Source organism: Pleurodeles waltl, chromosome 9 (assembly GCF_031143425.1).
Source record: "Pleurodeles waltl isolate 20211129_DDA chromosome 9, aPleWal1.hap1.20221129, whole genome shotgun sequence".
Taxonomy (NCBI): domain Eukaryota; kingdom Metazoa; phylum Chordata; class Amphibia; order Caudata; family Salamandridae; genus Pleurodeles; species Pleurodeles waltl.
This window is the reverse complement of record NC_090448.1, coordinates 991,126,459-991,414,816: the sequence shown is the minus strand read 5'-3', so window position 1 is coordinate 991,414,816 and position 288,358 is coordinate 991,126,459. Positions and strand designations below refer to the sequence as shown.

Below are 288,358 nucleotides of genomic sequence, written 5' to 3'. Positions count from 1 at the left end.
CTTGTCCTTCTTCGACTTCTTTTTGTGACCCGAATGTCCCGATGACTTGGAGGACGAGGAGTGATGGTGACTCCGCGACCGGTCTCGAGACCTTCCTCTCAAACGAGACCGTTATCGCTGCGGAGTCAAGTGCAGGGCCGCCATGAGCTTTAGGGACTGCTCCCTCAAAGCTTTTGGATTCATGGCCCGACAATCGGAGCACGACTTCGGGTCGTTATCGCGCTCCAGACACCAAAGACACACGAGGTGCGGATCCGTCACAGACATAGTTCGGTGACCTGAGTAGTAGGGCTTGAATCCGGTCGTGCAGAACATCCCTCGACACATCCACAAACTCGTCAAAAACTTCAACAAAAGTGTCAACGTAGTAAAAAAATGACTAAGGTAACGCTCTCCGGATCTGCGTGTAGGGTGGTGTGGAAAGAAAAGAACTGACATCAGCACGCCGTGGTGGTGCCTATATATGATCGCAACGTCATCACGGTGAACATAACGCCAACAACGCCTGCGGAGTCGACCGACAGCACCTGACGACGCGCAGAGGTCCTGCTTGAAGAAAGATCTCTGGATCCAGTCTGACGCCTGGGGAAATTCAAAGGTAAGGAATCTGCAACTAGAAGTCTCTATCAGATATAAATGCTACTCTTCGGTTTACTGTAATTGGAAGCTGGTTTCATCTCTCCAACAAATCTTGCACTTTTTTTTTTTTAAAGTGGAACATAGTTCAGATCATAAAGATCTGAATAGTTCTGATTTCCAAATTCGCAGATAATTCCTAGGATTTTCTTGTATTGTTAGATTGTATTTTTGGTGGGAGTATATCCATTTGTGTGTTAAACACTCATACATGTGTCTTAGCTGCATTTATTTTATACCTCCCAAATCAGTGAAATCAAATATCAAATCTAGGGCCAGCTGAATATTTAATTATTAAGCCTGAAGTAATAAAACCATTTTGTTGGCATATGGTTTTAATTTTGGTGCACCTTGGAGAATAGATGTGCAACTGCTACAGGTTCTATGCATAAAGAAAATGGTATTGGTAGTGGTCACCCCTGGTAAACTATTTATCACAGATTTATCATATAAAACTAAACGGTTGAAGATTTAGCATACAGAGCAGCTGTTAACCTTGTCAGCTGAGTGAGAAAACCTATTGTTTGTAATATTCAAATAAGATTTCCCGACTGACAAGGTCAAATGCCTTTTCTCTATCTAATACAATGGTGTCTGGATTACCTGAGGTAGAATGAAAATCAATCGTTTCAGCAAAAAAGTGGGTATTTTTACATAGAGAAGAGAAGAAACAAAACTATTGTGGTCTGGGTATAGTAATGGAGAGGACTGAACTGTTACAACTAATATTTTAGTCTAAATGTCATACTCACTAGTAAGTAATGTAATAGGATGGTAAGAATTGGATCTAAAGACTGTTTTCCATTTTAGGGAAACATATTAATATAGCCCTACAAAGGTATATTGGGATCCGTCTGCCCATTGAAATGTGGCTAAATAAGTTAGTAAGCAGATGTTTTAATTAATAAATAAAGTTCTTTGACACTACAGCTGCTTTCCAGTTGGATAGATTAATTATTACAGCTGCCATTTCCTCTTGATTGAACGGAACTATTAAAGTTTGTGCATCCTCTCCTGCAAGGATTTCTAATTTCTCTAAATAGCTGTTCATATTTTCTTTTGAAATAGTGATTGGAGTCGGATTTTTTATGTGGTCTGCCAAACACCGTCTATTTTATTAGGCTCTGAGGTAATCTGGCCATTTTTAGACTCTATAATTGAATAGAGAGTATTTTGAGCATTCATTGTTATAGTTCGCTAATCAAGTATTTTACCTACTGTCTCTCCTTCCTCATTGTTGTTTTATTATTTACCATCTCCTTCTCCATTAGAAATAGTCTTAAACTGCTTTTAGCCTCATCCCATTGAAGAATTCAATATCTAGAATTTTCCTTATCCAAGGTAATCTTTGCACTTTCTTGTGCTCCTGACTTTGATTTGTGACAATTGCTCCTCTTACAGTTGCTTTAAAAGCATCTCGTACCACTTTTTGGGAGATGTGCCACAATTTCACAGAAAGAATAATCCAATCCTTCTTTTGAAATTTTGAACAAATTGTGTGCCAGTAAGTATTTGACCAGCTAAAGACATGCTCATCTACTGTAAAATCAATATACAGACTTAGCACCAAATGATCTGAAAAATAGTTTGGTACAAACCATACTTCAACTGGAATATGTCAAGATGCAAAAAAAGGTCTAGTCTAGATGCAGACTGATGATGTTTTGAGAAATAATTCTACAGCTTAGTGTATGGGTTTTTCTGTTCCATGGTTGGTAGAACCCTAATTCTTGCTTTAAAATCCTCACTATGCAGGGATTTGAGGTGTCTAATGTCATTGATTGGAGAAAATTAAAAACACCACCAATGGAGATGGTTCTGGGGAGTGTCATAAATATATCAGTCAGGTGTGTGAGATGGCTTGTCTTTCGCAGGTCCACAGTAGAAAACAACTGTGAAAGATTGCATATGTAATTGAATTGAGAAGACTACTCAGTGACCAGCCAGGTCTTTTGCTATCTTAGTTACTGAACCTAGAACATTCTGAGAAGGTAAGGTGACAACTCCCCTGTGTGGGACCAAGGTGGAAGAATAATAGACTTATTTAAACCCTGGCCAAATCCACTTAAATTGTAAGCGCCTTACTACGTGTGATGTTTGTATCTGTGCTATCTCTGCCTTTAGTGTACCATGCCAAGAGAGAATAGTTTTGTTCTTATTGCAATTGATAAGGCCATTAATGTTGACAGCGATACCCAGATCCTGTATGTAATCCTGTATTGTTCTTTTGGCTCATGTGAATAATGTTTCTGAGAAAACCATTCTCCCTCCTTTTACCCCAGCCGTGCTCACCTTCACCATTCTCATCCCGCTTCCACCCAACACCCTTCCCTTGCTTTGTTCCTACCTGTTCCGCTCCTCACTTTCCCCTCTTGCATCCTTCTGGGCATATGTGCTCCTGTCCACGAATGAACCACAATCTTGATGCTGGTGCCTTGTCTTGCACCAACCTGGATTCCCTTCTGATCAACCCCCACTTAGTGACCTCCCCGATCACTGCCAAGATTGCCACTATCTAGTGTTGTTTTAGAATCTATTCTCTTTTTTTATCTCTTTCCCTTAGCTTTAAGCTCATTAATAAACTCTTGTGTAAAAATCTGAAAGGTGCCTAGTGCCAGACTTTCAGTTTCGCCATTTTTACAAATTTTGCGTGGGTCGCACATGATTCAAACTTAAGAATTACCTGTTTCAACTCCCAACAATATTTGGAAGTCTCAAATTACATGTTGCAAATTGCACCTTCTCATGTGGTGTTCTTAATCTTCTTGTTTGAATATGAGTTTATCCAGTTCCTTTGACATTTTAAGAGTTCACTTTGTACTGTTATGTGAGAATTTTCTAGCTCTCTGACCCTCTGTTCTAGATTTTGTATTTGGTCAGCAAACAGTCCATTTTCTCATCTAAATCTTTGTCGGTTGTCTTAAGTTGTTGGTGATGTCATGTTACTTAATTTTTATTGTCTGTATCTCTTATAATGTTTTTAATATAAAGAATTACAGTGGCATCCAAACTGTTTATACTGGGGCTTGTTTGATTTGGCTGTGACAAGACCGAGGAGCATGCTAAAGAACGCTTTACTTTTCCACTGCTGCCCTCCAGTGTATTAAGGTCGCAATTGATTGTGTTGTACTGGAGGCAGTAGGCTTGCTGGCTTCAGGTTATCTTTTTTGAGCTTCTCTGACTGATCACAACCTCACTTTTGCTCCGTTTATTAGATCCCCCTGTACGATCTCATACCCACCAGTTCTCCTAGGTTCTAGCATAGTTGTTGTTCCGCCATGAGGGGACCTATAAAACACAGAGACATGTAGGTCTAGCCCCAAAAAAAGAGGCAATCTCGTCACTTTCAGAAGGTGGAGGGTATTTTTGCCTGTGCATTGCCTTTTTGCTGCATATATTTCCACATTTTATTCTGTTTTAACTTTGAGTGCACAGTCATTTGCTGTTTATCAAATACCTGTTGCTTTTCCCATTTACTAGGTTGGTAGAAATACATTAAGACAATTGTCTCCTCAGCTGCTGCTTCATCTGTATCAAAGAAGTATTTGCCTCCTTAGTTACTGTGCTGCTAGAACATGGATGACTAGCTGCCTTCTCTCCTTCTTTCTTGAGCCAGGAGCCCTTCCTTCCAGCTGTATTCCTCCCTCTGCCTGTTTACTTATCAAGCCTGGTTCGGTCTCCGGTAAAATGGAATCCGGTTGCGTCTTGGCAATTCAAATTTGTGTTGACAGTATTCTGTCTTTTGTGTGCCTTTTCAAATGTGAACACAGACCTCTTCTGAGAACAGGTGTGTGCCTTACTTCTTCTCATTGGATATCACGCAGGTACCAACTTGTTAACATTTATGTAGGCTTATGTGACGCTGGGGGAGCAGTTAATAGCTATAATTAGGATGTCCAGTTTTCTGTGTTTATTTTTTGTAGATTTCAGTAGTGTTTTCTCAGTGTTTTTCAAACCTTTTGAAATCCATTCATATCGGTGTTTATTCTGCTGCCTATCCCCACAAAATAGACAAAACTGTTTTTCCAGTGTAAACAAAATATGTTGTTTCTTGCACGAATTATGAATCACACATTTAATTTAAAGAAAAAGTAATGCAGGGTATGAAGTGTCTTTCCATTGACAGTGTGTCCAGTTGAACTGTGTTAGACTGTGTTGAGCTCAGAAAGACTGTGTATGGCACTCACATTTTATTACCACTCACACTCGGTCTGTCAGGATTCTGTCTGGTTTATAATACTGTTAATGGATTAAAAAACTAAGGCCCAGATTTAAAAGGGCCTAGCACCTCCTTGTGCCACATTAGCGTCATTTGGTTTTTTTTGTACGCTAATGTGGCCTAACAAGGCCAGAATCGCAGCGCCAGATTTACAAAGTGGAGCAATGCATGCATTGCGCCACTTTCTAATCCCTTGCGTCACATTATGCCTGTTCCAGGCATAATGTATGCAAGGGAGGCATTCCCATTAGGGGGCTGAAAAAATGACATAAAGAAATCCAAAAGATTTCTTTGTGCCATTTTTTCAGCATTTTTAACACCCACTCAGAATAGGTGTTAAAAGAGGCCACACCATTTCTTACAGTGGACCCCTATGTACTGTTCAAGGTTAGCGCCAAAATTCATTAATAGTGGAAACATTTCTGATGCTATTGCCCCCTACTCTGCACCATGCTGCACCGTATTTTAAATACGGCACACACACATGGTGGCGGTAGGGGAGTGCTAAGGGGTTCAGTGTAGGAGGCTGGCCTGGCTTATATTGGGTACCTTGTGGTACTTACACCCTGTGCCAGGTCCAGTTATCCCTTATTAGTAGAACAGAGGTGTTTCTAGCAGCTTAGACCGATAGAAGGTAGCTATGGCAAAGCAGCTTAGGCTGAACTAGGAGACATGCAAAGCTCCTACTATACCACTTATATCATATAGCACAATATAATAAGAAAACACAATACTCAGAGTTACTAAAAACAATGGTACTTTATTTTTATGACAATATGCCAAAAGTATCTCAGTGAGTACCCTCAGTTAGAAGGTAAGTAATATACACAAGTCATATGTACACAAACCCAAAACAGGTAAGTAATAGTAAGAAAAGTAATGCAAACAGTGTAGAATTACAATAGGATGCAATAGGTGAACATAGGTCTAGGGGCAACACAAACCATATACTCCAAAAGTGCAATGCGAATCACGAATGGACCCCAGACCTATGGGAGCTTGTAGAGGGTCGCTGGGACTTGTAAGAAAACAGTCAGGGTGTCCAAGATACCCCACCCCAAGACCCTGAAAAGTAGGAGTAAAGTTCCCCTACTACCCCAAAAGGACACAATAGTTGTGATAGGGGGATTCTGCAAGAACCACAAACACCAGCAAAGCACTGAAGACGGTTTCCTGGACCTGCAAGGCAAGGGGACCAAGTCCAAGAGTCGCAATAGTGTTGGGGGGGGGGAGCCCAGGAAACCCCGGATGAAGGTGCAAGGCTGCCTCCGGGTGGAAGAAGCCTAGGATTCTGCAACAACGAAAAAGGCTGGGAAGATGTCCCATAGCGTGCTGGATGTTACAGGTTTGCAGTCTAGGGTGGGGAGGCAAGGACTTACCTCCACCAAACTTGGACTGAAGGATCACTGGACTGTGGAGGTCACTTGGATCTAGCTCCTGTATTCCAGGGACCATGCTCGTCAGGATGAGAGGGGACCCATAGGACCGGTGATGCAGTCTTTTGGTGCCTGCGTTAGCAGGGGGACGATTCCGTCGACCCACAGGAGATTTCTTCTTGGCTTCCAGTGCAGGGTGAAGGCAGATAGCCCCCAGAGCATGCACCACCAGGAAACAGTCAAGAAAGCCGGCAGGATGAGGCGCTACAATATTGCTGGTATTCGTCTTGCTACTTTGTTGCGGTTTTGCAGGCGTCCTGGAGCAGTCGATCCTTGGCAGAAGTCGAAGAGGGAAGTGAAGAGGAACTCTGGTGAGCTCTTGCATTCGTTATCTGAAGAATACCCCAGAGGAGAGACCCTAAATAGCCAGAAAAGGAGGTTTGGCTACCAAGAAAGGAGGATTGGCTACCAAGAGAGGTAAGAGCCTATCAGAGGGGGTCTATGATGTCACCTGCTGGCACTGGCCATTCAGAGCAGTCCAGTGTGCCCCCAACACCTCTGAATCCAAGATGGCAGAGGTCTGGGACACACTGGAGGAACTCTGGGCACCTCCACTGGGAGGTACTGGTCAGGGGAGTAGTCACTCCCCTTTCCTTTGTCCAGTTTTGCGCCAGAGCAGGGCTGGGGGATCCCTGAACCGGTGTAGACTGGCTTATGCAGAGATGGGCACCATCTGTGCCATCAAAGCATTTCCAGAGGCTGGGGGAAGCTACTTCTCCCCAGCCCTTCACACCTATTTCCAAGGGGAGAGGGTGTAACACCCTCTCTCAGAGGAAATCCTTTGATCTGCCTTCCTGGGCCGGGAGGGCAGAATCCTGTCTGAGGGGTTGGTAGCAGCAGCAGCAGCTGCAGTGGAAACCCCAGAAAGGCAGTTTGGCAGCACCCGGGTTCTGTGCTAGAGACCCGGGGGATCATGGAATTGTCCCCCCAGTACCAGAATACCATCTTAGACATGTTACATGGCCATGTTCAGAGTTACCATTGTGACGCTATACATAGGTAGTGACCTATGTATAGTGCACGCGTGTAATGGTGTCCCCACCCTCACAAAGTTCGGGGAGTTTGCCCTGAACGATGTGGGGGCACCTTGACTAGTGCCCGCACACTAAGTAACTTGGCACCCAACCTTCACCAAGTGAGGGTTAGACATATAGGTGACTTATAAGTTACTTATGTGCAGTGAAAAATGGCTGTGAAATAACGTGGACGTTATCTCACTCAGGCTGCAGTGGCAGGCCTGTGTAAGAATTGTCTGAGCTCCCTATGGGTGGCCAAAGAAATGCTGCAGCCCATAGGGTTCTCCTGGAACCCCAATACCCTGGGTACCTAAGTACCATATACAAGGGGATTATATGGGTGTACAAGTGTGCCAATGAGAATTGGTAAAATTAGTCACTAGCCTGCAGTGACAATTTTAAAAGCAGAGAGAGCATAAACACTGAGGTGCTGGTTAGCAGAGCCTCAGTGATACAGTTAGGCACCACACAGGGAACACATACAGGCCACAAACTTATGAGCACTGAGCCCTGTCTAGCAGGATCCCAGTGAGACAGTAAAAACACCCTGACATACACTCACAAACAGGCCAAAAGTGGGGGTAACAAAACTAGAAAGAGGCAACCTTCCTACATGCAGGTAAAGTGGAGCTGCACTGGGTGCAGAGTAACTTTTCTTAAATCTGCCCCTGAGAGTGCTATATTCAAATGTTTAAAAAAAAGAAATTCCTGGATTTGGTTAGTGATCATTTATTGACTCCTTATTGAATATTATGCCATTATAGGGGTGGTCAACCCTGTCAACAGCATAGTACCTTACAAAACCTTTATAATTTTGAGTTATACCTAATTAATTTGTAGCCCGGCATTCTAGGGCACCTGAAATGTGATGTCTTAAGCATGATCACCACTGGTTTTCTGCACTCTTTGCCTGTCTCATGAAGGTGGTGGTGCTGCTGCTGCTCTGTGGACATCCACAGTTGCCATGTGTCCCCCCACGCAAATGTCTCTCTTTAAGTCAGTCATGATATATTAACAGACATCGCATAATTTTTTTTAGACTTGACATTTTGCTATTAACCTTATAAGTATGGTCTCAAAGTCCCCAGTAGTAAAGTGGAGATGAGGAAAAAAAAAAGCCAGGATTAGAAGATATCACACATAACAACCAGACACCTTGCAGCTATGAATTAGATTGGTATCCATGTTCATGGTGACAGCACTCTTTTCACAAGTACCTGTCACTACACTTTGCATTGAATATTTTAGGCCAGGGGTGTTTGGAAGTTGGCCTGCTATCAATACTGACCTGTTAGAAAAGGGAACTAATGTATCAAAGGGTTTAACTCATTCTGTGTCTGTGGTTAAAGGTCATAGTACATACTGGACACAATCAGAGAAATAATTAAACACTTCCAAAAGATCAAAGATGATTTTAAATTTCCCAGATGTTCAACAGTGTATACAATAATTAAATTACACCTAAACATGCTTATAAACCATGCATCTTTAAAGGAAGCACACAAAACTGGAAGAAACAAAACTAAGAAGAAACAATATTTCAGTGTCATCTCTTAACAAAACTCAAGCAGAATAATCCTAGACCAGTCGTTCTTGCTACTACCTTGTATAGCAAAGTTACATTGTGTTGGTCCCTTCAGGAAGAAATAGAAAAATTACTCATTATCTCTCACTTTCCTTTCTTTGAATTGCATTTTTGTTTTGGTTGTGCAGGTATTCACCAGTGTTTATATATTTACACTCTTGAAAGCTGTTTCCATTTTGTTGGGTTTAATCAGTTATTATAGGTTTAAACCTAAAACAGGATAGCCTAGATATAATCAATCAGAACCGCTTTGTGTCCCAGAGCCTGTCTGCCGACCCCCGGCCCTAGTATTAACCCCTGGAGTACTGTCTACGCAGAGCATCAACATAGTTCTCCATGCAGGCCGGGTTGAAGTAAAAGAGAAGACCATACTCCATGATGTGAAGTGAGGTAGCACACACTCCTCATAGCCCACGTTCCTGTATAAATAGCAGCTACAATAAATCAATTCTTTTAAGCTGGTACGTCTCCGGGTGTTTTTTGCGCAAAATCCCCCATTTACCTGGAAGAGATGTTCGAGTGTGGCCATACTACCCCTCCCACCCAACCCCAACTGTAAATGCCCAACACCTCACTTCTTCCTAAAGGTATTGTTTGTTGAGTTTGTTTGCCAAATTTCTTTCTTCAGAATTCCAAAGGGACAACTATCAGCAAGACTGCTGCCACAGCCATGTTGGAGGTGGTGAGCCCAGAAGTGTTGCTAGGCATCTGTGATCAATATCCCTCCAGCCTACAAGAAGTTAAGTTAAAATGTGACGTATCTAGATTATTTAATCCACGAACAAAAACCTTAAGACTAGAAGTTATTATGAGTAGAGCTCTCCCGTTTTCCAGTGGTACGTGTGAAGAGCTAATGCAGTCCAGGAATTTCTTTTGAATTCTTGGACTTGTCGTGGGTTATAAGGGTTAACAGGACTACATATCCTTGCATGCAACAAACAAATATCTAGACTAGATGAGCTACTCTCGTTTGGAACTGGGTGACTTAGGATTTCTGCAGGAGGCAATTATTTCCTTTTTGTCAGAAGGGAATCAAGTCTTGACCACATTTGATAGGGAGGTGAACAGTATGAACATTAACCATAATTTGGATTAAATACTCTCGAGGGATCAATGAAATTAAAATCTTGAAGGAGAGATTTCGATCCAACAAATCATAGGCCCTCATTAGAAGCTTGGCGGCAAATGCCCCCTACCGCAACGGCGAAGGCCACCAACATACCATTGCCACCGACCGTCCACCAAAGTATGACCGTAGCTGGAACTCCACCAGAAGGCTGGCGGAATTCCGGCTACAGTCACGGCGGCGGGCAGCAGTAAGGTGGCGATGCTGCCAGCAGCAGCGCCACGCCAGCAGAATGCCGTCAACCCTATCATGAGCCATGATACGGCCTGGCGGTGTTTTGCTGGTGGACGCTGCTGCTGGCAGCAGCGCCGCATCCCGTCTCCTGCCGGAGGTCCCCTTGCAAGCAGCTAAGTCGGGTTCTCCGACAGGAGAAGGGGGTGGGGGGTGTTGTGTGTGGGGGTGACTGTGTTTGAATGCGTGCGTGCATTAATGGGTGTGTGTACGTGCATGTGGTGTCGTGTGATTGCGTGTGTGCCTGGATGTATGTTAGTGTGTGTTGCTGTGAGTGTATATGAATGTATGCATACGTGTGTGAATGTGGGAATGCAGGTGTGCATGTATGTGTGTATATGTCGGGGGGCCAGGAGGGGGAGGGTGAGGGTGGGAGAGGGCTCTGGGGAGGGGAAGGGGCAGGGGAGACCCCTATCAGTGCCAGGGAAGGAATTCTCTGGCACTGATAGTGCCTACCGCCATGGTTTTCTTGGCGGTACAGAAACCACAGAAACCATGGCGGTGGGTGGGGAAAAATGCTATGGGCACCCTAGTGACGGACGCCGGGCTGGAGACTGTAGTCTCCAGCCCCGGCGGTCGTTACCGCCATGGCAGTCGGTGTGTTAACTTGGTGGTTTGGCTTTGGCCAAACTGTCACTGTCATAATAGTGGCAGTATGTACTGCCAGCCTGTTGGCGGTACTACCGCCACTATTACACCGACCGCCGGGGTCGTAATGACCCACATAGTTTTGTACTATACAATTCACTAACATCCCCATCTTTGGTGAAATAAACAGGGATATTAGAAAGAGCATCCTAAGATTGCATATACCTTAATAATATGCATTTTAACAAGGCGTCCTGAAAATAGATACTTGCTCCAGAATTGGGTGCATATAGATTAACCAACTGGATTTGAACATCACATTTTGGCCAGCAATTATATGCTTATCCTCTCGGTAAATATACATTTGATCAATATTAAAGGAACAATGGTAGTCAAACACCAGTACACCTCCACTAAAAGAGGATAGGATGACACATAACGACTGGCAAAGGGTTTATTTTTCAACAATACATGCATTAGTTACTCCAATTGAGTCACCAATTTTTAAATAACAATTACTCAGCATGGGATGTATGCAATTCTCTTTTCCTCTTTAAATCTTGATTTTACAAAATACACAATTAACTAGCATCTAACCTTGAGTAAGCAATATTGCACTGGTATACACCCCAATTCTAAGCAAACACACGCAGATCCAGATTTACCAAAAAACGCAACACAGCGCAGTAACTAAAGTTGCTGTGCTGCTTTGCATGAAAGGGAGAGAGCATATCTACTAAGATATTTAGCTGTTTTCCTCTCTTCGTTGCACTGGCACACTTTAGGCTGCCATACACCAATGCACACACATCTATATGCCATAGTGCAAGGGTGTGTGTATTCTGTAAAGAATAGTTTATTTAAAGAATAGTTTTTGCACCGGTCGTGACTCTTCTAGTACAGGACCACGATTCCTGCTTTGTTTGTACAATACAGCACACATGCAAAGTGGAAAAAACAAGGAGAAATGAAAATATTTCCCCTCCTTACAGCTACCTTGAGAAGGTGTAACATTTTGGCGCACATCCCTGTATACAATTTTTCATTCATCGAGGTTTTCGCCCAAACCCTTGGGTAGTTGAATTGGAATACCCATGTACCACCCATTGAACACCCCCTTGGTGCAAAGTAACACAAAGCAGTAAATAGCGCAACTGGATTATTTTAGATAGTAAATCCCAGCATAAAATTTTGTGTGAGGTTTGTGTAACAAAAGTAATACAAACCTGACGCAAAGGGCAAGAAAATACGGTCTTAAATGTATGTTGCAGGGAATCAACCTACAGTGCTTTGAGTGAGAGCACCACAATGTTTATGGTAGCTGTGACTTCGCTCACACACTAACAAAACAGGAAGATGCTTGGAAGCATAAACGTTTAACTGAGAACAGCCTTGGCTCACTTTTGGTGCCTTGCCCTGAGCCATAAGCAAGCCTCATAGAATTTGTGTAAAGGTATTACATATGACATTCAACTGAACAACAATTCCATTACGAATCTGAATAGCCACACAAAGTTTAAATAAGAAAAAGTTTGCAAAAATGAAGGAAAATTGATGAGGGGGTTAACAATGTATGGAATAAATAAAAATGCTTTCAATGGAAATTGTCTGGTTTCATTAAAATCATTTAACTTTAGAACTGAAAATAGAACTGAAAACATTTGAGTGTACCCCACAGAGCTGAATGGGACCTAGTCACCACTTGTGAGTAACCCTCAAGTGCATGAGGTTAGATACAAGCTGGGCGTGGGAGGGTTGCCATGATAAACAATTCTATATTTGCGCTTAGTATAAAATGAGCAGGAAATAAGGCGAACCAATTTGAAGAGTCTACCCAAACAATTACCACAGTACAAGGCCACGGGCCCTGGGTCAGATGCAGACAGCTGCTTTTCAATGCTGCAAGTGGGTTAAGCTGCCAAACAAGGCTGATCTTTAAGTGTATCCTGTTGACCGCAAAACGGCAGGCCCTCTCTGTTGGAGATCACAATATGGGGCTCTAACATTTGTAATTGTTGGGGGTCATGGCTTGGGTGAGGAAGATGGTGGCCGCTCCACTATTTCAACCCTGATTTACCTGAGTTGCTTTGAGGTTTCTTTACTTCTTGCCTCTAGTTTGTTTTCTAGACATGCTGAGCAGGTGCCAGCTTGTGTTGCTTTCTTTCCTACACTTTCTAATTTCTCTTCTTTTCTGCCCTCCCCTATATGTTCCACTTTAAGTGGGGTATGGTTTTAGACTGGGTCATGGGAGGGAAGCTATCTTTGGGGTTGTTATTGTTTGTTGTTTATGCACAGCTAATGGATGGCACTATGCTGACACGCTTGCTGAGAGGACTGGCATGGCTGGGGCTCACCCACATTGGACAGGGGACCAAACTCACAACGGGTCATAGACAGCAGAGGCCGTGGTAGGGCGGGTAGAGGGGCTGCGGGGGGGTGGGGGAGGAGCACAAGTGGGGAGTGTAAGGGTAGAGCACAGGGGGAGTTAATAAAAAATAAATAAAATAAAAACACCTGGTGCTGCTGGCCTCCTTGCACTCCTCTGCTTCCTGGTCCCAGCAGTCGCTGGGACAGCAAGAAAGACTCCCTGAGCAATCCCTGCGCTGCTGTCATGCTATTACCCAGCATGAGAGCAGCATGGGGATTGGCCTGAGCGGGCTAGTTTGCCGCTCGCTCAGGTACAGCAGGGAGTCTGAGCTGTTTCTCTAACCCGGCTGTCAAATACAGCTGGGTTGGAAAAACCTAACTGCGCATGTCTGTTTGGCTGGCCTAGAACGGCCGGTCAAATGGATATGCGCAGTTAAAGGCACACTCCACTCCCCCCTCACTCCCATGGCTCAGCCTCACCTCTTCCTGCACTCGCTGGCTCAGCCAGACGCAGAAAAATAAAAAGATATGAAATATAATTTTATTTTTCTGCTCCTGGCTCCGAGCCAGAGGGTGCAACGCTCCTCCACCATTGTAGAGGAACCGCCGCTGGTCATAGATAGGGAGTGCATGATAATCTGTGAAACATACCCGATTGCCCCAATATGCGCTGTGACATGTTACACCACTCTTAACCTCCTTAAGTGAAACATAAGGGGGATGGGTCACCCAGCCAAGCACCATCGCATCCACTCCTGGGGCAGAGCCCACATTGTTATACCACAGGGGACACAATTAACGGAGCGGAAGGGACAACGGCTGTTTCCTTCTGGAGGGATCAGCTCTTCTGTACCACATTTTTGGTACCCACCAGACGAGTTCTGATATAGGTGACAAAGCAGAGCAGCAAAGGGTGGGTCCGGAGGGGTGCTACATATTCATCAGCAGGAGGCTAAATGGCTCTCCAGAGCACATCCTTGGCCTTTACTCCCCAAATGCTGGCTAGGTGACACACTTACAATCACTGAACGACCTGCTAGAGCGGGCCATGGATGAGCCTTTGTAGTGGGGGGACACTTTAATTGTGTTGGGTAGATTCCACCCTTCCCCAGCAGGCACACTTATAGACTGGGGAATATTCCTACTTCTTCCACATCCATGCTCTGCACACTAGGATTGACTTGTTCCAAAACTCCATACACCTAACTGGGACAACAGTCTCTGTTGGGAACTTGCATACCCTCCAGGCACCTACAATGCTCCTTCTTGGAAGAAGCTGAGTTCTGAGGCACCGTGAAGGAAGAAATAGCTCACTACTTTGTGGCGAGCACCAGCTTGGCCTCCACATCAGTGGTTGAGTGGGATGCTTTCAATGAGTACATCTGAAGGATCTGCATTTAAACATTTGGGGTACCTTATGGGGAGCGAGCTCTGGTGCCTGTAACTGTACAAATTCAGAGGTGGGGGCGTGTTGGAACAACGGCATATGTGGGAAATGGGCACTAGGAGCACCACTGACTGGCAAGGAGGGGACCGGACACCACTTCCAGTCAGCGGGAAGGAAGGACACTGAGGCCAGTGACAAGAGGAGGAAGGAAGCACCTGCATGCCCATGAATAAAGCAGTATGTGCTCACCTCCACCGGGTGCCCTGTGTCATTTTTTGGGAGCTGCGACACAGGGACACGACATCTGGTGAAGATGGTGGGGCTGGACCGAGGCATACACAGCCACACACTGCGTTGTGTCCTATACTTCCTGCCTCACCAGCACGACGTCCATATCACTTGCCTCACCTGCGTGACGTCATCTGTCTGCAATACAGGGATGAGACGGGCCCACAGCAAGCAAATTGTAAGCATCTCTGGGCCCTGCGTAGTTGACAACCTCCAGCCTTTGATCTCTGCCTTAAGCGAGATCTCACAAAAGTATGACTCCCTTGGTAGTCATCTTGAAGTAAGGCTTGGGGAGCCAGTGAGCTGTGTGGAAGACCCAGTGGCCATCTTAAAGTCAGGCATACACACTGAATGAGCACTGCCACAAACAGCTGCCATTTTAAAGTCAGACAACCCCATAATAGAGTGGCTACAGAGAACACACAAAATACTAAAAAAAAAAAACAGTTAATAAAATAACTGCAACAGGAAAAGCAAATATAGTGATAGACATTGCAAGTGGGACAACAATCACATTTACCCATACATTACCATAACGATGATCGCAACTGCAGCAGTCTACACCGCGGGCGCAACCATGACCGAAGAGTGCAATGAGGGTGCAAATTCAAGCACGATTTTCAGGAGCCCTATGCCATTTGACCTTTCTGACTTTCAAACGGAGGGTGCCTGCTGGGAGAAACGGAGCAGGTGTTTTGAACACTGCTTGCACTCTACCTGCAAAAATCACACAGATGAACAGACAAGAGACCTATTACTAAATTTGGCTGGTGATGATGTTAAAGACCTGCTTGTGACTTTCCGCCTGACTCAATCACCACGTATACAAGCCTGATAAAGTGCCTCACAGACTGTTTCGAACCACAGCTACATTGATTTTGAACGCTACATGTTCAACACAGCTTGCCAATGAGCCGTAAAACCCTAGATGATTTTGCGACCCGGCTGCGCAAGCTAGTCACTTACTGCGAATTTGATAACTCTGACAATGAGGCAGCAATAAGGCTGTGGATTATCAAAGTATGTCACTCAATGGACTTTCACATGAAAATACTGAAGGAAACTTACACGTTGGACAAAATACGGACCATGGCGAGGTCAGAAGCCAGAGCCACATCACATGCCATCCACATGGAGAATGGGAGAGTGCAGACAATGAAAAGGCTCACCGCATGGCTGGGAGCAGCAGCAGACAGGACAAGCCATTACTGCCACTGATGGAGAAACACGAATGGACATGCTATTGCTGCGGCCTGGAATACCTGCACGTTGGTACTTGCCCGGCCCTGGGGCACAAATGTTGGAAATGCAACTGTAACAATCGCTTTGCAAGCATCTGCATGGGAGGGCACATCAAGGCTGAGAGAGGGTGGCCTGCCAGCCACAAAGAATCTCGAGTTGTCATGCACGACACATGGAAGCACTCAAATGTAGCTCACCCACGGACTCTGAGCCGCTAATGCACACAAAATCAACGAATGCTTATACCTCATGACAGATGCCCCAGCACGAGAAAGCATGTCAGAACATGTCCAGCTAGTTGACAAACGTCACATAAAGAGGAGAGCGACTGTGGACCTTCAGGTCAGAAATCACACAACGTGATTTGTACTCAACAGCGGCGCCACGTGCAACATCATGTTCGTGTCACAGTGTGAAAAAATGAAACACAACCCTCCTTTGTCACCCTCCACTGTTGACATCTTTACATGGAGTGCGAAACAACCAGTAGTGAGCATCAGGAAATGTGTGGAGAAGCACACTTACAATGACACGTCTGTGCAATAAGAAGTCTCCAGCCCGGCGGTCTTTACTGCTGTGGCGGTCGGTGTGTTGACTTGGCGGTTTGCTTTGGCCAAACCACCAATGTCATAATAGTGGAGGTAGGTTCCGCCAACCTGTTGGCGGTAATACCTCCACTACAGCACTGACCGCCGGGGTCATTATGACCCCCCTAGTTATTTGAACAAGAATAGAGAGACTTTTTTAGGTAGTCCACAGGGTTTCTACAAATGTGCCAGATGTAAGGCTTGCAATAATAGTGTGAATTGCAAAAAGTATATGTCACCTACGGGTAAAGAAGTTAAGATTAACAAATTCTCCGACTTTAACTCTGATTTTGCAATATATGTAATCTGTTGCCCAGGTGGGCTTCGATATGTGGGGAGTACAATCTTTCCAATGAAAAAACGAATTTTGGAACATTGGCGAGCAATTAGAAAGAATGATGTGAACCATCCTGTGGCACGTCACTGTCGCCAGGTACATGGAGGGCAGATTGACAAAATGTTTTTGGGAATTGACAGGGAGCTGCTGACCTCGAGAGGGAGGATAGGGAACGGATCCTCAGAAAAATGGAATAAGAGTATATAATTCGATTAAATAGTAGACATCCGTGGAGACTGAACCAGGATGAGGAACTTCATGTCCACATTGGATAATCTGTATATATTGTCATGACCTTATTTTTATTGATTGTTGGGGTTACTGGAATCATGCTATTACAGGTGGCTTGCACCAAAGTTGTTAGGTCATACCCCCAACAATATTGATAAACTCATGAGATTATTTTAAATGAAATAGCTTTGTTTATATTATGAAATGGCAATACAACATTGATTGTTAGAAGTGATAACGTATTATAAATGGATGTATTGTAATTTTGTATTAGTATGATCATGGATTACAGTACAGGATGGGATAATACTGTTGTCACTTGGCATTTACATTCTGCTATCAATAAAGGCAATTAAATTGTTCCAGTATTGCAATAATAGGTTGGCACACAGTATGAATAGGCAATTTGATCAGGAAATGGAGTAATGTAAAATTTGGTACAGCAACAAAATAACATCCGTCTGTTTAGAGTTTGTCTTTGTTATTTTGGTAAATCATAAGGAATTGTTATAGTATTTCTTTGGTTTTAAGATTTATTTTATGTCTAGTAACCCAACTAGTATATATGTTCTAGTGGGATGGGGCCTCTGTAAAAAAGAATTGGGCTAAGAAGAAGATCATAAAGGTTGAATGCGTAGCCGTTGATGTAAGCTGATATTTTGCTACTAAATACCCATTAAAGAACTATTGCATCCGTCTTGAGTGCCGGCGTTCTATTTTTTACTTGTTATAATATATTGATGGCTGTGCACCAATTTAGTTTGGCGATTTCAGGAAGAAAAGCAGGAATTGGATGTGGACACACACATATATATATATATATATATATATATATATATATATATATATATATATATATATTTATAAATAATCTATTGGCGGTTGCCACTAAGGAGTTATAGTTAGGACCATGTTCCCATAGAAAAATTGTTTTTTTGACTTGCCTATATCCTTGGCACCATTTGACGAACCTTCACAAAATTTCCCCAAAAAAGTTTGCCAGTGATTTTTGTTGCGCACAGAATGTTTTGGGGTGATCTGTCAAGCGGGGGCCAAGAAAAAGGGTGCGGAGTCAAAAAATTTGTATTTCCCATGTTAATTCCCATTGGACCTTTAGACACAACTACAGCCTGAACCACTGGAGGGAATTACACCAAATTTGGCAGAAAGCTAGCTTTCAGTACATAGATTACACTTGCACTTGGTGTAAATCCATCCAGTAGTTTTGGAGATATTAAAGGGAAAATGCATTCATGTATCTCTGGCCGCGGCGACAGTGAAAATTGAGAGCTCGTGCATGGCAAATGCATGGATCTGATTGGCTGCCAAAACGTCAAACCAGGAAGTTTTGGCAGCCATCTTGGGACTTGGCTTCAGCAGTGTCCCAGAAATTGATGTAAAAAACAAAAGGGGCAAGGTCATACTGACCCATCAGGTCTGGTGCCGGGGTCCCAGAGGGACCCCCCCCCCCCCCCGAGCTAAAAATAATTTTTAAAAAATTTTCGCCATGATTCGCGGCAGAACCAACACATTGGTTTTTTTTTTAAAAGCGCAGGCTTCCATGCTATTTTTTTTTTTTATGGAGCCCCTGGGTGGCCCAGTTCCCGGGGGCATTGAGTTATATATGTGGGTAAAGAGACCTGGCTCCTCCCCCCAGCCACCGGGGACCCCTACCTCCCCGGAACACAAAAGAAATGTGATGCAGGGGGGCGATGCTCAGCCCCCCCACAGCCCTGGGGACCACTACCACCGCAGGACGCAAAACAAATATGGTGTAGGGGAACCGCGTGCCCCTCCCCAGCAGCCCCAGGGACCCCCCACCTCCCTGGGGCACTAAACTAATGTGGTTCAGAAGGAGCGCCTGGCCACCCCGCAGCGCTGGGTACTGCTAACTCCCTTAGGCACTAAACAAATGTGGTGCAGGGTGCCATGCGGCCTCCCCCCCACAGCCCTAGGGACCGCCACTTTCCCAGGGATATAATAAGAAAAAGTCAAGGGGGTCCGTTTTGGACCCCTATCCTTGGGGACCACCACCTCCTCAGGGCTGCTTCATGTTGGAGGGGGGCTGTGCAGCCTCCTTCATGGAGCCATACATGGCCCTGGGGACAGCCACCCCCCAGGGCCAGATACTGCTCCGTCCCATGGTGCCCTGACAGCTACCACCAATCAAAAGCAAAGAAACTCCGGTTTCTGACAGACAAATGAAAACATTGCTTCTGCAGAAATAGGGAGCCAGATAGGACTTGAGTTCTCCTCCCCTTAGTAGGATGGAAGAGAGAGAAAGATTGGTATTGCAATGTTCTCTCCAAACAATGACTTGAAAGTGTGATACCAGGAAACGTTATCATACACAGCAACACAGAGTCAGTTCTAGCCTACTGGTAAAGCTCTTGGACTGTTATTGAGTGGGTTAAAGGTTCAAATCCTGGTAGTTCATGGCAGTGTTGATTATTAGCATGTGTTTTGAATGTTAAACATGCCTAATGATAGCAAATGTACAGCTTTTTCCCATCAGAATGTGTGCCTCGACTACCATCATTATACCTGGACACTGTAAAGAAAGGAGTCAACTGTGGCCTAGTGGTTAAGGTCTCAGACTGTCACATTGAAAGTTGCGGGTTCGAGTCTAGGTGTGTCTGTGGTCATTTCCCTACTTGAATTTATTTTCAACTTCAAATATTTAATGTACATACAAAAAGGTAATCTCACTCGTCTTACTTGATTGACAAAAGGATTTTTCTTTGCAAATTGTCTGAAAATATCTTATTCTAAGTATATCATTCAACAAAGCTTAAAAAGCTCTCTATCTATTTCTCTATTTCTCGTTTTTAATCTCTTTCTCCCACTCACACCCACTCAGACCCTTACGCTTCCACTCACAGACCTACTTAGACACTCAAGCACCCACTCAGAGACCCACTAAGTCTCTCACGCACTGACTCACAGACCCCACTGAAACCCTCATGCACCCACTCACAGACCCACACTAACGCACCCACTCGCAGACCCACTAAGACACTGATGCACCCATCCTGACACCCACACAGACACTCTCACGGCCACTCTCACACCCAGATACACCCTCTCACACCTGTTTTCACATCCAGAGAGACAGACCTCAGTCAACTTCCAACACGAGCGGCCAAAGGTCGTGCGCAGTGTGCAGCTGGGTGGTTATAGACGGTTGGCTGCAGGGCCTGGTTGGATTAATGTGCAGTAATAAAAACACTTTCTGTTAAAAAAACATAGAAATTCACTTACAAAAAACAAAGCTTACAGGGAACTTATAGTTAGGCTCACATTTTAAACGTAAAAAACCATAGAAATTCAACTGTTATAGTTATAGTTATCTCAAGTAACTATAACTCGTGCCCTAAGGTATCTTTAACTCGCACCCTCACCATGCACTTCTAATTACCCCACAAATTACGGCACTCATAAAATCTTTGATAACATCATTGATAATATTAATGTAATATTTCCAGTAAACATTTTGACAACAAAACTGGCAATGGCGCGGGTTATAGTTACTTGAGATAACTAACTATAACAGGTGAAATTCTATGGTTTTGAATGTGAGCCAAACTATAACGTCCCTGTAACCTTTGGTTTTTTAAGTGAATATATATAAACTCACTAAAAAAACAAAAGGTAGAGAGACAATATAGTTAGGTTCTAATTTACACGCACAAAACCACAGAAATTCAACTGTTAGAGTTATTTCAAGTAACTATAACTCGTGCTCTAAGGCATGGGTACTCACAAACTTTTTCTCGGGGGCCAAAATTGCAGTATGTTTTGCGGCCGAGGGCCGCACTGAAGTGACAGTGGGGGGGGGGGGGGCGGGGCTTAGAGGGGGAACAACCACCCCGCCCCCTTTTTACAGCGCCATCTGCACACTGCGCCATCTGCTCCCACCCCTACCCCAGTAACACACACAGCGCCATCTGCTCTCACCCGTACCCCAGTAACACACACAGCGCCATCTGCTCTCACCCCTACCCCAGTAACACACACAGCGCCATCAAAATGGGGAGACTGTTTGCATGATTTTATAAGGTATAGTTAAGAGAGAACGGTTAGTAGACAAAATTGTGACTAATAGTGGGCTAGGTTAGACCCTAGTTAGGTGGGATGCCTTATAAATCTGGTTTATCGGTTAATGGCCGTCTCCCGGGTCCAGTAATGGCACTAGTACATGCGTGTCAGCTCTGTCGCCCACTGGGCCTCCACTCTGAAAATCAGTTTGTTGTGAAAGCATCGGGTGGGGGGAGGGCCTTTCCTGATGGTTATGGGTCGCAGCCGAGGCTCACAGTGTTCAATTAGAGCTGGGATTTCGCTACGATTGGTAAAGACGCTACAAGCGTTTTCCTTTTTTTGTCGGAAAGCTACCCATTTAATGTTATTAGGTGTGGTATGTTGGATTTACGAATGTATTGACTAGTGCCTGCAACTCTGTTAAAATACGAAAAGAAGATCGGTGCAGGCCCTGAAGAACAAAGCGATGTATCTGTCCTCGGATTGTTCCTAATGGGGGTACATTATTCTGTGTAATACCAGAGTGGCACTGTGGAAGCAGTCAGTATGTGCCTTGAGTTAATGGCAGCACCGCTTTGCCTTTTATTTATACAGAGTGCAGCTGGGTGCGAGCTGATGTGCCCCGGGTCATGGCTCCAGGGAGGGGAGACAGCACGCGCTGGTGGTAGGGGGGCAGACTCTGGTGAAGAAGCCGGGCGGGGGCACCTGCTGTGCCATTCGCCCTGTGACTGTGGGCTGCGAGTGTGACGTCACAAGTGCCCGGTGATCTGAGTCTCCCATTACTACGTCATAAGGCACCTACCATGATCATTTCCATTATGTATTATTCAGTGTCCGGTTATTTGAAGACTTTTATCTTCATTATATTTCCAAACTGTAGTTGCCGAGGCCCAAAAAAAAAAAAAAATGAAACATATTTGCTACAGGAAGTGGTGAGCGAAAATGTCCAATTGTGTGTATAATGCTTGATGGCTTTTTTGGGTGCAAATTTAGTAAAGTGGGAGCACGTTTAAGCTATTAATGGTGTACAGTGGAATCGTTTAACCGTTATCAAAATAAGATATGTATTTTTAACATCTTAAAGCGCGTGACGTCAGAGTTGTAAAATGAAGGCCATGTGCACATTAAAGGCTGCTGACGTACGGTGAATTCACAGGCATGGTCTAAGTTGTTGTGCGTCTCGCGGGCCGCCAAGCTAGGTCCGTGGGGCCGCTGGCGGCCCGCGGGCCGTACTTTGAGTACCGTTGCTCTAAGGAAACTATAACGCACATCCCGGCCATACCATTTTCCCATCAATAATTTTATTGCAAATGTTACAGTGATAATATCAATGATGCCATAGGAGAGGCCATCAGTGATGTAATATGATTTGTAAGTAGCAGTGCATGGCGAGGGCGCAAGTTATAGTTACTTGAAATAATTACCTATAACAGCTGTATTTCTATGGTTTTGTGCATGTAAATTCAGAACCTAACTCTAACATTCCAGTAACCTTTGTTTTTTTCTGTGAGTTTCTAAGGTTCTTTAAATGCTAATGCCTAACTATAAGGTCCCTGTAACCTTTGTTTTTTTCTATGAATTTCTGTTTTGTTTTGTTTTTTAAGCAGGGTGTTGCACGCAGGGCCTGGCCACAGCCTGGCCCTGCGGCCAACCCCTTACAGGCATACAACTAGCATGCAGAGAAAACACCCTTGCTTTGCCTTGGATGAGTTCTAGAAGTTGGGAGGGTTTGCCATTTACAGATGCTGAGCTTCAACTGGGACACTTGCTTTGTTTATCTTTGTAAGTGATTCCCATTGAGGTTGAATTTTTGTGAAATGAACATTGGTGCCAGAATGGATCTTCACCTGCTTATTTATCCCAAAATAGTTGACAGTTTGGAACAAAGTGTCTACTCAACTGGAATGGTTTCTACTGGCTAATTATTAAGTGCTACTTCGTTGGCTAAATGTATAGCGCACATTCTACACTACCGCTGCGTAAAGGACCACAAGGTAATATCTCCAGTGACCATATGTGGTGTCATTTTCGAGATGTGATTGTGCCTAGAGGGTCTTCATACTGAAATCTGTGCCAAAGTGAATCCTTGTATAGAGAAGATGGCGATACTACAAAGAGTTGAATCGCCACCAAGCAAGGGTACTTCGCCTTAATTATATGAAGTAAGTGCTTCTTTGTTTGGTGGAGATGTGCTCATATTTCTCTGCATCCCGAAAGCTTGGGGAGGCCTTTTTACAAGCTGCCATCAAGCATGAAAAAGGCAGGAAGACATTGGCACACCACTAACCTATACAGGACGGGTCCAAACGGGTGGACCTTTGAGGTAAAAAACTTTATTGCATTTCAAGAGCTTTCACAGTTTACGTCACATTTCATTCATCCTATCAGGTTTTGTGGTGTGATACATTTACTTCTATCTTAGTTTTGTTTCACTGCTGGACTGTTACCTTCGTTTTTGAGGGAGGATTGTCATTCTTCCCATGGAGTGCCTGCCCAGGCTGGGGTTATCTAGTGTTGTCTAAGGATAAGTGCTTGCCACTGCATTGTTTACGTTAGAACACATCTCAAATGATTAAACTTGTAACAAATTACCTATGTGCCCTGTCTTTTGTTGGTGGTTGCAAGCGGATATTTGAGTATGCGTCAGCGTGGGGGGAGGCTCAAGCCGAGACGTGCTAAATTTGCATTCTCAACCATGGTTAGGGGGTAGCGATTTGCCGCGAGGCTACTATGGCGGGGGGATAATGTATAGTGGTGGTTGGTTATGGGTCTCACGCTTACGTTTAATGCAGGTGTGTTCCCCTGTTAGTATTAATGTGCCTCTTCGTCATGTTGTACTTTCCCCTAAGTCAGGATTAGCATCAGGTTCAGCTTGTGTCCCTCCTTCTGTCCTCTGACTGGTTGTTGGTCAGCCCATTGGACACCCAATCGTCCACCATCTCGGTCCTCAGGGGCGCGATGGGACAAACTTGCACCCCCTAACCTTCTTCTCTCTGACAAGTCCCTTCCTCTGCTCGAGCCCATCTCGTCACATCGCCTGCTCAGGTCTCTAAGCTTGGACCCCTGGGCGACTTCCAGGCCATGGCCATTCGCTGTCAGGCCAGGGCCAGGTCCAGGAATTTATTCCCTACCTTCTTAGGGTCTGGTTAGGGGAACAGACCCAAAAGGCACTGGGATGGATTGTTTGTAAGTGGTCTGTCCAGGGCGTTGGCAAGTTTCCCCATTACTCCTCCCCAAAACTCCTGGAGTCCAGGACATCCCCATGTCATATGGTCAAAGTCCGGATCCAGAGTTTTACAACGGGGGCAACCCCTGGGCTCACCTCCATTTATAGTCCAGTGTCTGTGCAGGGTTAAGTAGGTTCTGTTGGTGTAGTTGTATTCTATGTATTTAAGGCGCGAGTTGCGTGAGACCTTATGTGGGTAGGCCAGCACTCTTTCCTACTCGTGGTCCTTTATTTCTCTCTCTATGGTGATCTCCCAATGAGTTCTGAGTGCGTCTAATGGCTTCAAAGGCATTTCATTAAGAGCTCTGTAGAACCAAATGACCAGATCAGGAGGAGTTGCAGAACTGTGTGTGTGTTGGGTTCCATGTTCGAGGTATCCCACAGGTCTCGCATAGCTTGGGTCAGTGGTTTGTAAATGAGGAATTGCCCTGTTGATAGGCCAGTTTGTTCCACCAGGTCACCAAATGGGATAAGGATGCTAGACTGGAAGCAGTCCCCCATAAACACCAGTCCCGCTTCTGTCCAGTGTTCAGTCTGCCCTGTGAAAAAGAAGAAGACCACGTCTCGCCGTGAGGTGTACTCACTAGTGGTAATTCAGGAGCGTATGGAGTTGTTACTCCAGTGTTCCGTAGTCCCCATCTCCAGCAGGTTAGTGCTGAGGTTAGCAGGACAATCGAGTTAGGGGTTGGAATCTTTGGGTTCAATAGTTTGGCCAGCAATGATAGCAATGATCCTTGGTTAGGCTATGAGCCCATCAGACCTAGCTCAAATAGATTGCTACCATCCAACCATTTCGCATTCAATTGGATTTGGGCCTCCAGGTAGTAGTTCAAAGTATGGCACTCCCAGCCCTCCTCCCCCCCAATGGAGGGTGGCAGAGGGTGGACAGCGAGGTCCTCTGGTGCCTGCCATCCCAGAACAGCTCCAGAAGAAGTGCGTCATGGCCCCTAAACCAGCTCACTGGGATTATCACTGGGAGGTTGACAAAAAAAGTATAGTAGGCAGGGGAGTATGACCATTTTGGTGAGCCCTATCTGTTCCATTACGTGCGGTTTAAGGGAGAGCCAAAACGCAACACATGATCTCAAGAACCAGAGTTTTTCCCAGGTTCCCATACCGGAAGTCCGCCCAAGTCATGGGATATTTGTATTCCCGGGTACTTATATGTGTGTTTTGCCCAATGTATGTCTTGTGGGCAAGTAGCAGACCGGGAAGTACCTGCTGTACTCGGAAACACATGTTTTACTCCTCTTCACCCTCAGGCCAGAACAACGACCGAATTTCTCAAGGAGGTGCAGGGCCCTAGGCATGTGGGCCTCCCCATTGCATAAATAAACAAGCTGATTGTCGGTCTATAAGGAAATAATGTATGTAGTGTAACCAGTTATGATGCCCCACTCCTGTCCATGCATACAGGACTGCTCTTCCAGGGTCTCTATGGCAATGGCAAAAAGGAGGGGCGGGAGGGGACAACCCTGTCTACTTCCCAGGAAGATTTAATATATTTTGGAAATTGTATTCCCTGTTCCTACTCTCGTCATGGGGTGGTTATACAAGAGATCTACCCACCTTTCCCATTTAGCACCCAGTTCCATACGGGTCATGACTGCTTTCAAGAAATCCCATCTCAGGGAGTTGAAAGCTTTCTCTAAGTTGACTGACACAGTCATAGTGTTAGGATCATGTGGATTCTCTGGGGTGTATGGGATAAATTATAGCCGAGGAAGATTGTGGGCAGTGCTGCACATGGGTATGAAGCAACTTTGGCTGTTCATGAATTAGCCTCGGCATGTGGGGTAGCAGACGGTTTGCTAAGATCTTGCTGAGCATCTCAAAATCGCAATTCAGCATATATAAGGGTCGGAAGTCTCTTACTGTGATGGTTTTTTAGGTGGATTTGGGCAGTGGGACCACTAAAGCCTCCCTCGTTGTCCCCGGGAGTATGCCCTTTTCATAGGCTTCTGTGTATAATTCCAGTAATTTAGGTGCCAGTATGTCAAAGAATGTCTTATAGAACTCTATGGGGAGGCCGTTGTTGCCCGGTGTTTTACCAGTTGCCAGGTCTTTGATAGCTTTCTTGACCTCTTCCACAGTTACAGGTGCCCCCAGCAGGTCGCCAACCTCAGGTGTTAGGGACTGCAGCAGCAGGGACTCTAAGTGATGGTCCAAGTCTGGTGATAGGGTGTCCTCTGGCAGTCGGTAAAGGGACATGTAGTAGGATCTGAATACTGTGTTAATTCTTTGGGGGGGGAGAATAGGATTGTCCCATCCATTGTATGTAGGCTTGTGACAGCGGTGCCCCTAGTCTCGGCGCGGACCAGCCAAGCTAACAATCTGCCCGATTTCCCATCTTCCTCTTGAACTCTATTCATGTAGTTCTCAGAATTGTGGCACCTCAGATGTTCCAGTGCTACATTATATTCCTTGAATGTTTTTAATAGTCGCGTGAGGGCCCTAGTTCATTGTCCATTTTAAGAAGTACATCCTATAATTTGATGAGGTCACATTCTAAAGTGCAGTGCTCCCACACCACCAACTTGAGGGCCTCCCATTCTGTGCTACGGTTCAATGTTATCTCCACGTTGGTGGTGAAGTATTCTATTAGTCGGATATTAAGGGATTCCGTAAATGTAGCGTCTTCTAGGGCTACCGACTACAGCCGCCATGTGGGTATTGGGGTTGGTCATTGATGGAGCGCCAGGTCAATATTGACCTTTGAGGTGATTCTGTGCATTGGCATACCCTTACTAACGCAAAGGATAAACAATGGACACTGCTCTCACCAGGAGAGAACCAGAGGAAAGATCCCACTCGCCACAGTCACTACAGAAGAGATTATGCTCCAACAGAGCAAGGATACATTCACTGGCATCAAGTATTTCTGATTGCTATTCAAGGTGGAATTGCAGAGAAAATACCATTGCTTTGCATTGGATGAGTTCAAGAAGTTCAGAGGATTTGTCCTTTACGGAAGCGGAACTTCAACTGGGGCACCTGCTATGTTTATATTTGTAAGTGCTTACCACTGTTGTTCAATTTCCGTGGAAAGAGCATTGTGCTAGAATGCACCAGGAATCGCCTCAATGCCCCTGCGGTTCCTGCTGGCTCCCCGCATCCGGCCGGAGTCAATATTGCTCCCTGCGTGCGGGAGCAGCTAAAAAAGATATTCCCTGCGCGCAGGATCAATCTTTTCATTTGTTTTCCTGGTCCCACCCGCTGGGAGTGGACTTACAGTTTGCTCTTGCTTGGCGAGAGCTGCCAAAGCTCCCGCCAGGCGAATGCAAACTGCTATCTCCTAAGGGTGGACACGTCAGGAGATAAGGAGCCGGCCCTGGCAGGTTAGCTGGGGTGGCTGTCCCCATGGCTATTATTATCTCGGCTCCCCTCCTTTCAGTTAGTACGGGCCACCCCAGGGAGGTGGTGCTCCCCGGGCTGTATATGGCATAGGATTAGGGGGCATGTGGTGCCCTCCCCATAATTGTCCATTGTGGCCTTGGGGTGGTGGTCCCTGGGGCCCTATAGGGCTGTGGAGGTGGGTCCACGTGGACCCCTCCAATAAATCAAGTGTGCCCCGGTAAGGTGGTGGTCTCTGGGGTTATCTTCAGAAGGCCCCCCTCCATTATTTAGACAAAGCACGGGGGAGGTGGTAGTCCCCATGGCTCCTGCGAACACAAGGAGGGGGGTACGTGCATCTCCCCATTATTTACTTGAAGACCGGGGGAGGTGGAGGTCCAAGGGTCTTAAAGGAGCCTGAGGAGGGAGGCCGCATGCGGCCCCCAATTCCTTTCTCCATACATCGCATGTCCCCAGGACCTGGCCCACCCGGGGGCTCATAAAAAAGCAAGCATGGGAGCCAGCACCCCCTCCCACCGGATTTTTGGTTCCACTGCGGTTTCTGCTGAAAAATAAAAATAAAATAGCTTTTTTGCCCTGCCAGGGTTCCAGGAACCCGCCAGCACCAGGAATAAGGGGTCATAGTATGCCAACTCTTTTCTTTATTTTACTTTTTGTTTTTGAGGATTCAGCTAAGTTTTCTGCCCTCCTTCCCCAGCCTTCTCAGGACCTGGTGCGACTTCAACCCCCTTTTTTTTTTTTTAAAGAGGTTGGGAGTCCCCCTTCTCTGAGTCTATTGTGGCACCAGTGACCCCATCCCCTGGGCTGACATCCGTTAAAGGCGAGTGCCCCAATGCCCACCCAGGGAACCCACCAAGCAAACTCTGGGGGGTGCAGGGGGAGCTATTTATGCTGCTTCCTCTGGGCGTGAGTAATCTGTTGTTCTGTTTCCCTGCCCGCATCAGTGTGGACAGGGAAGCAGATTTCAAGTTTGCTCTCAGCCGGCAGGAGCTTTAAAAATGGGAGACTGGGTTTGCTCTTGTTTGGCAAGAGATTTGAAAACGCTCCCACGAGATGGGAGCTAACACAGCTTGAGGAGTGGGGGAGCAAGCCCAGCTCCCCTAAATAATTTATTGAGCCCCAAATATGGCTCCCCTCCCCATAAAAACTAAATTGGGCTCCAGGGGCGAAAAGGGCTGTGCCCCCTTCCTTTAAAGAATGCCACCCTGGGCCACCATTTTGTTTTGTTTTTTGCCACAGGATCGCAGCAAAATGTTATGAATTTTTGTTCATTTCCATGTGCGCCCCCCACAGGGCCTAGGGGCATGGTAACCCTACCCTGTGCCCTTACATCACTTTTTTTTAAAGTTCAGGACAGAGGACTAAGCTTCTGAGTCCTGTAATGGCTGCCAACATTTTTCTCAAGTCGCTGGCAGCCAATCAATGCGCTCGCTCCCATGGGGTAGAGATGGCCCAAAGGAAAAATCACTCTGGGCCAATCAGAATGCTCTATTTTTAAATCTGCACTCCCACAAGATTCTTGCAAGCCTCTTGCGTGCCCAACCATGCAGATATACAAATATTTTTAAACCTTAATTTCTCAAAAACTGTTGAACGGATTGACATGAAATCACAAAAAGCACAAATAGAGGACCAAGATCTAGTTTTCTGGCAAATTTGGAGTAATTCCGTTCAGCAGTTTTTGCAGTAGCACTTCTTTAAAGAAAAAAGTCTATGTAAAATGCATGGGAATTTTACATTTTAGGACACCCCTTTTTTCTCAGTCGCTTGACAGATCACCCCGAAACTTCCCATGCACCGACTTGGTGCAAAGGAACACTTTTTGGGAAAGTTTTGTGGAGATACTTCAAGTGGTGCTAAAGTTATTAGCAAAACAAAAAATGCATTTCCTATGGAAACGCTGACCTAACATTATGTAGTCAGTGGCCACTGGGATGGATGGAGATATATATAAATATATATTCACTGAGAAAACCCGAAGGTTACAGAGACATAATAGTTAGGAAATAGACGAAAAACAACTTAGAAATTCACAAAAAAAACAAAGGTTACAGGGATGTTATAGTTAGGTTCAGATTTTACACACACAAACCCACAGAAATTCAGCAGTTATAGTAATGTCAGGTAACTATAATGTGTGGCCTAAGGTAACTATAACTTGCACCCCCATCATGCACAGTTTTCTCATCAATAATGTTACAGCAAATGTTGCAGGGATTGTATCCATGATGTCACTTATGATGTAATGAGTGATGTAATATGTGGGGTAATTAGCAGTGCATGGCAAGGGTGCAAGTTCTAATTACCTTAGGGCACAAGTTATTGTTATTTGAGATTACTATTTTGTTGCAGATCCACGAATTCACAGCAACATTTATTTAAAAAAAAAAAACATTTTTTGGCCCCCAGCTTGGCCCCTGTGGAACCCCATCACCAGGTCTTAGGGGGTCATGGTACTCCTACCCTGCCTACCCCTTGTGTTTGTTTTTTTTATCAGTTTTTGGGGGGGGACTCAGCTGAGTCCCAAGATGGCTGCCACCACTTCCTGGATGGCAGCCGATCACAGCACTTTCTTGTGGCAGGTGGATCCGAGTCTCTAGATATACATAAAGCTTTTATAACTCCAAAACTACTGAACAGGTTTACACCAAATTACAAAATCTTTCTGGACCAAGATCTAGCTTTCTGCCAAATTTGGTGTAATTCCATTAAGAGGTTCAGGCCGTAGTCATGTCTAAAATCCCTATGGAAAATTGCATGGGGAAAACACATTTTGGGCCCCCCTTTTTAATCGCCCCTGCTTGACAAATCACCCTGAAACTTTCCACACAGCGCTGAATTGACTGGCACACAAGTTTTGAAAATTTTGTGAAGATGAGTCAAATGACGCCAAAGTTATTAGCAAAACAAAAAACTTTTTTTCCTCTGGAAACAAGGTCCTAACTATAACTACCTACTGGCAACCGCCAGTAGGTCATAGATATAATTTAATGATTTTTTTTTATTACAGGATCCTGGTCTGGCACCTAAGCTTGTCATGCATTCAGAAGAGATACTAGCAAGAATTATCCCAGTGGAAATCTTTGACACCTAGAGTTTATAAGATGGGGTAACCAACACATAATTCCTTCCCTACAGAGGTCATCTGTGAGATTTCATATAAAAAATACCTATCTCTAGCCTTTAATACAGAATAATAACTATCCACCCTTTAACACTTCCTGGCTCTCACTTATGCTTATCACTATCAATATGTCAGATCTACTGCCTTACTTTTCATTAAAAACAATCAAGCCTATAACCTTTATCACTGGGTTGTCACTATAACCAACTCAGACCAACTGTGTTGGTCACAAGTGTTTCCACAAGGCATCCATCAGGTATACTGTAATAACATTACAATTAAGAACAGAATTATCAAAGGTGTCAAGAAAAGATAAAATCCCTAATAAGGATTACAGTAGTGCAAATCTTCTATACCCATGGTTTGTTCAAGTGAGTTACCAAAACTACAGTAATCTGTGAGATACCATGTAAAGAAATACTAGGCCCCGGCCACATTTTTATTACACCTCCTTCATTTGTGTAATTTCAGGAATTTTGTGCTACCATTGTTATTCCCTAAATTATGCCCTGTTAGGTAATCAAGTGCAGTTCATGACAAAATTACAGTGTGGGAACACAGTAAACAACCAGAACACAAGCTGCTCTTACTCACAGCAGTTGTGTTTTTCATACTATTTTTTTAACGCCCTCAGACCAAAAACTGATGCAAGGACACATTTTGCATTAAAATATAGTGCTAAATGACTGATTTGCATTTCACTTATTTTCCTGAAATTATGTGTCAGTACGGTAAAGCAAATGACGCAACTTTCGCACACCCCTACAAAACACCTGCCTAGAGCCTTTTCCACAGTGTAATAATAATCCACCCTTAAAAGCCTATTGACTTTAACACATGCTTTTCACAATAAGCAAATCTAGCCTATTTGTTTTGTAACAACTGTTCATTATAAACAGATTACTCCTAAGGAAGCTAACAACTTTTACCACTGTCTTGACAGTATAACCAATACTGGCTTTCTGAAGTGTGTCTAAACTGGCTACCATCACGCATACAGTTATAAAATTACAAACAAAAACAGAATTACAGTTTACAATACACTATACTACCCCTCTCAGGAGGGCCTAACAAGAATCTTCACAGTAAAAATGTTCTACTCCCAGGGTTTGTCAGAGTGGGTTTCCAACACCAAAACACTTGCCTACTATGGTAATCTTTAAGATTACATGCAGCCAAATACCGATTTAAAGCCTGAAACATGGTGTGATACAACCCACTGTTAGAGGCCTGGTGAATTTAACAAATTATGTTCATAAGAACCAACTCAAGCCTAATGTACTGAGCGTAAGCTTTCCCACAAGGCAACTACGAGGCATACAGTCATAAAATAATGTATAGAAAATTACAGTTGGCAAAGTAAAATACTCTCTCCTAAAAGGGCTTTCCAAACAATCTCACACTTAAAATCTTCTGTACCCATGGTTTGTCTGAGTTGGCCACCAACATTAAAACCCTTGCCCACTATCATATTCTGTGGAATTCCATGTAACAAAACACCCATCTATAGGCTGTAATATAGAATAATAACAATCAACCCATAAATGTTAATTAACATTAAAATATGCTAAATAAATAAATACATATGGCCTAATGACCTTCCTTTTTTGTAACATTTTATATTAAACAGATAGCCCTATAGGCATAATAATTGGCTACCACCATATTCAACATTTTTAAAACTGTTTTTATTGGGGCTTTCATAGTCAAACAGAAGACAATAATACAAGGCATTTGCATCATTCTGGGTCAATATACAGTTACTGTTCCAGTGGTTCACGAAACAGTGGCATACACATTGGGCTGCAAATTGGGCAGCGCATCCACCCGCCTTGTGTGTGGCATAACCAAAATAGTCCTGCTGTATTGAGTATAAGTTTTGCCACAAGTCAAAAAGTGCAATACACAGTCTTTCTAGAGGAAGTGCACAATTTTAGCCCAATCAAATCCTCTCCTCAAGGGAACCAACATGTTTGGAGCCTAGGTCTCAGTAGTACTCTGGATGCTATTTTTGTGTTGATCACATAAGGCCACAGTCAGCTGCACTATGAAGGCAAACATGAAATGCATGTGATTACTATAGACCTGGGCACTCACACTGCTCTCAAGCACATCCTCTTGTTACCTTTGCCCCCCCCTCCCAACAGAATAATAGATAACTCTGGAGGGTCTGATTTACCAGGAGGTTCCAAAGAGGACCCCGACGGTGCACTTAGAAATGAGAAAATATGGGGGGTTTCGGGGGAGACTAGTAATTCCTCATTTCTCTTCTGATTTTCATATGGAAACATTTCTGTGTGAAAAAAAACATATTCAGTGACCCTGTGGATCTCATAATTTTGATAGGGATAAGAACTCCTGTTTCTAGCCCCATAAGAGTTAAGAGATCACTCATAATGAGGGCCTGAGTAGTGAGAAATGGTAACAGGGTAGGAAGTCAAAGCTTTCCTACGCCATGCAGGAGTCTTTGTCCCAACAGTATACCCCTCTATATCGGAATCTTCAAGAGCAACAGCCGGACTGGAAACTCTCATATCATCTGATTGAGAAGACCTTTGCCTTCCTGGGAAACATTCCTCCCTTAACTCTACAGCAAGGTGAAACTCTAGGAGGGAGGTGGATGACCTAGGAAGCTTAGAGCTTTCATCCTTCATAGCTGTGTATTTGTACCATAGGTGTATATGGTCTATGGGTATATTATAGGTAATCTGTTCACAAACAAGTGAGGCCTGAAGCACTTTAAAGCCCACACACAGTGGCAAATCATTAATTTGAGATAGAAGACCAGCTCCGCATTTCACATTACTTGACTTACATCTTAAAAGGCCTTCTGGGGTTTCTCAGTCCACATAACCTTTTTGGGCTAGTTCTTAGAGGTCAGAACAATCAAGAGGGCAGGTATGGTTTCATAGTTGGCCACAAAATTTCTGTCAACGTTTTGATGGCCAAAAGGTGCTCGTCTATGTGAGGGAAGCTGAGAACACTTAGTCCAGCAGAGCCTGGGTCTTGGGTTAAATCTCTCCATTTCCCATCTGGTACTCTACACAGATTACAGAAGACGGAGCAAGTTGGCAAATGGTTACTTTAATGGTCAGTTTTGCACTCTATGCAGCAGGCAACTCCAGTTGAAAAGAATTCCAAGTGTTCCTCTCGAGTATTGCTGAACCCTTCAATGTCATCTAAGTAGACAGGTACAAAAGGCCTCTGGACCAGTAAGATTATGGTTCACCAGCTTGTGCAGTGTAGCTAACAGTCTTCTTTTTGGCTCCTAGAGTCAGGGTGAATTGCCAATGGCCAAATCAAAAGTATTATGGTACTTTTCTGTTTGACTGTTAACCCATGCTTTGGCATCAATGAGCTCACCCTAGTCACTTCCAGGGATAGTATCGTAGCTACCTCTGCCTTAATGCACTGTTGTCTGTCATCAGGTCTCTATAGTTCTTGATAGACAGAGAATGTCCCATGTGTCCATATCATGCACACGCCTGTGTACACCAAATTCATGAAAACAGGTGGCAAAGCAGCCTAACATTGCCTGAAACGCTGCCTGCTGGTCAGGTGTCAGGATGGAGGCGAGATTCACTCACTCCAGAGAGCCATTCTTTTCTTCTCCTACTAGTAGGTCAGCCGAATGCTTACAGTCCTTCTTAAGCTGGTCGGTGTCCTAAAAAAATACTGTCAGCTCCACTCTCTGCAGCTAAGGCTCAAGGTGATTTTCATACACTCTTTGGTGCTGTCATCTGACGCCAACATATGACACCTTTTATTTTAACCTTGGTAACAATGTGGTTTAGAGTTTGGTGGATGGGTTACACAGTCACAAAGGTGATGGATATGTTGTCCACCTTATTACAAGTGCCATAGTATATAATACATTTCTAATAAGACGGACATGATATCAGTAACCTTTGTGATGAAGTAACCAAAATGCCAAACTCTAAATTAGACCCTCAAGACATTACAAAAATGGATGCTGGTACATACCTCAATGGGTCCAAGACTTAGAATCTGGTTTTGGGTTCAAATATACATTAAAACAAAAAAGTTAATGTGCTTTTTGCATATTGGAAAGCAATCACAAGTTGGTGTGGTGATTCTGTGCACAGGAAGTGGTACCTTTTATTTCTATGGAGCATCATGCTTTGATTGTGTATCTACTTAATTATGCTAATGCATTTTATGCCTTTTTACGTGCATGTAAATTAAAACAAACATTCCCACATGGTTCAAAATTTCCCAGGTAGACTCACCGAGGTGTACAGATATATCAACCGGTAGCTGAGTGGATGAAATAAAGGCATTGGTTACCTTTCATAGCTCGGACTTCTTTTAAAATCATGTCCTATTTTTCAAAGTTTGCAAACGTTTGGGACTGAATGTTTCCAAGACACTGTGCGCTATCAACTCATGAAACACCTGGCAAAGGTAACAGGAGAGTTTCTGATTCAGGCCCCATATTGGTGGAGTCAAAACAATACAATATGAGAACTCTTAACTCTGAAGATTTACGTTGTGTACTCATTTTATCAGAATAGTTTTAAATTATAGATAGGGATTCAAGATTCTTGCTTCTTTACACCTTTCATTGATGCTGATCTCTATTTTTTACATTCTATACTTATCTGCTGTCCTTTATATCTCGAAGTTGATTGCATCATTTGTTCTGTATATTGTTCTTCAGATTTTTGTGCTTGTTCACGATTGGTCATTTCTACTTTTGACCTTCAATTATATCCGCTACTGCTTTAACGTAATCACTAATTGGTTTATGCTCCAATTCAATTAACATCTGCAAGAGCTACGTAACTGTATATTTCCTGCTTTTGTTCTATATAAATACATATAAACAGTATATTTCCTGCTATTGTTCTATATGAACTGTTCCCTATTATGTCACGTTCCATTGAAGATGACCAGAAGATGCTCCACTGATGAAGACATCACTGCCTGCTGATCCATTTAGGAGAGGTATAACCAAAATGCGCAATTGTCTTTCTTACAGATTTTTATGTTCTCTCTTTTAAAAACCCAACTGCTATTTTTGGTTAGTGCCGTAGTCAGAAGTTTTCCAAATTAATTTTTGTCTTCTTTTCTATTTGCATGAAGCCCAAACATGCTTTTGAAATTAGAGTAATAGCTAAGGATGCCACATTCTAAATTTGACTATTTTATATAAATTGATTGTAAACAATTCACCTGTAATAACTAAATGCATTCTATGTCTATCATTCATTTGCTATTGTTGTTATTCTGCATGGTGGTTCTTGAATGCCTAATGATAAATATTGTGCCTAGACTGAGATTCTTCCAAAGGCTTATTCATGTACTTTTATCATTTGGTCTTGCGTTTGGTTTACGTGATCTTAGCCTTGTTAATCTAAAAGGCAATAAATGTTTGAACTTCACTAAACTGGTGTGGTGATTCATGGCCACATGGGTTGTGGTGTGTAGAAGTTACTGACTCCAATACTGAAAGGTGATGTTTATTGATTTGTTTTCATTGTTATTAACCATCTCACTCCTATCGGAGTCCAAAGATCTGTGTCGAACTCTAAAGATAATTGATGGTTACTCTATACATGTCACTTTATAAATAATGTATAAAAAGAAATATAAGGCTAGACACCCCCACAAGGGCGTGGTGGATAAGCATAAACCTTGATATAGAAATTATTGCAGATATTTAGGACTGACAGACTTGAAAATATCATTTATTACATAAACTACATTTATGAATGGAACTGGTTTCACGTACCCTCCGAGGCAGCCACACGATCATATTCACTGAATATTGTACACATTTTACAGAAGTAAATGCACATAAAGCACTTGAGAACTCACGCTCATAGAAGATCACCAAGTTCTAAATGAAAACAACTTTAACATGTGTTTCAATGTATTAGGAAACAATAAAGGTGCACGCATAAAGACTGAAATATCTGGAATGACAATGTACGAAAAAGTACAAGCTTGTCTTCCTACATCTCTAAAAATAATACTGCAAAAACTTTAGTAGGAATCGTAACCCAAAGGGGGCGCTTATAGGTATTCAATAATATTTAAAGCACTCATGAACCTTTAGCAAATAAGACAAATGATAAATTAACTCTGTAGACCTTTTGTTCTCTAACAGATGATTTTAAAAGTAAATGCCAATAATAATGGTCACGAAAGGTAGAACACTTTGAACTTATGTAGGCACAAACTTCAAACCTAAAGCTCATGGAAAATTAGTACACAACACAAACCATTATTAAGCTTAAGATCAACAATAGAAAAGGTTGCCCTTCAGTAGTTTAACCAGCATTTGCATTATCTTACTTTCATCCTACAATATCAATGTTGACAGTTTGGCCTCATGCTGTACAGTGCACAAGATATTGACAATTCCAGTTGTACTTGAAATCGAAACTTTCCACATGATATTTACATGCTTACATATTTCCAGCATCAGGCTCATGGGTCTAGTAATGAACAAACGTCTTTGTTCTACTTGAAAGTATTTTATAACAACAACGGTAAGTAGTGAGATCAGGAATTACTTTAAAAGGTCTCAGAAATACAGTATTTAAATTGTTTCACCTACTATGTAAGATGTCTACACCTTGTTTCAAAAGTTGAAGGGTACTAAAATTTATTTTCAGTGAAAAAAGACCCAAAAATATTAAGTGCATTGAACATGATATGAATACTGTTAACTACAGTGACACATGCTAACTTTTGTATAAAGAAACAAGGAGTAAACCATAATTGAGGGGTGAATGAGCATACAGAGGTATTTTAAATCACAGCAGCCAATCGTGAGTTCGAACCAAGATGCTGCACATTAATTCAAATAATACAAATGCCAGTTTCTAGGTCAAACATGCCCAACACAAGCAAAAAGAGAGAGAAGCCTCCATCCCTCTGAAACAGAAGCAGTTGGTCAAGAATCTCCAAAAAAAACTAGAAGTGCACATGAACAACAAAATAAATCACTGGTATCACTTTGCTGTCAATAACTTAAACACTAGCTGCAATAGGTACCCCTCAAAAAAAAGAAATAGGATGAATATCCTTTACTCATGTTGACTATCAATTATATGACAGGCAGAAAATACCTACACTCTGGCAGCCTTCTTACAAAATCTCGATTTTATTTCTTGTTTAAGCTTTGTAGGGAATATACAGCATTTCACTAATCTATGTATGCCTTTCTTTACACGTGTCTGCATTTGCTCCACATCGTCTTTGGGAATGTCTACTTATTGTTTCATCTTGCAGAACTGACACTGAAAATCAGCTGCAGAAAGTGCATGCAATTAATTGTTTACTGATGCAATAGTTTTTATACAGGCTTCTCTCACCTACCACCCTTTACTTGAAAGCTTGCAATCAATTGAAAATAAATGTATGTGCAGAGTGCTGACTCCTGCTAAGAGTACCACTAGCCTTATTGTCCATTTGGAATTTGGTCTTCCTTTTTTGGAGGCGATAGTTAAGGCTGTACTGCTGCATCTCTGGATTAGACCTGGCACTTGCCCCACACCACAATTACCCAAGTGGTCGCTGAGGACTGTTTAAGACAATACCAGTCGGATCTTATCTCCTGGTTAGCCTACATTAAGAGGATTCTTTCTGACCTTGGTCTGTTGGATTTGATTCTTCACCTAATTTAATTGATAACAGCACATAGAGCATTGTGAAATCTCTTTCTCATCAATGATTAGACAAGGCTCTCCAAATGTTCATCCATGAGTTTGGTCCGTCGCTGCCTAGATATAAAATCTATAGAAGTGATGGAACCATATTTATTGTGGATCTTGAACCAAGAACATAGATTTTATTTAACCTGTTTTAGACTGAGCACTTTTAATTTTCTGGTAGCTTATCCTCAACATGGTGCTTGGTTCCCTACTCTACCCAGTTGTCCTTGTGATAACATCTATAAGTGAACGTTTTTTTCATTTTATGTTCTTTTGTGGTTTGTATGCTTGTCCCCAACTGCAAGTTTTATGTCCATTACTGTGTTCCTATGGTTTTAGATGACACACTTTAAGCCTGCAACTTCTACCACTGTTAGATTCGGAGCACTGCTGTTTAGCTGTTATAAGTTTTAGTCAACGAATATTCTGCCTCAGGCTAGAGCCTTTGCCTTTGTTGTAATTAGCCTTTAAAGTCTTTGCTAAATTGAGTTTTGCTTTGATTGTCATTACATGGTCAGTTTTTTAGTTTCACAAGATTGCATCATGTATTCTGAGATTCATATGTATCATTTTATTGACTGACTGACTTTGAAATAAATGTTAGACAAAGTGTTGCCCATGTTTAGCTTGAGCTGTAGAGCTTTGATCCAGTCAATCTTAAGTTTGTTTGTTGGAGTTGTCTGAGGTTTGCCAACGTTTTTTTACAGTATTGCGGCAATGTATCTATTATTTTGATAATGGGATAATATTTTAACCAGTCAGGATTCATGCCAGTAAGATTAATTTTGGAAATGGTGTGTTTTATCTTAAGGAAGCCTTTAAATCTGATGTATGTTTATGCTTTGGTTGCAGCTGGACGAATAGAGAGGTTGATTGTTATCAAATAAAACCTTATTGGTACAATGCTTTCTTTGAGCGGTTTCAGATATTATGGTTGCACATTTAGTTTCATTTTATTTTTGGAATTCTACAATAGCCTTCGCATAGCTTGTTTGAGTTCAGTATTATCTTTGATGCAAATAATATGAAGTGCCTTGGCTAAGTCTTTGAATACGCTGGACAATCTTAATTTTCCCAGAGAAATGCTGGGATATTTTTTTTAGAGTCCCATATGACCCTGTTGATTAATAGATTGACTGAGAAAATAAAATTGAAGGTAGATTTACGGAGGCATAGAAATGGCATAAGTTACAACTTTAGGAAGTGTTGTTTTTAATCGCTTCCATGAACTCACACTACGGCCCTCATTACAAGGCTGGTGGTCATCAGACTGCCAGCCTCATCGTGGAGGTCTTACCACTGCGGACCCCGTGGTAAAGACCGCCACATTACAAGTTGTGGGGTTTGGCAAAAGACAAACCTCCACAACGCCACCTGGCCTGCCGGTGCGATTGAACAGACACGGCCGGCGGTGAGCACGTCCAACCCAGCGGCTGGACCTCAGCCTGCCAGCCGGATTACAAGGCTGCAGGCTGCCAGGCTTTCCGTGGCGTTCACCCTGCCACAAAAACCCTGGCACCACCACACGTCCACTCTCTTATAAACACGCACCCCACTCAACCATGCAATCCCTACATACACCCCCATTCACTCGGCAACACACACTCAAACATGCACACTGAAACATGCACTGACATGCACTCAGGCACTTATGCAAACGTGCACACGAACACCCACATTCAATCGCATACAGGCACGCATCCACAACCCCCCTCCCCCTCCACATACTCTCAATCATACTGCTCCCCCTCAGCATACTTGTACTCACGCACTCAGACACAAACAACCCCCTGCGTCGCATACACGCTCCCACAAACACCCCCAACCGTACACATCCATTCACACACCCGCACTCACACATACGCACCCCCATCATCCGCACAGTTGCACAGACACCCCCATTCACACACATGAAAGCACACACGACACACATGCATCCAATGATCCCCCCCCACAAGTTCCCCCTGACTCCCCCTCCCATCCCCCTTTCAGATGATCACCTTACCTTGTCGTCCGGGATGGGATGGATCCTCTCGGTTTTGCCCCACCAACACCAACACGCCAGCAAGACTCTGCCAAGCGGGCGGAGTCTTGCTGCAGTGGTGGTGCTGGCGATGCAACCCCCTCTTCGGAGTCGGACTTTCAACCATAAATGGGTGAAAGTGTTCTAATGACTCCAAATATGCCAGCACTGGCGGTCTGCTGGCTGTAGCGGCTTCGGACGTCTTTGAAAGAGACTGCCAAATCATAATAAGGGCCTTTGTCAACAATTCAGAGTTGATTTATCAGTAGTATCATTTTTTCATAATTTATCCCCTTTGTTCTCAGTGGTAACTTTCACATTCTTTGAAAGATCAAGGCCTAAGTATTTGAGAAAGCCATTTTGCCATTTCAAATTTTTATCACGGAGCTGGTTCAATGAATATAGAGGAGAATGATTTCAGCCTTGCATTTGTTAAAGCACTTTTAACTAATAAATAAGAAGGAAGTTAAGGAATTGGTTTCCTAAAACAGATGGGTATAATCCGTGAGGTGATTGTAATAGATCAAAATTAAAAAATGAAACAATACCATAGTACATCTGATTGATCAATGTATTAAACTTAAAAAGAAGTTTATTTTAATGCTTTCGCTGTTTTAAAACAGGCAGAACATGTAAACACTGTAAGGAACAATAACCCTTTACATATAATTAAAGGTCAATATATTCATATTAGTGGTCCTTGTGGTCTTGCAGTTTTTGGATTACAACACAACAGCAAATCTGAAAATGGAGGGCCTTGAGACATGCTACTCAGCTAACACAAGGCTGAGGTTACTTTAAAACATTTTACAAAATAACCTAAAGGCTTTAAAAGGTCAGAGTATGCATATTTGTTATTACCTGAGCAATCAGTAAATCCATAAAATACCTGTATCATCTTTTGCATATTATTTTGGGAGTCTATTTTCTGTGCACGCTTTCTTGTGCTTTTCTTTATACACTGTTTATTGATTGTATACCACAACCATGATTTGCATTAAATGTATATGAAACATCATTTAAAAAAGGTACAAAAGATTCTGTGTTAAAAAATAGTTACTTTTCATTTCCTCTTTTAGCTATTTTGAGGACTGGTGTCCATAGTGCAATTGAGTAATTTGAACGGCACAGGAGTGGCAGATTTACTTTGAAGTACTTCAGTCCTCTCTCCTCCAGTCAACAGTGCACACTATTTCACTCCCTACCACCCACCACAGACACAATGCACTTATTCATCTAATCACACTCAAGTAGCAGCCAAGATCCAGAACTCTGAACTTTAGCCAACCTCTCAACCCGTGAAGCCAAGAGCATAGGAGCTTCACTAGAGCAGCCATTTAGATTATGTATAGTTCCTATGCCCTGGTAAGCTTGACCAGTTCACCTTAGGCTAGGTGATTAACAAGGCATGGTTTATAGACCCAGAAGAGCATTTTTTCTTGATCTTTGACATTTCTTCTATCCCAGAAGTCAGAGCACTTATGGAAATGAAAAGGAGTAAGCCAGTTAGTCTCCTAATCTAACTTTGCCACCACCTCTTCAGCTTGTGGACGGTTCCTCATTCCTTCTGCCACAGCCTTCCTCATTCCCTACTAGCCCTTACTGGTGACTTTAGGGATACATTAAGCACTTTACAAAAGCTCACTAAAACCTAATACATCGTAGAGAAGTGGAGCAGAAAACCAATGCTTTACTAAGCAACATTACAAAAAGCTCAATCTTTGATGCAAAAAGCCAAGTGCTATCTTGGAGGTGAATATTAAAGAGTGGGTCACGCAGTTGCCTTTGAAAGAAGGGTGGATTTGAAGCCTTCAGGGGTGGTCAAATGAATACATTGAAATGTATATTATAACCTAATTCAGCTTGCAGTGTACATTATGCTCAAAAAGACACTTTTCAGGATTTGCTTATATCCAAAAAGATTCCAATAGTTTGGTCCTTTCAATAAATTGAGCAAACAAGGTTCAGACAGTCAGCATAATATCATACCTGTAAGACTTTCCTCCGATGCTGTATATCACACCTGTAAATTTGTACACTGTCACAGCTTTGGAACTGCTCTCTCACATATAATCCATATATATTCAAGCCCATGGGAAGAAAGCTTGTAAATAGTTTGGCACTTGGTGAGCCTCAATAGTTATAATGCACAAACCTCTAACATTGCAAAACTGTTACAAATGCATCTTCATTAAAAATGTCTTCTTAAATCTGAACTGCCTCTACACCAACACGTGTTGGGCGTTTTGTTGTTTCATCAGGGCATGACAAATTTACATTTTAATAATTTGGGGATATCAAACATGATTTTTGAAAGAACTGTTTTTCAGAATCTGTAGAACATCTGCTTTTATTGCACGGTCATTCAGATTTTTTGCCTTTTGCTGGACCTATACTTGTGCAGTGTTTAGAACTCTGTGCATTTTACACCTGCTAACCAGGAATACAGTGCTGGTACTCCCCCTTTAAACATGGTGAAATTAGCTTACTCCTAACTGTCACAATAAACTTATCTCAAATATATGGTATAGAAAATGCACCCAGGGCACAGAGGTCAAATGCGGTACAAAATGGCTTCAAGCCTACCCTGTGTAGCTTGACTGCTGCACTGCACAACCTGTGGGGCAACCTGTTAAAATAATCCTTTCTGACAGATAAAAGCTTCTCTTTTTAATGTTAGTAAACCTCCTCTATGTAAGCCTTGTAACCCGAGAGGTAGGATGTCATGTAAAAAATTATTGTTACCTTGTTCCTACATTACCAAAGCCCTAAAAGCCACTTTCACTGTGGCAGACGTAGCTGTCCGACATACAAAACCAGAGTACTGATTAAAATACGAATACTGTATCTCAGGAACTGGCCAGCTAGAAAAATTATTAAACCAATATTTTTTGTGGTTATTAAAATCCACTTCTTTGATAAAGTCAGATTTTTTTATATGTGTTAATGAAACTTAACTTTTAGAAATGTATCTTTCACCTGTCTGCATGGCCAGAAAGCTAAATAACATAAGCTTCTGCCGGCTCTCAGTCTGTGCTCAGCCTTGAGTAGGTGTGTATGAGTTGCAAAATGCATTTCATGAGCAAATAATAGGTTGACAAGAATGGGCAGCAATGACTCCTCTGAACTTCACAGAATACAGAGTGAGGGATTAGGGCATCCTGTGACACCTCACTGTCAATTCCTGCTTGACAGACTTGCTAAGCCAGACTTAACCCTTGGGGCACACTTGAAAGGGAAAGAACAGGATGCCAAGACAATTCTTGTGGATACCTCCTTTAGGGCCTTGCTTTTGTCCTACAACACATGCTAAAGGGCCCTCAGTTTGTCCTACAGTGCATCTATCTATGGGTTGGTTGTGGGTACAGTGCCTGTTTCAAACTGGATTGTAATGCTAGATGTGGGAGGACACTGTTGATTTCTCTATGACACTCCCACACATACCCCACGCTCTCAAAACCCAAGTTTAGTGTTGCTGAAGATTTTTGCCAAATTGAAAATGCCCTGGCACATGACATTTTGGGTCTATTTGCAGTAAGGAAAAAAGGAACTACTGAAAAAGTAGATAGGGGTTGCCCTGAGAACTTTTACCTCATTGGTTAGGGGATGCCCAGGACTCATCCCTACCCGCTAGCTGGTACCAGGCATAAACATGGCACCTCCAGGCACCCATTTCAGAACACTTTCTGGACCTGCAGAAGATCAGAAGAGGAGTGCCTGCTATCTGTGACCTAGGAAGAGCCCTGAAAAACTAGGCCTGCTCCTTCTTGTACCTAGGACAAAGAAGTGGACTCCAAGAGTCAGTTGGCTGTGCTCCTGTGTGACTACAGGGATCAAATCAAATCATTAACATTTATAAAGCGCGCTACTCACCCATGCGGGTCTCAAGGCGCTAGGGGGAAGGGGGGGGGGGGGGTTACTGCTGCTCGAAAAGCCAGGTTTTGAGGAGTCTCCGGAATGCGGAGTGGTCCTGGGTGGTCCTGAGGCTGGCGGGGAGGGTGTTCCAGGTCTTGGCTGCCAGGAAGGAGAAGGACCTCCCACCCGCCGTGGAGCGGCGGATGCGAGGGACGGCAGCGAGCGCGAGGCCAGAGGAACGGAGGAGACGGGTGGGGGCGTAGAAGCTGAGGCAACGGTTGAGGTATTCCGGTCCCTTGTTGTGGAGGGCTTTGTGTGCATGGGTGAGAAGTCGGAAGGTGATCCTTTTGCTGACTGGGAGCCAATGCAGGTGTCTCAGGTGTGCGGAGATGTGGCTGTTGCGGGGTACGTCGAGGATGAGGCGGGCCGAGGCGTTTTGAATACGTTGCAGGCGTTTTTGGAGTTTGGCGGTGGTCCCAGCATAGAGGGTGTTGCCGTAGTCCAGGCGGCTCGTGACGAGGGCGTGGGTCACGGTTTTTCTAGTGTCGGCGGGGATCCAGCGGAAGATCTTGCGGAGCATGCAGAGGGTGAGGAAGCAGGCGGAGGACACGGCGTTGACTTGCTTGGTCATGGTGAGAAGAGGGTCCAAGATGAAGCCGAGGTTGCGGGCGTGGTCTGTGGGGGTCGGTGCGGTGCCGAGGGCCGTCGGCCACCAGGAGTCGTCCCAAGCGGACGGGGTGTTGCCGAGGATGAGGACTTCCGTTTTGTCAGAGTTCAGCTTTAGGCGGCTGAGCCTCATCCAATCTGCGACGTCCTTCATGCCCTCTTGTAGGTTGGTCTTGGCGCTGGCGGGGTCCTTGGTGAGGGAGAGTATAAGTTGGGTGTCGTCGGCGTAGGAGGTGATGATGATGATGATGTCGTGCTTGCGTACGATGTCGGCGAGGGGGCTCATGTAGACATTGAAGAGTGTCAGGCTGAGCGATGAGCCTTGAGGTACACTGCAAATGATCTCGGTGGGGTCTGAGCGAAACGGTGGGAGGTAAACTCTTTGAGATCGGTTTGAGAGGAAGGAGACGATCCAGTCCAGGGCCTGGCCTTGGATCCCGGTGGAGTGGAGGCGGGTAATTAGCGTGCGGTGACAGACGGTGTCGAAGGCAGCCGAGAGGTCGAGGAGGATGAGGGCGACTGTTTCACCGTTGTCCATCAGGGTTCTGATGTCGTCTGTGACTGAGATGAGGGCGGTTTCAGTGCTGTGGTTGGTTCGGAATCCGGTTTGTGAAGGGTTGAGCAGGTTGTTGTCTTCCAGGAAGGTGGTCAGCTGTTTGTTGACGGTCTTCTCTATCACCTTGGCGGGGAAGGGGAGGAGCGAGATGGGGCGGAAGTTTTTCAGGTCGCTCGGGTCAGCCGTAGGTTTCTTTAGTAGGGCGTTGACTTCGGCGTGTTTCCAGCATTTGGGCGAAGGTAGCAGAAGAAAAAGAAGAGTTGATGACGGCCTGGAGGTGCGGGGCGATGATGTCGTCGGCTTTATTGAAGATGAAGTGAGGGCAGGGGTCCGATGGGGCGCCGGAGTGGATAGAGTTCATGGTGGTTTTGGTTTCTTCGGTGTTGATGTGGGTCCAGTCGTTGAGGGTGATGGTCGGGGTGTGGGTTCGGTGATGCTTGGTTGGGTCTGGTGTCCGAAGCTGTCGTGGAGGTCGCAGATCTTGCGATGGAAGAAGGTGGCGAGGGAGTTGCACAAGTCTTGTGAGGGCGTGACGTCGTTGGCGTTGGAGAACTCTTTGACGATGCTAAAAAGTTCTCTGCTGTTGTGGCTGTTTTTGTCCAGTCTGTCGGTGAAAAAGTTCCTTTTGGCAGCGCGGATCAGGTGGTGGTGTTCGCGGGTTGCGTTTTTGAGGGCGGTCATGTTGTCGGCGGTGTGGTCCTTGCGCCAGGCCTTCTCGAGGGCACGACTTCGATTCTTTGAGGGTGTCAGAGAACCAGAGAGGTTTTTTGGTGATGGCCTGTTGATGCGTGCGTCTGAGGGGAGCAAGGTTGTCTGCGCAGTTGGAGATCCAGTTCGAGAGGCTGAGGGCTGCGTCGTTGGGGTCGGTGGTGAGGGTGGGTTGGTTGACGGCGAGTGCGGAGAAGAGTTGCTCTTCGGGGATTTTGTTCCACTGTCGACGAGGGATGGGTTGGGTGCGGAGGTGGCGAGTCTCGCGTCGGAATGTGAAATGGACACAGCTGTGGTCGGTCCAGTGTAGAGCGGAGGTGTGGCTAAAGAAGACGTGTTTGCTGGCGGAGAAGTTAGGGTCAAGCGTGTGTCCGGCGATGTGGGTGGTGGTGTTCACCAGTTGCTTGAGGCCGAGGTTGGCGAGGTTGTCGAGCAGGGCGGTGGTGTTGGGGTCGTTGTTTTGTTCCAGATGGAAGTTGAGGTTGCCTAGGAGGATGTAGTCCGGCGAGGCGACGGCGTGCGGGGAGATGAAGTCGGCGATGGAGTCGCTGAAAGGGGCGCGCGGTCCGGGGGGACGGTAGACGAGGGATCCTCTGAGGGTGGTCCTGGGGTCGGTGCGAATCTGAAAATGCAGATGTTCAGCGGCGAGAGGGGTGTCTTCGGTGGAGGTGGTGACGCTGATGGAGTCTTTGAAGACGATGGCGATACCGCCTCCTACTTGGTTGGTGCGGTCTTTTCTGGAGATCTTGTAGCCTTCGGGGATGGCAGTGGCGATGTCTGGGGCCGAAGAGGCGTTCATCCAGGTCTCCGTGATGAAGGCGACGTCCGGTGCTGTGGAGTCCAGGAGGTCCCAGAGTTCAACGGCGTGCTTGTGGACAGAACGAGCGTTGACCAGGATGCACTTGAGGTGGTTGATGGCGCGTGGGCTGGTGGTCGTGGTAGTTGCGTGGTGGAAGATGCGTTTGCAGGAGTTGCAGGCGAAGGGTCCATGCGTGCGTTTGGGGTGAGCTTGGAAGGAGGTGTTGGAGCGCCCTGGGTTGAGGGCGTGGAGGGTGGTGGGGTCGTAGTGGATCAGCGGGGCTTGGGAGAGCTGAGGACCAGGGGTCGTGGCGCGGGCCAGGCGCGGACGGGCGCAGACGGGCTTGCCTCTGGCGCGCCTCCGGTGCGCCAGCGGCGTGCCTGCTGCGCGGTCGCGCAGCGGCCGCCATAAGAGGGAGGGGGGGAGGGGTCAGCTGGGGGCGAATGGGAGCTGGAGGGCGCGGGCACGCAGGAGGTCGCGGCGGGAAAGCACGAGGGGGGGTGGGACAGGTAGAGTGAGAAGAGCCAGGGGAGGGGGGTTTAAGGGTGGAGGGGGGTGAGTGTTAGGAGGTTTAGTAGATTAGGGAGAGAGATAGGAGTAGGGTTGGGAAGATAGGGGAGGGGGGTTGTAGAGGTGGGTGAGGGTGAGAGGTAGAGTGAGAGGATAGGAAGATAGGTAACAGAGAGGGTGGCGGGAAGGGGGGGAGAGATAGAAAAATAGATAGATGGAGAAATAGGTGGAGAGATAGAAAAATAGGTAGATAGGAGGAGGTGGTGAGTGAGGGAGTTAGATAGTGAGATAGAGAGATAGGTAGATTGTTAGATAGGAGGAGTGAGGGAGGCAGATAGCAAACGGGGTAGATAGGGGTGATAGAGAGGGGGAGGCGAGTGAGGGAGGGGGATGAGGCAGGAGCAGGAGGGCAGGCGCAGGAAGAAACAGAAGACGGAGGACGGAGAAAGCAGAAGAACAGAAGACAGAAGACAGAAGAGCAGAAGACAGAAGAGCAGAAGAACAGAAGACGAAGGGGCAGAAGACAGAGGATCACAGAAGAAGATACAGAAGACGAAGAACAGAAGGCAGAAGACCACAGAAGAAGATGAAGAAGAAGAGAGGCGACAGAAGAGGCTGAGAAGCACACAGAAGAAGAGAGAAGACGGGGAATAGAAGAGTACAGAAGAAGATTACAGAAGAGGAGCGAGGAGGAAGAACAGAGAGGAAGAAAAGAAGCAGGAGCAGGAGAGAGGGTGAGTAGCGCGGGGCAGGGCGAGGGGCTGGGAGGTGGGGGGTACTTACTGCGAGGTGGGTCTCAGGAACCTGGAGGAGCTGCAGCGGCAGGGGGAGCGACCTACCCTTGGGATAAAACAAGCTGCAAGAAGCCTTTTCGTGAAAGTACCTAGCTGACCAGTGGCAAATGTACCTGGATTGAACCCTGTGGTTGGGGTCTGCCTGATACAATGCCAGTCTCTAGGGCCTCCCTTAAGGTCCTTGGAGGACTTCAGAAGTGTACTGCTATGGTGCTTGGAACTTAAAAGACTAAGTTGTAAGGTAAAATCTGTGACCAGATGAAACCTGGTTGGTATAGTTGGTCCATGCTCCATTGTGTTCAGCCTGGAATTGCACCTAGGTCCCGATCAACTGTGACAATAGCTATCACAGGTGCCTAGCATGTTTTGGCACCATTTCCACTTAAAACTTAAAAAATTCATACCTCTGCATCCCTTTTTGGATTAGTGTTGTTTTGGTGTAATCCTATTTATCAAATTTTACAGTTTTTTTAAAATTTTGTTTGGGATTTTTATAGTTTTGCAATTTGGCTTTATTACTGTTTGGGTACTGCATAAATACTTTACACATTGCTCTAAGTTATGTCTGCCTGCTATGTGCCATAGCCGCCAGGGGCTTCAGCTCAGAATAATTTAGTAAGTTTAAGGGTTCACTCTGATAAGAGTTGTGTTTTTCCATTAACGTGGGCCGTCACTCACTCCAATTAAGAATCCAACATAGAGTTTTTACAGTGAGATTACTTAAATATGAGTTATACATTTGCAAAGAGGAAATCACACCTTTTAATTGAAAGTTTAAACGTAAATTTGCCTTGCTCTGATGAAGAGAGAAATTTGACATGGTGTTATGAAACATGTGTTGGCATTAGGGCAATCCAGATTTAATAAACATTTTTTAATGAAGAAATATTTTTAACATTTAAAGAAGATAGCTGAAGGAAATTACAGAACGAAAAATATTTTTGTGCCTTGTTTGTCTATACAATGCATATTGTCCATGTGAAACTGATCATAGTTTATTATACCTACATTATATATTGCTCCTCTGTGGATTATCCTTTGTGCCTAAAATTAAACTGATTACAGAATCCCTGAGATTTGTTCTGTCCTCCTATATCTACATTGTGTACCACTCATTTGAGATGTATCTAGTCCCTTGTAACGCCACCATATGCCGCTTCTCTTGGATTGATATTGGTCTTGTAAGGCACCACTCTTAATGCTCTTCTAAGGGCGTTTCAGTCATACAATGTATATTATTTCGGACAGCAAATCAGAATTTCCCTACTGTATAGGAGTCTGGATTTACATGTGTGCCCCTGCCCTTTTATTCCAGCGGTGCAAATCTTCTGGCCTCTTTACTGCCCAGTGTTTCCTAAACATGTCCACTTAGATGTTGCCGACACTTCAAGAGCGTTTTTAATTTTTACAACCTTTTTTGAGTCTCCTGGAACAGATTTCTAGTGACTAGCCATTCTGCAGTATTCAGTACTATGTTTGGAGGAACTGGATCCATTCTCTATTCCTGCCAGATGTGGTGCTTTTTTATGCAGGTTAAGACTAATGTCTTGCAGGCCACTTCCTGCACAATTTGTCTTGGTATTTTCAATTTCACTCTAAGACTAGCCACACAGGCTGATCTCAATCCGAAATTGTACTTCAGATCAAATGCAATTATTGTCATTCTCAGCCATCACTTTCATGGGTTCACTTTCAGTGTATACAACTCAGTTCAGCATACCCTTGGCCTCATATTTTTTGTGGCTGCAACTGATGTCATACAGCCCCTCATATGGAATATTGTGCTGCTAGAAATGTACTCAGTCCTGCAGATTGTATATTGCTTTGATGATGGTGGTCTTTACCTGTACACTGTATACCACTCCGAGTGTAACCCTTAGTAGACATTATATATTGGTTTGACAGAAGTGTTCTCTGCCCAGTGCATTAAGTACTGATGGAGACGTACCTCAGACTTGTTCAGCGCAGGCCCATCAGGATAGTTTATCCTTGTCTCATAGTTTGTAAATTGTTCTTCTGGAGATGTACTTTGTCCATTGCATATGACTTAAACAGAAATGCAGCTCAGTTGAACACAGTCAATATTGCTCTGATGAAGATGTTCCTTAACCTCTTTTGCTTTTAGCTCAGTAATGCATGGTGAATTTTACTCTGGTGAAGATATATTTTTCAGTACAGTGTCAAGTTCTGTAATTGAGATGTAGCTCGGTCTTATGTAATGAATACTGCTCAAATGAAAGTGTTCTTTAATCCCACTGCATATTTTTCAGATGGAGCTGTACCTCCGTCTCACATGCTGAGCATTCCTCTCCTCAGCATTAATCGTCAGCATATGTCATCAGTATATGTCATCAGTATATCAGTCTGAGGATAGAGCATGGCGTAACGGCCTGAGCTGCTGACTTCATAGCTGGGGGAACCAGGATTAAGTCTCGACATCATCTCAACATCCTGTAATTCAGGGCAAATCAATTAAACTCCCCATGCCTACAGTTCAGCGCCTTGAGACCCTCACAGGTGACTTGCCGCACTTTACAAATCTGGAATTATTATTTATACTGACTGTTGACAATGAATGTTGCTTCATTGTCAGAGCAACCCATCAGTTTTACACTTTTTCTGTAACGCTGTTAGCTGTGTGCTATAATGGTCAAACCAGTGGATTGATATTGGTTTCCAAGGCCTTGTGGGCTAAGAATGGAGGTTCATTGTTTCTTCAGCCTGGTTAGCTCCCATGCTCCTGCTCCACAAAGTTTCAATGTCCAGTCATGAAACTAAAAACAAAACAAGAAGCACAATCACATACAGGGCAATAACTCAAACAGTGAGAAGAAACAGCAGGGCGAGTGAGAGGAGGCAGAGCAAGTGAGAGGAGGTAAAAAAAAAATGTATGCTGAATAAGCAAGAAAGAAAGTGATTGCAAGGACAGTATTAGGAGGAACTGGAAAAGAGTGAGTGAGTGATGAAAGAGGCAAAGGAGGCAGGAGAAGAAGAAGAAATGGTTACTTGTGGTCATGGTTCTGCATCATAGGAAACTTAATTGAAGTTACAAACATTGGAATAATTCTACACTGCATGGTGGACATAGAACATTTCATAACAGTACACTTGTCCATATTTATACAAAATGGTGCAAAGTCCAATATGTTTATATGATGCGAAGCACCCATCAGGAACCTCTCAAAGACCAAATGTTTCCGAAATTTAGACTGCCACACTCCAAATAATCCTCTCTCACAATTACACTGCACACTCTACAGCCATAAAATGCTGTATATATGTCTTTGATTGAGGGAAAAGCGCAGCCTAATATGTATTCATCAAAGAAACTTGAGGAAAAAAAAACATCCAGTACCTTTAAGAATTCAGGACCTTCCACTATCCCTGATGCTTTGCACTGGCAGTTGCATCATAGAATATGTTATTTATTTATTATTTTTTAAGTGAGGAAGTAATGTGTGGTGAAAATGCGTCAATTTTTTGTTTGTAATGCCCAAGAGAAAATATGCCAGGGAAGGGGGGTGTCATTTATGATGTAAGTGATGAGTCTTATGATGCAGAACCAGAACTGCAAGAAGGTAACCATTTCATATGCATGGTAGGATCTTCACTGACAGTCAATGCAGGGGCATAACTCAGGCCCCAGCAGCTCCAGTGGTGCCATATGGGCCTCAATCTTTAAGGGGGCCCCTGTTCAGCCCAAGGCCGTATGGGAGGTATGCGAGGCTCAGGTAAATCTCATCACACCCTCTAGGGGGGCCTCATCATATTGAGTTACACCCCTGAGTCAAATGTTGGAATATGATAGGCAAGCTAAAAATTTACCAAACTGGTAGCTATTGGTCAGAAGAAAAAAAAGCTGCATTTATAAAGCTAACATTTAAAGATTATTTTATGATAGCCTAACTAACCGATTAGGTTTCTCAAGGTAGCTTGACCAACTGTAATCCGCTTTTGCATCAGAATCAAGGCAATAATTCCTTGTGAAGGTATGATCTGATTTTCATGTGTCTACAATGCATATGTCTTCTAGAGGGATGTTCTAAGTCAAGCTGTGATGTCTGCCCTACCTCTAGTAGAGTGGGCTCTTGACTTCCCTAACCGGTGTATAGGTATAAAACAATGCTGTCTTAAAGGAAAGGTGTTGCATTAATGCCTTCAGAATAGGCTGTAACAGATAGCCTATTTTTTTTTTTTTTTTAAATTAGCTCACATGGAAGGGACTGGATCCCACCAGTGGAAACACTTTCTGCAGGCCGTCTAAAAAGTCCTAAACAACTGGAATGTTGAAGTAAGAGGTCTGGTTGGTGCATTTCGTATGTTATAATTGCAACAAGGGGGATCCCGATAGATACAAATTGTAATTTAGATTGCGCTGAATAAAAGAGGTATGAAATGAAGACATCCTCTTGAAAGGTAATTGGACTATATGCATTTACCTGTTAATGATCTTGCAAGAAATGCATGCCAGGCAACAATCATATCCTGCATAAGAAAGCTCCTGGAATGCACCATATACATAATCTTTCCAACTTGATAGAATGACAAGTATTTGTGGATGGCTACGTGAATTTCTTGAGGCTGTCCACAAATCGTTGTGGAAGATTTAAATGGCTATATTGTCTGACATCAGGTGCCACGATGCTAAATTCAGTGACATCTACTTGGGATAAAGAATTTGTCCCTGTAGTCTGCTCAAGAGGTTTGGTCTGAGTTGTACTCCCTTGTGTGGCCGGTTGGTCATATGCAATAGGTTTGGTACCACCAATGTCTCAGTAAGTCTGAAATTTGGGAATCTTTGTCACCTCAGACTTACGGAGTTTCAAAATCATCACGTTGCCAGTTGAAATGAAGGAAAAGCATAGAGTAATGTTCTTCAACAGATCATCAAAAAGGCATTGTCCAACGAGAATGTACAAAGTGGGCTCCGAAATCCAGAAGATGAAGTCTTGGCATTTTTAGTTTTGCAAAGCTGCAAAGAAGTCTATGGATGGAAAACCCAACTTTGGAAAGAGATGCTGTAGAACTTTGTTGTCCAACACCCACTTACGATTTTCCTAATAAAAATACATTAGAAAATCCACCAGTTGATTGAGAATACTTGGTATGTGCACTCCCTTTAATATGAGATCCCAACACTGCCTTTAATATGGAATGTCAACACAAATAGCCAGTTCATCTGAGGTTCTAGTGATAGAGGTCTTGGTTTCATGCCTCCTTGCTTGTTCAGGTAGTGTATACCAATTACGCTGTCTGTTTGAATAAGGATTGGGCTCGTCATTTGATACTGAAGGAAAGCCTCAAAAGCCAAAGGGACATCTCTCAGCTTCAGGTAACTGATTGATAGGAACTCTCCTTCTCAGCCATCAACTCTATACTGACAAAGGTGCTAGGTGAGCTCCTCATTCTTAAAGAAATGCATCTGTGACAAATGTCTGAGATGGGGACTCTAGCTAAAAAGCAAATCCTTGAAACAAGTTCCTCTTTTTGTCACACCATGAGAGACTACCTTGCTGATATTGTTAGGAGAAGCTTGTCATCCCAGTTGTTGTACTTCTGCGACCACCCTCTAAACATCTCTGCAGAGGTTGCATGTGTAATCTTGGATTAGTGAAAATGGAAATGCAGGAAGAAATGGAACTGAGTAGTGAGGGGATGTGATGGGCTGGTGTATTCGTGTTGCTCACCGAAGGTGACATTTGTTGCAGACTGATCATCCTCTCTCAATCAAATTAAACATTCTCCTTGTACTTTTATATTATTGCCCCTAAATAAGATAAATGTTGTGCAGGCTTTGTTACTGATTTTTAAAGACTAATCTGTACTCCTAGACAGAGGAGCCGGATGTCACTTTCTGGAAGACTTGTTTCACTTTCAACTGACTGAGTCCGGATTAGCCAGTCATCTAGGTACAGATGAATACTCATCAACGATGGAGATGGGTCACCACCCCTGTCAAGCATTTCAAAAACGTGCATAGGGCAGATTTCAGGACGAATACTTCATAATGGAAATGACAAATTGCCAGTGCTAAAAGTCCTAGAATAAGAGGAAGAAGAAGTTACAATGATGGCCTCAGTTCTCAGGTTTCCATGATTATGGAAGTGGTTGTTGTGGTGTTTCCACAGGCATGTCCAATTGAGAAGTACCTCTGACAAGACCTGATGGTGGTGATGTCATTCATGAGAAGGAAAGCTGACCAAGATGTTGGATTATAGGAAGACTTGATTTGTCACCATCAGAGTGAGAAGAAGAAGAAGACACTGAAGAAAATCTGTGCTGCATCTGTCGCGCCGCGCGGTGCGGCGCGAGCCGAGAGCTCGACTTCTGCCGGGCGTTCGGCTCGGGCCGCGCACCGCGTTATTAAGACGCGGCGCGCCCCCAGCCTCTCCTGCGCGTTTCGAGGCCCCAGATTTGCTTGGGGCCTCGTTCTTCCTTCTGCCTTTCACTGTCCCAGGGGTCTCTGAACCCTCTTACCTGTTTTTCTTCGTTTCTTTGTCCTTCTTCTTTTTTGCAGTCTGTTGTGTGCCTTTCTTTATGTTTTTTCCTCCTTCCCAGATTCCTGTGCTTTCCCAGCATTCCTTGTTCCCTATTCTCTATGGTTCCTCTACTATTCTGTTCTATGTATTGTTTCCCTATCTAAGATGGTGTCCTTTTACTTCCTGTGGGTCACTTCCTGTTTTTTGGTATATAAGGGCTGTGTTTTTCCTCTTTCTTTGCGCTGCAACACTTTCTGTTCAGTTAGTGTCTTCGCTCCTGATTTCCTTGCCTTTTGGTTTTGGATTCAGCATTCTGTGTTTTCTGATTTTTGCTCCTTTTGGATTCCTGTTTGTTTGTTCTTGTTTTTCTCCAGGAGTCTTCCTGTTTGGAGGTTTTTTCCCCTTTTTAAGGGTTTTTTTCCCTCTGGCGCTACTTTCTGAAGGGCACGGTCTGTTCTTGGTGTCTCCATTGCCTACAGCACCGTGGCTACCAGAAAGAGTCGCCCCTTTTTGGGCCAAAGCCGAACATTGAAGATTCACGCCACCAGATCTGCAAATTCCAGGCGCAAGCAGCACGTGAGTCGTGACAGATTGCAGCGCCCAACCATTCCGACGTCCTCAAACACCATGGATAATACAGTGGCGGCTGCTGCAGATCCGGAGCAATCTCTGTTGACCACGATTCAGCAACAAGCCCAGGAATTGCAACAACTACGTAATGAAAATGCTGCGTTACGACAGGCTTTGGCCCTCCGCACCAGTGATGTTCCGACAATCTCCGCTTCTACCCCTTGTTTCTCTGGTGAACCAACCAAGCTTCGCGAGTTCTTGGATGCTTTAACGGTGTATTTTGCCTTCCGACCTACTCAATTCTCCCACGACAGGACCAAGGTGGGTTATCTTATCAGTGCCTTATCCGGTCCAGCCTTGGCCTGGGCAACCCCGATGGTGTCCTCCAACGACCCTGTATTGTCAGACTATTCCGCCTTTGTGAGTCGCTTCAAACAGATGTTTAGTCGTCCTGGATTGGAAGCCTCCGCTGAAGAAGCCTTGTGCGACATCCAACAAGGCTCCCAAGACGTCCTGCAATATATAACCCGTTTTCGTCAGCTGGCGGCAGAGACCACTTGGGTGGAACGTACTCTGGTAACATTATTTCGTAGAGGACTCAAAGAAGAAATAAAGGATGAACTAGTGCATTCTACCAGAGCGGAAGATCTTCGTGGCCTGATGGATCAAGCACTGTCCATCGAATATCGTCTTCAGGAACGGAGATCGGAGAAGAAAAGGAGTAGAGGGTTTGCCCAGCCAAGTAGCTCACGTGCTTACCTGCAGCGTTCCGAGGAACCTCGCACTCCTGCTAGAGACATCGAAGGGGAACCCATGCAGGTGGATACTACCCGAGGTCCGCTCTCTGCTAGTGAACGAGAAGACAGACGCAAGAGAGGGTTGTGCCTGTATTGTGGTTCTGCTGGTCACATGCTCCGTACCTGTCCAGTACGTCCGTCCAGGCCTTCGGGAAACGCCACCTCCCGTCCTCTGTAAGAAGGGAGGGGACGGGATCTACAGCTATACCTTCCATCAGCTCCTTTAATGACAATACAACTGCCTTGTTCATCTTTCCGGTCCTGTTACAACTTCCTGACGGTCGTCAAGAAAAGACTATGGCATTACTAAATTGTGGTGCTAGTGGTATATACATGGACAAGACGTGGGCTGCTGCTAACCTAGTTCCTACTCAAGCAAAAGAAGTACCCGAACAGGTACACACTGTGGATGGATCTTTGATATCCTCTGGTCCTGTAGACACCACTACCCTGATGTTAAGTCTACAGGTGGGAAACCATCAAGAACACATCTCCTTCGATCTTATTACGTCCCCTAACCATACCATCATTCTTGGAATTCCGTGGCTCATCAGACATAACCCATATATAAATTGGGTTACCCGGACAGTCTCTTTGTCTTCGCAATTTTGTCATGAGAACTGTTTTACTTCCGACAAGTATTGGTCTCCGAAAAGATCCTTAGCTACTGAAGGTGCCACTGGTATGTCCATTAATACGGTCCAAGGGATCCCAGACCACTATTTGGAGTTTCAGGATGTTTTCCAAAAACCGTCAAAACCTGTGCTACCTCCACATCGAGAATATGATTGTGCAATTCCATTGGAACCCGGCACAATTGTTCCTTTTGGGAGGATGTACTCCCTCACGGAACCCGAAAAGGAAGTTCTAAAGGAGTATCTGGACGAAAATATACAGAGTGGTCTTATTGTTCCATCGTCGTCTCCGGCTGGGGCCCCTCTCTTTTTTGTGCCCAAGAAGACCAAGGATCTTCGTCCGTGCCTGGATTTTCGAGGTCTGAATAAAATTACCATTAAAGATCGTTATCCTTTGCCTCTCATCAGGGACATACTGGAAGCAATCAGAGGGGCCCAACGTTTTACTAAATTGGATTTACGAGGAGCCTACCACCTTTTACGCATAAGAGAAGGCGACGAATGGAAGACAGCATTCAGGACCCCATTTGGCCATTTTGAATATAGGGTTATGCCGTTTGGTCTTACTAACGCCCCCGCAATCTTCCAGAGATTTATGGACTCAGTGTTTTCAGACCTACTGAATCAGACAGTCGTGATCTACCTAGACGACATTCTTATTTATTCTAGAAATCCTGAACTCCATACTTCCCATGTTAAACAAGTTCTTCAAAGACTTCGTGATCATCAACTATTTTGCAAACCAGAGAAATGTGAGTTCGACATGACGGAAGTCAAATATCTGGGCTATCATTTAAGTCCCACCGGCATAGCTATGGATCAAGAAAAGGTACAAGCTATCCTAGAGTGGCCTTCTCCTTCTACCATAAAAGAAACACAATGTTTCCTAGGTTTAGCAAACTTCTATCGACAATTCATTCTAGACTTTGCCAGTCAGACTAGCCACATAACTCACACCTTAAAGAAGGACAATTTAAAGAAGGGGTTTGTCTGGACTGAGGCTGCTGAAGCAGCCTTTCAAAGCTTAAAGAGAGCCTTCACCCAAGCCCCCATCTTAAGACATCCAGATACCACCAAGCAATTTATAGTAGTAACTGATGCTTCTGAGAGAGCCATCGGAGCTGTCTTACTCCAACGACAAGAGGATGATGGCCTTGAACATCCTGTTTTCTATTTGTCTCATATCCTTTCCACAGCTGAACAACATTATTCCGTACTTGAAAGGGAATTATTGGCTCTGAAAACAGCCTGCCTTGAGTGGAGACAGTTTCTGATGGGTTCCAAGGAACCATTTGAGGGGAGGACAGACCACCGTAATTTACAATGTTTAAGAAATTTTGTATGCCAGAATAGTCGTCAGGCCCGCTGGGCCTTTTTCTTCAGTCAGTACGATTTTTATATTACATATATTCCAGGATCTCAAAACATTCTGGCTGATGCTCTGTCTCGCCGATATCCAGAGTGTTCTCCTTCCTCATCCCAGTATCTTCTAGAACCCAGTAAGATCATTGGAGTGGCTCAGTCTTTCCTGGAAGAAGTACAACAAGAATACGCCAACCTATCGGACCATGACATAGAAGAACTAAGACCATTATTGTACAAGAAACAAGGATATTTTTATTACCAAGACCTGATATTCCTTCCTACAAACAAGGTGCAAAAGAAAGCATTACAAATGTGCCATGATTCCCTTGTAGCTGGTCACAGAGGCATCAAAGCCACACAAGAACTACTTTCACGATTTTTCTGGTGGCCTACCTGGAGACTGGATGTGGAAAAATACGTTCAGGCCTGTCCCATATGTGCCCAAGTCAAAATACCTCACACCAGACCGGCAGGATTACTACAGCCTTTGCCTGTTCCATCGGCCCCATGGCATACTATCTCTACTGATTTTATGTGTTCGCTCCCACCATCAGCAGGAAACCGGGTTATCATGGTCACAGTGGATTCTTTCACAAAAATGGCTCATTTCACTGGCCTAAAAAAGCTGCCTACTTCTCAAGAACTAAGTCAAATATTCATAGATCATGTCTTCCGTCTCCATGGACTTCCACATACCATAATATCTGATAGAGGACCTCAGTACATCTCCCGATTTTGGAAGCATTTTTGTAAAACCCTGAATATAAATAGAGCCTTGTCTTCAGGGTTCCATCCTCAGACCAACGGACAGACTGAGCGTCTGAACCAAGGACTAGAGCAATATCTTCGATGCTTTTGCAATTCTACCCAAAGTAACTGGAGCACTTACCTCTCTTTAGCTGAGTTTTCCTACAATAACTCAGTCCATAGTGCCTCCAAGGTCACTCCCTTTTTCTGTTCCTATGGTTTTCATCCTACCTCTTTCCCTACTTCTCCACAATCCAACTCTCCTCTACCTGCTATTAACTATTTCTCCAAACGCCTTCTCCAACTCCATAAACTAATTCGATCTAATTTGTTACATACCAAGAGGTATATGAAGAAGGCTGCAGACAAGAGACGTACAACCAATCCAAATTATCATCTGCAAGATAAAGTCTGGCTCTCCTCCAAATTCTTGCCCTCACGTCTCTCTCAAAACAAGTTCACACCTCGTTACTATGGGCCTTTCCGTATTCTCCAGTTGGTCAATCCTGTCACTGTCCGTCTTCACTTACCCCATACATGGAAGATCCATCCGGTTTTTCATGTTTCTCAGCTTAAACCTTATGTGCCTGATCCTTACTCACGTCAGTTTCCTTGTCCACCTCCTGTCCTTGTGGATGATGCTCCTGAATATGAAGTGCAGGAAATTTGTGACTCTCGTCTTTTTCATAAACGACTTCAGTATCTGATTCATTGGAAGGGTTATCCTCTCAGTGAATGTTCATGGGAAGATGCCTCTTCCGTTCACGCTCCTCTCCTGATTCAACGCTTTCACCGTTTATTCCCTCTTAAACCTGGGCCTTCGGGAGGGGGACCTACTGTCGCGCCGCGCGGTGCGGCGCGAGCCGAGAGCTCGACTTCTGCCGGGCGTTCGGCTCGGGCCGCGCACCGCGTTATTAAGACACGGCGCGCCCCCAGCCTCTCCTGCGCGTTTCGAGGCCCCAGATTTGCTTGGGGCCTCGTTCTTCCTTCTGCCTTTCACTGTCCCAGGGGTCTCTGAACCCTCTTACCTGTTTTTCTTCGTTTCTTTGTCCTTCTTCTTTTTTGCAGTCTGTTGTGTGCCTTTCTTTATGTTTTTTCCTCCTTCCCAGATTCCTGTGCTTTCCCAGCATTCCTTGTTCCCTATTCTCTATGGTTCCTCTACTATTCTGTTCTATGTATTGTTTCCCTATCTAAGATGGTGTCCTTTTACTTCCTGTGGGTCACTTCCTGTTTTTTGGTATATAAGGGCTGTGTTTTTCCTCTTTCTTTGCGCTGCAACACTTTCTGTTCAGTTAGTGTCTTCGCTCCTGATTTCCTTGCCTTTTGGTTTTGGATTCAGCATTCTGTGTTTTCTGATTTTTGCTCCTTTTGGATTCCTGTTTGTTTGTTCTTGTTTTTCTCCAGGAGTCTTCCTGTTTGGAGGTTTTTTCCCCTTTTTAAGGGTTTTTTTCCCTCTGGCGCTACTTTCTGAAGGGCACGGTCTGTTCTTGGTGTCTCCATTGCCTACAGCACCGTGGCTACCAGAAAGAGTCGCCCCTTTTTGGGCCAAAGCCGAACATTGAAGATTCACGCCACCAGATCTGCAAATTCCAGGCGCAAGCAGCACGTGAGTCGTGACAGCATCTGCCTTTTCGGGATACATGGGGAGTGTATTTCTGTGAGGAGAGATGGCACCACACTGGGTGGTGTCCTCCAACTTGAGGTTCTGTAGGCAATGCAGACATCTTCCTTATAAGTGACATAATCATAGAATCTGAGGCCATCCTTGGAGGTGGAGGCAAGTTCCAAAGGGTTTTGCAGTGACTTTTCTGTAGGTGTAATAAAGCGTAGAGATCCAAAAGTTGTATTGCTGGTTCTTAAAGTGTAAGTCTCAACCTCTTTTTGGGACTTGAGTACATGGATGATGCAGGGAATCTCAAAGTAAACAACTGGTGTGAAAGAGAGTTCAACATCAAAGACTGTTGGTGTGACATCAAATGAACTCCTGTATCGGGGGGGGGTGATTTTGAAGACCTGTGATGGTGTGGATGAACGTGCTAGGGCCAAGGCCTTAGACACTCACGTCATGGCCTTTGATGGCAAACGGGTAATATCAAAAACAAAGGCAAAGTTGGTGCCTCCATCCATCTTTTCCAGATCTCTTTTCAGTAGCTCTACATCTGTAGAGGTGTTGACTTCTCTGTACAGGCTGAATGACTGGAGGGCTTTCCAGGCTTTTTCTTCTTTTCCTGCTCCTCCTTCACCCTCAAATCTTCTAGCTTCCCTCTCAGTCACATGGACTTTTAAAGTTCTCTTCAACATCATCATACAGAACTCACATTCATTGAATATAAAGAAGGCAGACCTACCACATACACACACCTTGAATGGGTCAGAGGAGCCTTTTTTCTGACAGGAGGGGTATTTGACAAATAGAAAGAGCATTATGTCTAGAACAAAAAGCAGAGTTCGGCAAAAAATTATTTACTCGCTTGGCAGATGTAGAAGACGTTGAATGAAAATGAAAAAATGGAACTCGAGAGACATTTCTCATAAAAACTGAGCTGTGAAACACCCTTGGTGTTCTAAGATCCCCTTCACAGGTGACAGAAAATAGAACTAACTCTGTAATGCGATTGCCAGTAAGAAGCATAATGGGTAGTGTAAGCTCCTGGAGTTTTAGATAGGATGTTATTTTTTCAAGTTTCTTCAAATCAAGCCTATCAGGCCGCACTGTTCCCTCCATATTAGACATGTGCAGAGCAATTTGGGTCTCTTGACATAAGAATTAGTATATTTATATGAAGTGTCCACACGTGCAATAGGGAATGTATTCTATCCTTTATGGCTATCAATGAAGATCCTACTTTGCAAAAAGAGGGATTTCTGGTTTTCATTTTAGCACACTTAGTCACACAGCCTTAGTGTTTCAGAATATACCTTAGAAAAAAACGAAGTATATCTCATGAGGAGGGGATTGTACATTTGCAGTGCTGATGACTTTATATTAAAAAGGCATGTGGGATTCAGGAATGCTGGAGCAAATTATGTGTTTTGGAGAGCTGGAAGGGAAAGGAGCAACCTCAAACACACCACCAATCAGGCTACCATCAGCGTACTGAAGGCAAAAAGATAGTTGGATTTTTGTAGTTCAAGGAATTATTAGGTAATAAAGCCAATATAATATATTGGAAATATATGTTGCTGGAATATCTCACTTGGGTCCTAGGTGGCAATTATTGGGCCTGACATTTGTACTTAGTTGCTCCTACAGGTTCATTTCATCTGAACACCTCATTTTGTTTCATGCTCTCGTATTAGATCTATTGTGAAACTGTAATCAAGCATTATCTTCTGAATCGGATTCTTATTTTACAAATGAGCTTCTGGTAAATATCCTGTTTGGCACCCTAACATTAAGCTAACATCAAGCTGCAGTTTGTGAAAGTGGGTCATGTATACATGTACTAATAACTGTTTTCAGAACCTGTCCCACTCTGAGCATGGAACAATTTTCTTTTGTAGACATAACAATTGGATTTGTTTCTCTGGACCTACCGGAATTCTATGCCCCAGGAGTCTTTTTTATGTTCTATCAAACAAAATGTACTAGCGGAGCACAACAATTTTTTTCTTTCTTTCTATCTAAAGTATTGATAATCAAAAAGTCAAAAAAGTAAAAAATGACTATATAATTAGTAAATTGTGATAGACTGTCCACAATTCATATACGTTCATATATTATTAACCTTAAGCAATGTAGGTTCTCATAATTTTATATAATGAAAATATTTATTTAAAAAATTGGTGACAATAATAAATAACATACAACACTAAACCCGTACAGTAGACAACCAATAAAAGACATAGGGGGTCATTCTGACCACGGCGGGCGGCGGTCGCCGCCCGCCTGGCGGGAACCGCCATTTGACCGCTCCGCGGTCAAAAGACCGCTGGCGGATTTCCGACCTTCCCGCTGGGCCAGCGGGCGCTAACAATGTTAGCGCCCGCCGGTCCAGCGGGAAGGGGGCCTGCAACATTGAAGCCGGCTCCGAATGGAGCCGGCGGTGTTGCAGGTGTGTGACGGGTGCAGTTGCACTCGTCGAGCTTTTCACTGTCTGCTAGGCAGACAGTGAAAAGCAGGCTGGGGCCCTGTTAGGGGGCCCCTGCACTGCCCATGCCAGTGGCATGGGCAGTGCAGGGGCCCCCAGGGGCCCCAGGACACCCGTTCCCGCCAGCCTCTTCCTGGCGGTGTAAACCGCCAGAAACAGGCTGGCGGGAAGGGGGTCAGAATCCCCTGGGCAGCGCTGCTTGCAGCGCTGCCCTGGCGGATTTGCCCAGCCGGGGGAAATCCGGCGGGAAACCGCCGGACCCGGTTTTCTGACCGCGGCTTTATCGCCTCGGTCAGAATGGGCAGGGAAGCACCGCCAGCCTGTTGGCAGTGCTTCCTCCCTTCGCGACCGCCAGGGTCGGAATGACCCCCATAATGTAAATAGATACAATAAAAGTCCATAATCTAACACAGAGATAAACTATGAGTCAAAGGACCGGATGATATTTTGTCGAATCCACATGTAACACCAGCCGACACGTGTTTCGTCCACACATTGGACTTCTTCAAGGCTGACAAATCATAATTCAAAAATATTACATTAATAATTTAAAAATACAAAATCTGAAAAACAACTCCAAAGACTAAAGAAAGGATCACAGTTAGTCAACCTGCACCAAAAGTGTGTTGGAAATAGAAAACGTGCCACGGAGAACCTACATCCCAAATTAGTCTTTGAGATTAATAAAATGATATAGTAAGTATGAGTAATAGGGATGAAATTTGATATGAATGTGAAGGTGAGTCACTATTTTTAAGTATAAAAGAGAGACCTATGTAACCCCCAAAAAGAGTTTTGAAGGGAAAGTACCTTAATCTCTCCATTTACCACTTGTATCTCCAAATGATATTCAAATCTCTAAATGACAGAGAAACAGGGGAAGCGATCCAATCATCAACTGTCAAAATGTAGACCATATGTGTTACCTATATTCAAAATCTGGTACCCCACTAACCTTGGTATTGTCCGCACTAAACTTGTTCATTGTACAAAATAAACGCAACTGATTTTCATTTTTTTGATAATATAATTTTAGTTCATCAGCTTATAGTTGGTCCTACAAATAAATGAGAAGAACATGTATGCACATATTAGTAGCTGATACAGGCCATATTATGGCCTTTATTTATCATATCCTTCTTATCAAAGGAACCGTAATCCAATCTAAGCAAAATATCTAAACCGTCACGATAACATGAAACCTGGTTCCCTACAAAGCACAATTTAACTCCATATAGATACATCACGTCACAAATGAATCTAACCTCTATATGTTGTTCAGAGTGCTTGGCCATAACAATGTCAGGCCACAAATAGAAAGTCACATAAGAAAATGTATCGCCGATATTAAATAAAGTCATGATATGAGAGAGAATATTCAAACCTGAATCAATATCAAAGGTATAATAAAGTCAGAAAACCATATCCAAAAGAATATGGGGGTCATTCTGACCCTGGCGGTCACCGACCGCCAGGGCCAACGACCGCGGAAGCACCGCCAACAGGCTGGCGGTGCTTCCTGGGCCATTCTGACCGCGGCGGTAAAGCCGCGGTCAGAAAAGCGGAACTGGCGGTTTCCCGCCGGTTTTCCCCTGGCCCAGGGAATCCTCCATGGCGGTGCTGCTTGCAGCGCCGCCATAGGGATTCCGACCCCCTTCCCGCCATCCCGTTCCTGGCGGTTGTTACCGCCAGGAACAGGATGGCGGGAACAGGTGTCGTGGGGCCCCTGGGGGCCCCTGCACTGCCCATGCCACAGGCATGGGCAGTGCAGGGGCCCCCTAACAGGGCCCCATAATGATTTTCAGTGTCTGCTTTGCAGACACTGAAAATCGCGATGGGTGCCACTGCACCCGTAGCACCCCAGCAACTCCGCCGGCTCCATTCGGAGCCGGCTTCATCGTTGCTGGGTCTTTCCCGCTGGGCCGGCGGGCGGCCTTTTGGCGTTCGCCCGCCGGCCCAGCGGGAAAGCCAGAATGGCCGCCGCCGTCTTTTACCGCGGTGCGGTCATTCGGCGGTTCCCGCCAGGCGGGCGGCCCCCGCCGCGGTTGGAATGACCGCCTATGTCTTGTCCATGATAGTATAAAACAGGAATGTCCCACATAACTATGTGGCCAATGAGTAATGAAAATCAATGGGGCATCCCCAAGGCAAGCTAGCCGTAAAGCCTTCAAAACTAACCTGTATCCTCGTAACATCCGCATAATAGCAATCCGCGTTCCGTGTTGCTTCGTTGCAATACCAACGAAGGTGTGTGCATTGAAGAGAGCACGGATGTCTTCTTAAATCTGGTTGGTGTCGGCAATCTAGCCAATGCCGACCCTGAGTTTCAAACCCACAATTAGAATATTCTTATAGTAGAAAGAGAAAAGGGCCAACTACAAACATCGCGAACATGGCGGCCATCTTAGAATAGTTTGTTTTCATATTACTCAGACCTGTTGTCCTATTGTCAGAGAACCTAATTAATACATACTAATCATCAGGCGGAATATATATAAGTATATTGGGCCAACGAGTGAAGCTCATATCAAATACTCTGATCTTTAGATTTAAATAAACCTAAATTGAAAAGTCTTCTGTGTAGGTAATAAACCATCCTCAATGTATGGACAGAATAAGGTGACCAACAAGACTCCGAATGATAGGAAGGAGAAAGGAGGAACTGGAAGAAAGATCCTATACATATTAGTCCAATATGTGCACATTATCATAGAAAGTTATATATGATAAAAAGTGATTGGACACTTGTATGTTCTATGGCAGGCCCAGAGGTACCTGGCAGAGCTGAATGTCACCTTCCTGAGACACTCTCACACACAGCCACATCGTTTAATTGACATCCTGCCCCACTAGAACAGTACAATGCTGTGCCGTAGCAGTCTCTGTGGGGAAAGTCTGTTGAGTGGGGGTTGTGGAGCAGCCTGAAGGTACAGCAGCATGCAGTGCAGGGAACTCCATTATGGCTATATCTTCACACCAAAACTCGGTCAGCTGAAAACAGTACCTGGACTGCTTTGGTGCGGTTGGCAAGGCAAGTCTATTTAGGTTTACAGTGATCTACGATAAATTTTGGGCTGCCACTCTTGTTTTACTCTGCAACATTTTCATTTACTATTTAGTGGCTTGTAACCATATTGGTATTTTAAAATACGGAGTTCTAACTGTGCAGAGATCCACTATGAGCTTAGTCCACAGATGGTTGATGATCAGGTGTAAGGGAGACTCTCTTAGAGTTTGTATGTTTTGTGCATCAAGGGAGTTTGTGCAGAGCAGAAATCCAGTATTGTTGCCACTGGGACAGACAGGACAAATAAAATAGTGAGGGTAGGAGGAGGTAGAAACTGCCTGATTGATACTGTACTAGAATCAAGGGTGCATACCCTCACCTTTTCCAGGCTTGTGCGGTGTCCCACGCTGATTAGGGTCATTCCCAACTGTTTGCAAGCTCTGTGAAGCTCATTCTCCACTTCCTCAGTCAGGGCGCTTGTTGCCTCATCCAGCACTGCCGAAGAAATTGAATATATCAATGTACCTCATGTTTGTTAACAAAATATCACCCACCCCCTTCTACATCCTCATACAGTTTGATCACCTCATGTTGAGAATTAGCTGGAACCCACCACCACATCTCTAGCTCTTAAGTGATCCATGACACTTGTACCAGCAGTCCAACTACTTCCCAGATCCACTTTGAAGTCCCTTTCGCCATATGTATCAATAAGGGACTTAATCAGATCCATTTTGCACAGTTAACAAAAAAATAGGCTGTTTTTGATACCCAGCATGCACCCAGATTTCCCTTTGTTAATTAGGCCTCCTCAACTTCTCTAGTTAGTTATATTAATGTATTTCTTCTTTATACACCATTCTAAGGCAGAATTAATCCAATGCCCGGTATGTATTGAGGTTTACAAGATGAACGGCTGAGTCCAGGGTTCTTCCTGTTTCATAACACTCTGGGAGGTTTGGAAGGCTTCACTTTCAATTTGATTCAAACATAACAGGCTGCTAGCTCAGTAAGTGTAGGACACTGGCTATCTATGTAGTGCACCAATGTATGGGGACACTATGCAGCTAGTTCAGAGCGACTCTTATTGGCTGACAGGGGTTAAAATAATAACCCTAAAAGCTCTCTTTTTGTGGTAGTGTGGGTAAGCAGTTAGGCTTACTAGAGGATAGTGTTAACCATTTATTGCACATACAAAGCCAGTAAGCACGACACACACTCAATAAAGAAATCCAACACCAAGTTATAAACACAACCCAGATTTTTATATTGATTTAGACACCAAGATTATTGTAATCGGGTAAGTACTTTTCAAGATAGAGATTTTTCAAGATTTAGAAAATGCACTGTATTGTTATTTAAAGCTGTAATGTTATCCTATGGGAAAACATATATACTATATACGGGCACTTAGCAACAACTTACAGGACCAGTATTCAGGAGTTAAGATGAGTATGGGTCAAGGTCCGAGGCATCAACAAGAGCTCACTTCGAAGGCACTGGGGCGTCCGGGTGCAAAGAGGAATTACAACATTGGGTGGCCCATTCCCTTTAATGAGAAAGGATCTTGGAGAAAAAGAGGCTGCAAGTGGGGTTTGGATGACCAGTATGGCTGAACTCAAAGGGGGGCTCAGGTCTTGAGCGTGCAGGGACACCATCGGTTCACTCGAACTCAGGCTGTGGGGCTCGTGTGCATTGGTGCTTTGAGGTGTCGGCTCGCACTGCGGAAAATCCGTGTGGTTCTTGGTTCCTGCAGACAGAGGCTGCAGGCAGCAACTGGGGGACCATTCTGCCCAAACCCAGGGGTGGGCTGGGCTCCAGAAGGTCTCAGGAGTCCGTGGGCACCATCGCCTCCCTCGGACTCGGGCTGTGGGGCTCGGGTGCAATGGTACTTTGAGGCGTCGGGTCCCGGTGGTCAGAGACTTACTCTGGGTCTTGGTGACCTGGTGAAGAGAGGAAACAGGGCAGTGGGGCCACTCTCCTGACTGGCCTTGTGGATCCTGACATCCCTCAACTATAGGTCTGCTTTGGTGCTGTTTGAATCCTGATTGGACCACCAACAAGCCTTGTTTGCTGCAAAGGGTTCAGTACCCCAGTTATAGGTTCAGGGGCCCTCCAGGAGGAGTCAGCATCTCAGGACTTCGGTGAAGTGGCAGGGCTGATCTCCTGGGCTACAAACAATCTTCTCCTGGCTCGTTATTCCCTCAGAGGGCTTGATGACCAACGGGACAGACTACCAGACTTTGCAAACAGTGCCTGCTGATGCAGGAAAGCAGCTCCTCTGCTCCAAGGGAGATCTTTCCCAGTTGCTGAGGTGCTTGGCAGTCCTCCAAGGGTTTTGGGGAGGGTGTCTAGCTCTTTGCAAAGTCAACCCAGCTGTGGTTGAAGTGCAAGCAGCCTGGCAGGGTTTTGTGCCAATCTTTGGTGCAGGTCTTCAGTTCTCTCTCTCTCTCTTTGGTCCGTCTTCTTTTTTCCTCTGTTCCCAGTAGTCGAGCCTTGACTTGATCTACTTTCCAGGTGTCAGGGGGCCACCTAAATACTCAATTTAGGGTTGGTAAGGAGAGTGAGGGGCAGTAGCCAATGGGCTACTTATCCTTGGGGACACTATGCCCCCTAGATGACCAGTTCCTGTGGGGAGTGGGCATCACCCTGTCCCAGAGTTCCTAATTCCACCACAAGATGGTGGAATTCTCCTTTTCGTTGTCGGTTGGTCATCGGTAAGGCATCTGCAACTAGAATATGTCTTTACCAGATAAGGCATTACTGAAGGTAAGTAACTTGTTCATCTGATAGAGACTTCTAGTTGCAGGTTCCTTTCCTTAGAATAGATACCCAAGCAATACCATCCCCGGAGGAGGGTTTGCGAACTAAGATCATTACTAGGAAGTACTGCAGGACCAAACGGGCAAAGTACCTGTCTCTTCAGACCTGTCTGACCAGGTAGTAGTGTTTTGTGAACATGTGCAAGGAGGTCCTCGTTGTTGCTTGACAGATATCCAGGACTGGAACTTTGTGACGCAGTGGTTGCAGCTGTCACTCTGGTAGAGTGAGCACGCAAATCCTCTGGGGGTTGCTTTTTAGCCAATCCGTAGCACATTTTAATGCAGAGAATGACCCATCTAGCGATAGTTCTCTTCTGCACTGCCTGACCTTTCTTCGCACTCACATACTCAAAACAGAGTTGATCGACCATCCGGAACTCTTGTAAAATCAAGGTAGAAAGCCAACGCTCTTTTTGGGTCCAGGCGGTGGAATCTCTCCTTTTCCTTGGAAGGATGTGTGGGAGCATTAAAAGTAGGCAAGGTGATGGATTGGCCTACATGAAAGGGCATGGCCACTTCTTGCAAAAAGGAAGCCCTGGTGCAAAGCACTACTTTGTCAAGATAGATGAAAAGGTAGGGTGGCTTAGATGACAATGCCTGCAGCTCACTCACCCTGCAGGCAGATGTAATGGCCACAAGGAAGGCTGTTTTTAATGTTAGAAGCCTGAAAGGCCAACTGTGAAGAGGCTCAAAAAGAGCACACATGAGAAATGTCAGAACCAAATTAAAATCCAATTGGGGCATAATGAATGGTTATCACAGAAACATGTGGGTAAGACCATTAAGGAGCCCACTAACAATAGGAGACTTAAACAAAGAGGGTTTATCAGATAATCTTAGAAATGCAGACACAGCAGACAAATAACCTTTGAGGGTGCTCAAAGCAGAGCCCTGCTGGACCAAAGAAAGTATAAACAAGAGGACCTCGGAAAGAGGGGCAGAGCCGGAGTCAACAGACTTGTCTGTGTACCATGCCACAAACTTGTGTCAACGACGGGCGTATACCGTTTTGGTGGAGGAATGCCTGGCTGCCAAGAAAACATTACATACTACAGGAGGAAGGTCAAAAGCTGTCAACTTCTGTCACTCAATCTCCAAGCAAGGAGGAGGAGCTTGGGTAGGATCGGGTGGAGAACCCTTCCCTGCTGCGACAGAAGATCCTCCCAAAGGGGCAGTTTGATCGGAGGATTGATGGCCTTGTTCAACAGCTTGGGATACCACACTCTTTGTGCCCAGACCGGAGCCATAAGGATTTCCTGAGAACTCTGGGCAGAAGTGGTATGGGCGGAAAGGCGTACAGGAGGCCTGAGCTCCACTTGAGACAAAAAGCACTGCCAAGCGAGTACCTCCTTGTAAACTCCAAAAAGCGAAACTGCTGACATTATGCATTCTCTGCAAAGACGAACAGATCTAACCAAGGCTCTCCCCATTGCTGAAAGAGACCTTGCACCACCTCCAGATGGATTCATCATTCTTGATCGACCACACATTGTTGGCTGATTTCATCCGCTGTGGCGTTCACAGAGCCCGCCAGGTGTTGAACCACCAGGGAAATGCCCTGATAGTACAGCCATGTCCAGAGGCGCTGAGCCTCCTGACAAAGGATCAACAACCCCACCTACCCTGCTTGTTGTAGTACCACATGGCAGTGTTGTTGTCTGTGAACACCTGCACTACCTTCCCTTTGAGAGAGGAAAGGAATGCTTTCAATGCCAGTCTGGTCACCCTGAGCTCCAAAAGACTGATGGAAAGTCCGGAATCCGCCAGAGACCAGGCGACTCTGGTCTCCGCCTATCCCATGTGGCTGCCCCATCCCAGCAGAGATGCATCGGTCACTACTGACAGATCTGGTTGGGAAAGGGAGAGGGATCTACCTCTGGCCCAATTGTGGTTCAAGAGCCACCACTGCAGATCTTGCGCAGTTCCCTCTGAGATCTGGAACAGGTCGGAGAGATTCCCCTGATGCTGCGTCCACTGGCACTTCGGGTCCCACTGAGAACTTGCATATGCCATCTGGCATGTGTCAGCAGCAGGATGCAGGAGGCCATGAGCCCCAGCAGCCTCTGAGTCATTCTCACTGAAATCCAGGATAGAAGCTGAAACATCAGTATCACAGCCTGAAAATCCTGGACTCATCACTCAGGAGGATAAGCTAGAAACTGCGGCGTGTCCAGAACAGCTTTGATGAAAGGGAGTGTCAGAGGGAGTAAAGTGTGACTTCAGCACATTTATAGTGAACCCCAACAAATGCAGAAGGTCCGCCGTAGCCTGTAGGTGGGAGACAACAGCCTGGGGTGAGCCTGCCTTCCACAGCCAGTCGGCAAGGTAGGGAAAGACTGAAACCCCTGAACTGCGCAGATGAGGTGCGACAATCGCCATCACGTTGGTGAACACCCAAGGGGCCCTGGTGAGGCCTAATGGGAGCACAGTGAACTGAAAATGCTCGTGGCCTACCGTGAGCTGCAAGTAACATCTGTGGGCAGGCAAGACGGGAATATGGAAATAGGCGTCCTGCAAGTCCAATGCTACCATCCAATCTATTGGGTCCTGGGCAGCTAGTACCTGAGCCAGAGTGAGCATTTTGAACTTCTCCTTCCTGAGGAAGAGATTGAGGTTCCGAGGTCTAGGATAGGGCAGAGATCTTTGTCCTTTTTGGGCACCAGAAAGTAGGGGACATAACAACCACAACCTACTTCTGGCACAGGGAGCCATAACCTCCCCATGGAGAAGTGCCAGGTGATCCTCTGTCATCCAATCGTAGGACGGTGTATGGATGGAAGGGTAGTCTCGAAGGGGAGGGAGTAGCCCCTTCAGACGATTTGCAAAACCCACCCGTCTGATTTAATGTATTGCCAGCGGGGCAGGTGATGGCGAATCCTGCTCCAACTGGTCCGTGGCGGGCAAGTGTCAGTGAAGGAAGGTTTGGAGGCCGCCGCAGGGCAGTGGACCGTCTAGACCGATAGCTCCCTTATCTACGAGGAAATTGGATTCCACGTCCCTGGTCATGCAGAGGCTGTGCAGCATGCGCAGCACAGTGGTTGGAGTAGAACAGATGTAGTTAGGTGTCCCTTCCATAGCCAGGAGAATGGTGAAAAGCAGACTGAGGGGGGCCCAGGGGCAGCTGCGAGGCTTAAGGACCTGGCTGTTGCTCTGGGCTCCTTAAAGCACTCAAGCATCAATTCTGCTTTGTCTTTGAAGAGACGGGTGCCTTCAGAGGGCATGTCCATAAGGGTCGATTGGACATCCCCTGTAAAGCCACACATCCTCATCCAGGTGTGGCATCTCAAAGCCACCATTGATGCAAACGGTCTGCCTAGTGAGTCGGTCATATCTAGCCCACGTCGAATTGTGAACTTTGCTGCATCTCTCCCATCAGCAACAGCTGGGAAAGAATGGCCCAGGCCTCTTCCGGGATCTGTGGCAGCACCTGTGCAACCGAATCTCATAAATTATGGGTGTAACGGGCCAAAGGTCATGCAGTGTTCCCGGACCGCAATGACAGGCTGAAGGAAGAAAACATCTTCTTCCCAAGCTGATCCAGCCTCCTGGATTCCCTATCCAGAATGCGCCCTGGGACATGGAGGCTGGGATAACCAAGCTCTCAGGTGTTGCGTGTTGCGTCTGGAACACTGAGTCATTTGGAGCAGGTCTATGGCAGCAGGTGATTGTCTTGTTTACAGGAGCCCCCGTGCTGGGTTTGGACCAGGTCCCCAGCAGGACATCAGTGAGGACTTCATTAAAGGGCAAAGGGGGTTCAAAAGTGGAAGCCCCAGGTGAAAGCACCTCTGTCAGGCAGTTTGTCCTGACTGCCACTGAAGGCAGCTCGAGGCCCAGGACCTCGGCTGCTCTTCTCACCACCACTGAGTAGGACGCTCTCTTCTCCATAGCCACGGTAGGGGGAGAACGCATGGCAGTGTCAGGGAAAGTGACCAAACCACTGGCCTCACCCACGTCCATCCGCCAGTTAGTGGGATCTTCCAGCTGGCATTCCAAAAGGTCCAGCAACCCTTCCCAATCCTCACCATACCCCAACCCAAGAGAACCCGGATTAGACAAAGGGAGCAAGATCCCTGTGGAAGTCTGAATCCTCTGTGTCGGAGTCGGCAATTCAGATGGGGTTGGCACCACCCAGGGGCACCAGTGTCGACATAGGAACCAGCATCAGGAAAGGTCAAATGACCATTGCAGGTTCGGATCCAGGAACGGATCCATGGGTGTCCCCTGGAGCTGAAGGTGAAGCCACTGTTGTGGAACCTGAGGGGGCCCCTGCCAACCCCATGGGGCCCAAAGGAGATCCAGCAAAGTCGGACTGCCCAAATAAGAGGCGCATGGCTTCATAAAACTCAGAGTTGGGCAGGGGTCGCTCCGGCTCCCGGAAACTCAGGGAGGAGCAGAGCTAACCCAGACGCAGGCTCTGAGGGCAGAGACCTGGAACGACAACGCTCCATTTCCTTCACCTCGTCGGCCCACGGACGATGTGAAGTTGAAGAAAGCTTGTTCTACTTTGACCTAATTTTGTGCCTCGACTTACCCAACCCTCCGGAGGACTTGAGGTGGGACGATGAAGAATGAGGGCTCTGCAACCGATCTTGGGACCTTCCTCTCAACTGAGATCAGAAGTGGTGCAGATCTGAGTGACAGGCCACAATGAGCTTTACAGACCGCTCCCTCAAAGCTTTTGGATTCATGGCCCGGCACTTGGAGCACAACTTCAGGTCGTGGTTGCGTTCCAGACACCAAAAGCACACAAGGCGCGGATCCGTCACAGGCATCGCCCAATGACAGGATCTGCAGGTCTTGAACCCAGTCTTACGTGACGACATCTCAATGCACCAGGAGTGTCAATACTAAAAAATACTAAAAAAAAGTCAAAAAAGTGCCTGAGGGGTAGCTCTTCTTCAGATCTACACTGCCTGGCGCAGAAAGAAAATAACTAGTGTCAGCGACCCAGGGTGGCGCCTATATAGGTCCTGTGACATAATATCCGGCACGCACGACACAGACAACGGACGTAGAGTCGACCGACGCCACCTGACGGCACAGGGGTACTGCTTGAGAAAAATCTTTGGATCTAGACTGACACCTGGGGAATTTTTTTTGGTAAGGAATCTGCAACTAGAAGTCTCTATAGGATATAACTCATTTAAAGGATAGAGCACTGGCACTGAGGACTGGGTAGCAGGCCTCAGTGCACTCCCAGAGGAGAAAAATCAGCATCTAGTAGTTTTTAAAGGGGAAAAAAGTGGGAGGACATCTGCAAAGAAGTCCAGTTTCCTACAGTAATGAACTGGAGAACATACTTAAACAGCGGTTATTTACTCTCCATTTCCATGCAGAAACGCAATACTTCCTAACCCTGATTTTATTCACAGATAACACAATTATCAGTGACTGAAACCACAGTTAAACCCTGACGTGATGATGGCAGCACACTGATGGTGAATACTTTGAAGAAAAAACAGAACATGCTCAAAAAAGCAGAAAGAATATGAATGAATAACATAATGTATACTACAAATACTACCCAAATGTTCAGACAATTCTGCACCTTAAAATGGAGACGGCCCCCAAGGATATTGCTATGTTGTAAGACATTTGCTCTCGACATCCTTTCCTTAAGACGTATTTTTACATAAATTTAAGAAGCAAAGCAATAGAAGCAGTGAAATGTACACCAACTGGTACATAATAGTGTGCAGGCACACTAACAAAGCTGACAGATCAGATATGTCAATGGTAAGAAGTGACATGGTTCCATTTAGTGATGGACAAAACAGTCCCTGGGGCAAGAAAACACAGAAAAGCACACGTCAAGCAAGCCAGCAGGGTACATTTCTATTGCATATTGTAATATCAGGCATGCTAAGGGAAGAGAAATAGCATTGTCACTGCACATAATGTATGGAGCTGGTTTTGTCTTTTAAACTGTTGCTGCGGATCATGAAGTAGGCATACAAAGGGACCAACATGTCTTTTGGCCTGACCAGTGGAAAAATAGATGTCTGACATGTCACTACAATAGAGCAGGTCTTTCAACCAATCATGAAATTTGGACCCTGGAGCATTATCCCAGAATATTGCCACACACCGTTTTGTTTTTTACCACACAGCAGTGCGAGTGGCAGATACTTGGGCAGGACAACCAGGATATCTCAAACATACGCCCACAAAGCCATGCGGGGCATCAACCCCAATATAATAATAAACAGTGAAGCTGTCCAGAAAGTTACGGCCACCCGGCAGATCCAGGCCACGTGATAAAGTCCTGGAGCACAGCAGTGCAGACATAACATATATTCTGTTGAGCCCTTCTTTGCTAACCCCTTCAGGATGCAGTAGACTCAATGCAAGAATTTGAACTACAACCATCTATGTTTATCATTAGGAGGGACATCTCTGGTTTTAGTAGTATGCCCACTATTAATCAGAGAATGAGGACTGTATGTCACATTTGCTTTTGGGCTTTAATGTACCACTTATGCATTCCTCCAGCACAGAACTGTATAGTCTAGTGACTAGATGCTTCTGGTCAGTACCCACTATCAATCTTCTATGACTGAGAAGAGGATAGCACCCAAAGGAATGATGGGTGCAACAATTGTTATGGGGCCTGGTACCAGGACATGTGGGTCATCCTTAATATCCTGTATCGACAAAAACCCGTTCTCCAGGAAGATGTAGCCTAAAGTCTAAGTTTTGACACTGGAGTCATATTTGAGTGGAAGAGAGGGGTTGTCTACTAGCAGTAGGTTTGGAGAGTAAAGGAATGCTGTACCTGTGTTTTTTGTCAGTCTCTGCCAGGCCCATCTGGTGCAGCTCACCGAACTGAAGAAGTGCAAATATCTAATCCCAGGACAACTCTATGTTGTGATCAAGGGATGATGATGTGCCATATCTGCCTCCATTACTAGATAGGAAAGAACAGATGGCAGGTGGAACCAGCAAAGGGGAAAGTGTACTTGAGCACATGAATAATATAATTCAAATTCAGCTGCTACAAATCCACCCAGCTTATAAAGGAGATCAAAGGGTGGGGATTCAACTTGTCCTCATCGACTACTAGATTGGAGAAGGACAGGTGGAACCAAAAATGTTATAAAGTGTGGCTGAGCACATGAATAGTAGAATTCAAATTCAGATGCTGCAAATCCGCCCAACTTTTAACAAATGAGGGGATTCCCATTAAAGGTGAGGGTGTTTCCTTACCCATGTCAATAAGATCACTAAGGTTGGGAGCTGAGCAAAGAAATGGCACACTAGAGGCTGCAGAATGTTGACCAATAGATATAAGAGTTTAGGTGGCACAACCATTTCCATCAGGGCAACTAGTCCTGCAAGCGACAACATGAGTGACAGCTATTTCTCTACCTGCTTTGTGACTTTATGTCCTATAATTGTACCCACTATATATTTCACCTCTTCCTAACATTGCAGGGACATGTTCATATCACATCTCACTGTGCCAGGGCTCAGGGAACCTATTATTGATTAAGCAATTTATTTTGATGCCGGACAGGCAGCTAAAGCAAATATCTCCTGGATAACAGGGCAGAGATAGACACCTGGACTTCTGATCAATAATAAAGTATCTTCTCTGTACACTGATATATAATAGACAAAGGGCCAGATGTAGCAAGAAAATGTTTTGCAACTTGCAAATTGCGAGTCATACCGACTCGCAAATTGCAACTCGCAAAAGTGCATGCAGAAAGGTGTCTCAGACACCTTCTGCGACTCGCTATGGGGTCGCAAAGACCCACCTCATGAATATTTATGAGGTGGGTCGCAAATTGCAACCCCATAGCGAGTCCTTGCACTCACAGGGATGGTGGCCTGCTGGAGACAGCAGACCTCCATGTCTGTGACTGCTTTTTTTTTAATAAAGCAGTTTTTTTTTTTTTGAATTGCAGCCTGTTTTCCTTAAAGGAAAACCAGGTTGCAATTCAAAAAAATAATGAAACCATTTGGTTTCATTTTTTCAGCGCCATTCACAAAGGGGAAGGGGTCCCGTGGGGACCCATTACCGTTTGCGAATGCGTTACCACCCACTTCAAGTGGGTGGTAACTGCGAGTTGGTTTGCGACCGCTTTCGCAGTCACAAAGCAACTCAGCATGGCGATGCGGTCGCAAATAGGAAGGGAACACCCCTTCCTATTTGCGAGTCGGAATCACATTTTGCGAGTCTGTACCGACTCGCAAAATGTGACTCTGCATCGCGATGGCCGTTTTGCATGTTGCAAACTGCGTTTTTCGCAGTTTGCGACATGCAAACCGGTTCCTACATCTGGCCCTATGTCCCCAAAAGCTGAGACTCCTAGCAGAGTGCTGCTGGTGGAGCATGCATGCCAGGACAGGGGGCATATACCTGCCTGGTTGAACTGGCTGGGTCTGCGACAAGGACACAACGCCACTGAGTTGGATGCAAGCAAGACTACAGGAGCTTTACACAGCTAACAAAGCTGCATCCCAGGCGAATTCTCACTAAGGTGGCAAAAAGAAGCCAGAAAATGCCGTGGCAGTGTCCAGGCAAAGCTGTTTAGTAATGGTGAATATTATGTACTGGTTATGAGATGTCGAGCACCCCAGTATGAAGCTCATCCGATCAGGGAGGTCCAGATCAGGGAACACTGGCAGAAGACTGTTCCAAAGAATCCTAGCCATTATTTTATTATCAGTATAAATTATTTTATTTTCAGTATAGATTAGTGTAAGTGGCCTTGCACTGTGTGGAAGCCTTTCCCAGTTTAAGCAATGTTACCAGCAGGGCCCCACTGCAATGAAAGCGAGAGAACATCCTGTTATTAGGCTTTCTCATCTATGAAAGGGTGAAGTGAGAGAAGTATCCCTATGTATCCTACTTAAAATTCAACTGAGAGGCCATCACAGCCTCTCAACTGTTAGGGGCCCAACCACTCTATGCACTGTAGTGCAGTTTTGATGTCCGCCTCGGAGACTGGCTCTTCAAGATATAGTTGACAGGTGTCACAAAAGCAAGCCCTGGGACTATCATCAAAGCAGCATTGGAGAGATTCACATAGGGGAGCTACATGTGAAGTGAATGGGTTAGAGTAGTAATTCTGAAACTATAGTAGTAAACGCACAGTGCCATACAGTCTCTCACCTGAACTTATCTGTATGGTCAAAATATCTGACAGAAATTTGGAAGCCTATATGTGACAGATCAGGTTCACTAGTGTTATGCTAGGATGCTCACCCTCTCTATACAACCTAGATACTGCATTTCCCCTGGTATTTCACCTGAAACTCTGCATCCTCTCTACTTTTTCCTGGTCACAGCAAGTTCAGCAAGCACCTCCCCACCCCCAGTCACTATATGTTTTGTTTCTAGGAAACAGAGTTTTACCTTTAGGTTAAGTAGGTTGGAACAAAGTTTGTTTAGGCAACCCCCTTGATGATCACCTTGAACATCTTGCACACTATTACTGGGCTACCCACTAAACCCACACTCAAAGGAGCTCATGATTCCTACCATATCTTTTGTACAGAACACAGAGTCCTTCATGGCCGATGCAGGAATTCATCATATTGGCATGCACACATTAAGAACTGGAAGCATAGTGCAGACTATCACTGGGGAATCATAGGAAAGGGTTCAGGTGAGATGTCTATTCTGCATGAACAGATGAGATACATATATTTCTGCCAGTCTCAGTGCCTGTGCCATGATAGATTAACCAAGACAGGAAACTCTTGTGGCAGGTTTAGAGCAGTTTGCTTCTGAAGGAGACCTACACACTGGATTATACCTAAAGTCCTCAGGTCTAGGTTCACATTGAAGTCACTGCCGCAAAAGTACAGTACTTGAAGTATGGTGCAGGCAGTCAGCTGCTACCATATGGAAGAAAGGGGAAAGGAGGTGGAGTCAAAGGTATGGCCATAAAAGCTGATAACAGCAATGTCTGTTCCAAAGCCTCCTCCCACCACTAGTTATCTGCCATTGGTAACTGAGCCTACATTTAGGGGCCAAAATGGTGTACCAAACCAGATTAGGACAGCTACCCCTGGAATACGAGGAGTATGATGCAAGGAATCTGTGTGCTCCAGTTCTGTGCAAATTTCTGCTCTGCTGCTCTGGACGGATGTAGTTCTTTGAGTGGGGACACATCTATGACATGTCTATAGAAATATGCCAGAAGTTGTCTTGCTTTACAGTGGCTGTTCAGTTTTCGTTAACGTTCCAAAAGAGGAATTGCAATGATTGAGTCATGTCTTTATTTCACATTTGGCTTGTGAATATTGGGAAAATTACATGTGATCCATGTAGTGGTGTGGTCCAAAACATGGGTGATACAAGCATGATGAGCCCTCAATGGGGGAATGTGGTCTCTAAGAGTGAATCCCTCTGAATCACCTTCAATCCCACACCGGCCCCAATCTCAGAAGGAGAGAATACACCCTCACCCCTACAACACTGTTATGTACCCCTTCAGAAAAAAAGTCTTGTAACACCCACCTTCCAGAGGGGGCGGTCGAGAAAGTTATACAAGGCTGCACATTTCTGCATACTGTGTTTTCACTGGAGTGACTAAAATAAGGATAGATGCACCATAATACAATGAAGATGATCAAGACTGTTATAAAAAATAATTAGTGACTGCTTCAACCGCTGGTGAGTGTAACATCTTAGGGGGTTATTACAACTTTGGAGGAGGTGTTAATCCGTCCCAAAAGTGACGGTAAAGTGACGGATATACCACCAGCCGTATTACGAGTCCATTATATCCTATGGAACTCGTAATACGGCTGGTGGTATATCCGTCAATTTACCGTCACTTTTGGGACGGATTAACACCTCCTCCAAAGTTGTAATAACCCCCTTAATGTCTTAACAGCATAATTTGAGCTAAGGTTCTTGTCATAATTTCAGGTGAATATTCAAATTCAATCCCACTGATAGCACATATCAGCTTATACACCCCACATCATATGTTAACAGGTGGATGAGCAAAGAAAGACAGGTACGTGATAGGAAAGGAGCGCCCACATGCTATAAAGACATTCTGAGATAGACTGTTACAGTATTGTACCACTGACAAAGGCACACTAATGACTTTAAAATAAAGGCATCAGAACATTAGAAATGATTAGTGTGTAGTACTGAGAAGCAAAGAACCACCAACATGTGGAAAGCCTCAGAGTAAAACATCGGCACAAGCCAGACTGACAGAATAGGATGTTTTCAACTCCAATGGTCCAATCAATTACTGTGAGAATCCTCACACTATTCTCCAATGATGGCTGCTTACATGGATTCAAAGGATGCATGCCAAGGTCGGATTTTGCCAGATGATGCGCCCGCAACAACAAGCCTCATAGCTGTGTGGCCATCTTATAGCTCAGCTCTAGTGTGTGCCACTTCACCCGCAGGCCTTTAGTAAGGTCAATTAAAAAAAAGTATTGGGAATGCTACAAAAAGGCCAGCTGTTCCCATGGAGTTAACAAAAAACTGCACCTTGATCTGAGAAGTGTGCTGCATCAATCATTCTTTCATTCATATATGTTGATGTAGGTTCATCGAAAATCAGTCTCATGGTGATTAAAAACACCAACATTTTTTCATGATGTCCTGAAGGCTACTCCGGTTACTTCAACTACTCATTGTGTTGGACTGGCTTAGGCCTTGGTGTAGGCCAATCCTAACCACTGTTACACTGTTTTCCACTTGAGGCCCAGAGACAGATCTGAAGCTAAGAGGTGGTAAGAGCAAAGTAGGAAAAAACGTGCGTGAATCATGCCTGCCCTCAAAAATCGCCATTGGCTCCTGATGACCCAAACACAAAAAAATTAACTGACTCAGTAGGGTCATGGCCCCCAATATTTACAGACTATATCAGCTAGATAAATAACTACCTGCCAACTTGTGATCCTGCAAAAGAAACAATTGTGCAAGCCATATTTGAGCAAAAGACCCATGGAACGAGATCAGTCAGAGTTTAGGAGATCAGGTCTGGAACCCAAATATCAGAAATCTACTAAATCTGCAAACTTTCAAGAAGAAGCTCAAGACAACATTCTTCAATAGGAGGTTCAATCCATTCAGGAAATCCATCAGGACAACCATACTCAACTCCTGCCCTTGTTAAAAACAAGGCCTCACTAACCACAGCTCAACCTTCGTCAATAATTAAAATTGGTGTTATAACAAGTGCACGTAGTAGATGGATCTTCAACTACCCATGAAACAGTCAGCAACTGCAAAACTACCTCTTGCCACCACTTCCTCACTATGAAGTGGCTTTCTGGCACGATGTAGGAGTTTACAACCAAGCAAACACGTAAATAGCTCATTCTTATTGCCTGACTAGTCTTTTGTAAAATGTTCTCTGTGTGCAGCGGTCTCTGTTCTCTACTGCCATAAAGGAGCCACTTACCTGCATACTTTGGCTGCAGGTAAAACAGTCGTGCAAAAGAGAGTCTTTGCATCTCCCCTGGAGACAGGACATCATACCTGTAGCACAAGAGTACAATGGTTAAGCATAGAAATGTTCACCTCAAGGTGATCCAGATAGAGAGGCACGATAGCCAGATAGATACACATTACAGGGTCAAAAGAGTCACAAGCAGGAGGATAAACACCAAGATGAATGAATATAAAGACACACATAAGCATACCACAGGAATTAGAAATCAAAAGTACTTCTGCTGTTTGTATTAGACTCACATGAAGCGCATAATTCGGTTATGAATGCTAGCCTTGCCAAGAATGATTCATTATGATGTCCGTCCCAAGGCTACATTGTCTCTCATCTTTGGGGTTGTTGCATGATTTTATTATTCCATTGCATCATGTAATACATGAGGTGTGCCATATTGTATATGCATGTGGTAACAACAATAAAGTTTGCTTCATCTTAGAGGGAGGTTGGTGGTGTCGCATGAGGGTCAATAAAGGATAGGAACGACAAAACTACTTTTACTGGTAAGTAACACTGTCTTTTTGCAGCCTAAATATTATTAGAAATTTGCAAACTGTTCATAGACTTCACAGATGTGTTCATATCCGTAAGGTACAAGGTTGATGTGCACCTGGAGTAGTGCCCTATTGCTGATTATAGTACTCTAGTACATCAATAGAATAATGGTGAGCAATCATATGGACTAAACTCCACTTTGCACTTAGCATATTTCAAATAAAGATATTTTGTAAAGAAAGGTTAGTGCTGCAGCATTGTTTCTGGTGAAGCATCTCTTATTTCAAATTAAAGGTGTTCATTTGCAAACATGCAGCATGTCTGAACGCAGTTGATCCTGTACCTGCAATGGTAGTCTTTTTGATGTTGTTTCCCTTCTGTGATATTCTACAAGCTATAAAGAGTTGATTTGTGTTCATGAACGTCTGCCTTTCCTAAATCAAACAACATGTTGTACAAGTTACTTACCTTCGGTAACTAAATATCTGGTAGGGACATATTCTAGTTGCAGATTACTTACCTCAGAATTTTCCCCCAGGCGTCAGACTAGATCCGGAGATTTTTTTCTTCGAGCAATACCCTTGCACGTCAGTCGACTCCGTGGGCGTTGTTGGCGTCGTAGTCGCCGTCATGACATCAGGAGTAGTGTATAGACGCAGCCTCAGAGCAGTGACGTCAGTTTCTTTTTTTTTTTTTTTTAAACATAGACATACACGCTTAACAAACGAGGTGCAGTACACACAAAAAAAATACTTATCGATTAGCTAGCCACGTGCCCAGTACTCCCCAAATACCTTAACCTTTCAGTCTCGCCTTCCTCCCCTTACGTTCATACAGTAAATGTTCGAGCTGATGAACCGAAAAAAGTCAACCCAACCCACGACTGAAATGTTGGAGGTTGCTGGTCGAGCCACGCTGAGGCGATGCAGAGTCTATATATGGCCATGGATACAAAAATAAACCTAGATGCGCGAGGGCTGCTTGCATCCAACACCCCAAGCACTATCACCCAGGGAGTCAAATCCACATCCTGATTAACTACTCCCCTGATAAACTGTCCGACATCCTTTCTCAGGGTTGGTAATACTGTGCATGTGGCAAACATATGAATTAGGTCTGCACCGTGTACCTGACATCTTGGACAATTTGCCCCCTCTGCCCTGCCCCACTTAGCTATTTTCCCTGGGGTGAAGTATAAATCAAAAATTATTTTGTAATATTGTGCCTGGAGTGCAGCAGACAACAAAATGCTACAACCCAACCCAAAGGATTCATAAAATTCTCCCTCGCTCACATTAAGTTGCGCTTCCCACTTCTTACAATACTTCTGCAGATCATCTGTCAACTCATCATTAAGTCTGGCATAAGCTGTCTTTATAGTAAACCTATCTCCATTCACCAGCATCTCCATCATGGGGCATTTTACAAATCCCACTGCCCCCCGTTTTCTTATGTATAAAATCCCTAACTTGTAAGTATTTAAAGAATCCCCTCTGCTCTAGACCAAATTTCTCCTGCTGGTTCTCGAATGTGCATACAGTGGATCCAAGAAAGAGGTCCTCTAGTCTTTGTACCCCTTGTCTATTCCACCGCTCCATGTAGTTATCCCTAAATATCTCAGGAAGCAATGTGTTATTTGCAATCATCGTATAATAATGATATCTACCTAGTCCCATTCTTTTCCGCCAGGGGTTCCAGCACTTATATACAGCATTTAGGACCTTAAACTGCGTATTCTTATAATAACTGGGTTCCGTGAATGTCAAGAGTACACCCCTAGCCAGAGATCAAATTAGTAATTCGTATATATCCGGGATATACCCTTCACTACTCGTTGGTCTTCTAGCGTTAAACAGAGGATGAATGAACTGTAGAGCAGCCGCCATCTGGTATAATTTAAAGTTTGGAAGGGACCAACTCCCCTTCGCCCTAGATAAAGTCATATATCTTCCCGTCCTCCTGATCTTACCATACGACCAGATGAACCGCATCACCATTTGATCCAGCATGTCAAACCAAGATTTCTCAAACTCCAGCGGGATAGCCTGGAATAAATATAAAACCTTAGGGAGAACATCATCTTCACCAAATTGCACCGTCCCACAATTGACATATGCAAGTTATTCCATCTACCAAAATTATATATAGCTTTTCTTACAATCGGTAATAAATTAGACTGAACTATCTGCTCCACATTGGGATTAATATCGATTCCTAAATATACTGCATGGCCGACCCTTCGAGTATTGGTTGTCCTAGCGTACTCATTTACCACTATCTGAGTCTTATCCTTATTAAGCGAATAACCTGATACCATACCAAAAAGATGTGCAACCTCTTCTATTTCTTTAAGGGCCACTTCCGGATTGGCGGTGACAACTGCAACATCATCAGCATAAGCTAATATTTTGGTACCCCAACAATTACGAATCCCAGGCTGAATGGCTATATTCTTTTCGAGTTGCCGAAGGAATGGATCAATATTTAAAGCGAAAAGCAAGGGGGTGTACAGGCATCCCTGCCTTGTACCACGTTCAATCCGAATATCACTAGATTGACCACCTAACATTTAGATTCTAGCACTTGGGTGTCTATACAGGGCCTTAAGTGCAATAATGAAGCTGTCTCCCAGGCCACAGATCCGCAATATTTCCCACATATATTCCCAGCTAACTCAGTCAAAAGCCTTCTCGGCATCTAGCAGAATCATTGCCATAGGCTCCTCTGTGACATGGGTGGCATCAAACAAAGCAATGACTCTTCTGATGTGTACGGTTGTATCTCTCTCTGGGACAAACCCATGCTGGTTCTGCATTACCAATTTACATATGCAAGAAGACAGATGGGTAGCTAGGAGTTTAGACTAAGGCGGTCATTCTGACCGCGGCGGGCGGCGGTCGCCGCCCGCCATGCGGTTACCGCCGAATGACCGCACCGCGGTCAAAAGACCGCAGCGGTCATTCCAACTTTCCCGCTGGGCCGGCGGGCGACCGTCAAAAGGCCGTCCGCCGGCCAAGCGGGAAAGCCCCTGCAACGAGGAAGCCGGCTCGGAATGGAGCCGGCGGAGTTGCAGGGGTGCGACGGGTGCAGTGGCACCCGTCGCGATTTTCACTGTCTGCAAAGCAGACAGTGAAAATCTTTGTGGGGCCCTGTTAGGGGGCCCCTGCACTGCCCATGCAGGTGGCATGGGCAGTGCAGGGGCCCCCAGGGGCCCCACGGCACCCGTTCCCGCCATCCTGGTTCTGGCAGTGGACACCGCCAGAAACAGGCTGGCGGGAAGGGGGTCGGAATCCCCATGGCGGTGCTGCAAGCAGCGCCGCCATGGCGGATTCCCTGGGCCAGGGGAAAACCGGCGGGAAAACGCGGTTCCCCTTTTCTGACCGCGGCTTTACCACCGCGGTCAGAATAGCCCAGGAAGCACCGCCAGCCTGTTGGCGGTGCTTCCACCGCCCTCCGCCATGGCGGTCATGGACCGCCAGGGTCAGAATGACCCCCTAAATCTTTACATCACGATTGATGAGAGTAATGGGCCTATACGCGCCCAGGCTGAGGGGATCTTTACCCTTCTTAGGAAACACTACTATAATAGCAGTGCCCCAGGATGGGGGAGGATTGCCCCCTTGCTGCACTTGGGTGAAAAGTTCTAGCATCACTGGTAACAATAATGTCTTAAAATGCTTATATAATTCTAACGGGATACCATGCGTCCCTACCGCCTTACCGCTTGGGAGCCCACGCATCGCCCCTTCAAACTCCTCCATTGTGACCTTTCTACCCAATACCTCTTGTTCCTCAGAGGTAATCTTACCCCCAATGGTCTCTTCCAGCCAACCGCGATGGGCTTGTTCCCCACCTGTAGAAGTGGCTTTGTAAAGTTCAGCGTAATACTCCAGGAAAACTTCCCTGATTAGGTCGGGATCTGTGACTACCTTCCCCAGCCTGTTTTTAATCTTTGAGATTGAGCTACGTGTGATCCTTTGGCGAGCTCGTACAGCTAACAGATGACCCACTTTCTCACTGACTTCATAGCACTACTTCCGTCTTGCTAAATATTTTTCCGCCACACTTTCCACCGAACGTTCATCAATTAACATTTTGGCTATTGCGATTTGCTGCAGGGCATCCTTAAAATCTGTACCACCCTTGACTGCCACGGTAAGTTGCTTTTCTGCTTCGTAAAGCTTTGTGTGGAGCTCCTGTATCTGCCCTGCTTTTTGTTTCTGTCGTCTTATACTAAAGCTGAGTGTTTCCCCCCTTATTCCAGCTTTCAATGTATCCCACACTATCTCTGCTGGGGCGGACCCCCTGTAAACTTCCAGAAATTCTCTCAACCATGTTTCCCTATGCTGCAGATAAGCAGGGTTATTCAACAGTCCTCTCTCGAATGTCCAGCTTTTCCTATCACTTCGCCTACCCACGCTCTTAACCTCCAAAAGTAGAGGATTATGATCTGACATAAATTGTGGGAATAGCTTAATTTTCGCCCCCACCAAGAGTTCAGGCGAAATTAGAAAGTAATCTAACCGGGCCAATTTCCTATGAGGAGCAGAAAAATATGTAGATCCCTAGTCCATCCCCTTCATTGTCAACCATGCATGTACCAGACCCACTTACTTTAACAAATTCCTAAGAGCCTGAAATACTCTTGGTTTCCGTCCCGAGTACTTTTCAGTCTTAGCATCCTTTTCCTTATGTGATCTATCCCATGCCCCATTGAAATTCAAATACCCACAGACAACGTACGGGGCAGGCCATAATGCTAATCCTGCTGAAATGAAGTCTAGCAGAGACAGGTCCTCATACACAGTGCCATATAGTGAGCAAAGTGTAAACTTTCCTTTATCCAACAAGCTCTCAACTATAGCCCATCTTCCTAGCTCATCGACCCTCCTCCTGTTAACTTTACATTTAGTATTACTTGCTAAGATAGCCACCCCTTTCGTCTTAGTCCTCTGTTCGGTACATGCCAGAAGCTGCAAACCAAGAGACTCCAGCAATGCTTTATCAGAATATTCTATGTGTGATTCTTGCAGACAATATATGTCTGCTTTTAATATTTTAAAGTCTTCTGCTACTTACCCTCTCTTACGGGGATCATTTAAACCACATATGTTTATGGCAGCTATCTGGAAAACGGCCATGTATAGAACTTCAACAAATTCCTTACAGTGTCATCATATTTCACTATAAACTCCCTGTTCATGTAACTATGCCTGTAGTCCGTTACCTCAGTCCCCCCACCCAAACCACTGGGCATTGGGCCAACCGGTATCTTATTCCTGCACTTCATCTGCTTTCCCTAGAGTAACCATTTTTTTCTTTTTTAATCCCATCTGCTGAGCCCTCAATCTCTACCCACCCCCCCAACTTCCCCACCCCTCGACCCCCCACCTCAACTCCCACCATTGCACCTCCCCTTCCTGCTTCCCTCCCCTGCCAGCAACCACCCTCCCCCTCCCTGACCTCTCCATCCCCAAGAGCAATCAGACCACCTCTTGCCTGGATGGTGATGACCTCAAATGTCAGCCGTAAGCCCTCCCCCAGACTGCCGAGCTACCTTCATCCTTAGCTCCCCTGCCATCCTTTACACTGAGATACCTTAAACCCCTGCCTGTTTCTACGGGGCTTTCAATTCCATCAAGTATTCCTTTGCCTGAATCTCAGAGGTAAACATTTAAACTTTCCTGTTTACCACTGTCTTAAGACGAGCGGGCGCCAGCAAATACGCCTCCCCTCCCCTATCCTGGCTGGAAGAGTTTAATCAGTTGTCGCAATCTCCACCTGGCCTGCCTTAACAGATAGTTGCCAAAAAACACCAATATAGCTCTTGGGTATTTAGATTCCACATTACTATCCCCCTCCCGTCTAACTACTGGGAATCTATGTCTATGTACCCTTTGAATCTCCCTCTCCCAGTTCCACTTCTTGAGTTCTGGAAAAGCACTCTGCAGGAGCTTGACCATATATGCCTAGATATCGTTGCCCTCCAGCCCTTCTTCAACCCCCAAAAAACACAAGTTATTTCTCCTTTGCCGGTTCTCAAAATCTTCTAATTTCCACATAATGTCAGTTAATTGCCCTCCGTGTGTTTCCGTCTGCTCTTTTAGGGCCTCGATATCAGCCTCCACTGCAGCCGTTCTGGTCGCCATTGCACTTAATTTTTCCTCAATTTCTGTGCAGGACCTCACAACTTTGTGGACCTTGCCCTGTAGATCTTTGGTAGCGATCTGAGCCCTCCGACTCTCAGTCCTTGTCTCTGTTTGAAGCTCCCTTATTGTGTCGTATATCACCTGCAACATTTTTGCATCTGTGCCAGTCGCGCTATTGCTAGAGGCCGGACATTCCACACCCCCATCAATATTGGGTGGTGGGTCAAGCTTGGAAACTTTCTCCAATCCCGTCAATCTGGCCCCCGAGTAGTCCCATTTGAATGAGGGCTCTACTCCCCCCATTGATCCGGACCGTGTTTTTAGGCATCAATGATGCAGTCACTGAGGCCGCACTGTGGACCCTTCTTCTGACGAGGCACTCTAGGTCTCTGAAGGTGTGCTACCTACCCCTAAACGCTGGTTGCAACCACTGCTGGACGCTTCAGAGTCCTCAGTTAGCAAATAGAACTTATCTCCGCCATCCCTCGACCAGTCAGGGACTTTTTTGCTCCTTCCGGTTTTTCCTGGCCTTTACATGTAGCAAATTACTATCGCTGATACCCACAGTTACATCCTTTGAGCACAATGCAGGGGATGTGTCCGTGAGATTATGAGCAGCCTGAATCCTGCGGTTTGTCTCCACCGTTGGTAGTTGTGCACTGTCCATGCTGGATACCAGAGCATTTGCGCCATTTGCACCTCGCCATACCCGCGTTCCGGTATTAGCTGCTCCTCTGCATTTCGTGGCCAGATCGTGGAAAGATTACTCACGGAGGGCCCTTCCTTGTTTCCTTTACCTTGCTCAGTCCCTTCTCTAAGTACCTTGGGAATCTCTTTGTTAGAGTCTTTCGTACCATGAGGAAGAGATAGAGAGCTGCTGACACCATTCTCTGGGCCCCTCTGGTTAGAAAGTTCATTATAGCGAGCTGTGACTTGCCCTCCCCCCTGGAATCAAGCGGGCGATGCTGGTAATATTCTTGCCATCTTTGGTATCTTTAGTGGTTCCATCTCTGGCTCTACCACCCAATTTAGTTTCTCCTGAGATAGGCTGCCTGTTGGTTGGGCCTGTATACCTGCTGTCTTTTCCAGTGCGTGTTGGCCGGGCCCCCTCCCCTTTATCTCCAAAGTTCCGCACAGTTTTAGGAGCTATACTCACTCTTATGAGCCACGGGAGAGCCCCAAATGTTTTAACAAGCCTCTAGTACCAGCAATCTGTACTCCTTGCGACAGATTTACTAATATTCCGCAATAATGTGCCCAGTGCGCGCGATGAACCATCACAGGAGCCAAACCACGCTCCTTCAAACCCACGTCCTTATCCTTATAACAAGGCCCGGTCGGCATTAGAATCTACCAACCAAGAGAACCCCTTGCTCATATTCGCTGCCCAAATAGTCACAGTTTACAGTCACACTTTACGCTTCATTACTGTGCCTGGGAAGCAGCTCTTCCTACCCTCCGTGGGCTTTCCATGACGTCACCATAAAATCCCAGCTTTTCAGATACAAGCGTAGCGCTGCAATGCCCCTACTCCACAGTGCCTCTGCTCCGCAGTCTGTAGCAGCGCCGCTTCCCAGCAACCGAGTGTCGATTCCGGAGTCTAGCCCCCAGCGCCGGGCACTCTCAGCCAGGCACTCAGCACCGCATCTGCTGCTCCACCAACAATGCACCAGACTCACCGCTGGTGTCCGGGGGGGGGGGGGGAAGCTTAACGGCTGCCACTTACACGGGCACCATCTTGCTCCTCCAACTACCGACGTCAGTTTCTTTTAACCTGCCAAAGCGCAGAGCACTGAGATTGGTGCACCAGAGCTAAGGACCTAAAAGGGGAATCCCTGTCCCTAAAAATCAGTTCACAAGCGTGGAAGATGGGTGGGTCAGTAAGGAATCTACAACTAGAATATGTCTCTACCAGATATTTTGTTACCAAAGGTAAGTAACTTGTACATCTGATAGAGACTTCTAGTTGCAGATTCCTTACCTTAGAATAGATACCCAAGCAATGCCATCCTCGGAGGTGGGCTTCGAACCAAGATCATACTAGAAAGTCCTGCAGCTCCGAACGACCAAAACAGCCGTCCCGACGGACCGGACTGTCCTGGCGGTAATGTTTAGCAAACATGTGCAGGGATGCCCACGTAGCCACCTGGCAGATATCCAGGACAGGACCTCCCTGTGCTTACGCAGTGGAAGCAGCAGTTCCTCTGGTGGAATGAGCGCAAAAGCCCTGAGGGCCTTGCTTCTTGGCCAAAGCACAGCACATCTTTATGCAAAGAAGTACCCATCGAGGGATGGTATGTTTTTGCACTGCCTTCCCTCTCTTCGCACACACATACCTGACAAAGGGTTGATCGTCCACCCGGAAATCTTTAGTAAGATTTAGATAGAACGCCAACGCTCTTTTTGAGTCCAGACGGTAAAGTTGCTCCTCCTCATGAGAAGGATGTGGGGGTGCGTAAAAAGTAGGCAAGGTGATGGACTGGCCTACATGAAAAGGCGTAACAACCATGGGAAGGAAATAACTCTGTCAGGGTGCACAAACAAGAATGGAGGCTTTGAGGAAGGAGCTTGAAGCTCACTCTCTCTACAAGCAGAAGTGATGGCAACAAGAAAGACATTTTTAAAGTGAAAAGCCGTAAAGGGCAATCGTGCATCGGCTCCAAGGGAGTACAAGTTAAGTAAGGACAAGACTGAGGTCCCACTGAGGCATGATAAATGGAGTGGGAGGAAATAAATTGGTGAGACCTTTACGGAATCGATTGACAATAAGAGATTTAAAGAGTGACGGCTGATCAGGTAGCCTAAGAAAGGCCAAAATAGCTGATAAATACCCTTTAAGTGTGCCCAAAGCAGAGTCCTGCTGGGCCAAAAGAAAGAATGAACAAAAGAACCTCAGATAGAGAAGCAGAGAGGGGAGCAACAGATTTGATGGTACACCATGCCACAAATTTATACCAATGACAGGCGTATACCGTTTTGGTGGAGGGACGCCTGGCTGCCAAGATAACATCGCAGACTTCAGGTGGGAGATCCGCCACTCAATCTCCATGCATGAAGGTGGAGATTGGACAGGTTCGGGTGGAGAACTGTCCCTTGTTGCTGCAACAGGAGATCTGCCCGAAGAGGCAGTCTGAGTAGAGGATTGGTAGCCATGCTCAATAGCTCTAGATACCATACTCTCTGTGCCCAGTCCGGAGCCACAAAGATAACTTGAGCCCGGTCGTGCCTGATCTACTTGAGAACTCTAGGCAGAAGTGGTATAGGCGGAAAGGCATAAAGGAGGCCGGAGTTCTACTCGAGACTAAAAGCGTCTCCGAGCAAGTGCGGCCTTGGAAACTCCAAAGCGGAAAACAGCTGACACTGTGCGTTCTCTGCGGAGGCAAACAGATCTAATCAAGGCTCTCCCCAATGCTGAAAGAGACCTTGCGCCATCTCCGGTTGGAGACGCCATTCATGATCGGCTGTGCATCGACGGCTGAGTTTGTCTGCTCTGGCATTCAGAGAGCCTGCTAGGTGTTGAACCACCAGGGTAATGCCCTGATGTTCCAGCCATGTCCAGAGGCGTAGTGCCTCCTGACAAAGGGTCCAGGACCCTACTCCGCCCTGTTTGTTGCAGTAACACATGGCGGTAGTGTTGTCCATGAACACTTGCACTACTTTCTCTGAGAGAGAGGGAAGAAAGTGCCCAGACCCAGCCCAGCCTGAGATCAGAGGCCAGACCCAGACCCAGACTCAGCCGGAGGCCAGAGGCATCTGATCTAAGCCTCTCCCATGTGGCCGCCCCAACCCAGAAGTGGCATAGCTGTCACTATGGATAGACCTGGCTGGGCAAGGGAGAGGGATCTGCCGTGGACCCAGTGCGGATTCGAAAGCCCCACTGCAGGTCTTTTGCAGTCCCCTCTGAGATCTAGACCATGTCGGAGAGATTTCCCTGATGCTGTGCCCATTGGAACTTCAAGTCCCACTGCATAGCCCACATATGCCATCTGGCATGTGTTACCAGTAGGATGCAGGAGGCCGTGAGGCCCATCAGCCTCAGAGTCAGTCTCACGGAAACCCAAGACAGAGGCTGAAAGATCAGAATCATAGCCGAATATCTTGGACTCGCTTTTCGGGAGGATAAGCCCGAAACTGCACTGTGTCCAGAACAGCTCTGATGAAAGGGAGCATCTGACAGGGAGGTAGGTGTGACTTCGGCATGTTGATTGTGAACCCCAGCGTGTGCAGGAGGTTCGCCATAGTCTGAAGGTGGGAGACGACTTTCTGGGGCGAGTCCGCGTTCAACAGTCAGTCATCAAAATAGGGGAAGACTGAAACCCCTAACCTGCGCAGATGAGCTGCAACCACCGCCATCACTTTCATTAACACCCGAGGGGCACTGGTAACACCAAAGGGGAGCGCGGTAAACTGACAGTGCTCATGACCTACCACGAATCGAAGGTAATGTCTGTGGGCAGGCAGGATGGGAATGTGGAAATAAGCGTCCTGCAAGTCCAAAGCTACCATCCAGTCTCCTTGGTCTCAGGTAGACAGGACCTGAGCTAGGCTGAGCATTTTGAATTTCTCCTGCTTCAGGAAGTAATTGAGGTCCCGAAGGTCTGGGATAGGATGTGAGCCCTTGTCCTTTTTCGGCACCAGAAAGTAGTGGGAATAATAACCACAACCTACTTCTGGCACAGGGGCCTTCCCTATGGCTCCCTTGACCAAGAGAGCCACAACTTCCTGGCAAAGAAGTGGCAGACGAACCTCTGGAAGATGGCTGACTGGTGGAGGCATGGCTGGTGGGGCAGATTCAACGGGGAGGGCATAGCCCTTTCAAACTATCTGCAAAACCCACCTGTCCGTAGTGATGGATTTCCAGTGGGGAAGGTGATGGCAAATCCTGTCGCCAACGGGATTGGAGTGAGGGGATGGTCTATCAGGTTTGGACCTCTGGTACCCTGTACCACGCATCCCCGGCCACGCAGCTGCTGAACAACATTGGTTGCACGGTGGCTTGGTTGGGGTTGCGACAGGGAGCCCCTTCTGTGGCAATGAAAGGGGCAAAAGGCGGACTATTGGGGGACGAGAGGCAGTGGAAAGGCCAAGGGACCGAGCTATAGCCCGGTGGTCCTTGAACCTCTCCAAGGCAGAGTCTGCTTTGTCTCTAAAGAGACGGGAGCCATCAAAGGGCATGTCCATAAGAGACTGTTGGACAACCCCCGAAAAAACAGAAGTACGAGGGCTGCCACTGTCGAAGCAACCGATCTGCCCAGAGAGTCGGTCGTGTCCAGCCCACATAGGATCGTGAACTTCTCTGCATATCTCCCATCAGTGACAGCTTGGGAGATGATAGCACGGGCCTCCTCGGGTATCTGCGGCAGAACTTGCGCAACCGTATCCCACGGAGAGCGGGTATAGCAGCCCAAAAGGCATGCAGTGTTCACGGACCGCATCGCGAGATTGGAGGAAGAAAACATCTTCTTCCCAAATTGTTCCAGCCTTTTTTATTCTCTACCCGGGGGTGTGTAATGGAATGCGCCTGAGGAAGAGGAAGCCTGGATGACAAGACTCTCAGTCATGGGGTGTTGGGACAGGAATTTAGGGTTGTTCGGGGAGGGCAGATGGCGGTGTGCAATAATACTATTCACAGGAGCCTCGGTGTTGGTTTTGGACCAAGTACCCAAGAGGACATTGGTGAGGGCTTCATTGAATGGGAGAAGGCGATCAGATGTGGAAGCCCCTGACTGAAGCACCTCCATCAGGAGATTTGGCCTGACCTGTATAGTAGGCAGCTCAAGGACCTCAGCCGCCCTACTAACCACCATAGAATAAGTCGCTCCCTCCGCTGTAGCCACGGTAGGAGGAGACAGCATGCCGGTGTCTGGAGAAGTGTCCAGGCCACTGGCCTCGCCCAACTCCTGTGCCCAGTCCAAAGTAGGGTCATCCTGGTTTTCATAAGGGTCCAGGGACCCCTCCAATCCTTCCCCGAATTCGTACCCATAGGAAAATGGTCTAAATCTGACCTGGGGTGAGTAGGCACTATCGAAGACAGAGGCGGCATCGGCCCACGCCGTTCTGACTCCGAGTTGTCGGGAATGAGGACTGGGTCAACGTCAATGGCAGGCACCCCTGATGCCAGGAGCATCGACAATCGAACCAGTGCCGGGGAAGGTCTCAGTGCTACGACTGGCGTCGGTGCGGATCCAGAGGAGACCTTGGTGGCCGGAGCCAAAGCCGCCGGCGCGGAACCCGAAGGTCCCACCGACCGAACCCCTTGGGCCCGAAGGGCGCCGTATCGGGGTTGGCCTGCCCAAAAATGAGGCATGGCCTCATAAAACTCCTTTAATTGGGTAGGGTTGCTCCGGCTCCCGGAAATTCTGGGGAGCGGACCCAGAAGCACGCTCCTAAAACAGAGGCCTCGAGCGTTGACACTCCTCCCGTATCACATCAGTCAAGTGATGGGGTGAAGTCGAAGGGTGAAGGGACCGCTTCAACGACTTCTTACCTGTGCCCGAAGGCTTTGAGGACGAAGAATGGTGGTGGCTCCGCGAGCGGTCTCGAGACCTTCCCCTCGAGCGAGGCCGGGTCATGGACGCGCTCCAAGCACCACAAACAGACTCAATGCAGATCCGTAACCGACATCATTCGGCGACAGTCCTTGCACGGCTTGAAACCAGTCTTTGAGGACATCGCAACACACCAAAAACTCACCACAAAACTCGACAAAGCGGTCAAACTCAGTCAAAAAGAGACCAGGGTAGCTCTCTCCGGATCAGCGCGTGGCGTGGAAAAAAAAGAACTGATGTCACTGCACTGAGGCGGTGTCTATGTACTACTCTCGATGTCATCACGGCGACTACAACGCCAACGATGCCTGCGGAGTCAACCAACGCCACCTACCGACGTGCAAGGGTATTGCTCGAAGAAAAAATCTCCGGATCCAGTCTGATGCCTGGGGGAAAATTCTAAGGTAAGGAATGTGCAACTAGAAGTCTCTATCAGATAGCATTCTACTAGCATCCAATACTTATAGTGACCTCTCAGCTGACAGCTTAGGGCATATAGTGGCATATTTATGGCTTCAGCCACATGAAATACAGAAACAACTTTAGGTAAGACTTTTTGGTGAGTTCCGAAACAAGCAAGTATCTGTGAATCTTTAAAAAGGGTTTCTATAATGAGTGCTTGTAACTGGTTCACTTGACTGAGTGAAGTGATCATAAACAAGAACACAACCTTTAGTGCATAATTGGCTATATATGCATCAGCTCAAAAAGAAGGGGCTTCAAGCAATCCTGAATTGTGGTAGAGCCAATCTTTAAACTCTTACACGAAAAGCTATAATAATTGTTATATTAAATGATAAAATATGTAACTGTAGGAATTAGGGCTTGTAAAATGTCTTGAGGTTTATAAACATCTACACTACAGGCTCCTTTTAATGCTTTTCCACAACCTTCTCCCAGTTGAGCCCTTTATCCGGCATTAATGGCAATGACTGGATCTAGTCATGCAAGAGTCTCTTTAGAACTATAAAGAGCAGACAGAATAACCAGCATCTAAGTGACATACAGACATCTATACTGACAGCCAGATGCTGTGCAGACTGGAAGTATACAGATAGATATAAAGACATCAAGACAAACCAAAAAACACACAGACCGTTACAGTGATACAGAAAAGCAGATAGATGCACAGACAGCCAGATGTGTAGAGACAAAACTAGTTGTACAGGCCAACAGCCAGAAGTATAAACACAATGACAGGTGTATGGACGTGATGACATGCATACAGACAAGGTGAAGGATAGTATAAAAACATATATTGGTCAGAAGGCTGTTACTTTTTTCATCTGAAGAAAGCACTCAAAGGGACAGACAAACGTGTGCATACATAGTATTTTTGTGCATATGTAACCATTTCTCAATTGAAGTTGAACTTAAACAGATAGTGGCAGGAATCAAAAGGCAGAAACCGCCCTATCTCTGCATTTGCAGGGCAGTTTCTGCCTTTTGATTCTTGCCACCATCTCTGCATTTGCATTCCTGTCACCATCTCTGCATTGCCAACTTAAGTGCATTATTTGCACATCAAACAGCAAGTATAGTTGAAATCTGCTGCAGAATTGCGGTTTCTGGAACCATGACCCCACTACCTACTGCCTCACCTCGGGAACTGTGACTACTGCCTGCTCCATTTCTACTTCCATCTCATATCCCTAAACGTAAAGTTTCCTACCTGTAAGTGTAGTTTTGCAGCTTAAAGAATTTTCTGGATTCACATGCTGTGCATTATTCCGCCATCTAGTAGCTGGGTCTGGAATTCTTCACTATTTCACGTTTTAGTCCTTCTATTCTTTCTATTTTTTGTTTGTTAGTGGGCGTCGACAGAACTTCATTTGGTGTCTGCGTGTGACATCATCCTACTTCCTCTCCAGATGTTCCCACCTTAGGTAGCCATCTTCAGATTCTTTTTTTCTCTCCTTGTCCTCCCATCTTCTTAGTAGAGGTGGGTGGGTCACTTGTGATTCCAGAAAATACTTCAAGCTGCAAAACTACACCTACTGCTAAGAAACTATGTTTTCCAGCAAGAATCTTTTCTGGATTCACATGCTGTGCACTGATTTTATGGCAGTGTTTAATCCTGTGCTGGCTGGGATGAAGATGGCCATTGATTTCTAAATATATTTTGTAGAACCCTTCGTCGTACTTGAACTTCCTTGTTTGTTTGAATGTCAATACAATAATGTTTTGTAAATGTGTGCGCTGATGACCATGTTGCTGCCATGCATATTTCCTGTAATGGTGGATTTGCCAAAAAAAGCAATGGTTGCTCCTTTTGTTTCGTGTGGAATGTGCTCTTGGTGCCACTGTCAAGCTTTCTCCTGCATAAGTGTGATCCAACTGAATTGTTTGTGCAATCCATCTTGTGATTGTGTTCTGTGTTACTGGTCTTCCTAAGAAACAATCTGCAAAGAATACAAATAGTTGTTGAGTTTTCCTGCAAGGCTTTGTCTTTTCGATGTAATACATGATGGACCATCTTACATCCAAAGTATGCAGAGTTTTTTCACAGTGCGCCTTTGGGTATTGAAAGAAACTTAGCATTGAATAGTTTGATTAATATGAAACTATGAAAACACCTTTGGTATGAACTGAGGATCTGTTCTCATTACAATTCTGTTGTTATGAATTTGAAAATAGGGTTCTTGTATTGTGAGTACCTGTAACTCACTTACCCCGCGTAGTGAAGTAATAGCTACCAAAAAGCTGTTTTTAAAGTTAGCATTTGTAAAGTAGCTTTGTGTAAAGGCTTGAATGGTTTATTCATAAGTTGAGTGCGTACAACATTTAGGTTCCATTTGGGTGCTGGTACCCTTTTTGATGGTGCTATTCTCTTTGCTTCCTCCAAGAATCTATTTACTACTGGTGCTGTGAAAACATTTCTTCTCATATGTCTTCTTGTTTAGGCCACTATTGCTGCTAGATGAACATTTAAGGATGCACATGTAAGACCTTCCTGTATATGGTGAGTTAAATATTGTAAAACTGTTTTTCCCTTGTGATTGTCTTCACTAATCCCCTCTTTGCACACAATAGTGAAAATCTCTTCCATTTTGCCATATAACATTTTCCTGTTATTGGTTTTCTTGCTTTCCTTAATAATGCCATTGTGTTTTCTTGTAACTTCATGTGCCCGAATTCTAAGTCTTCAGGAGCCATGCCGTTAGATTCTGGTTCTGGGAGTAAAACCCTTCCTTTTTCCATCAACAACAGATTTTGTTGCTTTGGTAGTCTTTGAAATCTTTCCTGTGCTCGCTGGACAATCTCGGAGTACCAGGTTTGCCTTGCCACCTGTGGTTCAGTTCAAATTAAGGTCGATGACCCTGTGCCACAGTGGAATGGGGGGAAAGCGTATGCAAATGTCCTTGACCAGTTCATCGAAAGGGCATTCCCCAGTGACCGAGGGTGTGGCTCTCTGGAGGCAAAGTATTGGCATTTTGCGTTCCAAGGAGTTGCAAACAGATCTATTGATGGTGTACCCCACTTCTGAAAAAATCTTTTGTACCACTCTCTGGTTGGACCCCCTTATTAGGAGCATGAGCCCTGTCTGCTCAGTCTGTTCACTTCAACATTGTAATTCCCTGGTAGAAATATCACTTGAATCTCCATGTTTCTTTGTAATGCCCATTTCCAGAGTTGCTGAGCTAGTCTTGATAAGGGTGGAGATTGAGTACCTCCCTGATTGTTGATGTAAAACATTGTCATTGTATTGTCTGTTTGAGTCAATATGTTCTTTTCCAGAAGTTGCTTTTGAAATGCTTTCAAAGCTAGAAAAATTGTTTCTTAGTTCCAGGTACCGCATCCTGCTCCTTCCAGATTCCTCATGTTTTCAGGGATCCCATGTGTGCTCCACATCCTATCGTCACAGATGGAGTTGGTTGCAGAAATGGTCTTCCCCGTGTAATGTATTCTCTGCCTGCACCTTCTGTGTGAAAACACTAGATCTTCCCCACACTCCATCTTGCTTGTGATCATTGATTTTGAAGCCACCCCTGGATTGTTCTTGTATGAAGTCTCACATATGGGATCGAAGGAATGCATGATTCCATCTTTCCCAATAATGTTCCCACTCTCCTCACTGTCAGAGCTTGCCCCTTGCAGTAAAGGAAAGTCTCTCCCAAAATGGGATTGTGTTCTTTTTTTCTTGGGAAATACTTTCCCTTGAACTGAGTCTAACCTCGCTCCTAGGAAAATCTTTTCCTGTTCTGGAGAGAATTTTTTATGCTTAACAAGAAGCCTAGTGTGTACAGTGTCCTCATCACGATTGGAATGTCCTGTTTGGTATGAGTTTACCCTTACTAAACAATCGTTGAGGCATGGATATACATGTATACCTACTCCTCTGAGATGTGCCACTACTGCTGCAAGACACACTGTGAACACTCTTGGTGCTGATTTTATTCCAAATGTTTTTACCGTGAATTGATAGTGTGTTCAGTTTACAAACTTTAGGTATCTCTTGTGTTTTGCATCAATTGGAATGTGCAAGGTGGCATCTTTGAAGTCTATAGTTGCCATGTAATCTCCTTTTTGCAACTGTGGAATGACTTCCTGTAAAGTCGTCATATTGAATTTTTGCGTTTTTATAAACTTGGTGATGAACCCGAGATCTACCTTTGAAATTAGGAAATCTGTTGAGTAATTTCTCTTGTTAATTTCTTGCTTTGGGACATGTTCTATTGCTTTTTTGTGCAGTAGCTCCTTGACCTCCTTGAAGAGTCAATTTGTTTCCTCTTTTGAATGGATCTTTTTCTTTGGTCCTCTTGTTGGCGGGAATTTGTTTAGTGCTATGTAATAACCAAAACTAATTGGATTTAGGACTCATTTGTCTCTAGTTATCTTCCTCCAATTTTGGAGAATGTTTTTTAATCGTCCACCGGTTGGTGGGCTGTGATGGAACTTTGCCTGTTTGGTGTTTTCTCTCACTGATCGTGTTTGTGAGAGTGGTGTAGTTGTGCAGTCACTTATTTGAGTGGATTGAGCCTCCCCTGCCTGGCTGACCTCTTCCTCCGGCTCTTCCTCGAAAGGAGTTTCATCCCAGTTGCGGGTACTGCCAGCATTGCTGTGCTGTAGCATATTGGGTGCCATTGTGGAAGCCTTGGTGAGAATTCCCAGACTGGAAGCTACCCTTGAAGGCTGGCGTTCTTGCAGGGAATGTCCCCTTTCGTATTCCTCCATGAAACTGGAGTGCACCCATTTATTTTGTTGATTCATTGTCCTTTTTAAGTTGGTTGAGACTTTCATCCATCGAGTTACCAAACAATTGTAGTCCGTTAAACGGGATGTTTATGATGTTTGCTTGTATTTCAGGCTTGAACCCTGAAATCCTCAACCAAGAGTAGTGCCTTAGAGCCCCATCATCATTTTACTACTAGACAAGTCTGCCGCATCCAGAGCAGATTTTAAACAACTACTAGCTATGTTTTTACCACTTTCTGACAGATGTGCTGCCATTTTCTTATACTGCTCAGGTAGATGTTTCATCAGTTCTCCCATTTCCTCCTAATGCTGATGAGCATGTCTATAAAGTAATGCATTTGAATTTGCAATACGCCACTGGTTTGAAGCACTGCGGTCGATTCTGCAACCCATAAGTTCCATCTTCTTACTCTCCTTATATGGACGTGGTCCCAAGGTTGAGGGGATGTCAGCTCTCTTTCCTGCCGTTGAGGTGATTATGGAGTCTCCCGGCACTGTACCTTTATTGTAAGCAGGATCTTTAGAAGAATACTTAAATTTCTTTTCAGCCCTTGGCATGACTGCTCTGCAAGTGGCTGGTTCTTTAATCACTTCCCTGCCTTGATCGAATATGCTTGGGAGCATAGGAAGAAATTGGTTTCTTGTCTGACTTGGCACCAGCGTTTCTAACAGAAAACATGACTGAGGCTTAACCTCTTCAATTTGAACATTAAACTTTAAAGCTGCATTTTCAATCACCAAATTGTACATCCCAATATCATCTGGGGGTGAGGGTTTGGGGGGGTAGCCTCTAATCCCTCCTCAGGCGAGTCTGCCTCTAAATCTTCTAATTGAGAATCAATGTATTCACCTTCCTCTGAAAATAGATATATTCCCTGTTGGTCATCTTCTTCCTCATTAAATAGTTCTTCCTCCTCCTCTTGAGAATCAGACGTGACTCGGGTTGGATTTCTTCAAGTTTTATCTCAGAAGACTCTTTTGTCGTTCAAGTCTCCTGTGGGTCCTGAATCCCTTTAGCCTGTCGTTGAATTACTTTTAAGAAGTGCAGACATTTCAGCTTTGAGTCTTTCTTTTTTCTCGATTTCGATGGCCCGCACTTTGAGGTCAGTGTGTTGAGTGTTTCTTCTTCAGCATAAACGTTTCTTTGGATGATGACTAAGACAACGAGCTTCGACGTTCAGATCGTGAACTTTGGGTTTTCGTCGACGATGCATCCTTTTGCCCTGCCGTTCTTAGACAATGTGTGTTTTTTTCTGATTTTTTTCCCCACTTGAGACCCCCATAAAGGCTCCGTGAGACTCCTTTTCCTGAGGCATGTCTGCAGACAGCAAGCATTTTGACGCAGAGGCTCCCTTTTGTGCCCACTGTTTTTGGCCTTGCAATGTGTTATGGGCCCTTTTTTGTCTCACTCTCACTCTCAATGTTTTTGGTGCAAACATGGAGCACGCGTTGCAAACCGCTCCGGTGGTCAAATGAAAGGCAGAGGTTACACACCGGATGTTACTCCTTCTCTGCGTATTTATGGAGGCAATTTTTGCAAAACTGGAATGGGACTTCTCCATTACTCCTAATATGGGGTCCCTTCCACAGCCATTCCCGGCAATCCGTCGAGTTAGTAAAAAATGCAAGTGATCTCACTTCGTCCTACTGCAGCTCCCTGTCGACAATGTTGTTTCACTTTGACGAAGTTTTTGTTGAATTACCTGCAAATCCTTCGAAGTTTTACCCCGTGTTAGAGACCTCTCTGCAAACATCCAGACCCAATGGTGGAATAAAGTAATCTGAAGATGGCTATCCAAGATGAGAACATCCGGGGGGAAGTAGGACGATGTCACAAGGAGACACCAAATGGAAGTTCCGTTTACCAACAAACAAAAAACAGAGTAGAAGGACTAAAAAGAAAAATTGAAATATAGAGGAATTTCAGACCCAATCACTAGATGCCAGAATAATGCACAGTATGTGAATCCACAAAAGATTCATGCTGCAAAACACGTCTTGGAACCACAACCCCCAGATCCATCTTTAAGACTCAACTAGCAAGATTATATTTTAAACTAAACCGCCACAAACCAGTTCAGCCAGCACTGTCTCTGATCCTCGAAGAGCAGTTAATCCCCAAAGTCACCCCTCAACACCCAAATAGTGTCGGCACCTATAGTTCAAATGTTTTCTCTGATCCCCAAAGACCCTTCCAACACACCACTTGAGTGCTGATCAACACGCAGGTCTGTATATTCCAACTTATTGCACTGTACAATTTACCTGCTTTCGGAGCAGCTCCTCTGAGAAGTCTGGTTATATTTATGAGAGGCTTGCACCACCGTTGCCTCAGTTTTAGTGATGCAAAGGTGGCGCAAACCTTTAAACCCTATCTATGAGGCCACGCAAAATCACTGAGTGGCTTTGAACGGCCTCGTAGATGTGGAGTAAGGCGTTGCAGTGCAAATTGATGCGTTGCCTTACTTTGGTTTGGGGGGTGTTCCATGGGTGTTGCAGTGGTGTTACCATGCAACACCCATGGATTTTGACGCATCCCCACATTTACAAGGCCATGTAGACCTGGGGATGCGTCAAAACCCGAAGTGCAACAAAGAGAAATATCTTTATTTCTCCTCGTTTGTTCCTCTTTCTATGTGTGTGCCATTCTGCAGCACACATAGAAAGGGGAAAAGGCCTCCCACGATTGTTTTTGTGCAGGAAGGTTCCCCTGAATGCAACACAGGCACCCTTGCATCATGGTGCAAGGGTGCCTGCGCTGGCGCTATGCAGCCCATTGTGCGCCTTTGTAGGGGGAAAGGACAGGAATGCACTGTATGCCATAAATACAACACATTCCTGCCCTTTCACATTGATGTAGGGTATTGCAACAAGGAGACTTGCTCTGCTGCCCTGCACCACATCCCTATAAATCTGGTCCTCTGTCTTTTGTTAGGTCAGAGCAGCAGAATAGTGATGAAAAGGGGCATAGATGGCGCTCATATGCAACACTATAATTGGACAACCTTCTAACACAAAGACCTTTTTGATCAAGGAGCAGCACAATGGTAGCACATGCTTTGCGCATGAAGTATGCAGTTTGTTGACATCAAGCTGGCAGGCAGGCTCCAGGTCACTCACCCTGATTTTGCAATCACTTAAATTCGCAAATTGTACTGCCTATTTTCAAGTAACTCATCTATTTTGTTTCATACAAAGATGAAGGGGATCTAAATGATCACTACCTCAAAGAAACCCTCACAGAGGAAAGAGACCAAAGCACTGTATTTTAAAAATAGACCTCAACTGGATATGTGTTCAGTGACTGCTAACCTCGTCAGAGGGTGGATTGTAGCCATTTTGAATAAAAGCCTTAATAAAAAGTACAAATGAGCCTTGTATTGAGAGGCTTACATTTTCGATTAAAACTATCAGAATTAGCAGAGCACATTTCGATTATAAGGAAATGTGGAAAACCTGTGCACTACAGCTCCACCACTTTGGACACATAATTAGGGAGTGTTTGAAGTAAACAAGCACCATATGGTATCAAACAGGTAGCACGATGCAGAACACCTAGAGAGTATTAGCTCTGATAATATCTCTCAAGAAAGCTTTAGTGAGTTGCCTTAGCTGGAACTGTATTAAAATATGAGGGACCTTTTAAATAGGTGCAATATATGCCATTTATTCAAATCCCGCTTAAAACTGCAACATATTATCACAAATATGATTGTGTCAGTTGAGCTTAAACTATTCAAAGGAGCTATCATAAATTAAATGCTTGTTCACTTACAGAAACGTGTAAACAAAGCTAATGGTTTCTTTAGAAACTCTACTACTGATAACCTTATAGTCTCGGAATCGGAGAGGGTTGGAGTGAAACTGAATGAGAATGATGTGTGAGATATTTTGAGTAAATCAAACGTCACGTGCTCCCAGAAAAGCTGGGCCCTAGAACTGGTCATAATTCTAGGGTGTGTGGATTTGTGTGCATTTGCAAAAGAAAGCAAAATATGATCATCCTAGCAGTGGCTTAGCAATGTATTTATCTGCAAACCTTCATGTAATAGTAAACAGGCCTGAGGTTAAGTCTGATTACAAACTAGGTGGAATTATTTATTTTTTTGACTATGAGCCATTAAACATATATGTGATTCACTGACTTTTGTTAACATCAACAAATGCAGCAATCCAAAAAAAAAAAGGTTGCTGGGAACAACTATTAATGCCTGGACATGCTATACCCTGCACACACTGGAGTCTTCTTTTTAGTTAGTAGTGACTTTAGTTTAAATCTCTCACCCAGCGCTCTTGATGGTAACTGGATATTAGAACAAAATTATTACTGCTCTATTCCTAACTAAGTAAAGGCAACAAAGTATGAGTATTAACCAATGCAGTATACATATGTTTCCACTTAGAGGGAGGGTAGTCTTTAGTTCTTATGGCACAAAGGTTTGCCATTACGCACATAGCTGGAAGTGATCCCTTCCCACAGAAGGTCAAAATTATTATTCGTGTGAATAAGGAAATTTCAAACTCACATTTAGTAGAGGAGGCTGGCATGTATGGTAGGGTATTTTGGAACCAGCATCATTCTAGCAATGGAAATAGAAGCATCTCAACACGATACCAGCCCATCCATTAATGAAAAACACTCAAGAAATTAGTGCAGCCTGAGGTTCTGTGATCAAAAGTTGACAAGAAACATTTGTACCCATTGCTTGGAAAAGGTATAAGGGATGTTAATCATCTACAAAATCATAGTAGACATCTGACATGAAAAAGTCAACAAGAGAACTAAATAAAAATTAAGAATCCACTAATACCAGAAAGCAAGTATTCAGCAAGCTCAGGAAGCAAAGGATAACGAAAGGGGACGAAACGCTATTCGGGAGGCAAAAACAATATGTAGAAAGAACAATGGTGTAAACTGTTTAAAGTGTGTGGCGCCAATGATTCTCACATTTTTGGAGCATTTAAACAGACTGAATCAAGCTATGCGTAAGCATGACAAAAGGAGGGAATCAGATAGCTTTCTTTAACTCGAAAGAGTATACTGAATCAGCTTGGTGTTTCCCCTCTGACACAACAGTCTACTCCGCCAGTAGTTAAAGATGTAAACTGTTTTTTATTTTTGTACAGATCCAAGTATTACATCGTCAACAGAATTAGCCATGCAAATGGTACACCTCAAAACCCTGGGAGAACCATGAATGCTGGTATATAGGGAGAACCCTGAATACTGGCGAAGGAACCTCACACAGTTGTTTAACCACTGTTACACCACTGCTGCAAAGCCCACAGGTTGGCAGGGTCTGATCCTGCATCCAATATTTAAATATGACTCCACCACTGCTATATATTGTTTAATTGCTCTACTGGGAATTTAGATCAATTGTTCTGCTTGGGGTCACTGGGTAAGTCTCTTATCGTGGGTTCAAGAAAAGAGTCTTTTGACTTGGTGTCAGTCTGTGTGTGGTAAATTGCACAACAAACCAGTGTTCTCTCTATTGCCTATTATACAATTTATCTGTTCCATCAATTTTTGAGCAGCATTCAATAGATTGTAATGAGGCATAATCTGGCAAAAACAGACTGCGGGCAATCTAGATCTGTGATTCTAACGAGTTTATCTAAATGGCTAAATGGATCAAGAAGAAAGGGTATGTTCTTGCACCTGCTTTGTAACCTATATGTGGCAGACATGGGGAACACACTTAACAGAGACAACATACTTTCTCATGAAATTATGGTTTCATAAATCAACCACGCTGATGACACTAAGATCTGTAGCAGAACTGCAGTGGGACTTCAAAGGTAGCCACAGGCCCTTACTGTGAGGTCAATAAATTTAGAAGTGAACACAGAAAAAGTTAATAAAGAAAGGCCAGAGGTTCTTTTGGGGTGGGACTGACAGATAATTGTGTGTGTATATTTCGGCATATGGTTTAACAATACAGGTGCACATCATCACCACCTCGCTGCAATGAGAACACAATGCTCCTTGCTCACAGACGAAGTTCTTAATTTAGCAAAAACCTTATATGGTCCCCTCATCACACCACTTTATAAGTTACTAAAGCCAAATTAATATCAACCATATCTTATGGAAGTGAAGCCTTTACTGGCAGGCCATCTTGATAGCTAAACATAGCACAATGCAGAGTATACAGAAGGTTGTTTGGAATCCCTAACTCTAAGAAGCAAAATTAGGCTGGAGTTTCAACTCAAATAATCTTATGTCACAGGCCCCTACAGTTTGAAGGTTTGACAATGTGTAAGGACTACCACAGATGGGACATTAAAGTAGGCTTGGTTGGCAGAACTGCACCACATATCTAATCCGCCTAAACATCTTTGATTAGATCACCTGGAGAATGCAATAAACTCACTAGAGGTAACAGCAGCATGGGACCGATCTTCTTGCCCAAAACATTTAAAGTAGCAGGAAGGGTGCAGTTGAAAATGATCTCTTCAATCATGATTACATGGCGTTTGTGCAAACTTTTACACTCCTACTCACTAGGCCAATCCCAAAGTAGGTTGACATAACCAGTCACTCAGGTCTAACACCTTTACCTATCTCCACTAAGAGCATTCTAACATTGGAAAAAGCCTATTATTCTGATAAAACAGTGCAGGACTGCAATCGATGCTAACAAGACTTCTTCACATGACCTGTGCTTGTGTCCTGCTTTGAATGAAGAAAGAAAACACTTGTTAAGATCACTATTAGGTATGCACTCACCTCACCTCACATCACAAAATCATATTACTTTGTCATAATGAAAGGGGTCCACAATTGCTTGGTAGATTATTAATGTATATGCAGAAGGATGTTTTTTTTTTAGTTAAGAAGCATTTGGGCTAGTGTAAACAATATACTCTACACATGTTGTAGGAAAGTGCACTTTTTGACACTGTCACCCCCCAACTTTTTGCCACTGGTACTTAGGTTTTTCGTCTTAAGGTGCACTGTGTGTTACTGCTAACCTGGTCCACAGTGCCTGTGCTCTTTTCCTAAAACAAGGTAATTTTAGAAAATTGTGTACAGCTGGCACACACTTTAGCACCCTTATAAGACCCTAGTAAATGACATCCATGGTACCTAGGGCACGAGAACTAAAAGAGGGTCCCTCTGGGCTGCAGCATGTATTGTGCTACCCTGAGGGACTTCCCTACAAGTTGCATGCAGACTGCGTGACATGGTGCAAACCATGAGTGAAAACACCACATGGCACACTCTTTGTGTGCCATGCCAGTCACTGCATGCTATATATGTAAGTCCCCTATGCGCTAAGGCATGCTGCATTATTTTATATTTTATGTGAGGACATATCTGCTTTAGCAGATATGCCACTAAGATGTCTAGTTCGGCTGCTAGATACTACAAGTGAACAGGAAAGCCATCTTGAGGTATGTACTGGTCTCTACAAGTTACCCAGCAACATAACGGCTTTACTGAAACTGAAACTGAAGATGAGGGGTTTGGTATCACACACCTCATCTTAATAAACCCATACTGATGTCAGTATTGGATTTATTACGACGTGCACCCAGAGGACACCTTAAAGGTGTCCCCTGAAAACCTACTAGTCCTCTAATGTGCAAGCTGACTGGGGCCGACCAGCCTGCCACCACAGACAAGTTTCTGTCCCCCTGGAAGTGAGAGCGAGCGCTTTCAGAGGCCAGAAATAATACCTTCTCCAGAGGAAGATGTTATCACCTCCTTCAGCAGGATGGCTAGTGAATCTGCATACCAAGGCCAGGGATTCAAAAAGCCCTGCTGCCTTTGATATGTGACCCTGGCTTCCCACAGACCTAGGAGATGCCACCCTCTGCCATGAGACCCATTTGGCACTAGAACAGGTGGGAAATTAGCTATACAAGTAGGAGCATTGCGCTAACAGGCTAGTCACACCCCTAAGGTGGGCTACCTGACGGGCTCCACAAAGGAAGGGTTTCACTATGTTGTTTTTGGTGGAACTAGGAACGCTGGGATACGGTTATGCACACTCCCCACAGGTCATATGGTGGGGGGAAATAATCACCCCAGGGGTAAGTAGCCCATTGGCTACTATGCTCCACTTCCCTAAATGCCCCCAAATTGAGTATTTAGGTGGGCTCCTGACACCAGGGACTCAGATTCATCTGACTGAAGAAGAAGTAGGTCAAAGAAGAGTCGACCAACGTGAAAACAGTGGACCAGCCTGGACGTTTGGTGCCAAACCCTGCCTACCTGCTGCTGTTCTGACAATCACCCGGACCCAACTCGTCCTGCAGCTGTGCATCTCCCAAAAGTCTCTGAGGGCTGCCAGCACTTCACAAACCAGCAAACATCTTCCCTGGCATGGAGGAGGCACTTCCCTACTAGCGGTTTTCCTTCCCCCTCTGCAGGTCTAACCAAACACCATGAGCACCTTTGGCGCACAGGACCAGCCGATCAAACCCCTCTGCAACCCGAGCGCCCTGGGTGCACGACTATCAATTGTGCCCCCTTGCCCCCATGGCCCTCACGAACTAGACCCCCCCCACCTCCCACGCTATGAGCTCCCGGACTTGTCCCCAGATCTCCCTCTGCAGCCCGTTTCTAAGTGCCCCCCTCTTCGCTGCCCTTGCAGTGTGTGCAAGGCACCTGACCCATCGAGCAATTTGCACCCAGACACCTCAGGGTGAGTAAAACAGAACTGCTGGTGGTTCTCGTGACTTTGACCCCCTACTGCCCTAAGACCTAAAGAGGACCTCTGAGTTACTACTGCAAGTACCCGTATGAGGTACTTGTTCTTTTTCCATTGAAAAGCATTACCTCATAATAGCACATTTGCGTGATTTACTTACCTCACTGCGCAAAGTAAAATTTCAAGCGGTAGTTACCCAATTCTGAAGATTGTTGGTGCTTAAAATAATATAAAAAGTGTTATTTTTCTAAAACTGGTCTCAGGTTTTTTTCTTGATTGCGTGTCTCATTTATTAACTCATTGTCTTCTAAAAATGTTTAGCATTACCCCCTGATAAGCCTAAACTGCTAGTCCACAGTACCACCAAAGAAAGCATTTAGGGTTCCTACTTTACCACCGTAAGCCAAAAAGGGTTGCCTGTACTATCTGCATAGACAGCAAGCTTCCTACACTTGTGAATAAACATGGTCATGATTGTCTTCTACTGAACGGGCTTTTAAATAATTGCTTCACTGAATTGATTTTAATTAGCTGAACAATAAAAACGAATTTAAATACGCAATAACACTCACAGGAGAAAGCAACACAGAGGAGGTCACCAGTGCTCTGTACAGATACAAAAAGTGTGTTGGTAGCTTTATGTCTGGAATATATATGAATATATGTGATTATTTAATCAAATTACAACAGTTATTTAAATGTGTGCTAGAAAAACCCACACAAGTCTTTCATTTCACACTTTTTACAGCAGGTCAGACAGGTCACCTTACAAAATCCTGGAACTCTGCGGTAAGAATTAAAAAAGACAAACTAACTTTTTACCTCTGTCGCTGAACACAGAGCAAGTGTAACAATAACAAGATTTAAAGGTGTCTTTTTCACTTTGACTGAACAGTACATCTGTTTTTTGTCAACTGCCCAGAAAGGGTGAGTAGATCCTAAAAATAGCTGGCCTGATAAAAAAATAACTCGCCATAGCGAGTGGTTGAGTAAATTTTTTGAGGCCTGCAATGGAGTAGGCAGCGGGGATAGGTGCTCTCTCCAGCCAGTCCCTATCTAGTGCCATCCAGACCCCCCCCCCAACCATACCCAGTGGGGATCGCTGTGTAAGGAAGCAACTGCTGCACCCCTTAAAGCAGCAGAGGAGGGCCACAGGAAGAAGAGAGCTGATTTTGGCTGGGCCGTAGCAGCGGCCTAAAATGGCGCTATGAGAAAGCAGGGTTGGAATTGAGCTCCGGTGGTGATCTGCCCCAACCCTGCGAATCCCGCGACGGTGACTGGTGTTAACTGCCCGCTGAGCTACGAGGGGGATCTCACCTGCGCTGGTGGTCCCGGAGTGCTGCCTGTGGTCCACCGACAGAGGGAGCAGCTGCCGGATGGCAGGCTAGATTGACTTCCTGGGGGCATCAGAGCGGCCTTGACGAAGGCAGCAGAGCGACTTGACCACAGTTTCTGGCCCGGGATCAACGGGCGGACTGCTGTGAGGGCCGGCTGAGCTGTGCGAGAAAGGCGTGGACCCCCTTTGTTTTCAGCTGCCGGTGGCAAGACTCTGGGTTGCGATCGGCAGCAGGACTTCCGGGATTCCTGGCACCAGGACGTGGCCCTGTAGAATAGTCACAGCAACCATGTTGTACCCCTGACAGAGGGGAAGAGGAGTGCCCCCCACGGGGCACTGGCCTACCAACCTGCATGATTGGCAGGAGAGTGTAGGGCCTCTGGCCAGTGTTAAAGCTCCTGCAGAGGAGGGGCGAGTGCTGCATTGAGGCTGGGACGTGAAGCTAGCTATCTCCTACTGCAAGAAAGGACTTCACCACCTGGGGCCTGGACTCACCCTGATTCACTGAAGTGGGATTACAGTTCCACAGAGGGGCCCGGCATAGCTTTAGTCCATGGATTGTGGTGTGCTTGGGGCACAGTCAGGCCTGCTGGAGGCTTAGAGTGCGACAGTGGCACTGCCTGGTGGGCATTGACACTGTGCCCCAGTCCGATGTCTGTGGGACGCTCCCCACAATTCTCCTATGGAGACTGGAGTGAACACACCCAGAAAGCACACCGCAGTGAGGTGTCCTACTCCCTTAAATAAGACAGCTTGGGTGCTGAGTGTTTAAGTGCAACTGCGGATCTCTGTGAGAGATGACAGCCAGGCAGCCATATCAATGACCGCTTGTTGGGACATTACCGGTGAAGGATGACCTGGTTACATGGACATCACCGAGCTGAGGGATGAGAAGGATTGGGTGCTCCCTCTAGAGATTCAGCCTGGTAAGGACTCTCACCTAAATGAGTGCACCAGGGCCTGACTATGTTACAACTCCTGTGGCAGCAGTCAACACAGGCAAGGTTGCAAAGAGACGAGACCGGGAGACGGAGGACTTATCAGCGGGGGTCGCTAACTCCCTGATTGACAATGGCACCCTAGACCCAGGCCTCCGGAAGGCCCCACACTTCAGGGCATACTTCAAGTCATAACATCCTCTCGCGAGACACTGGAGACAAAAATTGACACATGGGGGCAGACTTGGGCCTTCTTAGAGTTGATCATTACTGCCTTGTGGAGAGGATCTCTGCAACAGAACGAGAATTTACTGAAATGTCCTCTGTCTTGAGCTTGGTGAATGAGACTCGCTGTAATGGAGACAAAAATCTGCATGCTTGCGCTCCGGGCAGAAGATGCCGAAAATTTGTCACATCGAAACAACATCCAGGTGGTGGGGCTGCCTGAACGAATTGAAGGAGTCAACATGCTGGCCTATTTGGAGAAATTGATCCAAGCAGAACTATCTCAGGAAGAGTTGTCTCCGTTCTTCACCCTGGAGAGGGCTCACAGGGTACCTGTGCAATAGCCTGTCCTATTGGTGCTACCAATGCCGGTTGTGGCAAAGATCAAGACTACATCCTGGCCCAGGCGCACCACAAGGGAGACATTTTAGTGGACAACAGGAGCAATGAAGGACAATGCAGGTGGTGGCATTCTTGAGCAGCTCTGGAACAGGACCCTCTTCGCGGGTGACCTGCAGAGTCACAGAAGACTCAGAATATGATTGTGCCTCCTGCATCTCCGGTGACTCCAATATCATGCCGCCTAACGTCACACCAGAAACATCAGACGAAAACATCTGAAGCAGTGGACATGTTGGTAATAACTTCTTGGGACCTCTCATATGGTGAAATAACTCTAACTTTCACTAGGGGGGAGGGCAGAAAACATAAGATCGCTCCCCCATGATAATGAGGCTACATAATAGTTGATGACGCTGGGAGGGGGAGCCACTGGGCACAGGGTGCTCTTGCCTGACTTCACCCCTTTCTTTGTATGATTTGTGGGTACTCCTGCAAATAGTGCTAGTTATAATGACTGGATGGGGGTCTTGCGCTGTTTGTTCCAAGGAGCGGGAAATGGTTTAGAAATTGTGTGTTTAAATGTTGGGCTTACCATTTGAGACCCTCATAAATCCAGGAGCTCAACCACTTGTGCACATAAAACTTCATCTGTTTTGGGCAGAGTTATAAATCCTAGCCAACCAAAGTTAAAGAATGCAGGGTATTTGCCAAAAATGTTCGGGACGGCCTAGCACACCTGGCGTCATGCTTCATCATCAGCCATTCCGCATTAAGGGCACGTTTGTTTTCGGTGTGATATGGATTAATTTGGAAGAGTACAAACAGTTGTCCTATAGGTCTTGCTCCTTCCTTCCAACCCTCGTGAATTGAAAGAGGTTTTTCATTGTCTGATGATTTAAATAATAGGGGCACATGAGTTGCAATATTCTGCACTTCATGCACGCAGGCCACTTAAACCTACAAGATGAAGCTGGACAGGTGGCGGGAGGGGAGACTATACTAAGTGATAACTGTGTCTAATGGCTGTCCCCATGACCTATAAATTCCTTTCCTGGAACATCCTGGGAATGCACACAATGTCTAAGAGATATAAAGTGTTGTCATACCTAAACAGATGGAGCCATTCAGATAGCACTCTTACAGGAAACCTATCTTACAGCCAAAGAGGGCTGGCCCTACAACTCCGATGGAGAGGCCAGGCTTACTATGCTACCTACTCAGCATTCTCCAAAGGTGTCCTGGTGTGGATCCAGGTCAGATGGCTTTTCATTCAACATACTGGTCACTTATTTGAGCCAGAGGGCCACTACGTTGGGGTGACAGGCAGGCTAAAGGGCCAGGACATAGTAATTGTAAATTCTTCTGCACCCAACTTGGACCAGGGACTAATTTTGACAAGCATATCGAGCCCCCTAGCCCCATATCTTGTACATTCGACAATAGCAGGGGGACTTCAACGGTGTAGCAGACCCCTATGTAGATAGGTCATACTCTGCCCGGCTGGACTCACAGACGTTTAGGGTGGCTCGTGCCTTCTTGGAATGGCAGGGTCGATGGGGACTGGTCGACACTTGGAGGCAGACTCACCCACAAACCTGTGACTATTCATTTTTTTTCATGCCTACACGAGTTACATGTATGCATCTACAGTTTCCTTTGCATACCTGACATTCACAGCTTAGTTTACGACACAAAGGGGGTCATTCCGACCCTGGCGGTCATGGACCGCCAGGGCCAGGGACGGAGGAAGCACCGCCAACAGGCTGGCGGTGCTTCCGGGGCAATTCTGACCGCGGCGGTAAAGTCGCGGTCAGAAAAGGGAAACCGACGGTTTCCCGCCGGTTTCCCGCCGGTTTTCCCCTGCCCCAGGGAATCCTCCATGGCGGCGCTGCTTGCAGCGCCGCCATGGGGATTCCGACCCCCTTACCGCCATCCTGTTCCTGGCGGATTTCACCACCAGGAACAGGATGGCGGTAACGGGTGTCGTGGGGCCCCTGCACTGCCCATGCCACTGGCATGGGCAGTGCAGGGGCCCCCTAACAGGGCCCATAAAGATTTTCAGTGTCTGCTTTGCAGACACTGAAAATCGCGACGGGTGCCACTGCACCCGTCGCACCCCTTCGACTCCGCCGGCTCCATTCGGAGCCGGCATCCTCGTAGAAGGGGGTTTCCCGCTGGGCCGGCAGGCGGCCTTCTGGCGGTCGCCCGCCGGCCCAGCGGGAAAGCCAGAATGGCCGGTGCGGTCATTCGGCGGTTCCCGCTTGGCGGGCGGCGGTGTAGGAATGACCCCCAAAGTATTTAGCATGCATGATTTCAGAACAGAACCTTTTTATACCTCAACTGGGCGCAACCCAGGGCCCAAATCCCTACGTGGTGGTTAAAACCTGAATCTCTAGAGGACCAGGTGTACCAGGAGCAAATCAGAACCAAGATAGAGCAGTACTTTGATGAACAAAGCAACTAGACAGCTTCCTCCACCCCAGTTAGAGAGGGACACCCTTAGGGCTGTGATTAGGGGACAATGTATGGCGACATCTATAGGCATTAGGAGTACATTATTGAGGGAGGTGTTAGACGCAGAGAGCGAGTTATGTGAAACAGAAACACAGAGACCTGACCAACCAGACCATCAACAGACCCTCTTGGACAAGAGGGAAAACGTGGTGGCCCAGGTTAAAAGGATGCACGGTTTTGATTTTCAGGGTTATACGGAGCATACCAAAGTGGAATGGGACTGCACTGGCACATTTCTGGTCTGGCTGGCTAACCCAGCAAAGCATTTGTCATCTATATTAGAACTCAAGACGGTTGAGGGTATATAGTAAGAAAGGAGTAAATACCCGCTTTCACCAATGCTACTCTGAGCTCAATGAGAGCATGACAGGGAAGCTATAAGACCTTACCTGACCCCACTCCCACCTCACCGCAGAAGAAGCCGAAGATCTTGGTAAGGACATTATCCCACATGGGATAAAGGTAGCTATTAAGACCATGTCACATGGCAAAACACCGGGCACAGATGGGCTTCAAGTTGAATTTTATACAATCTATTCCGGTGAGATAGCTCCCAATTTGGTAGCTGTATATGATGCGGCCAGGGCATCTGAATACCTACCAGTTACCACCAGAGAGGATCTAATAGTCCCCCTACTAAAGCCTGGAAAACCGGAACGTAAGCTGCTGAAGAAGCAGCGGTATTCACTTTTGATATTGAAAAGGCCTTTGCTAGCCTAGAGTGGGGATTCTTGTATGAAGTGATGTTACACATGCACATCGGAGAGCGCATTTTGGGGTGGACCAGACTGCTCTACATAGACCCAACTGCTAGTGTCTGAACAGGAAGGACCATTTCATGCAGCTACAGGGTGGGCGGAGGACACGTCATGGGTGCCCCTTGTCACCTCTCCTCTTTGCACTAGTCATGGAGCCTATAGCTGTCTATGCAAGATCGGGGGAAAACTAACAGGGCTGCGCATTGGCGGGCACTGGCACAGAATAGCCCTGTACATGGAGGGCCTACTTGTCTTCCTGTAGGACACAAGTGAAGACCTAGCCGGAGCCAAGACCATGGTGGAGCAGTTTTGCTCCATGCCGGGCCTACAAGTGAACTGGCAGAAATCTCGACTATTACTGACAGCTGGGAATAGTCACCCTCTGAAAGGGTTGAATCAGTTGCAATGGGGACTCCTACTTAGGAGTTAAGACCTACCATGCCCGGGCTGATATATTGGAAAGGAATGTGGAATTAGCAGTTACGTCCCTCAGAACAAGAATGGAATTCTAGAAAACGTTGCGACTGTCAACGATGGGAACAATAACTTTACTGAAAATGATAGCCCTGTCAGACCTATTGTACTTCTTTGGAACGCTCCCCATTTGGATTTCTAGGGCAACATTCAGAGGAATGACTCATTGATTACCGCTTTTATTTGAGGATCAGGCCACAGAAGGGTAGCTCTCTACACGTTGAAGTGACCGACGTCGGATGGGGGCCTAGCGACACCCTACTTTGAGGCATATTGAATCACGGCCCAGCTCCAATAGTTTGTACAATGGCTGGTGGGCAGGCAGACCCCGTGCAGAGCCCTAGGTCCCTTTGCACCAGAACTTTCGAATCTTACATGAGTGTTGCTGCAAGTGAGGTGCGCCCCAGCTATGGACTCCCAGGAGTTCAGAGTGATCTCCAAATGCTTATGCCACTGTCTACGAAAAACAGATAACAGAATCCTAGATCCCTCGGACTTGCCCCTCACTGTGCTATCGAAACTCCCAGATGGGGGTGACTGGAGGAATGGGTGGCCGCAAGGGTGACTACTGTAGGAGACCTCTATAGAACAGAAGCTCTGCTCCCCCTCGAAGACTTCTACACAGAGTTTGGTCCTCCACAGGGCCATTTCCTGCTCCACAGGCCAGTCGTGGCAGCGCTCAGTAAACAATGGAAAACTGGCATCACTGAACCACAAACACACAGGAACTTATATTATATGCTTATCTCCTCTGGCACTCTTAAGGGTCATTATGCGCCTGCACAGGGCCATAGGGGAGGACCTCCACCGCCCACTGGAGCGGCTGAGGAACAGCTGGGAGGAGCACCTTGGCGTCCTGATACCTGACAGACTGGGGCATCCTACTAGGTGGAATTCCAAAGCTATCAAGGAATGCTTGTTTCAAATTGATCAACTTTTACGTCCTTCACAGGGCGTACTTAACTCAAGAACGTATCCATAGGTATTTTGTGGTGGTCGATGCAGCCTGCCTAAGATGGAGGGAGGTGGGGGCAGGTCTTTTTTCACATGTGTTGGTCTTGTCCGTCATTGCGTACATACTGGGAAGAGGTTACAAGAACGTTGAGAGCAGTCATAGAAAAAGAGATTCCCTGCACTCCAGTCAATTGTCTCCTGGGCTGGTTCCCTCACACCTCCAAAACTAAGGCCACTACTAAATTCAAAGGTCTGGCTTTCATATTGGCAAAGCGGGAGGTCGCAAGGAATTGGAAATCCCAGAGGGGGCCCTGAATTCTTATTTGGCGTAGAGAGCTGGAAAAGTGTACGGATTTTGGGCGGGGAGAGAATTGCTGACGGAGGCTAGACGAGGGATTGGTGCCCTGGACATGGCTCGTGCCTAGGAACATTAGTGGAAGACAAGACATTAGCTTATAGAAGCATCCCAAAAGGCTGTCCCCAAGCAGGTTGCTCCATGAGCCCCACTGACACGGTCCCTGTTTTCCTGTGTTCCCCGCTCTCTCATCGGCACAGAGGGAGACACAAACCTGATGGATATTCATACTTATCTAGAGGCACTAGGGCAAAGCCTTTGCTACCAACAGGAGGACAATGACACTGTGACTCATTGGATGGGGGGGGGGGGGGAGTTCATGGAGATGTTATTAATGGGTTCTTTTCTATGTCACTGTCATACAAAGTGCTGCAGTAAATAAATAACTTTCAATCACTCAGATGCACAGTATGTATGGAATAAGAACTGTAATACCCAAGAAAATTTGTTTTAAATCATCTGTGGCGGTGTTAATGAAAAAAGCATAAAGCTGACGTCAAAGATACTTAAAATGTCATTTAGAAGGTTGTCATGGATGAGAGTGGCTTAGAGGATCTGGCTATCAAACAGGTTGATATTTTGGTCATTGATGAGGGTGTTCCAGAAACTAAAGATTTTGGTGATGAGTATAATGTTGTCTCTGAGTGGATTCATACATAAGAGCTAGGTCATTAGGAAAGACTTGACCGGCAAGAGAAATGCCAATAGTGGTGGTGAGGTCACTGACAAATAGCTAATCAATGACACTGATTACTGCAGGTGAGCAAGATTTATGTACTGAATAAGGACATTTGTATTGTTGAGGTAGTTATTATGAAGATCACTGATAAGGAGACACATTTATGTAACAGGTGTGACTGTGTTGCCCTTTTTTGATGTCATGAAGAAAGTGGGTTTTCTTTAAGGGGAGTTAATTATTTCCACCGTAAATGCTTGAGGTAGTTGAGAAATGTTCATCCTTTCATTCCAAGCATGTCTAGAATATACATTTTCATGTTCATGTATTGACTGAAGTAAAAGCAGAGGAGCAGGTGAACTACTCACTGTGTCCTTTACACCGGTTGAACCACAACCTCATCTCTGAAGCCTAATTTACAAGCAAGAACTCTTAATCCAAACAGCCCGCAGAGACTCATAACACTAACTCCACTCAGTATATAGGAATTTGGACCAAAGGTTCAGTTCTGCTCTCCAACCCCAAGGCCATTTTCAACTTGGGCATGCAGTGCCATCTTTCCGACCAAATTTCCACTATTGCTGACACTAGACTTCCAGGTAATCTGTGGCCAGAAGCACCCTCTCAAAACCTAGACTGCCCTGCAGTATCCTTAAACTAGAAGGGCAAAGGAAACTCACTTACCAGTTCCAGGCCACCTTGTGGTCCAGACCTCCAGTTCTGGTCAGTAAATTTGACTGGATAAAATACAGATGACAAGCGAAACAGAAAAGTTGATCATTAGCTTCAATATGATACGGAGCAACAAAAAAATAAAACAAAAAACACATGCAATCCTGTGTCCCAAACACCATGTACTAATAACAGAAGCAGGAACCTGTTGTCTATGAATGCCAGAAACTGATAAACTCTGCTGGGGGAACTTCAGGGCATGGAAGACAGCACAGCTCTCCTAACATTATAAAGGATTTGACTAAAAACAGTCGGGGAAGTGTGGTGATATTCAGTGCCCTTAAAGAGAGCCTTGCAGTATCACCTGAGGCACAGATTATGCATGTCCAGGATGATACAATGCACAGTTCCTTTAGCAAAACAGCATCCCCAAACACAACAACCATACTGGGGTGTAGGAGATAGTACATTCTACATTTTATAAACAACCATATCTCTAGTAGTACACCACCAGCTAACAAAATACAGGGATCAAGTTAGGCAGGTCCAGGAAAGCATGAAGGACATCCACTACAACAGTATAGCATGTCCTGACACCATGCTCTGAAAGAGTTGGCAGACAATTTCCAAATTATGAAGAACTGCCCATTGACCCATACAGCAACTTCCAAAACAGGTGTCAAACATAGGTCCAGGAGGATGACATCCTTGTCAGAATTTCAAAGACTTTGTATTTTTTGCATGCAGACTCACTGACTGTAAACTTAACTTAAAGAGGATATCCTGACAATTTGGCACTCTTGTAAGAGCACTGAACATCCCTGCCCTCTGTGTCTTGTTTGCCATTTACAAGTGTCATTACAAATATATTAAGATATCTGCATTAAAAATCTGGCAAACCCACCAGCCCAGTCATCTCCAGGAACCTCAGAATCCTCTCATCATCTACCGACCCTAAAACACAAAAAAACAGAATTATGTCCATTAATGGGCCAAATGGCCATCTGAAGTGAGTAACCAACATGTAAGCAAAGAACTAAAGAAGAAATAGAGAAAGCAATAGCAACCGAGAGACACAGACCAAGAAATAGCAAGAAAGAAAGATGGCAACAAAGATAAAGAGACAGACAATGGGAAAAAGTGTGAGACAGACAGTGGTGAGAAAAAAAGAGGCAGAGGGAGGCAAAAAAATGAGAGTAGCAGAGACAGAGAATGAGCCAAGACAAAGAAAGAGAGGAAAATACAGAGGGAGACAGATTACTAAAGAAACACCTGAAAATATATAGACCCATGGAGGGAATGGGCAACAGGTACATTTGGCAGAGAGAAACAAATGGACAACAGATAAAGGGAAGAAAAACATGAGAATAGAAGACTGCAGTCTGAGGTAACTATGTGGTGACCACCAGATATGAAAGCAAATGCCTCTGCCACACTGGAAAGATGTATCTGGTGAAGAAGAGGGGTGACACCAGAGGAATGTTTGAGAGGAAGATGCATCCCTGAGACGGGAATGTGACGGTGGCACAAGAGAAAAAGAGGCAGCATTCAGAGAGGATTATAAAAAGTACCTAGGGATTGTTTTCACAGACTTTGCTTGACACTTTAAGACGCTAAACTCCGTTACTCACAATCCTTCATAAAAGTGGCCCAATATCTGAGTGCCTGTATCGACCATGTACATAAAGTCTGCATAGCAGTTATAAAGTAACAATTGCAGTGTCCAAAACATCAGCTGTGCGTTCTTATCCACTATTTCAACTGGAACCCACCTATTCACACACTCACCACTGACAAATTTATGGAAAGCATATATTTTTAGATCTGACCTAAAGACAGTTTTAGTAGTCATACCAGCCTCACAGGATTAAAAAATATGTTTTATACATATGTCACATGTTTAGTCGCTTTTGTTGCAAAATGCAGTGGTATAAAACCAATATTTCACAGGGAAAGAGAAGTATGAGAAACATTTCACAGTTCTCTGTGAAATATGGGTTCTGTTGTCATGACATAACCCAAACATCTTGGCAGAGCTTTACCCTTGTCAGGGCCACTAGGATCATATGGCAAGGTTATCTAAATTATGCAGCAAAAAAGATAAATTATGCAGCACATTCTGAATTACTATATTTAGTATTCTCATCATCCGCTCCACCTAGAAGAACATTTACTGGGAAATCAGCAAATAATGTGGCCAAGTACATAATCCATAATTATGTGGTAAAGTCTGCAACCATATAACAGCATAATTTAACTGCCATTCACCACTTTCCATTTCAATGTATTCATGAAAGTTGAACCAAGACATTTTAATTGAAACCAGTGCCCATTTTAGCTGTACTTAAAATAAATCAGGCTCTCAAACTACATTATAATAAACAAGTAATGGAAAAATAAAAAACAAGTAGCATGAGAAATATGGTCCTATATTGTCAACTTTTGGTTCTTGTGATGTGACACTAACAAACCACTCAGTCTCATAGTGTATGATGTCACTAGAAACCCTCAATAGCAAAATTGGACCATTTTACACAGTTATCCTTTAGGTTTCCTCTCTTTATGTACGAACACACGCATACAGAAACATATTTTAGTGAATTTATTGCACAAAATTGAGTGATTTAAAATCCCATATTTAACAGGGAACCATGAAATTTGAGAAATATTTCATGGTTGCCTGTAAAATGCACATGCAGTGTTGTCATCAATGATGTCATTTCAGATGTTGCATGCATGCTATCAATTATGTCATAACATGTCATGAGTAATGTATTTTGGGAGTTAATTAGCAGTGCATGTCGAGGGAATGAGTTATAGTTACTTTAGGGCAGGGGGTTTAGCTACTTGAGGTAAATGTAACTGACAAATTTCAGTGGTTTTGTTAGTTTAAAACTGTGGGGGTCATTATGACCCTGGCAGTCTTTGACCACCAGGGCCAAAACGACGGTATACCGCCATTTTAGCCCCGGCGGTGATAATCCACCAGGGCAGCGCTGCAAGCAGCGCTGCCCTGGGGATTATGACTCCCCTACCGCCAGCCTGTTTCTGTCGGTTTGCACTGCCAGGAAGAGGCTGGCGGTAAGGGGACTCAGGGGGCCCCTGGGGGCCCCTGCACTGCCCATGCACTTGGCATGGGCAGTGCAGGGCCCCACAGGCAGGGCCCCGTCGCGCATTTCACTGCCCGAATTTCGGGCAGTGAAATGCGAGACGGGTGCTACTGCACCCGCTGCACATCAGCATTGCCGCCGGTTCAATTACGAGCCGGCGGCACTGTTGATGTGACTTTTCCGCTGGGCCAGCGGATGGTAACTCTGTTACCGTCCGCTGGGCCAGCGGAAATGTAAAAATAGGGAGCCATCCATACCTCCAGCAATGGTGGTATTCTGGCGCCCTCAACCTCGGCGGTCTGCCATGCAGACCGCCGAGGTTGTAATGACCCCCTGTATGTTTTCACTGACATTCTCACCTAACTATAACGTCGCTTAAACCTTTGTTTTTTCAATGAATTTCTAAGTTTGTTAAAGTAAGATATTATTACAATTCCTAAATAAAATGTCACTTTAACCTTTGTTATTTTCAGCGAATTTCTATGGTTTTTAATGTAAACATGTCTATTGTCATGCACAGCAGGGGTGCCCAAAACCCTGCAGGTGCGCACAGCTAACTACATTATCTAACAATATAAAGGGTGTCATTTAAAGTAACGCAGGTCTACTGATTTTGTTGTGGGGTCAGAATATCAAAATATGAAAAGCAGGACTATTCTCTTTATCAAGGGGTCAGCATAGCAATGTATATAAAGAATCCCTATTGTCTTGGTTAAAAAGTCACTAATAACTATAATCAAATGGATATTTTATAGATCAAACACTGCACTCTCTAATAAAAAAATAAAAAAAACACATCAACATGTCTGAGTCTTTTTTTAACATTTACATGCCACAGAATGCAACCCTAGAACACACCACAAAGGTTCCATGTACTCCAGTTAAAAGGCACACAGCTTCAACTTACAGTGCTTTAAAATATGTTTTTTCTCCTAGTGTCATAGATTCAATGACCCAGGAGACTTACTCTGTTATGTTTTAATGTTGCTGGGGGGCTGCTGCACTCCCTGCAGCCCCCACAACATTAAATAAATGGCTGGCGTGCATCTGCCCCTTCAAGGGGTACCACCAGGAAGAAAAAATACAATTTACAAAAGCCCTAGGGCATTATGGGGTGCTGTCGTACAAAGCAGTGAATAGTAACTGAGAGGTTACTGCCTCTCATTTATTATTCTTTTTTTGTTATGTATTTCCTTTAAAGGGAGTGCCCCGGTCCCCACTCAGGGCACCTACAACATATCCAAATGTTGGTGCCTGTGGGTGGGAGCCCCAAGGCCCCTATAGCCCTGCCGGTGGCTTCCTAGCCATCACCCCTAGTGGGTACAGATGGGAACTGGCTATCATTTCTGAAAGTGATTACCTCACTGCTCACCCGGGGCACCCACAATAGCCTTAATCGTTGGGGCTTGCAGGTGGGAGCCCAATGCCCCAGGTACCTGACCGGCACAAAGTCACAGAACCCATACCAGGTGCCAACAGACACTGGCATTTTTGTTTTTAAATGGGTGCCCAGGGCACCCACAGCATATGTTTAAATTAACAAAATATAGGTTTAAATAAAAAAAAATATATATATATATATATATATATATATATAGCTTTCTTGTCCTCAGGCGAGTCTCAGGCTGCATAGAGAAAATGATTTTGGCACCCCCTCCGCTCCTTTTTCCCAGCCCCACTTGATGAATCACATCAAAACTTTCCAGGAACGACCTGACATGAATGAATTTGTTTTAGAAAGGTTCGTGAAGATTCATCAAATGAAGCCAAAGTTATTAGCAAACAAAAAAATGCTCTTCCTATGGGAACGTGGTTCACACTATAACTACCCAGAGTGTGTGTGCGCGTGTGTATGTGAGAGGAAGAGAGGGAGAGAGAGAGAGAGCGAAAGAGAGAGAGAGAGAGAGAAAGGGAGAGTATATGTGTGTATCTATCTATACACACACACACACACACGTGGGGTCTTTGCGCCAACCATCTTTATCTATTGGTCTATTCAACTATCATTCACATTTTGCTTCCACCCACCAGCCAGGGACAATGGGTCAAATCACTTCAGCCATTGGCTTTCTTCCACTATGAGTGTTGCCATTTTCTTGAGCTTTTGATCTTTGCGCACATGCACCTAACCCTAACAAGAAGTACACTTCATTGACGGGGCTCAAGGCCAATACTTTACTTTGCCAATATTTTTTATTTTTTCAGTCTTTATTTTTTTTTATAATACGTGGGATTATGTGAACCTTGTTTAAACAGCAATCACTAATTTCTTTATAATTGGCAACTTATGATGCACCATGTCGCTGATTGTAGAGAAAAGACATCAGACTCTACTATTATAAGGTTCTTACAGTTGAGTTCTGATGTCACAATGTCTACTGCAAGATCCAGCAGCCGAGGTGAAATGCAGGTCAGGTTGCGGAACGTAATTGAAGCAGCTGTTTAAGCCAAAAAACTGGTACATTGCTTTTCTTTCTTCTGCTCTATTTTAATAGCTTACAATGACAAGCAGAGAGAATTATTTGCACTCCTTAGATGAAGAAAAGCTACATTCTTTCTACATGTTTCTGCACATGCAGCTTTTTTTTTTTAAACAGTCTTGCACTGAACTCTTTTTAATATTAGTTTGCAACAAATATCTGATGAATTTTAATGTGTTAGATTTTGAACTAGAGGATTTATTTTTATTCTTCATGTTTGCAAACATGCTCGTTCTTTTATATAAAAGAGCTACACACACCATGGCTTTGATTGGTTTGTGGGAAAGGCGATGGTGTGACCATGTATTATATGGGATAAAGTACCTCCTGGTGCACATAATAAGGATATCACCTCAGAGTTCCATAAGGAAAGTGTTACTTACTCAGTAAGCATCTGTTTGAGGCATGCAGTGGTATAGATTCACATGCTCTGCATACTTCTGCCATTTAATGTTGGGTTTGGAAGGCTACAAGATGTTTTTCTTCAAAAAGTCTTTCGAGTCACGAGGGGTATTTGTTCATTTTGCTGGTAATGTGTATGGGCATCGATTCCATTGTTAGATTGTTTTCCCGCAGACAGGTGAGAATGGAGTGTAGTGTGAGAGTAAAGAATGAGATGTCCATGCAAATGTATATAAGTATCAAAGTAAAAAGACTACAAAGGCCACATGTCTCCAGGCAGGAGTATGGGCATGTGTGAATCTACAGCACTACATGACACAAACAGATGCTTACTGGGCAACAATTTGTTTTTGATGGAATGTATGGTTGTAAATACCCACACTCTGCATAGACTGTAAAGCAGTCCCTCTTAAAGCAGTGGCTTACCTGTCGGTGTTGTAGTAGTCTGAGAAAAGTGTATGTAGCACTGCCTGTTCTACATTAGTTTGCTGGCATTCTAAGACATCCAAACAACAATGCATGGTGAAAGTGTGTGGTGCGGACAATGTAGCTGACTTGCATATGTCAGAGTAGAGTGTGCTCTAGGAGGAACAGGTAATGGCCTTCTGGTTTTAGCATAGCAGGCCTGGACACATCTTACGATCCACCTGGCTATACCAGGTTTAGATCTATGGTTGCCTTTGAGTGGTGGTGAAAAAGCAACAAAAAGCTTTTTAGTTTTTCCAAAGGTTTTAGCTCTTTCAGTATAAAACATAAGCACCCTTTTAACGTCTAAAGTGTGGACAGCTCTTTCACCAACAGAATCTGGTTGCAGAAAGTAGACTAGCAATTCAATGGATTGATTAAGGTGGAACTGAGATACCACATTTGGTCGGAATTTAGGGGTAGAGCGAAGAACAACTTTATTCTTGTGTATTTGGAAAGAGGGTTCTTACAGGGTTAAAGCCTGGAGCTCACTTACATGCCTAAGTGAAATGGTAGCAACTAAAAATGTCACCTTCAACGACAAGAATTGAAAGGGGTATAAATGTAAAGCTCAAATGGTGGACCCATGAGTCTAGTGAGTACAATACTAAAACTCCAATAAGGCACCCGAGGTGTCCTTGGCAGAATCACTTTCTTGAGACCTTCCATAAAAGCTTTACTGGAGTCTTGAAAAGGGAAGCATGCTGTCTGTTTCAAAGGTAAGCAGCTATGGCTGCCAGATGCAATCTTATGTAAGTGTACCCTAAGTTTGCTTTTTGCGAATAAAGAAGGTAGGAAAGAATACCCTGCACGAGACCTTGAAGGGGTCGCATTGTTCGGATAGACAGTAGCAGACAAAACATTTCAATTTTGCTGCCTAACATGCTCTAGTAGTGGGTCAGTGCGCCTCCTTAAAAATATCCATGCATTCTTGAGGCAGGTTAAGGTATCCAAGCTCTATGATCTCAGAAGCTATATCGCAAGGTTTCATTCCTTGGGATTTTGGTGCCTGATTTGACCATGATTCTGAGTGAGAAGGTCCAGGTTGAGGGGGAAGCTTCTCGTAAGGGACTACTGACAAGTTGGAAGGGTTGTGAACCATGGTTGCCTGGCCCATATGGGGGCCACCAGGATCAATGTGAGGGATGTTTGCCTGACTTTCTGAACCAGAAACAGAAGGGGGAAAAGCACAGGCAAATATCCCTGATCAGTTCATCCATAGAGCATTGCCCTTAGACTGTGGGTGCGGGAACTTGGAGGCAAATTTGTGGCATTTTGTGTTTTCTGTTGCTGCGAATAGGTCTATGTGTGTAAACCCCTACTTTTGAAAGTAGGGGAAACAGGACTTTTGGTGGAGTTCCCAAGTGCGGACATTTTTCTGCATCCTGCTGAGGAGGTCGGCAAAGTTGTTGAGTGTTCCTGAGAGATTTGACCATGATTCTGAGTGAGAAGGTCCAGGTTGAGGGGGAAGCTTCTCGTAAGGGACTACTGACAAGTTGGAAGGGTTGTGAACCATGGTTGCCTGGCCCATATGGGGGCCACCAGGATCAATGTGAGGGATGTTTGCCTGACTTTCTGAACCAGAAACAGAAGGACAGGGAGAGGGGGAAAAGCACAGGCAAATATCCCTGATCAGTTCATCCATAGAGCATTGCCCTTAGACTGTGGGTGCGGGAACTTGGAGGCAAATTTGTGGCATTTTGTGTTTTCTGTTGCTGCGAATAGGTCTATGTGTGTAAACCCCTACTTTTGAAAGTAGGGGAAACAGGACTTTTGGTGGAGTTCCCAAGTGCGGACATTTTTCTGCATCCTGCTGAGGAGGTCGGCAAAGTTGTTGAGTGTTCCTGAGAGATGTTCACAAGTTGTGGCAAATGGCCCAACGCCAGATCGTTTGGGATAGGCAAGACAACTGTAGAGAATGAGTCCTCTCCTGTTTCTGCACAAAATATATGGTTGTCATGTTGTTGGTGCGGATGAGGGCAACTTTGTTGATTAGGTGAGGTATGAACATTTTTAGAGCTACCTAAATAGCAAGAGGTTCTAGGCTATCGATGTGCATACTGTAGTTTGGGGGATTCCAGAGACATGGGACTGTGAGATCCTAAATGTGAGAACCCCAGCCTGTCTATGAAGCGTCCATTGCCAGATTGATCTGAGCAACAGGGTCTAGGAAAGGTCACCCCTTTAATAAGTTGTGTTTGTTCCATCACTGCAGACAGCGGATGAGTGCAGCTGTCTATCAACAGTAGATCCTCCAGACGACGGTCGTGACCGAGATTACTGACATGGTAGGTATTCCTGCAATGGACGCATTTGCAGATCGGAATTTGGCACTATGGCAATGCAAGAGGCCATCATGCCTAGAAGTCTCATGACACATTTGACTGGGACTTGACGATTGGGGAAAAAACACAAAAGTTGTGTTTTAAAGTTTTGCACCCTTGATGTGTTGGGATAAGCTAATGCCAGCTGTATGTTCAGAACAGCCCAGAGATATGGTTGGGCCTGGAGAGGCTGAAAGTAAGATTTTTGGAAATTTATTGAGAAGCCTAGTTGATGAAGCAAGTCTATAGTGACTTAGATGCGATGTAGACATAGTTTGAGAATGCTGGCTTTGATAAGTCTGTCGTTTTAATATGGGGAAACATGAATATTTTGTCTGCACAAGTGAGCTGCTGCCACTGCAAGAAGTTTTGTGAACATCTGTGGTGTAGTAGTTACTCCGAACAGGAGTGCTTTGAACTGGTAGTGGTTGCCTACTATCACAAACTGTAGGTATTTAGGATATGCTGGGTGCATACAGATGTAAAAGAAGGCATTCTTCAAGGCTAGTGCTGAGAAGAAATCGCCTTTTTGAAGGAGTAGGATCACGTCCTGAAGGGTTACTATGTGAAAATGCTCTGACAGCATGCAATAATTTAAGGGCCTGAGCTCGAGAATAGGCCTCAACGACCTGTCCTTTTTTAATATCAGAATGTACAGGGAGTATACTCATGTCCCTTGATGGTGTGTAGGAATGGGTTCTATGGCTCCTTTGTTTAGGGGAGCCTGAACTTCCTGTTTGAGCAGGGTGATGCGTTCTGGAGAAAGTTTGTGAGTTCGAAGGGAATGTTTGAAGGTGTGGAAATGAGCTCCTGAGAGTAACCATGTTGAATAATATCCAACACCCATTGATCTGATGTTATATAATTATTTACCCTGTACAAACCCCTATAGAAACCTCTATGGGAGGATGTTTGCCTTTGGCCTTTGTGATAGGAAGATGATGTGTTTGTGGCTGTGGTTTTGGAGGCTGATTTGAATGACAGCGGTCAAAGGACCCATGTGCAGTGGGATTTGCAGGACACCCTTTGATTTAGCCACCTCAGTGCCCTTCATTTTTTTGAGCACCTGGTCAATCTGTGGGCCGAAGAGGTTCACCTTCCTGAATGGTACATTTTACATGGTTTGTTGTACTTCAGGCTCAAAAGCCGTATATGTGTAGCCACGCATGCCGGTGCAAAAGGATGCTTGAGTTTATTCCTCTGGCAAATGTGTTAGTGGAATCTAGAGCGCAGCGAATGAAATTATTAGATATAAGCTGTCCCTCACTAACAATCTCTTGGCTCCTCTTCCTAAGCTCCTCTGGGAGGTTTGGAGGACTTCCTTTATCTCGTCCTAGTGGGCACTTTCGTATCTGGCTGTCGGCCCTTGTGTGTTTGCTAAATGCCAATGGGTGGCAGCTTGGGTTGCAACCCGTTTACCAGAGGCGTTGATAGGTTTGCTCTGCTTATCAGGAGGCTGAGCATCACTAGGGGCCTAAGCATTTCCTCCTTTTCTAATATTGGAAACCATTAATGAATCAAGGGGAATCTGACCTCTAATAAAAATGGGGTCTGAGGATGAAGCCTTCTACTTCTTTTCTACATGCTGTGTACTGATGTATGCCCTAGCAGAATCTTTAAAGATGTCCTCTGACTGCCTCATCATCCACTTCAGCATTGGGAGGTACTGTGCTGCCCAGTGAGATGTGGGGAGGGTTTAAAAAATAAATCCTCCTCAATGGGTTCCTTATCTAAGGGAACCAGGGGGTAAGTGGCCTCCCTACCCATAAGCTCATGAAAGGAGGTGGTAACATCCGGGAGAGATGGTTTGGCAGGGTAGACATCTGGGTTGGTGTCAGTGTGTGGATCGACATCGTACGTTGACCAAGGGTCTGTGTAATGTGGGAAAGGGAGGGCGTTGTCCCCTGCTCCCCGATCACCCGTAAAAGATTGGGGGGGGAACCCTGAGGCGTGATGTCAAGAGGGTAACCCAGTGAATGAGCTGAGGGCGAGGGTGGTGTTGTAGGTGGTAGAGGTAGATAGAGGAGGGTGTACAGCAGCAGAGTCTTTATCCATCCTGATATGCTTGGCAGGAGGCACAGGCACATCAATAGCCTCTACAAACGAAAGGCTGTCTCTTGCAGGGGGTGGCAACAACAGCTTTGACTAGGACACAGGCAGTCTGTATATGAAGCTGTGTCTGCATGGTGTTGAGATGTTGCTTCATTTTATGGAGGAAGGGCTTGATGGAGGTGCTCGACTCTGAAGATAATGAAATCCTCGATTTTTTCAGAACTGAAGCACTCTTCTGTTCTGAAGCTGAAACAGTTGGTGCTGAGGCAAGCTGTGCTGGTCTTTTGGGCATCGGGGTGGTCGGTGCCGTTGGTGCAGCAACGGGAATTGCTCAGCTTGGCACCAACAGGGTATGTTTAGGCTTTGGTGCCGAGCTTGACAGCTGGGCATCCGAATGAGTCTTTTGTTGCCGACCATGGCATGACAGCAGTGGTGGCCTGCTAGCCTTTACTTTGGAGGAAGATGCGGTTTTTTTGGGCAGGACAGGGATCCAGTACTCACTGTACAATGTGCGGGAGGGAATTCTTGCATCTAAAGGACCATGTCAACATCCGAATCAGAGTCCTCGACCGAAAAGGTCTCTCCTCAGCGGCCGAGGCCTCTTGTATATCTTATTCCGGCTCTAACTCAACATCCTGTTCTCCTAAGATGTCCATTGTCTTCTCGATCTTTTTTCACTGTATCTCATGGCGACGGGCCCTTTAAAACCGTAAAGATTTCTTGGGTCGAAAAGAATGACAAGGCTTGCAGTCCTCCACTTTACGGTCCAGGGACAGAGAGATTGCTGACCTGGTGCTGGTCGGTCTGTGGGAACTTTGCATGGCACTTAGGACAGAAACAGGAGTACGTTCTATCAGGAGTTCATTCTCGAGTTTGTCCAATTAAGAAAATGGCAGCCCAAAGGGCCTCTGTCGAAGTCTTGACCTGAAAAGCAAGGAATGGAATATGCGCATTTGAAAACAAAACAGATGGTGTATTCCGAACGGAAAGAGTCCGAAAAAAAACAGTCTCGATCCGCAGCTCGGTGAAACTCAACAGAACCCGACGGCAGAAGAAAACAATCTAACAACGGAGTTGATGCCCATGCAGATTACCAGCAAAAGGAGGAGTCACTACACATTGTGACTATAAAGACGTTTCGAAGGAAAACAACTTGCAACCTCCTGAATCCAGCACTAGATGGCAGAAGTATGCAGAGCATGTGTATCTATAGCCACTTATGCCATCAAACACTTATAAAGGAACTCTGACTTCAGCCTCATTCCCCTATATGGTTATGGAAGTCCTCTGTGACTTGCAATATCCTTATAAAGTACGAAAGCGGGTACTTTATCCCCAATGAACAAGATAGTTATCTTTGGTAATGCCTTCTCTGATAGAGACTCTATCTAGCCGCAGACTCCTTACCTTAGAATTATCTCCCGGCGTCAGACTGGATCCGGAATTTTTTTTGTGAACAGTACCCCTGAAAGCAGATAGTTAATGTTGTTCAGCTCTGCGTGGCATCATCCGCGCTGGAAGTAACGTGCGTGGTGCCTATATAGGTGCCTGTTGAAGGCTGGCAAATGTTATGGTGTACACCTATAGTGTGGCACCCTATACTGAGTCCAGGCAACCCTTAGTGATAGTGTTTTGGTGCCTAGATAACTAAAGCGGTCTACGAGTAGCTGTTGAGAGTAGCTCAGGCTTATCTTGGAGGAGTGTAAAGCACTTACAATACAACAGTAGTCAGTCAGTAACTGCTACACAAGAAAGAACCACACCAAGTGTTGCAAAAAAAGTATTCTTTACTTCAACACTAAGACTATACGAACCTAGGTATATCGCCACTTGGAGATATCTACATACAAAATATACACTTAGGCCCTGATTCTAAGCTTGGCGGGCGGCGGTAGCCGCCAGCCAAGCGGGAACCGCCAGAAGACCGTACCGCGGTCAAAAGACCGCGGCGGTCATTCTGGGTTTCCCACTGGGCTGGCGGGCGACCGCCGAAAGTCCGCCCGCCAGCCCAGCGGGAAACACCCTTCCCACGAGGACGCCGGCTCAGAATGGAGCCGGTGGAGTGGGAAGGGGCGACGGGTGCAGTTGCACCCATCGCGAATTTCAGTGTCTGCAAAGCAGACACTGAAATTCTTTGTGGGGCCCTCTTACGGGGGCCCCTGCAGTGCCCATGCCATTGGCATGGGCACTGCAGGGGCCCCCAGGGGCCCCACGGCACCCCATACCGCCATCCTGTTCCCGGCGGGCGAACCGCCAGGAACAGGATGGCGGTATGCGGTGTCAGAATCCCCATGGCGGATTCCCATGGGCAGCGGAAAGTCGGCGGTACACCGCCGGCTTTCCGCTTCTGGCCGCGGCGGTCAGAATGCCCGGCGGAGCACGCCAGCCTGTTGGCGGTGATACCGCCAACCTCCGCCATGGCGGTATTTACCGCCAGGGTCAGAATGACCCCCTTAGTAACCAGCAGGAAAAGCAGGAAAATATATGGAGCCCTAAAGCAGGGGGGGGGCACAAAACCATATACTAAGAAAATGGTATAAAAATGGAGGTGCCGAAGTCAAGTGTGTTAGAATCCCAGGGCTGTGGGAGTAAGGATTTACCAGAAGTAAGTATCAGAAATCCCACAGATGCCCGGGTGCAGAGTTGTTAACGAGCCAGGTTTCCCATAGGCTAACACAGGACCATCGCGGTTGGATTTTTGTGGATTCAGGACCCTTCCCAGTGGACTCAGAGGAACCCGCATGGCAAATAGAAGGTTGATTAGTACCCCCACCCATTGATACCCAGTAGACTGCAGTACCTACACCAAGGAGCCCAGGTGCATAGGGGTGAATTGATGTCAGAAACCTTTGTTGGAGTAAATGGAAACCTTGATTGTCCAGCTGCTATCACGACCCAGGACCAGCTCGGTGGAACCCAAAGGTGGATTCTTGATGTGAGGAACTTGAAAAAGAAGGGGACAGTGTCCAGACCACTCAGAGACTTCCAGGCGGTGCACATAGGCAACGCACACCCTCTTGGAGGTGAAGTTCCTGCAGAAGGGTGAAGGAAGAAGTCCAGCTGCGGAGGCCAGGGGATGCAGGAGATCCTTGGAGTCGCCCATGAGCTGTCCCACGTCGGTCGCTAGATTGCAGGTGGGTCAGTGGCCTGCAGGACCACCAACAAGCCCTGACAAATGCACACAGGTGTTGCAAAGAAGATTGTAGGTTTTGGAGGACCAGCAAGGTCCTAGTGACTAGACCCTTGTAGGAGAGTCAGGGCAGGCCTTCAGCAGGAAGGAAAGCCAGCTGGACTTGGAGGAGGCCCCATGAGTGACCCACTGGCAGCCGGCACAGGGAGTCGCAGAGAGTCCTCAGTAGCACAACAGAACAGGAGTCCCACGTCGCAGAAGCTGGAATTGGAGTTGCAGAGTGCTAGTGGCTGGGGCTTCTTGGAGCCTGAAGATCTTTTGGAGGAAGAGTCAACAAGCCTTGGTAAGAGCAACAGCCGGGTGGTGCACAGGGGTTCAGTTCCAGTGGCTACAGCAAGGGCCCACTGTCTCTCAAGTTGGTCAGAGGACAAGGGGGACCAGGCAGTCTGGTGTCGCAGGGAGGCCACCCTTCTCGAGCCCAGAAACACCTAGTTCTAAAGGAGAGGAGGTCACACCTCCCTCCTACAGGAAATCCTTTGACCGCCTTTTTCCTACTCGAGTTAGGCTCAACAGCTGGAGGGCAGAACAGTGTCTGGTGGTCTGCAGCAGCGCAGGCTGGCAGGCAGACCCAGCAAGGCTGTATAGGCAGATCTTGGGGATCCTCTAAGGAATAACCATAATACATGGTATCATGCAACTGACACTGGAATCTGTATATTTGCATGATTCCAACATGTTTGACACCAAGCATGCCAAGGTTCGCAGAAGCAATTATGTAGTTGGACTAGTCGTGTTGACCAGTGACCGCTACATACTTTGTAAGTGCGGGGAAACCATATTAAAGCCCAGGGAATCGATTCTGGGGTTTGAAGGGGCACCTCTGCTCATGCAGGGGCTCCCTCACACTCAGGACCATGCACCCTGCCTTGGGGCTCAGGGGCCTACCATTGGGGTGACTTGCAGTGTTCAAGTGCAGTGACCCCGATATAAGGCAAGCCTTATATCTGGAGTAAAAGGTGCATGCACCATTTCACGCAGGCTGCAATGGCAGGCTTGCAGACACAGTTTGCATGGGCTTCCATGTGTGGCATAATACATGCGGCAGGCCATGGGAGACCCTTGGTGTACCATGCCCTGGGTAGCTGAGTAGCATATACTAGGGACTTACATGGGTGCACCAGTATGCCAATTGCAGGGTGTAAAGATTACCAAACAACCAAATTATGAGGAGAGAGCACAGACACTGAGGTCCTGGTTTGCAGGATCCCAGTGCACAACAGTATAAACACACTGACACCAGGCAAAAGTGGGGGTAACTATTCTAGAAAGATGCTACTTTCCTACAGTGCCACCCCAGCACTCTGATGTCAGTTTCTTTTCGTGACTTCCCACGCCAGGAACATGGAGCCAGGAACATCACTTACCACTAGTGTGGACAGCTAGGGCCCTGAAAGGGAAAGCCTTGTCCCTAGAAATCGGTTCACAGAGATGGAAGGATGGTTTGGTCGGTGAGGAATCGGAGGCTAGATAGAATGTCTACCAGGTAAGGCGTTATTGAAGGTAGGTAGCTTGTTCATCTGATGGAGACTTCTAGTCGCCGATCCCTTACCTTAGAATAGATACCCAGGCAATACCTCCCTGTAGGTGGGTCTGCAAAACTAAATCACACAGTCCTGCAATACCGAATAGGGAAAGTGACTCCCCAGCAGACGTGACTGCCCAGGCAGTAGTGCTTGGTAAACATGTGCAGAGAGGACCATGCTGTTACCTGGCAGATGTCCAGGACCATAAATCTGTATCCTAATGCAGTGGTGGCAGGTCTGGCTCTGGTGGAATGAGCACACAAGCCCTCTGGAGATTGTTTCTTGGCCAATGCGCAGCAGATCTTAATGCAGAGCACAATCCACCTGGCTATGGTCCATTTGTGCATGCCCTTTCACTTTTTTCGCTCCAAATTACCTCACAAAGAGTTGGTCACCCACGCCGGAAATCTCTTGTGCAGTCAAGTTAGAACGACAACTCTCCTTTTGGGTCCAGACGGTGAAGTCGATGCTCTTCCTTGTAGGGATGCAGTGGATCATAAAAAGTAGGCATAGTGATGGATTGGCTTACATGAAAGAGAATTACCACTTTTGGCAGAAAGAAATCTCTAGTGTGAAGACAAGCTTGACTGGATAGGAGTTCAGGTACAGAGGTTTGGATGACAAAGCCTGAAGCTCACTGACCCTCTGAGTAGATGTTATTGCCACAAGGAAGGCTGATTTGATGGTAAGATGCCAAAGAGGACAGTTGTGCAATGGCTCAAAGGGAGTGCACATCAGAAAAGTGAGGACAAGGTTAAGGGCCCACTGAGGCACGATGAAGGGCGAAAGCAGATATATATGTTGCAAGCCCTTCAAGACCCTAGTGACAACAGGGGATTTGCAGAGGAATGGCTGAGCTGGCAACTACAGAAAGGCTGAGATGGCATGAAGATAGACTGTAAGCGTGCCCAAAGCAAAACCATGCTCGGCAAGAGAAAGAAAAAAGAGCAGGACTTGGGAGAGAGAAGCGGAAAGAGGGTCAACCTGTTTCTCTGCAAACCATGCCACAAACTCGACCCAACAGCAGGCGTATACGGTCTTGGTAGAGGGACATCTGGCTGCCAAATAACATTGGAGACTTCGGACGGGGTTCTTGATGGTACTATTTGGCATCTTGGAAGAAGAGATGGTACCTATTGATTACCCATTTGGACTTAGTTACTCATGACAGCATGACTGTGAAAATTGTTCTTTTTCATCAAAAAGCCAAGCTGTCAACTGTCGCCGCTCAATCTACACACATGAAGGTGGAGCACTGACAGGTTCAGGTGGAGAACCCTTCCTGCTGCTGCTACAGAAGATCTTCCTGAAGGGCACCCTGATCGGAGTTAAGGGCCAAGTTCAACAGCTCAGGATACCAAACTCTGAGCAGTCTGGCGCCACAACGATGACTTCAGCCTGGTCCTTCCTGATCTTCTTGAGAAATCTGGGCAACAGTGGTATGAGCCGAAAGGCAAACAGGATGCCCGAGCTCCACTTGAGATGAAGAACGTCTTCAAGCCAAAGCTGCATTGGTGAACAGATCTAACCAAGCCTCTCCCTATGGCTGAAAGAGGCCTTACATCAAATCCGGATGGAGACACCATTTGTGATCTGCTAGGCATCTTCAGCTGAGTTTGTCTACCCAAGTGTTCAGAGAGCCTGCCAGGTGTTGAACCACCAGGGATATGCCCTAACGTTCCACCCAAGTCCAGAATGCAGGTCCTCTTGATAGAGGGTATACAACACCACCCCATCCTGTTTGCTGCAGTACCACATGGCGGTGGTGTTGTTCGTGAACACCTGCAAAAACCTTCCCTAACCTGTCAATGCCAGCCGTACAGTCTGGAGCACCAGTAGGTTGATGTGGAGTCCAGATTCAGCAGGAGACCAAAGACCTCTGATCTCCACCTCTCCCAGATGGCCGCCCAATCCCAGGAGTGACACATCTGTCACCACTGTCAGATCCGGTTAGGGAAGGGAGAGAGGTATGCCGCTGACTCAAGCACTGTTCGTTAACCTTCACTGCAGATCTTGTACAGTTCCCTCCCGCAGAGACCACACATGCCAGCGGGTATGTGTCACAAGCAGGATGCAAGAGGCTATGAGGACCAGCAGTAAGTCTCACCGAAATCCAGAATAGAAGCTGAAATATCGGAGCATAGTCTGAATATCCTAGACTTGCTGTTCAGGAGGATAAGTCCAAAACTGCATCGTGACCAGAACAATTTAGATGAAAGAGAGTGTCTGAGAGCTAGTCAGGTGTGTGTTTGGCATGCTGACAGTGAACCCCAGAGAGTGCAGGAGGTGCGCCATAGTCTGGAGCTGGGAGACACAGCCCTGGGAGAGCTCACTTGCAACAGCCAGTCATCGAGATAGGGGGAGACTGGCACCCCTGATCTGTGCAGATGAGCTGCAACCACTGCCCTTACCTTGTGAACACTCAAGGGGCACTGGTAAAGCTAAAAGGTAGCATAGTAAACTGAAAATGCTTGTGGCATGGGTGGAGGGTTTGATCTGAAGAACCCATTGGTCTGATGTTCTAGACCTCCAGTGGAACAGGTGATGGTATACCGTGCCTCATACCGGGTGCCCATGATGGTTAGAGGCAAACTAAAGGGGTTTGGAGGCTTCGGCTGCCAGGGATGGGGAGGTGTACTGGCCCGACTTCTCACTGCCCAACCTACAGGGTGTGTGAATACCGTGCCCTCGGTCATGTAGAGGCAGGGAAGCTTGCACACCGCTCTGGAAGAATGGGTAAAGATGCAGCTGGAAGCCCCTTCTGTAACCAAGAAAGGATCGAAAGGCGGGTTGCGTTTGGGGAGGGAACATGGAAAGCCCCAAGTATCTGGTCGTAGCCCTGCTGTCTTGTAGTGCTCAAGTGCTGAGTCTGCCCTTGTCTCTGAAGTGACAGGAGCCACTAAAGGGCATGTCAATAAAAGAGGCTTGACATCCTCTGAAAAGCCAGTTGTTCTCAGTCAGGCATGGCAACATAAGGCCACAGTCAATGAAACCGCTCTAACTAATGAGACGGTGGTGTCCAGTCCACATCTGATCGCGCACTTCACTGCATCTCTCCAGTCAGCAACAGGGTGGAAAACTATGGTCCGGGCCTCCCCTGGAACCATTGGCAGCACCTATGCAATGAAATCCCATAGGGCATGGGAGTAACAGCCCAAAAGGCACATGGTGTTCACTGACAGCAGTGCTAGAGGGGTGGGAAAAAGAATTCTTGCCTAAGGAGTCCAGCCTCTTGGATTCACAATCAGGTGGAGCAGTAGGGAAATGGAATGCAACAAGATTTACACAAGAGGTGGGGGTTTGGATGACCAAGCTCTCTGCACCGGGGTAGGGTGCTGTGTGAGGAGCTTGGGGACACCTGGGGCGGGGCAATGGCAGAGGCAATATTTCTGATGACAGGAGCATCAGTGCGGAGCTTGGACCAGGTCCCAAGCAGTACGTTAGCAAGGGCTTCAGTAAAAGGGAGAAGCAGTTTGGAGAGGGCCACTCTCGGCTGAAGCACATCTGTCAAGACGCTGGAGGAGGTCCAGAATCTCAGCCGCCCTTCTCACCACAATAACAAATAACACTCCCTCGCTAGCCACGGTAGTGGGAGAAAGCATGCCAGTATCTGGGTATGTGTACAGTCCACTGGCCTCCGCCAAGACCTCACACCAGTCCATGTTTGGTTAAATGGGCTGGTATTCTTCAGGGTCCAGTGACCCCTATCAATTCTCCCTGAGACCTAGCTCATAGGAATAGGGCTTGGGCGATGACCTGGGAAGCACAGCTCCAGGAGACGCCGGAGTCAGACGACACTCCCTCTGTCTTTGTGTCGGATTTGGGGCTAAAAATGGAGACGGCCCCGCAGGGCGACTCCGGTGGTGCCAGCATCCGGTGGGGCCAGCATAAGGACCATCATCGTGAAAAGTCAAGCATCTGGGGAGCCAAGGAGCCCAACTGATACCCCTCCTGAACTCACAAGGTCCGAAGGAGCACCAGCGAGGACGGGCTGCCCAAATATGAGTGTGTCGACTCACAGAACTCACTGAGTTGGGTGGGGGTTACTCAGACTCCTGGAAACTTGGCAAGGTGTTGAGCCGGCACACTCTCCACTGCAGATCCAGGCATCACATGACAACGCTGCCTCGTCTCATCAGAAGACTGGAACGGACAGGGAGGGAAGTTGGAGACCTCTTCGACTAACTGTTCTTTCTCTTGTGGGACTTACCTGAATGCCCGGACTTCGAATGGGGAGAAGATCTTGGGCTTGGCAAACAATCCCGGGATCGTTCGCTCAACGAGGATTGAAACTGTTGCGGTGTTGCACGTTGAGCGGCAAGGAGCTTCAAAAAGAGTACTCTCAATGTACTGGGGTGCATTGCGCAACAGTTGGTGCAGGTCTCTGTGTCATGATCGCACTCCAGGCACCAGAGTCCAACAAGGTGAGGGTCTGTCACCGACATCGGTCGGCGACTGGCACCACAGGGCTTGAAGCCGGACTTCATAATGGACATCCCTGCCACACCAGGAGAAGATTTTCTCAAAAAAGATTTGACAAAAGTTAGAAAACACTCAGTCAAAAAGTGACTGACCGGGTAGCTCTCTCCAGATCTGTGCTGAGTGGTGTGGAAAGAAAAGAGCTGATGTCGGCGCACTAGGGTGGTGCCCTTATAGGCACACACAGGTCACTTCCAGTGCAGGTGCCACCACTCCGAGCCGAACAACCCACCTACCAGTGCACAGGGATCCTGCTCAAGAAAAATGTCTGGATCCAATCTGATGCTTGAGGATAATTCTAAGGTAAGGAATTTTTTTGAGGTTGCAGCATTACAAAGCTAATAGGGTTTTGTTTCTGTCAATACAAATCATATTTTCCTGTGATGTAGATTAAAACCAAAACATTACCATACCAGTTTTAAGTACACATGCCTCCGTACTGTCTTTTTAAGTTATAAGTGATGGTTATTTTCTTTTAATTTTTCAAAGAGTCATTTCAATAGAGAACTTTGAAAATGTTAGCTTAACATTTATTTTCAGTTTTTTTTTGCTCTCAAGACTACTTAATCTTCACAACAGTTTCTACCCACTTGAAGCCATTAAGATTACTTAGGAAAGTGCCCCTTTTACCTTGGTTACCCCCCCACACACACACTGTTTACCTGCTATTGATGCTAACTTGACTGAGTGTGTGCTGGGATCCTGCTAACCAGGCCCCAGTCCCAGTGTTCCTTCCCTAAACTGTACCATTGTTTCCACACTTTGCACACCCCCGGCACACAGCTAAGTCCCTTGTAAAAGGTACCAGTGGTACCAAGGACTCTGTGACCAGGGAGGGTCCCCTAAGGGCTGCAGCATATATTGTGCCACCCTAAAGGGCCCCTCACCAAGCAAATGCACACTGCCATTGCAGACTGTGTGTGCTGTGGGGGAGAAAAAGACAAAGTTGACATGGCACCCCTTCCGGGATGCCATGCCCACAAACCACTGCCTGTGAAATCACCCCTTCCAGCCCTAATTCAGGGTGCAATATACCACAGGTGGGGGCATAGCTGCATGAGCAATATGCCCCTACAGTGTCTACATCCATTCTTAGACATTGAACGTGCAGTGTGGCCATATTGTGTACATGGGCTGGGAGTTTGTCATTCCGATCTACACAGCTCCATGATGGCTTCACTGAAAACTGGGAAGTTTGGTATCAAACTTCTCTTCACACCTCCCCCCTGCAGGGACTGTAACACTTGGCGGTGGGCTTCAAAGGCTCAGGCCTCCTGTTACAGTGTACCACAGCACTCCAGCTTGACGAGATGCCCATCCCCTGAACCAAGCCCCACTTCTTTTGGCAGCAAGTTGGGCAGGAAAATTAGGAAAAACAAGGAGGAGTGACCACTTCAGCTGGGACCACTCCTAAGGTGTCCAGAGCTGAAGTGACCCCCTCCTTGCAGAATCCTCCATCTTGCTTTGGAGGTCAGGGACCAATAGGGTTATGAATTTGCCTTCACCCCCTCCGCCCACCTAAAGGGAACGGCACAGGTTGCTGCCCTCTGATCCCTGTAACACCCCGAAATCTAGTATTTAGGGACTCCCCTGAACCTTACACGCCAGATTCCTGGCGACAAAAAAGAAGAAGGACTGCTAAGCTGACCCCAGCAGTGAAGACTCTAGACAACAACTGACTTGGCCCCAGCCCTACCGGCCTGTCTGCAGCTTCAAAGACCCCTGCTCTAAGAAGGCGATGCATCCTGCAGGACCAGCGACCACTACAAACCCCCAGAGGACTGCCTGCCCAGCAGAGGACCAAGAGCTCCCGAGGACAGTGGCCCTGTCGAGAAGAAATCACCAAAAGGACTCCAGAATGCATTGTCCAGGATCTGCAAGCCGTAACCACTCTGCACTAGACACCCATGTCCCAAGTCCAAGTAGCCCACCAGTCCACAGAAGGTCCCCAGGCGATGTCAACCTCGAGTCCACCCTGGGTTGACCCCTTCTGGCCAACACAACAAAGCCTGCAGCCTGAATCCAGAGAACCACCCCCTGACCGCGACCGGATCCGATGAAGATTCCTGACGCCCAAGGAGACCTCTGCACCCGCGGCCCCTGGCCTTGGGGAATCCGACCAACGGTCCAGCAACGTCAAGAAGGCGCCTCCCCTACCTGTCCAGCATTTGGTATCCCGTAAACCGACCCTCCTGGACCCAGCCTGCAGCATCTTTTGTGCCCTTGGGGTCCCCCCTATTGAAAAGATCGGGCACCCAGCTCTGTGCTTGCAACCTGCACCCGGCCGACCCTTGGGCAGCTGAGGGTGTGTGTTTGGTATAGACCTGTGGTCCCCCCGGTGCTCCTCTAAACCCCCCAAGGTCTACTCCCTGAGGACGCGGGTAGTTACCTCCCAGCAGATCATCTTCGAGTGCCCCACAGTCTCCATAGGATCCCATTCTAAACCCAACATCAACTTTGACCTCTGCACCCGGCTGGCGCTGTGTTGGTGTATGTTTGGGGTTAACTTGAACTTTGACCTGTAGACATCCTAACCCCAGGAGACTGAAACTATAAGTTGAATACTTACCTTCAAAGCATACTAATACTTTTCCTCCCCTAGGGCTGCATTAGTTCCTATGGAAAATTGCACTGTATCAACTTTTGAAATTGAAAATTACTACTTACTTGTAAACTGCTTTATCTACTAAAACCAAACAAAGTACATTTGATACATATGCTTGATACCTACTTACAGCTGAACTTACCTGCAACAAAGTTCTTCTGGTTCTAGTAATAAAGTAACTAAATATATGTTTGCTATATACAGAGCCAGCTTCCTACAATATCTACCATAGAAGTAGAGATTTCCATTCTTCCCTGATTTATACTCTTTTGTCTTGTTTTAACTTTAGCAAAACTGACTGGCCTCGATACTTTCTGCACTCAAAGTGCTTGGAAGACTGCTTTATTTGTCCCTCGTGCTACAACAGTGGTTTGGATTTTCCCTCCTGAGTATTCTTAGAGCACAAAGGAGCATTATTGAGGATAGCTGGCTGATTGAATTACTTATAAAAGCATGTGATCCAGGAAGAAAAAGGAAAGTGTCAATCAGAGGGGGAAAGGGCAGCGTCGAAGAAAGTACACAGGTGACATATAGAAGAAAGAAAAGAAGGCGTGCCCGCTGGAGGTAATGGAAGGTGTGCCAGCTACACAGAAAACGGTGTGCATCGCCCACAGAATAAAGAAATAAAGTGAAGGTTGCTTTCTAGGGAAGAAATGAGAAGTACCACTAGAGAAAAGAATCATAGCCAAGTTATGGCAAAAGAATTTGAGAGAAGCCTCTTTAGGCAGAAATGTGTTTACTCACCCGAATCTGGATAAATCTCCTTTAGAGGATAGATCACCTGTGAAGAAAAAGAAAAATGTAGCATACACGTACACCCCCTACCCAAATCATCACTCCCCCTTTGAAGAAATATGTACTCAAATATACTTGCATCAACCTAGTCATCTGGATCCCAAACACTTATAAAGGTGAATGATGATACAACTGGAGTGAAACTGAAGGAAGAAGAGAACAGGTTTACAGAATGGACAAGGGAGAACTGGGGAATAGGAAACACTAAGAAAGAAGGGAGAGCTCTGTAGGAATAGAGGGAGATCCCCAGGGCAGGGAAGTCTTTAATAGGCGGTGAGCAACAGAGGAACTTTTCAGGCCAAGAAGTATTTGGAGGTTAGTGAGGTAGATATACAAGAGAGGAATTTAAACCCCTGAGGACAGGGCAGATTTTCAAAACAAGCACCTCAAGGATGGAGGTGGGAAGGAAAGAGACCTAGAGGGAAAGCTACACAGGAAGGTGTGGTGGAGAGGGGATAGTGATCTGTAACCAAAGGATCAGGAAAGAGATGCACAGTGAAGGAAGAAATCTTAAGAAGAACCTGAAGACTGAAGGAATATGAAAACAGGATTACCACAGCCTTACCTGCTCACGCAATGTTCCATCTGTGAAGTAGGGCCTCTGTGGTAGAAAAAGGATCCCATGGGGCCCAAAACAGGAAGGTCTCTGAATACTGCCTGCGAGAGAAAGATATAAAGTGTGAGTGATGATGAGCGATCAGAATACTACTTGCAGGAAAAAAAGCCTAAGAAAGGAGGGAGGTCAGTAGATACTTCCTGCAAGAGTGGGAGAGGATGTATGAGTGAACAATAGAGGTCAATAACCTCTGCCTATTGGACACTGAAAGAATGCAAACATGATGCAAAAAGATGCAAATACTGCTTGGAGGACAGTGAAAATGAGTCTTATGAAGTCTGAAACAATGGCTGTAGAGTTAAGGATGTGGGTAAGATGGAAAATCTGTGAATGCTACCTGAAGGAGAAGAAAGGATATAAGAGAAGCAGGATGGTTTATGAATACTGTTTCCAGGAAATAAAGGTATGGGTGCAGAAGAAAGATCTGTTAATAGTCATTAAAGAAGAATTAAAGGGTATCTGATCACGCGGGGAGGTCTGTTGAGGCTGCCTGCAGAAGGGAAAAGAAAATGTGAACAAAGTAGTGCTCTGTTGGTATGGTCTGCATGAGAAAGGACATAACTGTGCAGAAAGGAGGTCTGTCATTCCTTCCTGTACAGGAAAGGCTGTCTGAGAGATGCTAGACAATCTGTGAATACTTTGAGCAATACAAAGGATGTATAGGTGCAACTGGTAGATCTACTAAAACTTAAGGCAGAAGAATGGATGTGTGGCTGAAGCAAACAGGTCTGTGAATACTGTCAGCAGGAGAAACAATGTACTAGTGCAGCAGAGAGATTGATCAATACTTCCTGCAAACAAAAGGATGTGTGAGTGAAACGAGGAGGTCTGAACGCTGTCAGCAGGAGAAAAGATGTACTAGTGCAGCAGGGAGACCGATCTATATTTCTAGCAGAAGAAAGGACATTAGAGTGCGGCATGGAGGTCTGAGAATACAGTCTGTATTACAAAGGATGTATGACAGCAGCAGTGAGATCTATCAATATTTTCTGAAGAAGAAAGGACGTGTGAGTGAAGCAAGGAGGTCTGTGAACACTGCAAGCACGAGAAAAGGTGCCTGGGTGCATAAGGGGGATCTGTCATTATGTTCTGCAGAAAAAAGGATGTGTGATTGAAGCAAGAAGGTCTGAAAATACTGTCAGCAAGAGGAAGAATGTACAAATGTAGCAGGGAGAACTATCAATGCTAGTGGCAGCAGACAGGATGTGTGAGTGAAGCAAGGTGATCTGTGAATATTGTCAGCAGGAGAAAGGATCAATCCGTGCAGAAGGGAGATCTGCCAATAGTGGCTAAAGAAATTTCTGCCTTTGAGGTGCACTGGTGCAGGGTCCTCTTCAATAGCTGAATGAAGGTGTAGAATCTTGAAAGAGATTCCCACCTGTACAAGGAGCAAGTGCAGGCTTCTCAGGTGGACAGCGATGGACTTGAGCTTCTTTAACCTAAACATGAGGCATCCTTTTAAGATTGGAACTACCTGGGTCAGGCCGGAATAAAAGACATTGCCATGGATGTCTGCTTAACTGTGGTTCTTCACTGGGAGTTGAGGCTATGGGCTGTACTGGATAAAATCTAGGTTCATTACATTTGCTATGATGAGGACAGATTTTCACCACAGAGTGGAGAAAGGGGCAAAATGTATTTACAAGGAGTGAATGCTTCTGGAATCTTGGTTTTAGAAGCATTAAATTTAGGGTGTTAAATCCCATCCAGGATTTTATTCCCACTAGGCCTTTGACCACAGCAAATTTGATCTTCACTGGCACTAAATTGTAAGTGAAGGAAATGGGAGCGGAGAAAGTCCATGAAAGGTTTCACATATATGCCAAACAAAGGGTTCTCTGCAGGCGACCCTGCTGGGCCTGGAGAACAGATCAACAAATTATTCTTCATCTTTGGGCAGGAAAGAGTTAGAGACATTCAGAATGCATCGCATTTGCTAAAAAATGAAGGAGAAATGATTGCTGTGGTCTACCGTAAGGAATAGAGCTGACCAACCTAGAAGAATCACCAGGAAACCAGGTTTGCTGATTTCACAAATTTGTCCCAGACAACCACCATGGATAAGTGACAGGATTTTGTTTGTTTCTCTGAGGAAGCGGTGTTAAGCACCGACTACCATATCAAAGACCTTTGAGGTGGGCTGGAGTTTTGTGATGGGGTGATAATTGTATTATTCAAAAAGATAGAATGTAGCTTCTCGAGGAGTGGTCAGAGAATGTTTCAAGGCTATGATTGTTTTATATTTTTATATATATGTTGCAAGTATATTGTTGCAAGTTGGGGCTTGTGGGGTAAAATGGGGCATTACACCAATAACGATTTTTTTTTCTAGAATTGCACCCACAATACAACTATGAGCTGGGATTCCCTTGCAGAACAAGCTAATGGGACAAATCAAGTGGCAGATATAAAGAGCACGAGAAAAGATTTTTATGCTGACACATGATGGCTCCATTTCAGATTAATGTTTCAAAGAGTGCTTTCACAAACCAACTTTGCCACAAAGAAATGGACTGAAATAGAAACCTTTACTACCGGAAACACTTTGGGCCTGATTACAACTTAGGAGGAGGTGTTAATCCGTCCCAAAAGTACGGTAAAGTGACGGATTTACCACCAGCCTTATTACGAGTTCATTAAAACCTATGGAACTCGTAATACGGCTGGTGGTATATCCGTCACATTTGGGACGGATTAACACCTCCTCCAAAGTTGTAATCAGGCCCTTTGTTCCCGCTTTACCCACACTCTAGGCCGAAATATTCTTGAAAATGTGGCAGTTACTGCAAAACCCAACTCTATCCTCACCCAACAAAATATATAAAGACTCAAATTCTGCCTCAAACCCATCCACTCTTGGATGTCAGCTAACCTCATGAAGCTAACCCCAAAAAGACTGGCTCTCTAACTTAAAATTACCAGGTTTCACCTCCCGTCTGACAGACCATGCAAAATCTCTAGAATTCACATCTGACACAGACTTCTCATTTAAGCCACACATTGCAGGAAGATGGACAGCTGGGTTCCAGCTCTCCCTGGTGAGCCAGTGCTCACAAAAGATTACAACTGTGTAAGCTTTACTCATCCTCCAGCTCGCATGAGGCAACACCACGCTCAGCGACCTTTCCAATATGACCCTTATCACCCCAGAAATGTATCCTACACAGAGCGGCATTGCTTGTCAAGTGCTTGAAGAAATGTGACTACATCACTTCCCATGTTGAAAGATCTACACTGGCTTCCCCTTCCTGCCTGGATCATCTTCATGACAAGCATCCTCAGTTATAAAGATTGTAACAATAAGATCCTCAGCTCAGGTTGCAAACAAACTAACCATATCTGGGGGACATCGCCAGTCCAGCAGCCTGAATAGCACCAGATTAAAGACAAAACACTGCAAGATGAAAAAAGCGGAAGGCAAGCCTTCTCTGGTCATGCTACCAAGATCTAGAGCCCCATTCCTAGCAACATTAGAACAGCACCAACGCTTCTACAGAAAAATGCTGAAAATACACGTCTTCCCCCGGAAGCCTACCCTAGACCTTCCTTCCACAATTGCATCTACCCTGGGGTCAGGGTCCCTGTTCAGTTTATACTGCACACCAGCTATAGTCGAACTCTATAAATACCAACTCAAACAAAACTGACAATGTACAGTTCAAAAAGACCACTGGAAGTTTGTTAAATTTCAAGCATTGCAGCTGTACAGCATGGTGACGCCTTTTCATGATCACACCAATTTAAATCTGGTCCTCTAGACTTTTATCAACACTAGCTGACATCTTCCTGAAGGTAAAGTTTGTGTCGTCTCACCATCAGAGCACTTCCCATGAAGCAAAACCTAAACAAATCCAATACCAGGATCTGAAGTGGTCTGGACTGCACGTTTTTTTTTAACATCAGAGACATAAGGTTGAGTCAGAAGCATATACAAGATTACCAAGGAAACTGCAAACACAGACCCTTATTCAGCTATGGATGAAGTCTCACAACTTATGGATGGCCAGCTACAGGGCACAGAACATTCCTTAGCTATGTGCAAAATGATGGAACCACGTTTCCTTAAAAAGGAGAGTGCCAGGGAACATGCAATACCATGTCCTCCATCCCCTGCTATTTCTCCATCCCATTCCTTTCTTAAGGACTTCACTATATATTAGCTTGAGAAAATAGAAATTGAACTTTCAAGTATTTCAGGTTCTACTTAATTAAACAGAACATTTTATACAGCTACTTGATAAAGTTTACCTATAAAAAAGAATACCTTTATTGATTGACAATATGAATTACCCACACTACATCCTAAGCTTTGTGGTCACTTATCCAAAAGTATCAATTAATTGTGAGTAGAAAGCACCCACCCAACATTACCAAGTAGTCCTTCTTCCCTGGACAGTAGCAATGAGAGTGAGAGTGGAGCAATCAATCTTTTCAAGGGGCCCTTTAAGGATTCTACAGCACTAACTGACCTGAAAACAATGCTATCATATTTTGTTGTGTAGGACGAGACACACTGGTATCAGAAACACTTTTGAATTGCATCGGCCGACATTAATGCCTGGGGCAGTGCCTTTGCAAGAGCTGCACTGAGACCTGGTGGTCACAGGAATGATTAAGCACCCAGTATACTTGCACATACTTCACTTGTTGAGTTGTTAAAGAATATTGAGTTTTTACAGTCTATGCTTTTTCTTTCTCTACATTGTACACATCTTTGTAAGAAACAGCCAATTAGAAAGGATGCACCGCAAAGCTGTGTCCTATCACTTCATGGCAGTACAAGGATCACTGTACACTTCAAAACAATCTGCCTGAATAATTAACCATCACACGTCAGGACCGGAAGTGTATAAGTCAATGCCAATGTACTGCTCTAAAAAACAGTCTGAGACTAGAGAAGGAAGAAAAGATCCAAAAGAGGCAGGTAGGTATATCCCCACCTTTTGTACTCTCCCAGAGACCGGCCAGGACTCTAAGCAGGGAGGTCTTGCCCGTGCCAGTGTTCCCAACGATCAGAACATTGTTTCCTTGTGCAATTTTCATACTCAGGTCCTTCACCAAAGGATGATCAGAGGATGGTGCAGAGAAAGACACTCTATCCAGGATAAATGCTGTATCCACGGTCACCAATGGCTCCCCTGAAAGACTGAAACAAAAGCACAACACAGCGAAACAGGTTAAAACAGAGAGACAGATCAAAACATAGCTGACAGAAACTGATCAAGCACAATACATGGAAACTGTCCAAAGGATAAAGCATGAAATAGAAATCAACACATAAGAGAAATAGATCAAAAGCCAAAAAAAAAAAAAACAGATCTGTAGGTAAGAGAAGTAGGTCAAAAAGGAGAAACCGAGGACAATGTAAGAAAAACAGATAAATACAAAAAGGGTTAAAGAATTAAAGATAAACAAAGAAACCTTCACAACAGAGAGAAAAAAAACTAAAGCACTAAATTAACTGATCAAAATATATAATACAAACAAATAAAAAAACAACAAAACAGAAACAGGTCAAACACAAGAGAGAGTGGAACTCAACAAACCACAGTAGAGAGCAACAGACCAAAACACTCAAGACATGCAACAGATAAAAGGGCATCAGAGAGAAACAAGCAGAAGGAACAGGGCAGGACCGCGGGCTGTATTCCAGGACATCAAGCATTGGGAAGCTCTATGTCAGGTCATGTGGATTTGCCAAGGAAACCATGGTTCTGTAGCCAAATTAGGGGGAATCAGGGAGCACCAGCAGATTCTGTTGCAGGACACAAGTGTTTGTTAGTAGAAGACACGTGGTTTGTCAGCTTTATTCCTGAACTGATTTGAACCTACTTGAGTCCCATTATGAACAATAGGCCTTTGGTCTGCCTTTCACAGTCTCTTAAAATAGTGATTGTATGGTTACTTCTTAAGAAGAAGACCACCATTACTCCCAGGGATCTTAACAGCTTTTATTTCTCTGTCTACCTACAAGAAGCAGCCTCAGTGATGCAAAGCATGGCTGCAGTCCAATTAAAGGAATAGCCAGAAACACTGGATATCTTGATAAGTTATTGGTGTGTTTTGTTCTCGTCAGAAAACTGTACTTTTCACAACTTTGATTTTCATGATTTTAGGATGGTGGTCAGTGATGGTGAAGTCTCAGTTCTGGGCCTTGTAAATCAGCTGGCGGCCTTCATCTTCATGAATCACAGCATATAAGTCACCACTGGCACAAGTTAGGTATACCACAGGTATGCTTATTGTGATTTTCGTTTTTTCATCTTGCGCACAGGCAGTTTCTCACCCCCTTTGACCTCTGAATTATATTTACTGTCTTATGGGAAATATTCTTTAGATATTTCAAGCTACTTGTAAGGCTAACCCAGTTCCTGGACTATAGCATTTCCACATACACTAATAACACCCACTCCCTCTTCTATTTGTTGTGGAGGCTGAGCATATGGTAATAGTTTCGGGTTAGATAAGATAAACAACCTCAACTTGTACACCTAAACAATGGATACCATGATCAAGCATGAACAACTCCAGGCTTCAGGTTGGGGGAAATTATTTTGGTTCACTAATATTGGGTACCCATATGGCTCATGTGTAAGTGGTGAAATGTTGAAGTTTTACACTCAGAGTAATTGTAGTGGCTTTGGCATGCTTTTTACATCTTGAGATCCTCATTCTATAGAGCCTGATCTTTGAAGGCCATACAACAGAAATCATTGGTATTCAAAGATCCAGACTAGATTATGCCATCTTATTATATTTGGATCTGCCTACAAACGTTGCAAACAAATTTCAACTGTTCAGAAAGTCATTATCTGCCTGATGGGTGTACTAGGAAATTTGACTCTGCCTCATCTTTGGTTGATTATATGCACAGGTTTCTGGTTACAGAAATTGACTCAGTCTGGGCACAGTGCAGGGTTGTTCACTGTACATGTGGTTACTCCTTCATTCCTGACACACTAACTTCTTCATCACCATCTAACGCACTTCATTTTGTTCTCAAAATCAGGCTTCTTCTTGTCTCTTGGTTTTGGAAACAGACGGAGAGGGTGAATTTTCCTCCGTTCTTGTTCCCGTTATAGAGGGGTTTCCCCTATCTTTGATCAAACATATTAGCATTCCACTATTGGCCTGAAACCTAGCTTTCTGTAAGGGATTTACAGAGGCTGAAGCCTGAATTCTGTTCTTTGCTGTGGCTTCAGTGCCAGCACCAGGGAATCAATTTGGTGTCAGACAACAGAACAAAGTCAGAATATGCATACATACTTGCTGCTGTATGGGGCTCCATGGCGGTCTGCAGCATGTACAGAGGGATATACTATTAGAAAAGGATTAACAACAGGAGACAACATTTACAGTGGAATGCATGGTTCTCTGGCAGGGAGTAATGTTCTGCTGCAGATGTGGACTCTGAATTAGGAGGTGAAGATTTATCTAAGGATGCAGGACTCTACAACAGAGGGAGAGCTTTACGGTGCATCATAAGGAGCATACCTTTTAAAGTTCCAACTCGGTTCAGCTTCTGCGTCACAGTCTTTCTGCTTCTGGACAAGTTCCTCCATGGTCTCCTGGAGTTCCCCAATCCTGAGACATACTTCATCTGGTTAAGAAACGTCACTCTGATAGATCTCGGCCAGTTACTATGCTACACTGTAACTTCTCATTCTAGCTCTTAAACATCATTACCTCAAGTCTCAAGTGGTTTATTGGACTCAATTTTAAAACAGCAGCTAATTATAGTATGTCACTCCAACACACCCCATCTAGTTATTATAACTCATTCCAACACCTATAGGTTGCTGTACCTCACTTCAACACCACAGTCACTTATAGTATCTTAAACTAACACAGCATGGGTTATTAGTGTATTTCATACTCCCATCTTGGCCTGTTAAGTTACTTCTTTCCAGGATACCGCAGCTTTTACAGTTCCTCACCCGACACACCCAAGTCTGTTGCTGTACAATGTATCTGGTCATGAACAAAAAGCTAAATCACAGAAACATCCATGTTCATGAACTGTATTTAAATGTGGTGGAATACGAACAAATGATACAACGCCACAGATAGAATTATGAGTTGCATGAACCTGTGCTCCTAACCAGTCAAATCAGGCAGTGGTGTTTGTATGCTAATGACTTCCTACAAAGGACATGTTTCATAGTATGAATTCACCTACTGTGGTAGCTGTAGCATGGAACTCTGGATCACCTGTAGGTTTATCCATTAACATCAGGCACCATGGATTGCTCAAAGAGGTAGCTCACCTGTAAGTAAATCTAACAACACCCGACACTGAGGTGAAATATAATGACTCTGGACTCACCTGTGAGTGTAACCAGCCACATCAGACACCGTGGTGGACAAGTCAATAAGTTGACTGAAGCAGCTTATCAGGTATATTGACACAAATGCATTCTGGATAGAGGATAGACAGAAACAAGAGGAAAGAACACAAAGTAAGTCAGACCAGGTGGACAATCCCGGACAGAATGATCTCAGGTACTGACCAACACTCCAGGCAATATCCCAAGACACACAAGAAGGTTCATAAACAAGCATCATGAGAAGAGAAAGGCTCCAGGTCAATGATCAATCTGAGGAAAAACTCGAAGCTCAATTGATGTGGTTAGGCCACTTGGAATATCCTCATTCTAAACTCTGAACTTACCCGGTGTACACCATTTAGCTACTGCTTACTCTGAAGGGGATACTGAACTAGAGTAAATGGGGATGTTTGAGTAAAACAACGAATACACACTGAGTGCATATACATATTAAACAAATTACAAATTGATGCTTTAATACTTTTTTTTTCTTGGCTCTTGACCAACTGCAACATTAGCTATCTTCATCACTCTTTAACAGCAGGCTTTTTCAAGACTTATTATATATGCATACAGAAAAATGTATAAGACCATTAAGTTGAGCTCGAGTCCACTGTGGTTTCACCCATCCTGGACTCCCCGTTGACACCTCCAGCCTCAGTCCACTTGACTCCTCAACAGCGAGTGCTCTCGGACAAAGAAACCCGACTCCAAAGGACACCACTGCACCCGTCGCCCCTGACCAGTGGAGAAGAGGACCAAAGTTGCACCCACATCCCCGAGCACCCCACGTTTATAACCGACCCTGACTGGCCTCCTGGCCAGAACCTGCAGCCTTTTTCCATGAAGACAGATCTCCATTGAAATACATTGGGCACCCAATGCAGTACTACACCTCTGCACCCTGCTGCCCCAGTGCCGCCCAGAGTGACCTATTGGTGTGGTCCGAACCCTTGCCCAATACCCACCTCAAGTCTGGAGATTGGCCCTGTAAGTCGTCAAACAGTACCTGAATGCACAACTTATTTTTTCTCCCATAGGATAACATTGCAGAACTCTATTGACTAAACATATATAGATACTTGCTTTTTTTTCTCTTTTCATAAATTGGTGTGGATCTCCTTTTTGAGTTGTGCTTCTCAATTATTGACTGTTGTGTGTATTTCTAGATGTCTTTCACTCCTCTGTGTTAAGCCTAAGGCTGCTTGACTACACTACCCCTAAATAGAGTACTTTCTGGGGAACCCCTGAACCCTTTACACTGTATTTACATACCACATAAAGGATCAGCTTCCTACATTGGTGGTGCAACGGGTAAGATACAAAACTTGACATCTAATATACCACTTGGCTGATAAGTGATCCCACAGGGGAATCCAAAACTTGTCTTTAGGTAAATATTTTTTCAAATCTTCAACTTTTTTCTAAATTGTTTTAAAATAGCTGTAGGGCCTTGTTTAAGTGCCATTCAAAAACTGTTTAGAACTTACAGTAGCAACGTAACTTAGGTCCTTTAGAAAAGTACTTAACATTTTTTTTAAGTCCTTTAAAATGTTTCCAACTACTTTAAACACCATGTCTGAGCAAAGGCCATCCCAGGAACTGATCCTGGCACCCTATCAACACCTTAAGGTACCCCAACTTAAGGAGCTCTGTAAAGCATGGAAAATTGCCACATGGCTTAAACCCACAAGGCTCTGTGCAGCAGTTGCTGGAAGAGAATGATAAGGCCTTGGCAAACAAAATACTCCCCACTGGGGAAGAGGAGGAAAATGCAGAGGTGGATGAGGTTGATGATGACTCCATCTCTACCCGCTCAGACAATACCTCCACTGAGAAAACTACTAGTAGTGTCTCAGAAGATTTAGATACTGAACAAGCAGATCTTCAGAAGCAAGCCAAGAGGATAGCCTTTTGAGGCTAAACTCTTAGCTATAGAAAACGAAAGAGCTGAGATGTGCCTAAGACCCATCTCTAGTGGCAGCAACTTATCACTAGGGAGTAAACTTGTGCCCCTAACATCCTCAAATGGATGGTCCCTAAATACTCAGAAGGTGATGATATCACCAAATGGTGCACAGCCTTTGAGAGAGCCTGTAGAGCCAGTTCAGCCAGAAGCACTGGACCTATCACCTTTGGGAAATGTTCTCAGTTAAATGCAAGGATAGACCACTAACACTGGATGAGGCAGATGCTGAGTCCTATCAAATCATTAACATTTATAAAGCGCGCTACTCACCCGTGCGGGTCTCAAGGCGCTAGGGGAAAAAAGGGGGGGTTATCGCTGCTCGAAAAGCCAGGTCTTTAGGAGTCTCCGGAAAGCGGAGTGGTCCTGGGTGGTCCTGAGGCTGGTGGGGAGGGAGTTCCAGGTCTTGGCCGCCAGGAAGGAGAAAGATCTCCCACCCGCCGTGGAGCGGCGGATGCGAGGGACAGCAGCAAGTGCGAGGCCAGAGGAGCGCAGGTGGCGGGTGGGGACGTAGAAGCTGAGGCGTCTGTTGAGGTATTCCGGTCCCTTGTCGTGGAGGGCTTTGTGTGCGTGGGTGAGAAGTCGGAAGGTGATCCTTTTGCTGACTGGGAGCCAATGCAGGTGTCTCAGGTGTGCGGAGATGTGGCTGCTGCGGGGTACGTCTAGGATGAGCCGGGCCGAGGCGTTTTGAATGCGTTGCAGGCGATTTTGGAGTTTGGCTGTGGTCCCGGCGTAGAGGGTGTTGCCGTAGTCCAGGCGGCTCGTGACGAGGGCGTGGGTCACGGTTTTTCTGGTGTCGGCGGGGATCCAGCGGAAGACCTTACGGAGCATGCGGAGGGTGAGGAAGCAGGCGGAGGACACGGCGTTGACTTGCTTAGTCATGGTGAGAAGAGGGTCCAAGATGAAGCCGAGGTTGCGGGCGTGGTCTGTGGGGGTCGGTGCGGTGCCGAGGGCCGTGGGCCACCAGGAGTCGTCCCAGGCGGACGGGGTGTTGCCGAGGATGAGGACTTCCGTTTTTTCAGAGTTCAGCTTTAGGCGGCTGAGCCTCATCCAATCTGCGACGTCCTTCATACCCTCTTGTAGGTTGGTCTTGGCGCTGGCGGGGTCCTTGGTGAGGGAGAGTATAAGTTGGGTGTCGTCGGCGTAGGAGGTGATGATGATGTCGTGCTTGCGTACGATGTTGGCGAGGGGGCTCATGTAGACATTGAAGAGTGTCGGGCTGAGTGATGAGCCTTGAGGTACGCCGCAGATGATCTCGGTGGGTTCTGAGCGAAACGGAGGGAGGTAAACTCTTTGTGAACGGTTTGCGAGGAAGGAGGCGATCCAGTCCAGGGCCTGGCCTTGGATCCCGGTGGAGCGGAGGCGGGTGATTAGGGTGCGGTGACAGACGGTGTCAAAGGCAGCCGAGAGGTCGAGGAGAATGAGGGCGACTGTTTCACCGTTGTCCATCAGGGTTCTGATGTCGTCTGTGACTGAGATGAGGGCGGTTTCAGTGCTGTCCTATGACCTCATGAAGGATACCCTGAATGGGGGCTTTGGACTCACCACTGAGGAGTACGGGATTAGGTTCAGGGAGACTCAAAAATCTCAGAGACAGCCATGGATAGACTTTCTGGACTTTTCAGTGAAACCCCTAGGTGGCTGGCTAAAAGGTAACACTGTGCATTATTATGAAAGAGCATCTGTTAAGTAATTGTGTTCAAGAAATGTTACATCGGTACCTGGCAACCCTAGGTCCACTTCCTCCTCAGAAGTTGGGGAAGAAGGCAGACCACTCTGTCAAAACGAGGGTGACCAAAACTACCACGGGGCAGGGGAGAGGGAAGAGGTGACAGTAAGAAAGAGGCCAAAAGGCCCTTCCAAGGGAAAAATCGTGAACAAATGCTAAAAAATAAAAACAAAGAGTCTTCTAAAGAGACTCTTCCCAATCAAAGGGTGGGTACAAAGGTAAAAACGTGGATTCCAAAAAGACATGGTGTAATGACTGCAAAGCTTTTGGACACCAAACTGAAGATCCTATATGTCCCCACAAAAAGAATGACTCTAATGCACCTGCAGTAAATGCAGTGGCAAGTCTCTAGATGAGATTCCAGGTGGGTTCTGACCATGTCAGTGAACCCACTGAGGCAACTCTATTCTTAGAGGGTGGGCTGGATGTAGCTGCCCTGGCTGTCTGGCCCAGTAATCTGGAGAGTTACAGACAACAGCCCCATATCAATGCAATTAGAGTTGATGCTCTGAGAGACAATGAAGTCAGTGTCACCATAATGACTGAGCAACTGGTGTCCTCAGACCAATACTTGTCTAGTGAGACGTATGTATTCCTCAGTGCTTATAATCAGCCTAAGGTACATCCCATGGCATCCTTAGAATGGGGAGGAGTTACTGGCCAAAAGTAGATGGTGGTATCTCCTGCAATCCCTGTACAGTGTCTGCTAGGCAATGATCTGGAGTCCTCAGCATAGGGTGAGGTCAAAAGAAAGATCCAGGCAGCTATTCTGGGTATACCTGAATGAGTATGTGTGAGAAAGCACAATGCAAGGCCCAGGGTGAAAAGGTAGAGTTGGAGTCTGGAATAATGGCTCAGCGTACCAAAATAAAAGGCAAGAATTCCGGGAAACCAGCTTCCAAACAGTTGCCAGAATAGGTCCCCTCTCCTCAGGGAGAAAACGTGCCAGTCCCAGGGGAACTGTGCCCCAGGAACTTGGGCCTTACCAGGCAGAGCTTGTGGGCCCAGGGGGACCCTCTAGAGAAGATATGTGCCAGGGGCAGAGGACCTGCCCCACTCTTGAAGGCCTGAGACAGCAAGTTGCTGATCAGGAAAAGCGAGATGTAAGTGGCTCCCACAGGACCTATTCGGAGGAGGGACTCCTTTTCACTGAGACCAGGAACCCCAGACCAGGTGCTACTGGAAGAGTGGTAGTGCCTTAGCAGTTTAGAGAATTTCTCTTCACTTTGGCCCATGATATCCCCCTAGCTGGGCATCTTGGCCAGGCTAAAACATGGAGTTTTAGCCTGGCCAGGCATGTCCTAGAAGGTGAAGGAGTTTTGTAACTCCTTTGCCACCTGTCAAGCCGGTCGTAAGAACGGTGGCCACCCAAAAGCCCCTTTAATTCCACTTCAAGTGGTTGGGGTTCCGTTTGGGAGGGTAGGGATTGACATTGTTGGTCCCCCAGACCCTCCAAAAGCATCAGGAAACCGATTTATAGTGGTTGTAGTGGATCATGCAACCGTGTATCCTGAGGCAATTCCCCTGAGGACTGCTTCTGCCTCTGCAGTACCTAGAGCCCTCATTAGTATCTTTACCAAAGTGGGCTTTCCAGAGGAAGCGGTGTCAGTCAGGAATACAAACTTCATATCTGGCTACCTGAAACACATGTGGGCTGAGTGTGGTGTGGCCTATAAGTTCACCACTGCATTTCACCTACAAACCAACTGACTTGTTGAGAGATTTAACAAGGCAGTGAAAAGTATGATTGGTGGACTCCCTGAAAAACTCAGAAGGAGATAGGATGTCTTACTTCCATGCCTGTTTTTCGCTTACTGGTAAGTGTGAAGGAGAGATGGGGGAGACCTCTCAGAGAACCTAAAAAAGATATTGTGGTACATGAAAAAATCTTCCCAAAACCTTGAGACCAGGCGACAGTTCCAGAACCTTTGGTATGACCAAAATGCTGCGCTGGTTGAATTCCAACCAGAGCAGAAGGTATGGGTTTTGGAGCCTGTGGCTCCAAGGGCCCTCCAGGACAAATGGAGTGGACCCTACCCTATGCTAGAAAGGAAAAAAGGAAGCCACCTATCTGGTGGACTTTGGCTCTGGCTGGAACCCCAAAAGGGTTATCCGTGTCAATCGCCTTAAACCCTATCATGACAGAGCTGAGATGACCATGCTCATGGTCACTGATGAGGGACAGGAAGCTGTGAGAGGACCTCTCCCTGTTCTCCTCACCAGCAAGTCGTGCATCAGTATGCTGAGCTCTTCTCTTTGACCCCTGGGCATACTACCTGATGTACATATGAGGTGGACACCGGGGAAAGCACCTGTCAAAAATAACAATTACAGACAGTCTGATCATGCCAAAGAGAGCATCAAAGCTGAAGTAAGCAAGATGCTGGAATTGGGAGTCACTGAGCACTCGGAGAGCCCATGGGCCAGCACAGTTGTCTTAGTCCCCAAGCCTCATTTCCAGGGTGGAAAGAAAGATGAGGTTTAGTGTGTACTTGACGGGGCCTCAACACTGTGACCAAAACCAATGCTCACAGAATTCTTAGGGCTGATGAACTGATTAACAGGTTAGGGGCAGCCACATATCTCAGTACTTTTGATCTCAAATCAAGCTACTGGCAAATAGGTCTGACCCCTGGAGCAAAAGAGGAGTCAACATTCTCCACTCCTGATGGCCATTATCAGTTTACCGTTACGCCCTTTGGATTAAAGAATGCCCCTACCACATTCCAGAGGTTAGTGAACAAAGTCCTGGCTGGATTGAAAGACTTTAGTGCAGCATATCCTAATGATATTGCTGCCTTTAGCTCCACCTGGTAATATCACCTGAACCACCTGGGGAAGGTCCTAGAGGCTCTAAAAAGTGCAGGCCTCACTATCAAGGAAAGCAAGTGCCAGATAGGTCAAGGTCAGGTTGTATACTTTGATCACCTTGAGGGTGGAGGCCAAGTTCACCACTAACACCCACGATCCAGACAATTGGACTTGGAAGCTCCAACCACACAGACCAAAGTCAGGGCATTCTTTGGCTTGAGCAGGAGGTTCGTGAGAGGATATGGCACCATTGTGGTGCCTCTCACAGAACTGACCTCCACAAAGATGCCAAAGAAAGTGAACTGGACAGTGATCTGTCAAAAGGCCGTTGACACTCTGAAAGAAGCAATGTCCTCAGCACCTGTTCTAAAAGCTCAATATTACACTAAGCTGTTCATAGTGCAGACAGATGCTTCCAAACATGGGATAGGAGCAGTCTTCTCCCATATCAATGGTAATGGCTATGACCAACCTATTGCTTTCATTAGCAGGAGGTTACTTCCCGAAGAGCTGCGCTGGAGTGCCATTGAGTGAAGCGTTTGCTGTAGTTTGGTTCCTGAAGAAGCTGAGGCGATACTTGTTTGGCTCTTACTTCTTTGTTCAAACTGATCACAGGCCTTTCAGATGGCTAATGCAGATGATAGGTCAAAAACCCTAAACTATTATGGTGGTCCATCTCCCTACAGGCAATGGCCTTTACAATGGAACACAGACCTGGGGCTGGCCATGTCAATGCAGATGGCATTTCCAGGTTCTTCCACTTAGAAGATGAAGGCTCTCTTGGGAAAGATTAGTTTGGGAGGGGGGTCATGTAGAAAAGTGCCTCTTTCTGACATGGTTAGCCCCACATTTTGCTTGGTATTAGATGTGATTTTGACTAAAAGTGCACTGGGTTCCTGCTAACCAGGTACCCAGTGCCAGATCTCTTTATAAAACTGCACGGTTTTACCCCAATTGACAAAACCTTTAGTACACTCTGTAAGTCCCTAGAAAATGCCCCCCCTGGTACCTAGGGCCTGGAGTACTAAAGAAGGTCCCTAAGGGCTGAAGCACAAATTCTGCTACCCCAAGGGACCCCTCACAAAACACATGACAGGCTGCTATTGCAGGCTGCATGTCTTGGTGCAGACAAAAGTGAAAACACGACATGGCACACTGCCTGTGTGCTATGTCCCCTAACACTGCATGCAATATATTTAAGTCACCCCTTTAGAAAATCTTACAGCATTCTACTGAGAGAGCATATCGGCACAAGCAGATACGCTCCTGCTATGATTTTGGTGATTCTCAGATATAGTAAGTGACTAGGGAAGCCAATTTAAATGCATGTGCTGGACACTGGTCAGTACAAGTTCCCTAGCTACATGATGGCTTCACCGAAGATAGGAATGTTTAGAATCAAACATCTTTTACTGGTGAGCCAACACTGATGACAGTGTTGGATTTATCAATGCATCCAGAGGGCACCTTGGAGGTGCCTCCTGTAACCCTATCAACTTCTGGTGTGCTCACTGACGAATTTCTACCACCCTGCCACCAGAGACACCTTTCTGGACCCCTAGGGTGAGAGGCTTCTACTCTCAGGAGGTCCAGAACAAAAGCCTGTCAGTGAAGAAGGTGTAACACTCCCTCCCACAGGATGACCTGCTGATTAGTCTTTCTAAGGCGGCAAGTTTTAAAGGGCTGACACTTTTGAAATGTTAATCTGGCTCCCCTCACAGGAGAGGAAGCTACTCCTTGTCCAGCTCCTATATGGCACCTGGACAGGTGGAAAAATTAGCTAGTCAGGTAGGCCTACCACCCCCAGACTGGTACCACCCCTAAGGTGCGCTACTGCGAGGTGGACATGATTTTTCAGAAGTAGCCATCTTGGAGATGGCATACTTAGGAATTCTGGGACCGGGGTTATGCCCACTTCCCACAGGAAGTGGTCATGTAGAGGGCACAGAGAGCCCAAGGGTCTGTAGCCCATTGGCTACTACCCAACACACTCCTAATGCCCCTAAATTCAGTATTCAGGGGAGCCCCTGGCACCAGAGAAGCAGACCCTGACGACCTAAGAAGATCAAGGACATCGAAGAGCTGCAACAGCAGAGGAGGAGAAAAGAAGCAGCTGACCGGGTACCAACCCCGCTGGCCTGTCTGTATTCCTCGACGAAATCTGCACCAAAGTCACCTCGTCCTGCAGCTGTGACTCCAAAAACCCGGGTAGACTGCCTGCCTTTAATAAAGATTCAGGACCTCCTGTGAACAGCTGACCTGTTCTCCAACAACCTCCACAGTAGACACTCTGAAGCCTCTGGAACCGCCAGAAGCTGACACCTGAATTCACCACTGGATCTGCCATCTCCGATCCGAGGTGAAGTGGACCACCAGTGCCAACAAAGGTCGCAGCTCCCCAGAGTCCGCGACCATTGTGGTTTCACCCCTTCTGGACACCCCAAAGTCCCATGCACCCTCTGCACGCAGATACCCTTCTCCCGCAGCTTCTTTGGTGAGAGAAACCCAACGCCCCCGACGACGCCTGCAGCCATGGACCACAGGACTCCTCAAGCAGGAGTGCTCCCGGACACAGAAACCGGACACCAAAGGAAAACCTCTGCACCCCTTGTCCCTTACCTGTGGAGAAGAGGACCAAAGGTGCACCTACATCTCCAAGCACCCCATGTTTGTAACCTACCTGTTGGTTGACCCCGACTGGCTCCCTGGCCAGAGCCTGCAGCTTTTTGCCAGAGATCGATCTCCATTGAAATACATTGGGCACCCGACTCAGTACTACACCTCTGTACCCAGTGCCACCCGGAGTGACCTGTTGGTGTGGTCCTGACACTTGCCCAATACTCACCTTAAGTCTTGAAGATTGGTCCAGTAAGTTGTCAAACAGTACCAGAATGCAGAACTTGTTTTTCCTCCCATGGGATAACATTGCAGAACTCAGAAATTGCACTCTGTCCACTTTTTAAAGTGAAAAGAATTCCTATCTAAAATGTACTTACCTGAAAGATTTTTCTCTATTGCCTAAACATATATAAAAATACTGGCTATTTTAATAAATTGGTGTGGATCTCCTTTTTAAGTCATGTGTCTCATGTATTGACTATTGTGTGTATTTGTAGATGTCTTGCACTTCTCTGTGCTAAGCCTAAGGCTGCTCAACCACACTACCCCTAAATAGAGCACTTTGAGATTGCAATGCTAGCCCTGTCCACTTACTGGGGAACCTTTGGATGCTGTACATGGTATTCACATACCACATAAAAGTCCAGCTTCCCACAATGACAAAGTGATGTCTTCAGATAATTCCCAGCCAAATACGCATCAGAGTGCAAACACAACGCAATACACAAAGGACATGGAATAGAACTCAATACACTGTTCAGTACTTTAATGTACCATTGTTCCTAATGATACTAGGTCAGTGATGACTAATGACTACTATAATTTGAACCTGAAATGAACATCAATAATCACAGGGTTACTATCACCCCAGTGAACAATCACTACCGTTTGGCATGACTGCTATTGTCACAAGCAACATGCACTCCCCACATAGCTTTAGTGCCCGCCCCTAACTCCCACCTGAAGGGATGTCTTTCTTACTAACCATAACCACACTTTGGGATAACACTTACCAACAGACAATGCCCATCCTGACTTAACAACAGATGATGCCCATCCTAAGCAGACTATTCTAGTACTTGTTGAGAGGCAGTCCTAATGGGTAAGCCTCTTAATCCAGCGCTTTATTACCATATCATGCTCCAAAGGAACGCATATGGGAAATTCAGAAGATTCACCTTGCTGACGAGGGCACTCAGCTCTGCTGGACCAAGCTGTCCATAAACTCCGCTGAAGATAGGGATTGCGATGACAACGTAGCTCAAGATACTGCCCAGATAGTCAAATGTGTTGATCCCAACTAGACAAATAGAATGACAAATGTTAGGATGATACTCCAACCAAGACACATCTCAAGATACCAAGCCACAGCTAAAGGCAAGGCAAACAAACCAAACCATTTAGCATGCAATACTGCACTGGCTGATTGATACAGGAGGGTTTGAAATGTCACTTGCATAGGTCACACACATGAAAAACGTTGTTACATTAAAGAAATGTAGGGCTGGGAGTAAGGTCACAGAATTATAGGGGTTAGGAGAGAGTGGGGAGTTGGCACAAGGCCCTGAAAAGGAGTCTCGTACATTCCTGAATCGTTGGAAGGGAGATGGCTAGCACTAGATGCGGAAAGGAGCTTGTTACGGGTTCTTGGTACCTAGCTGGGGGGGTCCCCATTCTCTTCCTTCCATTTTGGGCTTTCTGGTCTGGACAGGGTGGTGCTTTATGGAGTTAAAAGCTGCCTGGAGGTGGGAAGATATTCTACTCAGCAGCCACGCTTCTTGGGGTTGATGCATTTCTTAGTGAGCCATTCTGAGTAGCATGGATATGCCCAGACAGGAGTCCTGTAGGTCAATGTGCTAAGACTCAAGTTGTATCTTATCAAGCAGGCCCAAAAAGACTGAAAGCATCAGACCTTACAAACTCTCCCCATGTAATGGGGGTGGAGTCAAGATTTACTTGCTTATGGCAGAACCTATTCTGTAATGATACAGGCAAGCCAAAAAAATGAAGGCATGCAAGGCTAGTCTGAGTAACTTAAGTTTCTGAGTGTTGAGCTGGATGCAGGCCATCATGGTGAGCTAGTGAAATTCTCAAAAGCATGGCATTATGCAATTAAATTTCTTGGAGTTGCTCAATAATCACGTTAACATTCTCTTTAGTCACATTAAAACTTTCCTGTAGTCGCACTTGTACTACTTTACAAGGATTAGAGAGTCCTTACATTAAACCTTTGCTGCAATCACTTCTGTTTATCACAGCAGTATGCTGCATCACACCCTTCCTGAAGGTATTGGTTTTCCATGCTGAGATGTTCCTAGAGGCACCCACATAGCACATTTACTAGGATCGCACTTATACCAAATCAAACTTCTATGATATGCTGAACAAGTAGTAAATGGGGTCCACCCCCTCACAGGAATGTTCTGAGCGGGAAAGATAATATGAATTTCAAAGTGTGAGACCTCAAAACATATCAAGGGAGAAAGCTAGGAGTTAGTAATATCACAGGGTACTAATCAAAGAGAAACCAATTGATCGTAGAGTAATACTAAGGTAATGCACATCTCTCACTATATAGCCACAGCTCCTTCGACATCAGGTCTCTCTGGGTCTGGAGAAGGTTCTGCAGCCGCCGGTTTGTGCGCATGTGCTCCACCTGACCAGCTCTGAAACGAAAACCGCAATGGGAGGTAAGTGGAGGGAGACAGACGAGTAACAGCTGCCACCCATCCACAGAGTGGGAAAAATCTAATGTTCCACATAATGACCTAACACAGTGCTTAGCAAGCATTTTAGAATCACAACCGAATTTTAAGAATGACAACATGCGCAACTCAGCTGGTTTGAATTGAGGAGCAGGCGATTTCTTAATGTAACTAAAGCATTGCGTAGAAGTGCACTGTCACTTACACGTTCCATTGAAATGTTCACTAAATTTGCACAGACTTATGGTTTTACTAATAAAACTATATTGCACACAAACGATAATGTGTGGAAATTGGGTTTCTCTGAACATTTATCATTTGAGCCTCACCAAGTAAAGTTTATTGATCTTATTAAAATCTGTGTTTCCATCAAACTTCAGGATTACAAAAAAGTGCTTCCTTTGTGCTTTCATAACTGCTGAATGTGTACAGTTCATTAACAAGTATTTACATTTTGGGGTGTGCTACAAAACAAATGGCATCATACAGCCCTTCCTTTCACTCACTCGGTAATCCCAACAATATTGTCACATAATTCACTTTATTTTTCTTTCTCTGACTGCAAAGTGAGAGGAGTTTGTAAACACCAATACCCATGTTACAAAAAAAGTAGCAATTTTTCAGAAGACGTAGGGCCTGATTTGGATCTTGGCGGAGGGGAATACTCTGTCACAAATGTAACGCATATCCGTCCGCCGTATTATGATCCCATTACATACGGGGATTGTAATGCAGCAGACAGGATATCCTTCATATATGTTACAGAGTATTCCATCCGCCAAGTTCTAAATCAGGCCCAAAGCCTGGCATCTGATCTCTGTCGTGAAGCACAGCAGATTTGACAAGATAAGACAAGATAAATACAGAATGTAAAGGCTTCTTTATTTATTATTTATTTATTTATTGCTTGAACTTTTTCAACCCATTGAAAATCGGCTGGTGGCCCAAAGTTTCGGAAAAAACGATCTAACAGCATTATAATCTCAACTACTGGTACTGATCACATTTCATTACAAAACTCCACATGGGCAGATCTGAAGAAATGGAAAAAATATATGTATACAGGATGAGGATAAGTAAGCAGCAAGGCTGACACGGGGAACGCCCTGGCTGGGACTCAAATGCATACAGTGGGCAGAATGAATAACCAAGCAGAAGGCAGTAGGAATGCAAAGGAGGTTCAGGGGCAGTTACTGAGAAGCAAGTAGATCGCTTGCGTGGGCACTGAGCTCCAGAATAAATATGTTCCTGATCAGCCCCTTCAGTCAGGAAAACTAGCTAGTCTCGGAGATCTTTCTCCATTCAAAGCTGTGAAATGCTTTTCTAGCAGTTATAATTAGGAACAACACCTCAAAATGCAGAGAGCATTAAAGATCTGGAAATTCCATACACATGCCCCTTTTCTGGCATAGATCTGACACCTGACAAAGGAAATCGTACATAACTAGAAGGTGTGACTCTGCAACATCTCACTACATCACTTTTACATGAATGTAGTTATAAAACCTCAGTGAAACCTGTTTAGAGTACATGCGTGACACTGCATACAGGCTATACTACAAACATGCAATATAACAACTATGCATAACAAATTAAGTAGATGCTTATTTAACTATCCCAAAAGCGCTTAGTGCCTCTACAGGTGTACCAGGCACTACATCAGGGCGACAATATAATGCAGCAGACCGATGAGAAGGTGATGAATCATACAACACCGAACAATTAAGTAGAGTGTGAAGAAATAACAATAATGAGCAACTCGTGCATCTCTTACAGAATGAAGTGCAGATGAGGTGTGAACTACATGAAGTTTATAGAGTTTAAGATCAAACTGCGGACATTTTGGAAATCAAAGAAAAAAGGGCTCTGCGTTGGAAAAAGGAAGAGGGGTGCTGAGTACATCAGTACTCAGAGACAATGAGTGATGAGAGAGAGAGCTTTCTCAGACAGTGCGTGAAGGGAGGAGTCTATGCACTATATAGTAAGAGCAAGGAAAAGGTAAAAGGAACAAAGAGGAGACAGAAAATCGGGTGAAGGAATACAGTCAGACCCCCATGTGGAACAGGACGAGGAGAAGGCAGACCCTTAGGAAGGAGATGAATGTAAAAATAAAGCATCAGACAAGCTGTGGAGAACAGGCATCATCCTTTTTTTTCTTTTTTTTATTGTTTTGTTTATTAATTATTGCATGAATATAGAACAGAATACAACACAAACGGCCCCTCGTTTATAGCAACAAGTTATAACGTAGTACAGCCCTCCTCAGCCTCAGAATATATCCTGTTCGACAGGGCTCCAAGCTCCACCGCAATGTACATCAAGTTCTGTAGTATCATCACCGGCCCAGATCGTCGGCCGTCAAGACCAGTATAGTCCACGTGTAGAGCCCAGGAGGGATGTCATAACCAAATATCAAGGCCAAAGTAACAACAAGAAGAGAATAACAAAGAAGATAGGCAAAAAGGCAGGCAAAGCGCGTAAACCGGAGTACACCAGCCAGCTTCAGCTATGCACAGACTGCAGCACGACCAGGGGGAATGAGGAAGGGCATCAGAGCGCGAGCAAACGCACATCATTCCGCCTGCTCATTTAAGGACACCAGGTATTCACACAGAGGAGCCCAAATATCCTTCGGTCGAGAGCCTTCAGGCATAAGCTCCCAAAAAATCATCAGCTGATCTTGGCAAAAGGCGGCGTCTCGTAACCATTCAGACCCACGCGGCGCTCGCCCCCTTCCCCAACACATGGCAACTCTGCGCTTAGCTAGCAACAGAAGTAGGCCCACCAACCTTCTATGAGGCCCATTGATCTCATTCACACACCCAAGCAGCGCAACCCCGGGGGAGATGGGTATCTCTGATCCAGTTACCTCAGCGATTATATGCACAACCTCCACCCAGAAGGCATGGACCTCAGCGCAGTCCCATGCAAGATGCAGAAAAACAGCGTCTGAAGCACGACAGCGCTCGCAGCACACATCCGCACGCAGACCCATGGAATGAAGCCTGCTAGGCGTGTGATATAAGCGATGCAGCAACCGCAGCCTATAATTCGGGGACATCGCTCTCATATGCATACAGCAACTCCGCAGCGTTTCCTCCGTGATAGGTTCACCCACGTCCCTCTCCCATTGGGCCCTAGAAGACGCCCCAATGCCACCCCGCTGTTCCTGAATGCAATTGTATAATTTGGTAACTAGTTTACGCAGCGACTGCACGCCGCTCAGCACCTCCAAAGCACGGCACTCCGAGGGAGCCTCCGGCAAGCCAGGGAACCGAGCCTACAGCATAGCACAGACCATGAGAGCATACATCCGCTGCAGCGCAGTGACGCGTCTATCACCGAGTGCCTCCGAAGGAGTAATCAAACGACCATCCACAAACCAATCTCCCAGCTCCGTTAAGCTGGCATCCCAAAGAAATCCACGCACTCCCCCATCCCGAAACATCTGGGCATCAGCAACCGCCATAACGGGCAGCGAAGGAGCAAACGGTGTGTCAACACCAGAACACTGCATCAGCGACCCCCACGCTCTCGCCATGCATGCCACCGTGTCGACACCCCTAGGACGAGGCCGAGCTGGGCTCCTGAGCACGCGCACCAACCCATCCGGCCACACCGCATCACTTTCAGGTGCCAAATGCGGCAGATATCGAATCGGACGCAACCAATAATGTGCAAAGTGCGCTTGCGCACAGTTATAATATAGCTCCAGATCTGGAGCAGCAAGCCCACCTAACTCAAACGGCAGCGTCAGCCTCTCCCAGGAAATGCGAGGTTGGCTACCCGCCCACACCAAATGGATCAGAGCAGAGCGCAGACGCTGCAGAAAACCCCTCGTGAGCGGAAGCAGGAGGTTAACAGGTAGAAAAACTTGGGGAGAACCACCATCTTCACAATAGCAATACGCCCAATCAACGAGAGCGGTAAGGCACGCCAAGCCTCAACCTTCTCCTCCAGCCACGACATTGCAGCACCGTAATTAGCCAGCCAAAGAGTGTCAACATCGCAACTCAACTGGACCCCCAGATAACGCACCGGACCCTCTGCCCATGCTATGGGATACCGAGAGGCGAACGTTGCCACTCCCGAAGTCAAAGGCAGGACCACCGACTTGGACCCATTGATCGTGATGCCGGAAAAAGTGCCAAAGTGCACAATCTCATCTAACAAAATATCTAAATTCCGAGCACAGTTCCGCACATATAGCGCAATGTCGTCTGCATATATAGACACCAAGACGGGTCTCTGCCGGAACTGCAAACCTCTGTCGTTATGTCTCTGCTGCAACCCCGCCACAAGAGGCTCCATCACAGCCGCAAAAAGTAGCGGGGACGATGGGCAACCCTGACGCGTTCCACGGGCAACAGGAAATGGGGCCGACACACTCCCATTTAACCGCAGCCGAGCAGTGGGCAGAGTGTACAATAATCTAATCAGCTTCACAAATCGCGTGCTGAGGCCCACCCGGGCCAGGAGCGCAAACATATACTCCCATGCTAAAGAATCGAAAGCGTTGGTGGCATCTAAAAACACGGCCGCCGCGCTGTCGTCTACCTCCATCGAGCCAGCAACCGCAAAAAACGTACGTTAAGTTGTGACATGTGGACCTCCCAGGTACAAATCTCGACTGATCCGGAAGCACCAGTCGAGGAGGCAGCAGCTGCAGACGTGCCGCGATCATTTTGGCCAGGATTTTGTGGTCAATATTGATCATGGAGAGTGGACGATACGAGTCACAGCAAGCCGGGTCCTTCCCGGGTTTGAGGATCGTGACTATCAGTGCTTCCCAGAGCGAGGCAGGGAGGATCCCAGCCTCCAACGACTCCGCGTATACCTCCAAGAGATGTGGGGCAAGAATATCCGCATATTCTTTATAAAACATGGGGGTCAGACCATCAGTATCAGGAGATTTTTCGCCAGGCAGGCCGTGAATCGCCACAGTCACCTCCTCCACGGAGAACGGAACATCCAAGTACGACCGGTGAGCCTCGTCAAACCACACCAACGCAATATCAGCAAAGTACACCTGCGGCGCCCTTGCGTCCAGTCCCACCGGAGCAGCATATAGCTGCGCAAAATACTCTGTGAAAACTTGCATAACGCCACTCGTCCCAGTCACACACTCGTCCTCAGCACCCACAATCTCAGTGACGTAATTGCTTGTCCATGGCCTGCGCAGCATATCAGCAAGTGTGCGCCCAGCCCTCTCCCCCTCACCATAGCGACGGGCCCAGGCGTGTCTCCCCATGAAACAAACTTTTCTGAGGGAGGCCTCCTCATACAAGGACACCTCTCGTCGGAGCTCCGCCAGCACCACGCCCAACCAACTCACCACCAGACGCCGCTCCAGCTCCGCAATCCTCCCCTCCAGATCAGCCAGTTCCCGCCGCAGGGTCCTCAACATTCCATGCTGTTTCGAGAGGCATATCCCCCGAATGACCATCTTGAATGCCTCCCATAATGTACCAGCCGTCCCCACAGAGCCACCATTTTCAGCAAAGAACAGCACAATAGCCTTGTGCACCTCCGCACGAAATGCCGCATCACGAAGCGCCCGCAAGGCAACCTCCACATGAACGAACGGCCTAACTTGCAGGGTATCTCCAGCACTAACCTAACCGGCGAGTGGTCAGACTAAGTGCGAGGGAGATGAACTACAGAACTCGTCCAAACCTCCACGTCTCTAGTGCCCAGCCAACAGTTGATACGGGACCAGCTGCAGTGGGTGTAATTCACGCACGTACCCTCTCTAACATCTCCGTGCCTCTGCCTCCACAGATCTACTAAAGCACCACCCTGCATCACCGCCGTCAGTGCCTTCGCTGCTGCAACATGCTGCACCCTAGCCACACTCTCGCGGTCCATCCTTGAATCCAGGATCATATTAAAATCGCCACCCCAGATCACTGCACCGGCTCCCAGCGACTCCACTAAGCGCCACAACTCTCGGAAAAACTCTGGGTCGTCCACGTTGGGACCATAAACAGCAAGAAGCCGGCAGGCTCTGTCCGACAACATGCCACTCAACAAGACATATCTATCGTTTGGGTCGACAACCACCCTGCGGGTGCGCCACTGTAAACCCCTGCGCAGCAAGATCGCCACTCCACGCGTAACTCGAATAGGTCAAACAATGAGACTCGCCAATCCATCCTGCCCTCAGCCTGCCCAGCGTTGACGCCACCAGGTAGGTCTCCTGTAGCATACAAATATCTATTTCATGTCGTTTAATATACGCTGCCACCAGACGCGCCTTCCGTCTATCATTTAGCCCACGCACATTCCACGTCAAACATCGGACCATAGTCACACTTTTTGTTCCCATCTCTCCCCCCACATACATACTGCACACCGCCATAGAGCACAGCCCCGCCTGCCAGAAGCTTGAAAGAAGACAGCAAGAATAACATAGAAGACAGAGAATACGCAACACAACTGAGCCCACCCCATCCCCCTCCCACGCAGACCCCCCCAATTGGGTCATATTAGAAACCCACCCTCCCAAGCCCCAAAACCACCCCGTTAAAGCATAAACACAGTGATCAGGACTCATCCTAGGGGCGATACCCGGCCTATCAACTCTCCACCCAGTGAGAACTAGGGGAGAGGGGCACAAGGGCCTAACAGCAAGTTAAACAACAGAGCGATCCTATGGGCAGAAGCGGACCCTCATATTCCGTCAGCTTCAGCCAGCACCACCAACTCGGCAGCGCGTTGACTAGTCATTGTCACTCAAGGTAGTTCTCTCAGATCCGGAGCCGTCCGGAGCCGCAGCCTCCGGCCGCCTAGGCAGACGTCTAGCAAACTTGGCAGCTTGTTTTGGATCCGTAAAATACAGTACCTTTTCTTCATGCCGCACCATTAACTTAGCAGGGTACAGCAGGGCGAATCTGACGCCCGCCTGATTCAACAAGCGCTTGATCGGCAAAAAGGCACGTCGCGACGCCTGCACGCCTGGGGTATAATCAGGAAAGAAGCGGAGTTCAGAATTTTTATACATCAGCGGTATCCTCTCCCTTGCCAAACGGAGAACGGTGTCTCGATCTCAATAGTTCAACAGGCGTGCTATGATTGGTCGCGGAGGGGTACCCGGCAGGGGCCGAGGCCCCAGAGACCTGTGGGCCCTTTCGACCACCAGCATTCGGGAGAGCTCGCCCGCAAACAGGTCAGACAGCATGCTCTCCACGAAGTCCTCCATGCGGCCCATTTCAGTGGCCTCCGGCAGCCCAACGATGCAAATATTATTGCATCGCAACCGCGCCTCTAAGTCCTCCTTTTTATTCCGTATCACCTCCAAAATACGCTCCATTTGCGCGATCTGATCTCTATCCCCCTGGTGGGCGTCCTCCATCTCCGATGTCCGCATCTCCAGAACCTCAAATCTGGAATCGTGATCGTCAACACGAGCTTTAATGCGGTCCAGCTGTTCAGTCACATGGTCCAGCTTCGCGTCAATACCAGCCAGACTGTTCTTAAGCCCTAAAAACATGGACCTCACTGACGCCTCCGAGCTTCCCTCCTCAGCTCCGTCGCAACTGGACAGCAAAACAGGACCCCCATTTCTCTTTTTCCCACCATCAAAGGTGAGCTTTGCCTGACGCTGGTCAGCCTTACCCATGATCTCAGCTCAGTCCGCAACCGACTCATCCGCGAGGAGGATGAAACAAGGCGATGTCCAGTCCAAGAGTCTCCCACCAACAAGGAGCCCCTCCGCAGCCACTCAGGTCTCACCTTGCCAGCCAACCAGACAACATACGGGGCACCAATCGGGCACTTAAACACCTCGTGTGGCAGTCCATTCAGCGCCAGCCTCCACCATCAGCCACCGCCAGCACCAGCTCCAGTGCAGCGGATCCTCCGGACGCAAGCCAAGGCCGGGGCCCGGCCCAAGACCAGCACAACAGCACGAGGCCTCCCCTTCAGGCTCCAGGCCCCCGCCAAGCCACCGCCAGCCCGGCCCTGACCCCTCTCGTGACAGGCACCTCCTCCTTCTCTCCGGTGTCCCGCCGCCACGACTATGCCCAGCCGCACTCAGGCAGCCCCGCACACGTCAGCAGGTTCCCCCGGGCCAGCCAAAAGATCCAACGGCACCTTGCTCCTCGAGGTGCTCTTCAATGCCATTCCTCCAGTCTCCTCTGCGCCAGCGGCACGTCAACGGCGGGCACCAGCGCCCAGCCGAAGTCTCCCTCCCCTCACGGAGACAGCTCGCCGCCGGCTCTTCGACCTCCAGGCTCAGCGCCGCCCCCCACCAGCACTCGCCCGCGTCACCAGGGCCGCTGGGGCTGCGAGGGCCGCGGCCCGATCCAGCCGCCGAGGGCCCCTTCCACCAAGGGGGGGGGGGGGGGGGGGAGGGGACCCCCCCCCCGGATTATCCACCTGCTACCGGCACTAGCAAGCCGCCGGGAGAGTCGCAGCTCGGGGAGCTCCAGGCACCGAAGCGCGCACGCCCCCCTATGCCACAACGCGCAGCCGGGCCTCTTCCTCCGAACGAGGAGCTCCGGTACCAACCCCAGCAACGGACCGCCGCTGCAGCCGACGCGGCGCCGAGGTCCTCATGGGCCCACACTCCAGTCCGCCACCACCTGCATCGCCCGTCACAGGTAATTAACGAAGAAACGGCCCGCGGCCCAGCAGAGCTTCACGAAGTGACGGCCATCTTGCCCGGCGGCCAGGCCACGCCCCTCGAGAATAGGCATCATCCTTAGGGGAATCATAAGGAGGTGGCAGAGACGCAGTCCCGTATTGGAAAAGGATGAGGGACAGAAGTGGCTGTCAGGTAAAAAGTCCTAGGAACAGAAAGGGGCACAAAGTGGTAGAGAAGTAAGTCTCAAAAGGTCCAGACAAGAAGCTTGAGGAACAACAGGACACTGTAGAAATAAGGTAAGAAAGCACAGTCCACAGCCTTGAAGTACAAGAAATGATGGGACTAAAGCGACCCCTCTTGTTATTATACTTGCCAGAGTGGTCAGTCTACAACATGAAAAGGAAGCAGCAGGAATCTGCACTTTGGTTTCTAGGAGGAGCCCTCTATAGGCCTGCTGAGGGCCGGGGCAAATTATAGCCTAACTAAAGGGACAATGGACTTGTCACTATGCCTCATACAAGTTCTGAGATTTCCCTAAATTGAAGTCAGCACAATATTCACCATCATGCCTGTTGTTGCCACATCATAGCATGTGATACTACAAGTTCCAGAATTCTCCCCATTCGCTCTTCGGCAAGCCTGGGCGCAGGAGGGTGGGCGTACTGAGAACCTGTGAGATGCCTACTTTACAGCTTCTCAGAGAGTGGGACAAAACGTTAAAGGGAAACAAATGCAGAAAATGACTGAATATCCTCTCCTCCTGCTATGCCCTTGGGCTAGGAAGAGGAGGAACATACATCCGATTCTCTTCCCCTAAGTGAATAAGGAATGGCACAACAATAACTGCCCTACCATCTCGCTGGCATCTACGCCATGCTTCGATTTCCAATGCTGCCAAGGGACTACCACGTTTAAAGGTGACATACTCTAGGGTGGCCATACACAACTGCAGTGACGATAATTCAATACGAAATGGAAAAGTTATCAAATTAATGTTATTTTAATGGTCAATCAAGCTTCATCATGACTGCTAAATAAATTCCTGGAAAGTCTAACACCAGGTTTGGATTATGGAATTCTAAATCAACTCTTGTGGCTGGTTTACAACTAAACTGTGTCCATAGTTCGACCTCAGCCTTTTCTCTTCAGGCAGTACCCTTATCCTTATTTCAAACAATATGGAGTACATGGTAGACCCTGACCAGGTACCGGGGGGAAGAGATTACCTGCTGACTTCTACAAATAAGGACTTCCTGCTAAGAGCTGGAAGGTGATGGTGAACAGGCCTGATGTAAGGTCTCAGTTGCTATTAGAAACACTTCGAGCTGTGAGAGAACATGACCCCCTGGCATGGGGATTATCGAATTCAAAATGAGGGTTCCACACAAGTTCAGAAAGTAAGTCCATCCAGGCAACCAGAAAATGGCATTACTCAAGAAAGCCGTGAAATGACCCGATGGTATGGAGCTGATCTGATTGCGGCCGGGAGTAATTCTAGAGGGTAAGATTACTGGATGGACAAAGAGACAGAGAAGCACGAGGAAGCAGACATTTACAGCAAAGTCATCAGGGTACGGGGGAGTGAGAAACCCATGGGCCAGAGCGGCATAAAGACTTGAGTGGAGGCCAGCGTGTACAGGAAACACCCCCTGCAAAGAGTCTGAGACTGGGCGGGCCAGTCTACGGAAGCCGAGAGGAAGGAGCAGCTGAGAAATCTTCCCCGAGGGCAAACCCTAAACGTGGTAGCTGAGGGGTGGCCTTTAGTTACATACGTGTAGGCAATGACACTGGGATGATGTATTTGGAGAGCCGGGGACCAAGGGCGCTCGGCTACCTACACGCCCGTACACCACGTTCCTAGGGAGCAGTCGTTAACATGTGAACTGCATGTATATTTATTTATATTTTTGTCACTGTAATTTTGAACAATTTATATATGCTTTTATGCTATCATTTTAATCATTTCATTTTTTTCTCCTACGATGACCTTGATATTTTGCATAAGTACAAAATTGAAGGACTTCCACTGAGATGCACATTCAAGTGACAAGTCACCTGAGAAAGATACAGCTGTGTACAGTGTGCAGAACAGCCTTTCTCAGACACATCAAGAAATGAACTTATCAGTATCATCCCTCCTCAAATCGATGAAGAAAGAGTCCTCCCCAAAACCTTAACTATGTCTTGTTAAATGGAGAGTTATCTAGGAATCTTAAGGTCAATTTAATGCTTTCTGATATTGCTTATTTATGTAGCTATGTCCCAGATGATTTAAATATTATTGAATAGAATAGTTTCCTCTTTAACTATTCCCCTATGTGCATGCAGTTCTCTGAAGGCACTGACAGCATCAGGGCAGCGCGCATTATAAAAAAAAAAAAAAAAAAAAAAAAAAAAAAACCTGACTGAATTAAATCACTACATGTAATGTGACAGCGGCATCTAGTGGACAACAGAAAGAAACGGAGAGAATTGCAACTCGAGAAAATATGTTGGAAAAATATCAAGACTGGTTATTTCGAACTAAGTACAGGAAAGAGAAGAAGACAACTCCAATTTGCAGGAATTTGGAGAAAAGGCATCAAAGAAACAAATGACACGTGTTTTCAACACAGTGAAGAGGGTTTCGAGTGAGAGCGACGAGAGTTCGGCGTTACAAATATTCACTGCCGTACAACTAGTAAATTAAACCAAACACGCACCCTACCTAGCCCAATTGAAGGTAAACAGGACAAGTTAAGCAATTCCATTCATAGGACCTGTGCACTGCCCCGAAGGTCGTTCTGGAGAAAGGAGAAGACCATGCTGATATGTCTTATCTCAGTGAATGTTAGGGATCTCATCAAGTTAAGAAATATTGGAGGGGGATTCTGATTATCAATGTAAAGTCCTAGGATTTTCATGACAGTTGAGGAGAAGGCTGCTACCTGAAGGTTGGTGGTGTTATCTGTACTTACAATAAACTATTCAAGATCCAGCTGCTGCTGTAGCTTATTACGGAACTTAACACTGGCGACGAGGGAGCCGGAGAAACCCCAAACCTTCACTTGAAAGGAAAAAAAAAATATGAAAACTGTTATTGAGTTTCCAAAGGAGGAATTTTTCAAGGGAAGGCATACCAAAACGTCTTGTTGCATACAGTGTCCCTGGATGTCCCAGGAGATGAGTGATTTTTTGAAGGAACTTTCTATTACACATTTAAAGACAGCTCTTTTAGTCGCCTCAAGCTAACAGACTAGCATAGAGCATGAATGAATTGGTAAAGAGTTGTGCACAACTTGCTCCTTGAGTAAGACTTCTTTGAAACATGCATTAAGGGAGACCTGGAGGGCACATCAATTTACACCTAATAATGGGACTTCGATTTCACCATTTGCAGGACTAAGGGGAAGGAAACCTCATTGTAATACAGTTTGCCTGAAATTGAGTACAGAAGAAGAGAAAGGGCGTTTGGATGAAGAGTTGATGCTGCACAGATAGGAACATCAAATAAGTATAAAGCACATTTTGATGCAAGGAATTGTGTGCAAGATGGTAAATGGAAAGTAGGAGAACATAGTGTTGGTGAAAAGATCTGGGATGGTGAGGAAAGGGCAGTCAACATTTATGGGTCCATTTGTAAAAACTACAATAAAGAAGAGTGTGTCAATTTTAGACTTGGGGGATATATGGAGTTTGTCTAAGTTAGCAAAAGTGGAAAATTCGATTTTTCTAGAGGCACACACCAAAAATCTCCCCATTGTAGAGCCACGTTTGGATGATGTATCAAAAAGGTTAAAGTCCAACCGCAGGTGGTAAGAAGACTGTGTAATGTAGACGAAATGCACACTGCATTACACATATATATATACATATATATATCTTTGTTATATCTCAGAGTTGCACTTGAATAGCAAATTGTATTGATGATTTGTTGTGTTTAAAAGAAAAGTGGAAGACATATAGCTGTAGAGTTTATTAGAAACAGCACAGAGCTGCCAGCCAAGAGGCTCCTTCAGCAACAACTGACTCTTCCCACATCCCAAAGTTCCCCACATTCCATGTTCTAACAAAATCCCCTAGGCAACCAAACAATTCTAAAGATAAGAATCCCACATAAGAATACAACACGATTGTTTTAGTATTCTCTTATATTACTATTGTGTTTTTAGTTTTCTTTATTAGAAGGGGAAAGATGTGTTATGTCTTATCCTAGAGAATGTTAGGAATATCCTCAAATTGAGGAATGTTGATATGTCACTGCAGGAGGGGGATTCTGATTGTCAGAGTAAGGTTCTAGGATTTCATCATGGTGGAGGAGAAGGCTGCTACCTGACGGTGGTGTTAAGCTGTACATATAATAAACTATTCAAGATCCAGCTGCTGTTGTGGCTTATTACTGAACTTAACACATACCTTGAAACCCAAGTTAACAACTACCTCACCAGCAGAACTGGTCTCCATCAGCAGAGGAAGGATTACCTTCAGTGTCAAGATTCATATTAATCCTTCATAAACCCGAGCAGATAAAAAAATACAACTATCCAGCATGAAGTCCTCTGAGCATAGCTAAAGAAAAGGCATCAGTAAAGATCTGTTTACACAACAACGTATCTTTCTAATGCAGAGACATTTTTAGAAGTGCAACGTGGGCAACTGCCTCGGGTCCCATTTTTTTTTTTTTTTAGAAGGTCCCGCATTTCAGAGCCCCCCCCTGGTAAAGTAATATGGGGTGCATAAAACAGTTTTTTGTTTTTGTTTTGTTTTTACTTCGACAGTTGGCCATGCCTGGCATTAACCCTTGCGATCTAGGGCAGTCGATTGGAAATAAATTTTAAAGCACTAGAAAATCTTTCTCTCTCAACTTACTTCGCCTTTTCTACCTAATTTCTTTATCTCTCCTCTATTTATCTACCCTCACTTTGTCTCAGCTCTCTTTACCTCACCTGTACCTAAACACTCTCTCAATATACCTCTTTCTACCACCTCTCTTTACTTTTCTCTCTCAACCCGTCTCTAGCGTTGTGCCTTCCTCAATCTGTCTCCCTTCTCTACCTGTCCTCTCTATCTCTGTACCACACAACTCTCTTCACCTCATACTTTTTTGCCCACTCTACCTGTGTCACCCTCACCTTCGCTCTGAATCCCTGCTTCACCTCTTCTCTCTGCACCTCATCCCGCTTTCTACCCTTTGGCACAACCTCTCGCTACCATTTCCTCTAGCTCATGCTCTCTGTACCGCACTGTCCCTCCATTCCTCGTCTCACTTTGCCTCTCCCTTGCATTTCTCTGTGCTTCTTTCTTTCACTGCCTTACCCTGCTGCCTTTCTCCCTCTATCTAACTAGCCTCTTTTCTACCTTTCCCTTTCCTCATCCCTAAGTGCACCCCACACCTTTCGCTCCATTGCTTTCTGATTTTCTAGTTATATATACCACTCTATCTCACTTTAAAAATGTTACCCATCTTTCTACAGTTCTTCACCTACTTCTTGATATAACTTGTTATATTTTCTTTAGGTCTCTCCCTTACTCACTTCGCTAATGTATTTCAATCTTTACATCCCTTCTCCCTGTACTTAACCTCTCTTACACACAATGGTCTCTTTCCCTAACTGTTCTCCATTCTCCTACCTCCTTCCATTTTTCTTATTCAACAGAGTCAGAGATAGTAGTCTAGCCAGAGAAGTCTGCACACAGACAAGAAAAAGAACAAGGCAGTGCAAGAGAATTAAAGGGAAAATGATCAGATTTCACTTGTTGGAATGGTAAAATTCCTCAGAGCTCGGCTTCAAATTTTTTACTGTTGCCGCACAAATGACATTTGCAAAGTGTGCGTTATTCTGTATCATAAACAATCAGCAAATAAAGCTACACCTTCAAGAACTATGAGCATATGTCTTATTTATACTATTTGTCTTGTTTCAATATTATGCACTAGCCCATTAAATAGTCACCAAGTCAACCTTACAGTGTCTTTACAACAAAGGGAGAAGCAGGGCGGGTAGCCCCTTAGTTCCACTTAAAATATTGTTGTTGGCAGACAAAAACAAAATCTAGATCCAATTGCAAAAAATGGTTTTATCAATGGTTGTTCAAGCTTTCTTTTGGTAGTATGTGGCTGGTGGGTACCACACAGCGTTAGCTTTCGTCTATTTTTGCGTGTCCTCTTTTCTGAAAGTTTAACTTTGTTGAAGCAGATATGCTAATTAGAAATTATTAATGAATGTTTGTGTTTTGATTAACAAAAGGTTAATAGAGAAATTAATTGTAGAAAAATTAATGTGCACGTTTGAAAATGTGCCCACAGAGAGTAACGGCCAGCTTATACAAACTTGTACTAAAATGATTACAAATGCATAAAATATTGAAAATGAACAAAAATAATGTTGTAGTATATCATATTAAGATGTATAACCTATGTTTTACATTATATTGTAGATTTAACTTAGCCGAAGTTGTGGCCTAGTTGCTAGGCATCATGCAGAAGCCGAATTTCTAGCGCACTGCGGAAAAGCTGGTGCGTTGAATTGTCCCTGAACGGCATACGTTAATAATATCTGCTTAGCTAGAATTTTCTGCAATGTACCGACGAACATGAGATAAGGGACTAGGATATGTAACAACTTTGGTGTAAGACAGACTCGATGTACTTTCCCAGGACTTGAACAATAGAAGAACTGACTAGAGAAGAAGATGCAACATTTTTGATACCTGATGAGCCGGATAATGAGGTCATCGTACAGTGAACCAATCAATGAATAAGAACGGTGAAATATTAGAATTCATAGATTTGTCAAATTAATATTATTGGTTAGGGTAATAACTGGTAATTGGCTAACCAATTAGGAATTAGGGGGATGGACTGGAAAGCCTTAATAAAAAGTCATGACAAAGGGTGAAAACTTAAGATGCGATGACCAGATGTGAGGGGAGAATTGATGACGTCAAGAGACGCGGTTCGAGATTCTGTCTTTGGGCTCATGCTCAAGAGCCTGATGCATTGCTGATCGAGTGATGACCTGAAGATGAAGACTGCCTTTGTTGCTGATCCATTCTGTGGATAGGTAGCTAGGACAATGTGACTGTTAACTTTGTGCCTTTTCTTTCTAGGTACCAACAGCGCTGTTTTAATTAAGTTTTTCTTTTAGCTAAATGTTTCCTAAATTCGTGATTCTAAATTGTTTTCCCATGAAGTCCCACATGCTAACATGGGTGAGGTAAGGCTTCCTTTGGGTGACGTTGACAGTGTCAAAAGATCGACAAACTGATTGCTGAACTCTGCTTTTAATGTTGATATGTTGATCTTTGATCGCTTATGCTGAAGTATTAGAGCATATGTTTTCTCAAGTTCTGATTAGATTATGTTATTGGTGGTCATTAATGAACTAATTCTGAGATTGATTGAATGAAGTTTGAATTTACCTCATGACTTAGTATTGTAACTAATAGGGAAATAAAATTTATAAAACGTATAATTGAGTTGTGGTTATTCACAAAATGTTAAAATATTGTCTCATGCTTAATGATTCTCTTAGTGATTACTGATTGATTGCATGATAATTGATGTTTATCGATTACTAGATAGCTAGGATACTCTGTGCGATCCAAAACGTTCATTGGCCTATAGGCGTCCCCTTGTAAGTTTACTTACTAAGGACCAGGCGCGCTAGCAGTTTTTGGTAGCAGCTCGATCGTTAGTTTCTGTGGAGAACTAGTTATGTGGTGATTAGTGGTTATGGTGGTAGTTTAAGTTAGGGTTAGTTATTCATTTTATGAGGTTTGAATTTTGTTTTTCTGAAATGGCAATTGTTGCAAAGATGATGTCCCCTTAAGCCCAGAAATGACTTTCCCAGATCCCGCTAGTAGAGTTGGGTATGTTCTCGGTATTCTAGTGTTAGTGTGAAAGTGGTAGGTTGCGCTTGCAAAGGCTTATACAGACCACAGGTGAATTGAGAAGTATGTGAGGGAAGTAGGGAGTTTGCGTACTCCAGTTGAGGTTAGTAGGAGTGTGCGTACTCCGCAGTATGAGAGTAGGGAAGTCATCGAACTTCACATGTGTGTGGCGCTTTGTGCTAAAACATTGTCCACGTGGTTGTTGGTGAGGTACAGACCCTGCATGGCCTAAGACTCTGGAGTATATTGACAAGTGTAGGAGACCCTTGGTTATATGTTGTAATCTGTCTGGTGTAGTAGGTTGACCAAGTGGTTAACAAGTCGGTGCATAAGTTAAAGAGAGTAAGGGAAATTATTGACTGAGATTTGGCGAGTCCAGGACAGACCCATTGATCAACTGAGAGTGAAATCCGCAGGTCGAATTTTGCTTGCGAATGTGGGAGACTGAGAAAGCAGAATTGCTGCAAGAGCGAAAGGGCCATCAGTGAAAATCCGTAAGGTCTCTGAAGCAATTGTGTACCTTCCTGTAGTAAACCAGCTGATTTGTTTTGGTTATTGGTTTTTGGTTAGTGCTCGCAATAATTTTGCATTAGTTTTGTGTGATTTGAAGATCAGTAGGAAAAGCCGCAAGACTTTGTCAGCCGCAGTGTGACATCAGAGTGAGCCACGCTGGGATAGGTTGGTTAGTGAGAAGAGTCGCGAGCGGATTGGCAACCGTCAGTAAGAGGCAATTGGTTGAGTAAGATGGTGAAAAGAATCTTGGGAGTAAAAGTCATTTCCTTATTGAATCGAATAAATACAAAAGAAAAGATGAAGTTTTTCAAAGCGTTTAGGAGTGCCATGAAGGGCGATAGTTACATTAAGGGGACAGTGGGGGAGCAAACCCCACCAGAAAATTCTCCAGCATTTATTGTGATGGAGGAACGGGGTGTCGCGCCATGTCTTTGGTTAAAGCAGTGGTGCAAATTGACAAAGAAACAGGGAGCTTTGCCGTTTCCAGTGCATGGACCGTTCAATTTGAGAATTTTGGATCAGTTGCGAATGACATTATATGAGACAAAGCGACTTCCGAGACAGGTACAGTTTGAGGCTTTAGCTGTTTGGGAGCTCATAGCAAGACAACAGCAAGAAATGAAATTCCAGAGGAGAATAAGGAAGGTAGAGAAGGCTCTAGCAGAGGCAAGATGGGATTGGGAACAGAAAAAGTGGAGAATGACAATGTTGCAGGGGGTAAAGTTATTTCCTGCAATGTTTTCGCATTAAGTCCCACATGCTAATGCTAATCTGGGTGAGGTAAGGTTTCCTTTGGGTGACATTGACAGTGACAAAAGATTGACAAACTGATTGCTGAACTCTGCTTTTAATGTCGATATGTCCATCTTTGATCGCTTATGCTGAAGTATTAGAGCATATGTTTTCTCAAGTTCTGATTAGATTATGTTATTGGTGGTCATTAATGAACTAATTCTGAGATTGATTGAATGAAGTTTGAATTTACCTCATGACTTAGTATTGTAACTAATAGGGAAATAAAATTGATAAAACGTATAATTGAGTTGTGGTTATTCACAAAATGTTAAAATATTGTCTCATGCTTAATGATTCTCTTAGTGATTATTGATTGATCGCATGATAATTGATGTTTATCGATTACTAGATAGCTAGAATACTCTATGCAATCAAAAGGTTAATTGGCCTATACGCGTCCCCTTGTAAGTTTACTTACTAAGGACCAGACGCGCTAGCAGTTTTTGGTAGCAGCTTGATCGTTAGTTTCTGTGGAGAACTAGTTATGTGGTGATTAGTGGTTATGGTGGTAGTTTAAGTTAGGGTTAGTTATTCCTTTTATGAGGTTTGAATTTTGTTTTTCTGAAATGGCAATTGTTGCAAAGATGATGTCCCCTTAAGCCCAGAAATGACTTTCCCAGATCCAGGATCCCGCTAGTAGAGTTGAGTATGTTCTCGGTATTCTAGTGTTAGTGTGAAAGTGGTAGGTTGCGCTTGCAAAGGCTTATACAGACAACAGGTGAATTGAGATGTATGTGAGGGAAGTAGGGAGTTTGCGTACTCCAGTTGAGGTTAGTAGGAGTGTGCATACTCCGCAGTGTGAGAGTAGGGAAGTCATCGAACTTCATATGTGTGTGGCGCTTTGTGCTAAAAAACTGTCCACGTGGTTGTTGGTGAGGTACAGACCCTGCATGGCATTAACCTCATGAATTAGCATTGTAACTACTAGGGAAATAAAATGGATAAAACGTATAATTGAGTTGTCGTTATTCACAAAATGTTGAGATATTGTCTCATGCTTAATGATTCTCCTAATGATTGATTAATTGAATGATAATTGATGTTCACTGATTACTACATAGCTAGGATACTCCATGTGATCCAAAAGGTTCATCAGCCTATACGCGTCCCCTTGTAAGTTTACTTACTAAGGACCAGGCACGCTAGTAACTTAAAATACTGAATTCTCAGAAAAAAATGGTAGATTACCACTATAATTAATTGCCACATCAGCATACGCCTTCATAGTTCACACTGCACCGCTAGCATAAAACATGATTATCTGCTTAGACCATGGAAGCAGGGGAGATAAAATGTCATGTGTAGCCCAATATCTGAAGAAGATAAAGGGACAGACAAGGACTTTGGTGGGAAAAAAAGAGAATGAAAAACCAGAGCCCATCACAGAAGAGGGCATATATGATTCCTTAAATGCAAAAGTGCACAGAGGGGAAGATGAGGTGGAGGCACAAAGGACTCCGCAGACGAGTAAGGCAGTAGGCAGGGTCGGACTGGCCTATGGGGCAATCAGGCAGTGCCCGATATGCTAGTCTGACAGATCAGTGTGTGGGCTGTTTTTTTTTTTTTTTTTAGCAGTTTATTGGCGTGTTATATGGCCAGGTTAGCTTTTCTTATTTTTTTTTTTTTTTACAGCCGATTTCCCTGATAATTCTACAGGCTTTGCCTGCAGCAAACACATAGGCATGCAGTCTCCCATACCTTGCCAAATACCCCTACTGAGTGTTTTTACAAGTTCAAAACAGGCCTGATTTGCAAAAGTGTGGGCCATGTTTTAGCAATCTCCTTCATTAATAGGGCCACTTTTATTTTAGTGTTATTTCTCCCTACTCCGACCCTGGTAGCAGACAGGGGGACAACCAATAGGGGGATTCATAAGGACCACATTGGAGAGAAGGAAGGGGCAAGCACATCCTGTAGAGCACCCAGGGTGAAGGGTTCTGACAAGTAACTTTAAGGCAAGAGAACACACATCAGTAAATAGAGCAGCAGTAACGGGTGGGGGGGGACAGGTGACCTCTGTTGCAGTCACTCACCTGTAGAAAGCCGCTGACTCTGCATTCACTCGGATCTGTAGGTGCTTGAACCTGGGCACAAAAACACATGAACTGGTATTAATCGCCTCACAATCTTGCAACCTACCAAAATCAGGGTGAATACCACTGGCTATGCCCTGTCCTCGCGCTCGAGGTAAGGTCCTGGCACTCAGACTTTTAAGGAACGTCCCATTACCTTGCCATTCCAGATTAACACTTGCTAAAGTTCTATTCCAAACAGATGGGCCAACATGAGGACACACGTATCTACTCGGGAAAGACCAATGGGAAGTGGATCCCCCTTAAAGGAGTACCCATTACAAACAGTATGCTGGTAAGACTGGCCTCTCCACACCGCCCTAAATGTCAGGGACAACAAGGCGAGACCAATGAGGAGCAAAGGAGAAATAGCAAACTTACCTGAAATCTCCCTCCAGCTTCTCCTGCTGCACCAATGTTGATATGATGGGTCCCATCAGGATCTTGTTGACAACTGTCCCAATGACAAAATAGCTGAAGATACTCACAGGTCCGAGCCAGCCAGTGCTAAAGAGAAACAAGCATTTGCAATGCAATGGGTCTCACACTTGCTTGAGTTAGAGCTATTAGTGTTGTACATTCCTAACTGGACTTTTATTCCCACTTAAATTGGAAATGAAAAGTAAAACAGTTGAAATAAGTGAGCAGATTCAAAGCGCCATGGCTGCCATGAGCATGAGCGCGAAGAAGAGACACAAAAAAGAAAAATAAGTTTGCTCGCAGTCAAAGGTATCAGCAATCGTGCAATTATCCATGTAACAGAGATAGTCTGCAAGGCAGTAACAAACCCGCCCCAAAGAGGGACAAACAAAGCATTTACCAATGATAAAGTACTTTTGAAAGGCAAGCCCACGAGCGAGTGAAAGTGATGGGCGTGCGGTGGGTGTGGTTAAAACCCACAATACTTACAACAGGTCAAAGAGCTTGTGCGCTCGACCTAAAAAAAGAGACATTGAAAAACACAGGGCATCTCCGCAGAAAGCACAAGTAGAAAGTGTGTGAGAGAAAGAAAGGGAAAGGACCAGCAGCTGGTTCCTCAAACTGGGGACAAATACAAATAATGGGGTAAAGAATAGTGAAAGAAGGAAATAAATGATGGTAAGGAGACGCCTCCAGTCAATCACTTTAGAATAGTGTAAATATAATTTATGACCCCGACAGAGGCGTGGTGAACCCCCCCCGCTTTAGGAGCTACAGCGGAAGTGGAGTTCTTGATGGGCCTCTTCTGTCTGCTGCTCTGCAGACAAAATCTCATAAGTAATGTGTTTGCGTGGGTGAAAGAGTGAAAGGGTGGATGGATGTGTGACTGAAAAGAAGGATGGATGGATGTGTGAGCGAAAGGATGGATGGGTGTATGAGTGAAGGGAAGGATGGATTGATGTGTGAGTGAAAGGGTGAATAAAATGATGGATGAATGAAAGGACGGATGGATGGATGGATGACTCAAAGGGTGAATAGGTGGATGATGAGTGAAAGAATGGATGGATGAGTGAAAGAGTGGCTGAGTAAAAGGGAGGATGGCTGAGTGAAATGTTGAGTGGGTGGCTGAGTGAAAGGGTGGATGGATAGATGGATGGATGCACAGTGCTTTAAATGAGCCGGTACTGTGTACCAGCACTTTTTCATTTGGAGAGGGAGAGTACCTGCACTTCTCAAGAAAAACATAATACTTATAATTGAAGAGTACTAGCACTTCTCAGAAACAAGCAGAATCTCTGGTACAGAGTACCTACACTTTTATTTTTCCATTTCAAGCACTGTGAATGCATGAATGAAAGGGAGGTTTGATGGATGGAAGGAGTAAAACGGTGGATGGACCCGCTGATGGAAGGTTGAAAGGATGGATGGATAAGTTTGATGGCTAGCTTTGGATTGGAGATGGGTGGATAGGTTTGGACAGGGGTGTTGTGAACCCTCTGCTTTAGCAGCTAGAGTGGTGGTTGAGTTTTTGACGGGTCTCTACTGTCTGCAACCTGGCAGACAAAGGCTCATAAGTAATGTGGGTGAGTGAGTGAAAGGATGGATGGATGGATGGATGGCTGGATGGGTGAGTGAAAGGGTGGATGGAGAGATGGGTGGATGAATGAGTGAAAGGATGGATGTAAGGATAGATGAATGAAAATAATGGATGGGTCAATGTGTGAAAGGGTGGATGGATAAGTGAAAGAATCGATGCTGGCAGAAATGGTGGATGGCAGAGTGGATGTAAAGCTTGGATATAAAGCTGAGTGAAAGCTTGGATGGGTGACTGAATCAAAAGGAGGTTGGATGAAAGTATGGTTGAGTGAAAGGATGGATGGATGACTGCAAAGGTGAATAGATGATGAGTTGAGTGGACAAGCGAGTGTAAGAATGGACTGCTAAATAAAAGGTTGGATGGGTGGCGAGTGAAAGGGGGGTGGATGGTTGAGTGAAAGGATGAATTGATGATTGGAAGGATGAGTGAAGGGGAGGATGGATGGATGGATGGATGGAGTGAAAGGATGAATGGATAAGCGGATGGATGGATGATTGAAAGGTGGGGTAAATGGATAAGTTTGAGGAGTAGGTTTGGAGATACATGGATAGGTATGGACAGGGGCATTGTGAACCCCCAACTTCAGAAGCTAAAGTGGAGGTGGAGTTCTTGATGGGCCTCTTCTGTCTGCAACTCGGCAGACAAAGGCTCATAAGTAAAGTCTATGCAAGGGTGAGTGAGTAAAAGGACGGATGTTTGAGTGAAAGGGTAGATGGATAGGTGGATGAATGAATGAAAGGATAAGTGTAAGGATGGATGAGTGAAAGAAGGGTGGATGAGTGAAAGGGAAGATGGATTGATGTGAAAACGTGAATGGATCGATGGATGAGTAAGCGGCTGGATGGATAAGTGAAAGACTGAATGGTTGGATGGATGAGAGGACAGATTGTTGGTGGAAAGGTGGATGGATGAGTGAAAGGAAGAATGGGTAAGTGCAAGGGAAGATGGACGGACGGAAGTGTGGATGGATATGCAAAAGAATAGATGGAGAAGTGGAAGCGTGGAAGGAGAGATGGATGACTGAAAGGGTGGATAGGAGGGACTAATGACTAAAGGATAGATTGGTTTGAAGATGGATAGATAGGTTTTGGACATGGATGGACGGATGGATGATAGAGAGAATGGTGAAAGACTGAATGAAAAAATGAATGGATTACCAAATGTAAAGGGGATATCAGTGGATGGATGGAAAGATTAAAGGATGAATTTATAGATGCTTGGATGTAAGATACAATTGAGCTATTCTTGGGAGACTTGTGATAACTTGCTTCGTTTGCTTGGTACCATAACAGCTTTGGGTCAAAATGAGGGGTATTTTAATATTCTGACCACTCCCTTGGATCACGACGTAATCACTTGCAACACTCCGGACCGAACACTAGATGGAAGGGGTGTGCAGAGCATGTGTATCTACAGCCACACATGCCATCGAACACAAGCTTTAGCGTCCCCTGGCCCAACAGTCCACCTTTGACGTTCCTCAAGTAACTATCTTTCCTCATGGCCATGCCCCTAGTTCAGCGTTCTTGAACTAAGATTGTGCTCCACAAATAGCAACTACTTACCTTAATACATACTTAGGCTGTGTAAACATTAAATAACTCATTCTTCTCTATAGCTTAGAGGTCACCTGGACATACATACACACATCACTCTTTCATCCAACCAGTCTCACATTAAGCAATGCATGTTATCAATCATACTGGTTTCTGCATGCTACTATAGAAACATGGACGATGCACCCTTAGGTCCTGGGAGTAAACATTCTCATCTCCAGGTAATGCACTAACTCAGGGGGTGATCCTTGTAGATCAAGTAGCTCCCTGAATCTGCCAAATACAAAAAATGACCTGCTTCTATATAAGACGTAGTAAGAAGCTATGTCCTAATTCCCTTGCCTTGGCCCAAAGTGCTGCTGAGGAACCACTACCTACATCACAACAAACTTGCACTGTCTCAGATGCGGCTCTCCAAAGAAAAACAATGAAAGTGTCTCAGGCTGAACTAGGAGAGATCTGTGATCAAGAATTCAAGGCCTGTGGTCCACATGCAACAATTCTGTGAGAAATTTAGAGAAAAAAGAAAGATAAGAGATTTACGGTATACATAAATTGAAACATACATACAGACTAAAAGGTAAATAAGTTTGGATGAGGAGAAAGTAGTGAATAAAGCTCAAGATGGACAAGATAATGAGATGGAGAAACCAAGACGAGGAAAGACCAAACACATAGGCTGAATAAGAGGAGAGAAAAAGGAAATAGGAGGAATGGAGAGTGGATAAGAGTAAAAGAGAAGGAGGCAGCAGGTAAGCAGAAGTAATTAGGACAATTACATAATAGCTTGTGAGCGCTGTACATACTAATGCAAACCATGCCTACTCTATTTTATAATTCATTGAGGGTGCCATTATAATTAGTTGCCACATCAATATATGCCTCCATTGTTCGCACTGCACCTCTGGCATAAAACACATGATTATCCGCTTTCCTTGCAAACGACCCAAACAAAAGCAACAAAAAAAATCCAGATTTTAATGTGAAAGCCCAATATGCATAGAACTTCATAAACATATACATTTCAAAGTATTTGCAAGAAGAACACCACAGTCACAAAAAAACCTTTTTGCAGCTCATCATACCTCCAAATAAATGTTGACAATTAACAAATAAACCCCTCTTTTTTCAAGGCTTTTCTGAATTCAGTTACAATTGTTGCCTCACCACATCAGGTAAAAGTAGATTCTGTCACACATCCCTACTTTCTAACCGGGTTTGTTTGCCAGAAAGAATTCCTTGCAAATAAGACTAACATCACTCACACACAGGAGACACAGCATGGGCAACAATACAGCAAATTTCCTTCACGCAGGAACAGCACAAGAAGTAGCTGTGAGAAATTATCTCACACAAAAGTGGCATACAAAAGGGAAGTAGCACATGCTTCCCTCATACGGCTAGGCACCACAAAAGCAGCAGGTGAGAAAGAACCCTAGACAAAACATGTGCAGCAATGGGAGCAGCAGTTCAAGATTTCCATGCACAAAGCAGATACCAAATGGGCAGCACTAATTCACGGCACTTTTTCATAAGACGATCATAGTATTTGAAACGGCAGTAGAAAAATTTCACACACTAGAGGTACAGCACAATCAGTATCTGTGCAAACGGCTGTCACTCAAGATAGCTAAAGCAAATGAAGTAGTTGTACAACTCTGACAGGAGGCCATGGCAGGTGGGCTCTCACAAGTGTAGCCTTCCTTCAGGTTTTGCGTCCCTGGTGCTCAACAAGAGACTAACCACGTAGCTCTGGGAGTCATTTCTTCTGGCTTGGCACAAGTGGATGCTTCTTCCAAAAGTGGCCACTACAAGGACAGTCCTCTTTAGGGGCCCACCGGGTTCAGCAGGTCTAGTCTAGTCTATGGTGCACCCTCTCTTTACTGGGTCAGGAAGAAGCAGGGGTCTACTGTTTCTGTTTTCTTGCCAGTCCAGCAGTGATCTGAGGACTGTGTGTTTGGGATGCCACTTCCGAGCCATCCTCTTGTTTGAGGGAGCAGAGAACTCACTAACCAAAGGGGCAAAAGTTCCTACGAGGCTTCCCTAATCACTTACATCAATTTGTGGGAGTTTGGCAGTCAGACAATCCCAGGATACTCCTCTCTCGCTTAAACCAAGATGCCACAAGCCTTCTTCCCCTTTGAGGAGCCCTCGGCATACCCATGGGGTGTATTCAAAATAATGAACCACTCCTACTGGAAAACCAGATCTGCAACAGGTTTCTCCCTTCTGGAGGAGATGCCAGCCTGTCTGCCCGCCCATAGGAGCAGGCAGGCGAAGGTGTGATCACCATTTGCTTCACTGAGGTAGTAGCCTCTTTGAAGCTGGGCCATCTGTAGCAACCGCCCAGTATGCATCTTGCTGGAGGAGGTCACACCTCTTCCCTTCAGTAATTTTCGTTATTCCCTGTTTGCAGGAGCGCTTCACACTTCCTAACTGGGGACAGCATATTGACTCGGGTGACAACTGCTGCAGATAGTCAGGAAAGGCTACCGGAGGTTTGGGCAACAAAGTTGTGACTTTTTAAAGACGCCATTCTATAAAAAGTTACTTTAAATCCGATCTCAGTAATGAGTCAGGTTTAATTTAATGATTAATGTGATACTGTGGAGTAATGTCTTTGGTGGTTCAAAATGGAAGCTGGCACTTAGCGCAGTGGCTAGTGAAACCCTATGTTAATCAATGAGAGCATTTTCACTGTCAGGGCATGTTAAACACAAAAGGAAAATGCTTTTCTTTTTAATATTAAGCATGCTGCCTGGTGGGCTACCGATGATGTTACTAGGGGCGATTAATATGCACAAAACAATCACCCCTTCCAATCAAATGATTCAATCAGAACACTCCGCACACAGATGCTGCACACCTTTCACCAACATGCCCAGTCTACCTTACATACCGCACCCCAGAATCCCAGCAACCAAACCACAATACTGTTAAAACTCCGACCATTCAGAATTCTGTCTGTCAGGACAGGATAACTAGGGTGAACCTTAATAGACCATGAACAGCCATTCTTTCGTAGTCCCCATGTCATGGGAATGCACAGTAGCCAACCTTCCTATCAAATCAAATCATTAACATTTACAAAGCGCACTACTCACCCGTGCGGGTCTCAAGGCGCTAGGGGGGAAAGGGGGGGTTATCGCTGCTCGAACAGCCAAGTCTTTAGGAGTCTCCGGAAAGCGGAGTGGTCCTGGGTGGTCCTAAGGCTGGTGGGGAGGGAGTTCCAGGTCTTGGCCGCCAGGAAGGAGAAAGATCTCCCACCCGCCGTGGAGCGGCGGGTGCGAGGGACGGCAGCAAGTGCGAGGCCAGCGGAGCGGAGGGGGCGGGTGGGGACGTAGAAGCTGAGGCGTCTGTTGAGGTATTCCGGTCCCTTGTTGTGGAGGGCTTTGTGCGTGGGTGAGAAGACGGAAGGTGATCCTTTTGCTGACTGGGAGCCAATGCAGGTGTCTCAGGTGTGCGGAGATGTGGCTGTTGCGGGGTACGTCGAGGATGAGGCGGGCCGAGGCGTTTTGGATGCGTTGCAGGCGGTTTTGGAGTTTGGCTGTGGTCCCGGCGTAGAGGGTGTTGCCGTAGTCCAGGCGGCTCGTGACGAGGGCGTGGGTCACGGTTTTTCTGGTGTCGGCGGGGATCCAGCGGAAGATCTTACGGAGCATGCGGAGAGTGAGGAAGCAGGCGGAGGACACGGCGTTGACTTGCTTGGTCATGGTGAGAAGAGGGTCCAAGATGAAGCCGAGGTTACGGGCGTGGTCTGCGGGGGTCGGTGCGGTGCCGAGGGCCGTGGGCCACCAGGAGTCGTCCCAGGCGGACGGGGTGTTGCCGAGGATGAGGACTTCCGTTTTTTCAGAGTTCAGCTTTAGGCGGCTGAGCCTCATCCAATCTGCGACGTCCTTCATACCCTCTTGTAGGTTGGTCTTGGCGCTGGCGGGGTCCTTGGTGAGGGAGAGTACAAGTTGGGTGTCGTCGGCGTAGGAGGTGATGATGATGTCGTGCTTGCGTACGATGTCGGCGAGGGGGCTCATGTAGACATTGAAGAGTGTCGGGCTGAGCGATGAGCCTTGAGGTACGCCGCAGATGATCTTGGTGGGTTCTGAGCGAAACGGAGGGAGGTAAACTCTTTGGGAGCGGTTAGCGAGGAAGGAGGCGATCCAGTCCAGGGCCTGGCCTTGGATCCCGGTGGAGCGTAGGCGGGTGATTAGGGTGCGGTGACAGACGGTGTCAAAGGCAGCCGAGAGGTCGAGGAGAATGAGGGCGACTGTTTCACCGTTGTCCATCAGGGTTCTGATGTCGTCTGTGACTGAGATGAGGGCGGTTTCCGTGCTGTGGTTGGTTCGGAATCCGGTTTGTGAAGGGTCGAGCAGGTTGTTGTCTTCCAGGAAGGTGGTCAGCTGTTTGTTGACGGTCTTTTCTATTACCTTGGCTGGGAAAGGTAGAAGAGAGATGGGGCGGAAGTTTTTCAGGTCGCTTGGGTCAGCCGTAGGTTTCTTTAGTAGGGCGTTGACTTCAGCGTGCTTCCAGCATTCGGGGAAGGTAGCAGAAGAAAAAGAAGAGTTGATGACGGTCTGGAGGTGCGGGGCGATGATGTCGTCGGCTTTGTTAAAGATGAAGTGCGGGCAGGGGTCCGAAGGGGCGCCGGAGTGGATAGAGTTCATGATGGATTTGGTTTCTTCCGTGTTGATGTGGGTCCAGTTGTTGAGGGTGATGTCCGGGGAAGCGGGTTCAGTGGTGTATGGTTGGGTCTGGTGTCCGAAGCTGTCGTGGAGGTCGCTGATCTTGCGATGGAAGAAAGTGGCGAGGGATTCGCACAAATCCTGTGAGGGCGTGACGGCGTTGGCGCTGGCGCTGGGGTTGGAGAACTCTTTGACGATGCTGAAGAGTTCTCTGCTGTTGTGGCTGTTTTTGTCTAGTCTGTCGGTGAAAAAGTTCCTTTTGGCAGTGCGGATCAGGTGGTGGTGTTCGCGTGTAGCGTTCTTGAGGGCGGTCATGTTGTCAGCGGTGTGGTCCTTGCGCCAGGCCTTCTCAAGGGCACGACAAGTTTTCTTTGATTCTTTGAGGGTGTCAGAGAACCAGAGAGGTTTTTTGGTGTTGGTCTGTCGATGCGTGCGTTTGAGGGGAGCAAGGTTGTCAGCGCAGTTGGAGATCCAGTTTGTGAGGTTGAGAGCTGCGTCGTTGGGGTCGGTGGTGAGGGTGGGTTGGTTGGCGGCGAGAGCGGAGAAGAGTTGCTCTTCAGGGATCTTGTTCCACTGTCGATGAGGGATGGGTTGAGTGCGGAGGTGGGAGGTCTCGCGTCGGAATGTGAAGTGGACGCAGCTGTGGTCGGTCCAGTGTAGGGCAGAGGTGTGGCTGAAGAAGACGTGTTTGCTGGCGGAGAAGATAGGGTCGAGCGTGTGTCCGGCGATGTGGGTGGCGGTGTTCACCAGTTGTTTGAAGCCGAGGTTGGCGAGGTTGTCGAGCAGGGTGGTGGTGTTGGGGTCGTTGTTTTGTTCCAGATGGAAGTTGAGGTCGCCTAGGAGGATGTAGTCCGGTGAGGCGAGGGCGTGCGGGGAGATGAAGTCGGCGATGGCGTCGCTGAAAGAGGCGCGAGGTCCGGGAGGACGGTAGACGAGGGATCCTCTGAGGGTGGTCCTTGGGTCGGTGCGAATCTGAAAATGCAGGTGTTCAGCGGCGAGGGGGGGGTCTTCGGTGGAGGTGGTGACGCTGATGGAGTCTTTGAAGATGATGGCGACACCTCCTCCTACTTGGTTGGTGCGGTCTTTTCTGGAGATCTTGTAGCCTTCGGGGATGGCGGTAGCGATGTCTGGAGCAGAGGAGGCGTTCATCCATGTCTCCGTGATGAAGGCGACGTCCGGGGCTGTGGAGTCCAGGAGGTCCCAAAGTTCAACGGCGTGCTTGTGGACGGAACGAGCGTTGATCAGGATGCACTTGAGGTGGTTGATGGCGCGTGGGCTTGTGGTCGTGGTAGTTGCGTGGTGGAAGATGCGTTTGCAGGAGTTGCAGGCGAAGGGTCCATGGGTGCGTTTGGGGTGAGCTAGGAAGCAGGTTTTGGAGCGCCCTGGGTTGAGGGCGTGGAGGGTGGTGGGGTCGTAGCGGATCAGCGGGGCTTGGGGGAGCTGGGGACCAGGGGTCGTGGCGCTGGGCGTGGGCCAGGCGCGGACGGGCGCAGACGGGCTTGCCTCTGGCGCGCCTCCGGCCGCCATAAGAGGTAGGAGGGGGGGGGAGGGGTCAGCTGGGGGCGAATGGGAGCTGGGGGGCGGGGGCGTGCAGGAGGTCGCGGCGGGAAAGCGCGAGGGAGGGGGGGGGACAGGTAGAGTGAGAGTAGCTGGGGGAGGGGGTTTAGGGTGAAACAGAACTTCTTTGTGTTATTCCTGGAATAGTCTTCTCATGCTCCCCTCCTTCATAATCTCCAACACATCTCATCCAAAGGACCCTTTTCAGTCATCATTTACAAAGCCATCATGATCAACACCCCTGTTTATCTTGTGGACAGACTCATTACCTCGCCACACCCGCAGCACGGTCATCAGAATGGAGACAAGGAAGCGTAAAAAAGAAAAAACAAGATGGCAGGCCTTTTCCATTTATGAAATGAGAATCTGGAACAACATCCCTGTATCCATCAAGACAACCTCAAGGTTGATCCAATTTAGGAAACAGTTTAAGCCGCTCCTCTTTAAAGACAATACAGTAACAGTATACTATTGCTCCAAGAATCCATCTACTTCTCCCATTACCTGTTGACTGTATACTTGCATTTGACCATGCAAAGCTCTCTGCCGCATTTTGGCTAAGTTCACGCTTTACACATTCCACATGCATACATATAAACTCATGCACATAGCTGCAAGAAAAAAAAGCAACTGTCTCTCATGGGTATTATATTGACAATAACTGGGGGAAGAGGGTGTCTTTCGAACAAACTACCTTTCAATTCTTTCATCCTTTCAAATGGCTGAAAATAAGAGTCACTAATCCTGGGATAGTGTTTGGCACTAACTCGTTATAGTAAATCATGCATCTTTCTGCTGAAGCCATCAGGAACATTTTTCAACACTGGAAACGTAAAAATACCTATTATCATACCCTTACCCTAGAGGACCAAACAAACTTAAACCTGCACACTTCAGGCATGTCCAACCCTTTTACTGTACTCACTGTCCACCAAATAGCATTCCAGTGGCATCTGCACCTCAACAATATATCTGCATCCTAACACCACAAACCCACAATAGTCCAACATTATAACCCTTCTGTGGGTCAGTTATATGTTTTCAAGACTCATATCTTGTGACTTTGTCTGATTATCACTTCCAACACCTGACTACCATTTATACTTTGGGACTGGGTCCATCAAAATAATGGGGATGGCAAAATATACTGGTTTTTTTGGAGTACTGTCCTATTTACAAGATCAGAGCAGTACTATACACAGCAGAAATGGGCACTGTTAAAAAAAGTTTCGACAGGTCACTAAATGTACAAAGGTTGCTGAACCTTAAAAAATAAAACTTAGAACCTTTCATATGGTGAAACACTATGCATATGGCTAGTATAGCAGTTCTGATGAAGCACAAACCACATGTCTGTCACCAAGTACCTGTTGAAGCACTGGTATGTGTAATACGCCAGGGTGAATGGTGAGATGAGCAGCTTACTCGCCATCGAGCTCAGTTGTTTGCAGAAACGCTCTACATCCTGGCTTATTCGCTGGTCACTGCAGAGAGAGAAAAACAAATAATTTACAGAGAAATAGCACTAAAATCAAAGAAAAAGAGAACATGGATCAAGATTGAAACCCTGTGACTGAGCACCAATGAACCTACACTTGCACAGAAAAGGAGAAAGTGGTAAGCGAAAAGCACACACCATCACAAGTACTCACTGACAAGGAAGAGAAAATACAAGAAGGTAAAACAAAAATAAAGAGAGAAAACAGAACTCTGGAAACTGACAGTTGCCAAAAATAAACAATAATTCTAGAATAAACTAAAATGACCACCAAAACAACTAAACACCAGTTCAGTAAAAATCACATAGGAAATAACCAACCTGATGCAATACACAGTGGGAGGGACTCTGAATCAGGAAAAGTAATACAATCAACTCAAAAAGAACCACATTCACCTCAATATTATAAAAAAATAGCCAGACTCAAAACGAAATCAATAGGCCACCTTAACTTCACAGCACCAAATACCTTAAAGTTATCTAAAAGTAACAGAGATGGAAACCAGAGAAAAGTTATCCACAAGCAAAACGACCCGAGGAGACACACCTAATGGCAGCAGACTTAACGAACACAAGGAATTCCACAGTCAACAGACAGATAACCAAACAAATCCACAAAAAAGACAAAATAACCAGACAGACAACTTGCTAAGAATTACGCAACCACCAAACCGGGAGATGGATCGAAGGAAAAGAAGCATGGAAGAGAGGAAGTGAATGCAAAGGGTAAAGGACAAGGGGAAGAGGGCAAAGGGGAGGCGGTCAATGACAATGACAAACCCAATCACTAAGACAGCATGGACAGAATTCTCAAATTCACAGAAATAAAAAAACAACAAATCCAAGCAAAGGAGACAGAGCTTTGTAGGCGAAAGATACCAGTCAATCACTACATGAAACCAAACATTAGGGATTTGCATTCACCAGACAAGATAGAAACAGGCACCTTCCCAAGGCAAGAAATAGAAAATTCAATGTCAGAAACCAAAAGGCATAAATAAAGTCAACCTACTCACAGAAAGCAAGACCTTACATGAGCGGTGGATAAAGTTGGACAGCTAAAACCATGATGCACACAAAAAATAAGATGATCCATAATGGTGTTTTGATACTTATTGATTATCACGTCTTTCTAACAGATATTATTTCCGACTATTATTTGGCTGGAGTTGTCATTTTCATGATTACTTGTTTTGAGAATTACCGTTCCTGACTGGCAGCAGCGATAACCTTGATAAATTATATTCTATACCATTGCATCACTTGGTGGGAGCGGTCATATTTTGGGGACACTATGAAAATACATCGTCCATCTGCCTATGATAGCTCATCTCACAGCTGAGTAAAGGATTGCTATATTCACACAAATGGCATGTCGGAGACTTACCTGCTGCTTACAAATAAATTCTTTATAGGTGCCCAGAACTAATTAGACACACAATGACAATATATTTCCCCCTTTACTCAATATATACAGATTAATACTTTGTTGGACCAGGTATGCCACCAGGTATGCCGAACGTTATCCCTATTTGGCCCATCCTTAATTCAAGGTGGGTAAGAGATGACTTCATTACACTATGTGATTGAAGTGACTTACAAATATCCACATATCTCACACCTTTTGAAAGCACTTCTAGGTGGTTCCACTATTTTGCCTGATTTCCACTTGCACTCATTGAACTGCACTGTCTGATGTCATACTATTGTGTGATTAATAACTTTTTTTTATTTCTATCCTTACGTTCCTGTTCTAAAACAAATATTATTCAAATACCACATAGTCTAACATGACAGCGAGGATTAGGTATGATTCTTTTTTCTAGTTCCTGATGAATCGCACTTAGCGAGAAACATGTTGACCATTCCATGATAGGTAGTGCAGGGACTTCCAACACTGTCCTCTGTGAGCCAATCCCTAGACAATAGGGTATTTGACACACAACACCATAGATGATTAGGGAAATGTAGTCATTACTCTTACTTCCCCTCACCTGATTTGATTTTAACCTTGACAGGAGTTCACATGTTCAATGTTGTCGATGATAGAGCCTTCGTTGACTGAGATGATGATCCATGTCTCATAGATGATAGAGAGGTCAGCAAATTTTTGTTTTGGCTTCTCAGATATCATTGTACTAAATTGTGTGTTTCTATTCCCTGTGTGTTAGAGATGATCTGATGTTTGGAATTTGTAGACTGAATGAAGCAAAATAATTCTGGTAGAAGGTGTGGTGTGGAAACTATGAAAAAAGGAGTTGAAGGTAGGATGGAGTTCTTCCAGCATCTACCTGCAGTTGCTGTAACCTGAATAGCCTAACATAACACAGTTAAATTGCCTTCTACCAGAGTTTCTACAAACTCTTGTATGAAGACCCTACCCTCTAGCTACAACAATCGTGTTTCTAGGAGTGGCCAGATCAAAGCACAGCTTGTGAGCGGACGTTGATGTAATTGTTACAATCAGCACAAATACCTCATAAGTCAGATCAGCATCTCCAACAGATTTCTTATATTTGTTGGAGGTCTCTCAGAAGTTGAGAATTTTTCCAACAATGTTGACCTTGAAGAAGACTCAAAGTGTGATTGGACCCTTATTTGTGGTTTTCTTGAGGTCCTTGAAGTAAATTCATATTCCTTTTCAGAGGTATGGGTATCTCCTGAATTCAAGTTTTGGAGCTATAGTAAAAGCCTCCACTGTTTCCTTGAGGGTGTTTGTAGAAAATGTTCAACATCTTTTACAATCCTTAGCCTTGTGGGCAGGATATAAACCAGACTTTGGCAGCAAGTAGCTTGTGAGCTACTGGTAGGTCTCCAGCTATCTGTAAGTAGCTCTGCCGTGTTCAGTCCCGCCTAATAAATTAGAAGTGTTTGCTTGACTCAATCAATCTATGAATAACAAAATTGAAAACTGTGTATTCAAGATGGAAATGTGTTTATTTTCAGAACTCATAAGCTGATGCTTAGGGGATAGTTGAATTCACAAAATGTATTTAAAGCTTACTAATAGTATACCTTGATGTGAGGGGCATTCAAGCTAAAGCTAATATGTATTACCTATGTAAAGACATTCCAAAATGACTAAGGGGGTCATTCTGACCTCGGCGGTAAAATGCCCTTACCGCCGGTCATAAGACCGCCATAACACCGCCGCGGCCGCGGTCAACCGCCACGGTCATTCTGACCCACAACGGCCAAACCTCCAAAAATCCGTCCTCCACTGCAGCCCGCCACATCGGCGGGCAGCGATAAACTGGAGATGACCAAACCTCCACCGTCACGCCAACAGAAATACGCCCATGCCATTACGACCCACGAATCCACACGGCGGTCATTCAAACGCGGTATTCCATTGGCGGTACACACCGCCGCGGTCAGAATACACACACATCACCAAAACACAGCCACATTGGACAATTTGAAATACACACACCTGATACACATACACACACCACTCCCACACAATCAACCAACTATAAAACACACACCCACATCACCCACAAACCCCTGCGACCCTAATTACTGAGAGAAGGAGAGAGAGACACAGCAGACAATCCATAGCAAGACACACTGAGGCACACTACACCATCACACACACCACATAGTAGCACAAAGCACCACTCACCAACACACTCCTCATCACATACACCACCCCACCCCTCACCCACACCACCCCATGGCACCCCAAAGACACCCACGCTTTTCGGACCAAGAACTCCGGGTCATGGTGGAGGAAATCCTAAGAGTGGAACCCCAGCTCTTCGGCTTGCAGGTGCAGCACACCAGTATAGCCAGGAAGGCGGAGCTATGGCAGCGGATCGTGGACAGGGTCAACGCGGTGGGACAGCATCCCAGGAATAGGGAGGACATCCGCAAAAGATGGAACGACCTACGGGGGAAGGTCCGATCGATGGTCTCCAGGCACAACATCGCGGTCCAGAAGACTGGCGGCGGACCCCCACCCACCCCTCCCGAATTTACATCGTGGGAGCAAGAGGTCTTGACCATCCTGCATCCTCAGGGCCTCGCTGGAGTAGCCGGAGGAATGGACTCTGGTAAGTCCCATCTCAACTACTATATCCCCCCCACCCCACCAGCATGCCAACCACACCCCCACCCTCACCCCCAACCCCCCAGCACACATCCTCCCTGACAATGTCTCACCAGCACAACCCACCCATCCCAACACCAACTCCTGCATGCCAACACAAATCATGGGCACCCATCACCTAAGCATGACCACTGCACTAACCCCTCCCCCCCACTAAATACCCTCACAACACCTCCCTCCAGGGAATGCCTGCACTGGGGGACAAGGGCACCCATAACACGCATGCTATTGCACACACAGAAACAATAACCAAACTCTCTTACCCCATGCAGGACCCGAACGACAACACACCAGCCAGGAGGGTCCAGAAGTGTCCATCCCACCACCGGAACAGGCCCACACTGAGGATAGCAGCTCTGTCGACAGTGAACCTGATGACCAGCCCGGACCATCGGGGACCTCTGGGCAGTCGGTTCCCCTCAGGCAGCCACAGGCCACACCAGACCCGACCCCCTCTTCCGACACCAGCACAGCTCCCACCCAGCGGGCCCATGCCTCTGTCTCTAGGACAGCTCAATCAGCGGTGTGTCTGCCACTACAGGGCACCCAGGCTAACCCAACACCCCAACAACAACAGGGACCTGTGGGCAGTGGTAGCGGACACACCGTCCAGGGGACAGAGGCCGGGGGAAACCGGGCAGCTCGGAGGGCTGCTGTGCGACAGGGGGGGGAGGAGAGGCCCAGGGAACCCACTCTCCAAGAGGCCCTCACCACCATCATGGGGGCATACCACCACTCCCAAGAGACGATGGCGACGGTACTGGCCAGGTTCACGGAGATCCAGGCACAGCAGGAGGAACGCTACATGGGGTTCAGGGAGGAGCTGAGAATCATCGGGACCGCAATGGGGACCATCATCCTGGCCCTCAACAGGATAGAAGAGGCGTTGCGGGACCATGTGGCACCACACAGGGCCCCTGTCACTAGCCCGGACCAGGAACAGCCTACCACCTCCGCCGGCGCTAGTGGACAGGAGGCCCCAACACCACGGCAGGCCACCAGAACCCCACCTCCTGCTGAAGAACAACCACCCCGTAAGAGGAGCCTGAGATCCAAAAAAAAGACAGAGTAGGATGTCAAGACCCCCGCCAGCAGGACATACCCCCTGAACTCTTTCCACTGTTCCACATTGCCACCCTGTCCAACCATGAACTGCCTCTGCTCCATCCTTCCACAGGCAAAAGGACAATGCACCTGTGAGACTGAGAACTGGACTCTGCCATGGACATTACTCCACCCCCACCCATCACCCTTATAATCACATGTACCAATATCTAGCCCTGTAAATAAATCACATATTGCACACAAATCAGTTTGGAGTCATGCTGTATTATTAGCTAATGTATTACATATTACTGTTCAATATCTGTTCTGTCAATTAGTGATGACAACATACCAATGTCAATACGCTGTAGTTCATGGGCAAACCAAGCAGAAGTCAGGCACTGCGTCATACAGCACTGAGAAGGGAAGGGAAAATCAAAAATTACCCAAAAATATCTGGTGGGAACTACAGAAAGTACAGATGCAGGAGGCTAGAAGCAATTGGGAAATGGCGTGGGTGATTCTTACCTGGGTGTTACTGGAAATACTGTTGTATCACTCTGTCCCTATTGTCTGTGTCGTCCTCTGAGTCTTCCTCCTCTTCACTCTCCACAGCTTCTACAACACCACCATCTGGACCATCCTCCTGCAGGAAAGGCACCTGGCGTCGCAAAGCCAGGTTGTGAAGCATACAGCACGCCACGATGATATGGCACACCTTTTTTGGTGAGTACATTAGGGATCCACCTGTCATATGCAGGCACCTAAACCTGGCCTTCAGGAGGCCAAAGGTTCGCTCAATCACCCTCCTAGTACGCCCATGGGCCTCATTGTAGCGTTCCTCTGCCCTTGTCCGGGGATTCCTTACTGGGGTCAGTAGCCACGGCAGGTTGGGATAACCAGAGTCACCTATTAGCCATACACGTTGTCTCTGTAGCTGCTCCATCACATAGGGGATGCTGCTATTTCGCATCACATACGCGTCATGCACTGACCCTGGGAACTTGGCATTTACATGGGAGATGTACTGGTCAGCCAAACAGACCACCTGGACATTCATCGAATGATAATTTTTTCTGTTTCGGTACACCTGCTCATCGTCTTTTGGGGGTACCAAAGCCACATGGGTCCCATCAATGGCACCAATGATGTTGGGGATATGTCCAAGGGCATAGAAATCACCCTTCACTGTAGGCAAGTCACCCTCCTCGGGGAAAATGATGTAGCTCCGCATGAGTTTCATCAGGGCAGACAACACTCTGCTCAAAATCTTAGAAAACATAGGTTGAGACATTCCAGATGACATGGCCACTGTGGTCTGGAATGACCCACTGGCCAAAAAGTGAAGGACTGACAAAACCTGCACCAGAGGGGGAATCCCTGTGGGTTGGCGGATGGGGGACATCAGGGCTGGCTCCAGCTGGGCACACAGTTCATGGATAGTGGCACGGTCAAGTCTGTATCGAAGTATTATATGGCGTTCTTCCATTGTCGACAGGTCCACCAGCGGTCGGTACACGCGAGGATTCCTCCTTCTCATCGCAAGTCCCAGCGGACGGTGCCTAGGAAGGACAACATGGAGCACAGAGTCAGCCAAACCACAGGTACGTACAGACAGCTTGCACAGTTAAAGAATGGCAATGGGTTGAAAGGCGTGTATGTGTGGCAATGCAAGGCCTAGGCCTGTGTGTCGCAGTCAAAATTAAGCCATGTAGGCCCTTGAAATGGCGGCTGCCTGACCTGTGAAGTGGGACAATGGGATGTGAGGTCAATGCGCTGGCGGGGCACACCGTGGCGGTAGGCGGTCGAAGACCGCGGCGCAAAGCCGCATTGGTTAACATTGAAGCCTATGGGTTTCAGGAGCCAATAACGAAGTGCGCCGGCGGTCGCGGTACGCACCGCCGCGGTACGCACCGCCGCGGGCGTGACCGCCATTTTCTATCTGCTTAATCACTCGAGACCTGATCATCCACAGGAGAGGACCTATACTGCAAGTGCTGCTGTGACCTCGGTCTGGAAGATACAATGGCTGCTGCGACTGGGGAAAGGGCCCCTGCCTTCACATCTGAAGAGTTGGAGAAGCTCGTGGATGGGGTCCTCCCCCAGTATGCGCTACTCTACGGTCCTCCAGACCAACAAGTGAGTACACCGGGTGCTAATGGAATGGGCTATGCCTGTGTGGATTGGGGTGGATGTAAGTTGGTGGGGTGGGGGGCGAATGAGGAGTGCAACGCCCGACAGATGAGAGCATGTGCCATATGGCAAAGTGGGTGGGGGGGGGCCAATTACATCTAACATGCAGGTCATTGATGATTTCCTCCTTTCCACCCTGTACATGTCTAATAGGTCAGCGCCCATCAGAAGATCGAGATTTGGCGTGCCATCGCCAAGGAAGTCCGGACCTTGGGGGTCCACAACAGACGGGGCACCCACTGCTGCAAGAGGTGGGAGGACATCCGCCGCGGAACAAGGAAGACCGCAGAAACACTGCTGGGGATGGCCTCCCAACCTAGGAGGGGTGCCAGTCGCACCATGACCCCCCTGATGTCCCGGATCCTGGCGGTGGCCTACCCTGAATTGGATGGGCGCTTTAAGACATCACAGCAGACACAAGGGGGTGAGTATCAGCACATTCTCCTATCTTTCTGCGCAGTGGAGGCGTCTGGGTGGGGGAGGAGGGCTGTGGGTGACATTAGGCCAGGGCGCTTTCTGTAGTGTAGTCCTCTCCCTTAGGCATGGCCCTGTGCCCCCGGCCCCCACCTCTGTAGGGTGACAAGTACAGCCATTGAAGGTCCAGCATCTCCCATGTGCGCGTTTGACGTCTCTTGGCCTGTTGTCTTAGTCAGTAGTACTGAGTAGTGTACCCCGAATGCGCGGCTTAGTGCATTAGGCACCTGTGTCTGTCCTCTCCGCCAACGGTGTTGACATTGCATGCACTCAACCTGGTCCTCTTTTTTCTCCCCCCACCCTTTCTCTTCATCTTCCTGTGCATGTGTGCATTAGCATCATCAGGCGGAGGAGATATGGCATCGGAGCACGAGGGAGCTGCAGGACACAAGGCCCCGGTGGGCCCAGGAACAGACACCGAGGGCACCAGTGATCCGGAGGGCGAGGGGAGCACCACGACGGGGACCGCTGGTGAGAGCAGCGAAAGCGACACGTCCTCGGATGGGAGCTCCCTAGGGGTGGCGGCAACATCCGTGCCCCCCGCCTCTACAGGTACAGCCGCCACCCAGCGCACCAGCCCCGCCCTCCCAGCAGCCCCTCAGTCTTCGCTCCGTGCCGGTTCGCCCAGGAAGGCGCGCGTCTCCTTCGCCCCAGGCACCTCAGCCCCTGCCCCTGTTGCCCCTGCTGCCCTCAGTGCGGAGCTCATTGACCTGGTAAGGACGCTCATTGTTGGGCAGACGACCCTTTTGAATGCCATCCAGGGTGTGCAAAGGGAGGTGCAACAGAGCAATGCGTACCTGGAGGGCATTCATTCGGGTCAGGTTGCCCATCAACGAGCGTTCACTGCTCTGGCCTCAGCACTGACGGCAGCCATTGTCCCTGTTTCCAGCCTCCCTCTTCTGACTGCCTCCAGCCTGTCTCGGTCTCCTGTTCCTCAGCCTATCCCATCCACACCATCAGACCAGCCTGCACACACCTCAACACCCAAGAGCAGCTCATCCAAACACAAGCACCACAGATCCCGCAAACACTCACCCGAGCAACACCCAGATGCAGACATGCCAACAGCCACTGCCACCCCTGTGTCCACCTCCTCCTCGTCTCCCTCCTCCCTCCCTGTGACGTCTACACTCACACCTGCATGCACCCCAACATCAGCCAGTGCTTCCATCACCACCTCACCCTCCAGTACAGTCCACACTCGTGCAGTCACCACCCCCACTGCCATGTACACGTCCCCTGTGTCCTCTCCCACTGTGTCTGTCACCCCCTCTTCCAAGACACACAAACGCAGGCAGCCACCCACCCAACAGCCATCCACCTCACGACAGCCTACAGCACCAGCACCTTCACCCAATGACAGCACACCTGACTCTCCTACAACCACCTCCTCTACCTCCACTTCCATCTCCACTTCTCCTACCCTTTACCTTGGCCCTAAAAAACTTTTCCTGGCTAACCTTAACCTCTTTCCCCCCGATGACCTCCCCCATCCATCTTCAAAGAGTCCCAAGAGCACCGCAGCCACCACCAGCCCAGCTTCGGGTGTCACTGTTGTGCCTGGGTTCTGGAGCCCACCCTTTGCCAGCAGTGACACATCGATCAGCAGCAAGGACACGTCCAGCCCCCCCCCCGGCAAGAGGACCCGCAAAAACAAGGACCGCCGTGCGAGGACCGACAGGGCTGCCCCCAAGGAGCAATGTGCGGCCACTTCACCACCCACACCATCTAGGGGAGGCAAGGGCCCGAGAGCCCCATCAAAGGAGCGGAAGGGCAGCAGGAGCGCGGAGAAGGTGGACCCCACATGCCACATCCCAGCTGGGAAGGAGGACACTAAGGAGGCCAGGAGTCCGTCCCCGAAGGGTCCAGAAACGTCACGGTCCGAGGGCGACTGAGCAGGGAGTCGAGGCCAGGTCTGGCTCCCTTGACCTGCTGGATGAGCACCGCTGAACAGGGCCCGCGGTGCAGAAGAGCACCGCTGAACAGGGCCCGCGGTGCAGAAGAGCACCGCTGAACAGGGCCCCGCCGTGGAGATAGGCACCGCTGAACAGGGCCCCGCCGTGGAGAAGAGCACCGCTGAACAGGGCCCGCGGTGCAGAAGAGCACCGCTGAACAGGGCCCCGCCGTGGAGATAGGCACCGCTGAACAGGGCCCCGCCGTGGAGAAGAGCACCGCTGAACAGGGCCCGCGGTGCAGAAGAGCACCGCTGAACAGGGCCCCGCCGTGGAGATAGGCACCGCTGAACAGGGCCCCGCCGTGGAGAAGAGCACCGCTGAACAGGGCCCGCGGTGCAGAAGAGCACCGCTGAACAGGGCCCCGCCGTGGAGATAGGCACCGCTGAACCGGGCCCCCCCGTGGAGAAGAGCACCGCTGAACAGGGCCCGCGGTGCAGAAGAGCACCGCTGAACAGGGCCCCGCCGTGGAGATAGGCACCGCTGAACAGGGCCCCGCCGTGGAGAAGAGCACCGCTGAACAGGGCCCGCGGTGCAGAAGAGCACCGCTGAACAGGGCCCCGCCGTGGAGATAGGCACCGCTGAACCGGGCCCCGCCGTGGAGAAGAGCACCGCTGAACAGGGCCCCGCCGTCTCAAGCACCGCTCTGCTGGGCCCTTCCTCTGAGGCACCGCTCCGCTGGGCCCTTCCTCTCAAGCACCGCTCCGCTGGGCCCTTCCTCTCAAGCACCGCTCCGCTGGGCCCTTCCTCTCAAGCACCGCTCCGCTGGGCCCTTCCTCTCAAGCACCGCTCCGCTGGGCCCTTCCTCTCAAGCACCGCTCCGCTCCGCTGGGCACCGCCGTCTCAAGCACCGCTCCGCTGGGCCCTTCCTCTGAGGCACCGCTCCGCTGGGCCCTTCCTCTCAAGCACCGCTCCGCTGGGCCCTTCCTCTCAAGCACCGCTCCGCTGGGCCCTTCCTCTCAAGCACCGCTCCGCTGGGCACCGCCGTCTCAAGCACCGCTCCGCTGGGCACCGCCGTCTCCAGCACCGCTCCGCTGGGCACCGCCGTCTCCAGCACCGCTCCGCTGGGCCCTTCCTCTCAAGCACCGCTCCGCTGGGCACCGCCGTCTCAAGCACCGCTCCGCTGGGCACCGCCGTCTCAAGCACCGTTTATGGTTCACTGTGCCCACCATGCCTCCTCCTTGACCAGTGGAGACTGTCATCCACCTGATGGACTGTGGCTTTGCACTCCCCAGGATGGTCCAGTGGGCAGCCCACCCACTGTAGAGACATTGAGAGACTGTGGCTTTGCACTCCCCAGGATGGTCCAGTGGGCAGCCCACCCACTGTAAAGACATTGAGAGACTGTGGCTTTGCACTCCCCAGGATGGTCCAGTGGGCAGCCCACCCACTGTAGAGACATTGAGAGACTGTGGCTTTGCACTCCCCAGGATGGGCCAGTGGGCATGGTGGCTCCTCGTGGATCTGGCGTCGTGGACTCATGTGGCTGTGGTGCCCCCCCCTTCCCTTCCCCCTGAGGTGCCTGTAGTTTTTACATCTGATGCCCCTGCAGTGTTCTCTCCAAAGGACTCAGGTCTCCTGTGTGGGCTTTGCCCTTGTTTCTCAAGACTTTGGCCCACGGACATGCTGAATTCGTAGGATGTGCAGGACTTGGTACTTCAGTTAAACACTGATGTGTATGTCATTAGTTTTGTTGTGAATATCTTTCATGGTTGTACGCTAATTTTCTGGAGCTTTTTGGTACATAAATATTTATTCCAAATATGATTATGTCCTAGCATTTTTCAGGGGTGTTTGGGTGGTGTCACTGTGACTTGGTGCTCTGCATTGGTGAGTACATAGTTGGGGGGGGGGGGGGTCGCATATGTGTGTGCCCGTAACCTTTCGTCCTCCCCCTCCTGTGTGTCGTAGGTGCAGTACTCACCGTTGTCGTCTGCGCCGGACTTCGTACTCGTGGTAGATGAGAAGGTAGACGAGAGCAGGTAGGATGTTTAATTCGGGTTCCATGCTGTCCTCCTTCCTCCTGGAGTGCGTAGTGGTGAGCGTTTTCCCGTCCGTAGTCTGTTTCCGCCATGTTTTTATCGGCGGTGCTCCCGCCCCGGAAAAGGTGGCGTATTGGTGAGTTGTAATAGTGTGGGCGGTACATTGTCTGCCGCCTGTCTGTTGGCGGTGACCGCCGCGCTGTTTGTTTGTACCGCCGTGGCGGTCGGAGTGTTGAGGTGGCTGTCTGTGTTGGCGGTTCCCGCCAGGCTCAGAATCCTATTTTTTTTACCGCCAGCCTGTTGGCGGGTTGGCCGCCGCTTTAACACCGACCGCCAGGGTTAGAATCACCCCCTAAGTCTTTTTGACAATACTGCTGGCTACCCTGCCTGATGCATGGCTAGTAATCTTGAATAGTGTGGCTACTAATGTATTCCTGCCTGATGTGGTCACTCTTACAACACTAATATTAGTAGCTCAGGATGATTTTCACTGACCATTAGTAGCTCTTATTATAGAAAAGGCTGGAGGCCCTGGATATAAGTATATGCAGTCTTCGTGAGAATTCTGACAATGAGGCCTCCTCCAACCACAAGTTCCACAAGGCGTAAAAATGCCTTTTTAGAGGATTCAGATATGGATTAATCTGATCAAGTCAAGAAAATCCTAGAGACAATAGATATTCTCAAGAAATCAATAAATAATCAAAAACAGACAACTTATCAGAGGGTGACAGTGCACAGGTCATGAGACTCGTTTCCTATATGTGTGAGAAATCTGAGCTATGCTGGCCTATGTGGGGAAGGGTGAATGTTGTACTCTTTGCTGACTGTCTGAAGTTTAGGTCTTTCGAAATGATGTTGACAGACTACTGTTGTGATCATATGAAAGTTTTTCTGGCTATGTTTAACATTGTACTGCTCTCTAGGGTTACTTGGGACTCCCAGCGTATCAAACCATGGAAGATCAACTTTTTGAGAAAGAGCAAAAATTAATTTTACAGTCACTGGAAAGAACCCAATGGATGAAGATTCATAATTGTTAAAAGAAAAGAATAAAACAACAGAGCAAGTAAAGCAAGTAACAATTACCAGAAAAACAACCAAAGGCTCACAGAATGACCAACAAACAGAACTGACCAAAACAGAGATACAGTCTCCGAAGGAAGAAAGAAGAATTGCAAGAGAGCCATTATCAATGGTACAGAGAATGAGCTAATCTGACAATTATTTTGATCTGCTTTAGGTTTCCTACCTGTGGACTCAACAATGTGTGCACCACCTTTCAGCACAGGATTCACAACATCAGAGCTTAGTAACACTGAAGGGAGATAGGTAGACTTAAGATACCTGAGTATAGTGCAGCTGTAGAACAACCATCGATTTATCAATTATAATATGGTTCTCTAATTTCATCACGTAGCTCTTCCACTTCACTGCTTCCAGGGTTATATTATTAAGGCATTGGAAATCCTACAAGTTCCAAAAGTATCCAACCATTGACAATAAAATAATATTTGATTTAGGTGAGACTCTTCTTTGGGCTTTGAGTGTTTTTGGATATTGTTTCATAAATTCAGCAGCAGATGATATCAATTGTAGAGCTGCATCTGACACACAGATTTTGAAACAAAGGGCAAGATATAGTATAGCATGTTGTTACATAGGACAGAGATGGCTGAAAAAGGTACTATTGACAGAAGCCTAAAGATAAACAATGTAGTAAACTCATTGAGTGGAGAAGAATACAGATGACACCCAATGTTGCCCCATAGGAAAATGTTTGCCACAGCATCAATGTAGTGTACAATCCCAATGTTTAACACATACATGTTATAAAACATTTGTAGTCCTATCTCAATCCAGGTAGGTGCTTGCACATTCTGCTTTTCATTGAGGGTCATAACTAACTGTCCTTTCAAATGAACTGGTAATAAAGACTCTTTGGTGTTGCTGTTATAGCACTCGATCTGTATTTTGTGTGTCATTTACTGTCACACTTAATCAGTGGTTCACCTACAGTATGCCTTGACTGCTCTCCTTGGCTAACCCTCCCAAAAACGACATTCAACCTTCCCTACATGCTTAATTAATTAAAGGCATTAAGTATCAAATTGCAGGTAGGTGCTAAATGCAAGTACTTGCATATATCCTGCACACAAAACACTAACTGCCAGAGAAAATGAATGACAACATTCACTACCGCAAACAGAAGAAATACAAGTACCCCATGGTAGTCATGATCATCAAGAGACAAGTTAAATGCAATCCAGGAAAATATGGCATAATGAGGAAAGCAAGAAAATACAATTATAGAAGATAGGAAGCTCAATGGATGAAAATTGGTAATGGCAGACACCAAATGTGACATCTGACATCACACAATGAGTCAAACAAACAACTGCAGGCTCTGAGGATCAACTGAAGAAGGGATGAGAATTATACAAGCCACCCAGCAGAAACAGAGATGACGAAGTAAAGGCTGGCATGTAGCACCAAGAAGAGATGATGAACCAACGCCTACACAAGCACACAACAACAACAGACAAAAACCTAACATCACATGCTGAGATTAACCAATAGAAACAAAGAAACAACACTGTATATAAGCATTAACAGAAGAAAGGGAGGCAAATGCAATCAGCTACCCTGCACCAACACCGAGACAACAATTTGGATTGTACCCGGAGACTGGGAACCAATGCCAGATACCAACAAAATAGAAGAAGCAAAGACAGGTGTGTGGAATGGCTAAGAACCAAAGTAATTCTCTCCATGACTTGTCACATAGCAATTATTAAAATGGTGGTCCTCCACCGTTTTTTTTATATCTCTTCCTATCCTCTTCACCAATGGTTTATTCATCACGCTTCGGAGCCTACTCCTGAGGTTGGTCTGGGCAGACCGTAGACCACAAGTGGGATGAGTCCCTTTTGAGCTCCCCTATGAGCGCAATGTGATAACACTAGTGAAATCTATGGTTCTCTCATGTTGCCCTCATCCCCCCCTAAAAACATATGGCAACCGTTTCGTACCTACTTACAGCAAAGTGAACAGCAGGAGCCTGACCGACCAGATACACATCACTCGGCCCTAGCACTACAGACCACCTGTGCAGCCTCGTATCCTACGACACACTGTGTGCTCCAGGAATGTGCATGAGTTTTTGCCTAATTGCTGTTCCTACATGGATTAGACTGTTTTTTGACATGCTCCTTTTTAAGCAATAATGGTGTCATTGTATGTATAGTCCTTTCACTATAATGTCCTCCAATCTCCCAAGTCATGCACTGTTGTATGTTTCATGTGTTTCTTTGATGTATGTAATACCAAATGAAAAAATATAATAAAAAAATAGAACCAAAGTATTCAATCGGCACTACAAAGTTAAAATGGGAGGTCCAGTGTGATGTATCTAGCGTAAAGAACCAAAGCCAAGATTATCCCAACACAGAACAACAGGCAGTGTCAGGCACCTAGCAACACCGAAAGAAGGTCACTGTCAAAAGAGGTTCTCTAGCCACCAACATGTGCTTAAAGCCATACTTGAAGACATGATAAACTTGGCAATAGAAACAACCAGTGCTTAATTTGTGCTTGTTGTTTCCGGTAAGAGCACCAGCACTTATTTTTGAGGGCCGGCCCATATTTTTCTGCCTCAAGCATTTACTGCGAGCAAAATACACATATAGGAAAGACGGAGGAAGGGAAAAATGAAAAAGCGTCACAATGGGAGAAAGCATACAGCTGCAAGAGTGAACTGAAGGGGCAGGGAGTGGCTGTAAATAGATTGAAGAGGCCCGGAATGGCTTTGGGATCACGCTGCCTCAGTATTCCGTGCTCGCACGTTTTTATTTACAAATTAAGCACTGGAAACAGCCAATATTTAGACACAATCAATCAAAGAGAACGCATAAAAGAAAAGGACTATTAGTTGTTACAAAGATCAACCAAGGAATGGAGTGCCATCTTTACAAGAGGACCACAAATAGGGTATGATGCACTGCTGCAATGTTTCATCAGACGAGGAAGCAGACAAAAGATTGCAGCAACAGGCTTGCAAAGAGCAGGCATGCTGATACCTAGATACGCACAGGCAGAATTTTAGCTAGTAATCAAAACAATATAAGACAGCATGTAAAAGCTGTTGAGAACAATTATGACAAAGGGGATGAGCAGCTCAGAGGGATAGTGGCAGAGGCAGGGGTCATTACAAGGTGGCATGAGCATATTATTCACACGGCAAACAGTGAATGTGTTTATACCATCAAGAAGCGGCCATTATGTCTCATGTTGGACATATGCATAAACAATTGAAGAGCAGGCTAGAAGTTGCTGACAAGTTACATGCACAGGCTAGGCATATTTACAACATGGTTAGAAGCAGGATATATGTTTCAGGCAGGGGACATGCAGAAGATGAGCACTGTATACAGACATGGACGATAGAGATTATAACTAGCATTGTATAGTCTCAGGAAGGGTATCTAGTCAGCCTAAGATAACTTGGGTGTAACTTACAGGCAGGGCACATGAAAATCCTGTGATGATCACGCTGTTCAGGCATTACTCATGCATCTGCAGGTGGGGAACAGAATACTTCTCAAGTATATGAAAGGCTGTCACTGTACTAAAACCTGTTACTGAGACATGGATGGGAGAAAGGGCCTTGCATGGCGAAGACGGCTGTGCAACAATTTTCAACCTTTTCTGGCATGCCACATAAATGTTCCCACAGTGCATTCCGCAGTACAGCAGCATGAAGAAGGACTTCTTTCAGCAACTAACTTGCCCTTTATTTAAACTGAAGAAGGGACTCTGTGTGCAAACACAGACCGGTGTATGCCATGAAAGGGCACCTGTGTGTGCTACGTACCTCAAGACCAGCACCGCACCTAGAACTATGAAAAGAACCCTATGCCCTGAAGAAAGGGAGGCTGTACTAACAGTTTGGAGAGGAACAGGGCCCCGACTAAGAGGACACAATCAAGGCACAAGATTGAAGCTTGCATTGAGGTCACTCATGCCAGCCAATGATGATGACACTGAAACGTGACCAAATTGAAATACTGACACCAAGATCGTCATGAATTCAGAGTTTGGAGCATGCACACACCATCCTTGACTTCTGAGTCTGCCCTGGATGGACAAAAAGCCTTTTCTTTTTGCTCAAGCTATGGCGGTCGAGTCCCACTGGCACAGGCAGGTTGCTCTAATTTTTAAATATTTCAATCATCTTTCTAGCTTTTACACTCATGAAATCTTGAAGCTTATTTTCTTTAACTAGATGCATTAGTTTATAAACCATGAAGCTTCTCAAAAGACTTAGGCCCTCATTACAACTTTGGCGGCACCTGCCGCCTACCGCCATGGCGACGGCCGCCAACATACCGTTGCCATGGCAGCCAGCCGGCCACGTGTATTATGACCGTCGCCGGAATTCCGCCAGAAGGCTGGCGGAATACCGCTGCTGCTGTCAGCAGCACCGCCATGCCACGCCAGCAAAACACCGCCAACCGTATCATGAGCAATGATACGGCCTGGCGGTGTTTTGCTGGCGGACGCTGCTGCTGACAGCAGCGCCGCGTCCCATCTCCACCAGGGGGACCCCCTGCAAGCAGGTGAGTCAGGTTCTCCGACAGGAGAGGGGGTGGGGGTGTTCTGTGCGTGTGTGTTGTGTGGGGGTGTGTGTGTATGTTTTGGTATGCGGGCATGAGTCACGTTGAATGAGTGCGAGAATGACTGAATGTAAGTGTACGAGTATGTTGTGTGTAGTGAATGCATGTGTGCGCCAAAGTAAGTTGGTGTGTGTTGCGGTGTGTGGGAATGTATGTGTGCATGCGTGGGTGGATGTGGGTATGCGTGTGTGTATATGTGGGTATTTGTGTAAATGTGCGTGGGGCAGAAGGGCGAAGGACTCTGGGGAATGGGCAGGGGAGACCCCTATCAGTGCAAGGGAAAGAATTCCCTGGCACGGATAGCTCCTACCGCCATGGTTTTCGTGGCAGTATGCTTGCCACAAAAAACATGACAGTAGGCGGGGTCATAATCCAGAGGGTGGGATTGTAACAGCCGCTTGGCTAGAGACCGAAGTCTCCAGCCCAGCGGCCGTTACCACCCTGGCGTTCAATGTGTTTAAGTGGCTATCTGTGTTTGCTGTTTCCGCCATGGTCATAATCCCATTATTTTTACAGCCGGCCTGTTAGCGGTATTACCGCTGCTTTATCACCAACCACCAGGGTTGTAATGAGGGCCTTAATGTTGTGGAGTCTTTATTCTAATTACAAAGAGTGACTAGGTATCTATGGTTACATTATTGAACCCCAAAACTAAGGTCCAGTTTGCCATGCTACTAGTGGAAGAGTGAGTACTACAGGTGCTTCCAGTTTCCTGTGAACCTCTGCCAACCAAAACACGAAAACAGACAGTTCTGAGATATTGGCCAGGGTGTCCTACATTGATGTACTGATGCATCTTTAGTACCAGGTGCTCCGCAGTAGCCCCTCATGTTGAAAAGAACATCAAGAGTACAAAGGGACTAATTTGGTTATCCACTCAGCGTGCAATAGCAGCTAAGGCTCTGGAGTACCAGTGGTAAACAGCAGAATCTACAACAGGGCCTGTCCGGTCACCACTGGCCCCAAACTCAGGAAAAGGCTGCACATACAGCACACACACCAATAGGAATAGCAAGCTACATGTTGTAGGTACAGCACAGCACACGAGTAAGAGCATTAACAGAAGGAGGGAGTCAATGCTTACGGGTTGTCAATGTCCTTGCGCAGCACATTCAGGGTGTAGTACACTTGGCCCAGGAAGTAGGACCGGTGAAGACACTCCGTTAGATTCTTCCTCCAATTTATGTAGATCAGGTTACGGATGAACTCGTCAAAGCTTTTCAACTGAAAGAAAGTGATGGGAAGAAACTTACGGAGACAGGCAATGAGGGGAATGGAGTAGACAAGTGAGGGAAATAAGACAAAGCGATTAAGAGGGTGGGTTTAATGAAGGGTAGGAAAAGGCGAGAGACAAGAAAGGAAGTTAGAACAAAATAGGGGACAGGCTTAAAGGAAGGATCAGGGGAAGCACAAGGAGAGATAGCAGAAGAAGAGAGAGAAGGGAAAAAGAAAAGAGTATCTGGGCACTTTGGGATCCACTGATTCTTTGGTCCTGAAGAAAGCCAATGACCCTTTTGGGCAAGAGAGGGCTGAAACATGTCGACCTGACTCAATATGTGTGAAAGACACGTAATTTGTTCCTATCAATTATATTTGTTTTTAACATAGCCAATCCCAGCCATAGTAAAGCACGATTATAGATGAGTGATAGAGGCATTTTTACATCACTTTCTCATTTTTTACTGCACGTTTTAGTATTTTTGTTCACGGATCCCCAATAGTTTCCTGGACTTATGTGGAAACGACCCCCTTGGTTAGAGGAAGGAGACCCCATGATGATGCTATTAGTTACGAGTACACCGGATATACTTGTGGTAGAAAATAGCTGGTTAGGGTCATTTCTGATAATATGCAATCTTGTGTTAAATAGACACATTCTTTACCAGCTGTTTGGATTATGCCAAAGTCCTTCATGTAGCAGGTGGTATGAGAACACCTATAATGCTTAACACAGGAGACTGAGTCCCACCTAAGCAATCTACAGCGCTCCTATTTAGCTTTTGCACCCAGCTCAAGGTGTCTATCATTAGTTGTAAAATATTGGTTCTGCCTTTAATCCTGCCGTACCTCAGTTATTCAGGGCAGGTTATGCATGTGAACATACTTCACTCAATACTGAGTGACCTTCTTAAGTGTAAGACCTGTCCAAAGCTTCCAGTATGCCCTGAAATTGACATCCCCGCCAATTTCATTAGGGACTTCCCTTACTAATTTCACTTTTTACCATGCTATATGTTTTATGTGACTACTATTATTACTGTTTGTCTTGTGTCCCTCAAAGCCATAGTGAGAGGGAGGAGAGGTGCAATGGATAAAGCAAGAGGAAGGGTGAGAGGGAGAGAGAGCTTGACAGAGTAGGGAAACAGACTTTGGACAGCAGATGTGCAGAAAAATTGGGGGCGAGACATAGATACTGCCAAAAGTCATGGAAACCTTTTCAGTGTGATACAAGCGAGAGAAATGAGGGAAAGACTGGATGAGAGGGGGGAATAAGAAGGCAAGAGGATGAATTTGAGGGAAAGTTTAGCAGAAACACAGAGGGGGTTCATCGGGAGGGCTTGTGGGCAGGAGGAGGGATGTCGGAGGGATCTGGGAGTGAGGGGGCAAAAGGATTAAATCTGATCAGCAAGAGTAAAGGAACCAGGGGCCAAGAGAGATGATGAACAGGTGGGAGACCTGGTGAAAAGAGGGGAGAACTGGAGGACAAGGAGAGAAGAAGAGATCAACACTGAGGGACTACAAAAAAAGGAGGCAACAATAATAAAGGGAGAGGAAATGGAGACCGATTCTCAGGTAGAATAGTGGAGCACAGAGTGAGGGCAACATGAGGACACTGTGAGTAGAGGGGAAAGATTCAAGGGAAGAAAGTGGGAAATAAGAGTTAAATGGGAAAGGCAGCGAGAAAGGAAGAGAGAAAGATAAGAGGGAAAAGAGATGAAACAGACTGGAGCGAATGTCGAGAGTCACGAAGAATGAAAAGTAAGAGGAAGGAATACATTAACAATGTGACGAGGCTATAAAATGAAACTATGTGGGGAGAAACAATGAGGACTAGTGAAACCACAGAGGGATACTATGTGCATACTGTCCAGTTTAAGGATCAAAAAGCATGCAGCTATTGAGTGAGACTTCCGTGTGAGAATACAACAATAAGAAAGGACAGAGATTGCTGGGGTAGATGAGTCAAAGGCAGTTCACAGTTGGTGCAAAAGTGAACATGGAGGACATTTATGCTAATGTTAATGACAGGAGGTGGGACAGTTTGGGATGGAAGCTGCAGTGGTACAGAAGGGCATGTTTGGTGGTTGCCGGCATGGGTACAGATAAGGTAGGGCACTTGCTGGTGAGGGCAAGAAATTGGGTGGCAGTACCTGTTGAGGATGGTACCAGAAGTTTAAACGAAACTGGTGGATCAGGTGAAGTTAGACTGACAAAGGATTATTGTACCATAGGTAAAGTACAAATTTGGAGACCACTTCCCTTTCCTCTTTACACAAAACTTCAGACCTTAAGTAAAACGCTGAAGAGCTAAATATTTATGGCACAGATGGCACCACTCCACTTCCACTCCCATCATGGGATGCTACAGGCAACTAAGTTCCTGTATAGCTTACAAACATAGTCATGGAGGCAGTATGGCAAATTCTGAAGGCTCAGAGAGGAAGTGTGATCAGTTCTTAGCTGGTGTAAGGGATGTCAAAGAGCATTTTCTCAGAGGGCAGAGAGATGAGGTCTGGTAATGGCTCAAAGGGTAGATAACAGATAGGGCAGTTCCTTCTAATGTAATTACGCAGAATGTATAGGTCCTCACATGGGGCAAAGGATGAGGCTAGTCAATAGCACCTGGGGTAATGTATGGCAAGTCGTGTGGGGGAGCGTTGCTTGTTGAGTAGGTAAAAGTTGTGACCATGTCCTCAGAGGAAAGACATGAGGTGGTGTTGTTTCGCATGGGCTAGAATGAAGTAAGTTAGGTCGCTAAGGCAGGAGAAGGTGGATCAGTCTCACTAGATAAGCAGTGAGGTGGCGTAGTTGCTAAAACAGGTGGAAAGGTGGGCCAATTCCTCAACCACCAAGGGTAGAAGTGACTTGATGTAAGCATCTCCTCTTAGAAAAAAAGCTAAGGGTTGGTATGGGTTGTGTGAGCAATGAGTTAGGACAATTACTAAAAATATAAAGAGTGAGCTGAGGCAGTTCCTCACATAGGAGACCATCCGACACAGATCCCGTCAACTTAAGCAAGGAGGTACAGTTCCTTACAAGTAAGGATGAGGTGGGTCAGCTCCTCCCACAGTAGCAAATGTGCAGCTGCACATGAGTGGGAACAGTCTTCACAGTCCACGGATGAGATGCAACAGCGCACAATATCAAGAAGGGTGGTGGCTTGTATCGATGCCAAGGAGGACAGTGGCTTGAATGGTGGCTGCTTACCGTTGAGTTGATAATGATTAAAACAATGGCGACCATGGTCAAGCTGCGGAAGGCATCCAAGTCCCGATTGCCCAGGACTCCATAATACTGGCTGGGAATCACCCCCACCTGGTAAATCACCAGCTGTGCTGTAGCAAGAAAAGAGACCAAGTCGGGTTAAGAGCTGAACATCTGCTTTCCACAAAATTACAAAACTCAGAGCAATGGGCACAAGCTACCCTATCCCCGAGGCTGTACAAAGTAGTAGTCAAGCACCCCATCGCAGAGCACAAAGGAACATGAAAGACACTAGGCGCCCCAAAATCATACAATGAACATAAGCGAATGTTAGGCACCCTCTTTGGATCCAAGCTGAAACAATGAATCACTCTACCCGAAGGAGAGGTAAAGCTCAACAGAAGAGTCTGCAAAACTTCACAACTTTTAGAAGTAGGCACAAAAGGTTCCCATATCCCAGAGAGATGCCTCCATCAGGCACTGCAAAGAAATACACAATACCCTTGAAACTGGAGAAGGCCTGAGGCAGATGATAGATACATAGGGAAAACAAAAAGGGTGCAAGCAGGCAACCCTGTTTATCATCATTATAAGTGGAAATTCTGGATAAAAGGCTGTGATCTCCATCTAGGAGCACCTGGCATCAGATATAAGAAAACAATGCTATGATCGGTCGTACTAAATTCTCAAGCATGCCTAAACGAAACAACTTTGTTCCAAAGCGTTTCTCTGTCCAAATGGTCAAACCAGTGGAGAAGACAATGTAGGCACATAAACAAAGTGACCATGAATAGTGACATATTTTTCTAAAATCAATTTTCACATAGCTATAGCGTCCAAAGTGCAACAATGTTTCCTAAGACCTGCTTGTACAACAGAAATTGTCTTATTTTCGGCCACCTTGTCTTGCAGGTGTTCAAGAATACTTTTGGCAAATATCGTTCCAACAGAACTGAGTAAGGCAACCTGTTTGGCAGATTTCGAGACCCCTTTTTGTGCAATGGCACAATAATACTCCTGGTCCAGGATTCTGGAATTACTCCGTTAAGGTAGCAGAAGTGAAACAAGGGCATTAAAAAAAAAATTTAAAAAAAAGACCAGATAGACACGTTCTACTTTATTACTAAGATTCGATCCTTGTTGTGTCCCATTCTTCCTAAAGATCTTGCACCCTTAAAATACATTTTCAATCTTTTCAGTTGTTGGTGGCCCTTTATGAGATTAGAGACTACAGGAAAAGATTTGGATGTTAGCAAGATGTCATAAGCAACAGAGTTGGAGGCATAAAGCTTGGTGAAATAGTTTACCCAATCACAACATTTGACATGAATTTGCATCAATGTATCCTTCCTGCTGTAAAAATCCTCAATCATCTTCCAAAATTGCCCCATATCTTCTGAAATAGCAGCTTCCCTTAAGTTAATCCACTTGTGATCACATTTTCTGTTGAGCAGCTTTCTGTACAGCTCTTCGTCTTTAAGAGGCTAATTATTTTACTCCTCTCACAAGAATTATACAAAAACTGTCTTCTGATTAACATGTTGTCCCTCCATTTAGAAACTGTACAGTCTGGAACCATTTCGCAGGTAAGTTATTTTTACATAAAAGGAAAGCAATGCCCAAGAATGACTTCATATGCAAATTATATTTTACGAGAGAATCTTGATACAATGCTTGTATATCTATAGTAATTACTTGAAGCTTTTTTAATCTGCTATTTCATTAGTGAGCGGTTGATGGTGAGGAAGAGGTTGGGGGCGATGGCGTCTGTGGCTCTGTTGAAAATGTGGTGGGAGCATGGGTCCGTGGGGTCCCCGGAGTGTACGTACCTCATTGTTCTCAGCGTATGTTCGGTGGTGAGGGGGGTCCAGGTGGTGATTGTTGGTAACCAATAGAGGATTTGATGAATCCGGACTCAAAAGCTACAGTTTCAGTGATTGGATACTCCTTATTTGCAGATGAATCCTTTTCCTACACTCATTAATTTGTTTGCCTCAATGGTCTGCTGAATAAAATGGGCAATAATGCTTCTCCTGTTATTCCTCTGGTTTTAACAAATAGGCTGGAGTAGGCACCATGTCATTCAGAGTGTTTAGATAAAATGATTTGTTTAAAAGAGAAATGGACTTTGTCTTTCTGCATGATCTAGCTGATATTGATATTCCGGATTGCAGCTTTTGTGCTGTCATTGGGGAGCCCGACCATTAAGTCAATCAGTAATGATACCATTCCTTCAATGTAAGCAGTATGGAGTACACCCACTAGAGTGGGTCTTCGAAAGGTATCTCAAGCCGCACCTAGGGTCACTTTCCAAAACCCTGTAACACTTCGCCCCCTACCTCTTTCTGTCTTAAGTTCACCTGGGGCCTTCACTATAGGCAGAGTCTGCACCTCACAGAGTGACAGGAACCTGGGACCAGAGGAGAACATTAAGCTAGACAGTGGATTCCGGGGCACGAGCACTCCTGGTCACTTCAGACACAAGCAACTGAGATGAGGAAAATTGACAATAATCAAATACCCTCATTCTTCCTTTTTAAGAAGATGTAGCGGCTTCTATATATTTAAATTTCAAATAAGGTATCACACCAGTCACGTTAACAAATGAGCAACTATCTTAATATCCGTGGCTCCAGCATGATCTTTTCAATCTTCACTTTATGCCCTTACACCATTTACAAATGTGATAATCTCTTCTGCCTCCCTACATCTACTCCCCAAAACTTGTTTAAACAGTGATAGAAAAGGGAGGAGGGATCAACTAGATATTTTCTAGCCCTGAGGGAGTCTTTCAACAAGACAAAATATGTGTTGGCTAGAGTATTGAAATAAGAAATAAACAAGTGTCAACTGTGAGGAAGACTTGGACTCTTTGTTCATGGCGTTTGAATTAGATGTTATGCAGGTGAGAAGGATACTTTCACAAAGAAGGCTGTACAAATACAGTCACCCTGCATCAGTGAATCAGGGAGCTAATTCATATACCTGCATTCAGGTTCAATTGAGAGCCTTACTTTCCTCTGACCCCGACTCTGACGCCACCTTCCTGCCAGCCAATAGAAGGGTGGCAATAGTTTGCCTGACGCATTAGTGAGATCTCCCACAGCCGCCGCTGCCTCATATCCCACCAAGCGCAAAAGCATATGGTGAGCCCAGGTTCTGTGCTGAGTCCTGTGGCCACAGAGATCCCGAGGCAATGCTGTGGAGCCGCTTGCATCTCCCTTCTCAACACTCCGTTCTCTGATCCACGATCAGACAGTGAGCCGCACCTGACAATTCTAGAAACCTCCTGCATCCTGACTGTTTTACTGAGTTTTGAGTGTGAAATCTTTGTCGTTTCTAGGTTAACCTTGGACGGCTCTTCCTCATAAAACTAAAAGACAAGTACTAAATGGAAGATATTGTTTTTCAGTTTGTGTCCAATCTAAAACAAGCATTGGCAAAGCCAATAGGTATTGCCTATACAAGAACCACTGGCTTTGGCAATGTGTTTTTGGCATGTTGTACATCAGTGTGGCTGCTGTTCAGCATGGCTAAAAATTAGTGGTGTACAGTGGAGCGGAGGAGTAGAGTGTTGTATGGGGAGTACAGTGTAGTAGAGCTGAGTGGAGGAGCGTAGAGTTCAATAGTTCAGTGGCAGAGTGTCGTAGCATGGAATGGATTAGGCTAGAGTGGGTTGAAGTGGATTGAAGTAGTGGGATGGATTGGAGTAGTGCGGGATAAACTGGAGTAGAGTGGGGTGGATTGAAATGGGGTGAGGTGGATTGGAGTGTGGTGATTAGACTGGATTGGGGTGGGTGGATTGGACTAAAGTGATAGGACTAGAGTGGGGTGGACTGGATTGGGGTGAAATTGAGTGGGGTAGATTAGACCGACTGTAGTCGGGAGGAGTGGAGTGGATGAACTGGAGTGGGGAGGTCTGGACTAGAGTGGGTGGACTGGGATAGATTTCAGTGGGGTGGACTGGACTGAATTGGGTGGGGTGAACTGGAGTGGGGTGGAATGGAATGGGCTGGACTGGGGTGGGTGGGTTGGATGGAGGTGGACTGGATTGGATTGGGGCTGCGTGCATTGGAGTGGGGTGAGGTGAATTGGACTGGAGTGAGGTAGATTGGGCTGGAATGGGGTGGATTGGACTGGACTCGAGTGGGGTGGAATGGAGAGGGTGGATTGAGTGGGGTGGATGACATGGGGTGGATCGGATTGAGGTGGCTTGGATTAGAGTGAGGTGGATTGGGGTGGGGTGGTTGGAGTGGATTAAAGTGCAATTGATGTTTTGTAGTAGGGTGGAGTGAGGTGAATTGTAATGAAGAGGGATGGATTTGAGTAGAGTGAATTGGACTGGAGTGGGTCGGATTAGAATGTAGTGGATTGGACTGGGGTGGATTTGATTGGATTGGGGTGGATTTGATTGGTATGGGGTGGATTGGATTGATGCGGGTTGGATGCGATTGGTGCGGGCTGGATTAAAGTGGGGTGGACTGGATTGGGAAGGGCTGGATTGGATTGAAGGTGGTTTTGAGTGGGATGAAATGGAGAGGGGTGGATTAGACCGGAGTGGGGTGGATTGGAGTGAACTGGAATGGGATGGACTGGACTGGGGTGGGGTGGATTGACTGGGGTGAGGTGGATCGACTGGGGTGGGGTGGACTGACTGGGGTGGGGGATTCGACTGGGCTAGGAGAATTAGACTGGGTAGAGTGGGTGGAGTGGAGTGGAATGGGATGAATTTGAGTGGGGGACTAGATTGAATTGGGTGGGGAGGACTGGATTGGGTGGGATGCACTGGAGTGTGGTGGACTGCACTGAGGGGAGGTGAATTGGACTGGAGTGGGGTGGATTGGGCTGGAGTGGGGTGGGCTAGAGTGGGGTGGACAGGATTGGGGTGGTTGGGGTGGATTGGATTAGGGAGGGGTGGATTGGATTAGGGAGGGGTGGATTGAGGTAGACTGGATTGGAGTGGACTAGATTTGAGTAGAGTGAATTGGACTGGAATGGGGTGGGCTGGACTGAAGTGGGTTGGATTTGAGTAGTGTGGGGTGGATTGGATTGGATTGGTGTGGGTTGGATTTGATTGTTGCAAGTTTGATTAAGGTAGTTCCGAGTGGGGTGGATTGGAAGAGAGTGAGGTGGATTGAGCCACAATGTACTGGGCTGGAGTGAGGTGGATTAAGGTGAACTGGATTGTTATGGATTGGACTGAACTGCAGTGGTGTGAATTGGATTGGGTTGACTGGAGTAAGTTGTGGTGGATTGGAGTACAGTGGAGTAGACTGGAGTGGAGTCTGATGGATTGGACGAGAGTGGGGTGGACTGGAGTAGAGTAGGGTGGATTGAAACAGAGTGAGTTGGACTTGATGGGGTAGATTGGAGTGGGTGGATCGGATTGGGGTGGATTGGACTGGAGTGGGGGGAATGCACTGAGGTGAGGTGGACTGGATTGGAGTGTGGTGAGTTGAATTGAGGGGGATGATGTGGATTGGAGTGGGAAGGACACGAATGGAGTGAGGTGAATCGGATAGAATTGGTTGGACTGGAGTAGGATGAATTGGATTAGAGTGGGGTGGATTAGAATGGTGTGGAGTGCGGTGGATTGGAGTGGAGTGAGGTGGATTGGATTTGAATGGAGTGTGTTAAGGTGATGTAAGGTGCTTTTGGATTAAGGTGTAGTGAGGTGGATTGGGATGGAGTGGGGTGGATTAAGGTGAACAGGATTGGACTGGGGTGGATTAAGGAGGATTGGACTGGACAGGGATGGACTGGAGTGAGGCGGGTGGATTGGAGTGGGGTGGACTGGACTAGAGTGGGGTGGACTGGATTGGGGGTGAGTTGGGGTGAGTTGGGTTTGATTGGAATAGGTTGGATTAGGGTTGGAATGGAATGTGGTGGACAGGAGTGGGATGGGTTGGACTGAAGTGGGGTGGGTTGTATTGTGGTGGATTGGAATACAGTACATTGGACTGGTATGGGCAGATTGTTTTGTATTGTACTGAAACAGACTATAGTGGGGCAGATTGTTTTGGATTATAATTGGGGAAGATTGTTCTGCACTGAAGTGAGGCAGATTGGAGTGGGATAGATTGTTTTGAATTGGAGTGGGGCCGAATGTGTTTGATTGGAGTGGAGCAGACTGAAGTGAGGCAGATTATTATGGATTGGAGTGGACCAGATTGTTTTAGATTAGAGTGAGGCAGAATGTTTTGGATTGGTGTGGGTCAGACTGTAGTGGGACAGAGTGTGAAATGGGACTGATTGTTTTAGATTGGTGTGGGACTGATTGTTTTTGATTGGAGTGGGGCGGACTGGGAGTAGAGAAGATTGTTTTGGATTAGAATGGGACAGATTGTTTTGGATTGGGATGGGGCACCTTGTTTTGTATTGGAGTTGGACAGATGTTTTGGATTGGAGTGGGGCAAAGTGTTTTGGAGTGTGGCAAACTGAAATGAGGCAAGTTGTTTTGGACTGGAATGGGGCAGATTGGAGTAGGGCAGATTTTTTGGGATTAGAAGAGGACAAAGGGTTTTGGACTGGGTTGGAGCAGATTGTTTTGGATTGGCGTGGGGCAGATTATTATGTTTTGGATTGGAGCAGATTTTTTTGGACTGGGGTGGGACAGATTGCTTTGGATGGGAGAGGGGCAGATCGTTCTGGATTCTACTGGGACTGACTGTAGTTGGGGAAAGTGTTTTGGACTGTAGTAGGGCAGATTATTTTAGACTGAGGTGGTGGAGACTGTTTTGGTCTGGAGTAGGCCAGATTGTTTTGGAATGGAGTGGGGAAGATGGTTTTGGATTGGAGAGGGGCAGACTGGAGTTAGACAGATTATTTTAGATTGGAGTGGGGTGGGTTGGAGAAGATTGTTTTGGATTAGAAGGGAACAGATTGTTTTTGATTGGGATGGGACACCTTATTTTGGATTGGAGTGGGGCAGATTGTTTTGGATTGGCTGGAGGCAGATTGTTTATGGACTGGAGTCCCGCAGATTGTATATAATGGGGCAGATTGGTTTGGACTGGAGTAGGGAGGATTGTTTTGGATTGATGTGTGGCATACTGGTTTGGATTGAAGTGAGGCAGATCAGAATGGGGCAGGTTGGATTCGATAAGGATGAGGTGGACTGGATCGGGGTGAGGTGGAGTGTATTTAGTGGGACGGACTGGAGTGAGCAGATTGTTTTGGATTGGTGTGGGGCAGACCTGAGTGAGGGAAGATTGTTTTGGAGTGAAGTGGGGCACATCCGAGTGGGGCAGATTGTTTTGGATTGAAGTGGGCCAGGTCGGAATAGGGCAGGTTGGAGTGGATCAGACTGAGGTGGACTGGATCAGGGTGAGGTGGAGTGGATTGGAGTGGGGCAGATTGTTTTAGACTGGAGTGGGGCAGATTGTTTTGGATTGGAGTGGGACAGATTTTTTTGGATTGGAATGAGGCAGATTGGAGTGGGGCAGGTTGGAGTGGATCCGGATGATGTGGACTGAATTGGGGTGAGGGGAGTGTATTGGAGTTGGACGGACTAGAGTGGGGCAGATTGTTTTCAAATGGAGAGTGGCAGATTTGAGCGGGCAGATTGTTTTGGGTTGAAGTGGGGCAGATCAGAGTGGGGCAGAATGTTTTGGAGTGAAGTGGAGCAGGTCGGAGTAGAGCAGGTAGGAGTGGATCAGGTTGAGGTGGACTGGATGTGGGTGAGGTGGAGTGGATTGGAGTGGGGCACATTGTTTTAGATTGGAGTGGGGCAAGTTGGAGTAGGACAGATTGTTTTGGATTTGGGGCGGGCAGATTGTTTGGATTGCTGTACCGGAGTGGGGCAGATTGTTTGGATTGCTGTACTGGAGTGGGGCAGATTGAAGTGGGGCAGATTTGAGTGGGCTATGTTGGAGTGGACCGGAGTGGGGTAGGTTGAACTGGAGTGGTTTGGATTGGTGAGGGGTAGATTGTTTTGGATTGTAGTAGGGTAGATTGTTTTGGATTATAACGGGGTAGACTGTTTTGGATTGTAGTTGGGCAGACTGGAGTACGGTACAATGTTTTGGATTGGAGTGGGGCAGACTGCTTGGGAATGAAGTGGGGCAGACTGCTTGGGAATGAAGTGGGGCAGACTGCTTGGGAATGAAGTGGGGCAGACTGCTTGGGAATGAAGGGGGCAGACTGCTAGGGAATGAAGGGGGGGCAGACCTGTTTTGGAATGAAGGGGGGGGGGGCAGGCCTGTTTTGGAATGAAGGGGGGGGCAGACCTGTTTTGGAATGAAGGGGGGGGGACAGACCTGTTTTGGAATGAAGGGGGGGGGGGGCAGACCTGTTTTGGAATGAAGGGGGGGCAGACCTGTTTTGGAATGAAGGGGGGGGCAGACCTGTTTTGGAATGAAGGGGGGGGCAGACCTGCTTTGGACTAGAGGGGGGGGGGCAGACCTGCTTTCGACTGGAGGGGGGTGCAGACCTGCTTTGGACTGGAGGGGGGGCAGACCTGCTTTGGACTGGAGGGGGGGCAGACCTGCTTTGGACTGGAGGGGGGGCAGACCTGCTTTGGACTGGAGGGGGGGCAGACCTGTTGTGGACTGGAGGGGGGCAGACCTGTTGTGGACTGGAGGGGGGCAGACCTGTTTTGGACTGGAGGGGGGCAGACCTGTTTTGGACTGGAGGGGGGCAGACCTGTTTTGGACTGGAGGGGGGCAGACCTGTTTTGGACTGGAGGGGGGTTGACTTGAGTGGGGTAGTTTGTTTTAGATTTGAGTGGGGCTCATTATTTTGGTTTGGAGTGGGCAGATTGCTTTGGACTTGGAGTGGGGCTCATTATTTTGGACTGGAGTAGGGTAGATTGATTTGGATTGGAGTAGGGTAGATTGATTTGGATTGGAGTGGGGCAGATTGCTTTGGATTAGAGTGGGACTCATTGTTTGGGGCAAGTTGGAGTAGGACAGATTGTTTTGGATTTGGGGTGGGCAGATTGTTTGGATTGCTGTACCGGAGTGGGGCAGATTGTTTGGATTGCTGTACTGCAGTGGGGCAGATTGAAGTGGGGCAGATTTGAGTGGGCTATGTTGGAGTGGACCAGAGTGGGGTAGGTTGAACTGGAGTGGTTTGGATTGGTGAGGGGTAGATTGTTTTGGATTGTAGTAGGGTAGATTGTTTTGGATTATAACGGGGTAGACTGTTTTGGATTGTAGTTGGGCAGACTGGAGTACGGTACACTGTTTTGGATTGGAGTGGGGCAGACTGCTTGGGAATGAAGTGGGGCAGACTGCTTGGGAATGAAGTGGGGCAGACTGCTAGGGAATGAAGCAGGGAATGAAGGGGGCAGACTGCTAGGGAATGAAGGGGGGGCAGACCTGTTTTGGAATGAAGGGGGGGGGGGCAGACCTGTTTTGGAATGAAGGGGGGGGGGCAGACCTGTTTTGGAATGAAGGGGGGGCAGACCTGTTTTGGAATGAAGGGGGGGGGGCAGACCTGTTTTGGAATGAGGGGGGGGGGCAGACCTGTTTTGGAATGAAGGGGGGGGGGCAGACCTGTTTTGGAATGAAGGGGTGGGGGGCAGACCTGTTTTGGAATGAAGGGGGGGGGGCAGACCTGTTTTGGAATGAAGGGGGGGCAGACCTGTTTTGGACTGGAGGGGGGGCAGACCTGTTTTGGACTGGAGGGGGGGGGGCAGACCTGCTTTGGACTGGAGGGGGGGGCAGACCTGCTTTGGACTGGAGGGGGGGCAGACCTGCTTTGGACTGGAGGGGGGCAGACCTGTTTTGGACTGGAGGGGGGCAGACCTGTTTTGGACTGGAGGGGGGCAGACCTGTTTTGGACTGGAGGGGGGCAGACCTGTTTTGGACTCGAGGGGGGTGGACTTGAGTGGGGTAGATTGTTTTAGATTTGAGTGGGGCTCAATATTTTGGTTTGGAGCGGGCAGATTGCTTTGGATTGGAGTGGGGCTCATTGTTTTGGACTGGAGTAGGGTAGATTGATTTGGATTGGAGTAGGGTAGATTGATTTGGATTGGAGTGGGGCAGATTGCTTTGGATTAGAGTGGGACTCATTGTTTGGGATTGGAGTGGGGCTCATTGTTTTGGATTAGAGTGGGGCTCATTGTTTTGGATTAGAGTGGGGCTCATTGTTTTGGATTGGAGTGGGGCTCATTGTTTTAGATTGGAGTGGGGCTCATTGTTTTAGATTGGAGTGGGGCTCATTGTTTTAGATTGGAGTGGGGGTCATTGTTTTGGATTGGAGTGGGGCTTATTGTTTTGGATTGGAGTGGGGCTCATTGCTTTGGATTAGCGTGGGGCTCATTGCTTTGGATTGGTGTGGGGCTCATTGCTTTGGATTGGCGTGGGGCTCATTGCTTTGGATTGGCGTGGGGCTCATTGCTTTGGATTGGCGTGGGGCTCATTGCCTTGGATTGGCGTGGGCCTCATTGCCTTGGATTGGCGTGGGCCTCATTGCCTTGGATTGGCGTGGGCTTCATTGCCTTGGATTGGCGTGGGGCTCATTGCCTTGGATTGGCGTGGGGCTCATTGCTTTGGATTGGCGTGGGGCTCATTGCTTTGGATTGGCGTGGGGCTCATTGCTTTGGATTGGTGTGGGGCTCATTGCTTTGGATTGGCGTGGGGCTCATTGCTCTGGATTGGCGTGGGGCAGATTGCTCTGGATTGGCGTGGGGCAGATTGCTCTGGATTGGCGTGGGGCAGATTGCTCTGGATTGGCGTGGGGCAGATTGTTTTGGATTGGTGTGGGGCAGATTGTTTTGGATTGGCGTGGGGCAGATTGCTTTGGATTGGTGTGGGGCAGATTGCTCTGGATTGGCATGGGGCAGATTGCGCAGGATTGGCATGGGGCACATTGCTTTGATTTGGAGTGGGGCAGATTGCTTTGGATTGGAGTGGGGAACATTGTAGGGGCCAGTTGATTTGGATTGTAGTGGGTCAGATTGTTTTAGACTGAAGTAGGGCAAAATGTTTTGGATAGGAGTAGGGCAGATTGTTTGGGACTGGAGTGGGACAGATCAAAGGTGGCAGTTCTTTTTGGATTTGGGTGAGGCAGATTGTTTTGGATTGAAGTGTGTCAGATCGAAGTGGATCGGGTGAGGTGGAGTGGATTGCGGTGAGTTGGAGTGGGGCGGATTGGAGGGGGCTGAATGGAGTGGGGCAGATTGCTTTACGCCGGAGTGGGGTTAATTGTTTTGGACTGGAACAGTGGATTGTTTTGGGTTGGAATGGGGCATGTTGGAGTGGGACAAATTGTCTTATATTAGAGTGGGGCAGATTGCTTTGGATTTGGGTCGGGCAGATTGTTTTGGATTGCTGTATTGGAGTGGGGCAGATTGCTTTGGATTTGGGTCCGGCAGATTGTTTTGGATTGCTGTATTGGAGTGGGGCAGATTGCTTTGGATTGAAGTGGGCCAGATTATAGTGGGGTGGGTTGGGAGGATTGCAGTGTGGTAGACTGGACTGGAGTGAGATGGATTGGACTGGAGTGTGGCATATTGGACTGGAGTAGACTGTTTTGGATTAGAGCAGATTGTTTTAGACTGAAGTGGGGCAGATTACTTTGGATTGGATTGCGCTGGTTGGGGTAGGGCAGATAGTTTTGGAATGAAGTGAGGGAGATTGCTTTGGTTTGGAGTGGGACAGTTTAGAGTGGGTTGGGAAGATTAGAGTGTGGTGAATTGGAGTGGATTGGGGTGAGTGGTTTGTATTGAAGTGGGGAGGATTGGGGTGGGGTGGCTTGGGACGCATTGCACAACTGTAATTTGTAATTGTAATTTCGAAAATTACACATAAGTAGGAATGTTGTTTTGCAATTTTTTGTAGAAGATAATAGTCATCTTTTGAGAACAGTGCCTTCAAGCAAAAACAAAACAAAACATGAGTGCAAAGTGAGAAAAGAAGACATGGCATAATAAAACAAAAATATTAACTATAGAAAAGTCATATGCCTTCTGTTTGCAGGCTACCAGAAGTTAAAAAGAACAACGCAATCCCTCAGTCATGTGGGGAGCAGTTGACGGGCACTGACTAATTTGAATTAATCAGTGCTTACTCCATGCTCCACGGACAAGAACGGCAAAGATGGTATGCCAGCCGTGTCAATTATTAGGCTGTGAAGAAGAGTGCCATGCAATCCAACAAATGATAAGCATGGGCTTCAAGCTCTTTTCTAAATACAACTGTGTTGCACTATTGCACACTATAGCAGGCTTGACCCTAAAAATGCTCCAGGAAAGCACCATAAACCACTTTATTTGTTACTACTGAAGCGCAACAGACCCTGACTAACCTCCCTGAATCCAGTCTCACACTGCAATGGTCATGGTGTGCCCCGTTAACATGATACAGACCAGCACACAGAAGGTGCACTTGCATTTGGATGGTGCCATCCAAATTTTGAGGTACAATGCAAGATCTGGGGGATGATTGGTTCAACTAACAACTTTGGAAGACAAGTAGGCTCTTTGGTTTGCGATTTCTATCCACCTTTTGACTTCAGCAAAGAGGACAGAATGGATAAAGAGCATTGCTTTTTGTTACTGCCCTCCATTATAAGCCAGGGAAAGTCTCAGGTATAAAGAAAGGCAAACACTGCTATCACCTTAGCATATACGGATACCTAGCACATGATTGCACTTACCTCAAGAACTGAGAAGTCCTAGCTCCATCCGTCTGTATTAAGAGGACTTACACCTTAGGAAGAAAAGGTTACCCAAAGTCAGGGTACTGCTATTGCTACCCAGGTAGATCAAGACATATTGTACTGATGCAGAGATACTTCACCGGGTCGTCTGCTATATTTCCTGTGTGCAAGAGGTCTTTCTTTTTTCTGTGCTTCTGTTGTAGATTTAGGGAAGAGATCAAACACCACTGTGGATAATCATTGAGGTTTGGTGGGTTAGAAGTGGCACTCTTCATCTCTCAGGTTTACCAGCCAGAGGTGACAGATACCAAATCAACAAATTGATTCAAAGAGAAACTGTACTGACTTCATAAAAGAGGACTCGACTCTTTCTAGTCACACCCAATATAGGCATAAAGTAGAAGGCCATAGATAGACACAGAAATGTGAATTGGGCCACACACAACTCAAAACTTTCAAAATAAGAGAAATGCCTCTCCTGCAGACCTGCCTCGCTGGTTAGATCAGAGTTTATATAGGGAATATGTTTTCAGGCAGGGCATTGAGGTGAACGCAGATTGCATTCAAAAGCCAGATAATGATAAAATATTGGACAATATCACTAGCACAGGTGTTAGAGGATGTTCAGAGGAGAAGAAAGTCAGAACGGTCTTCACCATTTGCAGGAAATCAGCATTCTGGTTGACTGCAATATATCCTTGCAGAGGACACCATTCTTAGAGTACATGGTCTCAATAAACACCACTGGTATATTTACTGAGAGGTTCAGTAGACACCTCTCTCAGATGCACAAGTAAAAAAAAAAAAAGAATGTGTCCTTGTCTATTATTATCCACTAAAGGTCAAAGTCCAAAAGTCAGAGTACGCACACCCTTGTGAAAGGATGAACTACTAATGTGGTAACACATTAAATGTAATCCCCATCCAAACTCTCCCACTCCCCAGCGGGAGAAACAAAATGCTTGTGGTGCATCCCCAGAAAATTTTCCAAGTGAGACCACTAGGCCTGAAAAACACAGGATAGGCTTGTATGCACAAACCCGACACCGGACATTGCAGTAGACAATGAGAGTCTTTTCCCCAACAGTGAAATGTAAAAATAACAATGAAAAGTTGTCCATCAAGGTGCGACCTTAATTATTTTAGTCAATGTAACTTGAGGGCAAGTTATTTCAAGTTGAAAGATGACCTGACCATCTTCTCCAAACGCTTTAGTTTGTGCTGTTTAGGGACACTGAGTTTCTTTAACTTCTCAAGAGATTCTTAGCAGAAGATTTGCGAATAAAAAAATGAGTTGGATAACGAAATCCATCTGCTCTGGCAAGGCAACACCAATCCACCTTATTTCTCATTCAGCCTCTGCCTTGCAAAGTATCTAGGATATGTTGCAGGTCGTCTGCAGAAGCAGAGAGCCGAGCAGCAACACAATAATGGCCCTGTATTACAAGCAATAGCAACTGCACAAGGCACTGCACATCAAGAGAGCTCTTACGCTGCTCTGCAAGACCTCAGATTGCAGGAAATCCACCTCTCAGCATGAATCTCCAACAGGCTGCCCTGTCACGGTATTACATTACGACAAGTGGCCACAACCTGGCCTATACCAGCAGAATGCAACTTCATCTGAATAGCAGTAGCCATGTTGGAAGCAAAACTAGCTGACCACCTATTCTACATATTATAAAACCATTTCATTTCTTCCATGGCAATCTACAAGGCCACTTCATTAGCTGAAAGATCTTGTTTACTAATCAAATGACACCATATTACTCAGTTGCTTCGTAGGTACTGAAAACAAAGCTTTTCTTGTTATCAATTATATTGAATATTATGAAAACAATAAATATCTATTTATACCCAAGTGACAGCCTTGAAGAACAAGTTACTTACCTTCAGTAACGCCTTTTCTGGTGGACACACTAGCTACCTGTGGATTCCTCACCTAATGAATTCTCCCAATGCACCAGCATTCAACAGAAATTTTCTTCCCAGCTCTGCACGTCAATGTCACAATTGCCCAACTTCCACGCGATGCCGTCTGACATCATCGAGGCAATAAGAGGTCCTTGCCGGCGTGCAGACGTCAGTTTTCATAATTTTTTACGTGCCTTCAAGGCGAACAGGTGACTAACAATGATACATACCTGACATGAATACATCAGTCAAATATAAAACTAAACGTTTAAAAAAATAGAAACATCAAAATATAAAATATATTTATAAATGTGTATATATAAATATATATAAAAAGCACATATATGTACATGTATCTACATATATCATCAAATATATATACACCTCTTTATATACATACACACCATAGGATATCTTGGTAAGACCAACCAGGCAATTGGGAGGAGGGTGGGACCGTGAGGAATCCACAGGTAGCTAGTGTATCCACCAGAAAAGGCGTTACCGGAGGTAAGTAACTTGTTCTTCTGATGGATACAACTACCTGTGGATTCCTCACCTAATGAATAGAGTCCCAAAGCAGTACCGCACTCTGTGGCGGGTGCCTGAATGGCCACACCAAGAAATCCTGCAGCACGAACCGTGCAAAATGACTATCCCTCCTAACCTCTGAATCCAAACAATAATGCTTCCAAAAGTATGGAGGGAAGACCAAGTTGCGGCCTTACAAATATCACCCACAGGAACACTTCTAGCCAAAGCAGAGGAGGCCGACTTAGCCCTGGTGGAATGGGCACTAATTCTATCAGGAGGAACCTTCTTTGCCAAAGAATAACAAATTTTCATGCAAAGAATGACCCACCTGGATAGTGTTCTCTTGTGGACCGCCTTGCCTTTCCTCTTCCACACGTAGCCGATAAAGAGCTGATCTTCCACTCAGAACTCTCTCGTTCTGTCAACGTAGAAGCTTACAGCTCTTTTAGGGTCAAGCCGATGAAGTCTCTCCTCCTCTTTCGATGGATGGGGAGGAGGATAAAAGGAGGAGAGTGTAATGGACTGCCCTAAATGGAAGGGTGTAACAACCTTCGGAAGGAAAGCTGCCCTGGTCCTCAGCACCACTTTGTCCGCATGGAAGGAAGTGAAAGGGGGTTTAATGCTAAGCGCTTGAAGTTCACTCACTCACCTAGCTGATGTGATGGCTACAAGAAACACAGTTTTTAACACTAAAAACCTCAAGGGGCATGAATGTAAAGGCTCAAACGGTGAACCCATCAAGAATGTAAGTACTAAATTCAGATCCCATTGAGGCATAATAAAAGGCGAGGAAAGGAACTTATTAGTAAGACCTTTCATGAACCTTACAACTATAGGGGATTTAAACAAAGAGGGTTGATCAGGAAGGCTCAGAAAGGCCGACAGCGCCGACAAATAGACCTTAACAGTCGCAACTGCACAACCCCTCAGCGCCAAGGACAACGCAAATAATAAAATGTCCGACAAATTGGCACGTAAGGGATCAATTTGCTTCTCTCCACACCAAGCCACAAATTTTGCCCATCTGCCAACATAAATTGATTTGGTGGAGTGTCGTCTGGCCGATAAAAAAATGCCACCACCTCTGGCAGGAGAGAAAAGGAACTCAGATTGACCCGTTCAATCTCCAGGTATGCAGATGCAGACTCTGGAGGTGGGGGTGTAGAACCTGCCCCTGCGACTGCGAGCGGAGATCTGCCCTGTGAGGGAGACAGAGCGGAGGGCACAGTGAGAGTTGGAGAAGGTCCGAGTACCACACCCTTCGTGGCCAATCCGGAGCTATCAAGATAACTTGCGCCCGGTTTTGGCGAATCTTCCTTAAGACCCGTGGAATCAAGGGTATGGGAGGGGGGACGCGTAAAGCAATTGGCTGTGCCAGGACATCTGAAACGCATCCCCCAACGCCCCCTGCACCAGATACTGGAGGCTGCAGAATGAGGACAGTGCACTTTCTCCCGAGTGTCAAACAGACCTACCTGAGGAAATCCCCACATCCTGAAGATGTGCAGGATCAGGTCCGGATGGAGACGCCACTCGTGATCGGCTGAGAAGTGCCGACTGAGACTGTCCACATGTATGTTTTGAACTCCGGCCAGATGGTTTGCTACTACGCAAATCTGATGGTCCTGAGCCCAGGACCAAAGCTGTAGAGCTTCTCTGCAGAGAAGGTACGACCCTACTCCACCCTGCTTATTGATGTACCACATTGCAGTAGTGTTGTCCGTCAGGACCTCGAGGACTGGAACAACCGCTCCACTTTGAAACATTGGAATGAATGCCTGGATGTCCTGAATGCGCTGAGGCGGAGGAAAGGTCAGATTCAACGTTGTGTCCAGTACAGCCCCTATGAACAGGAGATGTTGAGAGGGCTCCAGGTGAGATTTGGGCACGTTTACCGAAAAGCCCAGATCGAACAACAACTGGGTTGTCATCTGCAGGCGACGCAACACGAGCTCTGGAGACCTGGCTTTGATCAACCAATCGTCCAGATAAGGGAATACCGCTATCCTCTTCCTCCTAAGATGCGCTGCAACCACCGCCATCACCTTCGTGAAGACTTGAGGCGCGGAAGTAAGACCAAAAGGAAGGACCGCAAACTGATAGTGTTGCGTCCCCACCACAAACCGGAGATACTTCCTGTGCGACTTGAGCATAGGGATGTGGAAGTAAGCATCCTGCAAGTCGACAGACACCATCCAATCTTCTTCGTTCAACGCCAAAAGCACCTGCGCTAGGGTCAGCATTTTGAACTTCTCCTGCTTGAGGAAGCAGTTCAAAACCCTCAGGTCCAGGATAGGCCTCAATCAACCATCCTTCTTGGGGATCAGGAAATATCTCGAATAACAAACCTGACCCCTTTCCTGCTCTGGAACCAACTCCACTGCACCTTTTGATAATAGGGTCTGAACTTCCTGTTGCAACAACAGGAGATGGTCTTCTGTGCTAAAGGAGAGACAGGGAGGGATGGCAGGAGGAAACTCCTGAAATGGAAGTGCATAACCTTTCTCCACAATATTGATGACACAGGAAGCCGATGTGATCAGCTTCCACATGCGGAGAAAAAGAAACAACCTTCCCCCTACAGGAGAAGTATGGGAAGGAATGGACGGAGGACTAAGGCTGCTTTCCCTGTTGCACCCCCCCCCCTGGAGGAAGAGGAAGAGGCAGGGTGCTGCTGGGTGGCTCCTCTGGTTCGAACTCTACCCCTCCCTCTAAATGACCTATAGGGAAGCATAGATGGCTGTTGGCCTGCAGACTGGAGTCTTCCCCGAAAGGAAGAGCCTCGACCAAATCCCCTGAACCTTCTAAATGACCTGAAAGGGGTTGTGGTTGAGGCCTGCAAACCTAGAGACTACTCTCTTTGAAGCGCTCTAAGGAAGAGTCAGCTTTTGAACCAAACAGTTTATCTTCATCAAATGGCAAGTCTAAAAGAGTTGTTTGCACATCAGATAAAAAACCAGAAGACCTCAGCCAAGCATGCCTCCTGGTTACAATGGATGTCCCCATCGCTCTGACCACTGAATCCGCAGTATCTAACTCTGACTGAATGACCTGAGTCGCTGCCGCTTGTGCATCAGCCAAAAGACCCCGCATGTCCTTGGGCAAATCTGGCATCTCAGCCTTAGCATCATCCATCAAGGCATGGATGTATCTTCCTAACACACAAGTTGCGTTAGACGACTTCAGGGCCACTGCAAGATGAAAAGATGTTCTTGGCCGACTGCTCTATCCTTTTCGACTCCCTGTCTGATGGAGCCCCAGGGAACGAACCAGGAGCTGAATGCAAGGAGCAGGATGCCTGAACCACCAGACTCTCTGGAGCTGGATGCTTAGAGAGGAAGCCCGGATCCCCAGGGGCCAATCTGTAACTCCACTGATCTGCTAACCGCCATTGAAGATACTGGTTTCCTCCAAACCTCAATAATCGGTTCAGTGAGAGCCTCATTAAACGGCAGGAGTGGCTCTGCAGCAGCCGAAGCCGGATGTAACACCTCTGTGAGGATAATGTTTTTCACCTCAGCTGCAGGTAATGGGAGATCTAAAAAGTCTGCTGCCTTTCTCACCACTGAGCGAAATGAAGCAGCTTCTTCAGTGAACTCACCTGGAGAGGCCATGTCCCACTCTGGGAAAGTATTGAGACTGCTGGCAGAGTCCAAGCCCTGAAAGTCCCCCAGGGGCTCTGCAATCGCGCCTTCCTCTAGGAGCTGTCTCTGATATTCATGCTCCTCCAACAGTCTGAGGGCCTTCCTCCTCTAGCGCAACCTGGCCTCTATCCTCTATCCTCGGCTTCGGCTAAAGAATTGGCCGACGCAGATGACCTCGGCTGACGCTGATCTTCCGATTCTTCTGACGCCGGATCCATCTGCACCATGGGAAGTCGAGCCCTCTTCGCCGGCGTCGACTGGAGTCGTGGCGAAGTCAACAGCGCCACCGGATCAGCTGAAAACACCGGCGTTGAAGGTCTTCTCAGCGACATCAAAGGCACCGGCGCCGGACCAGCCCCTTCTACCGGGCAGAAGGGCATAAAAGGCGTCGGCTTGTATGAAGCCGGAACGCCCAGACCAAAAGCCAATGGACCCGAGGGACCAGCCGGTGCACTGCCAGGAGCCATGGCACTAAAAGATGCTGTATATCGCATTTAAGAAGGCCGCCAGATCTGCTCCGGGAGCAGGGAAGGCAGGATACCCCTGCAGCATCGGCACCGACTGCGATGTCGGTACTGGATCCCACACCTCTGACTGTGTAGGCGAGAAGACAGGACTCTGGCGAGGATCGTCCACCTCAAACACAGACAGCGCCGGAGAACCCTTAAGACTCTGAGGCTGTGGCGTCACTGTCGGGCTGACCTCCCACGTCAAGCGACGCCAAGCAGATGGAGACCTCGAACGAGATTGATCTTTCCCCGACCAACATCTGGAATCATGCTGACGCCGAGAGTCATGACGGCGCTGTTTCTTATGCGAAGATTTCGAAGAAGATCTGCGATGCCGATGCTTTTCCTCCTTCTTCGATTTAGCAAAAAAAAGAGCTTGGCTTCACACTCTTTCAACGCCTTTGGATTCATTTGTTGACAGGAACCACACTCTTCCACATCGTGCTCTGAGCTCAAGCACCATAAACAGTCATTATTTGGGTCCGTCACCAACATACGACCCCCGAATTCCCTACAAGGCTTGAAGCTGGACTTCCGAGGTGGAGACATTTTAACTGGAAAGTATCTCTTCTGAGAAACAGTAGCTCCCCAAGAGCCAGGAGAATAAAACGTTACTCGAAGGCACGGAAAAAAGAGAACTGACGTCAGCACGCCGGTGAGGACCTCTTATTGCCTCGATGACGTCAGACTGCGTCACGTGGAAGTCGGGCAATTGTGACGTCCTCGTCGACGTGCAGAGCTGGGAAGAAAATTTCCGTCGAATGCTGGCGCATTGGGAGAATTCATTAGGTGAGGAATCCTCAGGTAGTTGTATCCATCAGAACTTCAGTGACGTGAGAAGTGACTGTTAGTCCCCTGACTGGATTACCAGGACTGGCAGCAGCTCCACAGCGAGAAGAGCTTCCATATAACTGAAGCTCCAGGCCTTCTGTTGAAGGAGCTTACATTCTATTGTTTTTGGACCTGGTAACCTTGACACGAACTGCATGACAGAGAGAGTTCATGCTTGAATGTCAATTAGGAATTTAAAATCCTTTCTCAGCAAAATGTAACGTAACAAAACTAAAGTCTTGGGTATCTGAAGTGTTCTTATTTAACGTAACTCGCAGCTTGAAATCTGCATTCAGCAAAACATAATGTAACAATACTAAAGTGGTGGATATGTAACTATTCTATGGAAACCGCTCAAACACACATGAAGTCTACTCCGCGTTACATAAAACCACAAATAAATGAACTAGTGTTGTTCATTTTATCAACTAATTATGGGATTGCATAAATATATTGCAGTCAGAGTTAGGCCCATGTTTCCATAGAAAAAGCATTTTTTGACTTGCCTTTATCTTTGTCACCGTTTGATGAATCTTCACAAAAGGTTCCCCTCAAAAAGTGTGCCAGTGATTCTTGTTGCGCATGGTAGGTTTTGGGGTGATCCGTCAAGCGGGGGCCAAGAAAAAAGGGGTGGAGGGGTCAAAAACGTGCGTTTCCCTTGTTAATTCCTATAGGAGTTTTGAACACGATTACAGTCCAAACTGCTGGACGGAATTACACCAAATTTGGAAGAACGCTAGATTTTGTTCCACAGATTGTGCTTTTGGTTATTTGGTGTGAATCAGTTCAGTAATTTTTTAGAGATTAAACAGAAAATAAATGTGCATATCTGTGGTCGCGACGACTTCGCGAATAAATGACAAGTTAGTGCACAGAGCTGCAGAGCTCTGACTGGCTGCCAACACTTCAAACCAGGAAGTACTGATAGCCATCTTGGTCCTCAGCTTCAGCCGAGTCACAGAAAAAAGGTTTGAAGAAAAAGGGGCCAGGATTGGTACACACTGACCCCTTATCTTTGGTGCTGGGTTCCCAGAGGGACCCCTCCAGGGCAAAAAGCAACGTTGTAAATTCACAGCAAATGTTTTTTTAAAGTGCAGGCTCCTGCCCTCGTTTTTATGAAGCCCCGTCCCAGGGGCATTTTGAAATAAAGGAGAGGGGCACACAACGCACCCCTCCTGGGGCATTTTAATGCCCCGGGGACCGCCACCTTGCTTGGGCTTATTTATAATGAATGCAAGGGAGCCACACGGTCCTCCTGGAGCCCCAGAACCTGTCACCTCCCTGGGGCTTTGATCAAATATAATGCAGGGGCACGCAGCCCTGGGAACCCCCACCTCCCTGGTGCTCTGATGGGATATAATGCGGGGGACTGTGCACCCCCTGCCACAGCCCCGATGACCATCACCTCCCCAGGGCATCAATGCGGGGGGCGGGGGGCGTGCGGCTCCCCACAGCCACAAAGCTGCCACCTGCCCAAGGATTCAATCAAATACAATGAAGGCCGGCTGTCCACCAGCTCCCGCTAAGTAAGAGCAAACACTTCACATAGCTTCACACAGTCAAACAGCTCTCACTTGCAGAAAGTTAAGTGTTCATCTGTTTCCCTGCACACAAATATACAGGGAAACAGATGAACACTACTTCCCCAAACAAGGATCTGCTATTTAAAGTAGGTCCCTGCTTGTGGGAACAATGCCGGCTCCTGCAGGATGTGAGGAGCTGGCTTGGACCACAGGGGCCTTCAGGCTCCCCCGTGGTTAGTTGTTTTTTCTTTTTCTATCTCTCTCTCATATCCCATAAAGTGGGCGGAAGAGAGAGAGAGAGATTGCTATTGCAATGATATCTCCATATAATGACTTTGAAGATTCAGACTAGCAAGATGTTTGGTAATAATGTTATAGTTATGTTTAGATGCAGAGCAGAACGGAGTGACTTCTGGCCTAATGGTCAAGGTCTTGTGCTGTCACTCAGTAGGCTGAAGGTTCAAATCCTAGCATCAGTTGGCACTGTGTTTGTTTAGGTTCTAGTGTTTTCACTGTTAAACACACCCGGTGATGGAACATGGAAGTCCTTTTCCCCTCAAATTCTGTGGGTTGAATGTCATGGCTAAGTCTGGACACTGCACAATAAGGAGTCACCTCTGGCCTGGTGGTTAAGGTCTCAGACATGCTCACTAAAGGTTAAGGGTACTAGTTTAGGCGAGTCATTGGTCATTTCCTGCTTTAGTTTGTTTTCAACTATAAATATTTAAATTACAAGCTGAAAGGTTATGTCACTATTTTTAATTGGCAAAAACAGTACTCTTTTCAATTTGTCAAGAAAAATGTCATTCTAAGTAGATCATTCATCAAAGCCTAAATTGCTCTCAATCTCTCTCTCTCTCTCTCTCTCTCTCTCCCAGGGTTGGGGGTTTGCTGGCAGGGACTGGCCGCAGGTCATGCCCTGCAGCCAAATGCCGTTGCTCACAGCCAAAGGCCATGCGTGGTGGTGGTTGGATTAACATATAGTAATGAAAATTACTATACATTAAAAAAACTATAGACATTCACTGAAAAAACAAAGGTTACAGGGACGTTGTAGTCAGGCTCACGTTTTAAACATACAAAACCATAAAATTCACCTGTTATAGTTACCTCAAGTAACTACAACTCATGCCCTAAGGTAACTATAACTCTCACCCTCACCATGGACTGCTAATGACCCCACAAATTTTGGCACTCATGACATCTTTGGTAACATCAATGATATTATCAATGTAATATATGCAGTAAAGGTTTTGACAAAAAAAAACTGTGCATGGCGGGGGCACAAGTTATAGTTACCTTAGGGCACAAGATATAGTTACTTGAGATAACTCAAACAGGTACATTTCTATGGTTTTGTACATTTAAAATGTGAGCCTAGCTATGATGTCCCTGTAACCTTTGGTTTTTCAAGTAAATATCTATACATTACCTAGTGGTGGTCGCCACTTGGTAGTTATAGTTAGGACCTAGTTTCTATATGAAATGTGTTTTTTATTTGCCTATATTTTTGGTGCCGCTTGACAAATCTTTCCCAACAAAAAAATTGCCAGTCACGTCAGCTGCTGTCTGGAAGGTTCCGGGGTGACCTGTGCATGGGGACGTAAAAGGGAGGGGGTCCCAAAACTCTTTTTCCCCCATTCATTTTTCCATTGGAAAAATTGAACAGCCAGAAGCACAGACTGAATATTGAAGAGAGTTTATTCAGGTGTGTAGACTTAACACTAGCTGTGACATTTAGAAGTGAGAGTGGGTGCTAAACATTGAAAGGAGGGGGCGTGGCTTCGGGCGTCAAGATGGCGGTCGCACTCTGAGAGTGCTCTGGACCCCTCCGTCATCCACCCGATGTTACCACGATTTGACGACTTAGCGGTGCTGCGCCGACTGTCCATGCGGTTTCCCCATCCCACTGGGGTCCCGTTGAGATGAGCGGTGGTGGGATCGGGCCCGTTCGTACATCGCGGCCTGGATGCTAAAATGGGCGTCGGGCCGGACCGCCTCGAGGAGGTTGATGCTGAGCGGCCTGCCCCCTGACGTGGCTGCCTTGATCCGGGGCGACACAGGGTCCGAAATGCCCAAAGAAATGGGAGGCAACCCCTGAAACTCACCAGACAGTGAGAGAGGCACAAGAAGAGCGTCCCCTGCAGCGAGCGCCACCTGGCCCCCCTGAGTGAGGAGAGCAGTGTGCCGGAGCACATGATGAACTAGATGGGTGACAGCTGCGCAGTGGCCCGAGCGCTGGAAGTAAAACACCCCTAAATGAGGATAGAAGAAATAGGCTCCAAGTAAGAGGAACCCAGAATCCTGGACCGCCCTTCAGGGCCCTTTATAAGTGGGACCTACCGCAAAATCCTCTGAGGTGGAAACGAGCCGAACAGGCAGAAGCAAAATCCTTTGAACCACCCATTGGTCCGCGCGGTTGTAACTCGATCAATGCATACCCACCATCATTAACGGTGGACTGTAGGAGGCTGGACTGGCTTGTAGTGAGTACCAAGGGGTACTTGCACCTTGCACCAGGCCCAGTTATCCCTTATTAGTGTATAGGGTGTCTAGCAGCTTAGGCTGATAGATAATGGTAGCTTAGCAGAGCAGCTTAGGCTGAACTAGGAGACGTGTGAAGCTACTACAGTACCACTTAGTGTCATATGCACAATATCATAAGAAAACACAATACACAGTTATACTAAAAATAAAGGTACTTTATTTTTATGACAATATGCCAAAGTATCTTAGAGTGTACCCTCAGTGAGAGGATAGGAAATATACACAAGATATATATACACAATAGCAAAAATATGCAGTATAGTCTTAGAAAACAGTGCAAACAATGTATAGTTACAATAGGATGCAATGGGGAAACATAGGGATAGGGGCAACACAAACCATATACTCCAGAAGTGGAATGTGAACCACGAATGGACCCCAAACCTATGTGACCTGGTAGAGGGTCGCTGGGACTATTAGAAAATAGTGAGAGTTAGAAAAATAACCCTCCCCAAGACCCTGAAAAGTGAGTGCAAAGTGCACTAAAGTTCCCCTAAGGACAAAATAGTCGTGTTAGAGGGAGAATGCAAGGAAAACACAAATCAGCAATGCAACAACAATGGATTCCTGTCTGAGGGTACCTGTGGAACAAGGGGACCAAGTCCAAAAGTCACAAGCAGCTCGGAGGTGGGCAGATGCCCAAGAAATGCCAGCGGTTGGTGCAAAGAAGCTCTTACTAGGCTGAAGAACTGTGAATACTGCAGGAACGACAAGGGCTAGAGACTTCCCCTTTGGAGGATGGATCCCCCACGCCTTGGAGAGTCGTGCAGAAGTGTTTTCCCGCCGGATGGACGCCAACAAGCCTTGCTACACGCAAATCGTGCGTTTGGCGTTTTTGGACGCTGCTGGGGCCCAGGAGGGACCAGGAGGTCGCAAATTGGACCTGCAGAGAGAGGGGACGTCGAGCAAGACAAAGAGCCCTCACTGAAGCAGGTAGCACCCGGAGAAGTGCCAGAAACAGGCACTACGAGGATGCGTGAAACGGTGCTCGCCGAAGTTGCACAAAGGAGTCCCACGTCGCCGGAGACCAACTTAGAAAGTCGTGCAATGCAGGTTAGAGTGCTGTGGACCCAGGCTTGGCTGTGCACGAAGGATTTCCGCCGGAAGTGCACAGGGGCCGGAGTAGCTTGCAAAGTCGCGGTTCCCAGCAATGCAGCCCAGCGAGGTGAGGCAAGGACTTACCTCCACCAAACTTGGGCTGAAGAGTCACTGGACTGTGGGGGTCACTTGGACGGTGTCGCTGGATTCGAGGGACCTCGCTCGTCGTGCTGAGAGGAGACCCAAGGGACCGGAAATGCAGCTTTTTGGTGCCTGCGGTTGCAGGGGGAAGATTCCGTCGACCCACGGGAGATTTCTTCGGAGCTTCTGGTGCAGAGAGGAGGCAGACTACCCCCACAGCATGCACAAGCAGGAAAACAGTCGAGAAGGCGGCAGGATCAGCGTTACAGAGTTGCAGTAGTCGTCTTTGCTACTATGTTGCAGGTTTGCAGGCTTCCAGCGCGGTCAGCGGTCGATTCCTTATCAGAAGGTGAAGAGGGAGATGCAGAGGAACTCGGCTGAGCTCATGCATTCGTTATCTAAAGTTTCCCCAGAGACAGAGACCCTAAATAGCCAGAAAAGAGGGTTTGGCTACCTAGGAGAGAGGAAAGGCTACTAACACCTGAAGGAGCCTATCAGCAGGAGTCTCTGACGTCACCTGGTGGCACTGGCCACTCAGAGCAGTCCAGTGTGCCAGCAGCACCTCTGTTTCCAAGATGGCAGAGGTCTGGAGCACACTGGAGGAGCTCTGGACACCTCCCAGGGGAGGTGCAGGTCAGGGGAGTGGTCACTCCCCTTTCCTTTGTCCAGTTTCGCGCCAGAGCAGGGGCTAAGGGGTCCCTGAACCGGTGTAGACTGGCTTATGCAGAATTGGGCACATCTGTGCCCAACAAAGCATTTCCAGAGGCTGGGGGAGGCTACTCCTCCCCTGCCTTCACACCATTTTCCAAAGGGAGAGGGTGTCACACCCTCTCTCAGAGGAAGTTCTTTGTTCTGCCATCCTGGGCCAGTCCTGGCTGGACCCCAGGAGGGCAGCTGCCTGTCTGAGGGGTTGGCAGCAGCAGCAGCTGCAGTGAAACCCCAGGAAGGGCAGTTTGGCAGTACCAGGGTCTGTGCTACAGACCACTGGGATCATGGGATTGTGCCAACTATGCCAGGATGGTATAGAGGGGGCAATTCCATGATCATAGACATGTTACATGGCCATATTCGGAGTTACCATGGTGAAGCTACATATAGGTAGTGACCTATATGTAGTGCACGCGTGTAATGGTGTCCCCGCACTCACAAAGTTCAGGGAATTGGCTCTGAACAATGTGGGGGCACCTTGGCTAGTGCCAGGGTGCCCTCACACTAAGTAACTTTGCACCTAACCTTTACCAGGTAAAGGTTAGACATATAGGTGACTTATAAGTTACTTAAGTGCAGTGTAAAATGGCTGTGAAATACCGTGGACGTTATTTCACTCAGGCTGCAGTGGCAGGCCTGTGTAAGAATAGTCAGAGCCCCCTATGGGTGGCAAAAGAAATGCTGCAGCCCATAGGGGTCTCCTGGAACCCCAATACCCTGGGTACCTCAGTACCATATACTAGGGAATTATAAGGGTGTTCCAGTAAGCCAATGTAAATTGGTAAAAATGGTCACTAGCCTGTTAGTGACAATTTAAAAGTAATGAGAGAGCATAACCACTGAGGTTCTGGTTAGCAGAGCCTCAGTGAGACAGTTAGGCACCACACAGGGAACATATACATGCACACCTATGAGCACTGGGGCCCTGTGTGACAGGGTCCCAGTGACACATACATATAGGCCACAAACCTATGAGCACTGGGGTCCTGACTAGCAGGATCCCAGTGACACATAACAACCATACTGAAATCATGGTGTTTTCACTATGAGCACTGAGGCCTGGCTATCAGGATCCCAGTGAGACAGTGAAAACAGTGACAAACACCCTGACATACACTCACAAACAGGCCAAAAGTGGGGGTAACAAGGCTAGAAAGAGGCTACCTTCTCACATGGACCAGGTGCCCGGGCCGGAGCGACGGCGGATCCACTGCCGGGACATCGTGCCCCCGGGTCCAGGACCCCGGCGACCCTGGGCTGGTGGCCATCCAACGAAATCCTGGGCGTGCTGGGGTGGGCCCCGGGGTTCTCCCCACCAAAACTTGCCACAGGGGAGCCCCGTCGACGGCCTTTCGCCCCGACACACGTGCCGGAACATCCTAAGGAACTATACAACTGACCCCCGTCCCCCGCATTAAGATGGGGAAAGACAAGGCAAACAAACAACCCCCGGCCTCTCAGCAAAAGATCGACCAGTTCACTACACCGGCAGGTCCCCGGGGGGGAGGAGACGCGGCTGGCGGAGGTCCCGCTATGGACGGAGTGAATGCCATCCTTCATGCAATCCAATCATCGCAAGTAGCCGTAGAGACCAAAATCGGAGAAGTACGAGAGGACATGGGTCTCATTCGACAAGACCTCAGAAATGCGGTGAGTCGTATCACTGAAGTGGAAGCCCGCGTCTCCCAGACTGAAGATGAGCTATCCGATCTTAAAACCAAGGTGGCACAGCTACAAACTCAAACCAGCGAGCTGCACCGCCGCGCAGAGGATGCCGAAAATCGTTCAAGGCATAACAACTTGCGCTTTATCGGATTCCCCAAGGGCGTGGAAGAAGATAGGGCCTACGAATTTCTGGAGCAGTGGATCAAGACCTGGATGCCAGATCAAACCCTCTCGGCTTGGTTTGCAGTAGAGCGCGCCCACAGGGCCCTTGCCCCACACCCCCCTCCGGGTGGCCCTAAACGCCCGATGATTGCACGCTTCTTTAATTTCAAAGACCGAGACAATATCCTTAAAGAAGCCAGACGCACTGAGGATCTCCAATGGGAGAACCACAAGATCTTAATTTTCCCAGACTACACCCGTGAAGTCCCGACCCGCCGCCGATCATACGAGCACGTGAAGCAAAAGCTCAAAGCAATGCAGCTATCATATATGCTCCTCTTCCCCCGCAAGACTTAAAGTACTCGTGGCTGGGAAAGCTTACTTCTTCGAATCTCCTGAGAGTGCGTGGGATTGGCTAACAGAGGAGGGCGTCGGGGCCCGGAGGGGGCCCCTGAAACCAACTGGGGGGGGCCCTTGCGAGGGCCACCCCGTGGAGGGACCCCAGAGGAGCCGAAGGCGCACCAGATCCCGTAGAGGAAGGCAGAGAGACTCATGCATCCCCCCCAACGACGAGGCAGCTCGAGACCCCGATACGCAGACTGAGGAGGCCCCCGCCGGGCCCTCAGCGCCCCGAGACACAACGCAAGCTGCGGACGACAACCGCTTGAGCCAGTCCCCGGTGCTTGGGTAACTTGAACCAGTGGGCTCCCACTGGGACGCATTCGACAGAATTGGGACCCGGGTGCACACCACAGACTCCGGGGGAGATACCACGGGTGGCGTTATTGCCCCTCAGCACACATCATGTAAATTTTGATCCAGACCTGCTAAATTGCAATTGATCCGACTATATGGAGGGGTCCATCACTCCACCCCAACGACAGTCCTTCTGGCTGTTAAGTTTTGGTTGAAAAGTAGGGCGACAGATGCTTCCAGGGAGGGAGTATGGGGAGGGGGGTGGTTGGGGGGCAAAGAGTTTAAATCGGGTTTAGATAGTAGAATGTTTACTTGTTTTCTTTATCTTCTTTACTATTTAAATATTCCAATGTTACGTTTGAGACGGTCATCCCGGAGTCCACAATCAGGCAATCAAAACCACATAACACCCACACAGTCCACGCCCTGCCCCCATTGACCCACATTATCTCATGGAACGTAAATGGCCTACTAGATAAGATCAAGAGATCCGCAGTATTCAATACCCTCTGCAGATACTCCCCCTCAGTGGTCCTATTACAAGAAACCCATCTCCTTGGGACTAAATGCCCCATGCTTGCACGAGGATACGACAGGGTTTATCATGCAGGTTTCTCCAGAGGATCCAGGGGGGTGGCCATTTTGCTCCACCGCTCACTACCCATGGTGGTTACAGCCACACAATCCGACCCCCAGGGCAGATTTGTAGTAGTTATGGGGACCCTTCATGGGTCACCGATAAACCTTGTATGTGTGTATGGACCCCGACGGGACTAGACGCATTCTTACTCTCGCTTCGCCGCGTGGCAGCGGGTCTCCCCCAGGGTACCACCCTGCTGGGAGGGGACTTCAACGCCGTCCTCAGCCCCAGCTTGGACATATCCGGCAAAATCACTGTTAGTAGATCCGCCCGAGCTTCGAGTCTTAGCAGCTGGGCAGAGAGCCTTGGCCTGTGCGAGGTATGGAGAACCTGGCATCCCAGGGAGCGCCGGTACACGCACACCTCGGCTGCCCACTCAACACAGTCCAGAATTGACCTCATATTCATGCCTGCTCTCGACATTAATAGCGTCACGGGTGCGGAGCTGCTGCCCAGCGGAGTCTCAGACCACGCGCCAGTGCGCGTCTGGCTGGGTGGCACAGACCCCACCAGACGCCCGATGTGGCGCCTGAACGCATGGTACCTACAGGACAATGACTACACCCAAGAAATTAGGAACCACCTTACCCAATATTTCGAGCTGAATCTGGGTTCGGTCCAATCCCCGGGCACACTATGGGCCGCCTGCAAGGCCACTCTTAGAGGACAAGCCAAGTATCTCCTCCGCTCACGCGAGCGTGCCAGGGACTCTCAGCTGTCCGAGTTGGAGACCAAGGCACTAATCCTAGAGCGTCAGCAGACGACCTCAGCATCGGCCTCTGTTCTGAGACAGCTTACTAAGATCAGAGAAGAAATTAAACACATAGCAATGGATTCAGCAAAACATATTTGGAGGGCCTCAGCAGCACGAATATATGGCTGGGGGGACAAAAACGGGAAACTGCTACACTGGCTGGCCACCCGCCCTCTGGCCAACAGGATCATACCTGAGATCAAGGAGGATTCGGGTTCCCTTTCCAAAACTCCTATAGAAATTGCGCAAAGATTCGCTTCCTATTACATGCGCTTATACGCAGAACACTCCCGACCCACTGCCGAGAAAGAATCCCCCCTTTTAAACGACATTACTCTTCCCAGTGTTCCCCTGGCGATATGGAATAGACTAGACGAACCTATTGACCTCGCGGAGGTCATAAGCGCGATCACCAGCTTGGCGCTGGGCAAGACCCCCGGGCCAGACGGATTCCCTGCGGAGCTGTATAACAGGTGAGGTGACATTCTGGGTCCCCACTTGCTCAGTATGTACGAAGAAGCCGAAAAACAGGGCAGCTTCCCTACTGAGATTGACCAAGCCACAATTGTGGTGATCCCCAAGACTCAACCGCCATCACGACACTGCTCGGCATACCGGCCCATCTCACTTCTAAATACGGAGATCAAAGTGCTGTCTTCGATCCTTGCCTCTAGACTAAAGGAGGTGATACCTACCCTGATACACCCCGACCAGTGCGGCTTTATGCCTACCCGCAGTACCCGACACTGCATCAGGCGTTTACACCTAGCTTTGGCACATCGTACGACCTTGTCACACCCCCCCCTGGCGCTACTCCTACTTGACTTCGAAAAAGCTTTCGACACGGTAGATTGGTCCTTTCTGGATCAGGTGTTACTTAAAAATGGACTCGGGCCTAAATTCCGAAGACTGGTAAAGCTCCTTTATTCTAGTACGACGGCCCGGGTACAAGTGAACGGAGTGGTCTCCGACTCATTCTCAATTGGCCGTGGCACCCGACAGGGATGCCCACTATCCCCGCTGCTCTTTGCACTAATAATAGAACCCCTGGCGATACTGCTGCGAAATGATCCCCTGATCGAGGGTTGGTCCTGGCCCAACTGCCCAGAGGACCGGGTAGCCATAGACACGGATGATGTCCTACTGTACATTTCCAACCCGGCCAGAAGCGGTCCCTGTGTCTTACAAATTCTGAACCTCTTCGCGGAAGCCTCGGGACTGATCCTAAACCCTAATAAATCCCTACTGGTCCCCCTACATCGTTCCCGGGACTGTATAGACTGGCAGCAAAACATCCCAGTGCGAAGGAACAGCTTTAAATATCTGGGAATATATATCTCACTACTACCCGAGCTGACATGGGAGCTCAACATCACACCACTAACTAGAAGAATCAAAACTGACCTACAGCGCTGGAGGGCTCTCCCCTTAAACCTGCTTGGCAGAATAGCACTGTACAAAATGATGATCCTCCCCAGACTCCTATATTTACTGCAAAATTTCCCACACCCCATCCCCAAGAAATGGTTTGGTGAGATGGATTCACTGGCGCGTCAATTTATGTGGACACCCGTCCACGACTCGCGCTCAAAACCTGTCAAAGAGACGTTTACGACGGGGGACTGGGCATGTCCAACACCCATTATTATCTCCACGCAATGCACTTGCTCGTGATCAATGACTGGGTGGGGGGCGGGTGGTCAGACCCGGCGTATCGATTGGAGCTCCGGTCACTGAGCTACCCGCGGATCTTTGATATCCTGTACGGGGGCCCGATATCTCGGGACATCCCAGACGTGACTAAAGTGACTTTACTGGGTTGGCGGGTGGCCCAGAGACTGTCGGGGTGGTGGGGGCGCCTTACCCAGCAGGCCCCACTATGGCACGGGAGGCACCTAACGGAGGTGGCGAACCTGGAGGGCTTTCAGAATTGGGATAACATAGGTATCTCTACCCTGGGTGATGTATGGGAAGGGTCACACATGCGATCATTTGAGGACCTCCAAAAACTCTTTTCCTTAAACAAGACGCAATTTCATAGATATCTCCAGCTCCGCCACGCCCTACTAGTACACGTACAAGCTGGGGACAACATACCCGAACATAGCCCCATGGAGGCGAAGGTATTGATGGGGAGCCTGGGCAGGGGAGGTGTCTCCCAGATATACCGTGCTCTGATCGCCAATACTGCTTGCCCCCTAGAGGGGCCCCGCCAGAGATGGGAGGGATGGGTGGTCCCTATGGATGAGATGGACTGGAGCGAAGCACTGATGGTCCCCCGTACCCTGACAATGGCCACCCGCTTCCGGTTAATACAGACCTTTTACCTCCACACAGCCTACCTCACACCAACCAAACTACACCGGGCAGGCCTCCAATCCACTGCGGAGTGCCCGCGATGCATGAACCCCACAGCAGATTTTTTTCACATGGTATGGACATGTCCAATTATAATGGCCTACTGGGGAGCGATTTTACAAGAGATCTCAGGAGTCCTACAGGAAAACATAGAAAGGGAACCACTGCCCCTCCTACTGGGGATCATGGGAGACACTGGGCTGAGAAGACCTGATCGAGCATTCCTTGGGATGGCATGCCTGGTAGCCAAAAAGGACATAATGGCGGACTGGAAAGCCAGATGTGCCCCAGCACTCACTAAATGGAGACGAGGGATGGACTGGTGTGCACTCCGGGAAAAACTGGTATACGAGGCCAGAGGATGTCCAAATAAATATGATAGGATATGGGGGAAGTGGGAAGCTGCAGCAACCACTTAGGCGATGTGTGACTCTTATTTGTATTGCGGTGCCTGGGATCCGGGACTTGAGACCGACTACTGTTAGGCGCCATGTTGGCGCTCTGTTAATGAGTGTATGTTTCCTTAACCTTTTTTTTTTTCCTCCTGCAAAATCAATAAAATATCTTTATCAAAAAACATTGAAAGGAGCGTATCAGGTACATGGGAATCATTAGGGAGCCATCGGCAGCAAATCAATAGTAGTACTAACATGGTACATGGTGTATATTGCAAGGTCTTTTCCAGGAAGGTACAGCAGGAAACTATCCAGAAGGCTGTGTTTGGCAGAGATGAAAGGGGCTCAAACTGTTCTCAAAAGTCTTGCAGGGTGAAAGATTAAGTAGATTCTGCAATCAGTGGTCCTGTTGAGGTATTGAGAACTGAAACTGCACATTGGGAGACACTGCCTGTGCATTTCAGACACAAGCTTCACTTAATGTGACTTTGGTTAAAGGCTGTACTCAAAAGGTCTCACAGAAGCACAGACTGCACCTGTGGGATATAAAACTCACCCAAAAGGGCCACAAATAACAGAGTTCCAAACATGAGAGTGTTCCGGGACAGCCAATGAGGAAAGAGAACACGTAGTATCCTGAGAAGTCGCTGTAAAAACTGCAGGTCCAGCCGAGGCCTGTGGATGAAAGAAAACCAAGCCAGCAGATAAGGCACAGAGCACAAAAACAGGTAAATCTGCAAGCAAACGCATCCCCATAACAAGCATTGACAAAGCTAAAGACCTAAACAAGAGCTGCTGACTTTGGCAAGGTGTTTTGCCATGTTGTACACCAGTGTGGCTGCTGTTCACCATGGCTAAAAGTTAGTGGTGTGGAGTGGGGTAGTACAGTGCTGTAGAGTGGATTTGTTGGAATGTCATACAGTGGAGTAGGAGGAGTAGAGTGTTGTAGAATTGAGTAGCGGGGAGTAGAGTTCAGTGGAAGAGTGGAGTGGGGTGGAGTGAATTGAATTAGTGAGGTGGACTGGATTGGAGTGGGGTAGATTGAAATGGGGTGAGGTAGTTTGGTTTGGGGTGGATTAGATTGGAGTGGGTGTATTGGATTGGAGTGATAGAGCTGGGGTGGGGTGGATTGGACTGGGTGGGATGGATTAGATTGGGCTGGAGGAGGATGGATTGGATTGGATTGTGTGGGGATGACTGGATTCATGTGGGGTGGACTGGATTCAGTGGACTAAAATGCAGTGGATTGGACTGGAGTAGGGTGGATTGGAGTGGGGTGGTTAGGACTGGGGTGGTGTGTATTGTTTTGAAGTGGGGTAGATTGGATCGCACTGGAGTGGGGTGGGGTGGGCTGGACTGGTGTTGACTTGATAGATTAGACTGGGGCCGTCTGGATGGATTGGAGTGGAGAGGACTGATCTGGGATGGGAGTGGATTAGATTGGGTTAGAGTGAGTGGACTGGAGTACAGTGTGGTGAACTGTAGTGAGTGGGGTGGGGTGGATTTGAGTGGTGTGGAAAGGATTGGAGTGTGGTGGGCTGCAGTGGGATGGATTGTAGTAGGGTGGGGCAGACTGAAGTGGGTGGACTGAACTGGGATGGTGTGGGGTGTATTGGATTGGGATGGGGTGGATTGTAGTCGGGTGGACTGGAGTGGGGTAGGCTGGATGGTTTGAATTGGAGTGCGGTGGGCTGAACTGGGATGGGGTGGGTGGATTGGAGTGGAGTGGAGCAGGGGGGATTTGATTGGATTGAAATAGGATGGGTGGGGTGGATTGGGGTGCAGAGGGGTGTATCGGATTGGAGTGGGTGTAGAGTAGAGGACTAGAGTGAGGTGAATTGTATTGAGTCGGTGGAGTGTGGTGTATTGGATTGAGTGCGATGGGGCGGATTGGAGTGGATTGGATTCCAGTGTGTTGGACTGGATTGGAGTGGAGTGGATTGGTGTGGGACAGATCGAAGTGGGGTAGACAAATGTAGTTCTGAATGGGGTGGACTCGACTGCAGTAGAGTGGGGTGGATTGAGTAGGGTGGATTGGTGTAGGATGGATGGAACTAGAGTATGGTGGATTGAACTGGGGTAAGGTAGATAGGATTGGGGTGGGTGGTTTGGATTGGTGTGATATGGCTGGGTTGGATTGGAGTGGATGGGCTGGACTGGGGTGGACGGGAGTGGGTGGACTGGAATCACTGGATTGGAGTGGAGTGGACTGGCCTGGAGTGGGGTGGAGTGGATTGAACTGGGGTGGGGTGGATTGGACTGTGGTGGGCTGGACAGATTGGACTGGGTTGGACTTAACTGGGATGGGGGTGAGGTGGATTAAAATGGGACAGAATAGTTGGATTGGAATAGAGTGTAGTGAATCAGAGTGAGTGGGGTAGACTGGATTGGAGAGGGGTGGAGTGGTTTGAAATGGCGTAGATTGGATTGAGGTGTGGTGGACTGCAGTGGGATGATTGGAGTGGGGTGGAGAGGACTGCAGTGAAGTGGATTCCATTGAGATGGGGTGGATGGACTGAATTTGAGTGGGGTGGACTGAACCATGGTGGGGTGAATTGGATTGGGGGTGGGATGGGGTAAATTAGAGTGGAGTGGATTGGACTAGGGTGGATTGGAGTGAGGTAGGCTAGACGGAGTGGATTGGAGTGCAGTGGACTAAACTGGGATGGGGTGGTGTAGACTGAGGTAGAGTGGAGTGGATTGGACTGAAATGGGATGGGTGGGGTGGATTGGACTGACGTGGATTAGAGTGGAGTGGATTGGAGTGGGGTAGGCTGGATGGATTGGACTGGAGTGCAGTGGACTGAACTGAACTGGGATGGGGTGGAGTGGAATGGATTGAGGTAGAGTGAGGTGGACTGAGTGGGGTGGATTGGACTGAAATGGTTTGGCGGAGGATCTGGAGGGGTGGATTGGATTGAGTGGGGGGAGATTGAGTGTGGTGGATTGCACTGAGGTGGGGTGGATTAGAATGGAGTGGGTTGGACTAAGAGGGGTGGATTGGATTGGATTGGGTTGGATTAATTTTGGCTGCATTGATTAGATAGGGGTAAACTGGATTGAAGTGGGGTAGATTACTGTGGTTTTGAGTGGGGCGGATTAGACTGGAGTAGGGTGGTTGAATGTGGACTGAATTGGACTGAAGTGGGTGAATTAAAGTGGACTGCATTAGAGTGGGATGGACGGGGGTGGAGTGGGATGGACTGAATTGGACTGAGGTAGATTGGGTAGCAGTGGAATTGATTGTAGTGGAGTGGGTTGGATTGGAACAGGGTGGGTTGGTGTGGACTGGGGTGGGATGGATCAGAGTGAATTGGATTAGATTACAGTATGGTGGATCAGACTGGAGTCGGGTGGATCAGACTGGAGTGAGATGGATTGGCATGAGGGAGTAATGGATTGGTGTGGGATGGATTCGATTGTATTGCTGAGAGCTGGACTAGATTGTACTGGGGTGGATTGGGATGGAGTGGAGCGGACTGGCGTGAGGTGAGGTAGACTGGATCGGAGTGGGGCAGGTTGTTTTGGATTAAAGTGGGGCAGATTGTTTTGTGCAGATTGTTTTGGATTGGAGTGGAGCAAATTGGAGTGGAGTGGGGCATATTGTTTTCGAATGAAATGGGGCAGACTGGGGCAGAAGGAAGTGGGACAGACTGAATTAGGGTGGATTGGTAGTGGTGTGGAATTCCTATACCTTTACACCCAGGACATATTGTCAAGGACAACAAGGTTTCATGTTTATTTCTCCTCCAGTCCCCTGCAGCAAAATCCTTCTGGTTTACAGTATCACATTATAGACCAGGAAAGAGCATTGTCTGCAATTAAGGTACTATCTGCGCCCATATGTTAATGCTGTTTGAACTTGCACTTATGGTTCATTAATGCAAAGACTTTCTTATTAGGGTGAGCACTCTAAGAATATGTTGTAACCTCGGACTGCACCAAAGACAGTGGTTCCAGTATAAAAATGTGTACAAATATTTGCAAATTTTAACAATATTAGGCTATGTATAATGCTCCCAGGTTGCTCTCTGGTTTGATGTAAATATTTGCAGCAGCTTGAAAGCAAGATTGGTGACTCTTTTCTTTCAAAGTAAAATGTTCACAAAAATGCAATTAGGAAGAACAATGTTTTGCTAAACTGCTGTGAAATTTAGATACCATTCCTTTGAAACATAGTTCAGTAAAATGTGTTGATGCATGCTAATATTTCCAAAAATAATTACTAATGGAAAGATCTGTGTAACCGGTTCAAACAAGATTAAGGGAAACATGAAAATAAGCAAGCATTGGCAAAGCCAATAGGTCTGACATTGGCGGTCAGCCTTTTCGTTTTGTCAACGCATGTCTGGTTTTGACATTGTTTTTGTAAAAAAAAAACGTTATTGTTGTGGGATCTGCCAGGCCCTCATTACAAATATTGGCCAAAAAATTTTGCTCTCAAAAAGCACATCTTACCTCGGGAGTTCAGGGCACTGAACAAAACTACTTTATGTGCCAATATGCTCCTTGTGAAAGAGTAGAATGCTGTCACTCACAGTGAAGACACCCAACAAATAAAGAGATAGAATTTTGATAAGAAAAGCAAAAAGTATTTGATAATTCTTAAAGAAAATCACAAAGTGCACACATAGAATATGTCCTTACATTAGTGCACGTTTACAAGTTTCATGACATCACACAAGAAATTACAGAAGTAGGCCAGGAAATCGTACAACTAAAAAATATTTGGGAACTGCATTTTAGCACAAGCAAATATGTATGTCTAGATTTGGTTATGCGAAAATCTGTTGAGCGTTTACTAGATCTCTTTCCCTCCAACCATTGTTTCCTAACCCCGGAAAGAAGTTTTAGTTCTGCCCTTGTTGGGAGTAAATTTCCACCCTTTCACTCTATTGAAAAGATTACAAAAGAGCTAGTGAAGACCCCTAAAACATGCACGTCAGTAGGTTTGTACTGACTCAAAATGGCATTCCAACCCTAGAACTGTTGCTTACCCCTATCTCCAGCCTATGGGTGTAGCACTTCTTAAAGGTTCCTAAAAAAGGTAATTGCTAGTATTCAAACCCTACTACAGTATGAGCCTTGGCATAGTCAGAGGAGCTATTATCAGAGCTCTTATATGAGATTGCTGCCATAATTTGTCACCGCACCAAATGGACAAATAGATTTATGAAGCAACCTGTCCGATGTACAAGTAGATATTTTATAAACTTCCACACCCCTGATTGGAGTGGGGTTGATTGGATTGGAGTTAGGTGAATTGTGGTGATGGGAGTGGAGCAGACTGTTTTGGATTGGAGTGGAATAGGTTGGAGTGGGGCAGATTGTTTTGGACTGGATTGAGGCAGATGGGAGTAGGGTGGATTTGAGTAGGGCATATTGTTTTGGATTAAAGTGGGGAAGATTGGAGTGAGCTGGATTGGAGTGGGCAGATTGTTTTGGACTGGAGTGTGGAATATTGTTTGGATTGGATTGGGGCAGACTGGAGTGGGGCAGATTGTTTTGACTTGGAGTGGGGTAGATTGTTTTGGATTGGAGTGGGGTAGATTGTTTTGGATTAGACTGGGACAGACTGGAGTGGGGCCGACAGTTTTGGATTTGGATTGGAGTGGGGCCGACTGTTTTGGATTGGAGTGGGGCCGACTGTTTTGGAATGGAGTGGGGCCGACTGTTTTGGAATGGAGTGGGGCCGACTGTTTTGGAATGGAGTGGGGCCGACTGTTTTGGAATGGAGTGGGGCTGACTGCTTTGGATTGGAGGGCCGACTGCTTTGGATTGGAGTGGGGCCGCCTGCTTTGGATTGGAGTGGGGCCGACTGCTTTGGATTGGAGTGGGTGGAGTGGGTGGAGTGGGGCCGACTGCTTTGGAATGGAGTGGGGCCGACTGCTTTGGATTGGAGTGGGGCCGACTGCTTTGGATTGGAGTGGGGCCGACTGCTTTGGATTTGAGTGAGGCCGATTGCTTTGGATTGCAGTGGGGCAGATTGTTTTGGATTGCAGTGGGGCAGATTGTTTTGGATTGCAGTGGGGCAGATTGTTTTGGATTGCAGTGGGGCAGATTGTTTTGGATTGCAGTGGGGTATATTATTATGGATCAGAGTTGGGCAGATTGTTTTGAATAATAATTGGGTGGATTGTTTTGGACTGGAGTGGGGCTTATTGAGTGGGGCAGACTGGAATGGGGCATATTGTTTTGGATTGGAGTGGGTAAATTGTTTTGGAGTGGTGCAGACTGTTTTTGATTAGAGTTGGGCAAATTGGAGTGGGCCAGATCAGACTGGGGTGGGTTGGAGTGAGTGGTTTGGAGTGGGGCGGATTAGAGTCGGGTAGATTGGGTTGTACTGCCCGATTATGTGTTAAAGCATAATTTCAGAAATTACACATGATAATGGAACAGTGTTGCTTTGCAATATTTCGAACAAGATGATAGTCATCTTTTGAGAACAGACCCTTCGAGCAAAAACAGAAGAAAACATGAGTAGAAAGTGAGAAAAGACAACTTGGCAAAATAAAAGCAAGTTAGCTTTAAAAAATAAAAAACTTTGCAATTTTGTTTGTCCTGCTGGACACGTTTTTGCCAGTCACAAGCCTTTTGTTTGCAGGGTGCTAAAAGTTAAAAAGAACAAAATAGTACCTCAATCATGTCGGAAGTAGCGGACGGGCACTAATGAAGTTGAATCAATCAGTGCTTGGTCCCTGCTCTACACATAGGAATGGAAATAATGCCAGGCCTGCCTTGACAAATTACGAGGGGGTAAAGAAGACTGCCACGCAAGCTAACAAATGGTGAGTGACAGGCAGCTTCAAAGCCCTTTACTTTACACAACAGAGTCTTGCACGCAAGACGCAGGTGTTAGCGCATGCACTCACAGGCTCGACCCAGAAAGCAAAGACCATAAAAGCACAAACCCAAGGGGGTCCAAAAAGCCGAAGCAAACTAGGAAAGGAATTGAATTTAAACCGCAATGCACAGGAATCACACAACACAGAAGAATCAGAACACACAAAATCAAACTCTGTTGAAAACAAAAAAAACTGTGCGATTTCAGAGAGCAGCACACAAACCTGTCAAAAGTAAACTAAGCAAAGGCAAAGTTCAGAGGGAAACCAAAAAAATTAAAAGCACAAAGCCCTAACATCAAAACATAAATGCAATTACAAATCAATACAATACAACGCATAGGCCTATAAAAACAGATGAAGAGCAAAAACCCTTATAACCAGGCGAGCCCACATATTAACAAACACACACAACAAATTAAGAATTTGAAAGCAGCACACATACAACCAAAGAAGAGTAAGGAAACAGACATACCGTAAACCAGATAAGCACACAGCAAACACACACAACACACAAAATATGGGAGACCAAAGAGTGTGAGAGAGCGTAGTTTAAACATTACCTATTTTAGATGTGAAATGCTTATATTAACAACGCTAATATTATTCATTGAAACGTATTTTAAACGTGGAGAGTTTTTTTTTCACATGCATAAACTAATGTCGACTGTAAGGAATAATTGCTTGAATTATGACTAATTGAATATATTAATACGTACGATAATTGCATTTTATTAGAATCCATAAGCCTTAAATTAGCGTGAGTCGAAAACTAGCTGTGTAGCTCTCATATTAAAGCATATTTTTCTGTTTCTCCAGTGTGCTGACTTGCAAAAGGCCATGACCCATCATTTGTTCTTTTCTTCGGTTATTGTATCATTGACTGTTATACTCTCATCCGCATGCTAGTTGCTTTAGGATAAAATTGCATGCTTTGCAACAAATATGGACACTTTCAAGGATACTGAACCACGGAAAAGAGAACTCTTGACCCGAAGAACGTGCCAGAAAATGAAGTAACCCCGGATATGCCACCTACGAAAGACGTCAATTATGAAGACCAGTCAGAAGAATGTAATTTATCGTAGAATGACAAATGCATTACTTAATGTATAATTTGATAGGTTACAGATAGTGGGGTGTAGTGACTATCCAATAGAATTTTGGGGGAAGGTATTACGAAAAAGGGATAAAAACTCATGACACAAGAGACTAAGAGCATTAGGTAGGGAATGATATCGGTTGCATCCAGAAACTCAGTCACTCTATTTGGTGATTTGAGACTTAGACAAAACCATCCTCACCCATAGACTGCCCCGTTACACTTTCTTCCTTATAAGGGAAGTGTCCCCTGCTATTCGATTAGATAGATTGACGGCGATCTAACTGATGTCCTGAAGACGAAGACTGATCCTGTATGCTGACCTATTCCGAGGAGGGTAAATTATGTTGTTGCTATTGAAATTCATTTATTTGCCTTTTCTTTCTAGGTACCAACTGCTGTGTATTTGTGATTAGAGACCTTAGTTAGATGTTTTCCAAATTGATGTTCTAAATTGTTTGCATGAAGTCCAACATGCGGATGCTAATTGTGGTTAGATGAGGCATTTCATTTTGACTGACGTGGTGCTATGCTGAACTAAACATATATGAGGTTTTAGGCGTCTAGATTTGTTCATCTTCATATTACTATCTTATGACTGTGATCTTTGCATTATTACCATATTGTGACTATGCTCTTTTGCTTCTTGGTTTTGAGATTAATACATTTGCTATTAGATTGTAATCAATAGGGAATAAAATTCACAAAACTTCAGTAAGGTGTGGTTATTCATGTTTGAAAGGTCATGGTTGCGCCGAAGGTTTACTAATGTCTAAAGTGAAATATATTGTGGTGATATATGTTGACAATATTATTGATATATTGATCAGTTATCTCGTCTTACGGTGTCTCACCACTGGGTCCAAAGATTCATCGGCCTAAAACGAGTCCCAATGTGTATAAATTAACATAGAAGGACCGTTATCAGTTCTGGTAGCAGAGGATGGTTTGGCCCTTGGGGGCCCTAGGACGGAGTTTCATTGTTTAATTTGTTTTTCTGTGATAATGCAATTTGGAGAGATGATGGGTTGCTAAGTTTGCCATGGCTTTCCCGGGATCTCGGAGCCTGCCTAAATGAGTTGGGAATGTTCTCGGCGCCATAGTATGTGTGGTTAGGGTTTTTGCGCTTACTTAAGCTTATGCATCTTGCAGGTGGTTGTGAAAATTGTGTGTGTATTTAGGCCAAATTAAGGGGGTCATTCTGACCCTGGCGGTAATTACCGCCATGGCGGAGGTTGGCGGTAGCACCGCCAACAGGCTGGCGGTGCACCGCTGGGCATTCTGACCGCGGCGGTTCAGCCGCGGCCAGAAACGGAAAGTCGGCGGTGTACCGCTGACTTTCCGCTGCCCTTGAGAATCCTCCATGGCGGCGGAGCGCGCTCCGCCGCCATGGGGATTCTCCCCCTACCGCCATCCTGTTCCTGGCGGGTCTCCCGCCAGGAACAGGATGGCGGTAGGGGGTGCCGCGGGGCCCCTGGGGGCCCCTGCAGTGCCCATGCCAATGGCATGGGCACTGCAGGGGCCCCCGTAAGAGGGCCCCACAAAGTATTTCAGTGTCTGCTATGCAGACACTGAAATACGCGACGGGTGCCACTGCACCCGTCGCACCTTCCCACTCCGCCGGCTCAATTCTGAGCCGGCGTCCTCGTGGGAAGGCTGTTTCCCACTGGGCTGGCGGGCGGCCTTTTGGCGGTCGCCCGCCAGCCCAGTGGGAAACCCAGAATGACTGCTGCGGTCTTTCGACCGCGGTACGGTCTTCTGGCGGTTCCCGCTTGGCGGGCGGCTCCCGCCGCCCGCCAATATCAGAATCACCCCCTAAGTGTTGTTTAGCAGGAGTAGGCGTACTCCACAGTATGAGAGTAGGGAAGTTGGCGTACTTCAGGTGAATGTAGCGCTTGTTGCTCAAAAATTATCCACGTGGTTGACTGTCGTGTACGGACCTGTTGAGGTCTAAGACTTCGGAGTATGATGGTAAATGTGGTTTATGTTGTAATCTGTGCGGTTTAATAGGTCAATCGGGCGTGGTTGACAAGTCGAGTTTGAGTTATGATGTATGTATGAAACCTTCGATGGAGATTTGACAAATTCTAAAGTGCACTAGAAGGAGTTATTGACAAGTCGAGAGTAGGATTTGCAGGTCGAATTCTGCTTGCGTATGTGGGAACTGAGAAGGAGAGAGTAGTGGCCGAGGCTTCAATTGAAATCTCTGTAAAGTTCTGAAGCGAATGTGTTACCCTCCCTGTAGTAAACCAACAGATTTGTGTTGTCATTTTAAGGTGCTCGCAATAATTTGCATTAGTTTGTATGAATTGTAAGGGTCAGTGAAGAGTGGACGAGCCGCAAGACTTTGTCAGCTGCAGTGTGTGTGAGTGTGACGTCAGTGGTGCCGCGCTGAGATAGGTCAGATGCCGAGAGGGGTCGCGCACGGATTGGCTGCCGTCCGTGAGAGCAATAGGTTGAGAAAGGGCAGGTGAAGAGTGTCCTGGGAACTAAGCCATTTCTGATTAAAAATGAAATAAAGAATTGCAAAAAATTAATTTTGTCAAGGCATTCAAAAGCGCTCTAAAAGGAGATGTATATATTGTAGCAACTGATGGTGAACCTACACCACCTGAGGGTACTCCGGCTTACATAGTGATGGAAGAAAAAGGTGTCGCACCTTGCTTATGGATGAAACAGTGGCGCAAATTAACGGAAAAAGAAGGGTGTTTAGCGTTTCCAGAGCATGGGACGTTTAATCCAAAGATATTAGAAAACCTGAGGTGGATGTTAAGTACACAGAAGCCACCTCCGAGACCGGCACAATATGAGGCTTTAGCGATTTGGGACTTAATGGCTCTTAGACACAGACAAGAAAGGTTTCAGAGAAGGCTGAGAAGGGCAGAAAAATCATATGCAGAAGCTAGGTGGGACAACGAGAACAAAATGTGGAGAAGGGGAATCGTAGATGGGTTGAAGTTATTTCCGGCAATAACCCAGGGAGAAGAGACACAGGGAAAGAAAGCCTCTTGTAAAACCGACAAAGATTCTGGCAAAACTAAAGAAAATAAGAGGTCCTGGGAAGAGGAAGATGATGAGGAATTTATGGATAGATTGTTACATGATCGTCCGCCACCGGATGCGGTGAGCGACAGCACTCCAAGCACTAGCTTGGATCCTGGGAACCAGACGCAAGAGAAGGGTGTTACTGATACGGTACAGACTAGCGATACAGCTTTGATACAGAATGGTGTCAGTGTACCCACTGCACCAGACTTGCCGATACAGTTGCAACATCCACCGCAGATAAAAAGAATTTACCCTGATGTTCCAGTGCTTGAGACTACTACGAACTTGATAGTGCCACCAGACCCGATATAAACAAAGCCAAAGTTATCAAAAACAATGCCAACAAGGAAGATATTCATAGGATTTGGGCGCTCACAGTGAGTCCATCAAATAACAACACATTATGTTCATGGCACGGTGCTTTCGAGGATATCTGAACATTATGAATAAAAATGGACTCTGATACAAACAAAAAGTTGGATGTCATTTTACGAAGGAGACAGGACATATGAATAACTTCTAACTTTATATCACGAGTGCTACGACACCTGTTCTTATACAAAGCCAAAGTTAATACAGATTGAATCGACCCCGAAGCTAGTGTCTCAACCGCCACAGCTGAAACCTGGGTATAACCCTGTAACGGGACCACCGTTAGTACCTGTACTGGGTACACTGGAGCAAACCTATGGTGTTGCAGCTCCAAGACGTCTGAGTTCAGGTCAGACACCTGCCGCTATATCGTTACCTATTACTGTTGGTCCCCCAGTGCCATTATATGCGCAAGATAAAACAGGGACGTGTGATCAGGGAGTTATGACTCAGGAAGCGATAAGAGCTCCACAGATAATTGCCCCGGGAGAGCAAGTTAATGAACCACCGAGACCCTTGATGGACCTTAGCCCAGTAGGGGCACCTCTCGAAGCAATGCGTCAAGCAGGGTTGGGAGTTTTAACTCTCCAAACCATGAGTACAAATACTTCACACTCTCCAATGATACATGCAGGGAACATTTCACTGCAGGGTTTTACAGTACAACAGTTAAATGAATGGTTAGAGAAAACTTGTACTTCACAAAAGACTACAGTAACCACACTTGAACTTGAAAAAGAAAAACAAGACGAATACTTGAATATTGTACGATTAGGGACAGAAGCTGCTGAGTTAGTGGAAGGGATAATGGGAGTAAATAGGTTGGAATCATACACTGAGGCAGAATGAAGGTACTTATGTCCCAAGATCACCAAAGAGGTAGGCAAAGTACATCAGAGATTAGCAAATTTGGCAGATAAATACAATATTGATATCGGAAACACTAAGCATTTGAAAAGAAGTTACAGATTAGATTTTGACTCCAAAGATTTTGAACACATGAGATCTGCAGGCATGAAGGCACACCTGAGAGAACTGTTGCAAAGTGCACAGATTTGGGGTGCATTGGAGAAATGGGAAGGCCGATGGGCAAAGAAAAGAGATAAGGGAAAGGGAGATAGTCCAGGGTCCAATGAAGTTAGGACCACACCTAATCTAGATTCAGTAAAAATCTTACCTATGAGAGAGACAGCTGGTGGTGTTTTAGTGCATGTGCCATGGACTAGAGGAGACATTGTATCCTTTACGAATGATTATCCTAGGCTAAGAGAGAAGCCGATCGAGTGGTATCAACAGACGGACAGGTTCGTGAAGCTTGCAAAGTGTCTCTGGGAAGACTTGAATACTTTGTTTGAAATTATTGTTCCGCCGGATTTGTGGCTAGAGTGCAAGAGAGGGGTAGATTGGCCCACAAAGGAGCCGGCAAGAGATAAGGTGACTGGAGCACCTTCAGAAGAGGTGATGAAATATTATCATAAAGTAATTGAGTTCTTGAAACAAAAGGTGTCGCCGAAGGTGACCGATTGGCAGAAAATAGACCGGACCTCTCAAGAGGCTAAGGAGTCAATACATGCGTACTACGAGAGATTATTAAAAGCGTTCAAACATTACAGTGGTACTGAGACTATCGAACCGAAGGACATGAATCACCTTGTGTTTAGATTCGTCGAAGGGCTAAGACCGGAGGTCAGCCAGATGATTAAGAATCATTTGATTTGTTGGCAAGCTAAACCGATTGATGAAGTGTTGCAGTATGCAAAATACTGTAGTGATGAGATTGAGTTGAAGGAGAAAGTGATGGTGATGCAGATAGGGGCTGCACAAGCTGGAATACAGGGAAATGGAGTTCAGCAAATGATACAGCAACAACCGCAAATGAATGGTGTGTTTCAGGCACAGCCGAGAGGCAGAGGTCGAGGGTTTGTGAACCGTGGTTCAGATATGAATAATGTTGTTATTCAAAACGACGGTCAAGGAGTGAAAAAGATGTCACCATGTCACGCGTGCGGGGGCGTGGGGCATTGGAAACGGGATTGTCCAAATATGGTGAAGGATGGTGCAGTTCAGCAAAGCATTAATGTCCGTACATTACAAAATCCACGAGGTCCAAAAATGAGACATCAAAACCCGAATTTTCAGAATAATTTGGTACAAATACCAGGGGTACAGCCCATGCAGCAGATGCAAATGCCGCGTTTTCAGTCAGTATCAATGCAACCAGTGCAGCAGCAGATTCCTATGGTGCCTAGACAGCAAATGCAATTACCCATGGCTCTGATGAGACCGCAACAGGTGATGCTTTCTCAGCAGGTCACAGGCCAGGTAACCAATCAAAATAACACTGTGCAACAATTCCCATTACGAGGTGAAAGTGGCATGAATGAGGATTGGTCAGATGACAGCTCAGACAGTGAAGAGTGCAGGCTTGCAGCATCTTTAGAGGTGGATAAGAGAGGCCCATATGTAGAGGGAAAAGTAATGGGCTATAAGGTTTCATTTTTGGTCGATACAGGAGCTACACGCTCTACAGCAGTGTTCCCCAACCCCCGGGCCGCGGACCAGTGCCGGTCCGTGGATCAATCGGCACCGGGCCGCCCCACTGTGGCGGGCGGTAAATGTTTGATAATTTTTCCGTGGCCCGCTTGTCACACAATGGGACAAGCGGGCCACGGAAAAATTAGCAAACATTTACCGGTCCGCGGCGATAAAAAGGTTGGACAAAACTGCTCTACAGTTCGAAGTGCAGAAGTCCCGAGATTACCTCTCTCAGGGCGTACTATACGAGTGGTTGGTGTGGCAAACCAGTACCTGACTATTCCGATTACTGATCCGGTGCAGGTTGAAATTGGTAATTTCCAAGGCCTGCATAGATTTGTTGTATGCGATTCAAGCCCAGTATCCTTACTAGGAAGGGACTTACTATGTAAGACAAAATGTTCAATTACCTGTTCCAATGATGGAATAGAAGTACAAACAAACAGCGACGATGAGGGAGATGAGAGTCAATACATAGAGGAAGGAGGAGAGACAAATGAAGACTACCCTTTGATTACTTTATTCCCAATGCATACTTTGATCGACCTACCTGTTGATTTACAAGGGACCGTAACAGAGAAAGTGTGGGATTTGACTGGGAAAGAAGTAGGGTTGATAAAAGGAGTAGAACCAGTCAAGGTTCAGATAAAGCCGAATGCAGTGTTCCCACAAGTACCGCAATACCACATGACCCAGGACGTCCTCATTGAGGTGTCACAAATAATTGCAGATTTTCTCAGACAGGGAGTCCTGAAAGACGTTTTGAGCAGTCCGTGCAACTCTCCCATTATGGGTTTGAAGAAGCCCTGTGGGAAAGTTCGAATTGTGCAGGATTTGAGAAAAATAAACGAAATTGTGATTAAATGCTGCCCTGTGGTACCTAACCCAGCAGTAATAATGTTCCAGGTTCCTTGTGATGCTGAATGGTTTACTGTGGTAGACCTATCACAAGCATTTTTCTCGATACCTCTTCATGAAGACAGCCAATTTTTGTTCAGTTTCAAATTCCTGGATAAGGTGTACAGTTGGTGCAGAATTCCTCAGGGGTTTTCTGAGTCACCATCCATCTTCAACCAGATATTGAAGAAGGACTTGGAACCTCTTGTGCTGCCTTTTAATTCGACTCTTGTGCAATACATTGATGATTTGCTGATTGCATCCAAAACCAGAGACAGTTGTAAATATGATACCATTGCATTATTGAATCATCTGGGAAAGAATGGACACAAGGTGTCTCCCAGAAAGTTGCAATACTGTCAAAAAGAAGTTAAATACTTGGGACATCTGATTGAGAAAGGGTCCCAAAGAATATCAAAGGAAAGAATAACAGCTGTTTTGCAGATGAATCCCCCAATAACAAAAAGAGACGTCAGGATGTTTTTGGGAATGGTGGGCTACTGTCGCCAGTGGATACCCAACTTCCTGATCATCTCAAAGCATTTAATAAAATTGACAGGAAAAGAAGTCAAGGACGAGCCATATACAATAACCTTGACAAAAGAGGAGCTTGAATCATTTCTAGAATTGAAGGAATGCATGTGCAGGGCACCAGCATTAGGAATGACTGATTATGAAAAAACTTTTCTGTTGTTCTGTCATGAACGTGATGCTTGTTCTTTGTCTGTTTTAACACAGGTCCACGGAGATGCAAATCGCCCTGTAGCATATTTTTCAGCTACCTTGGACCCTGTCGCAGCAGCCTTACCGGGTTGTTTGCGAGCAGTTGCAGCAGTTGGTCAAAGCCTTTCACAATGTGAAGGCATAGTCATGGGATACCCTCTGACAGTAATGGTTCCACATTCAGTTGAAATTCTGTTGACACGAACTAAGACACAACACATGACAAATGCGCAACTCACTAGATATGAGACGATTATACTGGGGTCACCAAATGTCACACTAAAGAGATGCACTGTGCTGAATCCGGCAACCTTACTTCCCAATGAAAATACAGAAATCAAAGATGGGGAAGAATTTGAGCATGATTGTCTTGAGGTGACTGAGCTCTGTACCAAACCTCGCCCAGACATACAGGATACCCAGTTAAAAGAAAACGATTGCATTATGTTTGTTGATGGGTCCTGTCTAAGAGATTCAGCAGGAACATTGAGAGCCGGTTACGCAGTATGTACCATAACTGGCATTGTCGAAGCCTCCTGGCTCGAGAAAGTGTTTTCTGCACAGGTGGCAGAATTAATAGCTCTTACAAAGGCATGCCACGCAGCTGTAAATTTAAAAGTCACTATCTATACTGAAAGCAGATATGGATTTGGAATTGTGCATGATTTTGGCCAACTTTAGTCACAAAGGGGTTTCATGACCTCCTCTGGTTCTCCTGTGAAAAATGGCAAACAAATAAGAGATTTGTTACATGCGATTCAGTTACCTCTTCAAATTGCCGTGATGAAATGCAGTGCTCATACCAGATCACAAGATTTTGTGTCCATGGGAAACAGTTATGCAGATCAGGTCGCAAGATTTTGTGCATTAAATTGTATATTGTTTAAAGAGCAGTGGGAATTGTTACCACAACCTGAAAATGACACGAGTTTAAGTCTAGCATTACAAGTGGTTGATACCTTAGATGAACTGAAAACATTACAAGATCGCGCTAGCAAGGAAGAAAAACGTTCCTGGCAGAGAATGCAGTGTGTACAAAGGGCAGATGATCTATGGGTTTCAGAAGAGGGAAAACTGGTTCTGCCAAATAGTCTTTTGCCACAATTTGCCCGGCTATACCATGGGCAGGCCCATCTAGGAAGGGACGCCATGATCAGATCCTTTAAGATTGATTGGTTCAATCCAAAATTCTGACATGCCGCAGAAATCACTTGCCACAGGTGCGTCATCTGTCAACAGATGAATGCTGGAAAAGGAACTGTGGTAACTTTGAGCCATATTGGGAGAGCTGGAGGTCCATTCAACAAAATGCGAATGGATTTTATCGAAATGCCTGTTTGTGTAGGATTGAAGTACATGTTGGTGATTGTGTGTGTTTTCAGTCATTGGATTGAGGCATATCCCACACGTAGGAATGACAGTCTTACAGTTGCAAAACTACTACTCAGAGAACTGATACCAAGATTCGGGTTTCCGGTTTCTATAGAATCAGATAGGGGGAGACACTTCGACAATGAGGTGATTAAACTTCTGTGTGCCGCACTCAACACTGAACAAAAGTTGCATTGTAGCTATCGCCCTGAAGCATCAGGACTAGTTGAACAGATGAATGGTACCTTAAAATCAAGAATAGCAAAAATGTGTGCTGCAACAAACATGAAATGGCCAGATGCTTTACCTCTAGTACTGATGTCTATGAGAAACACCCCAGATAAGAAAACGGGACTGTCCCCCCATGAAATCCTCATGGGCAGAGCAATGAGATTACCAGCGGTACCTGCAAATGCACTAGTGAATATTACAGATGATATGGTGTTGGATTACTGCAAAGGCTTAGCTGACGTGATTCGCTCTTTCTCTCACCAGGTGGAAGCTAACGCGTTGCCACCAATTGGCGAACCTGGTCATTCTCTGCAAGCTGGAGATTGGGTGGTTGTCAAGAAGCATGTAAGAAAATCGTGTCTTGAGCCGCGTTGGAAGGGGCCGTATCAAGTAATATTGACGACCACCACTGCTGTGAAGTGTGCCGGGGTTCCCAACTGGATACATGCCAGTCACACAAAAAGGGTAACGTGTCCTGTTGAAGAGGAACTTGAAGTTTCTGGTACAGCAACTTCAGGAAGAGAAATCTCAGAGTCAGAGATCAGTCAAGAAGGAACTGAGACTACTAGAGAGCCCACTGAGAACAGCCTTGTCCCTCAAACTGTCAATGAGTTTGAGAGAGGTGACAGAGTGCCTATCTTAGTCGAGGCAGCAGGAGAACTAAGTCAAGGAGAGGTCCTCCCAGAAGTAGACGAGTATGGGTTAGAGTCCGAACTCAGCATAGAACCAGAAGACGAAAGAGAAGGGGAAATTGTAAATACAAATCGAAACGTGTCAGAGTCTCCTGAACCAGTTGCAGGTCCGTCAAGAGAAAACACCATATCACAAGAGGAGGGCGCTGTCCAACGTCCTGAAGGGAAACATCGAACCAAGACACATAGAGGCGATAATTGGCCAGACAAATCACATCCTAAAATAAGAGAGGTATCGAATGACACAATAATAGAAGAAAGTGATACTTCACAAGCAGATGATCTGAGTGAAGGAGAGCAACAAGGTGAACGAAGGCTAAAAAGAAAAAGAATAGCAAACAGAAGATATACAAGTCCTGAATGGGCATATGCTACAACCTCTGAATGGCAACAAGAATTCTTTGCATTCTGTTTTGATCGAGAAGTACCAGGCCTATATTACGGTACCTGAAGATATTTAAAGCAAAACTCGACTAAAATTGAATTTGTGAAAGCTGAAAAGAGAAAAGAAAAAGACTTTAGAAACTACTGGAAGTGACACTAAAACCGGATTTGACTTTAAAGAAACCTGATTACGACAAGCTGCTAACCGGAATTGACGAAAAAGGGTCCTGGAGTGAGTGAAGACGCTGTAATATACGCAAATAATTTTTTTTCTTTACCTTTTTTTTTCCTCAAGTTGATTGTTGAACTGCTATTCTGATTCTATACAAACATGGCTTACAGTAGCAAAGGAAGTAAAGTGTGTGGTTGGTTAGGTCTTATAATAGGTGTTGTATGTGCAGTAATGATTTTGGGAGTGATTGTGGGAATGCCATGGAGAGAGAAAGAAACTATTAATGCAACTTTGAAACCTGAAACTACCACTACTAAACTATCACCGTGGGAGAGATTTGAGCAAGACGCAAGACATATGCATGAGGGAACTAATGCAAAAGGGGAACTTTCTACTAATGTCTTCTATAGCTTATTAAATGAGTATGTGGAAACTATGGATGCGAAAGATTGTTATGTATGTACTAAAATCCCTTCATCTGTGCAAGAGGGAGTTACTTATCACAGCCTCCCTCTTACTTATGGAATTAGTTGCAGTTTGCTATTAACAAGATTCTATAATCAAGAGCATGTGCAGTACTTTTATTCAAACTTAGATGTTGTGTTTTCTTTTGTGCCTGTGATTGAATTCCTAAATAAATTAGCTAAAGAGCATGATATTAAAATAGTTAGAGGATTCTTTGAGCCAACACTTACATTTGGAACTGCTTATGCACATCGCAATAATTTGACTTGCTTATTATCTCCTGTAGAGAAAAGCTTTTTAGATCACACAGATGATAGACGCAAAGCACTGAAAGAAAGGTTAGAAAAAGGACTAGAAAAACGTACTTATGCAAATGATTATGCTTACACTGCAATCAAAACACAAGGCAAACTAGCTATAGATGCATTACACGTAGGTAGGCTCTGCATATATAGACCAAAATCTGATCAAGACAATTTGTTTGTAGGTACGAGTGAATGTAGGCATGTGTTTTTGTTTCAGAGTAAATGGACCTTTATGTTAAATGGACAAGATCCAGCAATCCCTGGAATCTATTATATTTGTGGACTGAATGCATATTACCGTCTCCCTAAGGGATGGTATGGGACATGTTATTTGGGAATAGTATTTCCAAAGATATACCAGATTGATGACCTGAAACAAATACCTAAAACGTCTGAATTACAACATCCTAGACAAAAACGAGAATCAGTGGCGGCTGTCATTGGTGATATATTTGGAGCCATAATCCCATCAGTGGGGGTTATCTTAAATTCTATGAAAATTCAAAAGTTGTCTACTATTGTGGATAACATGCTGACAAATTTTACAGGAGCTATACTACTGATGGATACTGAACTTGCTGCAGAAAGAGCTATGACTCTTCAAAATCGGCTTGCTTTAGACATTCTTTTAGCAAAGAGTGGAGGCGTTTGCAAAATGCTTAATGAGCGTCATTGTTGCTCATTTATTCCAGATAACAGTAAGAAAATTAGAAGCATGCTTACTAACCTTACCAGAGATAGTACAGATTTGAAGGATTTGAAAGAACCTGGTGTTTGGGAGAAATTTGGGAAAGGAATTGCCCGAGTGGGAAGCTGGTTTACCAATATTTGGAATGGGGTACTTGCAAAAATTATGATGGGTCTATTAATTGTTTTAGTTTGTCTATTAGGATTATGGGGGGCATGTAAAATCAATGACAAAGTGAAAAGAAATTGGACTAAAAGAAACAGAAGAAATGAAGAAAGTGAAAGAGAGAAAATGTTCAATGAAATATGGGAAAGCTCACATAAGGGGCAAGATGTTGAAATGCGTATTATGCGCAAGGTGAAAAATTTAAATCAAAGAGAAAGATTGTGTGATGACGAGCGTTATCAGAGGAGGGACTGAGAGAGCGTAGTTTAAACATTACCTATTTTAGATGTGAAATGCTTATATTAACAACGCTAATATTATTCATTGAAACGTATTTTAAACGTGGAGAGTTTTTTTTTTCACATGCATAAACTAATGTCGACTGTAAGGAATAATTGCTTGAATTATGACTAATTGAATATATTAATACGTACGATAATTGCATTTTATTAGAATCCATAAGCCTTAAATTAGCGCGAGTCGAAAACTAGCTGTGTAGCTCTCATATTAAAGCATATTTTTCTGTTTCTCCAGTGTGCTGACTTGCAAAAGGCCATGACCCATCATTTGTTCTTTTCTTCGCTTATTGTATCATTGACTGTTATACTTTCATCCACATGCTAGTTGCTTTAGGATAAAATTGCACGCTTTGCAACAAATATGGACACTTTCAAGGATACTGAACCACGGAAAAGAGAACTCTTGATCCGAAGAACGTGCCAGAAAATGAAGTAACCCCAGATATGCCACCTACGAAAGACGTCAATTATGAAGACCAATCAGAAGAATGTAATTTATCGTAGAATGACAAATGCATTACTTAATGTATAATTTGATAGGTTACAGATAGTGGGGTGTAGTGACTATCCAATAGAATTTTGGGGGAAAGTATTATGAAAAAGGGATAAAAACTCATGACACAAGAGACTAAGATCATTAGGTAGGGAATGATATCGATTGCATCCAGAAACTCAGTCACTCTATTTGGTGATTTGAGACTTAGACAAAACCATCCTCACCCATAGACTGCCCCATTACACTTTCTTCCTTATGAGGGAAGTGTCCCCTGGTATTCGATTAGATAGATTGACGGCGATCTAACTGATGTCCTGAAGACGAAGACTGATCTTGTATGCTGACCTATTCCGAGGAGGGTAAATTATGTTGTTGCTATTGAAATTCATTTATTTGCCTTTTCTTTCTAGGTACCAACTGCTGTGTATTTTTGATTAGAGACCTTAGTTAGATGTTTTCCAAATTGATGTTCTAAATTGTTTGCATGAAGTCCAACATGCTGATGCTAATTGTGGTTAGATGAGGCATTTCATTTTGACTGACGTGACTGACGTGGTGCTATGCTGAACTAAACATATATGAGGTTTTAGGCGTCTAGATTTGTTCATCTTCATATTACTATCTTATGACTGTGATCTTTGCATTATTACCATATTGTGACTATGCTCTTTTGCTTCTTGGTTTTGAGATTAATACATTTGCTATTAGATTGTAATCAATAGGGAATAAAATTCACAAAACTTCAGTAAGGTGTGGTTATTCATGATTGAAAGGTCACGGTTGCGCCGAAGGTTTACTAATGTCTAAAGTGAAATATATTGTGGTGATAGATGTTGACAATATTATTGATATATTGATCAGTTATCTCGTCTTACGGTGTCTCACCACTGGGTCCAAAGATTCATCGGCCTAAAACGAGTCCTGATGTGTATAAATTAACATAGAAGGACTCGTTATCAAGTGCATATATAAAAATCCAGTAGAAACCAACAAACACATTTAGAACCTGGGAAAAAAAGCACACCGGCACTCAATTAAGAGCACAACAACACATAAACCAGGAAAGATCGAAGTCAGACAGAATAATTGTCTAAATCTAGAGGAAATCATTTAAGTTATTGGCAAACTTGAAAAAGTTTGCTTATTGCCTTATGCTCAGCCTCACTATTGACCAACTCTGGACGTCTCTGAGGCAACAGAAACGTAGAGATTATGACCGGTTCCTAGTGACAATTAGGTTCCGAGCGATTTTATAGAAGTGTATATATTTTCGTATTGTCAAGCACACATACAAAGCAAAGAACAGAAAAAACGCGTAACCTCGTGAAAATCAGTGCAACATACAAACCAAAGATCAACAACGGTAACAAAACTCATGTCACCTCAAGTACTTACATGAAAGACATGTTATAAACAAATACATGATTGTAATACATGTAAATACAGACATGCCAACAAAGTATTTTATTTCGAATTGTATCGGGTCCATTTCTCACTCACCTCCTACCCTTCGTCCCGGCATCCTTACGCTCCTCCATGCTAGGGTTTCAGAATGGGACTTGAATGCCACTCTAATCTCAAAGTACAACAGGGCGGTGCTAATAGAAGACTGTCAGGGCAGCACATTGCTGCTTGTGTGTGGGGCATCAGCTGACAAGTAGTGAAAACAGAGATAGGACATGAGCTGGAGTATCCTATAAGGTACGAGCCGGTAGCCGCCATTTTAAGGAGGAAATATAGGTGATTGTGCTGTCAGTCTTAATGGTAGATCGAGACACAGGAGCTTCTGAGGGTGCTGAAGAATTATGAAGAATCTTAAACTCTATTTTCTAAGCAAAATAAAAAAATATAAGCTCCAAAAGTTTGCTTTTGCTTCTATGACGTTTGCGAATGTTAAAATAATGTACTATGAATTTTACGAGTCGCGAGGAAACACCTGTCCGTTTTCCTAATAGTTTACAAAAATATTTTTCCTTGTATTGGATTTCATCTGAAGCTTACTCCCGGCGCCGTTTGTACGCCGATGGAGAACATAGTAGAAGGCTAGAGGGACCGGCTTGTACGTATTTTTCCCCGTGCGCCCCCTGCTGGTGCTGTAGACTAATTAAATACATTTTATTATCATTTAAAGGTAGGCATTTCATGTGCACAATCACTGCGTGAGTATACCTTTCCAAATACACGTTTGTAGTTTAAATGCAAACAAATACATCCCTTCCTTGAGGTCAGCAGTTTAGACCACTTCTCGATTTTGAATAATAATATAATAGGCTCAGAGTTGAGAAGTGTAATGAGCTGGTGCTTCCTTGGGCACCAAAACCAACTTCCACCACTGTTACGCACTGCTGTTCAAACTTGCATATCAAAAACAACAAGTGATGGACGGAATGCTGAACATTGTCAAACATTCACCCCCAGTACAGTGATCTGGGCCTAAATCCATCGTTTTTTTCTGCCCATGCCATTCCAGTTTGGACCCAGCCATATGCAAATCAGTCTTGACCCTGTTCCCCAGGGGAACAGTCCAGCCCGAACTGCTGGGCCAGGTCTTCCCTGGACTGGAAACAAGCATCCTGGGACCGGTTTCGGGGTTTCACCCCTCATCAGCCAGGCTAGCTTGAATCCAGTGGCATGGGAAGCACGGGACCCACGGGAATGCTGAACATTGTCAAACATTCACCCCCAGTACAGTGATCTGGGCCTAAATCCATCGTTTTTTTGCTGCCTATGCCATTCCAGTTTGGACCCAGCCATATGCAAATCAGTCTTGACCCTGTTCCCCATGGGAACAGTCCAGCCCGAACTGCTAGGCCAGGTCTTCCCTGGACTGGAAACAAGCATCCTGGGACCGGTTTCGGGGTTTCACCCCTCATCAGCCAGGCTAGCTTGAATCCAGTGGGATGGGAAGCACGGGACCCACGTCTGGGCATACCCTTCCCACTTAGGGTGACAAAGCAAAAACAACAAGTGATGGACAGAATGCTGAACATTGTCAAACATTCACCCCCAGTACAGTGATCTGGGCCTAAATCCATCGTTTTTTTGCTGCCCATGCCATTCCAGTTTGGACCCAGCCATATGCAAATCAGTCTTGACCCTGTTCCCCATGGGAACAGTCCAGCCCGAACTGCTAGGCCAGGTCTTCCCTGGACTGGAAACAAGCATCCTGGGACCGGTTTCGGGGTTTCACCCCTCATCAGCCAGGCTAGCTTGAATCCAGTGGCATGGGAAGCACGGGACCCACGTCTGGGCATACCCTTCCCACTTAGGGTGACAAAGCAAAAACAACAAGTGATGGACGGAATGCTGAACAATGTCAAACATTCACCCCCAGTACAGTGATCTGGGCCTAAATCCATCGTTTTTTTGCTGCCCATGCCATTCCAGTTTGGACCCAGCCATATGCTCCGCCCATTCTGTAATCTCTCTTTGGGCTTCAAACCACGCCCATGTCACATCAGTCACTTACATTGGTTTGTGGGCTTGCCTTTTAAAATCCACTTGCTTTCATTTGTGAAAGGCATGCATACGTCATGCCTTTTCCGGTGTTTAGCCCACCTACACAGCACCGGTAAACTACTAAAAACATGCGAGGCTCGAAGTTTTCAGCCTGGGGTCCGGACTACTTTATCAGTTTATTTTCCACGCAGCGCAATCGCGCTGCATTTTACGTAGTGCGATCGCACTGAGTTTTTTTTTTACAACACTAATAGCTCTAACCTCGAGCAAATGCGAGACCCGTTGCATTGAAAATGCGTGTTAATTCTGAGAGCATGTTTTCAGAAACCTTTCTTTAACAATAATTTTCTGCCCTTCAAGAACAAACAACGTACATATGGCAAGTATTTTTTCTCAACGAAGGTTGGCAACCAGGGATATCAGTGAAGTCCTTTGCCCTTATAGAAAAAATAACATACAAATGGACAGTATTTTTTCTCAATGAAAGTTGGCAACATTAGACATCAGTGAAGTCCTGAATCTATTCTGTGACCCTATGTGGAGCAGCACCAAGTGTGCTCTCATAGGACAAACCGTGGACTAAGGGCCCTGTAATGGGTTCAGAACATAAAGTGGTGGTGGCAGTGTAACATGTTTTGTGAATCCATAGTTTTGACCTGGCCCTTTTACCTGTTTCACTAAAGTGGAGGCCTACTGGCACACTCACCTAAAGTATAGCTCGTATATGCTAACCTAGAACCTAGCACTAGTCAGTATCTCAAGTGTATCCTGTTAGATGGTACATGCATGGTGTATGACAGAACCAGAATAATAGAAGCCTGCGGGATCCATTTTGTGTACCCAAACAGTGGCCTTGAGCACAAGCTGGAGATGAGGTTGTTTTCCCAGTCAGTGGAAGTGTATTGATGACTCTCCTGGAGCTGAAAGGACAGTAAAGGGGCGGAAAAAGGCGACAAGTCTCCTATAGAAATTCAAGGAGGCCTTTTGCTGAAAGGAGCTGCTGATTAGTGCTTCTGAAGCACTGCCTTCTAGGAGATGATGGGGGTGAGGGCTGGGACTGGTATCTCTGTTGTTCAAGGTGAAATAGACCCCTTAGTTGAGGTCAGCCTTTTGTCTTTCCCCTGATCATTCTTCACTGTGGCTGATGCCAACCAGATGCAGAAAGCAAGAACCTCTTTGTTCCCCTATTATGGATGATCATGATTTGTGACGACCTTACTGTGAGGAGCATCAATCTACTCAAAGCCTGAGTCTATAAAAGATACCGGAAAGGAGACCCACTCCAAGACGGCACCGGAACAGTAGATAGTTGATTCACATTTTCTTTCTGCTCTGACTGTTCAAAAGTGCCATCACCCAGACACTTGTTGTTCCAGCTTTAAGTTTTCTGTGACCAAGGTAATGAGTGTTCAGCAGAGAGGGTAGACGTCTGCCTACCCTGCAGGAGTGACTGTTCAGGAGAAGTGAGTTGCAGTGGGCCCACAGAACAGAAAGACTGCAAAGAGTGATCTGTGTGTTCTGTATCAGCAGGCCCCAGACTCTCCGCTATGATTGGAGTTGGGAATTGCAAAGTTTGGCATGACCTGAGCTGCTGTGCCCAAAGTCTGACTTTGCAGCATGCCATAAGGCGCACTGCACCAAATTGTGATGCTGAGACATGGCTTCAGCCTCTAAATTTGAAACTGTGTCGTGACCTGACCACTGTGCCTGAAGTACCATGATGTGGTGTGTCCTGAGCTGCTGCACCCAAACTGTGAAACACTGTCCAACTTGAGACTTTAACATCACCTGAGCTGTGGACCACAACCATTCTATAAGATCAGTTCAGGGATTTACTTTTGTTTAAGCTGACCCGAGTGGGATTGCACTGAACACATGCTGGAAAAACGATGAGAGATCCAGCACATCCCCAATCATCTAAAGACATGACTACGGAGGAAACTGCAAATAACAGTTGGCATGCACTCAGCCCACAAGGCAGGGAGCATGTGAAATGAGGACACATGCTGGTCCCTGGAAGTACCAATCTGGCACAGACTGAAAAACTCACTGAGTGACAAACAATGCACTGACTCGGGTGACAACTTGTGAATGAGGTGACAAACGGCATTAATAATCGTACATAGGTCATCTGCACCTGAACATAATCATGCCTGGACCTGAAAAGGGGGACCACAGCTGGGTACAGATGCAAACCAGGACTCAAAATAGCACAGTGTGCATTTATTTTGTGTAGTATTTAATTCTAGTGTGCATAAAAGTACTTTTCTTCTTGAAATTCAAGCACTGGATTGGACTATCGTAAATGTTGCGTGCGTGTTTGTTGAATGCTGAGCTTCAGCATTCCCACACTACCTCCCTGAGAAGTCTGTGACTGCTTCCCATCGGTACCAAAGAGGGTCAAGTGCTGAAGGGGTATTACTTGGCCCACTTTACACAGCCATAGTCGGTTGAATGTAGGACTTCAGAGGCAAACAACATAAACCTGAGGTCCAGTAGCCTTACTTGCACTGTGTCTCCCATCCACCGCAGTGAATGGAGTCTGACATAAATGCAGTATTTTGAAAGCACTATGGACGAGTTATATTGGTTAGAACTGGATCTAATTTAGAGGCCTCTTTAGAAAGTAGATAGGAGGGAGCGATCTTCTCTATGGATCTTTTCAATAGAAAGAAATGGTGCTGGTTGGTATCATTAACAGAGCTCTCAAGTTTCCCAGCTTCTTGCATAAGTAGCTCAACCAGTCAATTTTTTACTTTGCCCTCTCGTAACTGTTGTTTTGATTTTATAATGGGATAAACACGACTGCGAGTCGCAGAATGCAAAGTTAGATCCTGGCCTAGATAAGCTACTCAAGCATGGGTTTGGGACACTTGAGAATTAATCATTAGGCACAACTGATATAGCTGCATGATAACTTTACATAGATCTTTGGATTGTTTGTAAGGTTAGCACCTTTGCTTAAAGGAAATTTCAAAGTTTAAACCCATACTACACAAAGTGACAGGCCTCTTTGTAGCACTCTCTGTTTTAACTATTACTTGAGTTTTTACATTGTTACCTTCACCTAGCAATTTAGGCCCTCATTACGAGTGGAACAGTAAGTTGAATGATATTTACTGCTCCTAATAAAATCCGAATTCATTGAGTAGGAATTTATTGAGTGTGATACATGCTATCCAATTAAGAGTTTTTAGAGTATAACATGCAGTTAGTGGTGCCTACCGCCCCAAAATCTGCATGTTTCCTCGGATAAATATTGACAGGTTTGATCTGCCAATATATATCACAAAATTCATAAGGGCAATATGTGCTGTAACACCAACTGCCACACATATCTCAATTTACCAGGCCGCTCATGATGACAGCCCAAGTCAGAATGGTACTAGGAATTCGTACCCATCTCAGGTTACCTATTCCCTCGAAAAAATAAAGAAAGAGAATTTCCTGCAGCAAGATTCAAGTCTATGACCTACAATGTTACTTCATTTGGAACACAAACCACAGACTGGTAATATGTCTTATGGGGTTAAGTCACCTGCTGCAATAATCTGTATGTACCCAAGCAACTCTCAAGGTACAATGTTGGCAGTACAGCTTAAGTGGTTAATGCACTTGTCACAAACAGTAATCTGCTTTTCACAAGCTTGACTACTCATACAATATCATAGTCGGTTGATGTGCCTGCTGTAGATCAGAGCACGGAACCCACAGGTCACCTGACCAGATTCTAATAGGGCAGCACAATGAGTTTCAGTATTTTTTGCATAAAGGTTTATGTAACTATGAGGTCACACTTTCCTAATCTGGTAAGTAGTTCAGTAGGTTATGTGCTTGCCTCAAATAACTGCATGTACGTACCAAGGAATAAGTGTGAATCCTTGCAGGGCTAACTTAAATGTTCATTTATTTATGTTTAATAAAATGAGTATCATTAAGTCGGATAGTATGAAACGAGTATCATTGAGATGGGCAGTATTTAACACCTATGTGCAGTGGTTATTTAGTTTGTTATATACATGACCATTGTTAGTGTTATTATACACAAACATCAGTTTAAGTATGTATAGTATATTTACCTTAAATATAATGTATACTGTATGGGTATGTTTTTTTCTTTGTCTGTTTTGAAGCCCGAGTGTTATATGCTTGCTGCAAATAATTGCTGATGTCATCCCTTGTTCAGCTGGTATTACCACATGCATAATGTTTAGAATTCCTTTGTATGTTTTTAGAGATTTTGTAAAGTTAAAACACTTTTATATTGGTTTACCTCTTGGCCAACTTGTGGGCAGAGTTCCCTTGTTGACCTGCTAAGTGTGAACACAAAGTTCTGACACCCATCTAAGGACAGAACTCTTGACAAAATATATTACTGAGTTACAATATTTACTGAACTACAAGGAATGCAATTAGAGACTGAGAGGCAGATCCTAATTTATTTTTCTTTCAATAATCACAGCTCTGTAAACAGCCTTTCTGGAATCCTGAGGGACAGACTACAAATTGGAGAAAATTACTGAAGTGTAGGCAACTGTATACAGCCTTGCAAATACAAATACAAAACTGAGGTAAGCTGCATTTCTTGGAAACTTTTCTGTAAATGCAGGGATGATGAAAGTTTCTATCCAAAAAGTATATGCATAGTTTGTAGAAATGGTGTAATTTAAAGCACTAGACACCTACAATAGGTCAAAAAGGGCATAGCTTAAGGACCACCTCAATATGTACTTGGGGGGGGGGGGGGCTCATTAAACAAAAATGTTTATTTGGTCTCAGAAAGCACATATTGCCATAGAATTCTCTGGAACCAAGAGAACTACTGTAGGAAACTGGCACCTTGTTGCAGTATCCCCAACCCCCCACACTTTTTGCCTGGTTTCTGAATGCAACTTGGACTGGAGTGCACTGGGATCCTGCTAACCAGGTTCACAGTGCCAGGGTTCTTTCCCTAAAATTGCAAAGGTAATTGGCAACACCTTTAGCTCCCACTATAAGTCTCTAGTATATGGTACTTAGGTTCCCAGGGTATGGGGTACTAAGGGTAGGCCCCTGAGGGCGGCAGCACTGATTGTGCCACCCTTTAGGGCCATGCATCCTGATACATCCAGCTCTGCCATATCAGGCTGTGTGTCCTGGTGCAAACTCGACATGGCACACTGCCTGTGTGCCCTGTCCACTATGCACTGCATACCATAAAAGTAAGTCACCCTCTGGCAGGTCTTTCAGCCCTAGGCAGGGTGCAGTATGTTGTATGTGAGGGCATAGCTGCATGAGCAGTATGCCCCGAATGTTTCCTTGACAAACCTGGGACATAGTGAGTGAACAGAGCAGCCATTTTAATATATGTGCTGGACACTGGTCAACACGAGTTTCCCAGCTACCTGATGGCTACTCTGAATCCTGGGTTGTTTGGTATCAAACAACTCAGAATGATACATCAAAACTGGTACAACTACTGGATTTATAATAAAATGTACCAAGAGGTCACCTTAGAAGTGCCCCCTGCAAAAGATAACTAACCTCACATGGTTGCTGAGTGGTTCCAGCCAGCCCGCCACCTCCAGACAACCAATATAAAAATATTGGGGGAGAGCCCTATCTCTCTGGTGTGTAAAACAATGCCCTTCCTGGGTGGAGGAGCTAACTCCCCCTCCTTCAGGAATGTGCACTGCCCTGGCAGTGAGCTTCAAAGGGCTACCACCCTTGAAACTCGACCCCCAGGCCTTCTGCTAGCAGCAGATGGCCTCCCCCTTTGCAAAACCCCACTTTTGGCAGGAGGAAAGGTAGGAAACCACACAGAGGGTAGGAGGACTGGCCCCACCTGGCATGCACCACCCCTAAGGTGTTGTCTGCGAGGTGGACCCTCCATTTAATTTTCCTCCATCTTAGATGGAAGAAAAATAGCCTATTAGGTTTAGGGTAGTGACCCTTCCCACAGGAAGTGGACACTATAGCGGGTGCAGCCACCCATAGGTAAGTGTCCCATTGGACACTACCAGGTTTCTCCTAAAATACCTACTAAATTTAGTATTTAGTGGGCACCCGTGGACCAAGAAATCAGATTTGAAAGGACAAAAGAAGACAGCCCCAAGAAGGACCAAAGTCCAAGAACTGTGGACCTGCTGCACAAGAAAAGGAGGCAAACCCCTGCCTGCTGCACCTGTGACCCGACGGTCGCTTCTGCAGAGGAGCTGACCACTGGACTGACCTCGAGAAACCTTGAGACCTCCAGGCTTCGCCAATAGCCCAAGATCTCCCTCCAGAGTGGAGGTACCACTCTGCAACACAAAGAAAGCAACAACCCAGTGAGAGTCACTTCACTGACCGCCCAAAAACTCTTGAACTGGAAGTCGCAGCCAGACCCGAAGACACACGGACGACCACACGGACAAACTCAGGCAAGTGTGCCAAGTTTGGTGGCACTGCGCCCGCCAGTGGCCAGACCATCCCAATACCCTGGTACTGGTCAGTGGACGTTGGACTCAAAGAAAACCAGCTTCCCAGAGCTGAAACTGGACCAGGACGGAGCCCCATGCAAGGACCTCAGGAACACCCCAAAACTCCGTCAGAGTGCCCCTGTTTTCCTGCAAGCGACCCTGAAAGTGACTTACCTCTGAACCCAAGAGGCACCTTTGCGCACAGCCCTTGGATCAGCAAATAGCCCTGCACCCGGTCTCCCACAGCCCTCAACGAGGAACCAGCTGTGTTCCGAGGGTCCCTCACCCCTTGTGACCTCAACACCACAAGGAGACCCCGAGGCACTGCCTTTGATTTTGCAATAACAGACCTTTTCCAAGTGGTCCCCCTCAGTGGCCCTGCACCAGCTCCAACAGTCTTTTCAATGCTGCTCCCGCCGGAACCAGGAGCTCCCCAAACGTCTCCAGCTGGCACAGCATGCCCACCGACAACCTCGACCAACCTGTGAAAGCTGAACTTGGTAAAGCAACTGTAAGATTTTATATACATTTTTAAAAGAGACTGCCTATTGATTCCTATGGAGCGTAATTATGCACAGAAAGACTGCATGTAAAAAAAGTTCAGAAAACCCTATCTTAAAAAGCACTTAACTGATTTTAACAATCTTGGTCTTAAAAATTATATAAAAGTTTGAATTATTTTTATAAATTGGTCTCAAGTTATTCCTTTGAGTGTGTGTGGTGCATGATGGATATTGTGAGTACAACAAATGCTTTGCACTTCTCCAAGATTAGCCTAACTGCTCGACAAAGCTACCCCAAAAATTAGAGCATTAGGTTATCTAGTTTTTACCTCTGGAAACCAACATGTGGTTACCTGGCCCCCCTGCACAGTGTCCCTAGTTTTGCACACTACATAGAGGAACAGCCTCCTACAACTACTTTCTGTGTGGATGCGTTCTTTGTGAAACCGCAGAATGTAAACACTCACAGTAAAGTCAAGCAATGGCCAAAGTGGGCTCCCTGCTGTATGCTGTAGAGGGAAGACAAAAAATGTAAATTATACAATAGCAGACCAATGGACGAAAAAGGGCTGGCCGAAAGTCCCTACAAGAAAGTATGGTATACATATAATTTTAGTGAAATCAAAAGGCCTTAGATAAAGCTATACATAAAAGGGGAGAAATTGAAAAGAAGGCTAACTGAGTATTTCTTTAAACAAAATTATGTTTATTCACTTTTTCATACACTTTGGAAGAGAATACAAGCAAAGCATCACATCACCAAAAACAAAACACCACAATTCCAAGCAACAATTCCTCCCACCCTTATTGTACCCCAATATGTTTCATTGGTATAAATTGCCAGTAATTGTTGCTATTACAAGACAACCACTTACCAAATCATATCTTTTCAAGGTATTAGTAGTACAACGTGCAGTCAAATAATTAATCATGCTTAGGGTCTGCAAGCAAGTTGGGCACATTAATTGAGGCAGACCCTGTGAAAAAAGGATTATTGTGGTTCTCAAATTGTTTCAAATGATCCCACGTAGCTCTGAATTGCCAATATATTTTACAGCTGCAAGTGCCTCAATGCTACGGGTGGGTGTTTGATTTTATTCCAATAAGCTGCAAGAGTGGTTTTGGTAGCTCCCAGACAATTCCATATTATGATCCAGTCAACTTTTATTTGATGTTTCAAAATGTCTCGAAACAGGGGACTTAAAACCTAGGACAATGGAGAAGAATTTTGCATGCAGTGGGTAGCTCAGTATAGTTTTTGTTACAACTAAAACTTGTGCCCAATATGTCTCGATTAGTGGGCACTCCCACAAAACAAGTTTAAGCTCTTCTCTTGTCCTAGAAAGTCTCCAGCACAGACCGCTTGTCTTTGTATAAAACTTGTGTAGATTTGTTGGGTACATGTACCAGTCAAATCCTACTTTACACTGTGCCTCCCTACAAGCAGTGCTATGACAATTTCTGCATAAATCCTCCTAAAAGGTGTCTTCCCATTAAGATTCAGTAATGGCTCTCATAATTAGATGTGCCTATCTTCATCTGTATGGGTGAGGTTGCGCCAACACGGCTTTCAACGGAATGCTAGATTGTGTGGTGATTTGGCCACTCGACTCCCCCACTGTTTGTACAATTTTTTCTAAAGAAGATAGATCCATAGTGGCTGCTTCCTTTTTAATTGGATCTGGCATCCGGTGCTTCATTTGTGAACAGAGGAAGCGTTTGCTTTCCTCTCAATTAGATTTTGGCTTACATGCCTCAAAAGAGAAAACATTCTGGCCCCTGGATAAATCCAGAGTTAAGCAGTCTCCCATTCACCAACTATCAAAGGGATCAGGTAGCAGGTTGGAGTAAAGGCTGAATTATAGTGTATCGGGGTATGAGCGGACAGAGGGAGATTTCTTCACTTTGTTTAGTAATTGTATCCATAATGATGCTTCCAGTTCCAGTGCTTAAGTAGGCGTTGGGGGCCTGTCTGCTTTCGGCTTCCATCCAGGATCCTAAATGGTTCTCCCGGTTATCACCCATTTTATGTGTACTGTAGCCATGAGGGACCAGTCAGCTAAGTCCCTGATTTGGGCAGTTCAATAGTACAGCAAGAAATCTGGAAAGGCAAATTTACCTACCAACTTGGGATGTCTCAAGAACTTCAAACCCAGTCACGCTCTACACTTTTGACAAATAAATTGTAATGTTAAGGTTTTAAGCTAAGAGAATAATTCTTTGTGTACCACATCTGGGAGGGCCTTAAACAAATACAAAACTCTGGGACGTACATTTTAGAACCATTAATTCTGCCCAGCCACTGGAGACCCCCTCCCAAAGTCCTCAAAAGCCCTTAGGAGCTGGTAGCTTATGTGATCAGAACGTCATTTAAGATACCAAGTCAGAGATACTAATTTGACTAAAACAAATTAGATATGTTAAAAACAAAACCTTTACAAACAAAACCATTGTAGTACAAAGAAAGTGTTCCTCAGAAAAGTATGCCCACAAAAATAAGGTCCATGGATTGTTTGTCCACTTCTTCTCTATCATACAAACCCTAGAAAATATCTTAATTTAAAAAATTTTATCACGTTTGAGGAATGGAAGGAAAACAAGAAGTAGAGATATGGCCTAGTGGCGAAGTTGCAAACTTCCACATCAGGAGACATGATTTAAAACCTAATGTTTAAAAGGTGGCTCTGCTTTTTTGTCTGCATTATACAAGAACATTAATTAGAAGTGAACAATCATTTGGCAACGGAGAACTGGAACGGTGCATGTGCAAGAAAGAATATTTGGGGACACATTAGGGAGTTGTTACGGTTTCGGGCGGGTCTGATCAGGACTCTGGTTGGGACACTCCTTGAGGTCACCGAATATCCTAAAGAGGTAGTATCCTGGGGAAGAAGAGCAGCTAAAGGCATACACGGAAAGGACAGCTATGAACAGGCACAGGAAAGTAAAAGCAGAGCAACCCTTGTGTGAACAAACAGGAAACAGATTACTAATGGACAAACACGCTGGGGTTGTACACAGAGTAAGGCGCAGAACCTCCCACAGTGACAGGGAATGTCAATGCCTCTGTGCAGTTTGCTCTTACAGATAGTCACCCTGCTAGCCCCATAGAAAGGAGGCAGCAGAAGTGATTCTGTCTCTGGACCCTAGAGCACAGACAAGGAAAGTACTTACATACACAAGACACGCTCTTGTGGGTCCAGCTGGAAACACAGTGGTGATTCCTGTGAAAACAGCAATAGCACACTGTCACTGTTAGGCACGAAAGACCACGTATAACACTGGACAAGGATGGGGGCTGGGTTTGCCTCCTGGAAACCAGGAGACAACCCCAGAACAAAGAGGACACTTATACACTGGTGAAGACTGATAGAACACTTACCCGACACAAATAACCAAGAAGAAACAGAAACAGAAGAGAACAAACTAAGAGGCAGAGGCAAGAACTAGGAACAGGCTCAGGTTGAAGCAAAGGCAGGACTAGGACTTGAAAACAGGGCGCAAACTTCTGGCTGGGCCAAACAGAGACAGGACTGGGAAACTGAGAGCAGGCTCTGGCTGGAACAGGCAAGGACAGGGCTGGAATACAGGGAGTAGGAAATGAGCAGTAAACAGGACTGGGAAACAGAGAGAAGGTTCAGGCTGAAACAAGGCAGGAGCAGGGCAGAGAAACAGGGAGCAGGCTCTGGAAGAAACAGGTACAAGGCTAAGAGATAGGGAGCAGACTCTGGCTGGAGCAATCAGGAGCAGGGCAGAGAAACAGGAAACAGGATCAAGCTGGAACAGAACAGGAACAAAACTGGAACACCATCCGACAAAGGGTCTGTAACACAAAGGAATCGAACTCCAATGCACGACTGGGATCTTGAGGAAATGGCTGCTTATAAGCAGTTCCAAGCTGGGCTGCACAGGAGAGGTCTCAGGTGTGTGTAGTTTCAGACACTTGCAAGTCCTGGAGGAGAGGATCCAGTGAAAAGGAGCAACTGGACTTCTCCCATAGAAAACAATGGGAAACAGAATCCGGGCTTTCCTGACTACCAGGCTGTGCATTATGGGATTTGCAGTCCCAGGAAGCAAATGTAGTACTACACAAGTGTACCATGGACGAAAGAGAAACAAACAGGAGTCAGCAAGGGACTCTAGATAAGTTTTTAAGGTGATTCCCAGGCTTTCGACAGCCCCCTTACAGCGCCCCCAGAAATGGGACGACAGAGTCGTAACAGGAGTGGTTTGTAATTATCCTTCTAATGGCATTGGTTTAAAAGGTTTACCTGTCTGAATTATTTTCCATAATTATGAGAATAACATGCAGACGAAACACTTTTAGGCGATTGCATTGCCTTCTTGTGCAATTTGTCGCATTTAAATATTATTGTACTAAACTGGCTTATTATTTGGGGTTGGCGGCTGCCCAGTTCTAGGAATAATCACAACCCTTGCCATGGCGAATCCTCCAGTTCACTCAATGAACCTGACTTCAGCCCCTTTGTAGCTATGGCACAGAGCACACAGGCTTAACTTAGGGGAGTGTATAATGCTGTGATTCTTAACCTTTTGACTTCCATGGACACTCCACCTGATCATTATTGGAATCCTGGTACCCTGGTCTAAGCAATTTCGATGACTTCAACTGCAAACAAATACACAAAAAATACGGCAAAAATATGATAACAAGCATTCATAAAATAAATACACAAACAATGAAATATGGTATTAAATTCACAGACAAATGTAACAAAATCTAGTAATGAATTGCTTTTTAGAGCATCCAGATTGTTCTGGGATTGTCTACCACTATAGATATACGAAGACCTTTACAAGCAACATAAATTAAACATAGACTGATTTGTGTAATTTTGCCATGACTTGTTGCATATATTAAAATGCTATGCTGTTTTTTGGATAAAAAGGTAAAAATTAGAGAAATGTAAAAGTATGAACAAAAAACACATATTCAGTCACTCTAAAGATGCACTTCAAACTTGTTCTAGCAGCAAAGCAAGTGTATGTATTACACAGTAGCTTGATTACTAATGATGCTTTCAGAGCTCATGTAGAGGTTATTAAAAAATCCATACTAAGCAGAAATCTGGGACACATTTATTTATACATATGAATGGATAGGATCTTGGAAGTACTGTATATTACATGGAAAAAAGGAACATTATGATTCTTTAACTCTTAACAGGTTAAAATTAGAGTAATGCTTAATTCTGCCACATTTATTTTTAACTCGTTTACCGTTGGGGCTTTCCACCCCCAAATGCTGTGCCCTTTTTTTTTGCTTTTGGGGTAGTTCACAAGTAGGGCTCTAAAACATTTTTTCCACATGAGGTATCCACTCCAAATTGGTGTCCTTTTTTTCAACATCCTGGGGATTCTGAAGGTACACTGGGTTTGTGGATTCCCCTAAAGAGGACCAGAAAAAGGCTGAAATATAGCTAAATTTAGATTTTTTGGGAAAAAATAAGAAACAAAGCGATTCACAAAAAAAGTGTCTGTTTTATTCCTAAAAAATGCATCGACCGAAAGCTGGCTGTGCTAAAGCGGCCATCTTCCGAGCTTTCAGGAACATGTAGAGCTGAATTAAAAAACCTAATGTTATATCATAGTTTTGGCATTTGTCAAAGAGGAACCACATTTTCCCTATTTTTGTACCTACTTCCAGTTTGTGGTGGAAGCCAGTGTAAAACCTATGGGCGATTCAGGAGAGCTATAGATTTCTGAAAAGGTTGACAACATTATGAATTCAACAAGGGGTCATATCTGTAGATTCCTCAAGGGTTTCCCAAAGAAACTAACTGTTGAATTAAAGAAGTATTGACAATGAATAGAAAAAAGCAGCCATTTGGGACAACATTTTAATCTGTAACTTTTTTATCACAATGGCAGATTTATATGAGTAATATACTACTATGTTTGCTAGACCCTTCTAGTTGCAGGCATATATAGGGCTTGTAGGTTTTCCAAGAACCCGAGATACACAGAACCAATAACTGAGCTGCAACAAACAATGTTTTTTTATTGTGCACCAAATATAGACCAATTCATATGGTGAAATATGTAGAGTGAAATATGGGTTTTCAAGGACACCTGCGTATTTATAAAATGGGCTCAAGGTATGGAGTTTAGGAGCAGTCGTTATTTGTCCATCTCTGATTTTGTGGGCACCCATACTAGCATGTGACTCAGAGGGCTTTTTTCAAAAAGTCTTCTATCTTACACACTGGCTTTTACGTGGAAGGCAGAAGTGCAATCAAATGCATTTGGTAATAGCGAATGTTCTACAATTCTGTGTTCCCACATGTCTTCTGATGAAAATGGTACCTCTCTTGAGTGGGTAGGCCTTGTACCTGCAACAGGAAATGGGCCAAACACAATATGGAGAGGTCACATTTTTCTACTGAAAAATGACCATTTTGTGTGATGTCGGTAGCTGTGGATTTTGGACCCTAGCTCAGCCAGCACCAGGGGAAACCTAGAAAACCTGTACATTTTTGAAAGCTAGACAATTAGGCAAATCCATGGCAGGGTGGCTTGCATGGCTCCCAACAGCCTTTTTTACCTGGAATACTTTGCAAACCTCACTAACCTGAGTTAACCTGACAAAAAAAAAACATATTTCCTCAAATTTTTAGATGAAAGTTCTGCGATTTGCGGGAAGCTACAAACTTCCTTCCACGCGGCATTGTCCCAACTCTCCTGATGAAAATGATACCTCACTTGTGTGGGTAGACCTAGTGCCCACGACAGGAAACAGGCCTAAACCCAACATGGTCACATCACATTTTTCCACTCAAAATTGACCATTTTTTCCCAATGTGGGTAGCTGTGGATTTTGGGCCTTAGCTCAGGCAGCCCTTAGAGGTACCTAGCAAACCTGCACATTATTGAAAACTAGACTTCTTGGGAATTTCAGGATGGGGTGACGTGTGTGGCTCTCATTAGGTTTCTTTTAAAACCTTGACTAAATAAGACATTTTCCTCACATTTCTGAGCTGGAAAGTTTTGGAATCTGCAGCGAGGCACAAACTTCCTTTGACCCTGCATTTCTCCAAGTCTCCCAATAGAAATGGTACCTCACTTTTGTGGGTGAGTCTAGTGCCCACAATAGGAAACGGTCTAAAACGCAGTATGGAGAAATCACATTTTTCCACTCAAAACTGACCCTTTTTTTTGCAATGTGGGCAGAGTGGCTTCTCTGGCTCTCACTAGGTTTGTGTAACAAGAATCCCGAGCAAACCTCAAACTTTGATTAAAAACACATTTCCTTGCATTTCTGTGTTGGAAAGTTCTGGAAACTGTGAGGAGCCACAAATTTCCTACCAACGCGAGAATGGTACCCAACTTGTGTGGGTGAGCCAAGAGACCACAACACAAAATACCACAAAGTGACTTTGAGAGATAAGCAATAGGGGGTACTTGAACTATTTGGGTCTGTTCTGTGGCGCCATCTATGCAAACCTACAAACCACAAACATCTTTTAAAACAAGACAACCAAGGGACTCTAGGACAGTGTACCTTGTGTGGATCCCATGGGATATCCTTACCCACAATGCCCTGCAAACCTCAAACTTTCCCTGAAATCATGCATTTTCCTTATATTTCTGTTATGGAAATTTCCAGGAACTGCAGGATTCCACAAAATTCCTACCACCCAGCCTTACCCCACTTATGCTGATAAAACGCTGTACGACTTGTGTAGGTGATCCTAGTGCTTGTGACAGCAATGGATCAAACCTAGGTCAGTGGAATTCCCCTCATAATGTGATTAGTGGGATTTCTGTCTCACTGGGGGGCTGCAGATGTGGATATTAACCCCCTATCTGCCCCCCCAGGAATAGAAAGACTGTCTGTCTGGTGGCTAGTCTGATTACTAGCGGACTCTGGTGACTACAGAGCTTTCTGCCTCCCTGGGGGCGCAGAAATGCTTTCTTGTTTTTGGGGTGAAGGCATGGCCATTCCCATCGTGGGTAGCACCCTCCCATATATTGTTAAAAATATCAATCCACTTAAGTCTAGTTGTCTTTCTCTGCTCCTGGGATGCAGGTTGGGGATAATTACGCCCATTCTGGGTGGGGCAGAAAGATTATAATCACATGTATTTATGGTGAAGGCATGGCCATGCCCATGGTAGGCAGCCCCCAGTCCTAGAATTGTTTAAAAGAAAAAATCTGTGGTGTCTAGTGGGCTTCCCCCCTCTCCCCCAGAGGGCAAAGTGGGCGTACACACCCCCAACCACCCCCATCCTTGCCCGTGGGCCTTTGCTGTAGAGGTGGGGGCATGGTCATGATGGTCAGCCTCCCATATTTTTTAATTTCCCTGGTGTCTAGTGGGCTTTCTGCACTGGGGGGGCAGACGGGGGTAACTGCACCCCTAAGACCCCTCTGGGGTAGAGAAAGAGTCTTGCCTTGTTTATTTGGGGGTGGGGCATGACCTTGCCAATAGTGAGCATCTCACCACCCTATATCTTTTTATTTAAAAAAATCCATGGTATCTAGTGGGCTTTCTGCCCCTATCAGGTGGGGCAGTTTCGGAGTAATCTTCCCGATCTGCTCAGCTGGGAAAAGGGCAGAAACATTATCAGTACATTTATTTATGGTGGGGGCATACCCATGCTTATGCAGGGCAGCTTCACAACTATACTTGATGAAAAAAATCTATGGTGTCTAGTGGACTTTCTGCCCCCCACCCTCTCATGGGCCAGATTGGGGGTAATCATTCCCACCTACCCCCTCCATGGGGCAGAAAGATTTTTTTTTTGGGGGGGGGAGGGTGTTAGGGAATGGCCATGCCCATGGTGGGAAGCCGCTACCCCTATATACATTTTTTTTCTTCCCTGGTGTCTAGTGGGATTTCTGCCCACCTCCGGGGCAGATTGGGGACAATTAACCCAACCTGTCCCCGAAGGAGGCAGAAAGACTGTCTTCCCTGGTTTGGGGGTAAGGCATGCCCATACCCATGGTGGCCAGCCCCTACATATTTTAAAAACGAGTTCCCTGATGTCTAGTGGGCTTTCTGTCCCGGGAGAGCAGATTGGGGGTAATTTCACCAATTTAACCCCCCCCAAGAAAGACTGAAATAGTTCAAATGGCTCAGGGGATCCTTAAGCCCTGCCCAAGGGGCCGAACCCCCATCCCTGGTGCCTAGTGAGTGGATCCCTAATCGGGGGTCACTCTCTGTGGCGATCCCCAAGCAGGGATTCACTGGGCAGAGGTAGCATGGAAAAAAAAGATCCTCCCCTTTCCAACGATACCTCTCCCAAAAAATACTGCTCGGGCTGAGATATGCCCGAGCACTTATTCAGTGAAGGTTAAACAAGCCCATTGGCTCGTTTTACTTTCATATTACTTTAATGACATCAGTACCCCCGCTAGCTGATCGTCATTACAGTAAACAAACAAAAAAAACACTCAGGCTGCTCAGTAACCTCTTTCAGAGCAGCCTGAGGCA

The 288,358-nt window shown here is 46.1% G+C and overlaps 1 protein-coding gene across 1 annotated transcript; it reads right to left on the bottom strand.

Moving 5' to 3' along the window:
* Window positions 1-49,107: 49,107 nt before the first annotated feature.
* ABCD4 (ATP binding cassette subfamily D member 4) lies at window positions 49,108-270,164 on the bottom strand. Its single transcript, XM_069208499.1, has 19 exons — window positions 270,003-270,164; window positions 248,272-248,390; window positions 215,057-215,184; window positions 211,713-211,852; window positions 193,067-193,183; window positions 182,278-182,403; window positions 181,858-181,908; window positions 161,924-162,018; window positions 160,531-160,652; window positions 150,227-150,318; window positions 149,395-149,484; window positions 146,841-147,046; window positions 141,850-141,941; window positions 141,234-141,270; window positions 118,764-118,813; window positions 117,872-117,924; window positions 81,520-81,596; window positions 66,685-66,800; window positions 49,108-51,388 (listed from the first exon to the last, which is right to left on the bottom strand). The coding sequence occupies exons 1-19, from the start codon at window positions 270,038-270,040 to the stop codon at window positions 51,320-51,322; spliced, it is 1,818 nt and encodes a 605-aa protein (XP_069064600.1). The 5' UTR covers window positions 270,041-270,164; the 3' UTR covers window positions 49,108-51,319.
* Between the last annotated feature and the right edge of the window lie 18,194 nt (window positions 270,165-288,358).

Coding starts and splice junctions, on each gene's coding strand:
- ABCD4 (XM_069208499.1), bottom strand. CDS start 270,040: ATGGAGGAGCGTAAGGATGCCGGGACGAAGGGTAGGAG. Junction 141,942..146,840: donor TCTCTGGGAGAGTACAAAAG/GTGGGGATATAC, acceptor TTTCTCTCGCAG/GCAGTATTCAGAGACCTTCC. Junction 141,271..141,849: donor ATGGAACATTGCGTGAGCAG/GTAAGGCTGTGG, acceptor TTTTCTTCACAG/GTGATCTATCCTCTAAAGGA.